Source organism: Cynocephalus volans, chromosome 10 (genome assembly GCF_027409185.1).
Source record: "Cynocephalus volans isolate mCynVol1 chromosome 10, mCynVol1.pri, whole genome shotgun sequence".
Lineage (NCBI taxonomy): Eukaryota > Metazoa > Chordata > Mammalia > Dermoptera > Cynocephalidae > Cynocephalus > Cynocephalus volans.
Window position 1 is genome coordinate 122,998,207 of NC_084469.1, and position 288,358 is coordinate 123,286,564.

Sequence of the window (288,358 nt, forward strand, 5' to 3'; positions counted from 1 at the left end):
TGATCAACTATAAGCACTATGTGAGCACATAATTTTTCTCTCTCTCTCCCTCCCTGCCCCCTTATTTCTCACCACCATTTATTTTTGTTTTGCTTCATTCTGCATTCTGCATCTGTTACTGAATCAGGCTTTTGGGTCCCAAGCTCTTGGGTCCCAAGAAATGAACAACGCACCCATCAGTAGAGCAAGTAATGCTTAATTAAAAAGGAGATAGACTTACACATAAGGGGAGTAGCTATGAGAAAGCTAGCCACCCAAGGGGAGCTATTCAGGGTCCTTTATAGGGAAAGGGGTTAAGGGGTACAGGCCAGTGTCATCATTTTGCACCTCAGAAGGTGGTCCTTTCTGTTCTTCATGCTTTGTGTCATGGGCACATGCTCATCTTTCTTCATTTTTGGATAAGAAATGCTGTTTGGCAATGCTAGGGAAGGGAAAGGAGCCACTGAGTCTTGCAATAAGTCAGTTTTAGTCTCTGACTGGTGTTTCTTTTAACTAATTGATTTTTACTTTATACCTCACTTTATGATGTGGACGGAAGCATCTGTGGTAGATAGGAAAATTGCTCTCTGTACTGTTCTTCACTCAGATGAACTGTAGATCCTACCCTTGACTTTTGTGCTAAAGGAATGCAAAACTGCTGGGATCATCTGAGACTATATCTGGGCAGTAGCCAAAGCTTTTGAACTTTGCTACTTGAACTGTGGTCCATGGTCCAGACTGTTGGCATCCACTGAAAGCTGATGTGAAATGCAGAATCTCCTGACTCGGCTCAGAACTATGGGGATCTGCAATTTAACGAGGTCCCCAGGTGGTTTGTAAGCAACAAAAGTTTGAGAAGCGCTGCTCTGCAGATTAGAGACAGCTTTCTGGTAAGGCTTGCTGGGCCTTGACTGTTTGGGTTTTGAATATAACTGACATTTGCAGAAAGCCAGCATTTGCCCTGGGGATGACACTTAAGTGATACAAACATTGACATCCTACTGTGAACTGTGAGAGACATTGCTAACTGCTTGTGGCACTCTTTCCAAAAAGGGTCAGGATGTTTTTCCACACAGTAGCCCAGGCAGCTTTCACTGAGATGTAAGAGTTTGCCTGAGAGTTGGACCCATTTATCATTCCTGCCTGAAGACCAATTGTTGTTTGCTTGATAGAGCCCAATAGACAGAATAGACCAAAGAGAAGTCTAGTTAGTGAATCTTGTGGGTGTGGCTTTTGGGTAATTCCTTGGCTAAGTGATAAGGTCAAAGGTAATGAGTTTGGCCTGGGTCAAGTCAGTTGATCTCTTAATTCACTCCTTCCAGTCTTGCTCTGTTTCTGTAATCCACCCTTTGTCTTGCTAATTAATCTTGATTTCCCTTTACTAACCTTCGTCTATTCCTTTGAATTAACTCCATTTTAACTTCTATTTTTTTTTTTGTTAACATTTTATTTTATTTTGTCGATATACAATGTGGTTGATTATTGTGGCCTGCACAGCAACAGAGTTAAAAGACAACCAACAGAGTGGGAGAAAGTATTTGCAAAACATACATCCATTTTAACGTCTCTTGGTCTTTCTGGTCCAGGTGCTTTGGGAAGGATGATTTTATCTATCCCCATTTTCTGGGAACCCAAGCTCTGACATCAATTTCTGTGAACATTGGTTGTCTTTATTTAGCCCTTACAAAGGGCTGAAAATCTTCCGGTTAGCCTAAACTTGCTTTTCTGGATTAAAGACATGCATGGATGTGTGTGTGTGTGTGTGTGTGTATTTTTTCTTCCTCTATGAAGCAGCCTCAGACTGAAGGCCTTCTCAAGGTCACAAGGTCAGCTGTTTGCCTGAATTGTTCTCCAGGTGAGGAAATTGAGAACATGGATTGGAATCCACTCTCACAGCCTGCCTGAACATGCGTCATCTGTCACAGCTTCCCCATGTTGCTGAGGATGTAGGATCTGCATCAATTTGTTGGTTTCCAAGTCACAATTCCACTACTTCTTGGCATGTGACTTAGGGCAATTTACTACCTCTCTTTTTCCATTTTTTCTTCTGTAAAACGAAATAATTATAGAGCCTCATTCTTAGGGTTGCTCTGAAGATAAATGAGAATTATATAAAATTTAGCACCATACCTGGAATGTGATGAGAATGGACTACTCATTAATGTCTGCTTATTTTATTATCATCACTATCTTTAAGAAGACTATGGTTATGTTGGAGTAGGTGCTGGAGTGACCAGGACTGAAGCCATGTTGGGACCTAAATCCACATAAGCTCTAAAAGATTTTAAAAAGGCAGTTTCTTTCCTTGATATGCATTTTTCTGAATTTCCTCTTTTCCAATGGTTATTTGATATTTTGAACCTTGGTTATGGGGCAAGATGACATTATTTACATGAATGCAAAGTTGTTTTCCAGCCAGCCTGGAGCTGCAGACTTGCATGTACTACCCAGACCCTGAGATAAGGATGCGAGCAGAAATGAAGTTTTGATGAGGCCTTGCACATGAGACCTTTCATGAAGCCCTTGCTGCTCACGTCTCCCTCCCTCCTGCTTTTCATTTTCCCATGTTCTATTCCCTCACCCCTCTTTAAAAATCCCTCAGTAAACCAAAGTCTTTGAGATGGCTTTAGCCTGGCCGTTCTCCTGCAGGTTTACCAGAGAGATGGGTTAGCCTAACATCTCTCCTCAGGTCACTGATATTCCTCAATAAAAGCTGACTTCCATGTTCACCAACATTTGACTTTTGAGTGGTTTTCTTTTGTCTGGGGGCAGGCGGCTGGATCTGTGAGTTTCATATCGAGTTTGGGGAGCCTCAGCCAGGAGCTGAGTGTCCCCTGTAACACAGGGACTTAGTCAAGGCCAACCAAATAACAATAGCAGCTACATTTTTTTTATTTAAAGTTCCCCTTCTCCCTCCCAGACTATACATACCTCTTGATTGCCAGGTAAAAGTATTCTCTGAGTATATCCAAATCACCCATTTGATCAAATTCAGAGTATCCCCCACCCCCAAATTCTGCCAAGGTTGATATAAATCAACATAGTTTGAATTACTGTAATTAACACCCAAACTCATCCACATTGATCAGAATTCAGAGTTTATTACTGTGCAATGACAAGAGCTAAAACTCAATTCTAAGCACATGGAGTTAAAGTTTGCAAAGCAGAATACTGTTCACAAAATACAGTCAACATTTGGAGAAAAAAATGTATTTGGAGAACAGAATATATTTAGAATTGTTTGCTTCTAAAAAGCCCATTTTCCCCAAGCTTAAACTTTGTAATTTCATATTAAGCAATGAAATTATTTTATACAATCTAGTTAAAAAATTTAATGGGAATAGCATTTGGCAGAATAAAAAAAATCACATAAACACATGACTTCCCAAATAGTATATTTAAATCCAGTTTTCAATTTCCAAAGATAGGTTGCCCCTAATAGACCATAATGGTTAAAATAATATACAAGTATATAAGGATGTTAAAAAAAAGTTATTAACATATATAATGTTCACCCTCAATTTCATAAAGGGAGAGAGTAAGGGTGCTAAAGCAAAGGAAAAGAAGACTTTTTTTTTTCTATTTTCTTTTCCCGCACAGCATGCTGCTGTTGTTCTGCTTTAGGGTTATCCACTCAAGTCGAAAGTTGCAGTGTAAGGCTGGGAATGGAAATTGATCAAATAGACTGCCTTGTCATTTCCTTTTGGGGCTTGACTGGGAACTTCCACAAAAAGGGGATGGGGCTTGAGGAAAACAGAGTTTAATCGGAACCTCTTCGGACATTCATGTTCTGATATGGCAAACAAGAGACAAGTCCCACCAGGAGATGCAGCAACTCAAAGAAAGCATAATGAGCTAGCAAGGTATTATTCCCAGGACAGACCAGATTGAATATCAGACTGAAAAGTTTTTGGATTTTATATGTAGCACTTGGAATCTCTGATATAGGGAATTCTCACCAATCATTTATGTACTAAACTTTTAAGAGAAAATCTTCTGAAAAGATGCATGGCTATTTTGTTTGTGTGTGTGTGTGTGTGTGTGTGTGTGACGGGGGGGGGGGCGGCTGGCCAGTACAGGGATCAGAACCTATGACCTTGGTGTCACTAGGCAGTGCTCCAACCAACTGACCCAACTGGCCAGCCTATTGTATTTTTAAAACATACCAGGTCTATACAAGTGAGAGAAAACAGGAAAGAGAGAGAAGGATCTGATAGCCCATTTTGCAGAAACCACTTTAACAGCATGCACGTCTCTGGATGGTGACCTTCTGATCCTCTATACTCCATGGAGGCATTGAAATGTGGTAGCAAAACTGGCTGACTATTGTATAGCTATAGACATTGACTCCTGTGTTGCAATTTTGCAATTAATTATTACAATTTTGAAGTATTCTTAGGTAGTGGATTGAATTATGTCCCCCCAAAACTCACTGAAGCTTGAATTGTGTTCCCCAAGTTTTATGTATTGGAAACTTAGCTCCCACCGAGACTGTTAAGAGGGTGGGAAATCCTATGAAGGTAATTGAAAGGTGGGTCCTTGAAGAGGTGATTGGATTGTAGGACCGTGCAGCAGAAAATGGATTAAAAATGGTGGTCAGGGGTGCGGTTCTGAGGGCTTCAAAAGAAGAGGAGAGTCTGTCTGTCTCTTGCTCTCTCTGTTCTCTCTGCTTCCACCATCTTGCAATGTGAGACCCCTGGGTCACTGTCGCCACCCCCAGATGGACTTTGGACTTCCCAGCCTCAGAAACTGTAAGCAATAAATTTCATTTTCTTTAAATCACCCAGTTTCAGGTATTTTGTTACAAGCAACATAAACGGACTAATACATCTTATTCTTGGGGACCATCATGACTGATCTAACTTGGAAGATACATTTAAGAAGGGCCTATTAGGGGATGGTAAACTCGCATATATATCTCTTGCTGCTGCGACAGACCTCGTCACTCCACTTGCCCTGGGCTGATTGGGAGAACAGGACACAGTTTTCCCGCTTACCACCATTAGGCTGTGCACGGTCCCAGTTGAGGAAGGAGATGGCAACTCCATTGACATCGACAAACTTGCCTTCAGTGACCATGTCATTGAGGCCCAGCCAAAAGTCATTGACACCTGGCAGGCTGCTTTTACCATAGTCTCGGAGGGCGTTGATTTCGTCAGTGTTCCTGGGGATAACCAGGGTCCCTCCCTTGGAAATGCAGTCTTCATTGGCTTCATGGAAATGCTTCAAGCCTTCCGAAGCAAGGTAGCATTTCTTGTGAACTTTTGTGCCTCGGAGACAGACTGTGAAGATGTGAAATATGACATATGGAGATGCTTTTTGAATGCATTATACCTAGGACTGAACCTGGTAAATAGCAATCAAGTTTTGTGGAATGAATGATGTGTGATGATAATGATGAATTAACATTTATTGAAGATTTTTTTTTAGCTTTTTACAATTTTTTTTATTATTTATTATTAGCATATTCATTATTACAAATCATGATTTTTCTTTATGCCCTTTACCCAACGTATTGAAGATTTTGTATGTGCCAGACACTGTGCTAAGCATTCCTAAGTAAATTCATATGATTATCATAACAACCCCATGAAGTGGTATTTTATTACCCCCACTTTTATATATTAGGACATGGAAGCTTAGAGAAGTTATTTGTAACAACTTAGCATGTAATTTACATAGCATGTAAGATCACAACTACACAACCCAGGTCTGTCCCACCCTCAAAACATGACCTTAAGCCTCATGCTGCTTAGATATGCACATGCTTTCTAGTTTGTGTAGCTCCATTATGTACTGAATTTCCTTGGGACTTTTGGAACTGGATGGTATTTCATAGTTATTAAAAAACAAACAAAAACAAAAGTTTGAGTTTGCATGTGGAGAGTTAGTAAGGAGATAGCTCTGGTAACATTGTTTAGGTTATCCAGGATACGCTAAACATAAAGATAATTTTAGGACACAGCATTAGAGAGTCAAGCTCCAGGGCCATAGTGCCCGGGTGTAGGTCTCATCTCTAACATTTACTAGCTATGTAAATCTTGGATAAATTACTCAGTTTCTCTGTGTCTCAGTTTCCTCATCTGTAAAATGAGAATAATCACAATAGCATAAATTGGAGGAGGAGTCAATTTAAGTTGAATATTCAATGTAAGTTGTTGGCAAATTAGTTCATTTTAACCATAGTGCTAACCATGGGTAAAGGGTTAACAAAACTCTTTCTCCTTTTGCATGAGCATTTGACTTTTTTTTTAACTTTCCAATTCTGTTTTCCTGGAAACCTAATAAAGGGAGTATGTCACCCATGTTACCAGGCAACATCGCATGGTAAAAATGACCCTTCCTAAGTAGCATACATCTGGCTTGGGAGTTATAAATACTTGATGGAAAGCCATAACCTCAGTCTTCCCTGAAGGCAATATCTTATAATTGGACAGGTCTCTTGCAGGGACCCTTGAAGCTTTGCTTTTGAAGTTGCTGTGAGGGATATTGACTCCTGGGGGTATGAGCCTTATAATCGAGGGCAATTTCTGGACCTGCCCAGTGTGGCTCTCACTTCCTTATCCCTTGGATAATAGCTCCTTGACAGATGTATGTATTGCTACCACGCAGTGGGGAGCTCTACTCCCATGTGAAAGGAACACTGGACACTGCTCTGCTGGCAAGCTGTGGTTCTCACCAACGTCCTTCCATGTGCATCTGATGCTGACTATGGCCCGAGTGAGTCCTGTGAGACTCTTTTAGTTGAACCTCAGTGTATCTCCCGATGGGCACTTAGTTAACATCCAATAAATGCTAATCATTCTAGTCATTTAATACTTGCTTCATTCTGTTTCATTACCCATTAGAGAATAACTATGGACTGACTTTTCAAATGCATCCCTGAACTAGCTATTTTTATTTCTATCCCACCTATATATGAGTATAGAATTGGAAACAAACATCTATCAGCTTTTGGGTCCTCTCACTGGGACACATGTCTGGTTTGTCAATGTCTCTTTTTAAAAGATGTCACCCAGAACTCAATATGTAGTCTAGAGATGGTTTTATTTATTTATTTAATAAATGCTTTATTTTAAAATTCAACATTTGATGGAGTTTGGATGTGTTCTCCCCTCCAAAACTCATGTGGAAATTTAATCCCCAATGTGGCAGTGTTGGAAACTGATTGAGTTATGGGGGTGGATCCCTCATGAATGGATTCATGCTCTCCCTGGGGGAGGGGGTATTAATGAGTAAGTTCTCGCTCTATTAGTTCCTGTGAGAGCTTATTGTTATAGGACCCTGGCACCTCTTGCTTCTCTCTCTTGCTTCCTTTCGCCATGTGATCTGCTTGTACCCACTGGCTCCCTGCCACTTTCTGCCATGAGTAGAAGCAGCCTGAGGCCCATGCCAGATGCTACTGTCCCAGAATCGTAAGCCAAATAAACCTCTTTCCTTTATAAATTACCCAGTATCAGGTATTCTGTTATAGCAACATAAAACAGACTAAAACAACATTATACAGTGTGATTGTTTTTTGTGTCCCTTTACCAATTCCTCCTTTTACCAAGAAAACCTCTGGCAATCTCCAGTTCTTTTCCCATCTCCTTCGGGGGACGAGGCATTGACGAGATGGGGTCTTACCTGTCTGCAGGGCTTGTATTTCCTTCAGGGCATTGACTTCTCTCCAGAGCTTTTCAACTTGAGTCTTCAGATCTCCATCCTTTTCTAGGAGAAATTTTGGGGTGGATTAGGGTAGGCAGAATGGAAAACATATAAATAAAATAAAATACTAAAAGCTTTGGAATGCAGAATCGAAGGCAATAGTTTTGATGAAAATGAGCCTAGTGTACATGAAAAACAATGCATGAAAATAACTTGGGCAAAAAGATTGATAAGGGCCCGGTGGGGATGATAATATTAGAAGGTCCTTCTGTGTGATGGGGCTCCCGGCTATCTCTCCGGTCCCATCCTGTTGACTTTCAGATGCATCCAAGAGTGAGCTGATTCTCACCTGCCCTGCATACTCCTGCTTGGCTCACTCCAGCCTTTCTCCTTACCAAGCTTAAATATCTTCTCCTCTGAGATGGCTTCTCTGATTATCCTCTGAATTAGTATTTTTTTTCTGCTAATCTCTTTCTTTGAGACTTGTTTATTTTTCTTCATAGCATTTTTTTCAATCTGTATTTTACTTACTTTATCTGTCTTATTATCCATGGTATTTCTGATCCTTAGCATGATGCTTGGCATGTAATAGGTGCTCATAATATGTGTTGAATAAATAAACACTTTAAAGTATACAAAATACTTTTATGTTATTTTCATTTGCTTCAAAAATAGCTATTAAAGGAGAAAAATTAGATTACCATTGAAGAATGAAGCTAATGAGCCCAATGAGCAAAGTGACTTGGCAGGTAAGTAGCAGAACTCACACTCAGATTTATTTGGGCTCCCAAGTCCCCAGTCCTCAGTATCCCCACACAATTGATGTGTCCGGTATGGTGACTTCTTGAAGGGTTAGGTAACAAAGGGCCATGCAAAAATACATCTGTATTAGGGGTTAGCAAATTACTTAGTCTTGAATGTCGCTGGATAAAGCTAAAAAATCTTCATGGCTGTCCTTGACCAACCTGGGCTATAAGTAAGTGGGAGAAAATTAGCAACCTTGGCCAAAGCAAAATGCCAGGCCTGATGGGGACTCTCTCAGAAGTCAACAGCTTGTGTGTTCTTCAAAGGAAGGAATTATAATAAATCATAATAAATAATGAAAATAAAAAATATTTAAGCCACTGTATGCTAGGAGATTAACTCTTTCAATAGTCCTAAGAGATAGACACTATCTTTATCTCTATTTCACAGAAGAAAAAATAGAGGCACAGGAAGCTGAATCAACTTGCTGAGAAGGTCACCCAGCTAGTAAGGTACAAGGTGGGATTTGAATTTCCCTGAATCCAAGCCTGTTCTCTTCCCATCACTCTGATCTGCTCTATACAGTGATTGCCTCTGCTTTCTTGGTCCCTAGCACATGGCCTCAGACAGAAAAGATGCTTAAAGTTTTTTTTTTTCACAGCTGGCGAATACAGGGATCAAATCTTGGACCTTGGTGTTATCAACACCATGCTCTAACCAACTGTACTATCCAGATGCCCTTTAAACTTGATGTAAACTGTCTCTTGCTGCCTCTTTGTAGGGATGCCATATAGAAAACCTGTGTTCTGTTCTGGATTTTTCAGAATAGTCTAAAATCCAAACATGCTAATTCACTGACCCCTTAAACATGTGCTTCATAAGGCAGGTGTTTCCCCATGTGGATTAGGAAAATGTCTTCTGGGGTATCCAGGGTGGCCCCCACCTCTGTTTCACTTAATGCTGTACATCAGTTCTGAAAGCATCCAATAGCTGAGCTCAGAAATACAATAACCCAGGGATTTGCTTGATGCGAATATTCAATCCAGAATAAATATAAGGGTGCATCAGCTGTTGGGGCTCAGGCTTGCAAAGCCTGCTGAAGACTTGTTTCCAAGTTACAAGTTGTCAGCTCTACAAATGTCATCCCTCATCACTCTCAGCTTCTTGCTCCATTCTATTTTAAAAAGTGGCCTCCACTGGGAGATTGAAAACATTGCAATTAACATAAAGACACAAATTAATATTAGGCTCCTGGGAGATCATTACGGAAGTCATTACCCAGTGACTGGGCTTTGGCTTCCATCTTTTGTAGCTAATGTGGTTGTGTTTTGTCTACAGTGAACAAAGGGGGTACATTGAACAACTATTTCACTATAAAAATTATATTTTATTCATTAATGCAACACATAATTTGTTGAGACCTATGAAGTAAGTCCCAGGGAAATCTCGTGTTTGGAGCTAAATCACTCTTTTGCCATTTTGAGTTCCCAAAAAAGGCTCCTTTCAGTTTATTATTGTTGTTCTCCAGAAGTAGATATGGTATAGAAATGCAAAAATAATCCCCAGAAGAAATGACTAATGAAACCAAGTTGGGTTGATGGAAATGGGCACTCTTACACACTGAAGGTAGAGCATGAATTCGTGCTATTATTTGAAGAGACAATTAGAAAGTATGATTAACCTGCAATTTTACTTTTAGAAATGTATTATAACATCCTAGCATGGGGATCAACATTTGTGTACTGGCTGGCTGGTTAGCTCAGTTGGTTAGAGCATGGTGCTGATAAGGCCAAGGTCAAGGTTCAAGTCCCTGAACTAGACAGACACCAAATAAGAAAAAAAAAAAATTGTGCACAAAGCAGTTCCTTGGGGTATGTATTAGTTCTGTTCTGTTGCTTATAACAGAATTCTTGAAATTGGGTAATTTATAAAGAAATGAAATTAATTTCTTACAGTTTTGGAGGCTGAGGAGCCCACAGTTCAGGGGACACACGGTAAAGGCCTTCTTCTGGGTGGGGACTCTCTACAGGGTCCTGTGGTGATGGATCAATCCGTCCAGGAGGATATGCTCCTCAGGATCCAATGACCTCTTAAAGGTCCCATCTTCCACCACCATATTGGGTGTTAAGTTGTAACGTGATTTTGGAGGGACATTCAAACCATAGCAGGGTATTGTATCAAAAAGAGATGTATTGGAAACCATTCAAAAGTTCTTCAAGAGAGAACAGATGAAGTCATGACCCACCAAACAATGGAATATTATGCAGCTATTAAAAAGGAATCAGTATGCCTTACATTGATTGCTGTCCAAGATTTGATAAATAAAATAAATGAATTTGCCTGCCAAACATTTTGCACTGCCAATTCTTATTCTGTTAAAAATATCAATTTTTATTGTACATTTACTAAACTCTGGGAATATTAACACCCAATAGTTAATAGTGGATAATTCTTTGATGAGGATGGGAAAAGAAGAGGGCTTTCACTTTTGATTTCATAAACTTTGGTATTATTTCAAGGCACTTAAAGTATTTCAAAATTATGTGGGTGTGTGGGGCAAAAACTGCTTGGCAAGTTTAGGGTTATTGCTTCACCTACTGTAGAATATACTTCCTTGGATCTAAAGGCAAAAATGAGCAAAAACTGTTTTGGGGGATGATATTTAAGATGTGTACCCAGCTGTTTAAACAAAGAGCATGTGTATGTGCTGTCTTTATGGGAGAGAGAGAAAGACAGAAAGAAAGAAAGACAGACAGACAGAATGAAAGAAAGAAAGAGAAAGAAAGGAAGGAAGGAAGGAAGGAAGGAAGGAAGGAAGAAAGAAAGAAAGAAAGAAAGAAAGAAAGAAAGAAAGAAAGAAAGAAAGAAAGAAAGAAAGAAAGAAAGAAAAAAAGAAAGAAAGGAAGGAAGAAAGGAAGAAAGGAAGAAAGAAAGAGACAGACACCTGGATATGACCTAAACTACAGGTACTTCAGAAACACCCCCCTGCCCCACTCACACACACACATTCAATTTTTTTTTTTTTTCCTTGGTGGCTGGCCAGTACAGGGATCTGAACCTTTGACCTTTGTGGTATAACATCATGCTCTAACCAACTGAGCTAATGGCCAGCCCTCACATTCATACATTATGCCCCCACCCCACATCCCTACTTGGTAGTCACCATTTGCTACTCCCTCCCAGGGGCGAAGAAATGCTCGCAACAAAAACCTGCCACATGGTCCGGTATCTTCTCCCTCCCTCCGTCTCCTGCCCTGGCCTTTAGCAATATGCTTCATCTACTCATGAGAAATATTAAAATTTTTTTTTTAAAAGAGGGAACAGGGAAATACAATATTTTACAAAGAAAAAAGTTGCCACTTCAGAAACCTTGCGTCAGACCTAAATTTTATAAATAAATACCGCTGGAAAAGGGCCCTTTGTAATCAGCAAAACAAAACAAAGACAAGCCCACTTTTTTTCCACTGTGTCATGTCAAATCAAGACTTTAACCTGGTTGGTATTTCTTGTGTGTTTTGCTATTAATAAAGTGATATTGATAAGGAAATAGTGCCATGATATTTATCTAGAAATATTCTGATATAAAAATGACGCAGAGGATGAGATGAAACATCACTCTGTCTGTGTCTTGATGCTTTTTCTTTTGCTTCGGTTTTAGCATATTGCAAATAAATTGACATCACCTTTGTTTTGGAAACTTTTTTTTTTAACCTCACCTAATTCAAGTCACCCCAAATTTGAGGTTGCTTGGAGATTCAATTTCATGTCAAAATATCTTCAAACACTATATGACTTTGCATGTTGACATATTTTTAAGTTAAAGAGGCTCAATTTCTGTCTACAACACAAAAAGTTTAAATATATGGTATAGGCTGTCCTTATCTTGCCAGGGATGTGGAAATATACCTATGTCATAACCAATAACAAGAGGGAAGTCACAATTACCAAGAGCTGTGTCCTCTACTACACATGTAGTAAGATTATAGTTATCTTAGAAACAATTTAAATAGAGCTACTCAGCATCCATGAGTGAAACAGTGTACTCTGTTAATCAATATGTTCTGCTTATCCCATCATTTGTAATACCAGATGTTCCCATATCCAGGTGAGCTCCAAGAATATTCTGCAAATCTCAGCCAACGTGACAAAAGATATACCATACAGAAATTTTTTTACACTACGAGGTTTTTTTGTTGTTGCAAAAATCCCACTACATAGTTCCTTTAAATACCAAACAGCCCCAGAGAATTCAAAGGTCACTCAGTCCCCTAAAATGCCATATACACATAATGGCAGTGGTGCTATCACCAGAGTCGTCTCCGGGAAGAGTCTGGATTTGAACACTGGCCAGCACCTCCCCACACTGAGTGAGCCTCAAATTTTGTTGGACTGAGAGGCCCCATTACCTTTCACTCGGCGTTTGCTGTGTTTCCTGGATTTTAATTTGGACGTGTGGCTGGTGGTCTGGTCCAGGAGTAAGGTGATTACCAGGATGTAAATTACAAGTCCATTCTTTGCCATGGCTCTCGGGCAAGCCTGCTGGGCCCCTTTGCCAGCCCCTCAGAAGCAGTTATGGAGCAAGCAGACTACACAGCCACATCTTGCTCCAGAATGCCCGGGCCAGCTTTATAAAGAGAGCTGTGAAGGTTGGCTGGGATCCTGCTGACGAAATGTTTGAATGCCTCTGCTGGCCACCGCATACGGTGGCTCCGTGTTCACATGCCTTGTGTTAGGCTTTCTATTTATTCATTTAATTTCTGCTGCATTTCCTAGTCAATTTGTCTTTTCAGAGTGTATCAGAATTAACAATACACTAAGGGTTTTGCCTGCTTTCCTTCTTCTTCTTCTTCTTTTTTTTTTTTTTGTAATTTAAATTTAAAGTCTGGGAAGCTTCGGGTCTCTGGGAAGATCCAATATTTAAGTCTTTGATCTGGAGCTCTGAAGTTTACTAAATGTTCTGGAAAATGGATTCAATCTTGTTTTAAGGGAAAAACAATGATAAAAAATAAAAAAGCCAATAGGAAAGTTACTGCATGTGTGTGATGTCACAGCACCATACATTCAAACTAGAGTGTCTACACACTCCACACCACTTCAGTCATATGTCTACACAGCTCAGTGGACCTTGGGAATGGTTTGCTCAATGGGATTTATGCAGGTGACTGACGTGTATACTTCACGATAAAATATAAGGCCTCCCTCTATTAGGGTTTTGTGGACTCATTAAGAATTACCTTCCTGGGAAAACACACCTTGGGATGAACAGAAAACTTAAAAGGGTGAATCATTTCCATATGAATTAATGTAATATATCAACAATAGTTATTTTTTGATCCCCACCATTTAACACTTTTTTCCTTGAAGCTACCCCAACACATTAAATCACACTTTCAATGAACTATATAAATAACAGAGAAATAGAGTGAAAGACTCAGTGTAATTATTCTCACCTCAACAATGCGTTTTAAGGACAAGTCCTGGGGACCCGATAGGCTTTTGCATCAAAAGCAATGGACTTCCATACAGGTATAACAAAGATGGAGTGAATTAGAGGCAGGGAAAAACCTCTACACACTACACATGGTTATCTGGTAACCAGGTACAGATGGAGGTTACTGGTTGCAGATTTGGAAGGTCTGGAGGACCCAGCTCATTCGGTCCTTTATTTCATTTCTTTTGAAACAATACAAAAGAATAAGGGAGTGACTGCTTTTCCTTCTGAATCTGAGTGAGTCTACTTCATCTCCATTTCCTCCCAGCTAAAGCCACTTTGTAACTTCCCTACCTATTAACACCAAAGACCATTGATGTAGAAAAGTCTGGCATAATTTAGCAATGCAAGTGTGAGATAAAATATACTGATTTTCCCTACGATGCTGACTCTATATTAACATGGGCAGTCTATGCATAGACATTTGCGAGCGTCGTGGAAACAGGCTGAGCTTGGTCACATCTGATTTTCACTCATTTATCATCTGTGTGATCTTGGGCAAGTCATCAAACCTTGATCAATCTTTTCTCATCTTAGCGATGGGGCTAAAAATGCTTAATTTACAGGGATGTTGTAAAACTTAAATAAAATCATGTCTATAAAGCACTTGGAACAATGTCCAGTACTCGATAATAAGATCCTTACCATTAATTATAACAGTACGTACAATTTACGGAATGCCAAGGCTTTTTAGTCTTCACAGCAAGCCTATAGGATAAGTATTCTCTCTATTTTATAGGTGATTAAAAGTGAGGCTCAGGAAAGTTGAGTGATTTTGTCCAACATCACTTCAACCCTGAAGGCCTGAATAGAAATTACAGTCTGGTTTTGATTGACTCCAGAATGCATGGGCTGTGAAGATGTGTTTTGATTTGAATAGGAAAAAATGTCAATATTTTACAATTGATCTTATGATTGATCAAAAATGCTCTTTGCCGTCTTCCCAAATCCTTTAAGGCAAGACTTCAAGTTATGGAATAGTGGTGGAAAGCTAAGGATTTCTCTTGGATCTTTCATCTGTGCTATGCTCAAACTAGAGTTACAAAGGATAAGGTGACTTTTTTCTTCAAAACAAATCTATATTGTTTTAAAGTTCGTTTTCCTTTCCAGTAAAGCCTCTGACATTTTCTGATTTGTTTTTCTTTGAGCCAGATCCTTAGGCCTGGACTTTCTTCTTTTTAAAATTAACAGACTTTATTTTTTAGAAGAGTTTTAGGTTTACAGAAAAATTGAACAGAAAATATGAGGAGTTCCCATATGCTCCTTGTAGCTCTTACCCTGCCTCAGTTTCTCCTGTTATTAACATCTTGCCTTAGTGCGGTGTATTTGTTATAATTGATGAATGAGTATTGATATATTAGCATTAGCTAAAATCCTAGTTGACATTAAGGTTCACTCTTGGTAGTGTACGTTCTGTAGATCTGGACAAACGTACAATGACATGTGTCTGCCATTATAGCATCCTACAGGATAGTTTCACTGAAGCTCACACTCAGTTCTCGTTAAATCTTTGAGACCTCACATCTTCCTCCCCTCTGCTGCGTGGTGCTCCTCAGGACTCTCCTGTGCTGCTCTAATGCCCTGCACTCTCCCCCTCTATAATGTTTGCATTTTCTGTCTGGAGCTCCCACACGGACCTCCCCAACTTGGATTTCCTCAGACTCACCTTTCCAGGTGCCTACGTGACACTTCCATTTGGATGTCTCAGAGGCATTTCAAACCTGCGATGGTTAAGAATTAAATTCTAGACTCTTCCCTTGCGAATGCCCCATGACTTAAAAAAAAAAAAGTCCCATTGCTTCCAAGTCTTCCCCGTCACAATGTCTCCATCACGTATTCAGTGGACCAATCAGAAACCCCAAAGTCACTTTTGAGCCCCCCCATCCTTGTCCTCAACACCCCTCCCCATGACCTTGTCAACAGCAAGTGCTGTGGTTTCTACCCCCACATACATGTTGCTTTGCGACTTTTGTCTCTCCTGCCATCATCCCATCCTAAGTCACCAAGAGCTCTTGTCCTAAGCCATCCCACCTCAGCTCCCACTCAACTCAAATGAATGCTCTATGCATCACTAATGCGATCACCACATATTCTGTTAACCACCCCCCAAGTCTTTCCATTGTACTAAAGTGAAACCCCAGACTTTCTATCAAGGTTTATAAAGCCCTCTTACCTGGTGAGATGTTACCTGGTTCTTCTGTGACTTTCTCCTGTCACAGAGACTTTTTGCTGTGTTTGAATCATATCTAAGTCTCTCCCCCACACCCCCTGAGATTTTGCTCTATCACTATTTCCCATCTCTTCCCAAACTTGAGCTCCTGGTGTGCACCATTTTGTGTATGCCTGACTCCTTCTTGTCCTTTAGGTCTGAACTCAAATGTCACCTTTTCAGACACATTTTCTCTATATTCAAAATCTGGGGGGGGGGTCCCACTCTGTTGCTGTCCATCAAAGTACCCAGCTTCCTTAATAGCCCTTATCACAATTTGGTACTCACTTAAAAATTTGTTTACTTAATTGATTTATTGCTGGATGTTGGTCTGTAAGTTCCTGGAGTGTGGGGCTGTGTGCCAAGTTAGCTGGATTATGCATGGGGGTACAGTCCCTGGCACATAGTATTTGTTCAATAAATATGAATGTGTAGCCAAACAGCTTTGATTTTGCTTTCTTTCCTTTCTTCCTCCTCTCTCAGGCCCCAGCAACAAGGGCCACCAAGGAAAGCAGCAACTCGACCCACAGAAGACTAAAGGGGACTAAGACCCATCTGGTGTAGGAACATCTGGAGTCATGCCAAGAAACAGTTGCTTGCAGTCCTGGGGAAGCTGTGATTGCCTTGCAGATGCTTGGTCCCAAGGCCAGGCATGGATGGGAACTTTCCTTTAACTTCTCTTCCTCCTGCAGGGATCCCAAGACCAGTCCATCCTCATGGGGAAAAAGCAGAGGAAACAAGTGAACTAAGTGGCTGATGTGATTTGCTGGGAGAAGAGATAGAGACATGGGGGTCCCGGGATAGACGGACCTGAGAACATTCTCAAGGGAAGGATTTTATGTCCCTGTCACAAATGCTGACTGACATCCGACATGGCCTACCCCTTTAGGTGAGCCCTCTCCTCTAAAAGCCCAAAACCTCAACAGGAAGAGTCTACAGGTTGGCGGTGATCTGAAAAAATTCACATTGAGAGCTACACACACATCAAAGATAAAGGGCAGGAGGCCCTTTGCCCACCTCATCCTTGGGAAAGGCAGCCTCACTTCATTTTCTTGGAGACTGAACAATTCCCTTCTTGTGGAGCAGGATGACGTCACCAGTTTGTCTCCTGGGCTAGACCTGGACTTCTGAAAGGGCTATTTAAGAAGAAACACACATTTATAGCCAGGGAATAGGAACTATAAAAATATTGCCTGTAGACAAAAAGTGTTTTGATGAGGATTTTAAAACTTTCACCAGCGTTTTATTTTCTTTAATAAATTGCTGTTTGCAACACACCCCCTGACCACCCTGTGTCAGTGGTATGTTTATTCCACTGGTTGCTATTTTAAAGTTGCTCTAAGCTGTTTTCCAGAGTCTCAAATTCAAACAAACAAATCTATCCGGCCTCGTTGCTATTTCTCTATTAATACTCAAGGCTGAGCACGTTTGAAGGCTGTGTTCAAGGGCAGAGTCAGAGGAGGTGATAGGACTGAATTTGGATAAAGCACAAGCAAGGCTGAAATGCTGGGAGGAAAGATTGGTTTTGGTATATATGCAAAGTTGCCTTTTTTTCTGCTATGGCTATAACTTTTAGCTGTGGTTGTTGAAACTGTCATGGAATTTGAAGACAGGGGTAGTGACGGGTTTTAGGGACAGGGGTTAAGAGACTTTGCTAAGTTGGGGCAGTATTACATTTAGGCAAAGAGCAAGAACTCTGAAGGTTGGGATTAAAATTTCAGATCTGTCACTTATTAGTTGTGTGACAGTAGTTCGACTTTGTCAACTCTCTGAACCTTGGCATACTCATTTGTCTTGCAGAATGGTTGAGAAAAATAGAGGATGTGTATAAAGCATGCAGTGCCACATCTTGTCACAGCAGGTGATCAGTCAAATGGTGCTGGCTTCCTTCACTGCCATCATATAGGTAGGTACATGAGGCATCATAACTGCATAAGGTCCTCAGACTCATCTCTGCCCTGGCCACAACCCTACAGATGTGGTTCCATTTGCAACTACATACTTCTATAATAGAACTTCTAAAACATGCAATTATTTTACATTCATTCCTCCCTACCCCCACCCCATATTTGACCTAGGACATGAGCCCTGTCTTATTCTCTTCTGATTTTCTAGCCCAGTGCTATCTAATAGAAATCCTCAATAGCCACATATGGCTAGGGGCTGCCATATTGGCTAGCATAGTTTTAGGGTGAAACAAAATAGCTAATGCTTAGTGAGCATTTCATAAATGTGTATTATAAGAAATGGTTCAACCAAGAGGTTTTGAGCCATGAAATTGGTGACTTAGATTCAATTAATCTTATCCTGGGCACTGGGCTAGAACTTTTTCATGTTATTCTAGTAAAGAAGTCATTATCCTTGTTATACAGAAGATGAGATCCAGCTTGAGGGAGTGAAGTGAATTTTCTTAGAATTCTACACTTCTACGAGTTGGCCAAACTTGGGTTTCCCACGTCAGAGCTCAGCTGATGGGTGAGGCCCACCTGGTGGTGAGGGGATTTGCGCTGCATGGGTTTACCTAGGCAGTCAGTGTGAGAATTTGTGGTTAAATCAGGGCAGTGGGATTAGAACAGTGGAATCTCATGTTTAGGAGAGACATGCAGTTATCAACTTCAACCTGCTACTTAAGTACCTGGTGCAGTATCCCCGGCAAGTCTCTGCTTTAAACACTTCCCATGATGGAGAATTCACTGCCTGGTAAGGCAACAAGTTCTATTGCTAGAAAGTTCTGCCTTGCCAAGAAGGCCTTGCTCCTTCTGCTCTGCCTTCTTTCCCATCTTTTTCTGACAAGCCCTCTTTCTTGGCAACCTGTAAGGACAGAGTACAGCCCCCAGTTTAATTTACAGAGGTCCACCGATGTCTGGCCTGCCCTGTTTACTTTGTTTCCACCATCGCTCTAAGTTCTTTGGGTTCTCTCTGATTAGTCACAACAGCCTCTGCCTGGGTCCCTCGGGTTCTGCTTCAGGCATGTGGCAGTCACTTCTCTGAGCTGGTCTCTAATGTGTGATCTCATCTTGAACCAGCTCCCTCCACTCCTCTAGGACCAAGTGTTCTGGCTCCTTCCTACCCTGCCTGTTTGCGGGGCCACTCAGACATGGTGCTGAGGCCACCGTGTCCTTGGCCCCAAACACACACCTCGCTTGTCTCCTTACTTCCCACAGAACCATGAGAAGTGGAAAGCACACAAATGACATCACACAGACCTGCAGTCAAATCATGGCTCTCTCACTTGCCAGCTCTGCGATTTGGGGAAATTTATTAACCTCTCTGGGCCTCATATTCCTATGTATTGAGGATCATAATGACTATGTACCAGCAATGTTGGAAAGATTAAAAAGACACCACGAAAACAATCAGTAGAGGGCCTGGTACCTACTAGAAATCTTTCATATGTGACTTATTATTAATCATTTGATGATGATGATGGCCATCGTTGTTCTAACAATATCCCAGCTCTCACCACCTTCTCTCTGAAGTCTGTTCCTCTCCAGACACCCAACCAGTCTCCATCTGGTTCCCCCCTGCCCCATCCTCCAAGTACTAACTGCAGTGAACAGTTCATTTTTTCAGGAAGGACACCATTCAGTTGATCTATTTTTCCTAGGTGCACTGACATTTCAAATTTATTGTGAGTTTTGCCCGGCCCTGCTGCCAAGATAGTCCAAGAATACAAATAAGTCAGTATCCACCTCCCTTCCACTCAGAGCAAGGGCAGCCCGCGGTGGAAAAACCTCCATCATTCCTCTCTGTGTGTCTCCCAAGGTTGAACTTGGTGGAAACAGTTTTCGACCTTCAGGTGACCACAACAAGGTCCTTTTTCTTCCTCAGAATTCAGAAGCTTGCTGACTCTGCTGTGCTTGGAACAAGATGACGGCAGGCTGCAGAGTGAGCCATGAGACGGTTTGCCTTTCTGAAGATGAACTGATTTTCCAACCATTTTACTGGTGGAAATTTAGTGGTGGAACAAAGTTTATCTTGTGTTCTCCGTAAGTTGTTTCAAATAAACAGTAAAGCTATTCCTTTCGGTTTAAGTGGCCTAAATAGGGATTGCCTTTTGGTTACCTTTCCAGCAAGAGCTTTCTGAGGCTGAAAACCTCAAAAGATAAACTGAGGAAATTGTCTTTAATGGGTAAATCAAAGAAATTGTGATCATGATCCCTATCCCCCATAAAGAACAGGAAAAGGAACCAGATATTTAGATGAATTGTTTGTACAAGGCATTCTGTATGCTTTTTTTTGAATCTGAGATTAATAAGGAGAAAGAGAAGCAGAAACAGCAGGTGGGCGGGGGACAGAGGGCTAGAAACCAGTTTGCATTGCACAGGTTGGTCTTAAGGTTTTCACAGGACACCCAGCTGGATTTGTTTAGCCGGTGACTGGAAATAAAGGTTGGACACTTGAGAATGTGGTAGAAAAAGAATCGCATTAAGGAATCAAAATTTGTTCAAAGAGAAGCAATAGTATATTAACAGTGGGACACGGTGATGATGGGTGTGACGCCAGGACACTTATGTGGAGAAAAGAGGACGCTCAGGGACAAATCCCTGCGAACCAGATATTTAAGGGGTGAGCAGAGAAAGAAAGCGAAGAGATTCGGTGGTCAGGAAGGCTAGAGGAAGGCTGTTTCCCTTCATTGGTTCTAGAAACATTTTTGGAACCTAAGATGAAGGTTTTTAGGGAGGAGCGTGGAGACAGTACCGGCAAATATATCAAAGAAATGAAATACGGAAGAGACAAAAATAAACCTTGGTTTTGGGAGTTGGAAAAAGACTTCATTCAAGCAATCTCTGTGATACATCAGGCGTGGAAGCCAAATTGCAGTGACGAAAATAGTCAGTAAAGGCTGAAGAGTTAATTTTAAAAATTATAAAGATATGATATAGGGGAAAATCTTTATGACCTTGGGGTGCAGAAGGTCGTCGTAAACAAGCCACCAAAAGAAAAGCCATTAAGTAAAAACTGAGAAATATGCCTATATCAAGATCGAAATATTTGACATGACAAAATATTCCATAAACAAAGTTAAAACAAGTAAAAGAGAAAATGGAGAGAAAATATTAGCAATGTGAGTAACATAAAAAAGGATTATTATTCAGAATATGCAAAGAATTCCTACTAACTTATCAGAATAAGATTGAAAAAATTTTTTTTTCATTGTGCATGTTCGTGGGGTACACTTTGTTGTTTCAATACATGCATATATTATATAATGATCTAATCAGAATAGTTAGCATGGCTATCACCTAAACATTTACTATTTCTTTGTGGTGATAACATTCCAGATCTTGTTTTCTGGATATCTTGGAATATACCATAACGATATTATTAGATATGGTCACCCCAGGGCATCAGAGCTTATTCGTCTTATCTGACTGTAACTTTGTAACTTTGTACTAGTGCCACCAAGGAACAAGATTTTTTAAAAAAGAAAAATGGGCAAGAATATGAGAAAGCAGTCCACAAAAGACAATATCAAAATGAGTTTAAAAAAACTGTGCTAAGGTCTCACTGATAAACAGGAAATGTCCATTAAAACAGTAGCCCTATAGTTTTTTATGAGTGTTTTGGGGGTGATGGTCATAGTGAATTTGATTATATCAAGTACTGATGAAGACCTAGGACCACAATTTTCACCCATGCTGGGAGGAAATCAACTACTTTGAAGTCTAACAATAAACCTGAAGATATTTATGCTTATCCTGTACTATTTCTATCTATGTGTTTACAGTAGAGAAACATTTGTACATGCGCACATACAAAAAGGTATAGGTAAGGGTGGTTATTGTACCATTACTCGAACCATAAATTTGGAAATAACTTAAGCATGTGAGAATGGGGAATGCTCAATATATTTTGATATAGTCACACTATGGAAACTCTGAGTCCATTACAAAGAAGTGGAAGATCTAGATGTTTCAACATGGATAGAAATGTAAAACATGTTATAGAATAAAAATAACATATTAAAGAATAAAATGTAGTGTATACTATCATCTGTGTAAAGAACACACAAATACTCTGTGCTTTTTGTGGCTGTCTGTCTGTTCAGGGATGTCTCTGCTTGTGTTGGGATCAGCTGGGTAGGGTGTGTGTGGGGTGGCATTTGTCCCTCTAGTCTCCAGCCCTAGTTGCTGCTACCACCCCGTTCCCTAAGCAATCCCAGATGCAGACTCACAGTCTTGCATGTACCTCTCTCGATGCCAGGAATATGCTGGCCACAGGGCCACACACACCCATACCCACAGGCTGGTGGGCAGGAGGTGGCTCCCACCCCAGGCTGTGTGCCAGAGTGGCTGTGTGGGATAGTGGTTAAGCTGCAGACCCTGAAACAAGACTACCTTGGTTTGAATCCTGGCTTTATCACTTCTCAGCTGTGTGCTATTGCCTCACGGGGAAAGAGGCTAATAACAGCGACTGCCTCCTAGGTAGGGATTAAATTAGTGAACAAACACCAAATGCTTGGAACAGTGTCCATCTCACAGTAAGTGCTAACAATGTTATTAAACAGATGGGGGTGTTGAATGGTTTTCATCCTGGTTTGAAGTTTTTGTCTGTCAGGGCAGGGCTACTTGTCCATTTAATGAGCTGTTCTGGAGCTTCTGCTGGAAACCCTGCTTCTTGATTCTCCCCTAATATTACAAGGACAGTAGGAAGCTACCCTGTTCTCTGTATTGTACATAAACCTTCAGTAGGTCACAAAGCCACAGGTTTGCAACTGTGAGCTTGCGAACGATTCAGGTTGACACACCTCCTTTTAACGGATGCATGATATTTCATGTACCTTACTTTACTAAACCTTCTCCAATTGTTTAATTTCTAATTTTTCCTTTATTATAAATAACGATAAAATGGACATCATTGTGTGTCATTTTTTTTTTTCTATACTCTAGGTTTTTTTTTTTTTTTTTAAACTGAAAGGCAGCATAGTTTAATGCTGAACAACAACACAGACTGAAGACTGAACTGTCTGGGATCAAATCTAGGCTCTGCTACTTCCTGATGGGTCATGGACAGTTTTCTCAACCTCTGTACAACTTGGTTTCCCCATCTATAAAACAGGGGACAATAAGAAGAGAAGGTCTTAGCCTGTCTCCTTCCCAAGAGGAGAGAATAGTAATTGGATTGGATCAGATTTTAGGACAGAGATTGGGCCATGTCAATCAGCAGGGAAGGTCACTGACTCTTGCAAATATTCCACGTAGGAATGGCCAGCTCTTTTCTCTTTGCTTCTTCCCATGAACATTCCTTCCAATCTCTCTGTTCCTCTGTAATATGCAACTGGATGGATGGTGGTAAGGTTCTGAGATGGAGGTCTGGGCTTACACTGATGCAGAGGCTCCTGAATTCAGGGTGGGGCTCGGTGTTCCAGCTCAGCACTCTGCGGTGTGCTCCACAGTGGAGTTCAGAGCACTAGCTCTGTACTAGCAAAGTGAATCCCTGTGTCTGTTCATTACTGTCCCTTGTGAATGGAAGAGGGAGCTTGGGTGAGCAAACGGCAGGATTCAGGTACTTTTGGGCTCCCTGACCATAATATAGTCTAATAATGCCCCAAATGTCATTATCATGCATAACTCTATTTAAAAGAGATGTGCCAATTTTCCTACCACGAAAAAAAAAAAAATCGTGAGAAGCAGATTTCAACTTTATATCTTTTCTCAGAGATGTGCAGAGGCCTCTCAGGCTAGGGAGGAATACGGCTGGCTTAATGGAGAGGTGTGCTGGTGTCTAAAAAACACTGCTTTTTCTCAGAGGTGAAAGCCTTTAGGGTTTTGGGATAGGAACCAATTTTTCTTTCCTTTCAGGAAACCACCAGAACATCCATTTTGAATGTCTGGTAGACAGGGAAGGAGTCGATGTTTTATTAGTGTCTAGTTTTCATCTCTCAAATCCTTTTCAACTTCTGCTTTTCCCTGACCAGCAGCGGGGCCATCCAATTTGAATTGGATGCTGTTTTTTCACTAAAGGTTCCTTCAAGTGGAAACCAGACAGGAAATGCTCCTAGAGCCTGGCTGTGTAGGTGTGGAGACAGTAAGTCCAGGAGACAGGCTGATGTCTCTGAAAGACCCACATTCACCAGGCCTGCTGCTTTTTTATAATTTACTTCTGCCTGAGAAGACTAGGCCACCCTCCAAAATATATACCAGATAGCTGGGATTGTTGTTGAAAAACATCCAATACTTGCTTGGAGTATCCCTTACCGGCAAAAAAGATCAAACACAGTCTCTGGTCTGTATCTGTTGATGGTAGTTTAGAAGGAGTCAGCAAAACAATTATTTCCAACAACCAAAAATTGAAAGGAGATTACTCAAAAGGGATTAATATATTGGACCTCTAAGCATATCATTAAAATGCTGCTGTAAAAGAATATTGATCAACATGAAAAATGCGCACAGTGTATTTCTAAAGGGGAAAAAGCAGTTTATAAAACAGAATATAATGGGGTGGGGAATAATGGGTATAGGGACGTGCGTCTGTGTGTATCTGTATATTAGGGATAGGTCGAAATAATAATAATGATGGTTACTTTTGGGTACTGAGATTATGTTTTTTTCTTCCTCGGTTTTCCTAAGTCCTCTGCATAAAACACATACGAAGGTACTTCAAAAAATTTGTGGAAAAATTTGTATTATCTTTCAATTCTATTTTTCCACATACTTTTTGAAGGTACCTTCATACCACAAGCTTTTGGAAGGTATCTTTAATGTTTTAAACATGAACATTTTATTGAAATACGAGTGTATAACACACATAGAGAAACATGTCCAAATTATAAGTACACGGCTTTCTGATTTTTCATAAAATCAATATGGCTGTGCTACTAGTACTTAGATAAGACAAGCAGAACATCCCATCCCCAGCACCCCAGAAGCTTCTTTGTGCCCTACCCCAGTTATGACTCCCCAAAGGGTTTATACTACTGCAGTGGCTTTGGAAGGTGTCAACTCAGCTAGGCTCAACCGTTTCCCAGGATTGCCCCCTCCCAGGGTGTTTTGACTATGGTGAGCCACCAGCTCTCCCTACAAGACACGTGCTTTTTTCAAGTAGGAGGCAGTGAGAGACCAGTAAGTGTTCCAGCTCATGCTCATGGGTTCTAGTTTGTCCTCCTTCCCTTCCACTTTGCTTCCATCTTCCCTCTCCAAGGCTGGCCAGGTGGACCTCAAGCTCCAGATCAAATATGAAGACAACAGCCTTACAGACTGTTCAACCAGTTCCCACAACTGCATAAGGTCAGATCCCTATAATAAACCCTTTAATGTGTGTGTGCGTATGTGTGTGCAGATGTACCTCCTCACGGCTTTGCTTCTCTGACTGAGCCCTATCTGGTACAGAATGAGAGGGTGGACGATGGTGCCAACCTCCAAGATGGCTCGCAATGACAGGTCCTCATTTCTTGGTATTTGTGCACCTGTGTTGTCCCTTCCTACACTGAGCAGGACTGATCTGTATAATGAACAGGATGTTGTGGACATGGCAGGATGTGGCTTCTGAGATTAGGTCATGAAAGACAGTTTGACTTCCACTTCTCTCTTTTGGATGTCTTACTCTGGGGGAAGTTAGCTTCTCTGTCCTGAGGACATCCAGCCAGTCCCATGGAGAGCTTCACCATAAGCCAGAACCACCCAGCTGCACCATTCCCAAGTTCCTGACCTACAGAACCTATGGGAGATAATGCACGTTGATTGTGGAGTGGCTAAATTTTGGAGTAATTTGTTTCACAGCATTAGACTCACAAAATTTTGAGCCAATAAAATGGTTGTATTTTAGGCTTCTAAATTTTAGGGTGTTTTTAAAATCTAATCATAGGCATAAAAATCCTTTTTAAAGTCCTGAGAGTCGTCATTATAAATATGAATTGGTTGGGGGTGTGTGTGTTTTGCCATAAGTAACAGAAAATCCGGGTGACAGCATGTAGAACAAATGGGGGTATGTTGGTATGTTTTTTTTCCAGATAATAAGAAATCTGGAGGGAGATCATTTGTTCCAGTGTGGGCTCAGAGGCTCCATATTTGGGTAGCAGGTCAGAGTTTTTGTAACTCTCTTGGCTTCCCCCTCAGTCACAAGGTGGCTGCAATAGATCCAAACATCACATCTTCACAGCATCACTTTGAAAGCAGGGAGCAGGGAGTGTTATGGGATGGAAAAATAATCCTCACATGCCCCCTTTTATTAGGGAGGGAGACTTGCCTTCAGGTGCTCCCTGGAAGATTTCCCCTTAATGTTTCATTGGCCAGAGTTGGGTCACAGGCTACCAGATACTCAAACAAAACAAGGTTCATGTCAGCAAGGAAAAGGGAAGCAGCACTTTTAGCTAAACAACCTGTAAGGTATGCCACAAACCCTCCACCTGACAACGTCTTATTTGTCCTTTAGATCCTCACCTCTTCAGGAATGACTCTGACTGTGTTGGAGCTTTCTTTTAAACTCTTGGGGGTGTGCTGCAGAGGGCACTCTCTCTTTGGGACAGTAATGACTGAGCTTTGGGTAGTTTATCGTTTAACAATTCCTGTATGTCTTGCTAGACCACACAACTCATGAAGAAGTGGGTCTCCCTGATTCACAGCCGAGGACATAGGATCTGACACTTACAGATCTAAGAAGTTCACTCTCTTCCCCCACTCTGCGTGTCTTATTATCTTTTGTTATTTCTAGTCAATAGGAATCATTGTGGCAGAGTCAGATTTCCAGTTTTCCACTGACTTATTTGTAAATCTGTCCTTGGGATGTTCAATTGACTTGTCGGACATAACTATTTAATAAGGCAAGATGTTGGCTGTTTAGCAAACGAAATATTCCACTTGGAATGAAAAGTCCCATGATAGGGGAATTGGATTTCTCCTGGACTTCATAGAACTGACAAGGCTTGATTAAATATTAATCAGGCTCTCCTGGAGACAGGGCTTGAGGATAGACTGATATAATTGTGGCTCCTATTCATAGCTTGTGATTCATGTGCCTTATTGCTTTCTCAGGAATAATAATGCCATTTTCCTCAAGGCTTGTCAAGTTGAGGAGAATAGGAAGGTAAGGGGCGAGAAGTCACTCTATCAGACTTGCTTTTCCGGTCCATGAATGGAGAAGGACACTGATTAGTTTTGACTGAACTATGGCCCTGTCTGCACTCTCCCTCAGATTCGTCCATCTGTTAAGTATCAACGGGCCCTGCTATATGCCAGGAAGTATTCTAGGTACAAAGATACAAAAGTAAGCCACACGGACAAAAGTCTCTGCCCTCGTAGAGCTTAAATTCTAATGTTTTCTGATATCTATGATTTTTGAGAGCTATTCCATGTATTTTCAATGAATGCTCACAATTACCTGTGAAATATAATTTGTTATCCCCCCTGGTGGATCTATACAGACTTTTATCCTGCCCAGCACATTTTTCTTCTCTTAGTTACAAAGTCACTGTTGTGAGCAACACATTCTTTGTGGTTTGGGTGGAGAGGAACAGTCCCCGTTCCAGTGTTCCAGAGGTGGACCAGTGAACCAGATATGACCACCCGGAAAAATGTCATCTACAGCCAGGTCAAAGTCTTCTTTGAAGCTTAATCATCAGAACTATCAGCAAGGCTTGTTTTCTCCCTGCTGAGATTGCTAAGAGACAGTCACTGGCGGCCAGAGGTTTACATGCTATCTTGTCCCCACGGAAAGGGTGAAACAGAAATATTGATGTCTTTTGAGGTCCTGGATTCATTTGTGCTAAAGTCAAATATCTTACAGAACTGACCTCCCTACTTACTGTTTCTCTCCCCATTTTCTTCCTTTTCTACTTCCCTCTCTTTTCTCTCTGGTTTTCAGCAAGTATTTATTGAATACTGTTTTAGTTTCCTATTGCTGTGTAGCACATTACCACAAACTCAGAGCTTGTTTGTTATATAATCATATGTTAAGTATCTGTTTCCATGTTTCAGGAGTCTGGGCTTAGCCAGTCCTCTGCTCAGAGTCTCACAAAACTGCAATCAAGGTATCAGTTGGGATGTGTTTTCATCCGGAGGTTTGACTGGGGAAGAAACTTCTTCCATGCACATTTAGATTGTTGGCAGAATTCCTTTCCCTGTACTTGTGCTGGCTGTTGGCCAAAGGTTCTCAGCTCCTAAAGACTGACCATGGTTCCTAGCCATGTGGCGTATCCACAGCTTACTTGCAACAGGAGCACTTACATCTTCAAAGCCAGCGAGGGAGAATCTCTTGCTCCAGTTTGCTAAGATGAAGTCTTGTACCATGTAACCCAGTCTAGGGGATGATGTCATCACATTTGCCATATTCTATTGGTTAGAAGCAAGTCACAAGTTGTGTCCACACTCTAGTGGAAGGGATTATAGGATTATATCACCATAGAGTGGAGTCTGCCACAAGTACCTACTCTACGAATCTTTGAAAGAAAGATAGTACTTGCCCATGATAGGCCTATTTTGTGCAGTTCATATAAGGCAATGTTTATAAGAATACTTGTAGATCTGAGAAATATTGCTCATGGTACTTGGGGACCAGCACCAATATCACAACTTGACAGGATGTTTCTGTGCCAGCTGGTGGTTTACCTGGGTCTTCCAAAGGCTAACACCTTGACAGCGGAACTCTGCCCTTTCTTAGCATCTTTGCTTCTCCAGTGCCCAACACACAGAATGTTCTAAACGAAAGCTGGTCCTTTCAAGATCCTCTGCATTCTTTCATCACAGTGTTTATGGTAGATGGAATAATGGTCCCTCCAAAATGCCCACATCCTAATCCCTGGAAATCTAAATATGTGAGGTTACACGCCAAATGGGACTATACAGATGTGACAGTGTTAAGAATTTTGGGATGGGAAGAGTATCCTGCATTATCTGGGTGGACCCCCTGGAATCACAAGGGTTCTTATAAAGATGGAAGCAGAAGGGTCAAAGTCAGAGGGAAGGCTATGTGAGAATGGAAGCGGAGGTCAATGTGATGCCATTGCTGGAAGGGAAACAAGCTACCGCATGAGGTGGCCTTTGGAGGCTAATGGGCAGGAGTGGATTCTCCCCTAGAATGCAGCCAGCCTCCTTTCAAGGAAAGCCGATGCCTTGATGTTAGCCCATAAGACCCATTTTCAAACTTCTGACCTCTAGAACTATTAGATAATAATTGTGTGTTGTTTTAAGCCTCTAAATTTGTAATAATTTATTACACCAGTAACTGGAAACTAATACAATGCTGGTCTGATGCCCTGTGGTACTGTGTGTGTATACAGCAGCAGAGCGTGCAGGGATCAGCTCCCATCAGTATGCAAGAGCCAGTTCTTAAGTACCGTATTTGGGAATTTTGCAATCTCATTGTTCAACTTTGATAGCATGGAATTGACCACGGTGGGATTATTTATATCACAGAAATTAGCAATTACAATCAGAACTTTTTTGAAAAAAATCCCGGAGAGCTGGTTTGCCAGCACACCTCTGCAGGTGAGTATCTGCGTGTGTATGTGGAGTGTGCAGGCCACTGGGGCTAAGTGGAGATACATGTGAGGCTGAATTCCAGAGGACGCTAAGGACCTGGAAGGCAGGGGCCATGTCTTATTCATCTCTAAAGCTGTTCCCGCTTTATGCTTTGCACATGGGGGGTTCTCAAAATATTTACTAAATGCAGATTTAAAATGTTATCCTTTAACAACTGACCCAGACTGGGATCAGCCCTCCAGTCTTGGCCTCATGCATCATACTGTCCAGCCAACTGTCCAGGGACAGCTTAGTATAGCAGAAAACTATGGGATTTGGAATCAGTCAGAACCTAGATTTGAGACCCTGTTTATCACTAAATTCATTATGTGACCCTAAGGAATTAATGTAACCTTTGTGAAATCCAATTTCCTCATCTGCAGGATAGAGATTATGCTTGCACATGGTTGTGCAAAGGTCAGACGCACTCATAGATATGAAGGCAATTTGTTAGCTGTAAAATGCCATAAAAATAGGGACCATTATCACATAGAAAACTGAATAAGAGCCTCATGATGTAAAACCGTGGTTTTCAGCTGTGTGTGTGTGTGTGTGTGTGTGTGTGTGTGTGTGTGTGTGTGTGTGTGTTTAGGAAAACACTTAAGAAATATCTGTGGAGTTAATAAAATATATTTACTATGAGGGAACCAATCCTAGACTTTCTGAATATGGAACTCCAGGAGTGGGATCCTGGATGGATGCATTTTTTAAAAAGCCGCATAGATGATTCCAATTTATACCCCTGTTGTGTGGAGGAAAGGTATTTGAAGTGAGTTATCAGAGTTGCTGTGGGACCATGTGTAAGCCCCCGCACCCCCCGCACCCGCCTCAGTTTCACTGCTGGGAATGAACTAACAATCGGTAGGGTTCCTTCCAGCTGTATAAGGTGGAGCTTTATTCATCTCCAGAGCCCAGCAAAGTGCAACGCTATAGGTGCTGGACAAATGTTCGCTGGATCAACAAAGGAGGGTGGAGTGGAGGTGAAGATAAATCAGCAGTTGTCCCTGACTGACCACTAGGTGGCAGGAGGCTCACGCCAAGTCCAAGCTCAGTGCCTGGCTGTGGCGAGGTGGCTTCCTCCAGGAGCCTTGAATGTCCTTCTAGGCTGGGGCTTGTCATGGGTGGGGGGTAAGGAGGTGAGGAGGCCACTTTTACAAAAGGCCTCACACAGACTTTCCCATCTTATCGTCAAATGAATATGTTTCCATTGTCATAGAAATTCATGGAAAGGATTGAAAAATTTCCATGAAATTATAGATCTGTGTTTTTCTGTTTTGTTTTGTTTTTCCTAAATTTAGCATTTCTTAAATTCTTTAAATGTATGGACAATCTGAAAACAGAAGTGTCAAGCTATCCCCACCACCCGCAAGAGCAACCCCACACCCTTGACCTACAGAGCCGGGTGTGGAACAGAGGCCTCATTGTGAAATGACACTGGGCCCTTCAGCCTCAGAACTCATATTCAGCATAGAAGCCCTGCTCCTAAAAATGGTTTTTCAAAATGCAGCTGGATTACCTGGGGCCGGTGTGTGTAGAAATGCAGATTCCTCAGGATCATCAGACTCCCTGAATCGGAATCCCTGGTAGTGCTTTAGTCTGCACTTGCACTGGCTTTTCACAAGTTCCATGTGATTGTCAAGTACTAGGGAAGTTTATAAAACTCTCTCAGCCTTCCTCAGCAGCTTTTCTGGGGCTCTCATCAGCTCTCTTGGCAGTCCAGAGGTGCTCCAGCCACTTTCAGCTTCACGCACACATGCACGTATACACGTACACACGTATATGCACGTACACACAGATTGTCTTTTGTTTGTTTTCTGGATTACATGCACGATGATGCATGCTCATTATGCAAATCCATTCATTATAAAAATAAAGAACACAGGAAATAGAAATCCTCTGTAATGTAGATCAGAGAGAGCTGCTATTAGTAACTGATATTTTACTGCCTCTGATCTTGACTTCTCTTCCTATTTAGATACTAAAATATAGCAGAATTTTTCCTCCCAGAAAAGCTTCCTAAAAGCAAAATAGTGTGCCCATCCCTATCTAAATATCTCCTGGCTTTGAACTCAGGCTTGGGCCCGTCTCAGTGTGGACCTGCAGCCCTGGGAGGTCAAATTCCCTCCTGAAGTTTAAGGGAAAGGGCTCCTGTACTTGTTTCAGGATTTTCAAGGAGGAGCAATAGAATCTGCAGTGCAGGTGTGACTTGGTTTGATACATTAGCATATGTTGTTGAGAAATACTCCAGAGTCTAAGTTCAAGGATTACTTGGAACTTCTTTTTTTTTTTTTTTTTTTTTTTTGCTTTATAGTGAGTTTAAAGTTTCTGAAATATATACTTGTCATTTTGATCTTTTGAGATTTCCTTCTGCTTCCGAGGCTTAAATTGTCCAACTATGCTAATGTGTTGATGGTGTGTACACTCTTTCTATGAACCCAACACTAAGTTAAATGCTTTTTTATGATCTCAGTTCATTCTCATGACAACCCAAATGACTGGTGGCTACTATTATACTCATTCTACATATAAGATAGTGGTATGGTTATGTGAGGTTATAACAAGCCTGCCCAAGGATCCACAGGCAGTAAATTAGTGGTAGGGCCAGGATTTATGAAATTCATGCAGCTTTACTCTAGAGCCATGTTCTTGATCACTACAGTATACCAGCTGTTCAGTTGTTTCCATGACCTGCTCATGGAGAGGCGTGGTAAATATTTGCTATTCTTCCTAGGGGAGAACTGACAGTGCTTTGCTCATTGCGTAGGATTTCTCATTGAATTCTCTTAACAATGTGACAAGGTGGGTGGCTGTCTGCCCATTTTGCAGTTGAAGGAACTGGTACTTAGAGAGTACAATAGGAAGAAATCTAATTGCAGGGAAAAGAACTGATATGAGAGTATCACAGAGTAGGGGAGGCAGAATTCGAAGTTGATTTCCTCATCCCCGCTCCCTATACTTCCTACCCCCATATCCACACCTTTGTATCATCTCCTCCCCCTTGAGTATGAGTGGAACCTATGATTTGCTTCAAACCAATAGAATATGACAAAGGTGAAGGGATTTGGCAGATATAATTAAGGTCCCTACTCTGTTGACTTTGTGTTTACAGGGAGATCACAGACACGGGTGGTTTAATGACGGGGATATGTTCTGAGAAGTGCATCGTTAGGTGATTGTGTCATTGTGCAAATGTCAGAGTGTACTTATACAGACCTAGATGGCATAGCCTTCTACACGTCTAGGCTGCAGGGTATAGCCTATTGCTCGTACGTGAGTAATGCATAGCACTGCGATGTTCTGACAGCTACAATGTCACTAGGCTGTAGGAATTTTTCAGCTCTGTTATAATTTCATGGGGCCACTGTTGTATATGCGATCCCTCGTTGACCAAAATGTTGTTATGAGGATTGTGACTGTCTCCTTTATGGACCTAGTCTAATCTGGTGAGCCCTTTAAAGAGGGTGCAGGCCTTCCGTGAAGGAAGAAATATGCTGCCATGTTGTGAGATGGCCTATAAGCATGTGAGCATGGAAGAAGTCCCTGGGCTCCAGAAGGGACACAGCCTGCTGATACCTTGTGAGACTCTGTGGAAAGACCCAGCTAAGCCATGTCCAGATTACTGGCCCATGGAAACTATGAGTTAATAAATGTATGTTGTTTTAAGCCTCTAAGATTGAGGTTATTTGTTATGCAGCAATAGAAAACTAATACAGACTTTGTACGAATTACACAAGGTCACATCACACAGCTAAGTAGTAGAGACTCTAGACTCAAAGCTTATAGCTCCAGAGAATTTGAGGCTTCTACCCAACTATACCCCATACCTATTCTAGTGCCCATGACATGGCTGGAAGTCAATCCAAATGTGCTGAACAGACGAAGTCAGGGTTTGAACCCAAGTCTGTCTTTCTCCAAAGACTGGCCCCTTCCACCATACTATACTTTCTTCTATCCTGACATGATCGGTCATGTTCTACAGTGGACCTATGTCTCTGCAAAGCAAGCACATCATGCCTTTGAATGTAATCTTCAATTAGTCAATGACTCTGCAAATATTTACTGAGTGTGGCTTAAGTAGATAACTTTTGTTTGAAAAGGAGAAGACAAATGACCATGAAGGTTATGATTATGAGATGAAGGTATACTGAGGTGATTCGATGTGTGTGCAGATCACTTCTCAAGCTGGGGACTGTGGCATTAATGTAAGCGGTCCTCTAATTCATGTACCAGTGGCAGAGATTGACTAGGGACTGAGGAAATGGAGTCTCATGAGTACATCCACCCATATATGACCATTTCATAAATATTTAGTCACGTGTTCCTTCAGATGAAGGTAAGTGTAGGAATTGCTGGGCTAACTATTTTCTTTTTTTTAATGACAGACCTTCTCAGAGCCTTTCTTCCCTCACAGCTACACTGTGACCTTCTGGGAGGAAGCTCCTATGGAGGCTTTTATTGAAGAATTTGGGGGAGAGGGCACACTCTCAGGAGCCCTAATTCAGGATCATCTAGTCAGTTTTTTTTTCCATTACTATTTAAAATTTATTAGTATATTTTTAAATTGAGATATAATTCATACATTATTTTAAAGTGTACAATTCAGTGGTTTTTAGTATATCCACAAGGTTGTGTAACTGTCACCGCTATCTACTTCCAGAATATTTTTATTATACCAAAAAGAAACCCATATCCATTAAACAGTCACTCCTGTTTCTCTCCTCTGTGATCTGTCTGTCATTTCTATAGATTTGTCTGTTCTGGACACTTCCTATGAATGGAATTGTACAACATTTGGCCATTTGTATTTGGCTTCTTAGCATCAAGATTTCAAGGTTCATCGGTCCACTTGGTTTTAAACTTCAGGATGCATCAGAATCTCATGAGGCTCTTATTAAAATAAAGTTTTCCTGGCTCCTCTTCTGAAATTTCTTATTTGGTTGGTCTGGGGTGGGAATGAAGAAGCTGCTTGTTTGACAAGTTCTCTGGGTGACTCTGGTACAGCAGGCAGGTGGGACCCCACTTTGAGAACTCCTCCCCGCCAGCCTAGTCCAGGACTCTCCTTTTGCACAGGAGTGGGTTGAGGCTCAGGGAGGGAAAGTGAGATCATGAAGGTCACACAGCTGACAGAGCTTGATCAAGGGCTTGTCCCAGGCTTGAGACTTGAGGCTCAGCCTTCTCTGTCTCACTAATTCAACCCAGTACTATAGGTTCATCCCACAATTACCCCCATTAGTTCCCTATAAAAATTGCTTGTGGGATTCTTGGAATTGTTCTAGAACTCATGTACTACCACCCCATGAACCACCCCAAATTCTCAAATGATTGGAAGTGCTTTGGGTGTATACAGGTTTGTGATAGATTCCAGAACATCTGGATCTCACTGGTGTAGTTGAGCCCTCTGGCCTATTCGTTAAGCCACATGTCTTCTGAGCCGAGAGTTATAGTTCCTACCAGTTATAGTGTTTCCAGATTTAGCAAATAAAAATACAAGAAGGCTGCCTGGCTTCACTGGAATTTCAAATAAACAACGAATGATTTTTTGCTATAAGTATGCCTAATGCAACATTTGGGACATACTAGTACTAACAAATTATTCGTTGTTTGTCTGAAATTCAAATGTAACTAGGTATCCTGCATTTTACATGGCAAACCACCAGCAAGTTGCTTCTTTTATTTTCCAGGGGGCAGCTTAGTTCAGTGGCTGACCACGTGGACTCTGGAAACAGATGACTTAGTTCCAAATCCTGGCTCCATGTAGTTGGCCGTGGAACCAGGGTGAGTTACTTAACTTTTCCTAGCCTCAGTTTCTTCACCTCTAAAATGAGAGCACAGTTTCATATGGTGAGAGGATTGGGTGAATTAATCTGTGCAGATTGCTTAGCTGTTAAATAAATATTATTGGGGGTCTCTTTCCAGAACCACAGTTAAAAATTCAATGGGTGTAGCTGTGGTGGTGTGATACCACCAATGTTTAGCCCTTTCAAAGTACTGGGACCATTTTGGAGGGCCTTTTGGGGATTCTATCTCCATTTTGGCACTGCAAGAGCTTGGCAGCTGGAAATGAGCTGTAGGAGTGGTGGACAGATGGTTTCTCTTTCCAGCTGAATCTCCTGTGTGGAGGAAACAAAACTTCTGTCCTGATGATTCATTGTTGAAGCTGGGTTTAGCCAGCATTTAAATAGAAATGGCTGGCTGTACAAAATATTGTCACCACCCAGAAGTGAGATCTGTTTCAAAACTGCTGTGAGCAAAGTGGATTTCTTACAGACAAAACTAGGGTATTAAATTTTATGTACTGGCATGTCTTCTCAGCCAAGAGCACTGCAAGAAAGTCAGACCGCCCTGGCCTCCTGCCTTTCCCGGCTTCCAGCTGCTCAAAGGATCAAATTTTCTACAAGTTGTTTGCTTGAGGAAAGCTTTCCCTAAAGTTTAGTGCTCACACCCCTGGGACACTTCCATTAAAGAACATTGTGTCACACACTGAAAATGCTAGTCCCTTTACAGTGCTCTTTAAATCTTGATTATGGTGTCAAGGAGGCGGTAATCATTTGATGTTGTTCTATCTTTTAAAATCTTTTTAAAAAACTTGCTAATCTCTTTTTTGTTCACAAGAAACCGGCCTCAAGCTCAGAGACTTCGATAGGCAACAGTTTTTGACTAGACTCTATTAACGTGTTTTTAGTCTTCTTTTGGTAATTTTTTATTTTAATATATTTTTAAACTTATAGAAAAGTTGCAGAAGTAGAGTAAGGAACACCTTATACCCTGTGCCCAGATTCATTTTGCCCATTTGCTTTATAATTTCATTCTCTTTCTCTCTCTCTTTCTCTGCATATTATTTATTTTTTGAATCCTGAGAAAATGTTGGAGACATTATCTTCCTTTACACCTGAGTACTTAAGTGTGCATTTCCTAAGAGATTCTCTTACACAGACACAATACAGTTATCGAAATCGGGCAGCATAGTGTTGACATGCTGTGGTCTAATCTGTAGTCCATCTTCACGTCTCATCAATTGTCCGGTAACTTTGTTCGTACTTTCTCCCGTGACTACCGCCTCAGTCGAGGATTCCATCCAGGATCACACATGGTCTTTGGTCATCCTGCCTCCCATCTCTCTAGTCTCCTTTAGTCTGTAATAGTTCTCAGCCTTTCTTTGGCTCTTTTGATCTTGCCATTTTTTAAAAGTACAGGCCAGTTCTTTTGGTTTTGCTTTTTTTATAGAATGTTCCTTAGTTTGGGTTTGTCTGATATGTCCTCATGAGAAAGTGTATTTGTACATATTTTGGCAGGAGAATTGCAGAAGTGACACTGTGTCCTCAGTACATCGTATCAGGAAGCACATGCTGTTGGTCTGTCCATACTGGTGAGGTTGCCTTCGAGCACTTGGTTAAGGTGTTGTCTGCCAGGTTTTTCAACTGTAAAGTTATTATTTTTCACTTTGTAATGAATAAGTAATTTGTAGGGGTATTCGTCTGTTTCTATTGTTTATAACAGAATACCTGAAACTGGATAATTTATAAAGAAATGAAATTTATGGCTGGGAAGTCCATGGTCCAGGGGGTGCATCTGGTGAGGGGCTTCTTCTGGGTGGGAACCCTTTACAGGGTCCCGTGGTGACCAGAGTGTCACCTGGCAAGAAAGGGCTGAGCAAGAGAGCCAACCTGCTCAGTCACTCTCCTTATAAAGCTGAACCCCGCCCATTACTCCATGTACAGATCAATACATTCACCGCAGTCCTCACAATCTAATCAGCTCTTAAAGGCTCCACCTTTCAAATACCGTAGTTGGATTTCCCACTCCCTTAACACTTGTAATAAGGGTCAAGTTTCCAATACATGAACTTTTTTTTTTTTCTTAATTTTATTTTGTCGATATACAATGTGGTTGATTATTGTGGCCCTTTACCGAAACCCCCCTCCCTCCTGCCTCTTCCCCCTCCCACCCAACAATGTCCTTTCTGTTTGCTTGTCGTATCAACTTCAAGGAATTGTAGTTGTTATGTCTTCTTCCCCCCCCCCCCCCGGTTTGTGTGTGTGTGTGTGTGTGTGAATTTATTTATTTATTTTTAGCTCCCACCAATAAGTGAGAACATGTGGTATTTCTCTTTCTGTGTCTGACTTGTTTCACTTAATATAATTCTCTCAAGGTCCATCCATGTTGTTGCAAATGGCAGTCCAATATATGAACTTTTGGGGAACACACTTAACTCATAGCAGTGGGGAAATATCTTGAGACTAGGTAAATAACCTATGTCTCAAACTTTCACCAACTAGTTGATTTCTCTAACATTTCTTTTGTGTTTATTAGTTGATATTCAACTGTGATTATTATTTATTGGTGGACTCATTGGTTTTTATTTTACTCCTGGCTTATACTCCATTACTATCATGATTGATTTTAATGCTCAAATTGTCCCAGATTTGGCCAGTGGGAGACCCTAATCTGTGTCCATTGTATTAATGTTTGTGATTGCTTTCTATTCGTGGCAAGTGGTATTCATTTTCCTCTTATGGTAATAATAGAATTTAAAAAGGAATTTATTCATATATGAAAAAGTGACTTGATTTAAAGAAAAATATTATGATATAATGGTATATAAAATATTAAGAAAAATATTAATGCCATCTGGGATCAAGTTATGACAAAAATCACAAAAAAGGTGATATAAAAATAACTGAAATTTGGGAAATAATGATCTTGTACTGTGGATATGTTGGCTCTATTTTTTTTCTTTTGTGCTTCAAATATTTGACCATTTATATCCCAATGAAAAATTCGGTATATTTTGGAAATGCCTATATTTTGTCATTCATACTCTTTCCCTTATGCTGCCTCTTATTTCTGATGTGCGATAAGAATTCTTTATTAGGCACATGTCCTGACCCTCCTTCGGGAAGTAAAGGTGCTGTATACCTGGATACAACCAGGAAGCTCAACCATCCCAGTTATAATCCTACCAAGTTATTCAAGGCCCAATTTAAAGGCCTTCTTTTTATGATAGGGTTCTTTGGTTGCATGCAACAGAAATCAGGTCTAGCTAACTTAAGTTCACAAAATCCAATTCTGAAGATCTAGCCTTGAGAAAAAAATAGAAATGCGAGCAGCTTTGAGGGTCTAGCTATCAGCATCTCATGGGAGGTCTCTTTAGGGTATCACCTTCAGGATGGATGAGGTCCATTCATTTTCCTGTGTTTGCATCTTTCTCTTCTTAAGCTTCAGATTACTAGGAGAACATTCATTTGGCCTTTCCTGGGTCATGAACCCCATTTGGGTAGAGGAAGGCTGGGCACCTTGATTTGCAGAACCCTCAACAAGAGGTGGGGTCTTTTTGCAAAGGAAAATCAGGTGCTGTGGATAAAATACCTCACAATTACAAGTGCTTATTATATGCCAGGCACTCACTTAAGTATTTTACATCTATTGCCTCATTTAATATACACCATAACCTGATAACATTTTAGTGTTATCATTTCCCTTTTACAGAGCAGGCAACAAAGCTTCAGAGGTTAAATAACTTGTTCAAGGTCATACAGCTGGTAACTGTAAGAGTCAGGATTCAGACCTAGGTCTTCTGTCTTCATAGTACCTGCTTTTGACCATGGAATATGGAGTATAATCAGTTCTTGGAAGGCAAAACCAAGAGTTTCATCCCACTTCTCTATTCCATAGAGACTTTCTTATCCTCTGCCCAAATGCCATCTCTCCTAATTTTGCACCTCAGAGCCCCATGCAGCTTTCTTTTAGGCTGTTAGCTTTTTCCTGGTGATTGATTTCTCTGTCTTTCTCCATTTTCTAGAAAGTGGGCTTCTTGCCAGCAGTGGCCAGTCTGTGTTTATCTCTGAATCCTTCACAACACATGAAAGAGGGCCATGCACAGAGCCAAAGCTTAGGAAATATTTACAGAATTGAATTGAGTCTCCTTAATAATATTTACCTAAGAGGACAGAGAGAGAGAGAAAGATCCTGAGTGAGAATGGAAGTTTTGATATACTCTTAATTCATCTAGTTAATAATTCAATGCCCTAAGTGTCAATTTGATGATACATTGACTTCCTGCCTTGCTAGTTGATTAATCTCAAAGGATCACCAGGTTACCCAGACTTCTGCCTCTCAAACAAAGGCAGTAGTAGTCAGAATGGCTCTTAACATCAGCAGTCAACCCGAGCAGTAGCCTGGGCTCAGCAAATAGGTATTTATGCTTCTTTAAGCAAAAGGCGAAGAGACCAAGTGTACTGTGATTCTTTGTGTTGTTTGATTCACTGTTTCCCAGCACTGCCCTTTAACTCGTCACGGCCGCTAGACCGCCTCCCACTCACCTTGCATAGAGTTCTCTAGAGTCAGGAGAACAGCAATAATCCCTTCTTACTCCTCGGGTAGGCTTTTGCAAAACTGAAAAGGGCTGACCCCAGAAGTAATTTTTATTATGACACTAGCTTAGCTTTTGAGTAATTTTTTTTCCAACTTGTTAAGTGTGGCTGAATGTTTTCAGTGGGTTGGACATTAGAGAGAGCTTGGCTTGATTTCTAGGCCCAAATTCTAGAAACTCATTTGCTAGCTGTGTAGTGTGGGGAATTTTATTTTAATTTCTCTGAGTTTCATTTTGTCATTCGTAAAATGGGGTTAGTATCACTTACTTTATAAGGTTATTGTGAGTAGCTAATGGATTAATAATACATGTACTATCTCTATTTGGGTTCCACCAAGGTAGCTCCCAAAACAAGGACTTTGGTGGAGGTGATTTCTTTGGAAGATGATCTTAGGAAGCAGGAGTGGGAGAGGGGAGAATGATGTAAGGAAGGAAGAAAAGCCAACAGGGCATGCTGATGAGTGAGTTCCTTTGTGTGTACCTTGGGCTTGTTCCTACCAAGGGGACCCTTGAGATACTGGGTGGAACATGCCTCAGCATCATGGCACCAGAGGACGGGGCATCTGCCGCATTTATCTACTGGTCAAGGCTGCCCCATTCTCCACTGCAGCAATTCTGGGTTACCCTCATGCCTTTGTGCTCTGTGGTGCTGGAGTAAGCCTGCTGGCACAGAAGAAGAAAGACCACTGCAGGTGCTTGAAGCAGGAAGCTGTCTCCATGCCAGGAACTGTCTGCAGTTGCAGAACTCTGGTGTACCAAGACAATATGTGGTGGCATGTGCGGTGACTGCTACAAGGGCTTAAAACACTGTCTGGGCCACGATGAGCACTCAACATCCCATTGCTGTGGTGGACACAGGTTTAACTGCCCAGCATCCCTTACCATGAGGATCTACTCTTCTGTCACTTGACATGGTTTTGGTAGGGTTGTCAATCAGGTTGCCCACTCCCATCATGGCCAGTCACAGGAGTGGGCACATGACCCAGACTGACCAACTGGAAGAGACATTGCTCTGCTTCAATGATTGGTTTATGAATGGGCATGTGACCCAAGCTGGGCTAATCAGAGCCTTCCTGAGAGTACCTCAATTTACACTGGTGCTAGTGAAGAGAAAGTTCTTTTTTCTTGCCAGGAGGTGAGGCATACCACTCCCAGGAGGCAGTTAAGCTGGAACTGGTGGCCTCTCTTCCCCAGCTACTGGGAGAAGCTTGTCTGTCACATGGAGTACCAAGTTCTAGACTGGACTCCTTTACTTTCTGACTGAGTGCACTTGGGCAGCCCATCTAACCTCTCTGAAATCTAGTGTCTGTGTCTGTAAGTGGGGATGATGCCTACTTTAAGGTATTGTTGTGATTTGGTGAGGGTATGTGTAAAGTGTTGGCAAATAGCAAGTCCTCCATATACGTTAGTGCTGTTTTCATTTTTGCCTTGATTTAGTTTTATTCTGGAAATCTCCTAACTCTGAGCTGAGGCAGTTTTTTGAAAATGATTCCAATCTTTATGAGTGTTAGGGCTTGTTAGCATTACGCATGCCAACATGGGTTTTTGTCCTGTGTTAGTTTTGACTTCTGTAGGTGCTAATTTACTTTCTGGGGCCTCCCATGGGGAAGACACCCCAACTCCCCACAAAAAGCCTGCACCAGCATCCCCTTCTTAGTTCACTACTCCTGAAACAGAGAAGTGTTCTTTTTTTCCATCTCATGACAATTTAGTGGCTGCCTTAACTCATGTATGAATTGACTGTGAATGGAGCTTAGGAAACTGGCCAAACAACTATTACTCCAATATGGTGCTCCCATGTGTTCCACCTCCCATAGTTAGACCAAGCAAAATGGTGAAATTCATTTTGGGAAGATTTCCCCTGGTCTTCTCTTACCTGAGACCATTCTCCAGCAATCCCTTAATTAATCCCTCCACATTTAGTACAAAATTCAGAGCTCTCGAAGTGATACTCATGGATTTCCATAATCTGGTCCCATCAATGTCTTTTTTCTTGATGCATGCAATAGCTAAGTGGACCATTCCATGCCTCCCCATTACTATGTCTAAAGATAGTTGCTTCTCCAGATAGCTCTCTTCATCTGCTCCTGATAGATGTCTTTCATCAATTACAGCACTTTTTACCACTCAGTGCACATAAGCTCTCAGTACCAGGCTCTCAGGCTCTACAAATAAATTGCCATTTACACAAGAGATAAAACTTGTTTATTATCACATCGCCAAACTATGAGCTCCTGGATAATAGAGGCTATGTATTTCTAAGACACTAAAAATATTACTTTAGAAACATGCTAGGCATTTGATTAGTCTCTATTGAATGAGTGAAAAACCTTGTTTCTAAGGCAGTCGTAATCTGGTTTCTGGACTAGAATCTGTGGGTCATGGTTGCAATAGAGTTATGTCTATACTGTTACATTTCATCTTTACAACAAATCTAGGACATATAACACAATCACCTCTGTTTTAATAGGAGAAAGCTCAGATGCCAAGCAGTTGCCCAAATTTGACTCCTGGTTTGAAAGATTCCAAGGCTCAAGCTCTTTATCACTGCACATGTGTGGAGATGCATGCCTGTGCTGTGTTGATGGTTCAGTTGCTGATGTCTGAGTTATCCCTTTGTTTGGGTGTTCAGGTGCCAATTTGAATAACTGGGGACATATTTCCCACCATCTTTGCTTGGCTGGTAATAGGCATTCTGCCCATCCTGCTCATGCCAGAGAATACAAACACCCACCCCCCATACAAACCTGAAGGTGAAATATTGGGATCTATATATTCTCTGTCATTAAAAAAAAAAAGAAGGAAGCTACTTGGTATTTCCTAAGCATCCCATTCTTTCCAGCATCGGCAAATGAGGGTAGGGAAAAGAAGCTAATGTTTATAGAGTGCTGGCTATGTGCCAGGTCTTATGCTGTGTGCTTTAATTGCCTTATTCTTGTGAACAACATCTGCACATCTTTTAAGACTTTGCCTGAGCATCACCTCTTCCATGGACATTTTCCTTGCCATGCCCTTCCATCATGGAGTTGACCTCTCCCTACTTTGTGACCCTATTATGCCCTCTACCATTGCATCTTTGAAGCTATGTTGTGTATCTTGGTGTCCATTTCTGTCCTTGCTCTAGACCTGTCTTTCCAATAGGGTAGCCACTAGTCACAGGTACTACTGAGTATTTGAAATGTGTCTGGTCCAAACTGAGATGTGCTATAAATAAAAAATACATACCAGATTTTAGAGTCTTAGTATGAAAAATAGAATGTAAACTATCTCATTAACAATCTTTATGTTGACTATATGTTGAAAATGATAACACTATATATACATTGGGTTAAATAAAATATATGAAAATTAAATTTATTTGCTTTTTTTTACTTGTTTAATGTGACTACTAGAAAATTTAACTTTGTATGTAGTTCACATCATATTTCTATTAGATAGCACAGCTTTAGGCTACAAATTTCTTGAGGAAGGGTCTGTGTCTCATTTTCTTTCTATTTCTAGAACCCGGAACAGGGTCCTGCCACCAGTAAATGTTCATTAAAAGTGTCTTGAACAAACACATGGTATTACGTAACATAGAGCCCCAGGTTTTCCTGGCCCCAGTGAAGAAGAGACCTGTAACTTGGAAGCAAGACCCCAGTGAAATTTTGCTCTCCCCTCTGAGTGAAAACTCCACTCTCCAAGAGAAGGGACCCATCAGCAGAACAAGAATCAAAAAAGAAGAGGTGACATGAGGTAATGGGATAGCTGGAGTGGGGAGTGGTTACTAAGACTGGAATATGGTTTGTGGAAAACCTCAAAGGCCTCCAAAGCCTCCCCTTTGATTGCAGAATAAAAAGTAAGCTCCCTGGACAAGTTACAGCAGGAGCCGTGGCATCACTTCCACGTCCCCTCGCTGTTCCTGCACCCTCCTCTGGCTCCCTGTGGCTCCCTGTCTGAGGCCATTGTCTGGCCACAGCAATGTGCATGACAGCAGTGGCAGGGAAGCCACTCCCTTGCTGACAGTCCTCAACCATGGTGCATGGGAGTCGATGGATAAACACGACCGCGTCCCCACCCTTCAGGTGGGACAATTCTGCGGCAGGAGTGTCCCACGGTGGTAACCTGGCTGTCCACACACCCTGACTTGGCATCTTTCCTCTTCTCTCTTACTTTTCCACTCCCCCCATGTGCTTCTTGGGATCACCTCCCCGACACCATTTACCTTCAAATCCTTGTTTCAGAGCCTGGTTTTGCAGGACCCAACCCAGGGCAAGGGGAATCAAGGTGTCTGATGGCTGACTTCTGACCACCTTGGGGCTCATCTCTTATCTCTCCTCCCATTAAGCCCTGCAGTGACTGGTAGTAATCACCTCCACACCCCAAGCCTTCATGTCACAACATTGCATGTCCGTGTTCCTTTCCTTAGAAATCCAAGATTATCAGTTTGGCATTCAAAGACCCCCGAGCCTGGTGCCGATGGCCTACCCTAACCTCATTCAAGCTGCTAAAAATAATTTTGTTTCCAGATGCTCCTAGGCCTCCTTCCCATTATTGGAGTTATAAGCAAAGGTGTGGATTTTTGTTTAGATTCCAGTTTTTGGACTGTGTTTAAATGTGACAGTGCACCAGTACTGGCTATGCGTGGCCCTGAGATTTACACAGAGAATGTGAGCGTAAAATAAGAATAAATGAAAACATCTTTAGTACAGTGACTTTATAAGAATTTTACTGACAATGTGACTAACTTTTATACTTTGTAAATTCAGGTTTATATATGCGGCATTTTATTGACACGGGGCCTGGCTCTATTTTGTCGGCTTCTCGCTGAGAAATACGGTAAAACACATAAATATGGTAAAACAGCCTTCCCGATCATAAATTCCTCTTTCATGAATCCCTAGCCCTTGGAGATTGACTTTCATGTATCTCTTTGATAACCGTGAGGCCTTTAGATCATGAAAATGAACACTTTTGAGATGTGTGAGTTTTAAAATCAGCACTTCTCCTAACATTTGGAGGGGCAGGAAAAAAAATGCTTCTTGACATGCAAATTATTTGCCTAAAAGCAAAACATATTTACAAGCCTATCCTTGAAACCAGAGGTAACAGAATCCCTAAAGAGTTTCAAGTGAGCAAAGGACGGTGCTTTGAAGAGCCTCCTATTTTACCTTTATTTAAGGTGTGAGGCCACGTGATAGGTTGGTTAAGAGGGTGGATTCTGGCAGCAACGGCCTGGCTTGAAAGTGGCAAGTCCTGGCTCTGTCACTTACTAATGTGTGATCTCAGGCAGGTGAAAAACTTCCTGTGGCTCAGTCTTGTCACTTGGATGTGGGCATAATTGTAGACCTTACCTCTTAGGGCTGTTGGGAGGACAAGTGAATTAGTATTTGTATAGTGCTTTTAGCAGCATATAGTTGGTGATTTATAAATGTTTATTATAATTATTGTTGTTTTATCATTTTTATTATTATCTATATTATCATTATCATTCTTATGTAACATGTTTCACGTTTCTTTTATCCAGTGGTTTCACTTTCTAGCTTGAGGGAACCTGGATGTCTTTAAAAGCTTTTATCATCTGGGGATGCTCCTCTCACATTTAAATTTTTTTTTCTTTGTCAGGTGTCCATTTTCTGCATATTAATAGTGGGCTCTCTTATCCAGCAACAATTTATGTGGAGTCACTGATGCCCGGAGAAGTGATGCTATGCTGAATACTTTATTTATATTTTTTATGTAAACATAATTTGCTTTGTAGGCACAAGATAACAAAAGCTCTAAAGCCACAAATACATTAGACAATGTTTCAGTTCACTCCCATCAAGCTTAAATTACAGAGAAGCCTTCACAGTTCCTTTAAGGCAAACTGAGACGTTCTTACACTTCAGAAAAACGATCATGAGATGGGAAAGAAGGTGCTTTAAAATGAGAGTACATTAAAAGGTTTTTTTAAAATGGTATTTCCCCCATTCTTTATGGCAGAAATTGATCTTATTGGTCAAGCTCTAGTTTTCTCATTGTGTATTCTCAGGAAATAAAAGGGTTTTCATTAACCAGCTGGAATAATTCGTGATTACCGGATTAATGCTGGCTGAAAAATAGATTTGGGAAGGAATGATTTTTCATGCTTCTCCTCTGGACATGCCAAAGGCTGTCTGGATTCTGAATGTAGTTGAGTTCCTACTCCCTGCAGATGAAAAGCCCTAATATGGCCAGTGGCTCTTTGCTTCTCCAGACCCAGAAAATGCCATTTCTGCCCAGCTTACTAGGCACGTCGCTTGGCCAGTGGTTCTTCAGATCTGCTTTTTGGCCTGGTTATGGGAGAAACATGGCCGATAATATAGCACTTAGCAAAGGTACTGGGGAATAAACACCCCATTATCTTTCTAGATGGCCCAGAACAGGAATACTGGTGAGTCCTGGGGTAGGAAGGGGAGATGATGTTGGTGTTCTCTTTGAAGATGCTCTCATCCACTGGCTTGACAGATGGCAGCACCCTTTCTCACCTTCATATTTTACAGGTACACAATGAGGAGAAACTCCCTTCAGATAAATATTTGGCATAAATAAGTCATCATCACAAACTTAGGATAGGAAAAAAAAGAACATGATGAATGAGGTGACATTTGTTACAAAAGGACTTCAAACAGGTAATTGTTGAAATTTATTCCCATCAATTGGGGGAAGAGTTGGGTCCACCCTAAGGCTTGTTGGTGGACAAACTGGGCAATGCAGAAACCCTTTGGTGTCTTCCTCAAGAATAATTGGCTTTACCTTTGAAGCTCAGTCAAGTGGGGTGGGGGTGGGGCTTAGGAGCTTAGGAGCTGGAAAATTGAGCGGGCATGTGCAATCGAGTCATTTGGTCCCTGATTTGTAGAATCTGCACCGTGGTTTTATGTATCAGAGGGGAGGAACTGCACATTTGGCAGCAGATGCAGAACAACCACCTTTTGTATCACTAAAGTTTGCTACATGTTGAGACACGCTTTTGGCAAGAAAAAAGATACTCATTGATTTTTTGAAATATGGTCTGCAAGGGAGCCCTTCCTTGGGGGATCCACAGTGAACGTGGCTGCTTACTACCAGGAATTGAAAATAGCAAAATTGGGAATGCTGATGGCAAGGGTGAAAACACAGGCAAGTCTCAGCCATGACTTCTGAATTAAGCCCATATGTGTCATTTTCTTAAAATTAAAATAAAATATATATGAGATGTGATTTTGGTGGAGAAATCTCTGTGGCTAGTCCTCAGACTCAGGCTGTTGACCCATCTTCTATCCTGAAAAATCCACACCAGCCTCCCTGTGTTTATGGATGAAAACCAGTGAAAGGATCAAAAGCCAGAGGTTAGAGGAGAGTGGCTCAATTCCTTTGACCATAGTTGCTTCTCAAATGGAGAGAGAAAAAATGCTGTTTGGAGAGGTTCTAAATTTAGGAGTTCACAAAAACATCTCCTGGCCTACCCTTTTTCTGCCGGCCAAATTGGCAAGTGCTCTTGTTGAGGCATGAGTGACTGGCAGCAGAAAGTATCATTGTCCTGAAGAATTCTAGGACCTAGAAAGTGGTCTGTGACAACACCTTTCAATCCAAACTTGTCTCTGCCCATGTTTGGTCTCTTCAGCATTGGGCTTGTGGGCTTGTATTCATTTGCAAGGCTGTTCTGGAACTGTCAAGAAGGACCCAAAGATGGATGGTTTTGACACAGGGAAGAGGGGAGAGTGAAATGCACAGATCAGGAAGGGACATAATACTGCATGGAGTGGGATTGGCACTTAATTTCATAAACAACAGCGATCAACAGCTTTTTAGCTCAGCTGACTGCAGACAAACACGACGTGCACTGGACTACAGCATTTGTTCACTGGGGCACAGAAGAATTTTCTCAGCTGGGTCCTCTTCTTCCAGACCATCCTTTACATTCTCCTGTTGGGGCCTGGGTTACTGGATAAATGGCATACGCTCCTTGTTCTCACTGTCACCCTCATGGTCTTCCTCCTCTTCCCCTGCCTCGCTGGTCTCCGTGCTGTCATTGGCCATCTGTAATTCAACAAAGGATGTTAGTTACCGAGGCAGACCTCTTGCTTTTATCCTTTCCTGTTGGTGCCCTCAGATTGCTCTTAACATTCTCTCACGGAAGACTTTCCTTCTTAGCATTCATCACGTGATTACCCCTGGTCTCCTCGCAGAGCTCACAAGCTGCCCCACCTGTGCCTGCCCCTGATGGACTCTTGGTACAACTCTCATGTTGAAATGAACAGATTCCCCTGCTTTCCACTCACCAGTGGAGTCGGGGTCTTTTCAACATCCAGAATTAACTTGCCGATGTTCCCTCGGTCGTGGATCCTCTGCATGGCCTCCTTCACCTGGGAGACAAAGTGAGAAACAAAAGCGCTGGTTAGGTGAGATGTTGCCCAGGTGAAAGGGGCTCCTGGAAAAGTCAACCCATCGTCTGCCCACTAGAGGGCGCTGCGGTTCAAGCCTGGTGGCTGAGCCCGCGATGTTTCTTGAACATTGGAGTGCAAATAAATTCTGGTGGGGCCAACTCACACACTCTGATATTATGCAAGCGTCTCCCGAGTCTGAAAAATAAGGGTGATAGCTTTTGAAATAAGTAGATAAACTTTTCTTTAAGAAAAGTGGAGGTGGGAGGGAGTTCTGAGTTCTGTTACGTGATGCAGGGTGGCAGGGCATATCAGTCAGACTACATTTTGACCAATAAAAGTATTTTTTGAGGGTCTTGTGCCCTGCTTACTTAAGTGTTATATAACTCTGATTCATAGTTTGGCTAAATTGACCCATTACTCTGAGCTGAACTACATTCAAGCAAATTCCCATGATTCCTGGTTTTTGGAGGGAAATTTGGTCTCCGCCTAAGTGGAGTCTTCCCCAGAACTAGCATTCTCCCCAGAAAAGATGACGTAATGTTTCCTTTCAAATGTGGGGGCTTGTCAGACCGATGGATGTCTCCCGGGGCCCTCTGAATAAGCAAGGTATGACAAAATACGATTTATGTTTTGAGCATTTCATTCTGTTGCTGTGTGGAAAATGACCTGTAGGGGGCGCTGTGAGGATTAAGTCAGACAAGGAAAGGACAACGGAACCAGGCTCAGGTGCGTCCTCCACATCTCTGAGTGAAATCTAAATGGAAATACGACATCTTCTGATTTTTTTTTTTTAAAAAAGAATTACAGTAGATCTAGCCTAAATATTTTCCCTGAAGCCTCAAATTTTTAAATATTTTTGTTCATTCATTCAGTCCACAAATATTCATTCAATGTTGCTTCTAGGCTGGATGCTATGGTTAAAAAGAAATTAAACAGTAAGATACAGTACCGGTCTTTGAGGAACTCAACCCATGGCTGATGAAGCAGTGTTGGCTTATGTAAAAACCAAAGCCTCCTACTCATTTGGACAAAAACTTGACAGAGCCATTAAAATGTTTGTATTCTAATTGCTTTTCGGGAACTTTATCCTAAAGACATGTTCAAGTTATAGTAAAACAAACAAACAAACAAACAAAAAACTTACCACACAAAAGATACTCAGTCACAGCATTGCTTTTAATGGCAAAACACTGAAGCAACTTATATGTCACAGCATAAGGGGTTGGTAAAGTAAAGGATGGCTCTTGTAGTTATCTACTGAATGAAAATGTTATACAGGTGTTACAGGTTCAGCCTTCTCCAGATGAGCCTGTAAGTGAGACCACAGCCCAGAATATAAACATATATACAGCTAATTATAAAATTATATGCAGGATCAAATATTTTGCAGTAGTGCTAAATGAGAAAACTGACATCCACATTTTTGTTTACGTCTCCATCAAAACATGGATATTCTAAAATGATCAGAAAGGGATGTGGATAGATATATAATAAAACATTATGTAGGGAAAATGGTGCCTTTTAACTCTAGTGTCTAAATGTTGTTATTTGGTAACATTATCAAATTAATATTTAATATAAATTAAATGCGGTCTTTAAATACTCATTTTAAAGACAGTCTTTGGAAAACCTGGCATTGGTTAGAATCAGCCTCTGTCTTATAGTCTGATAGTGTCATACGATTGTTAAATTTCCCAACTCTGATGCACAATCTAGTAGATTTCTTCTATTTCTATGGTGAACATTGCTTTCAAAGTGCTTTCATATTTGGTCATAACAATAGCGACTACTCACTGAGAATCTTTATATCTCGTGGCGGGCAGCTTCTAAAGTGGCTCTCAGTGTTCCTGATTTCCTGCTGCTCATGCCATGTCGTCCCCTCCCCTTGAGTGTGGGCTGGACCTAGCAACTTGCTTCTAACCAATAGCACATGGAAAAAGTGATGAGGTGTCACTCCCAAGATTAGGTTGAAGCTCAGCAGCCCCTCAAAAATTAGGTGGAAAATTCCACAGTGCCTGAGTCCCTGGACTTCAGTTTTTATGCAGTATACTAGCTAGTGATTATAGTGAATTATACTTAAAAGGATGAAGGAAGGTAGTTACATGCAATGGTCAGAAAGTTTCACCAGGTATAAAGTAACAGTAATCATAGATCTGAGTCACAGTTATAGACTTTGCATCCCATTTTTTGGGGGGGAGGATACAGATACGATCACTGATGAATGTCTCTACATCTCTCTACATCTCAGAAACCAAGACCTCCCCCAAAGGAGACTCATAACTACCCACTGACTGTTGGAATGTAAGCCCCCAAGACTGAAAGGAAGATTCTAAGGATAACTTGTTGATTGCACAACTGCCCCCCAGTCAGCACTGTCCATGAGCTGATCATGCACCAAGATCCTTACTCATGATTTTACCCTAGGTAAACCTTTGTCACCAAGCAATCAAGGAGCTCAGATATTTAGCATGAGCTACCCATCCTCCTTGCTTGGCACTTTGCAATAAAATGCCTGTCTTTCCATTATTGCCTATCTTTCTATCATTTCCATCCTGGTGTCAGTGTACTGACTTTACTCCATGCAGGTGAGTGAATCCTGGCTCGATTCAGTAAAAAGGTTATAAAAGACCATGACTCCCACCGTGTAGTCTCTCTTTCTTGGCCTCATCTGACAGAAGCCACCATGTTGTGAGCTGCCCTGTGGAGAGGCCCACGTGGCAAGGAGCTAAGGGAAGACTCCACCAACAGTCAAAGAGGAACTAATACCTTCAGTCCAAAAGCCTGTGAGCAACTGAATCCTGCCAACAACCACTGAAAGAGCTTGAAAGCAGATCCTTCTCCAGACGAGTCTGTAAGTGAGACCACAGCCCAGGCCGACACTTGTTTGCAGCCTTATGAGAACCAAAGGGCCAAGCCAAGCCATGCCCAGACTCCTCATCCATAGAAACTGGGGGATCATAAATACTGTTTAAGCCACTAAATTTTGGGGGTAAATGCAGTAATAGCTAATATATTCTTACCTTGCATACATCCTTTTTACCTTGCAAGATATAGAGATGTCCCTTGGTATCCAGCACCCTCACAGATACCAAAATCCATGGATGCTCAAGTTCTTTTTTTTAAATTAACATTTAATTTTTAAAATTCAATTGACACATTGTAGTTATACATACTTACAAGGTAAATCTGATGTTTTGATACATACATACATTATATAATAATGGGGTCAGGATATGTAATCAGTTAATATATCAATCATCTCAGGCATTTATCATTTCTTTGGGGCAAAAACATTCAAAAGCCTCTCCTCTAGCTATTATGTAATATACAAAACTTTGCTGTTAACTATAGTCACCCTCATGTGCAATGGAACATCAGATCAAGTTCTCCATATAAAGTGGCATAGTATTTGCATATAACCTACACACATCATCCTGTACACTTTAAATCAGCTCTAGTTTACTCATAATACCGAATACAGTGCCTACATATCACTTCATTTACATGAATTCAATGTAGCGCTTGGCGTGGCAAATTCAAGTTTTGCTTTTTGGAACTTTGTGGAATTTTATTTCCCAAGTATTTTCCATCTGTGGTTGGTTGAATTCATGGATGTGAAACCCACTGATATGGAGGGCTTACTGTATTATGCCCATTTTACAGATAAGTACCCAGAGGCCCCAAAATAGAAGCAATTTGCCCAAATAATACATAGTTATTGGTGACAAATTGTGGTTCAAACTCAGGTCTACTAGACTTCAAAACCAACGCCTTTGCCCGAATCTGCCCAGATCCACTCTTCCATTTGATTCTCAAAGGCAGAGGACAGTGGTAGGTAACATCTCACAGTCTCACATAATGACTCCCCAGAATCAATTGTTTATCCCCCTGGTATGTCATTAAGCACCTGGAAACTCCTTGGCGATTAGGAACAACTTCTAAGCTGTTTTTCCCATAACACAGAGCCCAGGGAAACTGAAAAGCTATTTTCTCACCAGTTAAAGCTTATTGAGATGCTAGGAAAAAAGCCCCCTGCAGTGCTGCTCTAATCTGCATGCTTTTTGGACATGAAATAAACTGCCTCCTTGAAGTTCCCTAGGTGAGAGATGGATAAAGGGTTGGGAGTATACATTTAAGTAGTCTGATTCCCGGCCATGCTGTTTGAATTTCTACCCTCTTCTCAGGCTGCTCTTGGAGATGTGAAAGATCCCTTCTGATGACAACTTGGAAAGAAACTACCACTTTTTGATCGATTCATTATCAAGCTACAGGGTGAGGCACTTTACATATGATGTTTCATTTTATCCACATACCAAGCCTCATAAGTGATATTTGCATCACAGTTTCACAGATGAAAAACCCAAAGATGAAATCCAATGGGTCCACCTCTGGTCGCCATCTGAAAGGTGATGGGAACCACGTGGGAATTAAGAGAGCAGCTTTCCTTTTCAGGACTCTGGACAAAATTCAGGATTGGGCTTTGCTGTTTACACCCCAGAACTGCCCTCAAATAACACCGTGGGAGGGTAGAGTCTACAAAAAGAGACTTTGCTTTCAGGTTAACAGTGTATACATGGAGGTATCCCTGTGGGTGACAGCAGAGTTAGCGGTGAGGGGCTCCAGAAAGCTCAGTATGGGAGGACTTGTCTCCCTTGAGGCTGCCACAGAGATTGTTCTAGAGCACTCTTTTGCTTAAAACTTTTCCCCATTGTATTCCAAAGAAAGATCTAGAAGACCTTCATTGCCGAATATGGAAGCCAGTAGTCACACTGAGCACTTGAAACATGGCTAGTGCAAACTGCGTTCCCCTGTCAGTGTAAAATACACATCAGACTTCAAAGACTTAATAACTATAAATCAAGAATACAAAATATCTCAGTAAGAACCACTGACATTAATGAAATGTTGAAATAATAACATTTAAAATATATTGGGTGAAAGAAAGCATATTATTAAAATTAATTTCTTGTGCTTTTTTGAATGTGGCTACCAGGAAATTGAAAACTTTGCACATGACTTACATTATAATTCGGCCGGACAGCACCGGACTGGATGTTTCAGGAGCTGAGGACTGTTGCCTTTCTGGCTTAATTGGCTTCCCTTCACCTCTGCCACTCCCTCACTCCCACCATGCAAGGTGCATCTGAAGCTCACTGGGCTCTCAGCTGTGCCTCTGTATGTCCTGGGTCCCTTCCTGGAGTGCCTTGTCCCAGAGCTAACTCAAATGTGTCTTGTGGCTGTCAACTCAGGTGTGGGCTTTTCTGGGCATCTGCTCTGTGCCCCCCACCCGACCCTCACAGTCTGGCCTAAGTACTTCTGTTTGGGCTCCTTTGGCACCTCAGGTCAGTTAACACCACCACCCCTACCCACAGGCTTGTAATTTTCCCATTGGCCTCTCTCCTATGTTGTGAGTCGGTAGACCAGCACCATCTCATAGATTACTATTTCTTATATTTATAAGTCGAACCACAAGTGTGACTAAAATTTTTCTAAGTAGTCACATTAAGAAATGCAAAAAGAAACTGATGGAATTAATTTTAAAAATTTTTTAAAAATAATATATTTTCTTGAACCAAATATATCCAAAATATTATCATTTTAATATATACTCAACATAAGAAGGCATTAGTGAGCTCTTTTACATTTTTTTTTTTTTTGGTTTTTTATTGTATGTGTTTTTGGGATCCAGGGTGTATTTTGCACTTACAGCACATCTCAATTCAGACCAGCCACACTTTAAGTGCCCAGAGGCTGCAGGAGGCTCACAGCTACCCTACTGGAGAGTGCAGCTCTTGAGCGGCACACTGGTGTCAACCTCAGAGTCCTCAGTGCAAAGGAACGTCTGGCACATGATAGCCTCCAGAATGAATGAATGAATAAATGAATGAATAAACAAATGAACAAAAAAGTGGACATGTGGAGAGAATGAGGTACCATGGGCAGATCCTCACCTAGAAGTTTTTGTCCTCCTGTCTACCCCACATCCCAGAGCCTCTGGCCTGGGCAGCTGTCTCTTGGTGGCCTGCTCAGTGCTGCCTGGGTGGCCCAGTGGAGTCTGTTCATAATCAGGGCCATGGTCCCCCACACCCAGTCTGAGACACCACTGCTAGCTGCTATCCAGATCTGGTCATGGCAGCTGGATTTTCCAGGGCTGGGGATTCTGGATATACTCAGGCTGTCTCCACCAAAGCTAGTTGCCCAACAAGAGAGTGGAGAGAAGAATTTGAGTAATGTCATTTAAACACCTCAAGATGCCAACATCCTGAGCACAGAGCCCATCTGGGCCTTTCCTCACACTTCTGGTCTCCGGGAGGACACGTTGATGGCATCCCAAGCGGATGGGGGCAAGAGGCCGTGGGAACATCACAAGGCTGAATCCCAGGCTCTGCTTTGACCTGGTAACGTCATCCCAACAAGTTGTTTTATCTCTCTGTGCCTCACCTTACTCACATGTTCAATGACAATAGCTGTACTACTCGTTCATTCATCCGACAGTGCCAAAGCCCTGTGCCAGGAGCTGGGCGAGACCGATGTGCTCTGTCTGTCCTGAGGGAACCACAGTTTCCCTTATTAAGTAGGCTCGTCATCAAAATAAGAATTTCACAATTAAAAAAAAAGTGCTATGGAGTGAACTGTCTTCCATTATGGAGAATGAATGGTGAGGTGGGGCTGAGAGCCGCCTGGGTGAGCAGTATCACTGGGAGAGGCAGTGGTAGGCCAAATAATCCCACCTCCGCCCTGATGATGGCCATGCCTTAACCCCTGGAACCTGTGAATATGTGTCCTCCCATGGCAAAAGGGATTCTGCAGGTGTGGCTAAGTTAAGGATCTTGAGATGGGGAGATTATCCTGGATTAGCTGGGTGGGCCCACTGTCATCAGGAAGGTCCTTGTACAAGGGACGCAGGAGGGTCAGGGGCCGAGAAGGAGACATGACAGCGGAAGCAGAGTTTGCAGCAATGCCTTTGTTGGCAGGGCCTGCAGGAGCTGGAAAAAGCAAGGAAATGAATTCTTCCCTAGAGTTTCCCCAAGGAATGCAACCCTGCCAGCACCTCGATGTTTGGATTTGTGATCTCCAGCACTATGAGATAACATATTTATGTTGTTTAAGCTATTCAGTTCATGGTGATTTGTTACAGCTGCAGAAGGAAACTCGTACAAGTGGGTTTAAGGAGGTGATGGAGAAGTGGGAGCTGTAGGGCGAGCAGGAGCCAACATGGAAAGGGCTGAGCACGAGAGTCAGGGACAGGGAAGGGCGTACGCATTGGCTCCAGGTGGGTCAGATCCCAGGTGGGATCCTCTAAGAGAACAAGGGCAGGTGGAGAGAAAGGCAGGGCCAGGTTTGGGGTCTGGAAGCGGAAAGCTCAGCTGACCTTAAGGCACTGACCCAGCCACTCCTTGCACTACAGAAGGCCCTTTTTCTTTCTTTTCTTTTTTTTCTTTGGCAGCTGGCTGGTACAGGGATCCGAACCCTTGACCTCTGGAAGGCCCTTTTGTAGATTTGCAATTTTGCTTTTAAAGTCTTCTCAGATTGCTAAGACTGCTCATATCTGATTGCTTCAAACCTTTTCCATTCTGGGAAGTAGCATAGAGGAGTGAGCACAACTCCCCCATGACTCCATCCACATTCCCTTGTCTACCAACTGCGTGGGATTTCTGTGATGACACCAGACTGTACTGTGAAACCACGGGGGTCTCAGTAGGAATCCAGTCTCCCGCATTCACTGTGTGACCTTTGTTTACTCAATGTCTCTGTGACAGTTTTTTTTTTTTCTTTTCTGCAAAGTGGAGGTGAGGTTTTGTATCAATTTCCTATTGCTGTTGTAACAAACTACCATGAACGTAGTGGCTTGAAACACAAATTATCTTACACTTTTGGAGGTCAGAAGTCTGAAACGGCTTTTACAGGGCTAAGGTCAAGATGCTCACAGGACTGTGTTCCTTTCTGGAGACTCTAGGGGAGAATTCATTTCCTAGAATTTTCTGGCTTCCGGAGGAAGCCCCCCTGCATTTCTTTGCTGGCATGTCCCTTCCACTGTCTCCAAAACCAGGAGTGTCACATCTTCAAATCCCTGGCTGACGCTGGCTCTCCCACCTCCTTCTTTTAAGGACTCTTTTGATTACACTGGGCCTCCTGAATAATCCAGGAGAATATCTCCATCTCGTGACCCTTAACTTCATCTCATCTGCAAAGTCCCTTTTGCCATGTGAGGTAACAGATTCACAGGTTCTGGGGATGAGGATATGGACACCTTTGGGGGGCTGTTATTCTGCCTGTCACAGGTTTATACCCACCTCACAGAACTGTCATGAAGACTGAGAGGGACGGTGCCTGTTAAGCATTTGGCTCAGTTACTGGCACGGAGTAAACAGTCACTAACTGTCCACCTCCCACTCGCTCAGGACCAGGCTCCTTTTCTTGTTCCCTACGAGATTCTTTAGGAGAAAACTTGAGGGCCCAGCGCCCTCTACTGGATTTCTGAAACATATCCAGGTCCTCCTCCCCCTAGAGCTCTGAGATGTGGATGCCCGCACCCACAATATTATATTATAATATTAACATTATGCCCAAGGCCACATAATAGAAGGTGGACTCCAACTCGGTCCTGTCTGACTCCAAGGTCCAGAGGAGAGATTCCACTCTGAGACCTGGGCACCCCCTTAGAGGGCCCTACCCTGGTCTTCCTCTGCCTGTACCTATATATATGGGTGACAATTCCTACCTAGGGGGTGAGGATTCTGTGGGGTCACAGGGACAGCCACCTAGACTCAAAAGCCTCCTGCCAACGGTCACACTTCTAGACCATGATCTAGGTTCCTGGTCTCCAGAATTCTGTGCTCAAATGGCCCCAAGACTGTGTGGGGACTTTTCCCCACTATGTGAGCAAGACCTGTCCTGGTGGTGCAGGTGGAACTCGGGAGTGGGGACGGAAGGGACTGACTGTCGCTGGGGGCCTCCACCTGTACTCTTGCCCAGGGCCCAGTAGATGTGAGGGCCAGGCTCGGTCATGGGACATAGATTACATGTGTGACTGGCAGGACCTGATGACTGAACACAGAGACTGAGGGCAGAAAGAACTGAAGATGACTCACAGCTGACCAGGAGCACTACGATGCTCTAGATACCAGGCAAGTCAGAACGATGTGCAACAGTACAATGATAACGGCGATGATAGTAATAATAATAGTAATAATCCACTTCTGCATAGAGCTTCTTGGAGCTTCATTTTGGAAAAATAAACGTTAGCTCCCCAGGTGCTAGGTGTTTCACCTACAGTCACACAGCTGATAAGTGCAGGAGCTGGGATGGAGGGCCAGAGGCTGGAGGGGCCACGCCCAGTGCTTTCCCCTAGACCTCGTTTCCTCTCCAAGGAAGAGACTGAATTCAAGTCTGGTGTTATGTTTGAGGTCCTGGCTAGACAACCAGGGGAAAATGTCTGGCAGGAAATGCCTTGATATGGGCTTAGGAGACTGAATGGGGCTGAAGGGGCCAATCTGGGATTATCCTCAGTCAGATGAATCAGTGTAGTTCCACGTGGGTGTGTGTGTGGGGTCACCCAATGATCCAGTCCACAGTGAGAAGAGGGCCCTGGGAGCCTTGGAGAACATTGGTTTCTTCTCCCATCTCCATCCCTAAAATGTACATTGGAGACTGGAACAGGCCCAGGGATTTGGGACCCAGGGGTAGGGCAAGGCGGGGAAACAAGGAGAACAGCCCAGAGGAGGAAGGCTGAAGACTGGCAATAGCCCTTGATCCTGGGTAGATCGCGGTGCACGGAAGAGAACAGCCCTTTGCGGACATCCTGGAACTCCTGTCTCTTACTTTCTTACTGCTCTGTTAATAGACTCACAGGCAAAGAAGACTCTTGTTCCCCAAGCCCATCCTTTGCAAAGTGCCTCCGCTGTTTACCTCAAAGTTAAAGACAGACCACAGCACAGAGGCCACAGCATCCTAATGGAGGCTCTCAGAATAACTCATTTAAGAATATTTCACTGTGTAGCTAGACTCATTAATGCAGAGTTCCTGATCTGTTTACTTATCTCCAAAAGATTGCACCCTATCAGGGTTGATCTTGTGCTATTGAGTGGCGTTCAAGACTCAGAGCATGACTCATGGGGAAAATTTAATTGGCTCAACCTGTGTAAGCAGAGGAGCAGTGGTGACAGTCATACTTATTTCTGTCTGCAATGGAACTAGGAGAGAAAGGATTTCTGGAAGCCTCTATCAGGGCAGAGGAGGGTGCATGAGCTGCAGCCTTGGGTTTTTTTTTTCTTCTTAGGAGTTTGCTTCCCTCAGCCACTCTCTGGACTTCTCTGTTCCCCTGGGGGCTGTATCTACTGGGCCTCTTGTCCTATGGCTTCTAGTGGATTTGGCCAAAGAGAGATCCTAGCAGGAGATCAGAGAACAGGAGGAGGGAAAGTGAGGCATTTCTTTCTTTATTCCTGCCTTGAGACAGGTCTCTGGCAGTAGCTGTGACCCTTCCCAACTACAGCTCCTGCCAAGTCCCAGCTTCTTCTCAGAAATCTGTTGATAGACTTTTTTTCCCCTGTGCCCCTTCAGGCCCAAGGTCAGTAACACTTTCTTATTGTTGCTGGTTTCTGGGCATCTCAATATCCCTGTTGGTTTCCTTAACTCTGAAACATCTCAGTAAACATTCCCTTCGTTAAAAAGTCTTCAAAACCCCAGCTAAGTGTGCTGCTCGTTTCCTGGCAGGACATTGACTGACATGCTTGGTCACAATTTTTTTCTTTATTTGACAAATATATTGAGCATCTACTAACTGCTAAGCCCTGGGAAGATGATCATGAGCACACAGAGCACTGCCAACGTCCCCTGCTTCAGTCTATGGAGACACAGACGTAATCAGAGAACAATCCAAGCAAAAATAAGCTCGCCACTCGGTCATGGCCGAGGTGGTGCTATGAGAACGTGGACAGCAGATGTGACTTGGTTGGGAAGATCTGGGAGAACTTCTTGGAAGAAGAAGTGATAATTGAGCTGGAATTTAAAGGAGAAATAGGATTTAGCTATGGCAAGCGGGGAGAGAAGACCATTTCAAACAGAGGCAGCAGCATGAGAAAGGAGAGACTTAAAAAAGGCCAGTGGTCTTGGAGAAGAAAGAGCAAAGGTGAATATGGGGCAAAATTCTGGAAACGTAGGTTGGGGTCTTTGGTTCTATGTGTCAAAGAGTTTCCAAGGATACAGTTGCCTGCCCTGGATCATACAAATCTAGAATATCCTTCCATCTCCGCTTACCTTCCACCTGGGTGGTTAGTTCCTTCAGACTTGAGCAATGAGGGTTGACAATGCTCGATCTTTGTTTGGGGTCTCATTTAATGCTTCACATATTCAATTTCCTTTTGAATGGTGGGAAGGGCACAGAGTCATTAGGGTACAAATGACACCACTTAATAACCATAGCACTTGGCTTGTGCTATGAATGGTAATAAGCATAGCCACCGAAAATAGAAAAAAAAAAAAAAAGATGGATAATTCCACTGATCACTGTGCCTATTTGATGATAAATTAAAAGCTTCGAAAAAGAAGAAATGAGTAACACTATAATTAAGAAGCACAACTAACAAAGTTGTCTGTGGAATATTACTCATATTAACAATGTCCATCTTGGAAGGAACTGATGATCATTTAAAATCCAAAGTGGGTGTTTAAAAGTAACACGTTCATTGAAGTAGGCTTGGGATCTGGAATTTCTGGGTTCTGCCAAGTAGCTGCAGGAGTCTGAAGTAAGTGAGCCCTAAGATTTTGACCTCGATGGAAAAGTGACTGGAAAATTAAAATGTCAGGGACCATGGATCGACCCACTGGGAAGGGAGAGAAAAGATTCAAACATTCAATTCCTTTTTGCACCAGATGCATATGGGGCCTTTGCAATAATGCAGGGCATGGACTAGGGTGGGGCAGAGAAGGTGACCATGATGCAAAATTTAAGGAGGTGTTCGTTCCCAGGGTCATGCAAGTGCAGGGTCTGCACCTGGAAGTGAGCACTGCCTGAAATTTTGCAGCCTGGTTTCCTCTCTTGACTCGTGGAGTCTTGGCCCTACAAGGATCGCTACTATTTATAAGGAAGGCAAGCAGTAAGGTAGCTATTGTAAGGGAAGTATCTACTTGGACAACTAATGGGGATACCCCAAGAGGATTTTTAAATGGGCCATTAGTAGAAATCCTGATTCAGAAGAGGTGGGGAACTTTCTGAGAGTCAGCAAGAAGGGAAAGCAAAAGGCAAGGCAGTGTCACATGGAGGCAGTCACTGGTCCTCTTGTCCTGGGAATGTGGATGACACTGACTCTTGGTCAAATATGCATCATAGTCATAAGGGGTTCAAATGAATTCAACACTGAACCCCAAGCCAGAACATTCTACAGAAATCTGCCTAATCCATAATCAAGCCAAACTACTGTCCTATTGTATTTCGAGCTAAAGCAAAAGATGGAAAAGCACATTGTGAATGGTGAATTGCCTTCAGCATCTGTGTTATTAATGGGGCTCCACAGTGGTGGACTTGATGGCTGAACAGAATTGAAGTGGATGCTCTGTTAGTGAAGGCTGATTCCAGCCTGTGTGCGAGGCCTGGACAGGATAAACAGGTGTACGAGAGGCTTCCTCTTCTGCGGATGCTGGGTCTCTCAGGAAGACCTGCAGAAAAGGATCTGTTGAACAATCTGTAAGACAGACATTTGGAGAGTTACGGGCACAGAAAAGGAAGCAATTTGCCTGGGATGCAGAAGGACGAAAGCCAGAGAAAGCTATTAAGAGGAAGTAACTTTGAGTCTGGGACGTGAAGGTAGAGTAGAAATTTGTTACTCAGCCAAATAGAAGAACTTATAATCTGAGAAAATATTGCTCTACTCAGAGAATGAGGGTTAAAATAATCACCTGAGTGCCTGCTGCTCCTGAAATTCTACATGATGATGGTAGAACTTGCTATATGTGTGTGTGTGTGTGTTTGTGTGTGTATGTGTATGTATATGTGTATGTATGTATGTATGTGTATATATATATATATATATATATATATTTTTTTTTGGTGGTTAGTCAGTACGGAGATCTGAACCCATGACCTTGGTGTTATAAGGGTGCCCTCTAATTGACTGAGCTAACCAGCCAGCCCACAAAAAAAATTTTTAACTGGTCCTTGCTTTGAATCTTTTAGCAAAATTCTTGAATCAAGGACAGAGACACTGTATTTCTGCTTGAAGGACTCTAGTTTTTCTTTTTCTTTTTTTTTTTTTTGTCTTTTTCATGACCGGCACTCAGCCAGTGAGCGCACCGGCCGTTCCTATATAGGATCCGAACCCGAGGCGGGAGCGTCGCTGTGCTCCCAGCGCTGCACTCTCCCGAGTGCGCCACGGGCTCGGCCCAGGACTCTAGTTTTTTAGTAATGATGTAACTACCTTGTTTCCAGATAATACAGGTTTTTATTTATTGTTAACTATGTCATTCCATGATACCTGAGATTTTCACCCAGAATTGTCAAATCTGAGAATTAATGGAAAAGGGTTAAAACCCCAAGGAGTCCAAAAACCCTCGAAAGCCTTGCAAGTTTTCAAGTGGGTTGCCATCTTTGAAGAGATGACAGCCAGACTAATGACATTTTGGAAAGTACAATTCAGAAGGCAGAGGTGACCTTTGCTTAGGCTTGGAGAGAAAGGGCTGGTTTGCAGGGATTTGGGGCATTTTTAGCACCTAAGGGAGTTGAGATACGTTGACTATGTCATCTAGACATAACTGTCACCTTGACATAACTAACTGTCCTCTAGACAAAACTATCACTTAGACAAATGCAAAATTAGAAGTGGCCAACAGAGGCAGAGTCCAAGCCTGGGATATGTGTCTAGGAAACGTGGAATGGCCTGCAGTGGAAATAAGAGTGACCCTGTTTGTGTAAGAAGAGTGTGCAACCACAGTGCTCTTGTAGAAAGCTGGTTCTCTCCCACTTCATCCAGGGGGGGTTCTATTGGATCCTCCCACTTAGAGAGGGAGGATGGGGAGGGGCTATAGGCTCTGGACCTAAGAACATAGTCATGTGAGAGTCCCCACCTGCCCACGGGTTGTATTAGGAGAAGGTAAGAGTCTCAAGGAAAGAGCTGAACCTAAAGATCAGGTAATACAAAGGAAGAGGCAGAGGCGGTAAATCCATGGGGCAGTGGAGGACGCTGTTCATTATTGTCACAGCAGTTGACATAATGACAAGTGCTTACCAGGTGCTGTCACCAAGCAAAGCACCTCATATGCGTGAGCTCATTTCTTTGCACCAACCCCATGAGGTAAACGGGAGTTTGTCAGGCTGTCAATCAGGGGTATATAAAAACATTCCCCTTTTTCTTCTTGAGCCCCTGTTGCTGGTGGAGGAGAGTTGAGGCTGAGGTTAAGTGAGGCTACTGGCTTGCCCAAGGCTCAGCAGTGGGATATGCAGAAGCCAGGCTTCAAACTCAGCTCTGCCAACTACAGAGCCTCATCTACCATTGCCAGCGGTGCTGCAGCAGGCTGGAAGCAGAGGAGAGGAAAGTGGGAGAGAAAAAGAGGGCTGTGGGGTGCTGGGCACACACTGTAGGGCCAGGAATGCATTCTTTCTTCTGCACTTTTGTATGCACCTTTCTTGTTTCTGGGTCATTACACTCATTCCATTCTCTCTTGAAGGTTTCTCAACCTAGGGACTATTGGCATTTTGGATCAGATCATCCTTGGTCATAGGTGCTGTCCTGTGCATCGCAGTATAATTAGCAGCATGTTTGGCCTCTACCCAGTAGTCGCCAGTAGCACTCCCCAGTTATGACAAACGAAAATGTTTCCAGGCATTGCCAGATGTCTCTTAGGGAGCAAAATCACCACCAATTGAGAGCTATGGTGTTATGAAAACTTTTTCCCCATCTCCATTTCTGTCTTTGGTCTGTGGACTCTTGAAGGGACAGCACCTGCTTTATGTTGGTACCCAGGTAACACCCTGGACAGGGACTTGCCCACAGGAGTCGTGGATCTGCTGTCTCCCCAGGACAAGACGAGTGTGTGGTGCCGTAACAGAAGAAAACCATGTGGTCTCGGACTTCAAATGCTCGCTGGGTAGATCAGTTTTTCCCAAAATATGGATTGAAGACTGCCTGCATTATCACATGTACTTTTTTTTTTTTTTTTTACGAAGTGATGTGTCAGCCGCAGCCTAGACCTGTTTGTTGAGTCTGGACAGGCAGCCCACCGCTGGTGATTCTGGGGCTCGGACATTTTATTATTTTTTAATTTTTTTTTTTCTTGTCAAAACTGTGGAAGGTTCTTTTTCTTTTTATTTATCTATTTATTTATTTATTTATTTTAACTTCTCAATATACATTGTAGTTGATTTTCATGACCCTTTACCTGTTCCTACTCAGAAATTTTAGAACCTTTGAATTCAAATAGTACTTCATCTGACAAATATTGACTGTCCACGATGGGTCAGGCATTGTGCTCTGCTGACTCATGCAAGGAACAAGAAAGATAAACCCTCTGCTTGGCTAAGATCCCCTTGAGAAGGTGAGCTGGCATTCCATTTTTAAATATTGAATAGGGCCTAGTTTAATGCTTGGCTTAACTGTCAGAGAAGGAATCAGCTCTCAGCTTTGGCTCTGCACAAGCAAACAACTTGACTTATGCTCAGTGCATGAAGAAACGTTCAGGATATTGTTTTACTGTTAATTAAACCCACTCTGTCTCTATGTAGCCTCTCAAAGGACCCAGCAGCTGAGTTTCATCTGCTGATGGTTTGACGGGGTGATCTTCATGGTGGCAAGGTTCTAGGATGTGTGTGATAGGTTAGAATCAGCAGGTTACTAGAGCAACCCACAGCCTGTGGTGTAATGAACCAGATCTTCTTGCAACATGGGCAGAAACATCAGAAGCAGAGCTGTACGGTGGAAATGCAGCAGGTGGACCTTTTTCAAGGAAGTAAACAGCAGGATTTAGTGTGAACCAATGGCTAGTAGAGATGTACATCCTTGAATTAAAAAATGTAAATTGGTGCTCTGTCAAGCAAAAAAAGTTCCAGAAATAAGACTATATTTGTCTATAACTACAACCAAGTAAATAATTGTTTGCATATGAACAAGGACCTAGAAATAATGCCTTGAGAAGTCCTACCCGGTCTACAACTAAACTAATCATTCTTTTTCTTTTTTTTAAAATAATAAACACATGGAAATGCTTGGGTAGTATATTGGTTCCCTAGGGCTGCTATAAAAAAGTGCCATAAACCGGGTGGCTTAAAACAATGAAATTTAGTTTCTCACGGTTCTGTAGGCTAGGAGTCCAAAATCAAAATGTCAGCAGTGTTGGCTCCGACTGGAGGCTCTAAGGGAAAACGTTTTCCATGCTTTTCTCCTAGCTTCTGGTGGTTACCAGCATCCTCGGTGGTCCAAGGCTTGTAGACATATCACCCCATCCCCTGCCTCCATCAGCATACAGCCTTTTCTTTCTGTCTCTATATCTCTTCTCTTCTTACAAGGACGCCAGTCATGTTGTATTAAGGGTCCACCCTACTCCTGTATGATCTCGTCTTAACTATCTTCTTAACTATCTGCAATGTTGCAATATATCTACAACAACCCTATTTCCAAATAAGGTCACATTCTGAGGTTCAGGGAAGTATGTGGATTTGGAGAAAACACGATCCAACCCAGCACAGGTAGTAATGACTTTTAAAGTTTTTGTAAAAAAACATTTTAAGCTTTTTTATTATAAAATCAAACACAGATACAGAAAACTACACAAAACAAATACATAGTCTGTAACCACTCAGGTCAAGAAATAGGAATTTGCATGTCACTCCCAAAGCCCCTCCGCATATCCTGTCCTAATTTCAACACCTCCCTCTCCCCTAAATATTAACATCACTAGTGACCTTCAGAGTGATCACTTCCTTGCATTTCTTTAGTTTTTCACCCAACCGTGTATCCCTAAGTACCACAGTTTCAGTCTTGCTTATTAAAATATGTATGTGTATACAAACGTGCATGCACGCACGCACGTGCACACGCACACACCCACACCCACACCCACACCCCCCCCCACACACCCCTTTATGGCCTTTTAAATCTCCCAGTTCTCTCTCCATTTTATTCTCGTGGTTCCCTGTACGTTCTACTGAAGAGCCAGCTTGTCAGCTCTGTGGAGTTCCACCACCTGGATTTTGTGGATTTTGGACAGCCAGTGCAGTCTAACGCAGCCCTATCCTCTGTGTTTCCTCCAGGTGGGCAGGAAGTCTGATCCTACTAATGTATTTCCTGTGCCAAAACCACAGGTGCTGTTGTGTCCTCTCTCCAGAAGGCACACAGTGGCCGGTTGCCCTCTTTTCATGATACTAGCTCATTGCCTAGATCCATTAACTTAATGGGGGTTGTAAAACGATAAGATTCTAACACTTTGTGTTTATTTATTAGCTGCCACAATTTTATAAGAAGGCATTCCCGTCATCCATTGTTTGATTACCAGTGATAAATAGTTTATGCAGAAAATGTAGGATAAGTAATCAATTCTTTCCTTATGTTTACCAGTAGAAATTGTTTCAGAAACTTTTAGAAGGCTGTTTCTTCCTTCTAAAAGAAAAAAAAAAAAAAACCCAGAGTAAAGCTTTATGAGTAAAACATTTACTAATTTAATAGTTATTATTTCTTATTAGATAGTCACACTAAATCCTGCTGTTGACTTCCTTGAAAAAGCACAAAGCACAAAGTTGGAACAAAATGTCCATCAGGAGTGGGATGGTTAAGGGAATTATAGGATATCCTAGTAAGATCACTTCTTTCCATTTCTCATTAATGTAAGTAATTGTGTATTCAGTGTGATTACAACTTTGTAAAATATATTACAGTAAAACAAATAATAGGTTGTATCAACCTCACAGCCCTGCCTGTATCTGAACAGTCGGGTCAGGGCTAGAGTCAGGGCTGAGGGAAAGTCTGTCCAGCAGGGGATTCCCTGGAATCTTTTGCAGGGAGATGTGTAAATAACTCCAAAAGAAAATCAACAACCAATACCCAGGAGAAGCCACATGCTTCACGAAGGGTGAAACGAGCGTCACCTTGTAATCGGCAACTTCACATGCCATGTCTCTCCTAAGGTGCCTCTCAGTACCGCAGGACAGTGAGTCTAAGAGAAGAATCATTATCTCCATGGCCTTCCCCTCGCTCCCTTTCTCTCCCCAGGCCCCCAGAATCTACACTTGACCTCTATTTTCAGCCAGCCAGTCAGAGATCTGTGCTGTGACCTCCTGGGTGTACCGTCTCCACTCTGTCACTCCCGGCTCAAGGCCTCATCATCTCCCCACAGGATTCTTTTTCTAGCCTCCTACTTGGTCTCTGCGCTTCCAGCTTTTCCATGTTCCATTCTGCCCCCTTCTGCTGCCAGAGTCATGATTACCGAGAGATGCGGTCATATGCCTTTCACGCCCCACATGCTTGCTTGGGACTGTGCTGTAAAGTCAGTAATGATGATAGTGATGTTGATGGCTACCGTGCATCGGTTAACATGTGAGCTGGGCATGTGCTAAGAGTCAAGTGTTTTCCACGGAACAGTCTGTTTGCTCCTCATTATAAGCCTATGATGGATGTACTATGATTATTCTCCTTTTATATATATAGAAAAAGAGGACTAGGGAGGTTAATTAATCTGTCTGTGGTCACAGACATAGTAGGTAGAAAAGCTAGGATTTCAACCTACAATGTTTATGAAATATTTATAGATGAAATGATATTATATCTGGGATTTACCTTAAAGTACTCCAGGAAAATAGTGGGGAAGGGAGAGCAACTAAGGAAACAAACTTGACAGGATGTTAATCACTGCGGAAACCGGGTGACAGGTACATGGAGTCGGGAGGACATCAGTATTCTGTTATTGCTGCTTTTGAATATGTATGGAATTTTCCAAAAAGTTTATAAAATGTGAACTTTGACCTTTCTTCCCCAAACAAAAACTAGAACAACAATTCCAGCATCCAAACGCTCAACCATGACACCATATTACTAAGAGCCTAATATATGTTTGGTGACGATGCTGCAAAGGACAGGTTTGGGTTCCTTAGAAGTCTGGTGCAAGGGAAAAGTGTGAGTCTCATTTTTCCAGATGTATCCTTTTAACCAAATAACGCACCTTTGTGAGAGTCATAACTTCTACCTCCCAGGTGCCAAGCGACGTGCAGAGACGAACGCATGCAGCCCCTGCCCTAGAGAAGCCCATAGGCTAGGAGAGAAGAGCAGAGGCCCCGGAGACAGACAATTCCAGGAGAGTGTGGGAAGAGCTATATTCTGGGTATGAATTAGAGGCATGCGAGCCCAGGGGAGGAAATGACTCAATTTAGAGAAAAATGGCATTTGCATTGGGTTTTTAAGAGTGGGGGGGCATTTTCCAGGAAGAAAAATTGCATGCAGTCAGGCAAAGGAAGAGAATACTGAAAAGGAGTGGATGGCTCATTCAGCCAACGGCGAGTCAGGGAGGGGGCGCCGTGTGTCCTGGGGACGTTGTGAGCTGAGCTATGTCAGGTGGAACTGACCAGATTTGAGGTGGGCTACTGAGGCAGGCTGTTAAATCACCTCACTTCATCTTTAAGAACACTTTAGGTTGTTTGGAAGTCATAATTCCCCAAAGGGTAGACAGATTCTCTAAAGTGACCTATGCTTTGAAAGATTTTCCATCAAGGAGAGATGAGATCTGAGGAAATTTGATTTATCTTCATCCATTTTAATTAGCACTGGAAACAGATGGTCTTGCTAGCCCTGGAATCTTCCTTATGTTCCCTCTGTCAGTGTCTGTGTTTTTAAAGTCTAATTTTTAATTATCCTGCCTATTTGCGGAGGCACGGAGGGGAAACAGAGAAGGGCTAACCTTTCCTTTCTCGATCTTTCTCCCTTGCTTGTCAGCTGAGTTTTTTCCTCTAAGCACCAAGGCATATCTATTAGGCTTGAGGTTGTGTTGCCATGGTAACGAGACAAAAACAGGCTCAATATATAGGAAATAAAAGGAAGTGGTCGGGGAGGCATTGTCTTCCAGCAACTTTCCATTCCTGCTGAGAGGCCCAGTGGGCAATGGGTTGGGGAAGGAGTGGCCAGACTTCGGCCACTCTTTTTCCAAACTGGTATTCACTGGCTGGTCAAACTGGACTGATCCCTGAGGGGGATTTTGGACAGAAGTTAGATTCTCTGGGGTAACGAGGAAAGGTGAATCTGGGAAGGTCCCCATCACAGACAAAGGAGTTGGGTAGAAGTTGGGGAGGTGGGTGGTTCACCCACATTAGTAAGAAACTGACGTCATGTCCACACTGAGCAGTATGGAGTCTGTAAGACACCTTTAAAACACCTTGCAAAGTCTTTAAAAATCTTCTGACCTAGTAATTCTATTTCTGAAAATGTATCCCAAAGAAATATTCCTTTATCTGGAATTTTTTGAAAAAAGCTTTATATTCAAAATGTTTGTTGAAATTATACCAATAAAAATCAAAAAGTAACCTACATGTCCAGGAACTGGGGGATGGTTGAATTAAGTCTGATGTAGACATTTGTTAGAATATTATATAGCCATTATACTTTAAAATGCTTACAAGAGGAAAAAAAGCAATCCACAATTTGTTTTTACGAAGTATGATTATAATCTCTAAAAAATGTCAAACCCCTAAACAAAACAAAAGCGAAATAATCCCCCATAAACACAAAAAGAAAGTATTGGGAGAAAAGACAACAAAATATCCCCAAAGGTTACTGCTGGTGATGGGAATATAGGTTATTTCTATATTGAAGGTTACTGAAGGGGCATATTTTTAAATGTCTCTGTTTAGTATGTGCTACTTTTCCTATTGAAAGAAAATAACAATTAAAAAGTAAGTTCCACAATCTGGAATCAGTCATGTTTCCAAGTGAATGAGTCAACAGCCTAACTGAGTACAGATACCATGAGCCACTTGTCTTGGGCTCTTCCATGTGCCAGAGCAGTTCTAGGCATTGTGCAAGCTATAAAATAAAATGACATGGCATCTTTGCCACCATGGATTTGATAGGCTAGGTCTGTTAGCTTCTAGATGATTCTGAAATTGACCACTTTGAATGGACTTTGACTCAAGCCAGATAATTTGTATAAACACACAAGAGACAGGCCTTTGTACAATGCTGAGTCTATAGTTAGACACATCATTATTAATTACTTGGGATTCCATGCAGGTTTTAAAGAAATTGTCCCACGGATGAAGAAAGCTTGGGAGAGCATTTAGTTTCTCTCTGCATGTGCGCAGATGAAATTAGGAGAAAACTGTCCCATGAAGGTTCCCTTTGTTTGGATTGTTTTCCTTTCCTTTCCAATTGCTCGCTGGTCTGCAGAGTCTTGGCACAAAGAAGAGACAGGTACATGTGTCTCTCAGTCACTCACAAGTGTTTAAGAAACTAAAAGAGATCTAGAATAATAATGTTGATGAGAATAGCTTTTTGAGCTCTGATTACTGTAGGTAATAGTAATAGTAATGGTGATAGTGATTGTTTGCTGAGTACTTAAAATATGCCAGCAGTAACCGGCTAACTAGTTTACAGTCATTATCTCTCTTAATCTTCACAACAACTTTGTACAAGGCAGGTGCTTTCTGTCTTTCTTTTTTTTTCTTTTTGGCAGCTGGCTGGTACAGGGATTGAACCCTGGACCTTGGTAATATCAGTACCATGCTGTAACCAGCTGAGCTAACCAGCTAGTTCTATTTCTGTTTTACAGATGAGGACATCAAGGATCCTAGAACTTAACACGCTCAAAGTCACACAGCCAAAAACAAAAGCAGAAGAGCTAGGATTTAAATATGGGAATCAGCCTGCTTAAAATTTATTCTATCATGCCCACACCCATTTGGTCATTTAGTGCTTCTAACCAGCGTGAAACATTTGTGTGCCTCTGTCAGGGACTGTGAGATTTAGTTACAATCCTTGGGGGCCTATGCCACTCCTTCAAAAGATGGGAGTCCAAGTATTTCAGTCGAGTAAATGCATCTTCTAGAGTGACCCAGCTCACTAAATCTTGAGAGCAGGGTTTTCATCATCAGCATAGTGACATTTTGGGCAAAATAATTCTTCGTTGCGGTGGGCCATCCTGTTTATTGTGGGATGTTTTAGCATCATTGTTGGCCTCTACTCACTAGATGCCAGTAGAATTCCTGCAGTAGTGAGAACTAAAAATGCCTCCAGATATTGCCAACTGTCCCCTGAAGGACAAAATTGCTCCCAGTTGAGGACTGCTGTCTTTGAGGTAGACATGAGAAATGGAAGGTTAAAGGAGAGCCAGGTCTGTGGCCAGGCATCAGGTAGGCAAACACAGGTGGATCCAGAATTCTAAAGATACATCATCTCTGAAACTTCCCTTTAAACATTGCTGTGGTTCTGTAGTCGTGGGAAATAAAGAGGGATGGTGCTCCTAATAGCACCTCGGTAGCTGCCGTGCCCTTTGCTGTGTGAGAGCCCTGTGCTCTGGGCTCCCAGCAATATTATTGCTCTAGAGTTTAAATAACTTTCCCGGGGGCAGGCAGCTACTGAGTTGCAGGGCTGGTCTAGGAAGATGACACTGTTCCTGAATTCAAACCACTGCACTGCACTGTCTACACTTGTAAGTTGACCCTGGGGCCTCCCTTAGCTTGATCCTCCCAAGTTGGGAGGGTCACTAATTGGGGAAGGAGAGAGAGAGGGCTGTGGATGCAAGATTCCTGTTTCCCTCCCCAAATTCTTCTCTCTTCAAAGATTTTCTGACCTATAGGGGTGCTGTGGTCCTTAGTTCTCTGGCCAGAGCATGGTGTTATTTTTTCCTTAATTACTGAATGAGTTGAAAATTGGTGATAACATGTAAATAAGACTAAACTAAAGTCTGGGACAACCTACTCCAATAATTTTCTCATCTTCTCATTAAGACCATGACATGTTCATTTAGTCTCATGAGAACCCCGTAGTGATAGAGAATAAAGAATACAAAGAAAGAGAGTAACAGCTGGAGGTGAGTGTCTTGCCAAAGGCACACAGCTAATAAGTGACGAAGGTTGGATTAAAATTTGTTCGACTTGAAAGGCCCTGCTCTTTCCACTATTTTTGGAAGAGTGGAGGCTTAAAATCCAGGTAGGCTGACTCTTAATGACTCACGAGCAAGCCATTCTTCCTTTAGCAGCAGCAGTGTAGGGGACGGGAAGAGAACTGCGTTAGTGCTCTGAAGACCTACGATGCAGTTATGATTTGGACCTCTGCAAGTCACTTCACTTTCTTGCCCTCATGTTTTCATCTGAAACAGGGTGTGTATCTACCTGACTCCAGATACAGGTATTTTAGAAGCCCTGGCCTGTGTATCTCATGAATTGTTTTAAAGATCCAAAGAGAACTTGCTTGCTCCTTCTCTGTGGGGTTCTAGAATCGTCATCTTCCCTGCCTCCAGAACTAAGAGACCCACAGTGACCTTTGTAGAAATGATTGCATTTGGAGAGGCTTGGACAGGCAGCCAGGAGTACAGCCTACCTGCCGGTGTTAGACACAGGTTGCCAGAGACTCTGGCCTCAGACCATGATATAGTTTGAATGTGTCTGTCCCACCAAAGCCCATGTTGAAATCTGATCCCCGATGTGGCAGCACTGGGAGGTGTTTGGGTCATAGGGGCAGATCCTCATGAATAGATTAATGCCATCCCTGGGGGAAAGGGGTAGTGAGCAAGTTCTCACTCTGTTAGTTCCCTTGAGAGCTGGTTGTTAAAAGAAGCCTAGCTACTCCCCTCCCTCTCTTGCTTCCTCTCGCCATGTGATTTTCCTGCACCCACCACTGCCTGCCATGAGTAGAGGCAGCCTGAGGCCCACCCCAGGTGAAGCTGTCCCAGAATCACGAGCCAAATAAACCTCTTTTCATTATAAATTACCAAGTCTCAGGTGTTCTGTGATAGCAACACAAAAATGCACTAATACAGACCACATATTTCCCTTCCACACAGTCTCAAGACAGCCACACATCTGAAAGCTTATCTCTGGGATATAAGAGATTATGAATTCCCTGGAAGAATGATCCAGAAACACCAACCTAACTAATATGGATGCAGCTACACAAACATCTATACGTACCTCCTTCTCCCTGCCCTTAGGAGCTCACTGTTGGGGGAAGCAGAGAGGGGCCAGAGAGGGAAGAAGAGTGGGGGCTATTGTGGGGAGATGAAGTAACCACTGTGGCCATCCCAGGAAGATGGTCCCCAACTCTGCCTGGGAGTGTGAGATTTAGTTACAATTCCTAGGAGCTACAACACTCCTTCTCAGGATGGAAATCCTAGGAATCCCTCTAGTATTTCATAACAATAAACACATCTGGAATGTCCCCGTTCAATAAACCCTGAGAGCAGCTTTGTCATTGGGAGTCCTGGAGCCATCGCCCTGGAAGGCCCAGTCTCTATGAGGTCAAGTGGCTCCCTCTGTTTCCCTTCTGCTCTGCAGCTTTGGCACAGAAGATGAAGCCAGAATTGAGTGTCTGGGCTTGTGCTGGAGCAGAGCAAATTTAGTGGACACATGTTGGACTTTGAAGTTCTAATCCTAGTCCAAGGAACTTCATGTTACTCAAACTCTCAGCCTCGGTTTTCTCATCTGTAAAGTGGCATAACAATGCCTCCCTCATGGAATGGTGGGAATGAGATAAGGTGGGAAAGCCACAGCACAGAGCCAGGCACATATTAGGAACCCAATAAATATGAGGCCCTCTCCTCCTCTTTACCATTTAGGAGCAGGATGCTCAATATTGTGGTTAAGAAGAAAGTGAACTTGAACAGCAGGGACATGACTGGGGCCTTCTGGGGGCAGAACAAGGACCTTATGATAGACCTGGTGGATAAAAATGTTTTTGCTTCATTGTTTTTTTCCCCTTGAGTGCTATATGGATTGGTTTGGGGCAGAAGGTGCATTAAGAGAGAAATAAGGTAAGATGGGCAGAACTTCAAATGCCACAAGGAGTGTTCCAGGCCTCAAGTGGTAGAATAGAAGGTCCTACACTCCTTAAGCTGGGGGATGAAGCATTTGAGGGGATGCCCAAGGCTGGCACACCGAGTGGAGTGATACTAGCTCCAGTCATGGGGGAGGGTGCCTGTGTTGACTTACACCTGGGTCTAAACCCCAACCTCATCACTTACCGGTGTGTGGCCTTGGGCATGTCATGTAACCTCTCTGTCCCAAAGTTACTTAATTGCAAAATGGTGATAATCATTCTCAGCAACTACAGCTTTAGGGCTTGCATGAGATGACACATGAAGTACTTTGCATGGTGCTTTCTGCACAGTCCAAAATCTAATTTGTATAAGTGGTGGTTGAATCTGATGGAGTGCTGGAGCCAGCTCCTACTGGTTCATGAAAGCCAACTATGTACGTCTCTTCCCAATTCTGAGTTCAGTGATGCCAGGTTGGTAGCTTGAAATTAGCCATGGTGGGAATATTTACATCATTGAAATTGGCAACAGACACAATCGGCAACTGAGACTAATCAGCATGTGCCAGCCCTCTACTGCTTGGATCTAAATCTGTTGGGGTGAGCAGGATGCAGGAGAGCAGGAGATTCCAAAGGCAGAGAGTAACTGCTAATGCAATCAAGCTACCTCCATGTCTTTCTGTCTCCAAAAGGCCCTATAAGCACACCCCACAAGAGGCTGGGTCTCAACTTCTGAGAGTGCCCAACTGCAAGGGACTTTTGCTTCATCCAGCCACCACCTCAGTACAAGAGACATTAAGTACCATACTGATAACATATTTAAAAGAAAACCCTGCACTACTTCCATAAATGGAATAAAATCAGTCTTATTTGCCATAAACAGCTCAACAGACTAAGTAAAGTGAAAAGAAACAATTTGATCACTTTCTAGCTTGACATTGTTGCCTGTCAGACGACTCTGAACTTGAACCCTTCTCTCTCTTTATTAAAAAGGAACAGGAAAAAATGTTCAGGAGCATTAAAGTAGATTAGCACCCCTTGGAGACTTTAATCTTGATATAAGCAGGATTGAGAGAGAAATGCAAAGAAAATAACTTTCTCACTCGGTGACTCAACTATTTGAGTCCCACCCCCAAATATCATGCATAGAGTTGAGCTCTCTCTGGGAAACATACATTAGATGATGCTGGAAGATTTTTTTTTTTTTTTTTTTTTTTAAAAGATGACCGGTAAGGGGATCTTAACCCTTGACTTGGTGTGGTCAGCACCACGCTCACCCAAGTGAGCGAACCGGCCATCCGTATATGGGATCCGAACCCGGGGCCTTGGTGTTATTAGCACTGCACTCTCCCGAGTGAGCCACGGGCCGGCCCCATGCTGGAAGATTTGAAGGTGAAGAGAAACCATTATATTTTAACTAAGCAGGGATGTATTACTGAGCTGAATGCAAAAATCATATTAACTTTGAAGCTAAAGTCAGTGGTGTGTGTATTAATTGATAGTTAAATTTTCAGGAATTCAGCAAGTTGGTTGACAGCATATTGATAGCTTGAAATTGGCCATGGTGAGAATCTTTACACCATGGAAATTGGCAAATGCTACAAATCAGAGCTTCCCACACCCCCAAGATCTGGTTGTTGAAACATTCACTGGCTAAAGCTTTCATGCCATTTTGAGCTTGTTTACACCCTTTAGGCTATAGCCTAGACTTCTGGGGATGTCCTTTCTCTTTCTCCTGCCTAGGAGAATTTATATGGAAAAACTTGAGATGGACTGAACAACTTTCTTAAGTCTAATGATCTCATCTCCATTACCGCATCTTAAAGAAGGGTGATAGATACTACTGCTGAGAAATTTGCTGTAATTGATTATTGTTTGTGAAGCAGACTAACGGCCCACATTCTTTAATGAGCTATTTTAAGGCTTCCCTTGCTAAATGTTTGAAATTTATAATGCCCTGGAAACTCATCAGTTTCTAAGGGTGTAATTACTATTAAGGGAGGAAAAAAAACACTGCAGGATATAAGACTATAAATTGAGTGCAGGAATTTTTCTCCCTTTGTATTCTGTCAAGTCACTACTGTCTGTTTTATTACAAGTCTTTCTATATATCTTTTTGTTCTAGACTCTCAAACCCTTTGGTCTTTACTACCCATAATGCAAGAGAGGGACCAAACCCAGGTTACCGGATGTAGGGGAAAGGGTAGGCTTTGGAATTATGTTCTCATATGTCTGTTTTTTAGCACATAAGTGTTACCATTGGTGTGATGGTAAATATGCAACAACAGGATCTTGGGATGGCAGGGGTGGGGAGCCCTGATTTATAGCTCTTGCTGATTTTTTGCAGTCCTTAGTGTAATTACTCCCACCTCCACTGATTTCAGGCTATGATGTTATATCCCTGATGCAAAGCTGGCAAGAGATTCTCACAATGGGCTGTCAGGAACTGGTGCATTCTGGCTCCATCCAGCACACCACTGAGTGTTGCTCAAAAAGATGTCCAATCCTTCAGAGAACTGGTAAGTGCTCCGTCCTACAGAGAGGTATAGACAGGTATTTCCCCAGAGTTGGCTTGGAAAAGCGGCGACAAGTTCCAGACAGCAATGCAAGAGTCACTCCACCGTGTGCTGTGGGTGAACCACACAGGAACCACAAGGGGACAGCAGAGTGCTCTCAGGGCAGAAAGCAGCTAGAAGCAGGAAGCCCAGATCTTAGCAGTCCTGGTGGGTGCAGGTGGAAAAGATTTGAAGCCTCATTCCAGGAGTGGGGAAAGGGTGCAGAGAAACACCAGCCCATCTACTCCTCTACCCTTCTCTCCCATCCCCACACTCATCATCCCCCTTTACCCTCCTCTATTTGTTCTTAGTGTGGATCACCTTCTAATATAAAGTGAAAAACAATTTACTTATTCATTATATTCATTGCTTATTATTTTCTTTCCCCACTCACCCACCCCCACATAGTAGAAAATAAGCTCTAAAACAGAGATTTTTTTTTTTTTTTTTAATGAGTGTATCCCAGTGCCTAAAACAGAGCCTGGCAAATACTTGGAATTCAATAAATATCTATTGAATCAGGATCCAGTAGACAAGGCAGACAATAAAAAAGGAACTTAGAACAATGGTTCCCAACTTGCAGCATGCATTACGGCCACTGGGGGAGAACTCCAATAACTTCTGATTCATTAGGTCCAAGCTGGAGCTCAGGAATTGGCCCATGTGGTCCACACTTAGACACACCCAGTCACAGTGAATTGTGTTCACAGAAGAAAGGATTCTGTCCTTCTTGCTCTTAGAGTCACCCTTCCCAGGTAGTAGGAGGAAGCTGAGGGGACCTCGAGGGTATCCAGTCAAGGAGACATGAGTCAATCTGTGGTCTTCTCTCTGGGTGGGTTCAGACTCACTTCAGTTATTGGTGGCTTTCTGGTGCCTGACACCAGCACCAAATAGACTTGGTAGTGAAATAAGTGACCATCGTACCTTTTCAGGGTGATGCTTTTTATTTTTAGAATTGCACATTTTTCTGATTCTTAAACCTTCAATAACTTGGCATCTTCTTTCAGAACTCTATGGTTCTTTTTTTTTTTTTTTAATTTTATTTTGTCGATATACATTGTGGCTGATTATTGCTCCCCATCACCAAAACCTCCCTCCCTTCTCCCTCCCCCCCTCCCCCCCAACAATGTCTTTTCTGTTTGCTTGTCGTATCAACTTCAAATAATTGTGGTTGTTATATCTTCTCCCCCCCACCCCCGGTTTGTGTGTGTGTGTGTGTGTGTGTGTGTGTGTGTGAATTTATATATTAATTTTTAGCTCCCACCAGTAAGTGAGAACATGTGGTATTTCTCTTTCTGTGCCTGACTTGTTTCACTTAATATAATTCTCTCAAGGTCCATCGATGTTGTTGCAAATGGCAGTATTTCATTCGTTTTTATAGCTGAGTAGTATTCCATTGTGTAGATGTACCACATTTTCCGTATCCACTCATCTGATGATGGACATTTGGGCTGGTTCCAACTCTTGGCTATTGTAAAGAGTGCTGCAATGAACATTGGGGAACAGGTATTCCTTCGACTTGATGATTTCCATTCCTCTGAGTATATTCCCAACAGTGGGATGGCTGGGTCATATGGCAGATCTATCTGCAATTGTTTGAGGAACCTCCATACCATTTTAGAACTCTATGGTTCTATCTCAAGTATTTGGGCACGTTCCCTCAGGTACATTCCACTTCTCTTTAAATCTCTTTTGAATCCTCACTTAGGGGGGTATCACCATTAGTTTAAGGCTCAGATGGTCCCCTCCTTCAATGGAATCATAAGGACCCAACTCATTTGTCAAAGAGGTCTTTCTCCTGGTCTCAGAACTTGGACGCTTATCTTTGCTGTTGGCTTTTACATGAACGTGGTGGCAGGTGCAATGTGGCAGAAAGAGCTGCCTGTGTGGTGAACTGAGAGGATTCAGGCTCTTCTTACTGAATTTAGTAATCCTGGGCAAGTCACGAAGCCACTTGAGCCTCAGTATCTTCTCTAAAGTGGGGGTACATACTGCCCCAGAGGGTTTTAGTGAGGAGGAATGATGGCTACAGAAGTATGAGTGTTCTGCAACCTCAAGTCTCAGTGTAGAAAAATAACCAGGAATGCCCAACTTCCTACTCTAGGTCAAGTGTTTGTAAGCTCCCATTGTACCCACCAGGTCTTTCCCCAATCAGTCCAGGAAATTTATAAGGAAAGTCATTGGTGCTGTGATCTCCTTACGACCTTATCATGCCACCTCATTTCTTCCTACCTCCTTTCCCCTCCCCCAGGCATATATCACTGATTCTTGGAAGAGGAAAATCAGGGGGTGTCAAGAAGAGAGAGACAGAGGCAGGATGCTCTGGAGAATAAACTTAATATTTATTAGGCATCTACTGTGTTTTAGACAGTGCCGGGTACTTTACATACAGCTTCACATTGGAGCTCTCAATGCCCTGCAAACACATGTTTTTACTTCAATTTGATGGATGCAAACACTGAATCTCAGAGGGGCTAGACATTCTGTCCATAGTCACATGGGCAGTTTATGCCAGGGATGGACTTCAAATTCTGGCTTCTCAGCCGGTGCTGATTTTACTGAGCAAGTCTGTTTCCAGCAATGGCTGTAGACACAGTTTCATATGTCTGAACCTCCCACACTTCTTACTTCCCTTCTGATCTTTATTCTCTCATTCTCTGTCTCTACCTCCCTTTCCCTCTCCCTCTGCATCTTTCTCTGTCTCTCTGAGATTTGAGATAAAGGTGGGATTTTTCATAAACATCATTGAATAGGGAGCAGAGGAAGTACTGAGTACAAGGCTCCTGCTGATTGGAAGGTGTTAAAAAAACCCAAAAAACCCTGGTGCCCCAAATAAGCTGCTCACCTCCAGTTTCCCACAGTTGTAATTCTGTAGAACATCACTTCTGTTACCTGCACTACCAATTTATTTCATTATTCATAAGCAGTAATGACATCTCTTAATTGCACTCCATAGAAATCTCAATTATCCCTTTAGAATTAGATTAGATGAACAGTTATTTCCTATAACCAAAAAGAAATTTCACTTTGCAAATAAATCTCACACTCTTTTTTCAGAGATGCTCTATCCTCTGTGAATCATTTTGCTGGTTTCAGTAGATAGTCAGAACTAAGTGGGCTAAACCACACTTGGTGGGGCAGATGTAAGAGAGAGAAAAGACCTGCCTGAAGAAACAAGCACCACAAGGAAACTGAGCACCATGAGGCAGCATACTCACACTTTCCAGGGATTAGAATGTGGACATCTTTCAGGGGCCACCATTCTATCTACCACAACCACTATTCACTTGGTATTTTAGGCCAAAGACCTAGGGTTTTGTTTTTCTTTTTCTCTTCTTCCTCTAAATCTTTACAAACAATCCACTAATATGTCTGTTGGCTCAACATGTAAAATACATCCTGAATCTAAACACTTTTCACTGCCTCTTTTGACCACTATGATCCAGGCTACTTCATCTTTTGCCTGAATGACCTCTATAGTTTCCTAACAACTCCTAATTACCCTGCATTGACTCTTAGTCCTCCTTTCCCAGAACAGTCTATTCTGCACAAAGGAACCAGAAGGACCTTTAAAAATAAGAAGATCGGGCCATGTTAATCCATTGCTCAGAGCCCTCCAATGGCTCCTTCTCATCATGCTTAGAAAACTCCCAGGTTCCTTACTGCCTTACCCCAGACTGGCACCATCTGCCCACTTCTCTGACTCATCTACTGTGGCCTCCTTCACTTACCCCCCTAGCTCATATTGGCTTTATTACCGTTTTCCAAATATGCCCAGCCCACTCCCACCCCAGTACCTTTGCACTTGCTGTTCCCTCCCACTCCAGCTGTGCTCCAGACTGCTGCTCACCTCCTTCAAGTTCCTGTTCACAGATCACCTCTTGAGGCTTTCCTTGACCCCACTATGTGAAGTAGAAGATTCCTTATCTCCCTCCCTCTTTCCCCTTAGCTTGTTTTATTTTTCATCCTAGACTTTGTCATTAACTGAAATTATCTGGCTATTTTCTCATTTATTATCTTATCCCAATTTGAATTTAAGTTCTATGAGGGCAATGTCTGCTGAACCCCTCACATCCTAAATAACAAACGATACATGTAAGTGCTTAACAAATATTTGAATAAATAAATGGATTTCTGATTTAATCAGTCCTCACAAGAACCCAGCAAGGTAAACACAGCTTTTCGAGTCAGGCAGATGTGGGCTGTGATTCTGGCTTTGTCACTGATGAGGTGAAGAAATCGGGCAATTTACTTAGTCACTCTGAGCAACAGTTTTCTCATTTGGAAATGGGAATTAAGATGTATTGCAGGTCGAACTATGAGTTCAAATGAGACAGCGTAATGAAACTTTAAGGTGTGACCATTGAAATATTCTGTCACATTAATTTCCTTTTCTTCTCTTGGCCACTGAGAAGAACTTAGAGGCTTGAGGTAGAGACACACTTGTAGTTACCCACACCTGGTTCTCTTCTCCTTCCTGATGCTCAGGTAGACTATACCTCATGGCCTCCTTGCACCTGGGTGGGTCACATGACCAGTTTTAGTCAATGAAATTTGTGCAGGAGAATATTCCCCAAGCTCTTGGAATCAAACTGCAGTGCACCTCTTTTTGTGTGGAGTTCTAACACGTGCGAGTCCTAACATTCATTCTCCTGCGAGCTATTTCAGCACTCCTGGTAAAGAAAGACCCCCTTTGTTTTTTCCCTTTGGATTTCTGTGAATCCATGGAGGCAAGCAAGAATGTAGGTTTGTGGGCAGAGCAGAAAGAAGGAGAAGCTTGGGAGTACTGTGTCCAGCATAAATAATGAATGGCCACATCTCAGGGATTGCTTCATTGGTAGGTGGTGGCCTTCTTCTCCCAGACACTCTGTTGCTACTGTGGCTTCCAAATAGCAAAGGACTGTCCTTCTCTTTTCCCAGATTTGAACTACTGCATTGCTGGGATTTGACAATCTGATGGCAAAGATATAGTAATATGTTTGTAAAGAAGTTAGTTTTCCAGACCGTTTCACAGGACACTAGTGCCTCATGAAATTTTATTAAGTGAGATACAGAGAAAAGAGTTTTCTTAGTCAAACAAGTAGAAAAATGCTGTATGTTGTCAACAAGAATTCCTGTGCGAAAGAAACCCGTTTAACTTACTTTAATCTAGCGTTTCTTAAATTTACTGTGTTCCAAGATTATATGATGAGTTTTCTGTCTTCCTCTCCCCACCATGCAACAAAAGAATAAGAATCCAAACATTGTCTTGCACTAAATGCCCAGGTATGGAAAATGAATAAAAACCCAAGTCAAAACAATACATGATGACTTCCTTAGTAGCCCAACAAGCAACCCAAAAAACATTGCAGTAAAGATATGGCTTTTTTTTATATTACATCAGAAGTTTTCTCATAAAAAATAGCAAGTTAAAGTCTACATAGCTGCCTAGGTATAGAATTTGTTTTTTTCCCTAATATTTTGAAATCAAATATATTACTAGTAACCCTACCATATGTCAGCATTAACTAAGACCAATACATTTCCTTTAGCTGTATGATTTTTATATCCTCTCGGGGAGTTGTAAGGTATTATTACTTATCCAGACTTTCTGATTTCCTGCTAAGATTTTACGGGACAGCAGTCTGCATTTACAGTACATGAATAAATTATTTTTCTCTATAAAATAACTTTTTAAAAAGTATGATGACAAGTACTTGCTTGCATGGAATTTCTTTATAAAATTGGGTTATGTCTCATATAACTGGTAAATTGTACACATCAGCAAAAACATAGTATTTGGCCCCCAAACCCTTCGCTCCCTCTTCCTTGGACTGTCTTTTCACATCTCACAGGCCTTACTCTTCCATGGATCACACTGGGAAAATCTGACAGGAAAGTTCTTTGTATTTAGGCTGCTTTTGTTTGTTTCTCAGAGGGAAGATGTGTGATCTTGGCTGAGTTATTTATTTGCTCCGGGTCTCAGGCTCCTTATTTAAAAGGGAGCTATTGAAATAGTTAAAGCCTTAAACCTTTCACTTCCAATATTCTGTCACTCTGTGTGTGCTGATGTCATTTTATGTGAAGTTAAGTTGTTGAATGTCCATCCACCCCCTTCCACGGAAGAATGATCTTTTGAGGCAATGATTCTCTGGGAGGCGATCTAATAAAAGGGGTAAGCCATTGGCCTTTGGAGTAGAATAACCTGCGTTTGCACTGCAGCTCCACCATTGATTGGGTATGTGCTGCTGAGTAAGCGACCGCTTTTTAGCCTCATCTGCAAAACTGGAAGAATACCATTATCCACCTTTAGAGTTCTGAGGTTTAAGTGAGATTGAATTTAAGATTCTTCGAATAGTGCCGGAACATCACAAGCACCAAACACATTATGTTGAATAGTATGTTTTAGGATGGATCAGGATAAAGCCAGAGAGAATGCAGAGTCAGGGGATCTCCCACTTTTCTTGACCTGCTCTTTCTAGAAAGACAAACAAACACTCTGGGGAGGAGAGAGTAGAGTGCTCATCTGTGTGTTCCCTTGGACAACTTTGCAGCATCAGGGCAGGCCAAGAGGACATGTGCATCTCCTGGGAATACGAGTGAGGGGTTTTATTTATAGTCAAAGCTTTCAATACCCTGGATTAGAACTGTCCAAGCACCAAAGGGTCACCCACACCTTGCAGGAGGTTTTATTGGGTACCAGGGAGTTTACTTTGAGATGCAAGTGAGGCAAAAGCCCTGGGACTCTTCTAGAATGTTGGATTAGGACTGGGAGTGTCTTGTTGAGTTTGGGAACTGATCTCACTTGCCATGGCAGATGCCCATTCAAAGGACAGGGTCAGACTAAACTGCTGACCCTCCTTCCTGTGAGGACCAATGTATGGGGTAGGAAGGGGGTGGCCATTGCGTGGGAAATAGCTGAGCAATGTCCCCCAAAGAATGCCAGTAGTGGTGACAGTGGGGAAAACTTAATGGCTTCCACTGAAGCTATGCGTGGCCCGGAAAGAAAACAACATAGGTGTGGGTGGGATTCAGTGGATCATTTCAAGAATGATAAGGAATTTGAGCTGGGGGATGGTTCATTCCAAGAAAGATAAGAAATACGGGCTTTGGGGTGGGTTGCTATATTGGTGGCCCATTCCAAAAAGGATGAGTGTGGAAAGGCATGCAGGAAGCAAAGCACATTGTACTGGACAGGATAGTGCTGGGAGGGCATTTTGGAATCACTGTGCTGACTTCAAACACCAGTTCTACTACTTACCAGCTGGGTCTCCTCAGACAACGTGCCTAACCTCTAAGTGTTTCTTCAACTATAAAATGGAGATAACTATAGCACCCGCCTCATGTCGCCTTGGGAGTACTAAATCACTTAGTAAGGGTGAGGGAGGTCTTTGTTTCTTTCTGTGAGGAGTCTGCATCTCAAAGAGTTTCCATCTAATTTTCTATCTGCCATCCTCTCCATTCAGAAAATGTCGGTGGTTTGAGATATGTTGACTATTTGGGAAAATGAGGCTCTTCCACTTGAAATCTACTTTTATATTTTAAATGTTTTCTGGAACACATGCATGATTTGCGAGAGCTGAGAATTGCTACTAAGGCCTTTATTTATGACGTTTTAAACACTGAAGGAAATTCAGCGTGCCTTGAAATTCCTTAGGGAATAATACAAATATATGTACTTAAAAACACACGCAGAGAGAGCTCGTATAACTCCTGCTTCTACCAATGTTGAAAAATGTTGCTGATCTTTCCCTCACTAATGATCCCTGCCTGGAAGAGGGTATTCCATTGTTCAGGCAGCTTTGAATCAAGAGACTAATTATTGAAGGAGAGGGAGGGGAATTTCTGGAGACAAAGAAAGATGTCGCATTCCATCCATCTAGAGAATGCAGAGCTCAAATAAAGAGCGTTCAAAGTGCATCAGTATCATGCAGCATAAAAATAACAGCTCATCCCGGCACAGCAACCTAGAAGACTTCAACCCTCATCTAATAAAACATTTCTTACTTTCCTGATTCCTCCATCAATTTAAGACATTTTGTGCAGTTATTATTTTTTTTTTGACTGATTTTGGTAACACGAAACATGTCATTTAAGAGGGGCTTGCTTTCAAATCTTATTTCCTTGATCATAACTATTTCTTTAAATAAGAGTCCCTTTCCAGGTCATGCTTGGAGGGCGAGTGTCCCCACAAAGCAAGAGGATTGGGCATGACTGGGTCTCTGGGCTGAAAACAAAAGCTTAGAGCTCTAGGTGGGGAAGTTGCACATTCCAAAGAGTCATGGGGCATGGGGTGAGGTTGGGAGGACTGTGAAGTCAACTTTATTTTTTATTCTGAAATACTTTAGAAAATCTGCCCAAGTCTGGCCACATTTCCATGTACTTAATCAACCACCACATCTTTGAGTGTCCCCTCCTCCCGTCACCGGTTTTTAGTGGTGGGTCATCGACAGAGAATGATCAAATAAAGACGTACCATTGATCATCAAAGGACCAAATAAAGCATTTAGTTAATTTCATGGTCAAGGACATTCAAAGTAAGAAAGGGGGAAGGGGGAATTAAAGAAAGATGATGCTTCTGGCTTTTTATGTTGTTTTAAAGATTTCTCAAAAGGCACCATTCTGTGAACCAGTAACACCTCCGCAGGTCCACGATCTATTCTATTCTTTCAATTTCCTTTAGGTTCTCCTCATTTGCAGGGCCAGGGGAAAGCAAAATTGATTTTAGGAAGGGAAACTGTGAAAAATGGTCTGGGTTAGTCTCATCTCCTGCTGAGTTCATTTCATTAAGTGAAGCAGAGAAAACACCAAAGCCTGGAAAGCTGAAATAGTCTCTTTTACTTATATTGACTCTGGGCGGAGAAAAGCAGTGTTTACTGAATGGAGTTGCTGTGCATATACGGATGCCTTTAATCCCCTCAACAATCCTGTCCATTAAGTAGTGTTATTAGCTCAGTTTTACAAACAGGAGGCTGAAGCTCAGGCAACTTGATCAGATAGAGACAGTTTTACACATCAGAACTCTTCTTATGGAGAAGGCACTATGTTTGGAAAGAAATCCTTCAGTCAAATGAAAAGGGACAGAAGCTGAGCCGGCCCTCTCCCTGCCCAGGGCTGATACCGGGTCTTAAGGGAAAGGAACAGATTACTCTGCTAGATAGAAGGAAATGAATTTGAAGGTCTTGGAAGCTGTGCTGCGGCGTTATGAAGAGGGGCAAGTAGATGGAAGCCTGAAGAAGGCTGTGGGTTCACGCATCTTGATGTGATCTCTCCCTGCCCTCACATGCTACAGCTCAAGATACTCAACGTGTGTGTTGGAGGTGGACTGGGGACATCTTATGGGGCCCAGTGATCCTGGGTAAAATAGAGACCCTGCCCACAGTCTTGAGGAAGACCAGCTGATCATAAGCCCAGGAAATAGCAAATATTGAAGGAAGAATTCCTGACTTTTGCAGACCACAGGATTCACTGGTGTGTGTGTGTGTGTGTGTGTGTGTGTGTGTGTGTGTGTGTGTGTGAATATAGCTGTTCCAGGGGAAAGGGGGACCCCAGCTGACATCTGTATTATGTACAGATGGAGATAGTGAGGTTCAGAGAGGTTGAGTTTGCTGCTCAATGTCCCACACCTGGTAAGAGATAGTGAGGATCTAACCTCTGATGTGTCTGGTGCTGGAGCTGCAGAAACGAATTTCCATCTCCACGCTTGAGGAAGGGAAGGTGGGAAGGCAGACCCCAAACCATGAGGGAGACATCTGGGCTTGTGGACAGAGGGTCAACTTGACAAATGAGTCCCCGGCCACCAGAACGTGGGCTGAGCTCGTAGCGGCTGTGCAGGGACGGTTTACACACCAGCCTTTTTTGTTTTTCCCCTCCAGTGGAGGCAGGTTTGTTTTTAACAGCTGTGTGTAATTCTGGGTGGGAACTTTGAGCAAGAAGGAACCTTGGGAGATGTTCTTGTCCACCCCCCTCATTTTATGGATCAGGAAACTGAGGCCCAGAGAAGTAAGCCAGGTGACCAGGAAGGAGGCTGGCTTCTGAAAAATGCCAAAGGGATTCTACAGAAGCCCAACAGAGAGCAGAAAAAGCCTGACAAGGGAGGAAGTCTGCTTGATTTTGTTAACATCCATCCTCCCAGGAATAAGGATTTTCAAACCTGATTCTGGGCCCATGAGATTGCTCCTTTTAATAGATGCTGTTGGCTCCCCACCCTGTCCTCATTCCCCAGTTCCTGTTACTGTTGGCCCACAAACTCACAGCCACCCCCTTTCCCCACAATTGCCCTCTGGAAGCTGAGGTCCATGAGGTCATTCAGGTTCCAGGGCCTGCTGCTGGAGGAGGCACTGTGAGTTGGGGGAACTTTCCAAAGCCCAGCACTGTGCAAGGAACTGCTGGCTTTGAGAGGCCACCAGGTACAGTGCAGTGGTTCTCAAAATTTAGTTCATGTAGAAATCACCTAAGATTCTGAATGAATAGGTCAGGTTGGGGCTCCAGAATGTGAATTTTAAAGTGCCCCAGCAATTCCAACTCAGGGGGTTCACAGACCACACTCTGCAGGGCACTGGCGTGGTGAAAATGGCCTGGGGTGGGAAGTCAGGGAAAGCTAGGTCTAAATCCTAGCTCCATGGGGAAGGAGCTTCAACCTCTGCACTTTGGTTTCTTCATCCATCAGATGGGAGGTGTTTGGAGTGTGCAAGTTCAGAGAGATTTCTACATAAAGCCTGCCACAGTGCCTGGCACACAGGGCATCATCAATTTTAATACTCTTCTTCCTGCTTCCGATTCCCAAGGCTGCTTTCTGGCTTTTCCCCTGTAAGTCCCATCCCTGCTGTCACAACCACATCCCCTCTTTTCATCATATTCCCAGCTGTATCAAGCTGCCAGCAGCTGCCTGTCTTTTCATCATAAAGAATTAATCTCCTTTCATTCTGAGGCCAAGGCAGGAAAAGAATGTTCCCTTGCAGCCATTAATAAGCAGCATGTCTCTAACAAAGTCTTAGGCTCCCTCTGCTCAATTGAAACGTGTCTAACTCTGCTGCCTTGATGGAACTGGCCTTGGCAATTACTGTGATTCTGACTCTGAGTACCTCAGCTTGAACATGGTGCCTTTTCATTCTGAGACCTAATAAGAGCCACATAGATTTTATACATGCATGTGTGCACACGCAGACACACAGAAACACACAGACACAGACATACAGCCACACACAGAGAGATTCTTCATTTGTCAAACAATATTCTACATGCTTGAATTTACCAGATAGTAACAACTTGTCTCAATAGGTGCTAATCTGCCAAAAAAAATTTTCTAGCGTGTCCATGATTCCTTGATCATTATTTATTCATGTAGGATTTGAGGTGACTTCGAAAAGTAAAAACGCCTGAAAGTCTCAAATAAAGTGATTAAATTAGGGTAAAAGGAAAATATTAATAGACATAAAACTAAATCAAGAGTAAGATGAACAGGTAAAGTGCATACAAAAGGTCCTGTGTAGGTTACAGGCCAGCCCACATCTGGCTCCCACAGCCAAGCCTAAGAGGCGAGCCCAACTCATTTCAGGATTTGTGGTCCCCAGAAGATCAGAGAAAACCACTTCCTCAAGAGAAACACAGTTCTCTCTCCCTCCTGCTGTATTTCTTCATGGGTCCTCCTAAAGGGGAATCTCTGAAGTGGATAAAGTTTTCAAACACCTCTCTGAGATACACAATGGAGATTCTTCTTATTGCAGAATCTCTCAGTGCAAGAGAGGGAAACGTCAACACACTGTTCAGTAAAGGCAATTCCATGATGAGTAGGAGCTAGAGGGTCTTGATTTACAGTGTTCCTGGGCTCTGACTTACTCCAAGCCTGATTGCTTTCTACTCTGCTATGCCCCAGGACATTCATATCATCTGTCAGTAATAGCCCTTCTTACCTCTAAAATAAGATTTGGCCTCAGAATCCTTCCCAACACAGATTTCCAGGTAGCCACTGTCAACCCACTGAAATTGGCATATGAGATAAAGCTGATTTGCCACTGCTGATGTAAAGCAACGGATACTTGTGTTAACTTCTGCTGAGTTCAATATATGTATGCGTGTGTGTGCGTGCACTATATATACACATGTTTATATGTTATATACACTCATATACATATTACATATCTATATACACACATACAGACATACGTATACACACATATATTTAGAGACTCAGACTTCTGCATATAATTCAGTGGGGGTTTTAAGCACCAGTGAGGCATATTGAGTTATTTTTCTCCCACTACAAATGGCAGCTGTGTTTTGGAGAGTCCTTTGACAGCATTTAGAAGGTCTACTCCGCTTCTTCCTTCCCCATTGCTACTGACTGGCTATTGCTTCTGGCAGTTGTAAGTGAACCTGGCTTTCAGTTTCCTCCACCTTTTGAGCCCTCATATCCCACAGCAGATCAGGTTAGAAGCAGTCCACATATGCAGTGGCTAGAATTGTGTGCAAAGCAAAAGTTCCCAGGAACTGAACTAGGTCTTGCTTGACTAGGTATATGCTTTGGTGGCTCTGCGCAGTCCCAACAGTGATCACTTTGCTCTTCCTTCTGGCATTCTGGCTGTGTCTGGATAAGGTTTGCTCTTTAGATAAAGGAGGTACATTGAACCTGTCTTAATAGTAGCACATATCTCTTGCTTTCTGAGCTCTCACTTTCTGAACTCATACTCTGCAAACCTAGGAGCCAAGGACATTTGGATAGCAAAGGATATTTTATAGGATCTTTCTCTTTCTCTGTCACAGTCATCTTTCCCCCATTTCAAAGAGACTCACTTAACTCATGCAACATGAGTGCCACTCTTTAAGAACAAGTGGGATCTGAGAAGGTGGCTCAGACTTACTCAAGAACACTTGAGTATCCCCACATCCTACCCTAGGCCTGTTAGACAGGGGAAGAGGGTATTGTTTCGTTCCACACATCTCCGCCTCTAATTAATTTTAAATAGGCTGCCTGGCAATGCTGGTGATCCGGACACTTCACATTCCAGCTCCAGCCTCTATTTCTGTTAATTAGGGAATGTTTTGTTTCAACTGATCAGCCCAGCATCCTTTCCAATCAAAACAGCATTCTGGTGTAGGTACAACACCCATCACTGAAGAGCCCTATCTGGCTTGCAAATCAGGGAGCATAAGGGACTTCCTCTTTTCCCCTGGACACCCAGGTTGCAGGTAAGGCATACCAACACACATACACACCCCTCAGAACTCCGGAGGGATTTTTAGCCTTTCATTAGTGGCTAGTTAATGGCTAGTTGGTTTCAATGTCCTTCCCCTTCCACATTGGCACAACCTCTACCATGAAAGGTCAGATGCCTGCCTTAGCACTGTTTAGCTAGCCAAGGCTCTCTTGAATAAACAAAAAGCTAGAAAGGAAGGAATGATGGATGATGCCTGTTTCCTGAGCAACTAAATTTTAACTAATAGCCAGACTAAGCTCATAGGAAAGAGAGAACTTACTCCATTGAACGAACATTGACTGGGAGCCTATCTTGGACCGAGTATTGTGCTATACATTATGAATCATGAGATGAATAAGGGAAGGTCTCTGCCTCCTAGGAGCCGAGAGTTGGAAGGAAGAGAAAGGTAGGCAAAGTAAGAATCATGTGTGATTAGCTTGGGAGGGCCCATGCATTTCCTTTCCATTTTAAACTATATTTCCAGGGAAGGAGTTGGATGTTGAGAAATGGTTGGAAGAGGAGATTTTCCATCCTCCCTACACCGCAGGTCAGCCAAGTGCACCCTGGGCAGCACCTACACTCCCAGCAGGCATTGTGAGCTGACATTCCAATGTCAGTCACAGCAAGACAAGGAGAGCAGAGGTCAAGGGAGGAGGGGACAGAAGGCAGGGAGAGACAAGTGGCCATCGAAGGAGTCCCATGGGAGGAAGATGGTAGGTGGAATTACAGCAGTGGCTGTTGAACGGAGAGAAATGAGTAGACTCAAGAGAAACAGAGAGGGAAAAGGGGACAAAATATGTGTTTGGATACACATCTGCAGAGAAAGAGAGATTTCTATCTTGGTTTCCTGTGTGATGGTAGTACCATTAATTGGGATGTAATGAGGAAAGACATTTCTAAATGTCTGACTCAGTACCTAGCCAATTGGGCTTACTCTATCACCTCTTCCCTGGCCTCTGAGACACCCAGAATAAATAGCTTGTGCGGCCAGCCAGTGTGGACCAGTGAGAGAACCTTCTAGTTTCTTCAGCCAATTAGCAAGTTCCTGAATGCCTTTCCTTTGCATCCCCATATCTCCCTATTCACATACTTATTGGACATGAAGTTCTTCAAAGGGGTCCTTTTTGATAGAAAAGATTCAGGCATACATCTCTGCTCCTTATTTCCTTATTTCTCTGCCTCGTTGTCTGACAAATAAGTGACAGTGTCCTAGGGTGATGGGAAGGGGCAGTCAGACCCAGACAGTCTTGTATGTCTAGAACATCAATGTCTGGCTTCAAATGATTTCTATCCCTGGGACTTCCTCAGGGAAGTCTGGGGATTCAAAATCCTTCCAACCCATATATCTCCCCTTCAAAGGCAGAACAAATCATATATCATCTTCATTACTCCTTAGTGTACTTTGGTAATAATCTCCCCTACGTCCAGAGAAATTTACTGGAACCAGAAAGGCAACGCAACATAGTGAAGAAATCCTTAGTTTAGACAGAATCCACGTCTCTACTCACCCGATCCCAGTCCTTTTGAGCCTCAGTTTTCTTATCTGTAGCTCTGTAAACTGCCTATTAATGGAAGCTACAAGCAAATCAAGACGTAAGGAAACTGGTTAGTTCTCTGAGCTGGATTGAAAACTACCTCCTTAATTGCAATGATTTGAAGCTGAACAGGGATCTTTGGGACTGCATTAGGATGAATTTAATTATCTTTGTTAAAATTGCAGTGGGACCTGAGTCCCTTTAGCAATTTTTATCTTCCAGTATGAAAGATGGTATGTTTAAAGGCAATACTTTCATAAAAGGTAATATCATTGAAATTATAAAGCACAGATATGCCTTGCCACATAAAGGCTACATCTTAGAGCTCAGGAGGCCTTAACCCTTCCTTTTTCATCTCTTTCTTCTCTTCTGATTTTTCCCCTTTTCTGGTCTCATCTCCTGTCTCTCATCTTACTAACTAAGAAGATGTGTTTAGTTTTTCTCTAACCCCTTCCTTTTTTTTCTTATCATTCTTCCAAATTGGTCCTCAATTAATGGAGTGAGGCTTCCATGGTGACTCTGAGAATCTAGGTTACATTTCAGAGGCTCCATTAGGCCACGGAGACAAATTACTCAGCTATATCTCTTATCTAAGTCCTTCAAGTGCTTGTGGATGAATAATAAGCTGTGATTCACTGAAGTAATACCCAAAGATGACTTTTTATCAAAGCAGTGTCTGTTAGAACTCCCGCCCAGCACAGCTGTCACTGTGAGAATGACTAATGTCACCATGAGTGCATTCACCACTAATCAGAGGGCGCTCTTTGCACAGGATGCCAACAACAAAGTGGGAAAATGACAGAGGTTGCTTTGAAGATGTACCTGCCTTAAGAAAGAGAGCAAAACTCAGTATGCCATAAGAGAGCAAAATTCAATGTGGTCCCTTTAAGGGGTAGATTGGAAAAAATAAAAACAAAACCAGTTCCGCCACAGGTTCTTTTGAAAACCCCATTCTTTCTTTGTTGACATTTCTACATGTGATAAAAACAAAATATCAATTTACAACACACCCTTATATGTTTTTAACACTTAGAACAACCCTATGGGGAGAGTGGGTAATATTCCCATTTTACAGAAGAGGAAGAGACAAGAGCCTTCTGAGTTTTGTACTTGCACAAGTACTGAGTGGCACAGGTAGCACTTGAACTCTGATCTTCTGAACCTGAGCCCCTGTGCTTTGTGCTGTGCCATGTTGGAAGGAACCTACCCTAGGGAGAGTTCTTGAGGAGGCAGCATTTCCAAGGACACTTCTTTGCTCAGGACCATACAGTGAATCCCTATTATTGAGGAGACACTAAACCCCAGTGGATTTAGGGTACAGCAGATGCTGTCACTGTCCTGCCCTTGGCCCCTCATTCTGAACGACCCCACAGCGCAGCTAGCCCATGCCTTTATCTGAAGTCTTCCTCTTGCTGATGCTGCCCGCAAAGCAGGCCAGAAGTGCCAGGGAATTCATGTTCCCCACCCCCGGAGCAGCTCTCCACCAGGGACTACTGGGAGTGATGCTTAAGTGTGTCCTTAGGCGATGACTCCAAGGTGGGTGGTCTGTACTGCCTCTCATAGTGCCCAGTGGGATTAACCTCCAGTTACTCATGGGAGTAGCTGGCTTGATAATGTACCTCCTAGTGGTTGCCTTCTCTTCCTGGTCTCACTTTCCACCTCTCCCACCACTGTGTTCTGGGTTCCCACATACACATCTTGCACTTAAATCCCTGTCTCAGGGTCTGCTTTTGGTTTGTGAGACCCTCCATCTGGCTCCATTTCTTCTTTCCAGCCTCAGCTGCCATTAGTTCTCCATTTGTTCATCTGTTCCCATAGGCTCGGTCTTACAATTTACGTAGTGATGGAACGCTTCAAGGTTTTGCTCAAATCCGGCTCCTCTGGGAGGCCTTCCCTGATGACTCCCACCTGGGTCCACTCACCAGGCCTTTTGTGATATCTCCCCACATTAAATAATGACTTATACTGCTTTGTCTCCTAATTCTTCTTTCATCTATGCTATTTGTTTTCCTCCAAATGGACTTTAAGCTCCTGTGCATCAGGATCATGCTTACAGCCAGTAATGTGCTAGTAAATGTTTTAACAACTGACTCTCTGAAAAAACAGTATCCATATATGCTCATCCATAAGTTTATGATAAATTCTACTGACATAGAGTGTGTTGCACACAATTTAAACATGATAATAAATATATAATACTCTTTATTACTTCTTATTTATTTATTTTTGGGGCTGCTAGCCAGTATGGGGATCTGAATTCTTGAACTTGGTGTTATAATACTTCACTCTAACCAACTGAGCTAACCAGCCAGCCCTATGATACTCTTTATTGTAAAGCCCACATTAACAATTTGTTCCTAGAGAGGGCTTCTGTTGGTTTTTGCCAAACATTTTTATCTGCTCCTAACCTATGGGGACGATTCAATCATGATTTGATGAATTTAGTTTCATTGTAATGCAATTCAATACTCTTTACCTAATAAATTCAGTGTTATTAAATCTGATATATGACTGATATCTGATCTATGGTAAAACTGTTTCTTACCCTCATATAAATTTTATTCAGTAAAGTGTAACCTTTTTCAGCTTCAGCACTAGACATGACATTTTGAAGTTTAATATGCATTATTCACATTTTCTCCATTACTTTAAGTCTAGACAATCAACAAAATGGTAAGTCAACTCCTGATTGTAGTGTTTGCCAATTTCCTTTGTATAAATACTCTCACTGGGGCTGACTTTCAACCCACCAAAATGATGTCACTGAATGTGGTCTTCGGAAGGAAGGCCTGGTAGCTCACCATTACATAGTACTCCCTCATACAGCTATAATCAATGCAAGTAACCTCAAGAGCACAGGTAGTCAAATGCAGTAAAATAAGAAGTGATGAGTTATAAATATTACCTTTGTTTTTGATAAATATTTTAAATTAGATTTATATGATTTAGTATTTGATATAATAGCTTTGTTCAATGGCTGGTTGACAAAATTCCAGAATACTTAACAATCAGCTCCAGCATGCCACTGCATCTATTTAGTAACTGAGAATGTCTAATGCAGTTCTGGGCTGCAGTAAAAGCTCTGTGAATACCTGCTGTGTGAGTGAGTGGCTTTTGTTTTCAAAAGGGCAGATGACCAAAGAGCTTGGGAAAAATAAGGCAGCCTTTAGACATTTCTCAGTAAATGTTGGTGCTGAATAGCGTTCTCTCTACAGAGAGGGAGCCCTCAGCATCCTCAGGAGGTCCACAAATTTAGTTCTAGATCTTTTGCCTCATCTACCTTGCATGCCAAAATTTCCTCATATTGCCCATATTTCCTTGTAGCCACGTCAGGGAATAACCCAGATCAGTCCAGGTGCCAACATGTCCCAGAGTTGGGTCCCAAGGACTAAGCTCTGGGACATCCCAACATGAGGATGTCAGGTAGAAGAGGAAGATCCATCAGTGGAGACCAACAGGCAGCAACCAGCAACGTAGGATCAAAACAAAGGAGGCATAGTGTCTCAGAAACCAAGCGTATTAGTCTGTTTCTGTTGCTTACAACAAACTACTTGAAATTGGGGAATTTATAAAGAAAACAAAATTTATTGCTTACAGTTTCTGAGCCTGGGAAGTCCTAAGTCCATCTGGTGATGGTGACAGGGACCCAGGGATCTCTCATTGCAAGATGGTAGAAGCAGAGAGAGCAGAGAAGGAGAAATTTCCGCATGCACTGTCCTTGTAAAGCCCTCAGAACCACGCTCCTGACCACTATTTTTAATCCATTCACTACTGCACGGTCCTACAATCTAATCACCTCTTCAAGGCCCCACCTTTCAATTACCATAATAGGATTTCCCACCCTCCTAACAGTCACAGCAGGGGCTAACTTTCTAACACATAAAACTTGGGGGACACAATTCAAGCTTCAGGGAGTTTTGGGGGTGCATAATCCCATTCACTACACCAAGTGAAGAAAGCATCAGGATAAAGGGAGTGGTCTCTGTATCAAGATGACGAGGAATGAGCATTGATCCCTGGACTTAGTGTGGAGGTCACGGGAGACTGACAGGAATGGGCTTGGCAGAGTGTGGGGCACAAGTTTGTTTGGACTGGACTGAAAAGAGAACAGGAGGAAAGAATAAGAGACAAAAAGCACAGACAACTCTTTTGGACAGTTTTGCAGCAAAGAAACACAGCAATGGCTGCCATAGACTGAATGTCTGTATCCTGCTGAAAGTTGTATGTTGCAGCCCTAACCCCTCTATGTGATGGTATGAGGAGAGGGGGAGCCTTTGGGAATTAGTTAGGTTTAGATGAGGTCATGAGGGTGCAGCCTTCAAGATGGGATTAGTGCCCTTATCCTAGAAACCAGAACTGCCTCTCTCTGCCATACAAAGACACAGTAAAAAGGCAGCTGTGCAAGCCAGGAAGAGGACCCTCTCACTAGACACCAAATCTACCAGTACCATGGTCTTGACCTTTCCAGCCTCCAAACTGTGGGCAACAAACTTCTTTCATTTAAAGCCAACCAGTTTACAGTATTTTGGTAAAGCATCACAAGCAGACTAAGACAATAGCTGTTGGTGGAAGTGAGATCAAAAAATGCTTTAAAATAGGAGAAATAGTAGCATGTTTGCTTTGCCAGTGAGAATAATCCAGTTGAAATTTGATGCTATGCTTAATTTTTAAAATTTCATTCTATTGTAAAAAAATTAAACATAAAACAAAAGTAGACTTGTATAATGAACCCCCTTGTCGCCCTCATTCAGCTTGACCAATTAACATTTTGCCATTTCTACTTTGATGTTATTTTCCATCACGTGACTTTGCTTATTGATTACATACTATGTGCAAGGCTCAGTCCTGGGAACTTTCCATGTGCATGTGTCCCTTCAGGAGGGAAAAAGAACAGCAGCCACTTCCCAAGTTTTCATTTTCCTTCCCTTGAAGCAGAAATGCTATCCATGCCTATCAGATACTGGGACCCTGGTCAGAGTCCCAGGGAATCGAATGGGATTTTAGGGACCCATTTTTTCCTTATGGGAAGAATTCATATGTTGGCAAAGAATGTTCCAATCCCAGTTGAATTTCACCTTATTGGTCATTCTCATTTTCCAAAGAGAGATGAGAAGTGGAATTTCCTAAGACTGCCCTCTCTAGCAACTTGGCTGTTACCATAATCTTGAAAAGTGGTTCCAGTGTGTCTCCTTCTGTGGGCCTGCGGTGTTTCCATAGGAGCGCTCTTAGGAGGAACAAGGGGAGGGTGAGCCCACTGGACTGGACTGAAAGGTAGAGACATACACAGGCATGGAAAGATTCAGAGTCCCATTGTTGTGGGTTCAAATCCCAGCTCCTCCACTGAGCAGACGTGTGATCCTGGACAAGCTATGGACGCTCTCTAAGCCTTCTTCCTTACCTACCCATGTCGGGTTGGGTGTGGATGGACTCCATGAGGAAATACAGGCAGGGTGCCTGGCACTCCGTGGCTCAAAATTCTTTACAATCATTACTGCAGAGAAGCAAGAAGTGCAGAAGGAGGTAAGGTATAGAAGAAATACACAAAGTCTTGAGAAAAAAAAACTGTTATTAAAACCTAATTAAATATATGAGGGTACTTCAAAGAGTTCATGGAAAGATTCATATTATCTTTTAACTCTATTTTTCTGGAAACTTTTTGAAGTACCCTCATAAGTTACTGTCTTTTCTTTCACATCATACTGTGTGACTTTGGGCAAGTTACTTTACCCCTCTGTGCCTCATTTTTATTCTTTGTGCAATAGGAATAAATAATACTGTCTACTTAATATGGTTATTGTGAGGATTAAATAAAATATGGTCCATTTAAAACACTTAGAAGAGCATCTGGTACATGGTCAGTGCTCAGCATGTGTTTATTATTATTATACCTATTATATATTGTTATTATTACCATCATCCTCTGCCCTTGTCCTCTTGTTCCTCCCTTTCTTCTCTAATTCCACTCTCCTTTTCTTGTTTTAAGCCATTGAAATATCACAGCTGTCAGACAGTGATCTCCTCTGACTCTTCTGCAGGTTCAGAAAGTATACTTGGCTTTTTCTAAACTCCAACAGCTCCTATTGTCTGGGCTTTTCACATGGCAATTAATTATGGGGAGCCTGGTGATGGCTTTTCTATTGTTGTCTGAACCTGCTATTCCAATCTCTCATTGCTACTGTATGCTTTTATTACCACTCTCTCTAGACAGGAACTAAAATCATTGATGGTGAGAGACAAGGCTATGGGCTTTTGCTTTTGATAGACCTAAAATGCCCAGCTCAGGGGCAAACATGGCACTTGGTACCACTGAGTATACCTTCCTGAGGGAGAGAGGAGGAGGACTATTTATAATGAGGTTTTGGGCACTGAGCTAGTAAATTAAGTGCTGGGGATGTAAAACTGAACATGATGTTTGCTCCTGCTTTTAGGACACTTACAGTTTGCTGGGGAATATGGGCAATAAAAAGACAAGTATATCTTTGTGTTATAAATAAAGGGTGTTGGGGGTACTTAGGAGGGACTTGAGCTGGGGGGTTGGTGTCTAAGAAACGAGAGCTAAACAGAGACCCAAAGAATTAGGCAGAAATGGACCTAAGGCAGGCCTGAAGCCTGGGACTGCTGAGATAGGTTCTGCCTAGATATTGATTTTTTTCCAGAATGTTCTGAGATTGTTTCCCCAGTTATATTGCACCAGGCAGTCAGGCAGGTACATAGCCATTTCTGCACACAGGAGGCTAGCAAAAGTGAACTCCATGCCTGGTTGAATCCACACTCCAAGTGATCATATAGTTAGCTAAACCTGTGGAACTTGGGTCAGGGAATGTGTGCCAGGGGCATCTCTTCCTAGTTCTGCATTCAGCGGCATGTTGGTAACTTGATATTGGTCATAGTGAGAGTATTGACACCATGCGAATTGGCAAACTCTTCATATCAGGGCTTTCCTTTCCAGGGCTGGTTGTTAAATATTAACCAGCATACCACTGTGTGTACCTCCATTTGGGAGCTTTCTCTGCTGTCTCCCTCAGAGTGTCACCATCTTTATCGGTCTATATATATTATTCCACTAAAGAAACTTCATATCTGCTGTATCGGACACCTCTTGTATACATTCTTCACACTCCAGCTACTGCTGCTGGGACCAATTACACACAAACTTTGACTAATTTCACCCAGGTGCAACCTGACAGTGCCTTGGGCCCTTGCTTTACCCTGAGGTGCTTCTGTTGTGAGAGTGGGACAGTCACTCACATGCATGCACAATCCAGAAATACTGGGACTTAGTGCCTGTTGGGCACCCTTGACTAAAGGGGAGTGACAGTCAATGACAAATGCTTCTTCTTTTGGTTTCCTAGGAAGACAGTTCTGAGACACATCTCCTAAGTCTCCCCAGGAATTGGGCTCAAACACCTGTCACTCATAGCAGGAGCTGCCTCTGGTGGCAACTCTTTTTTTCATTTTCTGAATTCTCTCCTTCACCCTCACCTCTTCTCTCTGGGATTATTTCTCAAATCCTCCTTTATTCCAGGCTACGACATCCTCTGAGTCTGCTGACATCTGTCTAATCACATGACTGTCCCATTGTGCTAACCATAGTGATACGTAGAAAGTGGCCTGGTGATGGAGATCCAGGTCAAGTGTGACCTCTTCTTTGAAGACTTGCCTGGTTTCCCCCAGACGTGGTCACACTTTGCTCCCATCGGAGCTCTTTGAAAGTGCTTACCACATCCTACTGTAATTAACTGATGGATTTACACATCAAATCTCCCTCCCTGCAGACTCCCGACGCGAAGAGACTGGTGCTCTGTCTTCCTCACCTTACAACATCCCCTAGCACAGAGTAGGGACCAACAAACTTTTGATGAGTGAACGAAGGAAGCACTTTAAAGAACCCTTTGGCACATCTGGGAAGAATCATTCACTCAACACCCATTGCTGGGTGGATAGCGGTAGTGAATTCCTGATGTGAGCCAAGGCCACCCAAAACTCACAACGAGTGATGGTGAGGAAAAATTCAAACAATACAGGCAAGGAAAAGTAAAAAGTGAAACCTAGAGTAAATATAAGTCCAAATTTCCTAGATGCAACCAAATACGTGGAATATCATGGAGAGATGCAGCGTCACTGCTATTGAATATTTTTAATGACTATTTATAAAAATGCATGTTTCTCAACACTGTAGGCTTGTGATAAGCTTATAAACACTTCAGGGGAAGCACAGACCTAGATGATGAAAGTTGCAGACTGAGTCATGTTGTTTGCAAAGCATTGAGGAGCGACACTGCAACACAACCAACCTAAATTACATCTAATGATGTAAACAGAATAATAATGCAGGGAAGCCTGCCAACCCCGAAAATAAGACAAAGAAAGCCAACCTCTGAATAACAGGACAACAGAGGACACTGAAAAATGGCAGCCAAGTGGAAACAGGAAGCAGAAAAACAATAACATAAAGATGGATCTAAACAGAAAAATGATCTCAGCAGGCAACTCCTTATTTGCTCTCAGAAGCTTCCTCTAGAAGAGCATCCGAAGAAACTTCCTTGTCAAATTTTTAAGAGCAAAAAATAAGGTATTTGGTAAATATAAGGAATAATAAGGAATCTTGGTAAAAATAAAAGGTCAAAAGAATAAATTTGGGCATCTCTTAACTGTTGCTTTCTTTCTTGGTTTTGCCTCAAATTATTTTCTTCTTTAAAGACTATGAAGCCATGCCAACAAATTCAATGTTACTTTTTTTTTTCTAGCCATAGAAAAATTATTTCAAGATTTGGAGCACTTAAAACATTCAATTATATTCACAAGTGGCCAAGAAGAGGCATACAAGTATAGCCCAAGGCATTGATAGGTTTTGCCAGCACTTCTGGGGAGGCCATCCTTATCTTGTGTAGCTTTTTTGAGGGTCTTATACTTTTCCATTAAATATAGTATATAAATATGAATATATATATATTTTAAAAAATATATAAATATATTATTCGACACTTTGGTTTTAAATTCCACTTTAAAGCATTTATCAGGTTAAAAAAACTTAGTGATTGAAAAAATAGCTGTTTAATTTTATCAAATGCCTTGGCATCTATTGAGATAATTATACAATGTCTTTATGGTAATGCGGTAAATTGTATAAATAACCCTATTCACTACTGTGCCCTGACCTACACAGGTGAGGTTAATTACTCAGACATGAATATTATCACACATTTCTTATTTTATCCATGGTCCCCTGCTCCTTTTTAGTTGAATAGAACACGAGGAAAAAGAAAGAAATAAGATAAACTCATTGGCCAATAATGTCTTGGGTTGTGTATGATTTCTTTGTTTTCTAATAGAGAAAATTTTAGTAAATTATACATATACACAAGAAACCTGAATGTTTTCAATAGAGCACTTTGAAAGACCTCAAATAACTAGTGTGTATATTGTGTGAAAACACTGTCACACATGAATTGGAATTAGGAAAACTGTGAATGACTTTGAACTAAAAAGCTGAGGCTGATACATTTTCAAAAATGCCTGTTAAGACAGCCACTTCCTTGGCAAACCATAAATGAGGTGAACATTACACTGGGAAATGGCAAGGAAAGAAAACCAGTGAGAACTGTTCTAGAAATAGGCAGCTCTTCCTGCTTAGTACACTTTAGCTGGGCTGGACATTGATCAAATAATTGTATGATCAGGGGTGGGGATGGCCAGTGTGGCTCATTTAATGTAACCTGAGTGAGTGAAAGTGGGTGCCTGAAATGTTCTGACAGATCTGACACCAAGAGGGATCTGGTGCAAAAGACTGTGGTTGATCAGTAATGTCTGCCACGGGCTTGGGAGGAAGTACCGATGACGAACAAGCCATGGAGTTAGCCACATCTTGTCTAAAGGGAAGTACATTCCACCTGCTCTGATAGGAGAACCAGTAAGAAGATTCTGGCATCAGCATTGGATAGCACTCAGGTAACAATTCTTTTAAATGGTTCTGTGGCTCTGGAGGAACGAAAGCAGAAAATGCATTGAACACTGAATAAAAGGTAAGCTACGGGACACACACTGAACACTCACAATCTTGTTTCTGTGTTTCAGCATCACAGCATCAGCCCCTCCTCTGTCCCCTCTAGCTATCACCCTGCTTTGTGCTCTCCCACCCCAGGCCTCACTTCACCCTCTAAACTTGAGGCTTCCACAGCCATGCACTTAGAAGTAAATGAAATTCCTCTTCCGTGCTCTATTGAGAATGCTGGTCTCAAGCAAACGCTGCCTCTGTTGTGACCCTGTGTCCCTCCTTAAATAGCTTCACCACACACTAATTTGCACATACAGGCTCATGAGCAGACCTGGGGCAATTACAATCACAACTGTGGGGGTGGGGGAGAAAGAGATGCGCAGGAATAAAGCCAGGAACGGGGCACATTAAAACAATAAGAGTGGTTTTGTGTAGAGCAGCACAATTACAGGTGATTTTTTTTTCCTTTTTTTCTTTCTATTTTCTAAATGCTGTACGTTGTGGTGATATGCTATTTATATGATTTATTCTTTTAATTGCAAAAAAATTATGCTGGGGAAAAAGACTAAAGAAACACATAAGCAACGCACACACACAAAGACACATATATAAAAACACACATATGAACACGTGTGATCTCCAGAGGAAGAAAGCTGGCTTGGATTCCTGTTTCTACTATGTGGGGGATGTAAAAAATTGTAGTAGAATTGTAGAAAAATATACCTTTAATGTACGCAGTTTTGTAACAAATGCTTGCTAAACACATTTTAAGTAAAGCAGCTCCTGAGAGGCCGTATAAAGGTCAGGCAGGCCCGAGCACACTAAACATTCCAAGGAAGGGAATGACCCCACCCGGTTCCAGGAACTAACTAGTTCCTTATCAAAAGGCCACCTGGCCAGACCCCAGGGAAGATAAATGATTGAGAAATGCGCTGTTCCTTATCAGGGTGCCAGCCAGCCTGCTAAAGCCTACCTGTAAATCTAAAGGCGCCACAGATAACCAACAACTCATCCTGTCACAAAGATCTGTTCAGAAAAACTGTATAAAAAGTGCTTGTATTGTAAATTCGGGGTCACTTTTGTCTTGAATGCTGAGTGACCCCCGCATGCTGGAAATAAACTCCTCTTGCTTGATTGCATCGGACTCTGTCTCGTGGTCTTTGTGAGGTGAGCCATCCCAACGTGTGGGGTTTGTGCATGGTGCACGGATCTTACAACTACCTTGTACAAATTACAAAAACCTGTACAGTGGATACAACAAAACCTGCCCTGCCTATCTTGATCCCCCAAAGGCAAGTAAAAGGCAGTACAAATAGAAGGTATATAGGGAGCATAGCCTCCTTGAATTGGCTTTCTGCACTTCCCAGCACAGCCCTGCACATGGTGGCTTGGAAGGGAAAGATGTGCATTTGGAGTGTTGCCAAGCAGTAACAGTGCAATGAAATTAGAACCCACTAATTGGTAGTTTGTAGCCACTGGGAGGAGGCCCAGAGGGGGTGGAGAGGCTTAAGAACTGGCCTTGGGGTCAAGGGAATCTGTGCTGCATCTTAGAGTTGTGTGTCCTGGACATGGCAGCAGCTCCCCTCGTCTCAGTTTTCTCATCTAAAACATGGGCACAACTACACTAACCTCAGAAGTTTGACGTGAGCATCATGTGATGTCAGCACCTGCGGGAGGGAAAAGCCTTCATCACCATGCCCCCATCCTTGCGCAGTTGGTGCCTGTTTTGAGCAAACTGGCTGAATGCTAATGCACATGAATGTGCTAGGGGAGCTATGAAAATGATGCTTGTTTTGGAAGAGAAGTGGCTAGGAGGAAACAAACCAAAGTTGCATCAAGCCCCTGCTCTGTGGCATTTATATACATCATGCAGTTACAGCCTACACATCGCTTGCAACAGACTTTTGAAACTGGCAGGAAGAGCAAGGGTTATCATCCCATTTTATAGGTAAGAACACTAAGGGTTGAGATGAAGTCACCTGTCGGTAATCGCAGAAGTTAGGAACCGATGAACCAGAGTTGTGAAAATCAGCCTTATTCCCCTGAACCAGGATGCCTCCAATTTGGGAGATGGGGCAGATAGGGTAAGGTCATCCCCACTACTAAAGGGGGCTGAGGACTTGGTTACAAGCACAGCTTCAGGAGAGAGCCAGCCTGAGAGTCAAATTTTGGTTTCAACCACTTCTTGGCTATGTGACCTTGCCCGGGTCACTTAACCCACTCTCTGAGCCTCAGTTTCCTCATCTGTAAAATGGGGGCAAGAATAATTCCTTGCTTACAGGACTGCCATGGGCCTAGATGAGTTAACATGTAAAGGCAAACATTGCACTTTAGCCACTATTGCTACTTTGTCATTTGTCCAGGGCTCCGCAGGCAACTGCTCACTTAAGAGTTTATTAGATGACTAACTAGAGCATGGCACTTTCCTGGCAGCATCTCCCAAAACAAACTAACAGTTTAGTCATCAGAGACTAGATGGTTAGAGGTTTGGAGGAATCCAAACACCAGCATGTGTTTATCATTTGTGCTAAGAGCTTCTGTTCCATAAAGCAGCTCCTACAACTGCCTTTGGAAATGAGCATAAGGAAAGAGCACCAGTAAGTCTGTTCGCATAGTGGCAGTGGTGAATCAGGGGGAAGCTAGCCCTGGGAGGTTTAACTGCAAGATGACAGAAAGGCAGACTCCTGCCAGCCCCCGCCTCGTGACAGGAACAGAGGCTGCCTTTAACGGTGAGCCAGGGCACGTGCTGAGAGCTCTCCACAAGCTGCCTGACAACATCTCCCCACCAGCCCCATGCAGGGGGCATGCTACTATCCTCACTTCCCAAGTGACAAGAGCAAAGCCTAGAAAAGAAGTGAAATCACCTTCCCAAGGACTCACAGCTATAACTGGAAGAATGAGGACTTGAACCTACTCTGGAGCCTGCCTGTGTAAACCTTATGCTAAATTTGGTTTCTTCAGCCCTTTACAATTTACAAAAACATTTTCTCTTTTTGATCATATCTGACCCACAACTTATTATGGGTTAAACTGTGTCCCTCTCTTCTTCTGCAAATTCATATGTTGAGGTTCTAACTTGCAGGACCTCAGACTGATTTTATTTGAAATCAATATCTTTGCATATGTAATTAGCTAAGATGAGATCATACTGGAGGAGAGGGTGCCCTAATCCAATGTGATTAGTGTCTTTATAAGAAGGGGAATTTTGGAGACACATGCTCACTGGGAGAACGCCACGGGAAGATGGAGGCAGAGACAGGGCAATGCATCTACAAGCCAAGGAACACTAAAGTCACTAACAACCACCAAAAGCTAGGAAAAAGGCATGAACAGATTCTCTCACCCCACCCCCAGAAAGAATTAACCCTGCAGACACCTTGATCTTTGCACTTACAGCCTCCAGAGCTGTGGGACCATAAAATTCTGTTGTTTCAGCCACCTAGCTTGCGGTACCTCGTTACAGCAGCCCTGACAAGCTAATATGAAGCTATCCTGGGAAATAGAGCCAGTCATTCCTATTTTATAGGTGAAGAAAATGAGGAACAGAAAAATGAAGTGCTGAAGGCCAAGCAGCTAGGAAATGGGAGCGTTAAGGAGCCCAATCCATGTAAGTACTTGTCCTATCCAGTCAGAGCTCTTCCCACACATTAGCTATGCCTTGTGCCAGCAAAGCAAGTTCAACACACATGGAATGAATTGATGGCACACTAACCATAAAATCCTGTGCAATGACAGGGAATGTGGTAGTATCCTCATTTTGTAATGGAGGAAACTGATGCTCAGAGAGAAGAATGGTTTCCAAAAGGTGGGAGAGGAGGCAACATTCAAGCATGTTTACCTGCCTTTATTCACGTATCCTCTGATTTAAATGTGTTCTAGTATTCAAATGAATCTTGGTCTGCAGCATAGTTATCCCTTTTCCTAGTCTAGTGAAGAGGTCAGAATCTGTGATTAACGTATAAGTACAGGTACCTCAGAAAATACTTAAAAATGGCCCTCTGCTGCCTTCTTGCAAATAAGATATATAAAGTGATTTCTCCATTAATTTCAAAGACAAACAACATTTCCAGCTTTTGCAAGCAGAAAAAGACCCAGAATTCTGGTCTGGGTCTTTAAAAAACATAGCCAAGAGCAATGTGCACCGACTCCGTCAGTGGCTTACGAGGAAATCCAGTTTTGAGAAGTATTTTCAGCTAAATGACAGGTGTGAATGCAAGAGGGATCATTTTCATAACGGGAATGAAGCCAGAGCTGAGCCTTCAGACGCCTAAAAAGGAGCGCTGAGCTGCGAATAACCTAATAGTGCAGCACACTATGGTCTGTGGTGTAGATAAAATTGTCTGGTTAGAGACTTGCTGGGAGGTGCTGCAGCAGGCTGAGGGAAATACAGGCCCCGAGGCCCCAGAAATCTTTTGCAGGGCACATTCTGGGTTCTCCTGGCTTGGCACCTTGCTGAAGAGTCCTGACCCTCAAAGATCTCAACTCTGTGGGGTAGACATTTGCATTGCACTGTAATAATAACAGCTAACATTGAGCACTTACTATCTGTCAGGCATTGGGTTAAGCACCTTTTGCACATTGGGTCATTTAATTCCTCCAATTAGGAACTGAAGGAGGGTCCATTATTCTCCCATTTTTCATAGGTAATTGTACATGTCAATGAGGGAGGCACCCATGGGATCTGAAAGCAGTTCTAACTCAGGGTGGGGGTAAGGACAAAAGGGAGGGATGTTTTTACAGAGGAGCCAACATCATGCCTGTGTCTTGAAAGGTGACCAGGAATTTGCAGGAGGACAGGATGAGGGAAGGGAGAGTTCATAGCATGGACAAAGGCGGAGTGGGCCAGAGACTCAGGTGTCTGAAGGCTGGGGCGATGGAGACTCAGGTGTCTGAAGGCTGGGCTATGGCAGACTCAGGTGTCTGAAGGCTGGGGTGATGGAGACTCAGGTGTCTGAAGGCTGGGGTGATGGAGACTCAGGTGTCTGAAGGCTGGGCTATGGCAGACTCAGGTGTCCAAAAGCTGGGGCGATGGGTATATTGAGCAGTTGCAGGAGTTCCTTCTATCCTGTCTCCCCTCCTCTCAATGTCTCAAGCTCGGTCTCCCCAGCCTCCCCATCACTCTCCACTCAGCCTGATGAACCTTCTTCCTGTGCTTGGTTATATCAACCTCCATCAGTCTCTTTTGAGCTTCCAGGCCCTGGCCTAGGCTGTGGTGCAGGCTTAGGTCTCCCCTACTCCCCCCATCTCTCTTCCTTTGGGTTTCACTTTCCACTTCTGCAGTTGTCTGATTGTTCATTTCTGCCCTCCTAGCCACCCCGTGAGTGCAGCCCAGGCCTTCTCACTTGCAACTGCGTTTTCATAGCCCGGCTTGGTGCTTGGCCGGCACATGCAGGCAGTCTGTAAATATCTGCTGAGTGGGTGATGTATTAGTTTCCAGTTGCTGCTATAACAACTTACCACAAATTTAGTGCCTTGAAACATCATGCATTTATTCTCTTACATTTCTGCAGGTCAGAAGCCTGAAATGGGTCTCTCTGGGCTAAAATCAAGCAGTCAGCAGGGCTAGTGCCTTCTGAAGGCTCGAGGGGAAAACCTACTTCCTTGCCTTCTCCAGCTGCTACATGTTCTTCTCATGCCTGGGCTTGTGCTCCATGTTATCCTTCTCTTCCTGCCTCTGTTGTCATATCACCTTCTCTGCCTCTGACCTTCCTGTCTCCCTCTAACGAGGACTATTATGAATCCATTAGGCCTATCTGGATAAGCGGGTGTAATCTCCTCATCTCAAGATCCTTAATTTAATCATGTATGCAGGGTCACTTTTGCCATATGAGGTAACATACTCAAGGAGTCCAGGGATTAGGGTGTGGACATCTTTAGGGGCCACTATTCAGCCCACCACAGATGAATAAGCTAAGCCAGAGCTGTGTTGCAGTGTGGTCAGTTGGGTAGCTTGGAGCAGGGTTGGGGGCATGATGGTGCCTGTGTGTATGAGCTGCAGAAAACACAACTGGGGCATGCTGGAAGAATGTAGGGGGGTAGAGGGGTGATTATGTTGAGCTGAAATCTAATATTCCACTCTAGGTGAAGAGGGACATGCAGGAAAGAAGGAAGGGTAGGGACATACAGCAAACATACCAGTCACTTCTGGGGCCTTAGTTTTCTCCTCAGAAAACTGGGAGAATGAACCAGTTGGGAAGGTTTTTCAAGGTGTAGCAGCTAGGTTATTAGTAAGGATGGAGGCCAGAGATTTGGACTTCTCAGGTGGTGCCTCTTCCTCATCTCCCAAGTCCCCCTTTATCTCAATTTGAAATAGTCTCTTTCTCAATATATAATATGTATATATGTACATCAGCTTATATACTCACATATCAGCATATATGATATCTGTACATTGGTTTTTGAAATAATTCACATACCATATAATCCATCCATTCATAGGATAAAATTCAATGGTTTTTAGCATATTCACAAAGTTGTGCAACCATCACCACCATCGTTTTTATCCCTCCAAAAAGAAATGCCGTGCCCATGAGCAATCCCCCCCACCCCCGCCATTTCCCTGCAATTCCTTCAGCCCTAGGCTAATATTTCTAAAGAGCCCACCTGTGGACTCTACTCCTCCTGGCTCCTTCCCAGGCATTTGTTCTGTGCAATGGCAGTGGGAGCCTTATGCAGGCCGTCAGCCCATCCCACCACACTTCCCTCCCTGACCCGCTGCATTCAGACTTCTGCCCTCATCATTCTATGGAATCGGCTTTCTGAAAGGTCAACAGTGACCCCCTGGACCAAATCCAAAGGCTTTTCTTTGATGTATTTCCTGATTTAGCCACAATATTTCATACTAATGACCCATTAGGTGGTCGTGGTGGTCCCTTTAGCATTGCCCGTCTGCGGATACCTTGTCCTCTGTCTGCTGTGTGAAGGGTGGGGGTGCTACTGCTCTGGTCTTTCCCCCAGAGTAGAAAAGTTAATGTCCATGGCATGGATTTGAGGGGCAGGCTGCATATACTTGCTCATGACCTTGGCAACTTGCTCATTTCTGTGCACCTCCACTTCCTCATTTGTACCATGGTGATGGTAACCATACCCACCACTAGGGGCTATCGTAGGGATTCAATGAGTTAATTAATGCAAAGTACTTGGCACATATAAACATGCTATGCTAAGTGTTTGCTAATATAATTATTTTGCTCATTCTTTTATTCAATGAGTTTATTCATTGCCATTTTTTCAATAACTTCTATGCATAAGACTTCCCAGGGTTCTAATTTCCATCAAATTCAATTATAAGCAGGGACTTTGGGCAAGTATGATCTTTAAAGTGGAGATAGTTGTACCTGGGTCTTCGGGCTGAGAAGTTTAAATGAGTTAACACACAAAGCACGTAGAACAGTGCTTGGCACATAGTGAATCCTCTAGAAATGGTGGTGGTAGTAGTAGTATCAGTAATCTGGCCCTCTTCTCACATCTCCATGAGGGTTGTGGGTTTGAACTGCCTGTGGACATCTCCAACTGCATGTTCTACCATAAGTTTAAATCAAACTCACATCTAAGCTCATCAATTTTTTCATATCAGCTATCTCTGATAACTAAAACGGTATTGTTGGCATTCCTGGTCTCCCAGATTAAAAGACCCTCAGTCATCTGACTCTTGCTCCTCCTTTGTCTTTTCCTTCTGTTTCCTTTCTTTCCAATGACTCAGATTCACTTGCTCTCGAATTCCACTGCCACATTTCAGTTGGGGACTTATCTATTTATGCCTCAAAAACCACCATGGCCTGTTGGCTGGACTAGCTGTCTCCAGTCCATCTTCCAGACCATTGTGCACATGGTAGAACATACACGACTTGCTTTTGGGTGACACTTTTAAAACTATCTCCCTACTCCTAACTGCCTCAGAAGGAGCTTCTAAATCTTTAAAGATGGTCCATGCCAGCTAGTTGCCATCTGCCACAATTAAGTTGGACTTCCCATGGTTTCTCCTTGAGTCTTTGCCTGTTTAGTTTGGGGCATCTTTTTCAGATGCCTGGCTTCATCCTCTCTTAACTTCCCAGTCTGGTGTTGGAGGTGAAGCCTGTAGCTTCTTTAAAACTGGCAATCACACCCCCATACAGCTTGTCTCTCAGGTCATCCCACCCTCCCTATTGCTGGTGCTCCATATTAATCTTTTATCAAGTCACCCTCTTGTCCTGGGACAGATAAGGGTCCCCATCAAGATTAGCATCACAGTTTTTTCTTCATTCTTTTAGACAGACCTATCTCTGTGAGGTTTTGTGATGGCTGAGAATGAAAGACACAAATATCATTAAACCACAACTATAAACATGGAGGTAAAAATGCAGGAGACACTTAATGAGAGACACTAACTTACAACAAGTAAGTGACTGCATTTGGGCAGTGACCTTCACTACAGCCGAGGCAAACAGAGATACAAGAAAGGACATAATTAACAGTTTACTAAAAGGTAATCACGCCAGATTGCTGGGGAAGACAAAATTTTTCCTATCTTCAAACAGAAGGATGACAACATCTCATAGGCTAGCTCCAACAGAACTTTCTTCAACGATGGGAATGTTCTTCTATAGCCGTGCAGCCCAGTATAGTAGCCATTAGCCACATGTAGCTACTGAGCACTTCAAATGTGGCTAGTGTGACCGAGGAACTAAATTTTTAATATGACCTAATTTTATTTAAATTTAAATAGCCACATGTGACTAGTGATACTCTATTAGAGACCATAGTCATAGACTTTTATGTAAATCATGTAAAATACTACAGATAAGATCTTTAATGGAAGATTTTAAAAATTAAGATATCCATGAGTCCTCTGTGTACTGTTAAGTGGCAGATGAATGGTGATCATTTTAATCAGAGGCCACAGCCATATAGACCAGGTGCATGTCCTTATGGTGACCATACTTGGGGCTGGGTGGGTCTCAGGGAATTCAGAGGATGAAGTGGTACATTGCTTCGTAGGCCACACTCTCTAACAGCAATCCCCTCACCCAGACGTCAACTCAAACTCCTCTGCCTGGCAGCGAAGGGGCCATGATTCGACTCCACTGAGCAAACCAATCTTACTCCTTTCTCTTCCTCGGCCAGCAGCTTCTGCTTTGTTTAGTTCGGACCTTTCTCCACCCCACCTACCCTACGCTCACTCCCACTTCTGGGATTTTGTTCACACTGCCCCTCCTGCTTGTATTAGCTTTTCTTGTAAGTCCAACAGTGAATAACTTCTATCCTCCCAATCTCCACCAAGCCCCACTCTTTCTTGAAACCATCTCTGAACTTTCATTCTTACTTAACACTGTCCCCTTTCATGTTCAGCTCCGGTTGCACTTGAAACCAATATCCTGACTTAATACTGTTATTCTCCAATCATTTCATAGGTTTTGGTTTTGTCTCAGAAACCACATCATACTCAAGGGCAGGAAACATGTCATCTATGACTTCTGTAGGCTTTACCTGCTAAAACAGTATTAGCACATAGTCGGTGCCCAGCAATGTTAACTGCTGCTTGGTTCACAAATACAAGTATTTTTCATCCCTTTCCTACCTCTGAACTGCTTGGAGAGGTAACTTTTTTCCAACTTAATATACAGCTGAACATTTAGTATCTGGAATCAAACCTGAGGCTGCCATATACCCTTTCTGCTTTGTGTATTAAATTTACAATAAAGTCAAAGACAGATGGCTCAAAAGAAACCTTCATCATCTCTGATATTATTAAATTTACTAGTTTGAGGGCTCAGAGTACTCAAGAAAATTTTCTTCTATTCCCCGTGGGTTTCATATTCCATAGATGAAGTTATAGAGCTGGCCTGAAGAGCACATTTGTGCAATCATTTACCAAAGGGGCGGGGGAATCATGAGCCCTCTTTCTGAGATTCTCAAGCAATAAGCGTGCTGTACTCTCTTCAAGCCCAGAAGAGCTGCGTGGGCTTGATAAATAGCCAAGTTTGGTCTAACTGCAGCTCTAAACAGATGTCTGTAAATATTGCAGAAAACCCTCAGAAAGCTGGTGGGTGTTCCTGATGAGTCGCTGTGCATGCGTTTGTTGGCAAACAGGCAGCAGCCGTCTGTCTCCTCTTTGTGGAGGACTAGCCTGCTACAGGGATCTATAGTTCCTTTGTTTTGCTGGTGACTGTATGAACCACCATGGCTTCTTTTAAAACAATGGTTCTCTACTGGGGATGATTTTGCCTCCCACCCTTATCCTGCCCAGGGGATATTGGATAATGTCTGGAAACATTTTTAAATTGCTACTGCTGGTGATAGGAGGTGCTACTGGCATCTAATGCGTAGAGGCCAGGGTTGTTGCCAACCATCCTACAATGCACAGGGCAGCCCCTCTTCTCCAACAAAGAATTATTCAGCCCAAAATGTCAATCATACCCAGAAAGTAAAAACTTTTTTTTTGAGAAACTCTGTCTTAAAGTAATATCTTTTTATAGTATAGCTTGTTCATTCATTCAACAAATATTTGTTGTTAAACATAGGAAACATCCGACTAGTCATACTTCTGTGTGTTGGTGGATTCATTCATTCATTCATGTAATATGCACTTATTGAGCATCTACTCTGTGCTGGGCTCTGGGGTCTGGAACAACATAGTCTAGGTCTTTCATCACATAGGATTTACATTCTAGTGGAAAGACAACAAGAGTTTAAACAAGTTGATAAATAAATGAACAAGATAATTCCAACCAGTGATAAGTATAATGGAGAGTATCAAACAGTGTGAAGGGAGAGAGAACGACTCGGGCAGAGGTGGCTGTGAGGGATGCTATATCCAAGAGGGGAGTCAGGGAAGGCCTCTCTGCATGGATCATATGGAAGCAGAGACGTGAGTGATGAAAAGGAAGCAGATGGGCAAAGATCAGGAGGAAGAGTATTCAAAATAGAGGAAGTAACAGGTTCAAAGGCACGGGACAGGGAAGGCTGGGGTGGGTTCAGGAACCAGAAACATGCAGACTGCTGAAGCTTGGACAGAGGTGGTGAGGTGTACAAAGTGAGGCTGACAGGTGGGCAGGAGTCAGACTGGGCAGGGCTGTGCAGACCCCGGTAAGGGATTGAGACTGTATTTCAGTACAGTAGGAAGCCACAGGAAGATTTTAAGTAGGAGAAAAAGGATCTGGTTCGGGTATTGCTAAGTCCACTCAGGCAGCTGGGCAGAGGATGCTCTGGAGAGGGGCAAGATGTTAGGAGAGTCCACTCAGGAGGCCCCTCACAGGACAGAGTCCAGATTAGACCACATTGGTGAGAGTGGAGGTGGAAGGAAGCATGTGGATTCAGAAGCATTTTCAAGGTAAAGTCCTGGACTTGCTCGTGTATGGTCCATGATTCAGCCTGCAAGCTGCCAGTCTTGATTTGCCTATCTGTAGTTAGTGCTTGTCCTGGGCACCTTGGCTCTGCATGCTCAGGGCATGCAGCCCTTGAGCCAGTCCTGACAACTCCAGCATGTACAGAGCCCCGTTTTCCCCTCGCACCAAGATTGCAGCTCCACATGGACCATCATGCCTGTCAAACACTCCTAAGGACAGGTGAGCTTCCCATTATGAGACCTCATGTTCTGTGGTTTAGGGTGCCTTTCCCATTCCTTAGCTGGAATGAGATCTTCTGAATATCAGACTTCTGTAGTGCTCAGACGCTGCCCAGCCATTTCAGCTTCTTCCCTGGCACATAATGCCCTGGGGACCACCTGCCTCACCTCCTGACTCTAACCTTTTAGTGGCTTCCCATGGGACTTAGAGTGAAATGCCAAATTCCATGTGGCTCTTGCTGACCTTTTCAGGCCACTCCCTCCCCAGCTCACAACAATGCACCCCTGGATGTCACCAAGGTCTTTCCTTCCTTATCCCTTCGCTTTGAGGGTCTCTCTGCCTCGAATGCTCTTCCTTCAGTGTTCAGCCTCCTTCAGGTCCCAGCTCGAATGCCTTCTACTCAGAGAACCCACCTTCTTTAAATTCACCCGTACAGCATGCAGCCCCAATGAGCGTGATGTCACCCCAGAGGGGGGAAAATTGCTTCCTGGGGGATGGAAAAAAATCTTACTCTTTTAATAAAATATACATACAGGATGTAAACATACATATATATGTACACACACACACATGCACACACACATATATACAAGGGGGCTTCAAAAAGTTCATGGAAAGATTCACATTATCTAATTTTATTTTTCCATGAACTTCTTGAAGCACCTTCATATTATATATATGTGTATTAAAATTTCATGGTAGGAGTGGTTGATTAGGCAAAAAAAGAAAATTCTAAAAAGTCTCCTTAGAGGGAGAAACAGTGAAAAAGAGGATGAGAAACACTGCTTTGTGGAAACTCTCTCCCCCACTGCCCCCAACATATATCCTAATTTATCTCCTTCCAAGAACTTATTACAATTGGCAATTACCCTGCTTATTTTCATTGACTTCAGCATTTCCTGTCCCTTCCCACTACTCTAAATGTGAGTTCCATGAAGTCCAGGGATCTTGGCTGTATGTCTACCATTGTATCTCCAGCATCTACACAGTACTGAGCACATAGTAGTTATTCAATAAATATTTGATGATTCAATTACCATTGTGATCAAGAAGTGATTTCAAATACTAGAACAAGAGCCCACTGGGTCAACTGGACCCAGCGTGGATTTCAATCCTTGATTAAATGCTATCAGATCTGTTGGGTCCCTTTGGGCACTGAGTTCAAGCATTAGTCCCCTTCTCTGCCTCATGGAGAAATTAATCTCTTAGCCTTGGTCTTGTCTTGACTCTTCCCAGTTTTCTCTTCTTTCTGATGGTTGAGAGTCCAGTAACCATGTAGGCCAGCCCTACCTTGTTCCACCGAGATGCCATAGTGAATACCATATGGAAGTCTGACTCATTAAATGAAAAACCTTTTCAAGAAATTTATAACGATAGGCTAACCATCTTGGTAATTACACAACAGAAGGCATGCATGATTATATAATTTGATTTAGCAATAGATTGAATAATCTGAAGTAGAAAAAAGACTGGAAGGAAGGAAACCAAAATGTTAATGATATTATCCTTCTCTGGAATGTGACTGACTGTTTATTTTCTCCTTGTGTTTTTGGCTAATTTAGAAATTTCTATAATGAGCATGTATTTCTTTTATCATAAGAAACAAGGTTTTTTGGTGGTTGGGTTTTTAAGACCGTCCATGATACTGCAGCATTAGAGAGAGATATATAGGCACATTCCTGGCCCATAGATCCAAGATCAGTTGTGTTTCATCGCACGGTGACCACCCCAAAGCCTTCTTTGAGGGATTTCAATGCTTAGAGAAACGATTAGATTTGTAACAACTCAGTCCATCAGACAGATAGCAATAGCCTTCTTGCCAGAAGCATACCCACTATCTGTTCAATAGAACTTAGTGTTTATTAGATTTTTAAAAGGTGTTTATTGACTCCCAAAAGTACAAAAAAAGTACTCATACCATAAGACACCTCACCAATACAAAATACAAGACAAACAAAATAACATATTACCACATATTTTAAAATACCTTTCAGGGGCTTCATGGCTCCCTGAAGTCAAGGTTACAAAATTCTGCCTTAGAGAGGTTTCTTAGTGAAATGCCTGTTGAAACCCAAGCCCCATCTCTTCATTTCTCCTCTAAGTAGCTGCATGACTTACTTCCCAAATGCCCAAACCTTCCTTTGTCCTGAAGGATTTCCTAAACCCTGCCTCCTCCCTGTAAGTCCCATATGAACAAATACAACCAGTTCCTGCTTTGGTATTGCTAAAGATAACATTAGAGGTTCTTCATTTTGCCATGATCAAGGAATGCTTTCAAATAATACAACTTTTGGCAGATCAGTTAACAAAAAGACTCAATCCAACACTAAACCCAACAATTCAGCAATAATTACAAGGTCCATTGTGACAGCTAATGTCCTGCAGGGCTCAGAGCATCCAGGCTCAGCTCACAAATCAATTCAGCTCTGAGCCATTGTCTGTTCTGCCCTTCATCTCTTATACATCCACAAGATGACAATATACACGATGCTGCAACAATGAACACGCTCTTGTAACCTAGGTGAGTTGCATGCATGCATCAAAATTTGGTAGTCTTCCTAGAAAAGGTTCATGGCAAGACGGTGTAGTGAGGCATGTGGTTTGAGAACCACAAGGAACTTACAGTACTTCTTACATCCAAAGCACTATACTATGGAACAATGACTTTTTGAACTGCATTTAAAACAAACAAACCTAGAGAAAAATCATTTCATAAGAGATTGTATTTAGCTGCCCAAACCTGTTTGACCTAAAAAGAGAGCAGGTTATTTGCTGAGGAGAAACACCATTCTTACCTCCTCCAGAGCCCACAAGGAGTCCACCATGGGCTTGATCTTCTTCTGGTTGTAGAGCCCCAGGAGTTTGTCCACCACTCCTCGAATGAGGCCTGCTCGGCCCTGTTTGAAGAGCAGATTTAAAAGGGAAAATCCTGCGATGACTTTGTTCTCTTCGTACAGCTTGATGGGGTTCACTTTCTCCACTTGCCACCACTGGAAGGAGAGAGGGTGGTGTTGTTACCAAGACTCCGTGCCGGCCACATGTGCAGCACTGCCAAGGCTCGCAGCTACTGCGGGGGAACCCGGGGCTGCAGGGTGGCAGACCCCAGCTGGCCAAGAGGGAGCTCTCGTTGGTGTACTTTTTCAAGCATCTGTTTCACTAGGCACTGCTGCAAGTGCACGGGAAACAATAGACAGTGTTGCTATGAAAAGCTCAGGATCCAGGGGGAAAGAGAGCCCCAACCAACTACCAGGGCTCGTGTAGTTGAACCATTAAGTGTATGGCTGGGGCTGTCAGCTCCGAGTTGAATGCTGGCTCTACAACTTACTGCCTGTCATTCTCTGGGCATCATTTTTCTCAACTGATGACATTGGCAAGATATGGCCTCTGTTGTTTGCGGGGAGAATTAAATGGAAAGCACTTGGCTTAGTGAATGGCGGTGGTGACAGTGGGGCTGGTGAAGGGAGGACTATAGCAGAGAAGTTTACACAGTGTGGTGGGGGCATGGTGGAGGTCACCATTGCCACTGCACGAGCAGTGTTCCTAGGGGCAAATAATGATGCGACTAAACTTGAAGAGGTGGGTAGGGATCTATCAGATAAAGAAGGGTGAGGAAGGCAAATTTAGAAAGAAGGAACAGCATGAAGGTGTGGTGAGCCAAAGTGTTGGGATAAATCAGTGGTTCTCAAACGAGGGCAGTTCTTCCCTCCAGGGGACATTTGGTAATGTTTGGGAATATTTTTGGTTGTGATGTCTGGGGGCAGGGGGATGAGCTATTGGCATTTAGTGGGTGGAAGCCGGAGATGCTGATAAACATCCTGCAATGCTCAGGACAGCCTCCACAACAAAGAATTATCCAGCTCAAAATACCAATAGCACTGAAGTTGAGAAGCCCTGGACTAAAGTACTGGGTGGGATACACACAGCTGTAAATGTGGCTGTCTCTTCTAGTCTCTCGTCTCTCCCCTTTCAGACATAAAAATAAGTAAATAATTCATTAATCACCTACGGGAATGGTTATCCTACTGCTTTGTTCTGATTTAATTGCTTTTCCTTTGGTGCTGGTTATAGGTTAGAAATTTAAGCTTCCAGTTTCTAGAGGCTTTTAAGAAGTAAAAGGTTTAATATAAGTTTCAATATAGAATACAAAGGGGAATGTGATGGACACGTGGCATTTATAGTATTTGTGCTGTTGATGTGTTTATTCATATGCTGCCTCTTTCCAGAAAGAATTGAGGAGGGAGGCTCATAAAAGATTTTGACTTTTTAAATTTGGGAATGCAAATGTGGTCAGCAAAATGTGGGAGAGGCAGGTCAAAAACAAGGAGGAGGCTTGTATATAAAATTCTTTACCAAAGTACATTTGGTGAGGGCCTGGGGGCCAGCTTGAGAAGAGCCATGCATTTGGTCATGGCTTCTTGGTGCAAAGCAAAGGTAGAAAAATAATGAATAACCTGATTCACAGTTTATTGACAATGCCTCAGTGAATGTTTGTGGAATGAACGCTTGCTGAATCTACAGTGCTGCACAGTTGTGGTTAAGAGTTCTAGAGCTGAATGCCTAGTTCTGAATCCCAGCTCTGCTACTTACTAGCTGTGTGACTTTAGGCAAGTTACTTAACCTCTCTGTGCTCAGTTTCCTCACTGTTCTTCATGGGGTTGTTGTGAGGAGTTGATGTGTTAATACATATCAAGTGCTTAGAACAGTGTCTGACATGTACTAGGTGCTCTATAAACATAAACCATTTCTATTATCATCTTAATTTGAAAGGGATGTTTTTGGTTTAGTGAATAAGAGCTCTGAATTGGGAGTCAGACTGCTCCCTAAATGGTAACTTCATCTGTTAGTATTATCATCGTTATGGTGTGAAAGCAAACGGCACATTTGATAAGAAGTGAAGTGCCAGCTCTTCAGCATTTTAAAGATGGAACATAATTAAAATAGCTGAATGAGAAATCTCTGCCTTTTCCAAATATGCCTTTAATTTCTAAACCTTTCTTGAATGCATTGAAAAAGAACTTTTCTAGAACCTTCTGGAGCAAAGTTATCATTCCACTACTTGGCATGTCCTCTCTTCAATTTACTTCTATCTGACCAGCTAGCATTGAAGCAGCACTTGGAAAGAGAACAGTTTTTATTTTTGACCTTCAGCTACAAAGCATTCTTGTAATGAACATCTCTGATTTGGGAAGAGGGATCTCAGTCTCCATTCCGGCTGTGTTTTTATGAATGCCTTCACTGAGCATGGGCGCGCTGCAATTATTTTGTTAACATTATGTGTTGGGATTGCGCATTTAGGGGAGAAAGGGAAAACACTTCTTACAATTGTATGTTATTTGGGACCACTGTGGTTACCCACAGCAATCTATCAGCATCATGTAAATTACAGCCACAGAGACAAAACAGCTGTGAGTGGTATAAAGCTTGTCTTCAGGGGACACATTTGAGAAAGCATCCTTCATTAGACTCCATTCTTGCTCCTCCTGTAGATTCTGTAGTCGAGGTGATCCTCGATCCAGACTTTAAAGGCCAAATGTACAGAGGCCCTTTCTTTCCAATTTCACAAGTGCAGGGAATACTATCCATTTCAGAATTAGGGAATGTTTTGGGGTGAAGTTTCTGGTAGCTAGCGTTGGCACTTAGGGGGCATATAAATACTCCCTAGTGCCACACTTAGAATGAATTTTAACCTCCTTACCATAGTGGTTCCTGACCACCCTCTTCTACATATCTCTACCTCATCCTGCTGTTTTTTATTTCAGCACCCTGTTTTTATCTTCATCAGAGGTTTGACAGCCATTTACAATCATGTTATTAGTATGCCTTACTTGTTTTGGGTTTGTCTCCCTCATTAGAATGTAAAAGCCACAAATGCACCTATTTCATCCATTGTGATGCCCCGGTGCCTGGCACAGTGCCCCGAACAGCAGGTGCTCAGAAAATGCTTGCGAAGTGAGTGAATGAGTGAATGCTGCACTGGCTGCCTAGGAGGCTGGGAAGAGAGGGGGTGACAAGCAGCATTTCCTGTTGTGGTGGGTGGGAGGGGTCAAAATTAAAGACCAAATTGGTCTAATTTTTGAAAGTATAGCTCTAGACTGGAACATAGATCTGAGGAGGTCTGTAGTGGGCTGAATGCCCATGGATATGGCTTCTCTTTGGCAGACAAAGTCACCACCATATCCAGAGCAGGATCACCTAAGATAGTGATTCACAAACTTGCCTGTATCTAAAAATCAACCCGTGAGCCTGTTAAAGTTGTAAGATCCCCATTTGTATCTCTACCTCAGTAGGATGCAGACAGAGAGAATTCTCAAGTACCCCCAGAGACCTGGTCAGAAAGTGCCCAAACTGAGTCTGGCCTCTCTATGAGGCAAATAAAATGCACTAATACCAAATTCATTTTTGACGGGTGAATAAAAACACCTACACTTAAGCAATCTCTGTTGAAATCAGAATGAAGCTTTCTTGAGTTTCACCAACACTCCCACATCTCTGCTTCCTTTAGACAAAAGTGGTTCATATATCTGCCCATGTGCAATGAGCAGGTGGAATTCATGCTTTATTGAAAATGAATGATGCAAATGGAGAACAAACAAGATTAGGTCAATGTCCTAAGATGCAAGTCATAACATGCAAATCAGCACACCACCATAGTACATTAGATGTGCATGGATACTTACTGATTTTGCAAAGCTAAAGAAGCTCTTGGTCTCTCCAGTTACCATGTTGGATGAGCCTGCAAATGGAAGATTCCCAAATCAAGCAAATGCTGATGAAAATCAACATCTCTTGTTACACACGAAAGAATGGAAGTTGTTTGGTCTAGAACTGGCAAGAACTTGAAAGCAAAATTTAATTCAGCCTTGGAAAAATGAGGGAAATGAGAGCAGGACATCAATGTGACTATTGTTGCTAGGTGTCACTGGATCAGAGGAAGTGACCATTTCATTACTTTGGAAAATTAGGCATGTAGCAAAAGTATGATCTATGCCAATCTTTTTATAAACCAATAAGTTGCTGAAATGTCTTCTTGATTCTGTTCTTTGAGACTGAGAAATAAATTCCTTAGTGAATCACTTTATGATTCCAAATTTGACTTCCCAGCAAGTACTGGGCTGACGTGGGCTAGGGACTTAACTAATGGGAGAGTTGGGACTGAGTTAGAATATAGATGAATGGAGAACATGGGGTATAGAATGTGGCAGATGAGGATGAAAGTAGATTCTGAAGCGAAGGATATGGTGTAACTAGTAAGTATGTTGGCTCCAGTGAGGTCTGGGCAGAAAAGTAAAAACGACTTGAGACAAATAGTGTGAGAAACTGAGCTTTGCCAGCTGGAACAAGCAATATTTGGTGGGCAAATGGGATGTGGAGTTGGGAAAGATTCTCTTAGATGCTTACACAGAGAGAAAAGACCCCTTTGTGGGGTTCTCGGGGCAGGGGGCTGAGAGAGCTCTTAACAGTTTTGAGAACGTTCAGATACCATATTGGTGCCTTTTCAAAGACTTTCCTGCCTTGTCCACAACGATACAGAAGTAAGTTTTTCTCAGATAACAGTTATTTAATGAAAACCACTGTGTATTTCAAACTTAATTATATGACCTGGGTAAACCATTAGCCGCTGCTTCTGCTTTTATGGGTTGACTACCATTAGGCATCACAGTACCAGGCTTCAATTACCCAGGAACCAAGACATCAATGTGATGAATTAGACAATTGTGAGATAATCAAGTTGAATTTCATCAGAATGACATCTCAGAACTGTAGCAAAAATAGAAGTCTTGGTGAATAAGTAAGCATGAATACAGTATCCACCTGCATTTGACTCATGTCTTAAATATATCTGATGTCCTGACAATGTGCATTGACTCTCACAGGCTCTCTCATCAGTAATAATCATACTAAATTATGCCTCCACTTCCATGGAAATATTGGCTTGGCTTTACCCCTTTCACAAATGAGAAGTATTCATGAGAGTAACAGGGCAGCGGGCACCCATGCTATTTTTATAATTGAAAAACAACTAACAGCAGTAGCAATATTACAGAAACCCTTAAAAAAATTAAACAACCTCAATCTTACTCTCGTCAAACATCATTTTTCAGAGCCCTGTGTGTAGGCACACATGCAGCGTTCCTGGTCCCTGATCATGTCCTTGTGTCTGTTCAGCACTCACCGTATAAAATGTAGGTTCCCAGGGGTTTGAGAAGACTGAGACCTTTTCCAGTGTTGTCCCCACAGAGGCAATCCAGGACAATGTCCACACCTTCAGCAGAGATTCTAGATGGTGAGAACACAAAACACAAGTGCTGTAGCCTGTCAGCAACCGAACTGTCCATCCTCTCCTCTTCCTGTGTCATACTGTTTGATTCCCAAACTGAGAATTAGTGAGAGGTCCAGGAGCAGCAATAAATAGAGAAGAAGACCTCTCCTGGGTCCAAGTATAAGAATTCCATAAAGCTGTAGGGAGCTGAGAATCTGGCTGGTAGCTGTATCAGGATTTGGCCTGGGGCAGAAGAAAGAATGTGGGCATTGGAGTGAGAGGGTCTGAGGTTGTATCTAGCTGCTTCACTCAGCTTCTCTGAGCCTTAGCTTTCTCCTTTGTAAAGTGGAGCTATTATGTTTCTTTGTAGTAAAAATAAAATGAGAGGACAAATAAAATGCTTGGCCCAGGCCTGCCACATGACAGTCATTCAGTATGTTGATTAACAATTCATATTTGTGGAGCGTGGCTTGTGAGCCAAGCTCTGTCCGAGGTGCTGGAGATAGAGCCACGTTCCCTGTCTTCAGGGGCTGCCGGTCTCAAGGGATTTGCTTGCTTTCTTCTCCATCTCCCTCCTCGATGAAGAAATGAAAGCACATTAACCTAACTCGCAAGCATCTATTTGTCCCATCTCCAGGTCCAACTTAAAACTGACTCTCAGAGGAAGAGGGTTAAACAGAGAGGATCTTCACTGAAAGGTTGTGGAGTAGAGAGAATCCACATTTGCAGTCCATTAGACAGACAAAACATTTGTTGATCTTTTCTTCTATTAATTTATACATTTATTGATTCCCTCATTTACTTACTCATTAATACATTTAACAAATGTTTACTGGGCTTCCGCTGTTAAAAGCTATGATACAGGAGGGAACTGTAGGATAGGAAAAATCTGGAGCTCGTAGGGGAGATATTCACGTCCACAAAGATCCCTATTGTGGCTAGGCCCTGCTCTGTTCACAAAAGAATGGCATTTCTTCAGGTTTGTGAGTTTGCAGGATTACCTTGTCATAGAAAATATCTCAATTTTTCTCCCCCCACCTTCACCGCAACAAAGTTCAGGCATTGCAGTATGTCAACAGCTGGGTCCTGTTTCCACAGTGTCACTAACTAGGAAATTGCACTTGCATCTCCTGGGTTCAAACCCTAAGTCGGCTGGCCCATGTCCATATGCCCTTCAAAAGCCCTTAAGTCATGTCCAAAATCCAGCCCATTACCAAGGCTCATCCAAAATGATCTGCTTAGCTTTCTGCCTAATAGAGTGCTTATCTGCACAGGTATGTCCTCTTAAGTCTCACCTGAAAGTTCAGAACCAGAAAATTAGGACAGTAGATCTTAAACATAAGCATGTATTGGAATCACTTGGAGGGCAACTGCAAACCTTCTCCTCTTCTATGACTTTCTGATTCACCAGGTCTGGAGTGAGGCCCAAGGATTTGCATTTCTAACAAGTTCCTAGGCCATGCTGCTTCTGCTGCTGCTGGTTCCAGCTGCTGCTTGTTCCAGCTCAACACTTTGAGAAGCACTGTTCTAAGCCAGTTACTCAGAAGCCAAACTGGCATTTCCAATTAATTAATTATTTCATTAACTACTTGGCACTGGCACTGCACTAGTCACTGGGCAATGCAGTGGTGAGCCCAGACAGACTTGATTTTTCTCCTTTTCGGACATTTCACCAGACATTCACCAATAATTACACAAATAAAAATTAAGTTGAAACAAGGTATAGTGCCACAAAGGTGCTATGAAACCATCTTGGGGCAGTGAAGCAGTTAACTAGGTAAAGGGACAGCATGTACAAAAGCCCTGTGGTGGGAGGAAGACTAGAAAGCAGGCAGTGTGGATGGAGTAGAGAAAAAAAAGGGACATGTGCTTTGAGTTAGGGCTGGAGAAGCAAGCAGGAGTTGGACTGCATGGATTCTGTTGGTGGGCTCTAGGCAGGTGCCTCACACCTGGTGGTGAGGTGGCCACCTTGTATTGTGGGCTGGGTAACTGTGCCTCTGTCTTCCTCACCTCTGCCTGAGTCTGTTTTCTGCCAAGTTTGCTCACTTCTGTGGGAGTGGGATCCTGCTCCGCTTCTATCAGCCAGCCCTCCTGGGCTATTAAGTCATCGTTGTGAACACCATTTCTCCATGACCACTCCCCTTGCCCTGAGGATGCCTGCCTGTGGACAGGAACAGCTTTGCCAGCATTTAGCCATGCACACCTGCTAAGGAACCCTGGCAAGTCTGCCAGCCCTAACTCTTCACTTCTTCCCTGATGCTCCCCATGTCTGTGTTCTACTTGCAGGTTCACATTCTCTCCCACAAACTGCCAATCACACCTCCTTGCATCAGCTGCCCCATCTCAGCCTGTTGCTCTATCCTCTGGCCTCAGGTTCTGCAGAAATGTAGGGCATGCCCACAGCAAGGGTGCCTATAAACTACGCACTTCCCCATCTTCACTTCCCACAGACTGTGCGAGGCATTTTGGCCTTCCAACCATTTCTAGAACTTTCCTACCTCAGAGCCTTTGCATGTACTGTAATCTCTGCCTGGACAGCCTTTCCCCAGCTCTCCTTAGGGCTGGCTCTTTCTCATCCTTCAGGTGTCACTCATACGTGACCTCCCCAGAGGAGCTGTAGCTGACCACCCCACCTGAAGCAGCAGCCCCCACCCTTGATTAATCTCTATTTTAGTTCTCTTTATGCTTTAGCATCTACACCAGAGATATGTTTTAGTATTTATCCTGGGCTGTAGTTATTTTACTTATTTATTTACTTATTGATTGTCTCTTCCACTGACACACAGGCTCCATGAGTCAGGGAGCACGTTTGTGCTGCTTATTGCTATATCCACAGTCCTTCTCGTCCTGCTGGACACAGCGTTTGTTCTCAATAAACATTGCTTAATTGAATGCATGAATGATGAAATGAATGAATAAGTGAACGAGTGATGGGGAGGAAGAAAACATTTTACAATTGGTATCCCCTACCTCTATGTCTGTGCTTCCTTGGGAAGGAAACTCACATTTCAGAGCTCTACTATATACCAGCTGTTTCACATCAGTCCTCCCAACAAACCTATGAGGTAGGCATTTAACTCCAGTTCTCCGATGAAGAAATTGAGGCTTACAGATGCAGCAACCTTGCCTAAACTTATGTAACTAGCACAGCTTGATTTCAAATCGAGGTCTAGTTTAACTCCAAAGCTGACCGCTTTTTCACCGCTCTATATTTCAGACGTAATAAACGTTCGAGCCAATGTGATCATGGAAGCATCACTTTAGCAAGCAACTCTGGGAAGTAGCCAATTTAATTTAGTCTCTGAAGAATTCAGGCTTAAATTGTGTCTTAAAACAAATGCACATGCATCCAGAGTTAAACCATGTTATTCCAAACATGCAGGCTGAGAGGTTTCTATTTACAAACTATTTTTTTTTCCACCCTAGATTATAGGCGAGGCCCAAGGTCAGAGTTCCATACATTAACCCTAAATTTCCAGCCATTGGGTAACCATTTGCTGAGTGCTAGGCACTGCGTATGCTGAGCTGGGAATACACAGACGGAGGCTCAAGTTTGCCCCTACCATCCAAGAGCTCTTGGAGTAGCAGGAAAGACATCTATAAAAGAACAGCCCAAACACAGAGGGATCACTGCTCCAATAGAGCAACTCAAGGACTTTGGAAGATGACCCCTCCATTGAGTGTTGGTGGATGAGCAGGAATTGGCCAGGTGACGAAGGGAAGAATAATATAACACCTGACCTGCGGCAGTCAGAAGGCTTTGGGACACCAACCACGGTAATGAGGAGTCCTGGCCACTATCTCCCTCCAGAAAGACCCAAAGACTGGCTGCTACAGCCAACAGCTAATGTGCAGGTGAATAGGCAGGGGTGAGGGATAGCTTAAGGGCAGTATAGCATTGGGTTCAGGAATATGAATTTTGTCTCAGTATTAAGTATTCAGTTCTGCCACTTGCTGGGTGACCTCAGGCGAGTTACTTAGCCTCTCTGTGCCTAAATTTCCTCAGCTGTGGAAGGGATGATGGTGATAACGACTGCATTCTGTGAAGCTTTTTGTGAAGCTTGGATGAACTGATACACCTGGAGTACAGGGTCCAGCTCATGGTTAGCTCTGGGTCCATAGCTTTTATCACCATTTTAAAAATAGCCCAACTTAAAGAGGAACTTTTGGGTAGGAATAGTGTATGAAAAGAAAAGGTATGCAAAACTCCAGCAACTCAGTCATCAGTCCAAGCAACCTTCAGGGTGGGTGGAGCCAGCAGCCCAGAAACTAGTAGACCTGCAGCTTCATGTCCTGGACCTTCCTAAGAGGGCATGTCTCACATGCATGAGCACTTACTCTGTCCTGGGCACAGTGCTGAGAACTTCCTAAGTGGTCATCCCATTCACACTGCATGCTAACCTGTGTGACTCTGGGGCCATTATTGTCCCCATTTGGTGGATGAGGAAACTGAGGCCCAATGAGATCAGGTGACTTACCCCAGGGCCTACTACTGCAGAGAATGGGAGGACCCTAGTTTGATCCATCACATCTGGAAACCAGGTGTGGGCCCCAGAGACAGAGTAGGGTTTTATGAGGTGAGCTGTGGCCAGCCCTGGTGTGACCACCACGGTCACTTCTAGGCCATGTAGGCTCTCAGCAGGGGCAGAGCAAAGCTGGGGGCTGCTCCCTTGGGATTCACACTAGGCGCAGACGCTCCAGATCTCCTTCATATTCCAGCACCTGCCCCTCCCCCTGCCTTTCTCTCAGCATTTCTACCGCTGAACCACATAACACAGGCTTTGCACATGTACAGGGGCCAGAGAAGCCACAAATTCTGTCATTGTGTCTTTTCGAAGGTTAGTGGTGAGGTGGGAGTTGGGGGAAAGAGGAGAGAGGGTTTCTGAGGGGGAGAAGCTGCATAGAGGCAGATGTCATTCTCAGGGTCCCAAGGGTGGTGATACTTTTGCTGTTTCTATCAAACTGTTCAAGCAGATATCGCTCCTTTTGAGGGAGAAATGTGCCTTCAGGTAAGAGTTTCAAAATCGAAAAGTGCTCCATCCCCATTCGATCATTATGAGCCCAATCAATGGACCATACTGAACTGGGCTCAGTTGGGTCTATTTCAAATGTTCCAGGTCCCATGAGACCTGGCCATCCCTTGGTCATGCCCACATTGAAAAGCTCCTCAGCAGCCCCTTTAATGAAATCATCATGAAAATCACAAGCAGAGCTGATGGCTCATCAGAAGCACATGGGCCCTCGTCATTCTACCCCCCCCCAAATCCTGGGGGTGTCTGCCCTGCCTGCATATGTATGAGAATCATGTAAGAGCAGAGAGGGCTAGGCAGAGGGCCAGATGCAGCGGTTTCTATGTCTGCTTTCTCCTGCTGTCATAAATCTCTGCAGATTTAAAAAGCAAACACAAATAGCCTCAGCTCAGGGGTTCTCAGGGCCAAATTCAGCAGCAAGATATTTTGGAGGTGCTGATCCAAGACCTTCACGTTTGTTCATCCTTCGTCCCCCAACCCCTGGCCCCTTGATTGTGAATTCTGACTCTGCTTCCTACCCACATGGATCAGTGAGGAATGCCTCTTCAGCAATGGCAGGTTCCGATAGAGCCATTTCTGGGAGGCAGACTCTTCGACTTTGCCAAGAAATTAATCCCTTTAATTTAGTGACTTTGATTTATTTAGTGACTTTGATTTCTGGTTGGATCCTTGGCTTTCCACTCAGTTTTTTTTTTTTTCCCCTGAATTGCCTTTTCTCTTAGAACTCATCTGTGCCACAGTTTTAACCACCACTGGATGAGACTGTGCTGGCACACAGTAGGCTTCTCAGTAAATGTATGTTATTCATAGCTCCCATGTGTACTTAGCGACACCACCTCCTGGAATCCTTTCCTGATCCCTTTCTCTCTATTCTCTCCAGGCAATTAGACTCTTATTAATTTCCACTAGTATTTTATTAAGCACCTACTATGTGCCAGGCATTGTGCTAGGCACTGAGGGTGCAGAAGAGCAGAAGGTAGGTACAATCTCTGCCTTTTCTGAGCTTACGTCCCCCAGCCCCTGCCTCATCTTTGACATGGGTCTGCAGACTCAAAGCATTTGAATGTGTAGCAGATGCCCCTCCAGGGGGAGTTTGACTCTTTCCTGCATGGACTTTGTCCTCCTTTGCCCTCGGCCTGTGTCTCATCTCTTTCCTCAGCTTCCAGAGCCAGCTCATAGCAGTCACTCGGCATATGCATGGAGGGGGTGGGTTTCCACTTGCCCAAGCTCCAGCCCCCATTTTGTCAGGCCTGTTCCTCAGGTTCCCTGGAGGTCTTATTCTCAAGCTCTATTTATCTTGCCTAAAGAAAGTCACAATAGCTTCCAAGGACCATTGTCTAACAATGACAAAAGGAAAAGAAGTTTTGGTCTTGTCCTGTGGTGTTTTCCATAGTCTTTGGTCACCTTGTCTCACTCTCCTTCCAAATCTCTGTTGGCCCTGCCTCTCCCTCACCCCTTCTGGTTGCTTCTTCCTCCTGATTTTGGCGCTTATCCTGTACACTGCAACAAGATCATAGACTCACCTTTCATACCAGTGCTTAACTGCTTCAAATCTGTACAGAACTCTGCATTTCTGACATAATCCAGTTTAAACCCCATTGAAGGGCTTTTAAGAGCCTCATCAATCTAGCCCAGTGATTCTTAACCAGGAGCAGCTTTGCTCATACCCAACCCCTCCCAGGGTAGGCAATGTCTGTAGACATTTTGTATTGTCATGACTTGGAGGGGAAGAGCGGAGTACCAGCATCTCACCAGTTGAGCCAGGGATGCACAGGACAGCTGCCAACAACAGATGATCCTGCCCCAAATGTCTGTAGTGCTGACCTAGCCCTCTCCTGCCATCCCAGCATCTCACGCTGCCACCTGCTTTCATACGGGCAGCCTGGCTTCCTCTCTGGCTCAGGGGCTGGCTCTGTGAGAGTGAGTGTGGGTAGAAGAAAGATCACAGGTTCTGGAACCAGAACCATCTGGGGTTGGGTCCCTCCACGTGTAAATGGGTGACACTTACTTAACCATGCTGCGCCTTGGTTCCCTCCTCTACTTCATAAACTGTGTAAGGCCCCAAAGCAAGCTTCTACATGTTCTTTGGGCTTCCATTTAGACATTGCTCCCCTGTGCTCCTCCAGCGCCCTGTACTTCCCTGTCAGGTGCTAACCCCACTGTCTTGTAGCTGCTCATTTAATGATCTGTCTTTCCTGGTTTGGACATTTCTGGTCAGGGGGATATGCTTATCTTGCTCACCATTGTGTCTCTGTAGCCCATTTGTAGGTATCAGTAATACCTGAATGAATGAATGAATGAATGAATGAAAACAAAGTCTGAAATAATACTATGCACCCATTTCCCACCAAATGAAGTTTAAAAATGTTTGATTTTTGAAATGCATTTTTTTTAACAGCTTTATTGAGATATGACATACAATAAACTGCACCTATTTAAAGTGAACAATGGGATGAGTTGTGACATAGGTTCACACCTGTGAAATTATCACCGCCATCAACCTACTGAGCATACCCTTTGTGCCCCAATGTTTTCTCCGGTCCTCTTGTAAACCAAGAGGAGTTTTGCGGGATAGAAAATTCATAGAATCACATACCTCTGAGGCCACATCTGGTCCTAAGATTCACGTTCCTTATCTGTAAAACGAGAGCATTTCGCCTTGCAGAATTGTCTGAGGTACACAGAAATGGTCTAATGGAATGCTTAGTAGAGCGGGAAGAGACCAGCAAGCACTGTTGCTATTGCCTGCCCTGCCTGTCCAGGCCCCCCCTTGCCTGCGGCCCTCTACACTTCCTTCTGCCTGCTGAAATCGTTCTCACCCTTCCAGGGCCACCTTAGGGGCTATCCTTCTTGGGGTGCTCTCTCTGATCTTTATTTCTGAAGCCCAAGTGGTCAGGTGCACAAGATTCAAGCTTGCTAACGCTTTTGCTTGTTTTCACTTGTCATTTCTCTCCTCCCAAACAGAGAGAAGGCAGCTGATGTAAAGGTTAGGGGTTTGCATCATAAATATGACTTCTCCATTCCCTTTATAACACCTGGCTCAAGGCTGAGAACATGTTCAAAAGAGGCTTACCGACTGACTGGTTTATAAAAGAGTTTGTACTTCAAGACATTTTATTATTTTTTTCCTATCTCATTACATACATAATAGTGTAACAGTATCTGTGATCAAAAAGTAAAGAGAAAACCCTTTGCATTCCACTCCTGTTGCATGTCAGCGGTTGGATATTTTTCCCTTTCCTGTTATTTTATGTCCATATGCACTGAGAATTTGTACAAACTGTGATCACAGTGTAGATGGATCTGGTATTCCGCTTTTTTCACTCAATATGCCACCATGGGCATTTTTTCATTTTGTGACAGTCTTCATAATTATCATTTTTTTAGGGGCCGTGTAACACTCAAGCATGTGGGTGTAGCATAATCTACTGAACTGCTTCCCTTCTGTTGATAGTGAAGGCTGGTTCTGAATTTTCACTGTTACACACAATGCTATAATCCACCCTGTCAACATATGCTGAGCATGAACAATGAAGCGGTGCTTGGCTCTACAACAGGCAGCTTTGTACCTGTAGCTTTTATCTTCTTCTGGATTATTTCCTGAGGGTAGTGTTACTGGAGCAGAGGACTTAAACATGCTTGCAGCTTTCCAGTCATTGTTAGCCTAATCCTAAGGGTCTCTACTTAAAAACATAATGAACTGTTGGAAGTTATATTCAAAGGTGTGTGTAGGTAAGTTGGGTCTCAGATGCTGTTGCCATCTGCTCTGCTGACGTCAGAGAGATGACTGTTCCACCCCCTAAGCTCCTCACCTTCCTTGGCCCACACCCTGCGCCCCTGAGTCCCTAGTCGGAAATGATCTTCCTCTGGCCAACTTCTCATCCTTCAACTCTCAGCCAAAATCTCTCTCTTTGATGACATTTCTGATTTTCCCATGTGTATATACTCACTAGTATCTTGCATTTCTCCACCAGAGCACATACAAAAGTGTAAATCAATTAATTCTCTTTATAGTTTTACTTTTTGTCCCCTCTCCCCCAACTAGACTCTAAGCTCTGTGAGGACAGTGACTCCCAAGGTGGTTATTGCTGGATCTCTGGCCCTAGTACAATCCCTGGACCATCACAGACACTCAGTACATATTTGTTAAGCAGTGGGAATAAATGAAAGAATGCTTGAAAAAAATCATTTAAGGGGGTGAAAGAAAAGATTATTCTCTAGATAGGAAGAATAAGTTACAGTGTTTGATAGTAGTGCTAGGTGTCTGTAATTAACAATAATTTATTATATATTTTCAAATGGCTAAAAGAGAGGAGTTCAAACATTCTCATCATAAAGAGATGATAAATGTTTGCAGTGATGATATGCAAATTAGCCTGATTTGATGCATCACATGTATCAAAATATTACTATGTACCCTATAAATCCGTACAATTATTGTGTCAATTAAAAAATAAAATAAGTAAAAGATTACAAAAGGAACCATGATAGTTCATTTTCCAGACCACAGCTTGAGAGACTCAAGTTAAAAGTGGGAAGAACTATCTGAGAAGTATAAAACTAGGCAATTGGAAGTCTTCAAAATCAGCCCGCAGGCTCTAGACATCAGAGAAACAGAGTGTGAACTTCTAATATTTAGCTTTAAAGCTCTCCTTTTATATCCTGCTAGAAATATGGGGACAACTTTAAATTACACACAAATCTCTACATTTAACATTTAAAAACAAATCTCAATATTCAGACCATCAGAAGACTCTTCTTTCCAAGAAACTTCCCAGTTTTCACCAAATGTGCTCTCAATCTATCACCTCAAACAACCAGCTCTCCCATCCTTTAGTCTTCTACTTTTCCACCTTAAGCTGAGATTTGGAGAAAATTGCTTCTTTATTACAATGCTGGCTGGGAAATTTAATCCCTTTGTACCTTACAATTCAGTGCTGGAACAGGAAAATACTGCAGCAGTGGCTGTGGGCCAGCTCTGAATCCACTCGGGAGCTGTGAGACACACAAATCATTGGCAACCCTGGTGGCAGCTGGGTTTTCCATCTGATCCCTGTGCTGATACTCATAGCCCCAGGCCACAGGTAGAATATGGATCAGGTTATAAAACAACATTCCCCAGGTGACTGCAACAGCCAGCAATGGATCTCCCAGCCTCCAGCCTCCCCACTCCCATTCATTCTCTACACACCACTGGTGATTGTTCAACACCCAGATCTGATCATGTCACCACTTTAGTCCTTTGGTGGCTCTTGGTCACTCCAAGGTTGGAGTCCACATTTTCTAGCCCGGTGCAACATCTTTTTGTACATCTGAAACCTGTCTCTGCTAGCCTCATGTCATGTCCCTTCTTTCCTTTCCCCTCAGGTGTCCCTTTGCCAATATTTGTAATTAGATCAGATAACCAGTCAACCTTGCACTTGCACGCCATTAAGCTTCCTTGCAGTTCTCTCAGCCTCTGAGGCACATCCATTCCTCAATATGAGTGAACATGTTCCCTTTCTAGAGCACTGGCCCCCAACCCCCTTCTTCCTAAGGGTTCCTTCTGCTCATGCTCCACTCTTCATAGAGGTGCTGTCCGTACAGCAGAAGCAGGGGCTCCAAAGTTGGAAAGCCTGGTTTGAATCCAGGCTCCATCACTTACCACCTGTGCCAGACCTGCTTGGGTACACAGCTAGACAATATTTCCCAGTTTGCTTTCAGTAAGGTGTGGCCAAAAACCTGAGCACTAGAAATAGAATGTGAGTGGGATGTATGTTCCTTCTGGGGCTGGCCCATAAAAACCTTCTATTCATGGCCCTCAAGTGCTCTTTCCCCATCTGCCACTTAGAAGCAAAGGACTGTAAGATCGAAGACAATAGTGGAACCATAAGATGAGAAGAGCCTGGGTCCCTAAATCTCCTCACAGAAGATTATCCACCAAACATCCACCTTGGGCTGTTATGTGAATGAATGAGAAATAAACTTCTATGTGTTAAGGCAGCATAATAGTAGTTCGTATAACTTTAATACATTAGCTTTGCAAGTTACTTAACTTATTTGTTCCTTGGGGATAATAATAGGATTTTTAGGAGGATTAAATGAGCTAATATAGATGATGTATTTGGCACAGAGCTAGTAATACTAAGCTCCCAATATATGTTTGCTATTATCACTGTTATTTTCATGAGCCCTCCTTTAAACGAATGCTACTGTTCTTTGAGAGAAGAGCAAGGGCCAACATGGTGCTCTTCAGAGCAAGTACTCACCTTTTTACTTCTTGCACGTAGTCTGCATTTCTGTCAAAGAGGTGGGTCACAGAATCTTTGATTGCTTCATGCTTGAAAGTAGAAGCTGTTCCAAAGACAGTCACATTGGGGATGGTGGAACACAACTGAGCCACAGCTTGGCCCTGGAAGTGAAATATAATAACAAGTCACACACGAGACCACCATCTAACAACCAGTCTTGCTGGGTGCAGAGCAGGATTTCTCAATTTTGGCATGACATATTTTTTAGGTTGGGTTAGTCTTTGTTGTAGGAGGCTGACCTGTGCACTGTAAGATGTTTAGAAGCATCTCTGGTCTTTACGTACTGATTGTCAGTAGCAATCCTCTTAGTTGTGGTAACTAAAAATGTGTTCAGACATTCCAAAATGTTCCCAGGGGGACAAAACCTCTTTTGGTTGAGAACCACTGGTATAAAGGAAAGTCAGTGAGAGTCAGACAAATCTTAGCACCAAGACTTAACTATTATTTAACCACATTGAGTTAACGTGGCAATAATTGAATTGGTAATAATGCTGCCTTACTGCATAGGGATTTTGGGGGGTGTTTTAGTTTGGATTCCCCAGAAGGAATCCTGAGACAAGGATTTGAACGTAAGTATTTTATTTGGAAGATGATCTCAGTAAATAGCATGGTATTAAGACAGAAAAAGCAGGCGGCCAACAAAGGATGTGTTATCAAGCCCACATCCACCGTGGGCAACTGGAGCTCAGTCCCTCTGGGGAATTCCATGTGCAGGTGTAAAATACTCTCAGAGTTGTCCTGATTGGAGGGTGAGGAGGCTGGAGTATTTATCCAACAAATTTCCTTCTGATATTGATTGAGGGCTGCTTCTGCAGCAGTAACTCTTGTGTTTATCCGGCTTGTCGTCATGGGCCAAGTGTGCTCCTACAGCCAGAGAGAGCCCTTGGCAAACAACCTTCAGCAGGTTGAGTTGAGTGCAGAGAAGACATGGTGTGCTGACAGCATCTGCTACAGGGAGGTGTCAAATGAGGTATATGGGACACAGGTCAAGGGCCTGGCACAAAATGCTAGTACTTAATAGGTACTCAATAAATCTCAATTATTTTTCCCCCTTACAGGCTTATTATATCCAGGGCTGAGATGTCCAGGCATATAATGAAAAGGTCAACACAAGTTTTAAATATTAAATGGTCCAAGTGAAATCACAAATGTAGTCAGGAGTGGGTGATTTTCCATATTCTTTTTCAATATGGTTGAAATTTAAGTTTTTGGACATAACACTGTAATCATGAGCATTCAGAAACCTTCGAGTAAAAAACCCAATTTGCTGGTAATTCAGATGCATGCTAAAACTAAGCCCTGTCTCTTTCCATGGTTCCATCTGCCATTTAAAGGAGGGAAATTGTTCACCCAAGTCATCTGTAATATTAATTTCTGCCTATCATCTTATTTACATGTCTTCATGTTGGTGGAAATGTCAGTTTATGGAAATGTTATCTTATCACCAGTTTCAATTAAAGGCAACACTGAGAGAATCATAGAATGTCAAGTTTGGAAGATCATCTAATTACTCCCTCCCCATCATTATTTTATAGATGACAAAAGGGAGACCCAGAAAGGTTAAGTTCACCCAGTTTTTCAGAGGCAGATCTGGGATTCAAAGTAAGGTCTCCTCACTGCCAGTTATTGCCATTTTCTATTGTGCCAAGCTGTCTACTTATTTTGACATTTTAAGCTAAGCAGGCTTTTAAGTTGTTACCTAAAATAGACATGCTATTGGCACGCTTGGTTGGAGGTCAACATTTCAGAACATGGGCATGAACCTAAGACTCTAGACAGGCTATAGTTCTCTGTTGTGAGAATAGCTTTGATATTTGTTTAATTTTTTTTTTTACAAGAATTTAAAGAACAAAAAGTGGACTATACTTCCTAGTGAGTGTAAATATCAGCAACAAATTCTCTAAAATTCACTGGTCTGAGATATGCCATGGTTACAGATCCATATTGATAGGGCTTGAGTTAACCTTGTCAGTACTGGGATGAAAAATTAGAATTATTTCCAATATCCCTGTAGTCCCTTCTGCCCTCTGTCCTATGCAAACATGACATTTACTCATTCAACTGTTTTTCAAATGTTCAGTGTACTGGCCACTCTGTGCTAGAGATTCCAGAGTGTCAGAAACAGTAGGCATGTCTTAAACTCCAGTGCCAAGCTGCCCACTGTGCCCTGGGCTTGCATATCTGATTGCAATGTGATTGCACATGTGATTTTGGAAGGGACACAAATAAAGCAAGAATCCTCCTCTTACAGCACGCCCTGCTTCAGTGGATCTGACTGCACCATTCACTCCCACTAACTCCAGGAATCTGGGCATCCTCCTGGATGCCCCCACATCCAACTAGTCAGCACACACATTACTTCTTTCTCCTCAACACCTGTCACTGTCCCTTCTTAGTCTGGGGTATTATATCACCTCCTTGGATTATGGCCATGCCCTTCTAACTGGCTTGGCTGTTACCAAGCATCCTCCTGGCATCAGAGTGATTTTTCTCAAACACAACACTAAGCATTTCACTATTTGTTTCCAAACTTCCCAATGCCTATCATGGCTTTCAGAATAAAGTGCACACCCTTCAGTTTATCACACAAGGCCAGCCCTCTGTGATCTGACCCACTATGCCTTGTTAATACATTTTCCTCCATTTTTCCAGTATCTACTTCCTAACATCATTTAGAACTTGAGCCACCATGGATCCGCATTAGCCACAAGCCTGGAGCTGTGCAGCCCTCACCTCATGGCACTCTCAGAAGGAGGAAGAAGCCAAGGCCAACAGAGGTGAGGTGCCTGGTCTGCGGCCACCAGAGTAAGAGCTGGGTCGGCTTTACTCCTGGCTGCTGCATTCGCCAGCTGAGCGACACACAGACGCCTCTGTTCACTCATCTTAAATATATACAGACGAGGGTTGTCGTGGGGTTAGACGATATCATCCATCAAAGAGCTGAGAACAGGGAGTGCTCAATAAATATTTGCTACCTATACTGCTAAGACTACTATTACTATTTCCCTTAGATTATTATCATATCACAGCAGTAGCGCATCCACTATCCTGCTATTAGCTCCTGAATGTCTTATTCTCTTTGTGTCAGTCCATTTCTGTTGCTTATAGGGGAATACCTAAAATAGGGTAATTTACAAGAAAATAAAACTTATTTCCTATAGTTTTAGAGGCTGGAAGTCCTCAGCCTGGGATGTGCATCTGATGAGGGCCTTCCTCTGGGTGGGAACTCTCCTCAGGATCCCATGGTGACCAGGGTATCACATGGCAAGCATGACATGAGCAAAAGAGCTAACCTGCTCACTTGCACTTCTTAAAAAGCCATCAGAACCACGCCCATGACAACCCATTAAACCTCCAACCCATTACTCCATGAATGGATCAATCCATTTGTGAGGGCACAGTCCTCATGATCCAATCACCTCTGAAAGGCCCCACCTTACACCACTGTATAGGGGATTAAGTTCCAACATGACTTTGGGGGGACATTCAAACCACAGCACTATTATTCTAGCATAGTGCCAGTTTTCTCACATGTCTGTCCCCTCTCAGTCATGCCCTTCTTTCCTTTTTCTTCTTCAAATCAGAACCATCCTTCCTCAGGCCTCTTTTCTTCCAGAAGCCCTTTCCAGCATCCCAGATAGGCTCAGTTGCCCTCTTTTGTGCCCCTGCAGACCTGTGGTTCCTCCTCCAGGATGGTGGCATCACAGCTTTCTTGGCTGCTGACTGACTCATCCTGTAAGCTCACTGTGGACAGGGATGGTGTCTCCATGGGCTCTGTACCCTGGTGCTCAGTGCAGAGCCGGGCACCTAGCAAGTGTTTGGTAAAACTTATTGAATGGATGCATGAGAAATGTGTGTTGGGGCAGCACCCCAGTATAATTTTGCAGCCTTCAAATCCTTTAGAGTTGGAATAAAGCAGAGATTTAATTAATTATGATATATAACATATAAATATTCTATATATAAGCATATAATACAAAAGTATTACATTATATATAATTAAAATAATGTATAATTAGTATCTGTATGTATTCATATTAGACATATATTACATAATTAGTACTAAATACATATTTAATTAATAATGTATGAATATAATGCTTAATTAATAATAATTTGAGTTATATTAACAATAACATAATGAAATCAGTATGCTATATAAGTATTGTATATAAGCTTATGTGATAACTTATTATTATATAAGTGATAAGGGGTGGAAAACACAAATTCAGTACACATCTATTGGCAGCCTCTTAGTTCTCCAACAAGTCACTCAGGCAATGAGAGGTCCTTACAAGATCCTCAATGATATTTTTTAAAGTATGTAATGGTCAGCATTCTATATTTAAGCAGAAAAGTGCTTTCCCTCACATTTATAGAAAATCTGTATTCTCCACTCTCCAACTCCCAAGGTGAGTGCAGGACCAGTCTCTCATTCATCCTCATTTCTCCCAGGTGCCTAGCAAATAGCATGGACTCAATAAACATTTGCGGAAGATGGAATGAATTTTCAATAAAAAGGATTTTGACTCTCAGCCTCTCTGTTACTTCATTGACCCATTCATTCCAGCATTACAGGGCTATTTAATAAGTGCCTCCAATGGGTCAGACACCAGGAGAGATGCTGAAAATATAAAGGTGAACAAGCTACTCTGCCTCTGTCATCTTGGAGCTTGCATTCTAAAGAGGCAACAGATATTGGTAAAATAAATATATCATTAAAAGTAAAATTATACACCTAACCCATGGAGATGAGAACATGAGTTCCAACCACTGAACCACTGGGATAAGACCACATTCGTGCACTCTGTTTTTGCAAATATGCAGCAAATGAGGGGCATGCATTACAGCGGCAGGCATGTATGTGGGCGTGTGTGGGCGCGTGGGGGGAGAGACTAGAAAAGGAAAAGGAAAGGAACCTCCTGGGGTCAAGTTACTTTTTCTCAAATGTTTCATGTGATTGGGGTAAGTTAATCTCTCTGTGCCTCAGTTTCATTATTTTTAAAATGGAAATTTAGACTTGATGATCTCTGGTTTCTCCAGCTCTAAGATTTCTAGGTCTCACTGACTGATCCTTTAGCTGAACCAAAGAAAGTCTATTTGAAGAAGTCTCTCCAAAAGAATGAAAGCTGACTCTATTCTCAGTTTGATGAAAAATGGTGAAATGATGAAAATGCTTCCTATCACTAGCTTGACTGTTTCTGAGATCAGTTTTAAAACAGGATTCTGTACATCTCTTCCAAAAGTTGTTTTCACTTTTAAACAGCTCACGGAAACCACAGACCATTAATGCGGTCAAAGAATGGAAAAGAATTAGCAGCATGAGCTTTTGAATGTACCACGAGATCACCCGGAGGAAACAGTGAGGTTAAATTTTGTTCTTCCAAAGAATTGCCAGTTTATTTTCTCATCTTCACAGACGCACAGAGACACTCAGACTAGCAGAGATAACTGTTATCACAAAATCTAGTGCACTACACTAGAGCCATACATCTGCTTTTCTCATGACAGGACAAACTCCCATGTTGAGGTTCAGACACAGGGTCAGAAACACTTTTCTCAGACCACACTGTCATTTGCCTGCTCAACAACTCTGTTGTGTCAATTGTGAGAAGAAGAGAAAATTCAAATCCCACCGTGTGGGCTACGCCATGTGACCATCAAAGGCAGCAAAGAATATCCTATGCTCTCACCTACTATGCTCTAAGAATCAGTCACTTTTCTTCTTTAGCTTGTTTGTCACTGCAAAGCTGTTGACTCACACACGACACTCCCTAGAGCACAAAGGTGCTGAGAATCTCAGTAGCAAGGGGAGACTTGGTAGATGGTGTCTTTTATCTTATTATTTTATTTTACTCGTTATATAGATCAGCACTCTCAACGTGCAGTGGCAGAACCAGCAGCATCAACATCACCCGGGGACTTACTGAAATTCAGACTTTCAGGCCCCACCCCAGACCCACGGAACTGGAAACTCTTGGGTGGGGCCCTACCATCTGAGTATTATCAAACCTTCTAGAGGATTCTACACAGCTTAAGTTGAGAACCACTGACATAAATCATCCTTAATGGTACCATCTGTGTGATTTAGATGAGAAAGCCCCCATGATGCTCAGAATATCGGGGGGATGGGATCTGATGATTAGTATATATTCTATAAGTTCCTTGGGGAATTCTGATGCGCAGCCAGTGCCAAGATCCACTGCTCTATAAAGGCTTCCTTCCTCTAATTTGCTCAGTTATGGCATCGTAACAAGCCACTTCTCTTTTCCTAGTTGAAGCTGACATCACTGTTCATGAGTTAGTATATGAGATCCTGTAGACTGGGGCATGCCTAATACAGTCTTCCGTGAATCAGAGATGCAAGAAGAGAAAATAGGCCCCCGTACCCCTTAGCAGGGTCTGAAGCTCTTGACGCTTGGAGATGCTCAACCTCCCTGTTCCCTGGGGCACAGCCATTGCTACATTCACTGAGTTTTCCCAGCAAAGGTGACTATTCAAACACTTTACTCAGACTACTCTGAGCTCACTGCAGAGACACTGGGTTAAGAAGCACGTGGGGCAATGTGGTGAAGCGTGTAGGTTGGTTCAGTCAACCCCACCTGCATTGAGCTTCCTGTGTGCCAGACAGGGTTTGAGGTGCCCTACAAATGACAGCTCATTTGATCTTCATCATGACCTCTAGGAGGTAGGTACTAGTTCATCCTCATTTTCCAGATGAAGGAACTGAAGTACAGAGAAGTAAAGTAACTGCCCACAGTCACACAGCAATAGCAGAGACGAGATTTGAACTGACATTGTCTGACTCCAGCTTCCAGTCTTAACCACTGTGCTACAGGACAGTAGGTCTGTAGGTTGCATGGAGCGAGGAAGGGGAGCCATCTTTCACTGGCTATTACTATGCCAGGCAATTACACATCTGATTCTACCCTGCCAATATCAAATGCCCATCATGAAGACAGGTTCAGAAGGGCAAGTAAACCTACTCAAACTTATCCTTCTAGTAATTGGAAACAGGCTCAGAGAGTCTAAGGACTAGCAACAGGAAGCAATGGGATTTAAACTCAGCCTTCCTTATTGCTAAGGCCAGGTTCTTTGTGCTTTGTCACTGACCTCCAAAACAATGAAACAGAAAACAAGACGATGCAGAGCCTGCAAGAAGGTGAAGTCCCTGGCTCCCGCACCTGCATCAGTTCCGGACTCTCTCTCCTGGCTGACTGTGGGAAAGTCGAGCCTGGTTGAGCCTTATATTTCTCTTTAGATCAGAGACGATAGTGACTACTCCATGAGGTCAAATCGGGTCAAGAGAGGTGACATACATGATGTGATTCACTCAGGGTTGACCCAGAGCATGTGTCAATAGCTGGTTTCTTCTCCATCAGCCTCCAAAACCACCTCCCCTGGGAAGCCTTCCCCCAGATCCCTGGAGTTGACATCTTCTGCTTTGCCCCCAAACTCACTCCCATCACTACCCAGTCATCCCTCACTCTACTGCGATTCTTCTCCTCTACTGCCATCTCCTCCTCTTTCCTTCTCTGTCCCACTCCTTCTCTGTCTCTCTCTCTCTTTTCCTTCTCAAAAATCTCTTTCCTTTGCATCTTCCACTGGGCTGTAAGCTCCTAAAGGAGGGACCACATCTAATTCCCCTCTGTATCCACAGTGTCTGGCCCACTGCACAGGTACCTGTGAGTTGAACGGAGGAAATAGCAGAAAACACAGAAATTTGGTGAGCAAAGAGCAAGTGATCAAAAGGGACCCACAATGTCAGAGGGTGACTGGGGACTGGGGTGGGAGATGTGTGTCCTCCTCAGAAAAGAGAAGGCTTAGAAGGAAGGTCCAGTGACTGCTTGGTCGGCTCCCTTACTTTGTCCCTGGGGTGGAAGTGGACAAGGTCTGCGCCACTGAGACACAGCCCTTTGGCAGTGTGGTTACAACTTTACATCAGTGATGTGGGGAAATTTACATGCATGCCAACTGTAAATATTTTCTTTTCTTTTCAACCATGCACATGGAGTTGGGGAATGGATAAGATGAGGGTAACAAGTAGGGAGGAATAGGAAGAATGTTAGGATAAAATAGGTTTGGGCATAGAAGTGTATTTCCCAAAGGGCCACCAGAGCCTATGACAGCTAGATCGTGGCATGGGTTCATCCTAAGGCAGTTGGCAGATGCTTCCCAAGCTGGGCTGAGGTGGATCTGCCCCTCTTTGCCCCTCCCACTCCTTGACCACCTACAAGCAGAAGCCTGCTTCCAATAATCTGGTCACCTGTGGGGACAGAGGCAAGTGTTCTTTAAGAGATTTGGCAACAATGACTCCCAATCCCCAGCATGAGTGCAGCTCCCCACCCAGAGCCTGAAACACCTGGGCAGATTCCCCCCAGCTGGGTGTCCTGATGACCGGTCATCACTGAGCACAGCCCGCAGCTGCAAGATGGAGGGTGGCAGGGAGGTGACTTTTGCTTTCCCAAAGTTCCTCCTAGGAGGTGGCTCATGAGCCTGGGGCCTCCTGGGAGGATGTACCACTGATGGCCGTCTTTTGCTCTGGCAGAGAAGGAGGTCAGCCTGCACTCACTGTACAGTGTGCTTAAGGGTCCAGCCAGCATGGAGTATTTTTGCTTGAGCAACAGGGAGAAGCACCCAAGACAGGGGTGGGCGAGAAGCACAGGGGGTGGCCTTGGAGAAGGAGACTATAGGAGGTCCCCTCTTTCAGAAAAAGAGCCAAAGCATGATGGCTCTTAAGGGAGCCTTGGGCACACAGGAACAGAAAAACTGAGTCCCGATCCTGCTTCTACCATTTCAGTCGTTTGCACCTGAGTCCCTCTAAGGATCAGGAGGGACTGGAGCACAGTCTCTGAGAGCCCCATTTGAGGCAGCTCAGCATTTGGGGGGAGGAGAAAATGGACATTAGAGTCAGGCAAGCCTGAATTTGAAACCTAACTAGGTTATATAGCCACACTACCATTGGGCTGTGTGACTCTGGAAAGCTACTTCATTTCTCTGAGCCTCGATGATCTCATCTACAAATGGAGAAAGGGCTAACTACCCCAACACATTGGTTAGAAGCTTACAAGCAAACAGACTAGCGTACTCAGTGTAGTGCCAGGCATGGGGCAGATGCAAAGGAAGTTTTAGGGCCCTTGCTCTTCTTACCCTGAAGACCAAACCATTCTGTGTTAGGATCTTTAGTCTACTAATTCCAGGTAAAATAGCTTTTTCTCATGCCCTCTGGGAATTACAATTGTCAACTGGTAGCTTAGTTGGAAGGGTTCAATCTGTAACCACCACCCACTACCCAACCACAGTGTGAATTAGAAAGATGGACCTCTACCGCCTGGCAGGCAGAGCTATGAGCCCTAGCTGGCAACTAAAGTGCAAACATCCCTCACTTGCCTCATGGGTTGGGTGTTTTCTTGAAGTGTACAGCCTATACAAAAGCACATGGTAACTCTATGCACCAGCTCTTGTGGGGATCATACCAAGTCTTGTGTCTCTCATCAGCAATACTCTCCAAGTGATGGACGCCATGCACAGCCACAGGACAACCCAGAGCCCACAGACTGCCACGTTGCCTGAGAGTTGGACTCAAGAAACCATGGATCTGGAATCCTGGCCAGGGAGCAGTCTGGCCCACCAGATGGCAAAGTCCCCTTCATAGGGCTCTAAATCACAGAGGGTCAGAGTCACTTCCAGGCTGGCTGCTTTCCATGTAGTGCATTTGGATACATTTCCTGGATGATTGCAATTGCATAGTGGGATGCCAGATTCACATTTCCAGCCAAATTACAATTTGTACCCACAGTTTGAAGCTGTGGTTTTGATAAATGCATATCTTTCAATCAAAAAGTTAAAAAGAAATAAAGAACCAAACCACTATTAGGTAGGGAGACCATATAATTTATTGCCTAAATTGGGACTCTTTTTGAGAGTAAAAGTAGATGTTATTATTCATTTTCCTTAATCAACAGGCATATTCTGGAAGTGTCTTGGGAAAATTGGGTCATATAGTCGCCCTAATATCGAGCTGAGGGAAAGAACTAATAGGTGGCCAGGAGAGAAGAGCAGACACAGGAGCATCAGAGACACTTGGATTCTGATCTTCCACTCATCACTTGAGCAACCTTAACCTATCAGAACTGATAGCCTTATCTATAAAGTTGAGATGATGTTACCCATCTCATCAGGTTACCATGAGTGTTAAATAGCATAACAGCATAGAGCCCTGCACAGCATCAAGCACAAAGCGAGGACGTAGGAAACAGAAACTTACTCTCCCACTCCTCTTGTCTTTGCCCACTTACTACAATGCTGCACCCTGACCACAGAGATTTGCAAATCAGCATGTAACAGTGCCCGGCAGAAAGCAAGTGCCCTTCCTCGGGCAATAGTTTTCACCACTCAGCCGCCTGCCTCTGTGCCGTGCTCTAAGTGTGTGTGTTCACTGAAGGTACCTCATTAATGAGGTCTCTCGACAGGAACAGGAGCCTGCCCTTGGTTCCAGCACCTTCTAATGTGATCAACAATTTCATTTGAAAGCACCGTCCTGTCATGAACAACTCAAACTTTCAAATCACTGCTCTGCTCCTGCAGCCATCAGAGATCAGACATTGGGACTCTTTCTGTGACTTCAGATGCCGCCACTGAGGTTCTGAACTGGGCGGGACAAGGCCTATCACGGTGGGAAGGTGACATCAGATGCTTCTGGGTCAGAATATGTTTAACTGCCAGTCCTGTAGGGAACTGACATGCAGTGGATGGGTCTCCAGATAGGAGTTCCCCTGGGATGTTGAGTCCTATTCGTGTCCCCTTTCCTACCTCTCCGTCCTCAGACCCGCTCTCTCTGAAGGGCAACACCCTTCCCAAAGCTCTTTGTCCTGCCTTTTCATATTAAAGACAGACTTTCAAAATTAGCTGGCTTTCTTCGTTAATGCAATAAGAGTGCAATTATTTCACTCTTAACATTGCTTACGAAGCCATCTTCCTTACTCAAACAGTGACACCCCAGACCAATGCTATGTCTTTAGTCACCTCTTTGTCTGGAGCCTGCAACACAGAGCCAGAAAGACAGAAGGTGTTCACAAAATGTGGAGATGAATGAATGAAGGACAATCTCTTTGTTTTTTTTTCTCTTTGGCATCTTGGTAAGGTGACACCCTGTTCCTTTCATGCCATCCTTCTCACGGTCTTGCATGTTTCACGTGTTTGTTTATTGTTTCCTTCTGTGGATATTTATGTGCCATGCACATAACTCAATGTGCTATGTACTGTGAACCTACTTTTGCCACACACTGTGCTAGGTTCTGGGTACTAGTGGAATCTTCTGGAGACAGATCACCTAGAAGTACTCCTGATTACATTTACTGGCCAGCAGGAATTGGGCAAGTCACATAAGCGTTCAGAACACTAGCTATTTGTACATGTGCATGGTAATGGTGCCCTCTTTAGGGTGGGCATAAGGAGAGAAAGAGATGACCTCTGCAAAGGACTTAACACCCTGCCTGGCTCCAGCTAATGTTAAGGACTTCAGCTCCTTTCCTGTCTCTCCAGCAAGACCTTGGAGCAGCCAATCCCACTATAAAGTCCTTATAAATGCCATAACAGTCATCTTGCTCCTCCCTTGGTTTTGCCACTTGACTGTAGAATGGCACAGTGGCCTCGCTGGGCTCTTTTTACATATGTGCATGAGACGAATTTCATGCATGGTCCAGTAAACAGGTGATCTTCCTTGGGCAACAGCTTCAATTTAGCTTTCTCTTTTACTCACAGCAAATCGTATTGCATGCTACCCTGCATTTTCGAGCTCTATCATGTCCACACTCTGATGGACAGGCAGGACATGGATCCTCAGTTTTACCAGAAGTCAAATGTACACATGTGTTAAAATATGATGACCCATCTTGCCAAGGTTTTGAGGTGCCCCGCTGGCACAGTATGAGGGCAACACAATTCCAAGACCACAGGTTTACATGTCAGAAGCATGGGAGGGGGGAAGCGCGGGAGAGGCAGGGGTTAGGTTTTTGTCTCCCTGCCTCCTCCCACACACCCACTGCTTTTGGCAACTAGATATTTATAGATTGTAATCACCCAAAGAACTAAAGGTAAATCACTCACCATTTTAGAGTTTCCTGTCTGCTTCCTCATTCCCCAAAAGTTCTTGGATGGCTAAAAGCAATTACTTCCCCAAGCACAACACAAACTCTGAATACATTAATTAATAAGCTCTCTTTATACACTTAGGCATCAGAAAATGAAATGCCACATTTTGCTGTGGAGGAAGCTACTCTAAGCTCTACTAAGCTCTTTTTAAAAGGATTATTATGAAAGGAACACATGTTCATGCTCATTGTAAAGAATGAAACTTGGAAAATACAGAAAACTATAAAAATGTCAACTGTAATGTCATATCTCAGAGAAAAACACTCTACATAATTATGTATTATCAATATTTGGTTATCCACAGATTTGGAATGACACTTAATATACCACTGTGCACCCTGATTTTTTTTTCTTCCTAAGCTTATATTATGAGCATTTTTGTGGGTCACGAAAAAATTAACACCATCATTTTGAATGGCTGCAGAATATTCCATTCTATGGGTGTACTATAATTCCTTGTAACCAATCCTTGCCATACAGGAAAATATAATGTTATACTATTACAAACCATACTTCAGTGAACATTTTTGTACATAGATCTTTCACTGTAAGGTTCAGAAAGCAAAGTCTAAATCTGTCTTATCTACTACTGTATATGTTGTGTCTAGCACACTGTTGGACAAACTGTAGATGCTCAATGTTTGAATAGAGACTGGCTGTCTGACTAACTCTATGATTATTTCTTTGGAAGATATTGCCAGTAGTTAGGGTTGAACCCTATATTTTATATGGCAACTGTACCACTGTGAAATTAGGAGGTCACAGGGCTCAGTAAAGTTCTAAAGAGAAAATGTGGGGCAGCAACACAGGAAATTCATTCTCGGTGGCCCACAGAGAGATAAAGCAGAGCCTGCTGAGGGCTGTTTCTGTTTTGAAGAATACAAGTTGGTATTGGGAAATGAAACATGGTCACTAGCTTAATGGCTTACAAGCTGTTTAAGTAACGAAACTGTCTACATGGAGCTCACATTTTGATGATAACGTAGTCATTTATTAATTCCACATACCTAATGCATCCTCCCCTGTGTAATTATGAACCTCATTATCATTACACAGATGCTGTCTGCCTCAAACAGGTGAAGTTCATCAATTTAATTTGATCCAATAATCATCAAGCATGCACTCCATCCTGGACCCTGTGGTATGAGCTAGAAGCACAGAGATGCCTAAGATCCACTCTAACTTCAAGAAGATCCATCTAGCATAGAAAGACCAATGGGTAATTGTAGCATCTGAGTGCTTGGCATAGAGAGGCAGTTAATGCATAGCTGTTTAGTGGATGGGTAGGTGAATGGATGGACGGATGCAGTCTGGTGAGGACGATGTTAGAAAAACAATGTAGAGGGTGTAGAGGTGGGAGAGCAGGGAAGGCTTCGGTGACATTTAAATGATGAACAGAAATTTGCTAGCCAGAGAAAAAGGGCTGGTGAGAAGGGATTATGGAGAAGGATGCTTGAGTTAATCTTTGCCTAATCATAAAAGATTTGTTCAGAGGGCTTGAGTTTCCCCAAAGCAGACCCTAAGATAAAAACTTGAGTGCACATAGTTTATTTGAGAATTGATCCCAGGAAGTAAGACACAGGAGAAGGGGGGTGAGGCACAGAAGGGAGGAAAGCCCACGAAGTGACTTATCCCAGTGAGCAACAGAGCTCCATTCCAAAGGGGACCCGCTGAGAGACAATGTAGAACACACATCATAATTCTCTCTTCAAAGGGAGGACACTCAAATTTATTCCCAACTCTCACCCACACTTGCTGAGGGATGCTTCCAGGGACATTAGCTCTGGGGTGCTTCCAGCCTGCCCCAAGCATGGGCCAAGCTGCAAACAAGAAAACGACCTCAGGCAGAGAGCTACGAGAATCTGTGGCATGAACCGGGACTGTCTGCACTGACCTCAGAGATGGGGGTGTGGGTGGGGCATCCAGGGTGTGTGCTACAAAGCCCAGTGGGCAACAGGTCAGATCTCAGCAGGCAAACTCTGTCACCAGACAAGGAGAAGGATCCTGTTCCAATGACATAATCCCATCGGCAGTTCCTGCCTGGTTGCTGTTTCCTGAAGCCTGCAAGGTCCATCTTTCTGCTTTTCTCATAACTGCCTCCTCGTTTCTGCTTAAATGTCAGTGAGGACATCTTTAATGATGCAATCTGCAGTAGGTCCCTTTCCCTGTTATTCTGTGTGATAGCACCTTGATCCTCTCCTTCATTTTATATAAATATTCATTACTTACGTATGCATGTGTATTAGTCCATTTCTGTTGCTTATAACAAAATATGTGGAACTAGATAATTTATAAAGAAAATGAAGTTTATTGCTTACAGTTTTGGGTGCTGGGAAGTCCAAAGTCCAGGGAGCACATTTGGTGAAGGCCTTGGTGGGGGCAACAGTGACCCAGGAGTCTCACATGGCAGAAAGTGGTGGAGCAGAGAGAGACTAACCTCTTATGTGCTCTTATTTTAAAGCCCTCAGAACCACGCCCCTGACCACCATTGTTAATCCATTCACTACTGCATGGTCCTACAATCTAATCACCTCTCCAAGGCCCCACATTTCAATTAGCATAATAAGATTTCCCACTTTCAATAGTTGCAGTGGGGATTAAGCTTCAGTGAGGTTGGGGGGTGGGGTATCCAATCTGCAGCAATGTGTGCGTATATAATTTTTACACACACCTATATAATATGCATATATGTATATACATTTGTTTGCTGTGACGATGTGCCTGTCTTCCTTATTTTGTTTGCCATTGAATTCCAGATACCCAGCATCTGCCTGGTACATAGGGAGTGCTCAATAAAGGTCTGTTGGGTGCTCGAATTAGGCCCCCACATGCCTCATGCAATTTCTGGCAGAGGCAGGCTCGTCTCCTGCACTGCCAACCTCTACAGGCCCAGGCCTTGGGTCTAACTGTTTCTCGAGGCTGGGGAAAGACCTGAGTAATAGGAAGTGAGACTGGACTCGATCTGGTCTTGTGAAGGGGAGCCTAGGCCTCACCTTTTTCTCATGGTGGCAATAGGCTCTGGACAACAGAGCTCCTTTCAGTTGCTGCTCGGGAGGCTTAAAATATTTGCCCTCCTTAATGCATTCCTGATTGGATGTGTCTCCTAATCACCTCAAATCCAGGATTTCAGCCTCACCAGTGTAATTAACTCCCTGGAAAGTTTAGAACTTTCAGTGGGAGAACTCAGGGGTCCCTGGCAAGTAAGGGTTGCCAGATAAAATTTGTATTTGCTAAATCTAGCAATGCTACTGGGACTGACCTACTGCTGGGGCTCTGAAGATGAAGGGAGTAATGTGCTCACCCCTCCAAGCTGGGGCAGCTTGGTGCATATCCATCACCTTTCTCTGTCCCACAAGCTTCACCCCTGTTCTCCCATTGGCCAACCGGCTTTCCAGAGGTCAATGTGACCTCACATGCAATCGGAAAAGACAGCTTGTAGCAAGGTCACTTCGATGCTCCAAAAATAGCTGAGTGGGAAGAAGTAATGAGCAGATGGGTACCTGCTGTCTTCTTCCTTGTTTCCTGACCTACCTTTGTGGATTCAAACAGGCTTTGGGAAAAGACCCATCTGAGTGTGAATTCTACCTCCATCTTTGCCAACCATGTGACTTTGGATGACTGGCTTCACTTCAACAATTCTCAATGTTTTAAATCTCAAAATGAGTTGATGCTAATCGCCTACACCTCACAGAATTGTCGTAAGCATAAATAAAATTGTGAATGCAAAGCACTTAGCAGCCTGCTGGTGAAAAAGTGAGCATGGGAAAATACATATCCACACTTAATTTTACATACATATTATGTATACAAATATACACAGTAAAACTTGAAAAAATTGCTACTTGGTATTATTTTGGAATTCATCCAGCCAGCAACTTATCCATTCAAAGAGTTAAGAATAAAATGCAATTAGTGGAGCTGGGAGTATGGAGAGTGGAAAGGTTTTAGGAAACTAATATTACAGGGAGAATCAGGGCCTCACAATTCGTCCCCAGCTACCTTTCTCACTTGTCACCACCTGCCCCTCAGCCTTGGCCATGCCCAGTACTCGCAGCTCTCCCACAATCTCATGTCCTCCTGGGCCATATCTCCTGGCTACTGGAAAACTCCTATTTATTCTTCAGAACTCTGCTAATGTATCACTCCCCTCCTCTAGAGAATTAATCATTTTTTTCCCCTGAATTACTTCCATTGGTTTCTATTTTTGCAGACTCCACATTCCATTCACATATTTACCTGCTTATTGGTCTCTAGAGAACTGGGAGCCCTCTCAGTGCAAGGACTGTGTCTTTTCCATCTTTGTCTCTGCAAGGACTTGCACAGGGCAAGTCACAGGGTAAGCTCTAGTTTACATGACTGTATTTCAACTGACCCTCAGGTTCATTCGCCCCCAGAAAGAGCTTTCAAAGTTTCTCCTGAGAAAACAGCAATCAGCTTGATTCTGAAAGCCCTCGGTAGCTTCCTGTGATGGACACAGGCTTGCAAGCCACTACGTCTTTCAGAAAAGGAAGTCCAGACTGTCCTTGCATGAACTGAGACTCCCATTTTGCCACCACATCCCAACTCCATGACGAGCTCAGGATGAGCATCTCCAGAGAAAACAGCTTCCAGGCTCTTCCAGGAAGCCCCAGCCTTCCTCTCCTTGCTAGGACAATGAAGCCCAGCTCTACAAAAGCAGGGCGTCCAGGAGACAGGGTGACAGCTTGATGGAACTTTCTGCCAGCTCTCTGACATAGAAGGCATTCCTGTACACCTGATAAAAATTCAACATTTAAGAGAGAGAGAACAGAGGGTGGTAGTATATCCTCCCATTGCCCAACACCAGCAGTGGTAGGTGTGATGGTCTCTCACGGACAATGGGTCAACATGGAGCGAATGCAAATGAGACCCCTGCCTGGTGCTTGAGTTAAATCTGAAAAATGTGAAAAACACATTACCATTGCATACAGAGCCATTTGATGTAATGGTTAACTTTTAAATCCATGTAGCTCTCTTAAGACTTGAAGCTGGAGTTATTGGAACTCCAACTTAACCTGAAGATGGACAGGGCAAATTAAAAAGTATAACACAAGCATACTTATGTAATTTGCATATTCCCCCCTTTAAATCCATACTGGATAGTCTAATAAGACCATTTCCAATACTACAGTTAACAATGGATAAGTAAGTGTTATGCGTCAGATCCTTTGTTGACTACTTAGTATACACTGAAGGAGTTTTCTCATTTCACAAATGAGCAAACTGAGACTTAGGTTAAGAAATGTGCCCTAGGTCACACAATCAGCAAATAGCAGGGTAGGAATTGTACCCACATCTGTCAAGTCCAGAGCCCTAACGATTGCACACGACTACCACATGAATGAGCATATTCATAAGTTTTATACATACAACTGTATGTAGCACTGCCTCCTGCCATGCCAAGCTGAATGATGCTCCAGGATGAGGAACACAGACATGAATGGAAGACAGATTTTATGGACCCAAAATGAAAAATGAAACAAGAAGATAAACAACATCCAAATACTTCTGAATGGTTGTTTCTCTTGAAACTTTGCACTAAGGAATGTTACTGGCACTCTCTAACTACTGGCTTCCTGCTACAGCAAGAAGTCGGCCCTTCTGCCCGAGCCAGCAGCCAGAGAGGCTGGGCCTCAGAAGAGCTCAAAAGGGGAAGAGGTCATAGGTGTTTGGCTTTGTGGGATTTTGAAATAACCATTGAAGGTTGACACAGATGGTGGCATTTTATGAGGACTTCCCTGTCCACCTCCCTCTCCACCCAAGAAACTGGATTGCCCATCTGCTTTTTACTAGCAAACACTAAAATGTGCACAAGATAATTACTTGATCACCTGTGAAGTAGGGCATGGTTTGGACATAATTGTGCACCGTTTCCTGCACATTCACTTGGAGCTGGCCCTGTGCTAATGACTCCAGATCTCATTAAACTTGTATTATGATGCCAATTTTACACAGGAAGAAACTGAGTTGTAGATAGGTGAAGCAATTTGTTTAAGATCACCCACTAAGATAGATGCAAATACAGGTGAGTCTCACTCCAAAGACTCTTGACTTTTATGCCATAATAAACATTAAGTAACATATACTAATTCAGAGGTTAAAAAGAGTAATAACATATTCCTCAAATCTATATCTAACATGCATGCCACATTACAAAGCACCATTAGCACACACTGATGGTGATATCTGACTCTTATTGAACTCCTGAGAGTCAGGTCTTTTCCAAGTGCTCTGTATCAGTGGTTCTCACACTTGAGCATGCACGAGAGTCTCCCAGAGGCTCATTAAAACACAGATTGCTGGATGCACCTGAGTTTGTGATTCTGTAGTAGGTCTGGGGGGGAGGGGGCAAGAACTTGCATTTCTAACAAGTTCACAGGTGATGCTGACAGCCCAGACACTACGCTTTGAAAACTACTGCTCTCTCTCTTTGAACTTAACACTCACATTACCACTTTTCATCCTCATTATAAAGATGAAGAAACCAAGGCCCAGAGAGACAAGCAATTTCCCAAATGAAGAGAAACATACCTGTAGTGTTTTATTTATGCCCCTCTTCTTTAAGATGAGCTCGGGATAACTTCACTTCTCTCTCCTTGACATGCCAGCAAACCCCACCATTGGGGACTAAAGCCCAGGTCCCAGGATACTCAGCTCAGGGCCACGCTGTGACGTTATTCTGCTGTTTTGGCTGCCATATATCCTGGGCTTATTAATGCCTGGGGGAGCCCAAATGGTTTAGGAAGAAACAAGTACCCATCAGCTCCCTTGTTTACCCATTTATTCTACCCATTGGCATTTAATAGCTTCTTCTGGGCACTCAGCAGAGTTGAGGATAAGATGGAGAGTTCGTGGAAAAGAGAAGATAATCTTTCTGAACTAAGTGAGCTGACGTCTGTGGAACAAGGTCTAAATGAGGATCATCCTTGGGGAATTCTACCCGTGGACCAGGCAGACAGGCAGGTTTGCATGGGCGACAGAAATGATGCCTGATAATCATAGTCATCATCACAATAACTGTCGTAGGCCAGATTTCCTGGAAAAGGACTCTGAGTGGAGATCTGCATGCGGGGGATTATTGTGGAGTGGGAGAGGCAGAATTGGGCAGAGAGAGAAGTTGAGCAGTGGTGAGCTTGCCGCAGATGCTTCAACCAGTCCCACGAGGAGCTCTGAAGCTGTGCTCGCACTTCAGGGTTGTTGAGGCAGGGGGACTGGCCACTGCAGCCCTGCATCTGACAGTGCTTCTGCATGGGCTGCAGGGCAAGGGGCAGAAACCTTGAGCAAGGCAGTTCCTTTCCTCTTAGGGCTAGACCCAGAGAGGGATGCACAGCCATCCTGGCAGCAAGGGGACATGAAAGCCTCCACCGTGATGGATGTTCTGGATGTCACATCACATTATCTGCTATCGTTTAGTAGGTAACATTTACTGAGTACTTACTATGTGCCAGGCATTGTTTAAATGTTTTACATATTATTCATTCAAGCCTCAATACTACGAGGTCTGAAGTATAACTACTGTATTATACATGGGAAACTAAAGCACAGCTAAGAAATGAGTCATAGAAATCAGGATTCAAATTCAGGAAGTCTGCTCCAAAGGTTGTTGTTAACTGGCTCTCAGACTTTAAGAATTTAAAGAAGGGGATCTTGGCAGGGGCAAAGGGTTAGAGAAGGCGATGGTGGTGAGGAGAGTGATAGGTAATGAAGCTTTCATTCAGGAGGTAAAGACTGGCAGCATCACAGAGAAAACAGAGGATAGAGCCGGGATGCCTAAGTCTCTGGACAGAGCCCTTCCTCCAGCTGCTTGAAGGAGAGAAGCTGGAGAAAGACCCTCTGGAGCGCAGCCTTCTCTAAATCACCTGGCTTCCACACTGGCCCCCTCCAACCCACTTACCCTCCAGCAACACAGGAGCCCAGAAAATGTCAACCACAAGTTAAATCTTAGCTCAAAACCCTCTAATGTCTCCATAGGCTTTTAGGATGAGGGTAAAGATTGAATCGTCAACATGGGTGCCCCGTGGCTGTGGATCAGCTCCCCACTTACTACCACCTTCTTCTCTACTCTCCTCCTCACTTGCCATACTCTGGTCAGTTCTTCAAATGCGCCCAGGCCCTACGCTGCAGCCCGTTCTTGTAGTAACGCTCATTCCCTCCTCCCGTCGCTCCTTTCACCTTCCACCCCCCAGACAGCAGCTCTCAGTCTAGTTCCTGAGCACAGTCGTCTCTGATCTCCCAGACCAGGTGCTTAGCCACTCACGCTCTACAGATGCAGCGTCCTCCATGCTCCCTCTAGACTCTGTCACCCCAACCACCAGTGACTTGTGCGTCTCTTTGGTAAATCCATATCATGTCCATGAGACGGCAGATTTCAGAAGGGTGGGACCTGAATTTGCTCATGATGGAATACCCAGAGACTAACACAGTTGTTCCCAGGGTCTGTACTTGGCCTATCTAGAAAAGAGAGAGAGAAATCAGGGAAGAAAGAGAAAGAAGGATGAAGGGAGAAGAAGACAGAGAGGAAAAAAGGGAAAAATGACAGGAAGTATGAATAAGTTTGGTGGGGAGGGCAGAGCGACATGGGGCTGGGTGGGAAGGACTCCAGCCAACGTGAGGGAAAGGTGGGACGCGAGTCTCGTCTCTCTATTATGCCCTCCAGTTGAGGAGCCTAAGTGTATTTTGAGCAGGGGAAGGTGAGTGAATGGAAAAAGGAAACTGTTGAATTTATCATGGAGTGAGCTGCAGAACAAACACGATCAGAGTGACCACTGGCCAGCCTGGAGGACAGGGCACCCAGGGCCAGGGCCAGCAGCCTGGTAGGTGTCAGAGAGAACAGAGACCACATGCCTCAAAAGCCACGAAGCTGCTTCTTGCATCACACTCGTTCCCAGCTGAACTGATTTTTCTTCTTAATAAGGGTAATACAATTCTGAAAAGCAACTGTGGCCTTTCAGGTGTGTCGCAGGGGAAGTGAATGGGTCCCCAGGGTCATATAAACTCAGCAAAGACTAGTCCATGTGTTTGGAGTTCTTGGCATGTGTCCAAGGGGTCAGAACTACGGAGCTAAATTTTCCTTAAAGTCTAATTATGCCTTATGTGTTCAGGGAAGGTGATGTTTAGAAAGTCTTGTGAAACAATTTCACTAACACGTGAGAGCACTGAGTGGCAGCTGTTGAGGAAGACACACCAAGGGGGCCCCTCGCTCTGGGTTGTGACTCCGAGCCACCAGTTGTCTGTGCTATTCGCTTTTCTCTTGCTTCTGGCTATAAAGTACCATTGAGTAATATTTTCTAATTGTATAATGATAATAACAATGTGATAGTAATAATAGCAGCTAACATTTGTGTTTTCTATATGCCAGACAGCATGCTAAGCCCATACATGACCCCCTTTTTAAAACAACATAAAAAACTATGATATAGGTATATTATACCCCCCCCTTTTTTTTCTTTTGCAGATGAAGAACAAGGTACTTGGTCAAGTTCTCTCACCTGGAAACTGGGGAAGTTAGGTTGAAAACCAGCTTTGACTCTAGAATTGGGTTCCTAAAGTCCCATACCATTTCCATAACTGAAATGCTGTCTTTTGGGCCCCTTTTTTCTTCTTTCCTTTGATTCCTCCATTCTTTCTACAAATATTTATACAATTAAATGTATAACTAAACAATTATACAACATCAATATGCCGGTACTGAGCTCAGTGGTTTGGATATAGTGATAAAGAGATTGCACCATCTCTGCCTTCAAGGGCATGGCAGTCTGAGGGTTCATTTCAGCTGGATAGTTAACGTCAAGGCAGTTCCAGCATCAAATCTGCCTGATTCCTTGAGAAATTGGCTATGTCAACCGAAGACCCACCTCTCTCCCTGAGGGTCTCTCAGCTCCTGGGCAACCCCAGGTTGTCCTCCACTCATGGAGAAGAAAGCCCACCAACACCACCCATGGAGTGGAATTCATGCCACCTGACTGTAAGCAGAAGTAGGGCTTCTCTCACACTGCCTACCTGTCAGCACAGCCCAGCACATAAAAACATGGGCTCTATATCCAAAGACCACTCATGTGCTAGCTCTTCCTCTGAGCTGTGTGACCTGGAGCAAGTCACTTAACTTCCTGTCTTTGTTTCCTCTGTAGAAATAGGAATGTAGTAGTTTCTCTCATACACTATGTGAAAATTATTGGGTTCAGTCTATTTTAGCCCTTCTTCCCTCATGAACTAATATATTTATTCAACTAATATTGAGTGAATGAATCCTGTGTCAGAGGTCAGATTCAGCCTTTACAATATTTCCAGTAAAGGTAGTTTCTTCGAGCCAACCCCTTATTTCCTGTAAAGGAGTTACAAGCAACTAGCATAAAGGTCAAGTGAGGCTTTTTCAGACATAGACATAGCTTGGAAGAAGTGTTTTTAGAGATATGTTTTTTAACCTAAGGCATATTGCTGATGCGAAGGATTAAGTCACTGGCGGTTGGCATCAGAGGCACAGGAAGTGGGGCTTATGTTTCATGACACGTGTCAGAAGTATCTTTGACATTCAGGAAGGTGAGGGTCTGTTTCCCAGAGTCAGCAGGTAGAAGGAGGGTCTTAACCCTTCCAGTGAGCCCCCAGGCCATGGCCCTTTCTGCTGACATGGAGATGCAGTTAATCTGCATCCCTTGGATTACTCATGAAGGACATAACAGAGCCACTTTATTCTCCTTAAATTTTCAGGGGTTCTGTTTTCTAGCATTGCTGGTCCCTGGGCTTTTTCTGTAGTGAAATCTCCCTTATATTGGGGTATAAGGTGAGGCAAGCAGAAGGAATGAGGGAAGGTGCAGGTTTTTCTGGGGCCACTGCTGTTCGTGTAATGCCAAGAGCACTGGGTTGGGAGTCCCTAGCCCCGGATATTTGGGTTCAAATTTGATCCTCCAACTAATTAACATTGCAACCTAGGAAACAACACTGAAACTCTTAACCTGAGAAATTATAATAGCTAAATTTCAATAGGTGCTTATCATGTGCCAAGTACTGCTCCAAGTTCACAAGTAACACCTAAGGCTGGCACTAATATCATCCCTACTTTATAGAAGAGGAAATTGAGTCTTAGAGTGGTTGGAAAGGGGGAGCTGGGCTTCAACCCAGAGAGTCTGACGTTATGGCTCGTACTCTGCTCTCTTGACTGTCACACAACAGGGAGGATTTAATGAGGGTTGAAGGAATAACATTTTCAAAGGGCCGAGTACATAGCCAGTGGCTGACAAAAGTTGGTGGATGTCTTTGCTTCCTTTCAGCACTGAGATCTGAGATTCCATGCATGTGTCTGCTAGTTGAGATCTAAAGGATACAGGCTCAGCATTGCTGGGCTGTGGGATGATGGAGGGTTAATGGGTAGAACAGGCACAGAGGCCATGGAAATGGGACCTCGTTCAGCTAATGCTACACACCAGATGAAGAAAAAAAATCTGGGAAGAATATTCAGGATGTTGAATAGTATAAGCAATAGCCCCAGAGACTGCTTAGTAGATTGAAATTTACAAGATCACTGGGAATGATTTTTTTTTTCTGGGATTAACTCAATGACAGGGCCCTCCTTAGCTCAGCAAAGAACTCTTGTAGAATATAGAAAAAAACAGCTTATGACAGTGTTTTGATTCACAGATGTTTACTGTATTTATTATGTGGCAGGAACCAGGCACAAAAAGATTAAGACTGAGTTGCTCTGATGGTGGAGGGGCCTATAGGCTGGGGGAATGGGATGAAATAAGCAGACCAACACTTGATAATAATAACAGGACACGTGGCTACCCCTTTATGCCTGGTCCTATGTTAAGTGCCTCTTAAGCAGCAGCTCATTTAACATGCACGGAGAGCCTCTGAGGAATAGATGTGCTGCTGTTATTTCCATCATGTGAATGAGAGAGTTGAGAGGTGAGTAGCTTGCCCAGCGGCTGTGCGACTCCAGAGACCAGGCTGCTGCCCTTAGGAGCATAGAGGAAGAAGGACGATGCAGCCCGGGATGCAGAAAAGCCAGATACACTGTGGTGAAGTGAAGGGAATCCCAACTGCTCTAACAGAATCCCTGGAATCTGAGTTGCCTTTTGTTCCCTCTTGCTCACATAAAGTCTGAATGGCAGGGCAGGGACTGGACAGGGAGTGGGGGAAGAAAGTGCAGTGATTTGGGGTCCCAGGCTGAGGGGGCTCTGCTCTCTAAAGACATGGGCTTCCCAGGTCAACTTCAATGCTGGACAGGAAAACGGGGAGAGAAAGACCACGTAGGATCTCCCAGGAGGGGACAGACCTGGAAGTGGTGTGCATGACCTAGACTCTGCCCACTTCCCATTGGCCCAAACTCAAGTGCTTGGCCCCAGCTAGCTGCAAGGGCAGGGGTTAGGGAGGGTGCCTTGCAGTGCAGTCCCTGGCTGGGCAGCTGCGTACCAGCAGCAATTCTGTCTGCAGAAGCAGAACAGGAGCTTGGTAGTCAGCAAGCCATCTCAGCCACACACCTAGAAGCTGCAAGTCCTTCTGTATTGCTCAAGTAAGGAGAGATAAGGAGAGGACAGCCAGAGAGAGAGAGATGACAAGGGTCATGTGTGCCAAGGAGCTAAGGAGATCGAGTGTATCCTGAGAACAACAGGAGCCACTGTTGATCATAAGCAAGGACTGAGAGAAGATTGGTGTGTTGAGAGAACCATTCTGGCTGCAAGTAAAGAGTTAGTAGAATAAAGACAGTAAACTGTGAGCAGGAAGCCAGTTAAATGACTGCTGTAGGAACCTGGGTGAGAGATACGGGGCCAGAAGTAAACAGCAGTAGACGGGACAGAGAGAGGTGGGTATAAGAAATGTCCTATTGTCGGAATTCTTTATACGAAGACCTAACCCCCACTTCCACTTCTCATGAAAGCCCAACCTACCTCCACTTCTAATGAAGGCCCCCCATCCCTACTCTTGTCCAATGTACCTGCTTATCCTGCTCAGATTGGAGAGCAAATGCCACTTCTTTGGGGAAGCCTTCCCTCATTCCATCCCCCCGCTAGCCCAGGTCAGTTCTGTGTTATAAACACCCCCATCAGCCTGTATCACCCTTTCATAGCACTCATCAGTTATTGGATATGTGGTTATTGGATTTATATGACCACCTTTGATTTATAGGGCTTCTCATTGAAAGAAGAGAATCTGTCTTATTCTCTGTTGAATTCCTAGTGCCTGATTCAATGTGTTGAACAGAGTGGGCGCTCACTACATATGTGTTGAATGGGTGAAGGAATGACAGGATTTGGAAACTTGTAGCATGTTGGAAAAGAGCTAACCATGATTCTTAGGTTGTTCCTTGAATAACTGGGTTGATGTTGGCACCCTTCAGAATCATGATGGATTTGTTTTCAACAAAATGCACTCCTATAGTGATGCTGCAGATGGTTGTCGCTTCTGTTGAAGTTTTCTGCTGTCTGTCCTATATGCCCAAATCCTTCAACACACTGAGGATCCTTACTCACCCCGTGCTTTCATGCCTTAATGTTAGAATGCTGTAAGGTTGATCTGTCGTTTGGGGAGGATCACCGGAACACGGGTTCATAGACGATGTGGTGGAGCCTAATGATGCCCCTGCTATCTATCCACCCCTCCCTTCTGTGATTCCTTCTTCTAAATGGTTTGAATGACCATAGGAAATGCCCCATCCATAATAAATAGAATTTAATCACTGAGTGGTAGTCCTTTAACTCTGAAAGTCAAGCTCTGCTTTCCTTCCCGTGATCTATGGGCCAGCTCAGTCCCATAGGAGTGACAGGAGCAGCTTCTCTCAGCTGGTGTAGCTCTTCTTCCAATGTCTTAGTTGGATGCCTGTGGAGAAAACCTCATCTGAGCTCAGTGGAGATTCAGATGCTTCGTCCAGCCCTTCCTGTGATTTGCAATTGGAGCCAGAATGGAAGAAAAGCTGGCTTCTGTAGGTTATCTCTAAACTGTCCTCTTGCCACAGGTGAGAAAATCTGAAAATTCATTTACCTTAGTGGAATCCCATGGATGAAATAGTGCCTGTGTCTCTGTCTTTCTCTCTAACTCTTTATCTTGGAATAATTCCAGTTTTACAGGGAAATTGAAAAGATGACAAAGAAACTTCCCACATACCCTTTGCACAGATTTCCTTTAGTCAAGGGATATAAAACTACATCTAGATAGGAAAAATAAGTTCTAGTGGTACAGTAGTGCTAGGTGTCTATAATTAACAATAATTTATTGTAAGTTTTCAAATGGCTAGAAGAGAAGAGCTCAAATGCTTCTCATAACGAAAAAAAAGAAATTTTTTTACAAGGATGGATATGCTAATTACCCAGATTTGATCATCACACATTGTATACATGTATTAAAATACAACTCTGTACTCCATAAATATATACAATCAACACATGTCAGTTAAAAAAATAAATTTAAAAAATCTTCCATTAGTACGGTACACTTATCAAAACTAAGGGATTGACACTGGTACCATACTATGAACTAAACTATAGACTTTATTTGGATTTTATCAGTTTTTCCATTAATGTCCTTTTTTTGTTCCAGGATCCAACCCAAGTTATCACTTTGCACCTGTCTCCTCTGATCTATGACCGTTTCTCATCTTTCTTTGTTTTTCATTACTTTGACAGGCATTTTACAGAATTTCCCTGAATTTGGGCTTGTGTGATATTTAACCGTGATTAAACTGGGGTCATGGGTTTGGGGAAGGACATCACAGAGGTGAGGTGCCCTTCTCGCTGTATCATCTCACAGAGTATCACACACGTGGAAGTAGTCCCTTTCGTCTGCATCGAATATTTGACCAGAAGTAATTCAACAAACATTTATTCAGTCCTTGCTTTGTGTCCAGTGTGGCGACCACTATTATGAATACAAGGAAACTCTACAACCTCTCTCTTCTAACCATTTATAAATTATAAATGGTCAAGTGCTGTGCTAAGCCCTTCATTTTCTCACTTAATCCTCACATGAGGTAAATGTTACGGTTTCTGTTTTACAGAAATTAAGTTACTTGCCCAAAGTCAGCCAGCTATTAAATGGTAGAGCTGAGGGTTAAGTTCAGGTTTGCCTGTCTTCCACCACGTGACCTTGCCTCCTTTGGTAAATAACAGCACCGCGCCTGACATGGTGCTCAGAGATGAACCTACACATGAAAAGCTATGAGGATTCTCCTACAGCTTTTACCAAAAGCTGCGTACTCAGACAGGAGAGTACAGCATGGCTGCTCAGAGGAGGTGACATTTGAATTAGGAGAGAAGACCATTTTGGAAAGAAGAAACAGTATGTGAAAAGGCACCGAGGTTCACAGGGGTGGGTGTGTTCTGAGAAGAGTGAGTTCGGTGTGGCTGGCAGGTAGGGTGCATGGAGGAAGGTACTGATCCCACCTTCTCTTCCCAGAGACATTTGCTGAAGAGGTGGGCAAGGCGAGTGCATCTCAGCTCCCTCGTCTGTCTGATGCTGGGGGCTGGGTGGTGGAGCAGCACGAGCATCAGACACAGTGCCAGGAAGCCTGGGCACGTTCTGGCACTTACACTCATGACCTTTCCAACTTGTGTAACTACCAGCTTCCATTTCTGTAAAATGGAATGATGCTCTCTGCCTACTGTAATCTCTGCTCAGATGACATGATGGTAAAGGTAAAAAAAATACGAAAACTGGGAAGCATCGTATGTCAAATGTAGATGCAAATAACCTCACAGTAACAGTAACTCCACTCTTCAGAAATTGAGTGCACCGCCAATCAAGATGTTCAAAGTCACAGGAGCTTCATCATCAAGACCTGTTAAATGGGATTGGTGGCAAAACCCTCGAAGTTTCTGACATGAATCCCACTTTGTTGCTTATTTTGCTACTTTTCCTTTAAGGGATTAGGAGCCAATTTTCAACCAGATTTTAAAGGTTTGATGAGGGGTACTACCATCTCAGGCCATTTGGTCATGCTACTGTCAGACAAAAACAATGACTTCAGAGATCTGACAGAGTAGAAAAGGCACTTGGACAATTCCAATGAGCGTGTATCCTGCTCTGGATTGAATTATTTTCCTATGCTCTATTAAAGTTTCCTTGAAATCAAAGCTAAGGCTGGTGTTCCTCACACGCTGTCTGCAAATTCCCCATCCCAGCCTTGGATGAAAATCAGAAGTCTTGGTGCCATTAGGACTGCACACTCTATAGAAACCCAGTTTAGGTAACTTTATCCTAATCAGGTTTAATCTTCCTCGTCATCTCATCAACATCAAGTTAGAAAATGTGTACAGTCTTTTTACTCTTTAAGCTGTTTATACTTAGCACTGGGTAGATGTTGAACAAATATTTGTTAAATGAAAAAGTAAATGAAGGAATGAACGATCTGAGTTCTCCCAACATTCTGTATCGTTGAGTGGAAAGAGCATAGATTTTGGAATCAGCCAGATTAGGGTACAGGTCCTAGTTCTGCTATTTGCTAGCTCTGTTTTCTTTGGGACTCTGTAGACTCTGTACAGTAAAAAGAGCAGGAGAGAGGCAGCCCAGGGAACATGGCTCTGTTGGTTCCCTATTGCTTTTGTAACAAATTACCACAAACTTAGAGGCTCAAAGAAAAAAAAAAAAAACACCCAAAACCCACAGATATATTATACTACATTTCTGGAAATCTGAAATCCAAAATGGGTTTCACTGGGCTAAAATCGAGGTGTTAGCAGGGCTGTGTTCCTTTTGGAGGCTCTGGAGGAGAATCTGTTTCCTATCTAGAGTCTAGAGGCCACTTGCGTTCTTTGGCTCATAGCTCCTTCCTCCACTATCAAAGCCAGCACTGTAGCATCTCTAGATTGTTCTCTGACTCTTCTGCCTCCCTCTTCCATCTTTAAGGTCCCTTGTGATTACACTGGGCCCACCTGTATAATTCAGTATCATCTCTCCATCTTAAGGTCCTGACCTTAACCACATCTATAAAATTCCTTTGCCATGTAGGGTAACATACACACAGGTGCCAGGGACTCGAATGTGGACTTGTGGGGCGGGGAGGCATTATCCTACCTACCCCAGCAAGCAAGAATTTGGTGGCTGCATTTATCAGATTTGTCAAACAGGGATGGGAAGCACCTCTGTTCCTTTCCAAGGTATTGCAGATAATGTACAGAAAAGTACTCACTGGGGGCTCCCCCCACTATGAGAACAGCAGCCAGTTGTCTTCTTGGGAGGAATCTAGTTCTGACTGGGGTGGGGTGGGGGGACCTACTGTTCTTGCCACTGTGGGGTGGTGGAATGGTCTAGGCTCTCCTCAGGACTTAATTTTTGTAAGACAGTGTCAACCTTACCTCAGATCAGTTAAGTGTTTATATACATGAATCTGTACTTGGTCAAAAATCTTTCCTCTGACAGTAACCTTTAACTGCTGTGTACTGCCTGTCAAATCTTGGTTGGGAGAAATGCTATTCAAGGAAATCCACAGACCCAAGAGATGTGCTGTCCACCCACACCTTTAAACTCTGTCTGAAGATTAAACCAGACCATGTTCTTTTGGCCCCAGAATATGCGCTTTCACTAAATTTTGCTTTCCTTTGATGCTATTAGATGACATTAAGAGCACACCATAAGAAAGCTTCATGAAACAGTTGTAATCACTGTAACAGTTTTGCTGAGGATGTCCATTGCATTTCAGCATACACCTTTTGTGAGGAACTACAGAGAGATATTCCTCTGGAATGAGGGGGTTGTCACGGGCCTTGACCACACCCCCCTCCTTCCTCCTTCTCCCACCTATTTCCTTTTCCCTTCCCCCTCTTCTTCCCCCCCAACTGCTCTGCAACATCTTAGAATGTAAAAAAATAATAATACAAATAAATAAATAAAAAGAAATATTCCTCTGGTCTCAAAACCCAGTACTAGTTACAGCTTCCCTTAGTAACTGGTTTGTTTCCATCAAATGAACAGTAGATCTCACGGTGCTCATTTTTCCCTATTTTTACTCCACAATTAGGAAGCTAAGAGACAAAACTGTCACCCATGTTCGACAAAATTTCAGGACACTATTGTCTGCATCATGTGCATTAACTCATTTTCCTACTGTCATTTTCCCTTTTCCCCAGTTCTTTCACCTGTTTTACACTTTAGTTCTTATTGCTGGTAGTGTCTGTAAGCCCAGAATAAAGTATGGTAAAAATTTTTGTTATTTTCCAACATTTTATTTATTTTCAGGTACACATGCCCCTGATACATTCTTCTTTGTTCCAGGAACAAAAAATAAAAAATTAAAATATGAAATGAAACATCATGGACACCAATGAATAAACACTGACTCTCAGAAGAACCAAGGGTAGCATCACTGTAAAGACTGGAGCTAATGCTGAGTTTCTATCACTTTGCATGCTGGGCACACTAAGATCATAAATGCCAACATTTTAAATGGCTTGCTTGCTGTTAGCAGATTCTCTGAAACTGAAATCAATTTTCTTCACTAAGGGATTTTTAGCTTTTATAATATCTTTACCTAGGGTCAGAAGACATCAGCAAATTTGAGAAGTTAATTGAAGATATTTGTCTTAAGGCATCTCAAAAGTTTCATATCTTTGCCTTTATGGTTTTGGATGTGAGTTTGTATTTTCAGAAAGGAAAAATGGAAATGTACTTTACATCACCTAGGGTTTTGATAGTTGTCAAAAGCCAAGATTTAAAAAAAAAAAATCAATGTTAGTAAAGCCTCCAGTGAAAATAGCTTTCCGATAGACCCAGTTATAAGAGTTAATGTCTCAGTTCATCAAACCCCAGAGTCACCGACTCTGAGAACCTCTCAAGTTCTATTAGATGGTGTGCAGGACGTTCTTTTGTTAATCTCTATATCCAAAGAGTCTAGAACATAGTATTTGAGGGTTCTTCAAAAATTTTATGGAAAGGTTAGTAGTATCTTTTAATCCCATTTTTTCCATGAGCTTTTTGAAGTGCCCTCATATGTTTAGTAAATATTTTGTGGAATTAGTGAGTAAAACCTCCCACTCTCAAAAAGATTAGTGTTCCACCCCAACCCCAGCAGACTGTGATGGGCACATTGTGCTTACCATGTGGTGCGCATGTAGTAAGCACAGAATGACTGGCGCTGAGACACATCCAAGCTATAAAAGAAATTTCTGCCATCCCTGAACTCCAGAGCAACAATTTTGATTTCCATCACTTTCTCTCTTGGCAAAGACACACCTGACAGATGACATTGACTGTGCAACCACTCTCATGGGTATACTTAGGATTATGTGTTGTGCTAGTACAATCTCTGTCTGCCTGTATTCCACCCAAGAAAATATAGCAGAACACAAATGAATAAGAATGTCATTAACATAGAGACCATTTCAAATCCACTGCAATTTATCAAAAAAGTAAACCATCCACCCTTTCGGCGTTTCAAATAATATTAGTAGTATATGATTTGTGAAGCATCTCACTATGATTGACACAACATGTCATCATGATACCAAGACGGAGAGTGCTTCTCAACAGAAACCCCCCTGTCCCCAATGCAGTCATCTATATGGACTCTACCATCCATGTGAGATCCACCAGAACCAATCTCATTGTTAATTGGGTGTCACTCCACTTCCACCATCATGACCTTGAAGAAGAGGGATCACAAGGAGCTGACTTACCACACCACCTCCAGCCGAGTGCACAAGCACAGACATCCCTTCCCGGAGGTTGGCAACTTCAAAGAGCATCATGTAGGCTGTGACGAAGTTCATGGGGAATGCAGCAGCCTCGGAGAAGCTCATGTCATCTGGAATCTTGTAGACAAACTCCACTGGTGTGCAGACCACCTCTGCCCAGGCATTGTAATTGACAAATGCCATGATACGATCCCCAATCTGGATATGGGGAAATACAGAGTTAGTGGAATCTCGCTCATGATACAGGCTCAAGGAGGGTGTAAATTTATTGGGAGCTGTCCATGGTACAAAACATCATTCTTTTTCCTAACTCACATACTTATAACATCTATCCAAATTCTTCTGAGTTTCACAGTCTTTTCTTTTATACTTTGAATAAACAAATAATTTTTGAATACATTTGTAGTAAAAAAACACAAATTGCTACTTAAGCATCACAACTTATACAACCAATTTGATGAACTGTCACAGCTCTGTATTTCCTGCCCACCCATCTTCACCACTACCACCAGAAACAGGAAAGTTGTTCGGTTGAGGACCCACTCTCTCCTTGAAGTTCTGGACACTATATAGGTGATAGCAAGAGGCCTGGGCAGTGTCAGTACATCTAATAAAGGTAGAAAAGTGATGCACAGTCCTCTTCCATTCTTTCAAAACCAACTTCACTTTCCACTGTGTTCTTCCTTTAGGACTTCTCAGGAATTTTAGTTCCCATAGTTGAGAATGAGGGTCTTACAGCCTGTCTGGAGAATGAATTTCTCCGCATGAAAGGTTTTTGTATATGCACATTTGATCACAAAGTAAAGCTACCATTTAGTGAAAAATAATAATGTACCAGACTCTAATCTTCATCTTATGTCAGTTATTTTATTTAATCTACATGACAGCTTTATAAGATGTCATCCCCATTATACACATAAAAAAACTGAGGTTGAGAAAAGTTAAGTCTGTTGCCTAAAGGTACATAGGCTAAGGCCTGTCTGATTCCAAATACCTTCCCATGACATCACAATGTCCTCCCACCATGATTATTTATTAAGTCCCTTCTCAGTCTTAGGGTCTAGGCAGTGGAGATACAATTTGCACAATTCATGCTTTCAAATTGTTCATATTCCCTGAAATTTTCATGTGGTAAGTACCATGAGTGATGGGGCTTAGAGGCAAATCCATTTGGAATGGATAATATTTTAGTAGAGAATAAAGCCTTAAGCCAAAGGCATGAAGCTTTGATGGTGATGTTTCAGATGTTGGTCCAAAGATCATTTTTTCCTTTGGGGAAGGATGGGTTGGGGTAAAGGCATGCTAGACTAGCCTGAAGGTGAGTTCCCTAAGACCTTGGGGATTTGCCAGGTTGGCCAGTTCTGTGTGTTTTGGAATAGAGCTGCTACAGCCTCAGTGCATGGTTGGCACCATGTCTACAGGGACCTGATTGTCCATTCAGCCAGGGGATGATGCTGTAGAAAGACAATGGAAAATCCTGGCACCATCCAGACCAGGGTAATGAGGAGTACAGGTGGATGAGACAGTGAGGGCCGCATTGACAATGTTGTAAGTGAACCTGGGTGCCTCTGCTCCAGCTGCCAGGACATCCCTGCCAAGGGATTCAGTTAGCCTAACTCAGGAAAGACATTTGAATCACAGAATCAAATTTCTCTGCTCCAGTATATCTTCTGGGGCTCTCCTGCCAACAATAGGAGCAAAGCAGAGCCTGGTCTGCTCATTGAGAGAAAGGCAAGTAATTAATCAACATGATGACCTGATAGCTGGGCAAGTAGGGCTTTCTGACCACCTCCTCACATCTCCTTTCCTAATCCTTGGGAACCTTGACATAAATGCAGCCAATGTTCCATTTCCTGAATCCCCGTGTGTTATCTGTGGCTCCGACTCCCACCTGCTTTCTTCTCCCCACTTTCGTAAGCCCCTAAGTTACCCTGAACCCCTTGGATACTGGAAGGGGGTAGCCCTTCATCTGGGCAGCAGTAGCAGTCTGTCTCAGAGAGGAGTCAATTACAAATAAAACATCAGCCAACAAGAAAAAAGTGGAAGCTGGGGGTGAGAGTTAAGACAACATGAGAAGAGGAGAAGAGAAGGGCTGGTCTATGTGCCTGTCCAGTATCAACTCCTGTTTGTCCCCCACAGCCAAACTGGAAAATCAGCCAGAAAAGCTTGGAAATACTCATGCTCACATCCCCATGCCTTTGTACCTGCTATCTCCACAGCTGGCTTTCCCTTTCCTTCCTTTCCTTTTGGCAAACCTTTGACTTTCCTTCAAAGCTCAGCTCAGATATCCGCTTCTCTGAAGCTTTACCTGATGACCAACCTTCCCCCACAAAAGCAGAACTGGTGACTCTTCTCAATGTTACGGGTATTTGTTCTTACTCCATGCTTCCTGTGTGCTGGCACTAACTACATAGCAAATATGACTGCATTTAATCCTCATCAACCTTATGTGGTAGCTTTTACCATTGTCCCCGTTTTACAGAATGGAAACTGAAGCTCACAGCGGTTAAATAACTTGCCCAAGACCACACAGGTGTAAGTGGTGAAGACAGGACTTATACTGAAGTCCATGTGATTCCTTATATGATCCTTCATCATTATGTGGATCCCATTATGTTGGATTATCCTTTGACGTGATTGGCTACCCCTCTAAATGGTGAGCTCTCAGGGGGCAAAGACTAGATTTTATTGATCTATGAATTTTTAATGCATGGCCCAATTCAACCCTTGAGAAGCTTTCAATAGTCTCATAGGAAGCATCTCTGGGTCTGAAGAGGAAAATCAGTGTTTGGCCTCGATTAGAACCCCAGGAAACTGTTGGGACAGGGACTGCTAGGAACTATTGTTATGAATAATAATAAGTGGCATTTACCAAGAATCCAACATGTTCCTGGATCTGGGCTAAGTGCCTTTATTTACATGACCTTATATAATTTCCACAAGAACTTCATGAAGTTCTTGAACTTTATGATAACAATGAACTATTATTATGCTCTTTATATACATAAGAGAATTGAGATGACAATAGGTATGGCTACTTATTCTATTCTAAAGGGTGAAGGAGCTTCTAAAGAGCAGAACCAGAAGGCTTCCAGTCCAGATCTGTCTCCCTACAGAGCTCTCCCTTGTTCTAGCCAGGCCTCTTCTTCTCAGCACTGCTAAGATGAGCTGTTACTAAGAGGAAGGCTACCTTGACTGACCACCATGCTGGTTTGAGGGTCTTTCTCTTACTCTCCAGGAAAATATCTAGAAATAATAGGACACACCCTACAAAGCTCAAGCCTGTACGTATAAGCATCAATGAGCTTTCCTATCCTTGGCAATGGGGTTGGCCTTCAGCTAAATGTATGTTCCAGCTGATTTTAGGGGAATTCTAAGGCAGCCCCGACTCATCAGCTGGCAGCAGCCTCAGCCAAGCCCATGGTGCATTTTCTTATTGCTAAAGCTTCTATAGAGAGAGAACCAAGGAAACCCTAGGAGCTGCCATACCTATTGTTTTCTCCTCCTGGCTCCAGGTGGAAATTCAGTCTTCCCACGTACAGGAGCCTGCCTGCACCCTCCTGAAACAATGATAGAAATGGCTGCAGTGCTCTGAACCTGGATTCTAATCCTGGTTCTGCCCCTTGTAGCTGTGCGACCACAGGCAAGGTGCTTTTGCTCACTCTATCTGTCTTTCAGGGAGTGTGTCTGTCAGTCGGGGATTGTCCTGCCTCTCTCACAGCGCTCATCAGGATGCAATATATGTGAACTTGGCTGTCATGTCATCTCCTGGAAAAGACCATCCCAACGCAAGAAGCACTCTTTCCCTCCCATAATTCACTTTTATTCTCTTCAAAGCACTTATCCCAAATGAAGTTATCTCATTTATTCACATGTTACATCTCCACTGCCTACTTCTTTCCACTCCCAATTAGAATGTCAGCTGCAAAAAGGCAGGGGCTTCTCAGTGCCCAGAACAGTGCAGGTATTGGTTGAATGAATAAATAAAGAAACCCCAAATACCATTGAGAGTGGGAGGGGGTGGTCACTAAAAGTTAGATTCTATTTCAGATCTCCAATTCAAACATATAATGAAGTATTTCTTCATTTTTTTTTTGGTAGGGATTTCTCACATGCTCCTGAGAATCAGCTGAAACTAGAGATTCTTTCCCAGAAAACAAAACAAAATGAGGTTGAATGTGCCTACCCTCGCCTGCCTCCCACTTTCAAGGCATCCGTGGATACCCTGAGGCCAACTATGAACCCTCCCGGGGTCCACGGGAGCCAGGTTCTCACTCTACCTCCCAAACGTAAACATTCAATGTGCAGCACATCACACGCACCATGGCATATTAGTCCTGGAAGGTCATCTTACAGACTCTATCTCTCACCTAAACTCTCTGTTTCAGAGATGAGGGAAACTGAGCCACAGGGAAGGTTAAAGATTTGCTGAAAGCTGTACAGAGTGCCAAGGGCAGGGGTAGGAGTGAAGTCTAGTCTTATTTGTTTTCTGCCACCCCATATGGATTCACTCCAGTCTAGTTCTTTGTGTATTGGACTCAGAGCTTGGCACTGCATTACCCATCACAGAGGGTGTGAAACCTGGTGCATCAGAGCTGGGCAAACCCAAGTGCAGGAACCCACAGGGCAGTGACTGGGCTGATGGTGAAATAGGAGAGAATGCCATCAGGTGTGATGAACAGCAACAACTAAAATTTATTGGACACGTATTATAAGGAGGGCATTTTCCTAAGGGCCTCACATGTTTTAACACATCTAATCTTTACAAAAACCCTATGACATTATGCTGAATACTGTGTTCTTTTTATTAGTAGTTTACCAGACACCATGACAAAAAAAAAAAAAGGCAGCAGCAGTCTTCACTTTGAAATGGTAAATTATTTTTTCATAGCATATTATTATTAAAGGTGAATACACATAAGCGCATGGATATTACTAGGTTGCATGAGCTGCCGAGTGCTACTTACATTGAATTGTTCTATTTCATATGTTAGCTACTTGCATTATGGCTTTCAAATAAAATATTCAAATTGCTGTGGCCACAGTGAATTCTTAATAAATTAATGACTTTCCTATATGTATGTTTTGATGTTTATATATTTTTCTTATAATTGATTCTACTGTTTTCTTTTCTTTTCTTAGTATTTCTATTCTACCTCTATCCAACAACAACAAAAAACCTCCTGTGACATGGGTTCTTTAATGGCCCCTTATTACAGATGAATAATCACAGATTTCACAGATATTTATATTGAGGTAAAGAGAGATTAAATCACATGTGCAAAATAATGGAGCTAGAGAGTAGCAGGGCCAGGATTTAAATCCAGGTAGTCTGATTCCAGATACAAATAATTAATTCATTACACCTAAGTTCTACAAAGAAAACATAAAGTTATATAAGGGTGTACAACAGGAAAACCTGCAAAGTCTAGAAACATATTTTGAAGTCTTTAGGTCTCGGCTCTATAATGGGTACAATATTAGTAAAGGATCCTTATGAAAATTAACATAATATGCATGCAATGCACTTAGCACAGTGCATGGAAAATGAGGAAAGAGAAATAAACATTAGCTCTTAAAAAGAATGGTTGGTTCCTGACCTCATGAAATTCACAGTTCAATAATCAATAGCTGGCTATAGACTCACTATATTTCAAAGGGAGAAGGAATAGCTGTCTAATGAGGAAACTGAGGGAAAAGAGAGGCTGTCCCACTGGCAGTGAGTGTCCCAATCCCTGGAAGGGGTGGAGACCAAGTGATGAATGTTGGGAATATCATCTTCAAGGGCTTGAACCAGAGGACAACTAGGGTCTAAAACTGTGGTAGAGTTTGGATGTGTTGTCCCCTCCAAAACTCATGTGGAAGTTTGATCTCCAATGTGGCAGTGTTGGAAACTGAGTCATGGGGGCAGATCCCTCATGAATGGATTAATGCTCTCCCTGGGGGAGGGGGGAGTAATGAGTAAGTTCTCACTCTATTATTTCCTGCAAGAGCTCGTTGCTTACAAAGACCCTGGCACCTTCTCTCTCTCTCCTGCTTCCTCTCACCATGTGATCTGTTCGTACCCACCAGCTGCCTGCCATGTTCTGCCATGAGTAGAAGCAGTCTGAGGCCCATGCCAGATGCAGCTGTCACAGAATCATAAGCCTAATAAACCTCTCTTCTTTATAAATTACCCAGTCTCAGATAATTCTGTTATAGCAACACAAAACGAACTAAAACAGAAAATTGGCACCAGGAGTGGGGTGTTCCTAAACAGAAACCTGAAAATGTGGATGCAGCTTTGGAACTGGGTAACGGGCAACTGTTGGAGGAGTTTGGAGGACTTAGAAGAAGACAGAAAGATGAGGGAAAGTTTGGATGTCTTAGAGACTTATGTAGTGGTGAGCAGAATGCTGATAGAAACGTGGACAGTAAAGGCCATGCAGATGATGAGGTCTCAGATAGGAATAAGGAACTTATTGAGAATTGGACAAAAGATCACCCTTGCTACACCATAGCAAGGAATTTGGCTGCATTGTGTCCCTGCTCTTGAACTTTGTGGAAGTGGGATTTAAGAGTTGAACCAGAGCATTTGGCTGAAGAAATTTCCAAGCAGCAAAGCATTCAGGACGCTGCATGGCCACTTTTAACAGCCTACTCTGAGTTATGGTGGCAAAGGCATAATGTAAAACCAGAATTTAAAATGGAAGCAGAGTGTAAAGATTTGGAAATTTTGCAGCCTGGCCGTGTGGTAAAGAAGCAGACAGCCAGAGAACAATGCAAGGGTGAAGCAGATAAACTGGTTGCTAAAGACATTATCTTGGTGTTGAGGCATGAGAGGAAAGCCCTGAAGGCATTTGAGAAGTCTGGAAGGGTGCCCCACCCATCACAGGCCCTGAGGCTTAGAAGGACTGAGTTGTCCTAGAGGACAGACCTGGGGCACAGCTGCCCTCGGGAACCCGCTCCCTGCATCCCAGCTGCTCCGGCTAGAACGGCTCCAAGTGTGGTTCGTGCAGCAGCCCTGAAGAGTAGAGGCCCGAAACCTCGGTGGTGTCGACGTTGTGTTAAGTCTGCAAGCAGGCAGGATGTGAGAGCAGTGGAGGCATGGCAGCCTCCGCCCAGATTCCAGAGGATGTATAGAAAAGCCTGGAAGCCCAGGAAAAGACCTGCCACAGGGGCAGAGCCACTGCAGAGGCCATCTCCTAGAGCAATACGGAGCAGAAATGTGGGGTCAGAGTTGCAGCAGAGAAACCCCAATAGCACCATGCCTACTGGAGCCATGAGAGCAGGACCACCATGGAAACACCAGACCTGTGGAGCTACCAGAATGGAACACCAGCCTGGGAGAGGTGAAGTGTGGCCCAAGACCAGGAAAGCTGTAGGAGCGGAGCTGCCCAAGGACTTGGGGACCCAACCCCACACCAGTGTGCAGAGGCAGTCAAACATGGAATCAAGGTACCTGATTTGCCAGCCTTGAGATTTAATGCCTGCCCTGCTGGGTTTCGGATTTGTTTGGGACCTGTTTTTCCTTTCTTCTGGCCTATTCCTCCCTTTTGGAATGGGAATATACACCCAATGTCTGTTCCACCATTGTATCTTGGCAGTAGATAAATTTGGTTTTGATTTTCAGGTTCACAGCTGGAAGGACTTTTGCTTTTGGTCTCAGATGAGACTTTGGGCTTTGGACGTTTAAGTTGGTGCTGGAACAAGCTAAGACTTTTGGGACTGTTGGGATAGAATTTTGGGATAGTATTTTGTATGTGAGAGTGACATGAGTTTGGGGGAGCCAGGGGCGGAATGATGGAGTTTGGATGTGTTGTTCTCTCCAAAACTCATGTGGAAATTTGATCTCCAATGTGGCAGTGTTGGAAACTGATTGAGTCATGGGGGTGGATCCCTCAGGAATGGATTAATGCTCTCCCTGGGGGAGGGGGGATTAATGAGTGAGTTCTTGCTCTATTATTTCCCATGAGAGCTCGTTGCTTAAAAAGACCCTGGCACCTTCTCTCTCTCTCTCTCTCTCTCTCTTCCTCTCTCTTGCTTCCCGTCGCCATGTGATCTGCTTGTACCCACTGGCTGCCTGCCACTTTCTGCCATGAGCAGAAGCAGCCTGAGGCTCACGCCAGATGCAGCTGTCTTAGAATCATAAGCCAAATAAACCTCTTTCCTTTATAAATTACCCAGTCTCAGGTATTTCTGTTATAGCAACACAAAACAGACTAAAACAAAGTGACATCCTCTTCTTCACAGAGTCATGAAAACCCAAAGATACAGACTCAATACCACAGAGCAGCTGACGGCCTCCAGTGTCAACACAGAGTATAATGAACAGAGTGGTGGTGCTCGTGGCCACCTTGACAGTGGTGGTGGTCATGGCCATCCCAGCAGGACTGAGTGCTCCCAGGTCTCTCATTCAACTTTGCTCCATCATTTCCATTTCATTATCAAAATGGCAAATGTGGCTAAGCCGTGGATCAGTGCCAGCCTCAGAGTCTAGAGGTAGGCACCTTTAAAAAAATATCCACTTCACTTCATTATTTGATTCTGCTAAGAAAAAGATATCAGTGAAGGGTCAAAAAACCCACATTATTCCTTTACTACTGGGCTTCTGGTGACAACTTTTCAACCTTCCCTTGTCGATCAAACCAGGAGAGCTATTGAGTGCATTGCCGCATAGAATTCTATTTTCAACATGATTGAAAATCTGAAGTCAAAATTATGGAGCGAATATTAACATTGGTTTTCTCCTGTATCACACCCTGACTGGAAACATGTAGGTGGCTTTTTTATTTGTTTGTGCAGCCAGAAGTTATTGGAGTGGAGAGGGTTTGACCATAAACAAGCAAGGGCTAATTAGTAGAAAATAAGTCTTATTTAAAGAAATAATATGTAATCAATAAGTTATTTATCTAAATTAAGTCCAGAACATCCCTGTTTACTGTTATATTCTAAAATAATTGGGTTTTTTATTCAATGCTCAGGGCAAATAGAATGAGCAGTATAATTTTTTTGTGGTGGGGTGGAGGACATGGAGGAGTGAAAAGTAGATACTATTTTTATATGCAGCAATTTCAGGCAGAGATAGTTTGCCTCTGTTATATTGCTTACGTGAGGACAGAAAATGTAAACTCGTGTGGAATAAAAGAAAATTATCATTTACTTCTTCTTTCTTAACATTTTTTCTGCTGTATTATCTGGAAAACACTGACAAAAAAAGCTGAGAACTGGAATGCGATTTCCAGACATTCATCATAATGAATTTGGAGCATATTGATATTTTCAGAGTATTGAGGCTCAGATGTACTAAGACTGAAAGCAGGCTCAGATTCAATTCCAAGGGCATTTTGGCATTGTGTTTTACAGGATTCTTCTTCAGTTCTCCTTTCCTGCATTTTGTATTGCAGCATTTGTGGGTTGGGAGCAGGGGTAAAGATCATGGGGTTGCAGGGAGCGTATAAAGGCTCTGGAGACTTGAATCCAGGTTCTGCAAGTACTTGCTACCCTTCTGACCTCTCAGGAAATTACTGAACCCTTCTGAACCTCATCTGCAAGGGAATAATAACAAAGTTTACCTTGCAGGGTTGTGATGAGGCTGAAAGAGAGATAACCTCCCCATGGTTCTGGTTATAGTGGGTTTTGGCATAATAGCTCCCTTCATCTCTCCTTAGGGGAGCACTTTGTTGGGAGTGAGAACTCCTGCAGTTGATTTGCATTGGTTTTTCTGACTCCAAACTACGACAATTTTGTGCGATTGATTTGCCCGCAGTTTTTCAGTTTTTATGGAACAAATTCTATTTGATTTGCACTATAATGGTAGAAAGGGTCATACATCTTTTCACAAATTAAAAACAATTTTACTATGGAGACTTTTGAACACATACAAAAGTAGTCAGAATAATGCAATAAACCTTTTTAACCAGTGCCCTACTCCCAAAGCCGTCAATCCATGGCCAATTGTGCCCCACTGTCAGGTTCCTCTACTCTTTAAGATCTTCATCCCAAAATGCTACTTCCCCAATTCCTGAATAGTTAGGGATTTATAAATGATCACTTAAATGTATCAGTTAATTCAATATTTAGAGAAACCAAATTACAAAACACAGAGGCTATTTCCCCCAAACTTTTGTGTTTTGTCATTGATTTTTGAGCCTGAGGTGATGGGAAAGTGAGAGTGGTGGATGGGAGAAGAGGCTCTGCACACTTAGCAAATCCAAAGCCAAATACTCTTATTTAATAGATACATGGCATGAATAAAGGGGATGATGAGATTGGTCCTGCCCACTTTACCAGATTGTCACCGGGAGCAACCAAGAGAGTACACATGAAAGGCATGAGATTTTGGAAAGTCCTATCATTATGAACACTGTTAGTAAAACCAAATAATAAGATAACAATAATAATACACATTATAGGTTATTTCAAACATTTTTTGCATATTCTTTTATTATCTCAGTGGATCCCAGATGAATATCACTCCTTAAGTCAGAGTCAAAACATTACCTCGTATCCTTTCACGCTGTCCCCCAGAGCTTCAACGATCCCAGAACATTCAAATCCTGGCACCAGGGGAGTCTTGGGAGGGTTGTCAATATTCCCTTGTCGTACCATCAAGTCAATGAAGTTTAAACCACTGTGAACAGCAAATGTGAAAAGAGAAAAATTCAAAATGAGATCCAAAAGAAAGCACTGACCTGGTTTTCTTTTTTTCCCATTCCTTTTCCTTCCCTCCCTCTCTCTCCTCCCGTTCTTCATTTTTTTCTTTCTGGAAAAGTGTCCCTAATCGTCAAGCAACTTAACCAAATGTCACCAACAAAGCAAAGTTCAATTATCTCTATTCAAATAAGTAATGCTTTCCTGGCAATGGAAACAGTAGTTACAGAGTTTACATTATAGTTCAAAAGACAGTCCCTTTGTCCTCTCTCAGAGACTGTTTATTCTTACTTTAAAAGCACACGTTGACTAGCCTGACCATTAGACATTCTAGCATTTAAGCAAGAGTAAAAATTATGCTAGGAAGTGGTTTGCTTTAAGCAGACATATGGAAAGTAGCTAGACACAATGGCCACCAGCCAATCTATGAGAAAGAGAAATAAGATTTATTTAAAAAGTCTCAAAACAACCAACCATCTCTCCTTAATCATAATGCACACTTATACAAGCACCGTGCATAAACAGCTCCTATAGTGGTGAATATGTACCATCAAGAGACTACATCATGGTCCCCTGGAGGAGGGTAACTCAAAGAAGAGAAATCAAAGGGACAGCCCGATGAATATGGGAAGACTGGAGGGTTTGTTTAAAAAACATAAGTTATATCTGGATGAGAAAAGTTATTAGGTATTTTCTGTTGACACATTACTTTTGAAATAAGAAAGTTATAATTAAAATATATCAAAGTCATCCCCATGGAAAACCATATACTCAATTCCAATGATGCGGCCAATACTTCAGACTTTTATTTTTTTAGATCTACTCTTGGGGATTACATTATCACCCATTGACAACACCTGTACTCCCATGCTTATTGCAGCTCTATTCACAATAGCCAAGAGTTGGAATCAACCCAAACGTTCATCATTGGATGAGTGGAAAAGGAAAATGTGGCATATTTATAAGATGGAATACTACTCTGCCATAAAAAAGAATGAAAAACTGCCATTCACAGAAACATGGATGAACTTGGAGAAAATTATGTTAAGTGAAATAAGTCAAGCACACAGAGAGAAATACCACACGTCCTCACTTATATGTTTGAGCTAATAAAAAATAAATAAACAAGTAATAAAAGAAAAAAAGACTTAAAAAACCCATTTACTAATCACTTGCTAAAACACATCCCATTGTACATGCATTTTTTCCCAACATATGAGGTTCTAATGTACTTCTTGTTTTCATAAGCCACCAACTAAGAAATAGTCAGATTGTAGAAACCAAACTTCACAATCTGACACAAGGTCCATTAGCATCTGGCCACAGCTTCTTTTCTAAGCAAGACGACTTAAACTACTTTGTAAGCACGTCTTGCCCATTTCTTCCTCCGCCTCTTTGGAACCAAGAAAGCATCTAACTCTACCTACACCCCTGGTCTCACTCATCAGTCTCAGCCACAGACAATGGATAAAGGCAAGGAGGATGACTTCCTGGAAGGGTGGGCTCAAAAGTCTCTACCTTCTCAAGCTTTTCCCAACCGCAAATCAGGCAAGTTTCACATATTGCCCCCGTCAGTGCAACCTAAAGGTGCCCTTCTCGAAGGGGGCTGCACACCTCACATTTCTGTGCTTTCAGAGTGCTGGCATGCACCAGACCCAGAGCGAAATAGTAGGTACTCAAGTAAGACCTGCTGAATGAAAGAATAGTCATGTATACTCAAACACATGCTGCCAGTTTGAGTACCAATCTTTTAAAAAAGCAGTTAAGAAATGCTCAGAGTAATGGATACATTTCTGAAATGTATATGTAGACTCCAAAAGGTCCTGCTTTGATGGTTAATAGTTATTCAGGTCATTTATTAACCAAAATGCTCTCTAATAACATGGTCAGTTTCTTAAGTGCTTTGGGAGAACTGGTACAAATCTCAGTTCTACCACTCCTGCCTACGTAGCCTTGGACAAGTTACTTATCTCCTTCGTGCCTTATTCCTCGTCTGTGAAATGGGGGTGATGATAGCACGTACTTCATGGGTTGTTGTGAAAATTAATGGGAGTGAAGCATGGCACCAAGTATATAGTAAGTATTAACATGAGCCTTTACATTTTTATTTTAAGTTTAGAAAGCAGAAGTATGTGATACATTTCAGGAAGACTCCCATTAAAAAGGGGGTTAAAAATGGTTTCGGAGTTGACATGGGAAAACTTCAGCTCTCTATAAACCTCACTTCTATGAAATGGTCCATTATCTGACACAACCAAATAAAGAAAGCATCACCGTAGAGCAATAAAAGGAATTTTTACGTCCCCAATCAAGCACTCCATCTCATTTCACACACATTTTTTAGCTCGCTGGGTCTTCCCTTGTATGAAAACCTGTGATTTCCCGAGGCCCTGATGGAGAAATGCAGAAGAGATGACTTGACAGTTCTGCAAACACAGTGGCCTCTGGAGAAGGTTTTGTCATCCACACTTATTGCACTGCTCAATAGGCCTGCCTTCAATCACCATCCAGCGAGGACAGGGCCTGGTGATTGCAGACTGAGAGCCAGCTCCTTAAGTCCCACTGAGAAGGGCTAAGACTGACTTTATAGAAGCCTGTTGTATCCTGTTTCTGCAGTGAGGCATTCAGGGATTCTGTCAGGTCATGGCAAATGCCACCTATTCTCAGGAAGCAGGTATATTCAGTGAGACAGGGGCCAGGTCAGTGTTGTTCAGGAGGTAAACAATTTCTAATGGTGTACCCTCACGTGTTATTGTGGTTTTTGGTTAAGAGAGAAGAAATTCAATTTGTTTCACAGAGACTTTCCACCCACCTCCTCCTGATATGAATATAGCTAGCATTTACGGAGGGTTTAATTTGTGGCAGGAACTGTGCTAAGTGCTGTACTGTTGTTATTTGATGTAAGACAACAATACGACTATGAGGTAGAAGCTATCATACTCATTTTTCAGATGAGGAAACGGAGACCCAGTGAGATGAAGTAACTAGCTTATCATCAACTCTTTAGAAAATGTTAAAGTCAGGATTTGAACTCAAGCAAAGTCTAGGACCTGGGCCCTTGTACAACACACTCTACTACCTCTTGATGACCCCCTCCCCACCCTTGCTGAAGTGTCAGGTCCAAGGGCTGTGTTTATCTTTTTCCTCCCTTTGATAGCTGACTGCACCAGTGGTGGGCCCAATGTTGGAGGTGTGGCCATTCGTAATCTAAGCAGAAACCCGTTTCTGAACATGAATAAATGAGCTGGTTCAAGAACCAGCTCTCACAAAATATGATTTGAGATACACGTGGCAAGAGAAGAACTTAGCAAAAGACAGGGTGCCAAATGACACAACTAAGCTAGAGGGACCTAGCTGACCTGAGCTTCCAGGAAGCATAACTGAAAAAGCCCAAAGGTAGGGGAGTTAAAATAAAAAAACACAAGAGCTCCAGAGTCAGCCCAACAGCCTGCCCCAGGCTGAGGCTTTACAGCCTTCCATTGCTGAGTTGCCTATAATGAGAGGGTCCAGTCTCTAGACTTGGTGAGGCCCTGCTCCATCCTGCCTCCTGCTCTCTGATTTCTGAGAGGTCTTTTGTGATATGTGTTTACAACAGAACCTCTTTGCTTGGATTACTGTGTGGTCTCTGTCCTACAAAACCAAAAGATACAAACTAAAGCAAATACCATAATCAATTACCCCCAATTCACCCATTGGGACAGACATTATTAACTCCATTTTTTTTCTCCCAGACAAAAACAAGTAACATCATTCAGAAACAATAAGTTATTTGCCCAAGGCCACACCGACAGTGAATGGTGAAGCCATGGACTTAAACTTGGGTCTGTCTAGTAGTTTCCTTTTTCCAGCACAACAGGAAAAAAACAGCAACATATCAAGCTATACATCTGCACAATTACAGTTTCCAGTATTCTCTAAGATAATTTGGTTTTTACCTGGAAATGTTTTGAGGGTGGCAATGACTATGCCTGATGACTCAGGGCCACACAGGGCATAATCTTCAGATGTCTCTTTTACCTAATTTTTATACAGCTCTTAAACATTTGAGATCATTGCAAAAAAACAGCAACGGAAAGTACTTGACATTATGCTGTGCTAGGTAATCATATTTTTCTCAAAGATTGGTATAATTTTAACAAACAATATAAGGCTTTTAGTTTTCCTTCCATACTAAATTATTAATCAGAGGCTAGGTTTAAAGAGTTTTTACTGGGATATAGCATCCCGAAGGAATAAAGGCAGAGGTCTGAGAAAGAGATCCTGAAAAACTGAAAACATAGGATGAGCAATCTGAAGACATGATAGAAGACACAGGGATATTTGAGGACAGTCCCTTTAAATAATAGCACATTCTTACATTTGCATAGCATAGCACAGATTACAAAGTGCTTTCATATAAATCTCATTAAACTTTGTAACAATCCCCGAAAAGCAAGAAGTGCAGCTATTACTACTCCCATTCAATAGATGTGTACATTAAGACTCCCATAAGAAAACTATTTGCCAAAGGCAACACAATTGGTGCATGACAGAGCTGAGACTCGAGTCAAGGTCCTCAGACTCCTGGTTTATTGTATATCCCATGATGCCATGAAATCTCAAATGCAAGTAAATCAAATGTTACTAAAATCGGTAATTGCAAGATTCAGGAGCAAGAAGACTAAGAGGAAGAGTGAACAGAAACAGATGTGGATACATGGGTTTCAGTCCCTGCACTGCCGTCAATCAGCTGTGTACCTTGGCTGAGTCTCTCGATGGTCCTTCATCCTGTGGGCTCTGCTGACGATATTATCAAAATCGAAGCTTACGGAGCAAGGAAGAGATGCTTAGTAGTCTTGATAAAATACATTGACTTGGACGCTTTGTCTCTATGTAGAAACTGAGAGCTAGCCTTGGCCTCTATACTTTCTTTTCTGTTAACTATTAAGTGAGGGATGTCACACTGTAAAGTCTTTTGAGAGGCGTTTAGCTGTCTTCATTTTGTGTTCTACAAACACGTTGTTCCCATGATAATGATGCTGCATGTTAGGTGTTAAGGTATGGGCCATTTTAGTCCTCATTTTGTGCAAAAGGAAGATGAGGGCTAGAGAGGATAAAGTACCTTGTCCAAGGTCATATGGTAGGTACCAGACCTGGGAATATGAGCCCTTTTTATGTGACTTCCAAGCTTGAGTTTTTGCCCACTGTCATTCTGTTATCTACAAACCAAAATAGGCTCCTGTGTATTCTTGTTCCCAAGGCTTGCCATTTTAGATATTTTAGTTTTTTCATATACCAATAATACCAAATGAAGACACAAATGATGTCTTAAAAGACACCAAGTGGATGACAAAAGAATCAACCCAGCTATAGTTTATTAATTTTTCAATTTGAGATAAAAATTGGCCCAAAAAGGAGTTTAGCAAAGAAGAGACAAGTAGTTATGGAGAAAGTCTTTTATTCTCCTGGTGAAAAGAAGGCAGGGGTTGCTGATGTAAAATGATTTTAGGCATTTTGCCACCCTGTTTTTCCCTCAGGTTGCCAGTATCCTCATCACTGAACATTGGAATCCAAACATTGTCAGACCATTACACAAAGAACACTATGATGAAAATCCTCTCTTCCTGCACCCTACTTCTCTATTGATACAAATCGACAGAGCTCCATCATATACTTTGATTTTGTGCTTGACAGAAATCACAAGTCTTGCCCTGTCATTGGCTCAATAAGCGACAAATTGCCAATGAAATAACCTTCAGAAACCTACTGTTTTACATATTGAAGAGATACTGTTGAGCATATCATTTGTTACCGTATACATTATTTACAAAGACAGAAGAATTTTTCCGCAAATCTCAGCACAAGGATTGGTTGTGTGGATATTATGGTATATACATCCATTTTGTAATGATATAGAGTAAAAATTAATAAACAATGATTAAATAGATAAGAAAATGAAAAGATCTCTCATCCATTACACTATGTTTCATTAGTACATAAGCTGGTTATATTTCTTTCTTTGCCTTGGTTACTAGGAAGCTCTGAGCTGGTTATATTTCTTTCTTTGCCTTTGTTGCTAGGAAGCTCTGAGCCAAATTTGCCACATTTATTATCTATGTTATCTTAATGTTCAATATCATCTTAATTCCTGAATGTTTTGGAGTTTCCATTTTTTTTAAAAATCATATACTCTATTACAGTGGTCTTCAGACTTTATTGTGCATCAGAATCCCCAAACAGGGCTTGTTAAAACCCAGAGTGCTGGGCCCCACCTCTCCTCTGAGTTCCTGACTCAGTAGGTGTGGGGTAAGGTCCAAGATTTTGCATTTCTAAAAAGTTTACAGGTGATGCTGATGCTGCTGTTCTGGAGACTATTCTTAGAGAGTCACTGATCTATCGTTGTTTTTTTTTTTTAAGTTAATTCAAGTCCTTTTTGGAATGAAACAGGGTAAAAATTAATAGCTGAGGAGGAAATAGATAAGCAAATGAAAAGCTCTCTCACTGTCCTCTAGGGAAGTTGAATTTTTTTACTGTAGTCCACAGGATTATATTTACCCTTGTTAAATGTGGTCTTATTAGATTAGATTCATCATTCCAATATGTGTGTCTCTTTCTTGGATACTAATTCTTTAATCCCCAAATTGGCTCTCCCTCCTGATTGATGTCTTTTGAAAATGTGGTTATAATGCCGTCGACTGCTATGTCCAAGTTGCTGATAAAAATATTGGATAGGCCGCCACATTCCTGGTTACTGGGATGTTTGTGAAGACTATGAAAGATGTCATGGAGGGAATTTAAAACATAAGACTAGCTGACACACTCAGTCTCTTCAGATCATGAGCCCTTATGATTCTGTGAAATATCTCCAAGACCCTTTGAATTCATGTGTAATAAACTTAGTAAAGACCAGGAGGCCTCACTCTTCATGGGCGAAGGCAGTCAATCTCCTTGTCCCATTGCAGTAATTGCTGAAGAGAGGGTGTGCAGCCTGGGTAAGCCTTGAGTACAACCAGGAGGTGGGCTAATGCACAAGATAACCATGAAGTGAAAACACTGAACTCCAGAAAATGGAACCAAATCTTTGGTTTTTCCCAAAGAATTATTCTAGTGGTCCTCTGCTATCACCAAAGCTAAGTTCAAATCCTTAGCTTTAGCTTTCTGGCTCCTCCTCAAGTGGCTTTGCTTGTCATCCTTGAACTTCAGTTTTTTCATCTTAAAAATGGGATAGTAACATTCCCGCACTATTGAGTGTTAGTGTGGATTGTATGTGACAGTACATGTAAGACAGAGTACCTCACATACAGTAAGTCCTCAGTAAGTACAAGCTGCTCTCATCACCATCACTGCCACCACCATCATCATCGTCATCATCATCACACAAGGAAGGTGCTCTGGTCAGGTTCCCTGGGACACAGACTCAGAATGAGATTTGCATGCAGGGGGTCTGATGCGGAGTGTTGTAGGGAATGACACCTGGATGGGGGTGAGGGAAACTGGAAGCAGAAGAAGTTGAACTGGGGCAGAAGAAGTTGAACTCTGATGAACTAGTAAAGAGGGCTCAGTTCATCCATGGAAATTCCCAGAGCTAGTATGGTTCCTTGAGTAATTCTGAATCAAGACAAGGGGACTGGGCCTTTGCACTCCTGCATCAACTGGCCATGGGGTGAGGGCTGCCCCAGGGAGAAGGTGTGACTTTAAGCAAAGAGGCTTCCTGCAGCTGGGGGCAATTCCTCAGGAAGGACGAGCTCTGAGCTGTCAGCAGCCACCACTCCTGGCAGCTGCGGGGACGAGCTCCAAGGCCCTAAAAGGACATTCTGGGTGGTGTATCCAGCACCCACTACAAGAAGGATTGTCTGATCTCCCCTTCAGGGTTTTATTTCCTTGCCATCACAGAACAGTTGTCAGTGGTGGTGAATATTTACGGAGCCCCTTTTCATGGTGGTCCCTAAGGAGGAAAGATCTATCAGTTCTTATGACTAATCATGTGAAGGCAGAAAAGAGAATGTGATCTTTAAAGAGGGATCTGAAAGAATGAGAGGACAAAGAAATGGAGGAATTAAAGAGATCAAAGAATCAAGAAAGGAAAAGAGACTAAGAAAAAAAAAAGGAAAAAGGTAACAGGCAAATGAACTGCCAAAATACATGCAGGATTGGTAACTTGCTTGGGAAAACCTATGAAAAATTGTAGTTCAGGGCTTTCTAGGCATCTATGGGAAGTCAAAGATCATAGAACACTGAAGGAGACACAGGCATCAGAGAGAATACTGTCAAATTCCAAATAGGCAGCTCTCCCCAGACCGCTGCCTGGCAAGTGTCACTGACACCAGACTCTGCAGCAGCCTCTGCAAGCTCTGAGAAGAGCCAATGCCAAGCACGAAGCTTTACACTGAGCAAGTCTTACTGATAATATGTTCATCAAAGCACTTAACTCCAAATCCACGCGGGGTCAAAGAAGCAGATGTTTGATTCATTTCCTCATTTCCCCAGAACGGAAATTTTTGTTTTTGTTTCTTAATCTCAATGGATACCTTGAAAATGCCTAGGAAAATAGTCATTGATCTCAGAAAATCTTGTTCACAAATTTTTATTTCTTTTTAGGTTTGTTCAAGCATCAGTTTTGTTATTTCAAGACTTTAAAAATAACTGACCCAAATCTGCTATGAAAGAAAAGACACTCAGTGTCTAAAATGAAGGACACCTTTTATGCAAATCTCAAGTGGCATTTATCATTTGGGAACAGCCAGAATTGTCTTGAGTGGGTCTTAGGATAGAGGAACCACCTGTGTCCAATCAGAAGGTGGGAAGGGTCTGCATGGGTGCTCAGACTTTCTTCTCCCCATTGCTGCCCCATGGCTCTTGACACTGGTCCTCCTGGTTTCTGGCTCCACATAACCCTCTCTACCCTCTCTAACCACTATTTTTAGATAAACAAGCCACCGCAGTCATGTGAGACATATGCTGTTCTCAGACCCCTCTGATTATTTTCATAGTCTACCATTTTACTTACTAAGTAAATAAAGCTGCTTTGCCCCACCCAGATCTTTTTCTCTATAACATATGTAGTGTTCATGAGGGTGATATAGCTTGGGATACCATTGCACAAGCCCATTGTAGCTACAGTGTTGGAGAAAGGAAATATATTCAGGTCATATGTCCAAATTAGTATTCAAAACACACTTCAGTAGTATTTTGAACATGGAACAAATGGCCAAGGAGACATATTGAGAATTGAAATATCTAGAGATAGTTTTTAACATAAACAGAAAAGCATGGTACAAATGGATCCAAAACAAGCTCTTCTTGATGCCAAGACTAACTCTCTTGATTTGGAGACCTGGAGTTATTTATATTCTCTCAGCCTCTCTGGGGACATAGCAGGAGATGCTTATTCCTAAGAAGGTTCCTGGAAAGGTCAACATCTCTGTGCTCCATGTCTGATGTTGACCAAGGCATCAACTTCAAACAGGTTTTCAGCAGTGATTGGTCCCATAGAACATTTAATCTTATCCAATTCAAATTCAGCAGACCCTATGACTTTTGGGGCTTGGCTAGGCATTAATGTTACAGCAGTGACAATGACACTTTTGCTTCTCAGAAATTCAGAGATCCACAAATAAATGACTACACAGTATGACAATTCCACAAGAGGAGGCCATACAAGGGTCACAGCTAGTACAGAGAAAATACTTATTAACTCACTTTGCCAGGATTAGGTGTTTCTCACAGAAAAGTATCACTTAGAAATGGGAGTGCCCTTTGCTCCCTGTATTAGTCCATTTCTGTTGCTTATAACAGAATGCCTGAAACTGGGTAATTTACAAAGAAACAGTTTATTTCTTACAGTTTCAGAGGCTGGGAAGTCCAAAGTCCAGGGAACATATCTGGTGACGGCCTTCTACTTGAAGGTGACTCTACAGGGATGCAGGGTGTCACATGGTAAGAATGGGCTGAGCAAGAGAGAGAGCTAAGCTTTTCATTTACTCTCCTTATAAAGCCATTAGAACCATACCCATTACTCCATGAATGAATTAACCCATTCATGAGGGTACAGTCCCCACAATCTAATCTTCTCTTAAAGCCCCACCTTTCAAATACCATAATTGGATTTCCCACCCTATTAACACTGTTACCATAGAGATCAAGTTTCCAATACATTAAGTTTTGGGGGACACATTTGACCCATAACTTTCCCATTTTCCCAACCTTTCCAGCCCCATCCCACCTCTCCATGGAGGGGAGAAGATAGTACAGAATTGTCACAGCTTGATTTCTCCCTAGAACCACAGAGGGGCAGAATCCCCATGGGAAAACGATCCATTTTTACTATAGCATGACAGCTATTTTAAAAGATATTTCTGCTGATAAAAATAATGTTTAGTAAAACAGTTGTTTCAATATTTAAAAAGGGGGGTAAAAACTAGAACAACAATGTCCAACAACAATGTTCAATAAAACCTTCTGAGATGATGGAAATGGTCTGTATCTATGTTGTCCAATATGGTAGCCAGTGGCCACATGTGGTTACTGAAATGTAACCACTTGAAATGTGGTTAGTGATGGAGGAACTGGACTTCTAATTTTAGTCAATTAATATTTAAGTTAAAATTAGCCTAAGGGGGCCGAGCCCCTGGCGCACTTGGGAGAGTGTGGCGCTGGGAGCGCAGCAATGCTCCCGCCGCTGGTTTGGATCCTATATAGGAATGGCCGGTGCACTCACTGGCTGAGTGCCGGTCACGAAAAGGACAAAAAATAAAATAAAATAAAATTAGCCTAAGAAGTGGACAGTAGCGGGATCACCACCTGCCTATCTTCTGTGTAAGAGAAGGGAGAGAGTATAAGCAACTCTAGAGCACAGAGCTGGTCTTAAAATGCATCTTTCAATGCTTAGCGCTTAGCACAGGGCACATTAAAGGCTGACAAATGATGATTCCTCTACTGGAAGTGCAGGTAAGAAAGCACCTAGGAGTGATTCAAGCTCTTTCCTTCCTTCATTCGCTAAAGGAGTTATCTCTTAGCTGTGCTTGGCTGGCAGTGTTGTCGTGTATGCTAGTGTAATGGTGAAGGAGAAAAACCAGAAGATCAAAGACCTGTGTGATTGACATGCTTTGGATAGAGCAAAGATTTACTCCTGGAAGATAAAAGAATAGATGTGAAAGGTGAGCAAAGAGACACAACAGACAAGAGATAGCAAGGGCAATGTTTCAAAGTCTGAGAGAGTATGAAGAGAACTGAGGGAGTTTGGAGGAAGTGGAGGCGTTGGGAGAATGTAGACAGGAAAAGAAAAATTTTAAGAAGTTTTTCTCTGTAGCACGAATTGATCCAACTTTGGTGTTTTCTAAAGGACTCAATAGTTTGACAGTGCTTTTCAATTATTTTGGATGTTGGGTCTCTATTCAAGAGCAAACAGGCTCAGCTACCTTAACAATACAAAAAAAAGAAGAAGATTAGGAAAAGCCAAGAAAACTGTTAAATGAGCAAAGGAAGGAGCAGAGTTTCGCACAAGTGCTGCTGGATGAGGACAGAGATGCTGAAGCTCAAAGAGGGCGGGAGGGTGACAACCGCCTTTGCTATTTATTTCCTATGAAGCAGCAGTCCCAGAGGCATGGGCTGCCTCTCTGTGGTCAGACAGAGAAGGTCCTTGAACCTGAAAGGACTGTTTCAGAAAGGTGGGCACATTGATGGCTGCTCTGTGCATCTCCCGTTCTGGCTGCAAAAGGTTGAGTCAGAGTTTATTACACCCCAATCAAAACAATTTCAGCAAGTTTAGCTGGGAGGATAAAGAGAAGCTAATTACAAAATCATTCAGACCAATCATAGGAGTGGTGGGTTTAATCGCTCCCCATTAGCTGATTGAACTAGGTGTAGCATAGATAAATGAAAAGCAATTCTTTCTGATCCTAGACCAAAAAAAAAGAAAGAAAGAAAGAAAGAAAGTCTGTGACTTGTTAGACAGTCTGTTCAAAGATGCAAGTGTGTCTGTGTTGGATGAAGGGGAGGCGGCTGTGGAGAGTGCAGTTTGAAAGTCTCATCAGAGTTTACTGGAATCATAGGACTCAGATGAACTGGGCCAGTGGGACTGTCCCACTGTGTATCTATTTGCAGGAAGAGCAGCGATGTCTTCTGGAAACAGAAGAGCAACAACAAACTTCATCCTAAGGGAAGAATGAGTTGGAGAATACAGGCTTGGATGAAGGAGCCTGTAGGAATACAAGAGAAAATTTGATCTTGAATGTGGTATTTGCCACTACTCAGGCCACCTTTCAGCTCCAGGGACTTGTGTCTAGGATGGAGCAGTGAAAGACAAGTTTAAAAGAGTACAGGTGTGGGCCCTGGAGAGAGACAAACCCTGGCTTACATTCTAGATCCCTCTATCTTATTAGTTGTATGAACTCTAGCAGGTCCCTGTACTTCTTTGATCCTGTTCCTTCATCTGTAAAATGATTGGTATCAGAGAGACCCCTATAAAACACTTAGCATACTGCCTGTGGCACATAAAAAGCACTCAATAAAGGCCATTATGATAATAAAAATAATAATGATAAATAATAATAAGAATGTCTTTTTTATTAGCTACAGATAGCATGAGAATTAAATGTATAGGATAGCATATGCTTAACCTGTGTTGGGTGGAAAGGGTGCCACAGCTCAAGCATGGAGTCTGCCTCTACCTGGAATGGAGAGGAAATTGGGACATATTCTGAGTGGCTTTGGCATATGTTAGTAGGAGAAGAATAGGGCAAGAAGAAAGGGTCAAAGTCAATGGGGGAACCAGGAGAACTATTTCTGAGCACCCTGGCAATACCCCTGTGAAGCCCTCACAGCTATCTGAAGGTATTTAAGGTTGAAGGTTGGGAGGCCTGAAACCTACAAAGGAAGGCAGTGACAGAGTCATGAAAATACTGTCTGTTTTAAAAATTTTTTTTAACATCCAGGCTGGGGGGCCTGGGGTCTCCAGGTATACAGCATCACAAGAATGCAAAAGGGACACGAAAATCAACTACATTGTATACTGATAAATTTTTTAAAATAAATAAATAATGCTTAAGCAAGTGCCCAGTGAGTTTTCTGTAAGAGTTCTGGTCTCCAGCACTTCACGGAGCCAGATGTCAATAAGGGGAAAATTATAGAGCATCTTAAGAAGTTGGAGACCCACATTTCCCAGCACAAGGAAAGTAATTATTAGAGAGCACAAAAAGGGAAAATCTGGTTCAAGAGAATAAATTGTGTTTGAGTAGTAAAACTCCCTGAAAACATAGTTCCTTTGGTATTCTTCCAAATTCTCATTGAAAATCCTGCATGCTGGAGGTCTTAGGAGAGATTGACGTTTCATGTGGGAGAACAATATTGGAGAGATTTAGGTTTCTTTCTGGAGAAAGCTGAGATGAGGGAGGGGAGCAATCACTTGGAATGGCCAATGTTTGTATTAGGAAGGTCCTATTTACTAGTGGCACGGCAACTTCTGCAGAAATGTATATTGAACATTTGCGGGAAAGTCAATAATATATTTACTCATCCCCCCAGACACTTATTGAGTGCCTACTGTTAGCCAAGCACCATGCTTAATGTTAAATTCAGCAGTTAATGATATTAGAAAAAGTTCCTGGAGCTTCCAAGATTACCAAAGAGATTTAAAAGACAATGGATCCACAAGTTGAAAATATTATATATGTTATTTAATGCAATTTAATAACTTTGTTTCTCGGTATTTTGTTTTATTTATTTAATAACTTTGTGCTGAGAAATGTAAGATCCCAGGAGAAGGAATGGAGCTGCCTTCCCCAGTCCCCTCTCTGATTCTTCACTTTTTCTGGGTGAAGAAGCGGGTCTCCTACCTACCCATGATGACTACCATTTTGATCAGTTCAATGCATTTCTTATCCCCATATTCTGGTAACTGCCCTTCATTCTTCTTGGAGTTTCTACCCCATTCATCTCCTGCCACAGACACACACACACACACACACACACACACACACACACACACAAACACACACTCTTCCTGTGTTACAGGTGGGGCTGTCAATCATGATGCCCCATTTTTTAGGCCAAGGTAGCCTCCTTGACACAGATATGGTCATCTTAGCTCCTCATTTCTTTGGGCCAGAGAGAGAGACAGAGAGAGAGACACACAGAGAGATTGATTTCCAGGGGCTGGTATGTGATTCACAAAGGACCAATCATATTCTTCCTTGATATATGAAAATTGGGAGAAAAAGTGCAAAGTTCTCTTTGCACTGGGGCTTGCTAAATTTGTGCAAGGCTACTGGAGATAAAGCCTGCCACCTCTAAGAAGGAAGCTCAAGTAGAAGCCCATGATGCTAACACGGGACAGAGAGGACAAAAGACAGAAGGGGGAGGAGAGGGAAGAGCCTAGAAGCCAAGGGACAAATTCACCCTGATGGCCAGCATGGCTGAAATAAAGAAGAGAGAAGTCAGGGAGGAAGCGACTCTTCTTCATTTGGAAGATCTCTAAGCCTGGCCCAACTTCTGACACATAGTGAGAGCATAATACATTTTGGTTCCATTTCCTTTCTTGTTAATTCCTTCAGGAATTTATCTTGATCTTCTTGTATACGTCTTAGTATGGTGGCACATACTACCTGGGCTACTTTTGATGTTAGAATATTGTGTCCTTTGGGGAAGACATATGGAGTCTGAGTGGAGGATTCCATTCAGAAAATTTTATAAAGCATGGAGGGACTTTCTTATGTCCTGTTTTTTTGCATCTCCTCCCCACCATTAATATCTACCAAACACATGCCATATGACACAGACTTCACTTATTCCTTCATTCAACAAATACTAAGTGTGTCAACATCATTGCAAAGCACTTTAGGTGTATAATCTATTTTTATCCTCATACAAAATATTTAACTGCATAGGTACTACTATTATACCCATATTACAGATGAGCAAACTGAGGTTTTAAAAGACTAAATCATTTTCCCAAGGTTATACAGGTTGCTAAAATGATAAGAGCCAGGATTTGAATCTACACTTAATTCATTTCAAAGATTAACTATTATATAGCCAAAAAGACATGCTGCCTCCATCCAGTTTGGGTCTATGTCTGTGCTGATCCAAGAAAGGAATCATTATTATTCCCCACACAGAAGAGAATTATCCTGCTTTGGGCTCTGGGGATCACAGTTATTTAGAGAAGTCAGGAGTAAGAGGACCCAATGCTTTAGCTTGCTAAGCGGGTTCTGTTTGGGAAATCACTGTTTAGCATGTCCCTGGCCCCAGGACAATGCTGGTGATGAGACTTGGCTGAGGGGTCAGGGGTCACTGACAGATGGAATTGAGGACAGAAGCTGACTGCATACTCTCATCAAGAAAATATCACATTCAAAGATGAAATAGCTCCGCTCACTGCAGCATCTGTTTTGTCTCCTGGGCCTTTGAACATGAAATTCACTCATTTTAATACCATGGCTCCAACCGATGTTCTGTATGAGATCACACACAGAGGAATCAAACTAATTTGAGACTACATGTCCACTGCCCTTTGTTATGAAGAGTCTCTTCTTGCTCCTAATTAAACTTTTTCTTCCATGACATAATGCCAAGCTGTCAAAAAGGATCTCTCTTAGGAGAGAGAAGTTCCAGGAACTTGGGGTCATGGGGGTGCTATGTTTCCATGTTCAGGTGAACTTTGTTGTCAGTGTAGAATGTCAGTGATGTGCCCAAAGGTCATGGGATTTTGATTCCTTGGAATGAGAGTGAAACAAACTCCAGAGGCTGGATTGTGGGTATGCAGAGGGCTGGTGTGAGAGCAGCAGTAGGTCAGTTTCCACCTAAACCCAACCTTGGGAATATGATTCAAAAGACATCTACTGCCAACGTGCTGTTGTGGGAGAACTGCTGGGCTAAGAACCAAACAATGGCCATTCATGTCCCAGTTCTGTCTTTTATAGTCCTGCTTCTGACTTAGGAAGGAAAATAACCTTTATTGGGCATCCACGATGTGCAAAGCGTAGTCAGGACTTTCACAGACTCTCAGCTAGTCTTCATAACAACATTTAAAAGTGGGTATTACTACCATGGTGAAAATACGGACAAACTGAAAGCGCTATTTGCTTAAGATCACACGGCCATAGGGATGTAATTAGGGTCTAAACTCAAATCTGTTGTAACTTCTCACTATTACCCCTTAATCTCTGAGTCCCAGTTCCCTGTCTTAGAAAATATGGATGATCAATCTTGCTACCTCCCTCATGGAGAGGCAAGGATCAGATGAAAAGCTGATGTGCATTACAGGCTTTGTTGTCGCAAAGACGCTGCAAGCAGAGGGAGGGGTGGGTGTGTTTAGCAGTCGTGTTTCCTGCTGCCCATCATGAGCCACCTGCCGTTGGTTGCTGACTAGTGCCTGTATAATTAAGACCTGGCTGCTGTTTCTGGGAACCTACTATACTTGTATGTCAGATGTTCTATAATGTTTTATCCTCATCTTATATGGAAGGCAAATAAGGCTTAGAGAACCAAGCAACTTGCCCAAACACACGTAGTTAATAAAAGGCAAAGCAAAATATCAACCCATGTATGCCTGAAACCAAAGCCCCAGCACCTTCCAAAGGACAGACAGCTTCCTATCGACTTCCATGTGATTCCCTACCAAAGCTAGCTGACCAATCATCTCCAAGCAGCCTTTCTAAAGGCTGAATGAATGAACTTTTCTGAATGAACGCATTACCTTCATTCCTGCTTTTCTTTCAGGCACTTCCTCTTGATCCCAGGTCATTTTTAATTCCATGATCTTGACCCTCAAAAGTTTTAATTCTGAGAGTATACCCACTACAAAAAAGTAATCAGAATTATGACAACACTGGTGACTTTGAGCATATTAAAATGCTCTAAATGGCATTGTTAAGCTATTTGCAATTTACTTCTCTTTTACTTTACTGAAATTATTTTCACTTGGATGAATCCTATTCCACAGAAAATATTATAACAAATTTTAACTTCTCAATTTATTTTCCCCTCCACTGTAAATTTTACCAATTATTGCTCCTGTTATTGAGGTTATTCTTTGGCCATTACTCTTTTTACCAGCAGAATGGAACAACTGGAAGAGAGAAACATGGATAGATACAGATGGAGGGAGAAGGGACACAGAAAGAAGAGAAAAGACAGAAAGGCTTCTCTAATGATAGTGAGGTCAAAGTGTTCTCGGGGGCAAGATGGCTAAATATAAACAGTAGGTTCAAATGATGGAGTCGAAACATACTTCTTTGATCCTATGAGATAGAAGAATCACTGATTCTGGGTTTACTTTTCTCCTTAAATTGCTGGGGAAGCAAGAAGTCCATTTCATCACTGGATGAAGAGCAAATGTTGTCACCATCCCCAGCCCTCATCAGCAAGGACACAGTTAATGAGAAAATGCAAACTTCAATAAATAAGAAAGACTCCTGAGCTAGCACCTGCATCTTCTCATCACCAAATGAGACTCAAATATGACTCAGCATAAAGTCATCCTTTTCTGTCAAATCCTGTTCCCTCCATCCAACAGACAGTGATTCAGAATACTTTATTCCAATCTCCACATCAGAGTGGCTGCTGGCTCCAGTACGAGAGACTCTCTGAGCAATTTCTAAGTTTGACCAACATCTGTGTCACTTAGCATCATGGACTCCATTTGCTTATTTGAATAAACAAAGGAACAATCATGTTGGTCATATTTTATTGCATCAACCTTTTTAGTGACAGTTTAATGTTATGTTGTTTTGGGACAGCTTATAGTCAAATTGCCAATGTAGTCATAGCCCAGAGGAAGAAACTCCAAAATCCTGAGTGCATCCAAGGAGTGGTGACTGTGTTTAATCACCATGGGTATTTTGGGTCAACAGTCGGAGCAACTTGATCCTAGGTGGCTCCCCAAAGCATCCCATACTTCAGAAGTATAGGGAAAATGGATGTGGTGCAGAAACACAATGACCTTTTTGGGATGGGAGCAGGATGGCACTGTGCAGTTTTGAGTCTTATCAGCTGTATTTCAAATCAGTTAAATGCATTTGTGGTTCTTTCTCTGTATCCCTGTCTCTGTGTCTGTCTGCCTCTGTCTCTCTGTCTCTATTCCTCTACTTCGTGCTTTTGTCACTGTGTCTCTCTGATTCTATGACTCCCATGTGTAAAAAGTGCAGCAACAAGGCACATTTGGATTTTCACACAGCTCTTCCACTTAGCAGTTTGTGATCCTGACATGTCTCTGAATGTCAGTTTCTTCATCTCTAAAATGGAGAAGGTAATACTGATCTTGTTGAGCTGCCATTAGGGTGAAATGAAACAAAGAGGACATAGCAGGGAACTCGGTTTCTGGCTTATAACAACTTCAGTAAATGTTTGTTCCTTCCCCTATCTCTCATTTACTATCCCCTCATGCCACATTAGAAACCCACCAATCTGGTGGCTTTGTTCTGGTGTGGCCTGCCCTCAGCCCATTTTCAGATCAGCCAATGGAACCATGACTGGCTGGAATGATTTTTCATCCAATTGGTCTCTTTTCAGCAGAATCATGTAGGCTCTCACTGTAAATCACTCTGGGAAAATAAATGTCCCTAATCCATTAGTGCCTTTCCACCTCAAGACAATTTCAGCCACAAACCAGACAAGGCATGTTAATGGCCACTTAAATACAGTCCTGCAGCCCAACCTGGAGACCCTCTGCCAGCCTCAAATCCTGCCAGCCTTTGTCCAGGAGACACTCCACTGTGACAAGACTGGTGGCAGTGAAGGTACACATCTGACCCTTATCAGTTGGGGGGGACCACACACCCCGGTTTCCTTACGACGGCTCCAGTTCGCTCCTGCTATCCAGGAGTAATTATGAATAGGCCTCTTTCACTTTCAAAAGATTTCCAGTTTGAATGATAAACTATATAAGGTATCTATGGCAATGAAAGATAATAGTTTAGATAATAATAGCTATCATTTATAGAGCACTTGCTGCGTGCAAGGCATTATGACAAAGACCTTTACACAGTGAACCTCATTTAAACTTCTTTACTAAAGTATGAAGGGAGACACTATTGTTATCTCCATTTTACAGACCAGGAAACTGAGGTTTACAGGAGTTAAGCAACATGGCCAAGGTCAACTAGAGAAGTCTGTGCCTCACCCAGATCCCTTCTATGGAAGGTATACCCATCCCCCAACTGCTGGGACTGTTGGCTGCATGGCTCAGAGCTATCCCCTTCACTGGAGAACTACACTCAATCAAACAGAATACACCTCTACTTGAAAGATCCCATGCCCCCACTTAGGAAGCAGCCCACAGCCAACGACACAAAAAGATCTCCCTGCTCCTTGCTTTGAGGTGGGACTGACTCTGCGATGGGATCCAGCTGAAGCCACAGCTTAGCTCCTTCCTCTGCCCTATTCTGTTTCCTTGCTCCCATTGTCTTGAAGCGCCCCCTCAGTAAGCCACTTGAAAAAGGATCCCTGTGTCAGGCCCTGTTTCCAAGGAGCCAGACTTAAGACATCCAGTTAGCAAGTGGCAGAGCAGGGACTCACGGCTGGGAAGGTCTGACTCAACACTAAGCAGATGCGACGTGATACTACCTTTATAATATACATGATTGAAATGATAGCCTCCAAGTTTTCAGGCCACAAGGAAGCATACGTCATCTGGGCTTAGATATGACAATGACAATGATGACAATAGTCACAACAACAACAACAACTACTTATTGGATGCTACTTATTGGACAATAGGCCAGTCCTGTTTTGCATCTGATCCTCTCTACAACACCATAAGGTTCATCTTATTAACCCTGTTTTGCAGATAAAGCATGGGAAGCTTAGAGAAATTGAGACACATTCACCAAGGTCACATGGATAGCAAGAGGTGAGGCTTAAGCTTAAGTTTACATCCCATCATCTTTCATCAAATGCCACATGATTTTTCCACTTGCCACTTAAACTTCTTCCTGTGTAATTGTTCAATGAATAATCAGCGATATAGGTTCCTATCAAAACTGATGTTTTTAAAACAATTTAGACAGAGGACTCTGCTATCCCTTCAACCCCCAAACCTATGTGATGGCTATTTTTGAACTGCATGTGACCAACATGTCTTCACCTGGGAATAGCTAGAGAATGTTCTCTTAAGCCAGACATAAAAAGAGCCAAGGAACCATATTCATCAAAGAACGGAAGAAAAGCAAGGTACGTGGCAAAGGTCCAAAGAGACGAATCATTTCTTATGGCTTTTCCAACTCAGGAGACAGAATGACATAAAAGGAAAACAGCAGAGCTTCAAGGAGAGGCAGATGCAAATCCTAACTCTACTACTGTGTGATGTTTTTGTCAAATTACTCAATGTCCCTAAGTCCTGATTTGCTCTTCTGTAATATAGGAAAAATACCCATCTCATCGGTCCATGAATAAGAGAGGGTAAATGAGATAGAATATGCATTTCCTCCTGCCTCTTCTCCTCTATTTCCATAAAATTTATATAGTAACCAATGTGAACTGTCATTCCAGGTCTGACTAATACTAGTGCAGATGAACTATGCTTAATTCCCAATCAGAAAGCATACCCTATTTGATGATAAAAGGTTTCCATTAAAAATAGAGAACAGATATAAGGGGGACCTTCATTTAGGAGGCCATCAGCTGTTTCATAAAAAGATAGAATGAGTCATCCTGGATCCCAAGGCTAAAACTCACAATCAATGGGCATCTTTGGCCAGCCAATCGCAGCCCAGTGGAGGAGGAAGGGCCCAGCCAGACAACTTCACAAGCCTATTCCAACCCTCTCTTTCAAAACTGATTAACTCTGCTTCCAGCTTGGTGAAAGGAAAATCAATCTGGGCCCCTTGCAATACTATATTACAAATGCACCCGCATGCCTTGTTGGCTTTCTGAGTAAGTGGGGTGGGGTATCTGCAGTGATTCCACTGGGGGGGGGGGTGCATCTGTGTGTGTGTGTGTGTGTGTGTGTGTGTGTGTGAGTGTGTGTGTGTGTGTGTGTGTGTGTGTGTGTGTGTGAGTGTGTGTCTCCACTGAAGAACAGACTTGTGTGTCTGGCCTTGAAAATCAATCTCCTGGCCTTATTCTTGACATTTACTATTTCAAAATACTTCAGTTCCTGTCAGCAATTATGCAGTTAGCTTAAAGCTAGAGAACACAGACCTATTTACACTGCAGATAATGCTCTTTTCTTTAAAAAGTAGCTTCAACATTTGCACTCCCTGAATATAAATAAATATATATGTACTCTGACATAGGGTCCTAGAATTCAATCCTCAATTTAAATCAAGGGTTGTAAATTACATATATATTTGTGTGGACATATATATGTATATATATAATACTCATACACATATATATTTGTGTGTATATATGTATATATATACTCATACATACGTGTATATGTGTGTATACATGTAATATTTTTTGATGGGGTGGTTAAGGAAGGAGAGTTATCAATACATGGTTTTAATTATAGTAGGCAGAAGCTCTTCCACCAGCAAATGAAAAAAAATAATGACTCAACAATCTCCTTCCAAGCTCTTCACTCAATCCATTCATTCAGCAATAACCTATTTAGGATGCACAATGTGCCAAGCACAGTGCTAGCCACTGGTGATTTATCTGTGAAAAGGGCAGATACAAGCTCTGCCTTCTTGGATCAATCAGCTTGGCTCAGTAAGAGTTAACAAAAAGAACTGTATGGACCCACCAGTTTGCAAAAGCCTCTTCTCTAACCCTGAATTCCCCAGAGAGGCCCAAGAGTGGTGTTTAGAGTCAAGCATAAGCGGCTGCATTTATCTATGAGGAGAAAGCCAGAGATCGGTGCCCATTTCTCCCACCCGCTGCCTCCTGATCTGGCAAATGAAACCTGCTTCTGCTATCAAGGTGGTGAAGGTGAGGGAAACTCCTTTATGTTTGTCATGCCTCTACATCAGGTCCCAGATTCTGGGTTTCTCATCTAACTTGGGAACCCATAAAGCTGGCGGCTGCTCTAGGGAGCAGTGTGTGTTGGAGGCTTTTAAAAACAGAGATGCCAAGCAATAGGCTAATCTCACTGTGATAGCAGCGAGTTTTCGTACAAGGGTCACATGCTGCTGCCTAGTGTGTTTGGTCCAGTGACCCTCTCTTGGGAAGCTTTCCCTCGAATTTCAGGGCAATGATCATATAGTGCCCCCACACAGAAAGGCTTAAACATTGAAGGGAATCCCAGCTGGGCGTAGGTCTAGAGAATTTCCCCCAGGAGGAATGGGGAATAGAGGGCATCTTAGCCAGCTGAGCCCCTTGAGACAGGAGCAGGAGTTCGCAGGAGATAGATCAGGGGTTCCCCCCTCGGAGAAACACAGGATGCTAGTGGGGGAGGGAGGATTGGGCTGCAGCACCGGCCTCATCCCTCCCCAGGCGTAGATGCTGGGTACCTAATTTTCTTGCTCCTCAGATCCTTTGCCCATATTAGGCCACGGGGAGGGAAGCGTGCAGGAGAGGGGACCCAACCCTGCACCCTGTCCCCAGCCCCATAAGGGCAACAGCATAGAGGTTAAAAAGACCGAGTATCAAATCCCAGCCAGGTCACTTAGTGGCAGCTGATCTTGGGTAAATCACTCCTCTCTGAGCAGCGGTTTTCTCACTGGTAACGGGGGATAACAGGGGTATCTAACTCACCGGGTCCCAGGAAGAATTAAATAAGATCGCACACGTAAAACTCTGAAAACGGTGGCTGGTACCGTTACTTTACGCCTGTGGTTACTTTTTCGTTTTGCTTTTTTGTTCTAACCATGTGAACCCTCACCCCTTCTGCGCTGACAGCTAAGCTGTCCTACCGGCCGGAGAACTCCCGCCACGGGCGCCACCACCCTCCCGGTCTCCAAGAGCTCAGCCTTCTCTGGCCACCCCTAGCTCGAGCCTGGGGAGGGGACAGGGCCGTCACTGAGCATCCTCCCTAGCATCGGCCGGCCGCAGGCTGCGGGGAGGCTCCGAGACCCGAGTCCCCGGGGCAGCGTCCCCGCCGCGGCTCTCCCGCCCGCTCCCGGAGCGCGCAGCGCGCAGCGCGCAGACAGGGAAAGCGAGAAAGGCGCGGATACTGGACCAGGCTTTGACGCGGATCTTGAGCTCGCCGTCCTGCGGCTCGGGCATGGCCTTCCTGGTGAGCCGCAGCTTGCTGAGCCCCCCGAAGCCCGCCAGCACCACGGCGCGCATCTCCTGGGCGTCCCCGAGGCGGTGCGAGCCGTCGCCGCCGCCGCCCTCCGTCGGCTCCTTGCTTGCCTCCTTCTCGATCATCTGCTCCGTCTCCTCCGCCTTCTCCACGCCTTCCTTGGCCATGGCGCGCGGGGGCGCGGGGCGCACGGGCTGCAGCGACGGCGGCGGCGCGAGGGGCTCGGGGCTCGGCTCCCGCGGGTCCCTCCTGTTGAATGCGGGATGCTCGGCCGTGCAATGGCTGCAGCCTCCGCGAGCCGCGCCGCGGTCCACAGCCGCCGCCGTAATCCTCGCAAGAGCCGCGCCCCGCCCCGCCCCGCCCCCGCCCTGCAGCGCTCTTCCCTGCCCAGACGAAGCCCCAGCTGCAGTTCCTCAACCAGTCTCAAGCCGGGCTCTTGATCTCAGCCCTAAAACCTGGATCTGCCCAAAACTCGTGAATAAAACCCACCTGGAGGGGCCGCCTTGTCGCACCCCCCCCCCCATATCCCCCATGAGCGCAGTACTTGGTTATATACGGCACAGGCTCGGGAGCCTTGAAATGGACAGAGATGAATGTTTGGGCCTGGAGGATGCCTGCCCGCGACAAGGTGGCCTGCGGGGGCGGGCGGGATAGCTTGGAAATTGGGCTGTTTCCCAAACCGCCGGTTCTGGGTGGAAGGGCGGAGAGGTTCGGGAAGCGGGAAACTGGATATGCCACTCACCGCCCGGAAGAGTCCAATCCAGGGTCTTTTCACTCGGGACTTTCAGGGTCAGCCAGGATGATGTGTCCTGGACATCACCAGGGGCTACCTTACGATGGCTAATTCTCACCACCCACACCATTTCAGACCATTAAAGAGGCTCCAGAAAAGAATCTTCTACCAGAAAAGGGTTCTGTTCATGTTCTCACCCCCACAGGACCAAAATATATCTCCTCCCCAACACACACACGACTGGCTTTTTGTTTTGTTTGTAATGTTTTTTGTTTTTGCCAACAGGCCCTTTGAAAGAAGAGCTATAGAAAAACTAAGAGTTATAGAAAAAAAGAGCTATTAAAAATAAAAAAAGACCGGGGGGGGGGGCGGGGGGCGGTTGCCTTGCAGCAGTTTAGAAAAGAGATGCAGTAGAAGAATGGTAGATGTTTATTCTAGCTGCTATGTCACTGCCAGCCTTGGGATCTTGGGTGACACTTTCAGCCTTCCTGAGCCTCAGCACCCTCATCCATAAATTGGGTACTGGGCTGCCAGGTTAGCTCAGTTGCTTAGAGTGAAGCTTTATAACACCAAGGTCAAGGGTTCAGTTCCCTGTACTAGCCAGCCACAAAAACAAACAAATGAACCCCCCCCCCATAAATTGGGTACATTAATTTTGTTTTCTGCGCTGTGCTAAGTGCTGGGGTGGATATTATTTTGGTGATTCATGGCCCCTACCCTTCAGGAGCTCAACCTCAGAGCGTGATGCAGGGAGGACACAGTCAACAAGTAGACGTGGCATGATGAGTGATGTAAGTGATTCTCCCTCCGTTCTCTGTGCCTCTTTGCTTTAACTGCCCTAATCTTCTATTCCTCAAAAAGAACGTTGTGTCTCTTCCCACCACAGAGCTGTGCACCTGCTATCCCTTTGGCCTGGAATGGAAGGATGGTTCTACCTCCTATATCTGGTGTTAACTTTTATTTCACTCTCACCTCAAGCATCCACTTTTGTGGAAGTCTCTCCAATCTCCAGGCTGGGCTGGCATTCTTTATTGTAAACTCTAATGTCAAGTTTGTAACTTACTTTCATACGATTACCTGATAATGTCTGTTTCCTTCCTCCATCTGTGAACTTCATGTGGGCAGGAGCTGTTTCTGCTTTTATCCAGAATGGTTTCTGTATTAGTTTGTTTCTGTTGCTTATAACAGAATATATGAAACTGGGTAACTTATAAAAAAACACATTTTATTTCTTAAACTTTTTGAGTCTGGGAAATCCAGAGTCAAGGGGGCACATCTGGTGGGGGCCTTGATGTTGGTGGTGACTCTAACCACAACACAGGGTCCCATGGCCACAGGGTGTCACATGGTGAGAGTGGGGTGAGCAAGAGAGACTAAACCTTCTCAGAGAGACTAAACCTTCTCACTCACTCTCCTTATAAAGCCATCAGAACCATGCCCATGACCACCCAGTAAACCATCAAATCATTACTCCATGAATGGATCAGTCCATTCACTAGGGCATGGCTCGTGGATCCAAACACTTCTTAGAGGCCCACCTTTCAAATACCGTGATTGGATTTTCCACTCCCTTACTACTGTTACAATGGAGATCAAGTATCCAATACCTGAACTTCTGGGGGACACATTTAACCTATGGCAGTGTCTCTAGGGCTTGACATATGATTGGTGCATGGTAGAACGTCCTCTGAAAAGGCTTGATGAATGAATGAATGAATGAGTCACTAAATACAGATCTTACTGTGAGAGCCCAGAGGAGGGAACCATTAAGTTGTCCAGGGAGTTGGAGAAATTCTCATGATGGAAGGGGCGTTTGAGCCAGCCCTTGAAGTATGTATGCCATGTTCTTCAGGCAGGAAAGGTCATGAGCACATTCAAACACATGGAAAGGTGACAGGTGAAAGTGCTTTTGGGAAGACACTAGTTTGTTCTACATAGGCCGACATTGGCTGTGTTTAGCAGTCACTGGAGATGAGGCTGAGGGTTGGTTGGAACTCGCTTTTGAAGGGCCTCACATACCATGTTATAAAATTTAAGACATAATCATGGAGGCAGTGAGCTTCACTGATAGTTTAAAAGACAAGGGCCAAGCCTGTGGCGCACTCGGGAGAGTGCGGCACTGGGAGCGCAGCGACGCTCCCGCTGCAGGTTCGGATCCTATATAGGAATGGCCGGTGCACTCACTGGCTGAGTGCTGGTCACAAAAAAGACAAAAAATAAATAAATAAATAAATAAAAGACAAAAACAAGGGAATGGTACTCATTGCCAGAACTGCATTATAGGATAGTTACTTTGGCAGTAAGTGGGTGATGGATTAGATGATAGAGTTCCACGGAAGCACGGAGATCAGCTAGAGACTATAGTGCAGCCAAAATTCAGAATCAATGAGAAGGGCCTCAATGGAGGCAATGGCTGTGGGATGGGTGGGGGGTGGGGAGGCAGTGAAAGGAGGCTGAATAAACAGGGCTTGGTTAGTGAATCGAACATCTTGTTGTAAACTCAATTGTCCAAATTACTGATCCTGATTACATGTGAGAGATAGTGTTTAGGCTGGATTCTATCCTCAAACAAGCATTTGAATGTAGTGGTTTATTTTGGAGGCAATCCCAGGAAGCTCTGGTTGGGAAATAGGAAAGTGAGACAGGAAATGATAGAAACCAATACGGGGTGCATTAATGAGCAGGTTACAACAGGGGACAAATGGAGTTCAAGCCCACAGGGGACCCTTGAGAGACAGCATGGAGGGAGCCTCAGAGTCGTCCCACTCCAGGAGTAAGGAAATATGTATTTATTCACTAAATTCTATGCATGATTGGCCAAGAGCTGTCGCTGAAAGTATTAGCTCCCTGGCAAGTCCACCCTGCTCCATGGCCCTGGGCTGAGAGGATTCACAGGCAAAGAACTTTGGATGGTCTCTGTAGGAAGCTATCATCTTGTACCTGGAGTAGTGAGTTCCAAGAGGATATGGCTTTGGCATTGGTAACATCTGCAATGTATGTGATTGTTTTGGGGGTGTTACTGTTCTAGACATTTTAGTTATGTTTTGAATTTCATTCTCAGAATAACCACATGAGATAAGAATTACTATTCCCACTTTACAGAAGAGAAAACTAGGTCTTAATATGGTGAATTATCGTGTTCAAAAGAACATGCTGGTTATGGTGAGATACAAAACTGACTCCAGATCCTTGCTGTTAACTTCTCATGCATCTTAGCATGTATGTGCATATGGATTGGCCAAGCCAGTTCTGCCTCTGATTAATAATAGTTCATGGCATTTTGGTATGTTCTCTGCTCTTTTCTCAGCCTTCTTATATCTCTGTCCCACCAAAGTCCCTTGCCTAGTTTTGAGTATTTGCCTTTGTCATTAGTAACATAAATCTTCTTTGCAGTCAGCACACAGCATTTTTAAGAGAAAGTGTCTTCCAGAGTGTTAAAGGGAATATAATTACTCCCTCCAAGGGAATCTTCTGGCTGTTTACAAACCCCAGATTATAATTGGTAGATAGTTGATTATCACAACAACCCAGAGGGAACACATCACAGTCTGTGCTGCTTGGGGAGGAATACCCTCCTCTGAGTCCTACATACCATTATTGTTAAATATTTACAACTTTGCTCCTCTCTGGTGGAATGTGGCAAGAGCTAAACTGCATGGCATATCTCCAAATAAACACAGTAAATCAATTTTTAATTTATAAAATTGATTCCTTGGGCATTTACTCAGAGCCTCAGTTGTGAAATTTTTTACACTGTAAGGCAATGTCAAACAGCGGCCACTGATGGTGAAACATAAATGGCCTAGGAAAGGGTGTGCACTTGTGGGTATGTAAGAGAGAAAGGGAGAGAGAGACAGATTGAAAGAGGGGAAGAGGAGAGTGTAGAAAACCGTATTCAGGATCCCCTCAAGGTATTGGCCACCTGAGGGGAGTGTCACACAATAGAGGTGAGGTCTTTGAGTAAGAAGAGATGGGAAACAATTTCAGTATAATTTTAGGAATAGTTTTCTAAATAATTTGAGGTAGTTCAGCAATTTTACAGTGAAATATGTTACTTGAGATAGATTGTCAATGTTTTCAACTATATCCCTTAATAATATTTATTCTATTGTATTGTTTTCAATACAATCAGAATCAATTAGTATTCTTACATTATATATTATTTAATCTTAAAAATAATCCTGTGACATAGGTACTATTATCCCTAATTTACAGAGGAGAAATTTAATATAAACAGAGTCACATTCTCGAGATTGCCTTGCTAGGAAGTGGCAGAGTGAGATTTGAAGTGGGAGCCATTTGACTCTGAAATGTGGATTTCTAAGCACTATGCTGTAATGCCTATAATGTTGCATGTTCCTCTATCTTTCACTCATAAAATTGCCACAGAATAGGTCAAGAGGAAGGAAACAAATTTATAAGGTCAATAATGAAGAGTGGTAGGAGATTTGGGCCAATGAAAGATCTTAGCAAAATCCAGGGGCTTATGTTAAAGGATGTTTGTTATAATTGCTTATAGTTTAAAAGCCATTTAAAAGATAATGAAACAAAAATGCCATAAGCACAGCATTACTCTTCGGAGAAGTACTGGAGAGGAGTGTGGCCCATCCTGAAGATAGTAAAATAAACTTTTGTAGGACCAGTCATACATGGTAAACTTTAGTTGTGTTGGAGGGAAAAAAAGGGAACTGGTATTTATTCATCACCTTTGATATTGTGACTTGTGCTATTGCTAAGTACTGGAGATAAAATGATAAGTAAGACAAAATAGTTTCAGTCCTACTGGAGCTAGCAGTCTAGTCAAGGAGACATATATTGGTTTAGGTTGGGTTGCCAGAAGCAAACATTTCTTAATTCAAAGATTTGAGTGAAAATGGTTTATTTGAGAGGTGATTCCAGGAAGCACTAGTAGGGGTCTGTGGAAATCAGACAGGGGAAAGAAAGAAGTCAATACAAGGTGCATTACTTAGGAGGTTATCACTGCCATGACTCAGGTTAAATCTTGCTGGGGAACTCTAGGAGACAGCATAGATAAACACTCCTCAGAGGTATCCCAATCAAGAGGCAAAGTAAATGGAGTATTCACAAACTCCTGTCAGTCCTTGGTTGAGGGCTGTTTCTGGGGGTGTGCTGACCCTCTGCTATGTCTGCCTTGCACATGGGCTATCTGGGATTGGTAGCTAAATAAAGCTGCCCTGAAGAGTTGCAGGTGTTTGCGGTTGGAAGCCATTGGGTCATTGTGCATAGCAATGGTGGGCTCCAAGAGGGTGTAGAGAGGGCACTGACAGTCTTTGCAACAGATATTAGACAAAAAAAAAATCACGTAAGTAATTAATCATTTACCAGTTTGATGAGGGCTGTAAAGGAGAAATACAAGATGCTGTCTGGAGGGTCAGGGAAGACTTTTCTATGAAAGTGATGGTAAAGTATTTGATGCAGCTATAAATAACAAAAAATAAAATAAATAAGTGATGACTTAAAGAAGACAGAATACATAAGTGTGGTATGAAGGCTCCACGAAATCATCAAGGATCCATATCCCTTCTGGCTCTGTACTTCAACTTATGAAGGATTGGCCCTCATTCTCGTGGCTCCAGATACAGCCATCACATCCATGTCCTAGGTGGCAGGATGGAGATGACTGAGGCTAGAGGGTGAGGGAGAGAAAGACCCACATCTTTCTTTTTAAGGACTCTTCAGGAGCCCACTATAATATATCCACTTACCGCTTGTTGGCCAGAGCCTGTCACATGGCCACATCCTGATGCAAAGGAGGATGGGAAATGTAGTTTTTTCTTAGTTCAGAGACAATGTCCCAGGTAAAAGTCAGGGTTCTGTAATTGATGGGGAAAGGAAGAGATAATATTGGGAGGTATAGCAGTATCTTCCACAGATGCCACTGACGGGCTTTAAACAAGTGAATAATAGACTGTGGAGAATTAGAGGGAGTCCCCACGCCTCCCTAAAGCACACACTACCCAAAGATGCCAGTCCCTGGCACTCAATGATGCCCTCTCAACAACTCCTCAAAGATCTGTTTTCACCCTAGTGGATTTTTCTGTCCACAGGAATTCAACTGCAACTTTATAATGGAAGTTAATAGAAAAACCCAATTCCCTTTTCATAACTAAAAGGTGCTAGTCCTAAGACACTGAAAATCATTTTAGCTCTTTATTAACTGCTCATGTATGAATGGAATTAGAAACAGTTCACATGCTCTTACTCTTTTATTCATAAGTAGCTATTATCCATGGAGAGATGATCTTATCGATTTAATATAATTCAGTAAACATGTTTGGTCAAATGAGGAGTCAAACGTACCACACAGGATGGAGTAAGTAATTTAAGTCAAGTAGTTTATGTTTCTGAAACCTCATTCTCACTTGCAGATAATTTCTGAGTGATTTCGATTTCTTTTACCCCCTTCCCCAGAATATTATCTAGGGTTTTTCCCCCTAGTGTGATGTGTATGATTTCACGCATGAATCATCACATAATAACACTGCCAGCTTCTTCCAAATGCTGCAGAGAGCTATGTTTTCCCAAAGTACTTTGATATAAATCATTGTGAGTAATGGTGATGGGGTGGGGTGTAAAATTCAGGTTCAGAAGTAAACAAAGCATTCACTACTCAGATAGAGCCCAAAAGAAATCAGTAAGGGGGAGAATTCCTCCCTTGCAGTGTTTTTTGGGTTTTTTGTTTGTTTTTCCCTTACAAGCTGACAGTGTCATCCTGTAAATCAGGATGAACTAGGCCTCCAGCTAACTCAGTCTGACTTATTCCTCTGGCCTAAGAGCTGATTTCCCTGAGAGTTTTCTTTTCTTTGTTATTGTATGGTCCCTATCCAGTTGGTTGGGGCTTTCTCAGAGTAATGACTGTGTGAAGCTGTAAGATCTTGATGTAACTGAAAATGCTCAATTTGAGAAGAGCACATTTTGTCTTTCCTGTTCTGAGGTTAGAAGGCTTACATCCCAGGAGACAGGGAAACATTCTTTGGGGGCAGGAATCCTGCCTATTCCTTTTAGTATGTTTCTCTTCTTCACAGAGCTTAGCGATGTGCTTTACACAAAGTAAGTGGGCAACAAGTATCATCTGTCCATCTACATCATCCATCCATCCATCCATCCATCCACCTGTCTATCCATCTAATTTCTGCATTCTTACCGTGCACTAAGCAAAGTGAAAGGAACACATTCTTTGTTTCCAGGACCTGTTCAGATCCCAGTTTTCCCACTTCCTAGCTATGTGGATTTTAGGTCTGAGAGGTTAAGAGAATTGCCCAAATTAAATGAGAATCAGAATACCTAATTTTCAGGCATGATATCAAAAACTGCATAAGATGCCATGACAAACTCTTCCAAGTACTATTTCCCATGCATCATAGTTGATCAATGAAAATAATTCCCTTTCTGTTTCCTTTATAATTAAGGCCTGGCACATGTCCTGAGGGAGAGACAAACACATAAACAACATGGCACAATGTCCCTGGAAGGCAGGACAATGTAAATAGAGGCTAAGTGCAAAGGCCCTGGGGTGGGACAGGCTGTGTTTCAATCCTGGCTTGACTTCTTCCTAGCTATGTAACCATGGGCAAGCTCCTTAACCTTTCTGTTGCTTCATTTACTAATCTGAAAAGTGTGGATATTGATTACATTGTCTTCACAAATTAAATGAGGAAATTTTAAAGAGATAATTCATATAAATGTCTACACTTGGAAAGAAACACTCTTTACATTTAGTACGTTGTAACTGCCTTTGTCCTATCACTTAAATATTCCAACAACTGTGTTTAATTTGAAAAGTTTAGAGTTCCAGTTCATCCATTTCCAAAGTCTATTTAGTGCAACAGTGATTTCTTAGGATGTTGATCGATGCGAGGGTAAAAGGGGGTTTTGTGGTCAAATTAGCTTGGGACACTTGGGTTAGGTGTAGTTAAGCAGCTTTCTTTAATGCAGATTGAGAGCCTGGTGCTAATATGACTTTTGACTCTCCAGTTGGGGATACAGAACATAGCTTCATCCAAACTTACTTGACTTCTAGCCCTTTTCCCTTGAAGTTCAGAAGGCTAGCATTCTGCTGGATATCTTTTGGGGAAAGCTGATATAGATAAATCAACAGATTAATATTTCTGAGTGTCTGCTCAGGGTTAGGCACTGTAGAAGAAATAGAAGAAGAAAATGGCATGACCATGCCCTCAAGGAACTGAGAGCCTTACTTAAGAGAAAATAAACCCACAAACAGTTTTGAGAAGACTTATATTCCCAATTGGGGCCCAAGAGTATTATGAAAAAATGATGTGGGTCTGGCATGGGGCACAATAGGGAGTGGTGGAGACTGTGATTAAACAGGGATGCCAATGGCATTCTGAGTGGATAGCACCAACCAACTTGGATCCACCATTGACATGGGAGAATGTGAGATCAGGGTTGCCAGGTCTTCCAAATGTTCATGAGGAGCTAAAAGTGTGGATTTTTATGTGAAGTATACGAAATTTATAGAATCCTATCAAATATCACATAGGATGAACAAAACATATCTGTGAGCTAAATTAAGCCCATGTTTGCAATCTTTGCTCTAAGACAGTGGTTCTCAAAACTGGGGGTGTTTTGCCCCATTTGGCAATATATGGGGGACATTTTTGGTTGTCACAACTGGTGCTACAGGCATTTACCTGGTAGAGGCCAGGAGTGCTGCTAAATATCCTGCAATGCACAAGACAGCCCCCCACCACAAAGACTTATCCAGAATGTCAATAGTGTCACAATTAAAAAACCCTGCTCTAAGCTATGGATCCTTAGATTCTGGGAATGAGGCCTGTGGTTTTGACTTGCTGCCATGTGACTTTGGAAATGTCATTGTTCCAGTTGGTAAAAGGAGGTCCTTGGACTAACTGATGCTCAAGGGACTTCTCAGCCCAAGGGCTGAGGTCACATCAGTCATCTATGTTGGCAATGGCCTGGCACAAGGACTCTCTCTGCAGAAATGACATTGATGGGAAATGATAGCTACTGATGTGACAACAAACACCAGGGGAATGTTCCCAGCCTGAAATACTGTTTGTCCTTTTGATGAGTTTAGAAGCCGATTTCATGCAGGTCTCATTCCAGACACTTGAATAAATTTGAAGGTGATGTTAGAAGGCTACTAAATCATTCCGGGGAATTTTGTTTTAGAGACGGTTCATATTTTGTTGATGGGAAAATCAAAGGACACACTTTACTTTAATGTACCACCACCTTTCTGAATTGAGACAGTCTCCCAGATATTGATTCTGAGTTTTGGCATTGCACGTGCTTCCTTATGTAATTGACAATCATGAACAAAGTTTTTTTTTTTAATCTTGAGAATTTAATTCAATCATGCCCACAGTGAAATTGAGGCAGGATATAAAATGAGGGATGTGGATGGGGAAGGATGTGACCAGGATACGCAGTGATTGAGGGGTACAGAAAGTGCATGAAGGTACCAAAGACTGGAGTCTCCAGTCTGTACACCCAGCACATTACTGCTAATGTCCACCTGCAGGCAGCGTGAGTCACTTAGGCTGCTGTCATAGTCTGTTTGGGCTGCTGTAACAAAACACCATAAACTGAGTGCTTATAAACAACACAAATTTATTTCTCACAGTTCTGGAGGTTGGAAATTCAAGATCAAGGTGTTGGCACATTTTATGTCTGGTAAGGGCCTGCTTCATAGAGTGGTTCATAGAGTGGTGCCTTCTAGCTGTGTCTTCACATGGTGGATGGGACAAGGTGTCTCTCTCCAACCTCTTTTGTAAGGGCACTAATTCCATTCATCTCCCAAAGGCCCCACCTAGTTATCTCCCCAAAGCCCTACCTCCTAATCCCATCTCCCTGGGGGTGAGGATTTCAACACATGGATTGGGGGACACAAACACTCAGTCTATTGCACTGCCTTTGTGTGGTATCATTCCTTCTTTCCTCAGCATGCTGCAAGCTTTCTCAATCTGGAGTACATTACTAGGGAGAAAGGACTTTCTGTAGTACTGGAGAGGGACAGACAATGATGTGGTTTAGGGATTTCTGGCCGCTGACATTATCAGCCCCTCCCAGAGGAGGTGTGACCTTTGGTGATGCTAGGTTTCATTTAGGAACCAGGGGAGCCAGGTGTTTGCAACATTTGCTTGAACAGCAGTGTGTAGGTTGTTAGAGTAAGTTATTCTGGGATGGTGATACAACCTTAAGGGTACAAGAGCTACAGCAAAGCAAAACCCCACCGCGTGCAGACAGTGCCATCTGCACTGTGCCTCTGTTAGGAGCTCTGGGGCCCAGAAGAATTGTACCAGAACAGGTTACACCTGCCCCTTCTCTGAGTGGCAATCGTTCTTCCAGTAGCTTCCTGTGCTCTTAGTTTCTTAAGTTGGGAAATCAATGTGCCTGTGTTGTAGTATACAAGCAAATACAGGCAATCTCTGCCAGTCCCTAACACACTTGGCATGCGGTGTGTAAAGATTTGCTTTACAGGTGAAGGTGCAATGCGGACTGATGTGCCTGTGTCTTAGTTTAGGTTTCCCAGAAAGCAGACCCTGAGACTACGATTTGAGGCCAAGAAGTTTATTTGGGAGAGGATCCCAGGAAGCACTGGTAATGGTATGGGAAGTTAGGGAATGAAAGGAAACAGGAAAGGTTTGCATTTGCAAGACAGTGAGCATGTGGGGCTCATCCCCACTGGGGAATTCCAGAAGACAGTGTGGATCATGTTTCTGACTTATCTCAAATGACCAGTGGTGAAGCTGGGGCATTTGCGCACCAATAATTCCACTTCTATCATGTGTTGAGAGCTGCTTTCAAGAGCATTAACTTTTCAGATTCTTGCCCCATTTTCAGGCTAAGCAGACTCCTATAACAAAAGCACTCAGGCATCAGGTAGCAGGTATTCATATTGAACAGCTTTAGGAGTGCAGAAGTATGTGCTAAGGGGACAGGATATGGATTGGGGAGTGACAGAACCTGCTGTAGCATATTGATTTAAATTGTTATTATCATCATACTACTTGGATGAATGCAAGCCAACCATAATATTCTTATGCTTATGGCTCTTATAAATAACTCTATAAAGCAAAACATGCTTACATCTTACATTTTTAAAGCAGTAAAAAGCAATACAAGTCAAAATAACAGCAATAACTTGATGGGACACATGGTGTTGTTTGGTCAAACAAAATCAAGGTTTGCAATGCAAGTATGGTACTGACTGCCAATCCAACATGCTTGTAATATCCTGTGATAACTAGACTTCCCCTACTTTCCTATCTCCCAATTGTGGCAACCCCCCCGCCCCCCGCAATTCTGCAGCTATGAGATCATTTGGTCTTCCCTTGACCTAAGTGCATTATTCAGGCTTCTTACTGGAAACTGGCTCATTTAACATATTAAGGAAAAGAATCAATTGAAAGGATGCTGGGCAACTTATAGAATCACTGCGAAGTCCATTGAGTCAGGCTTTGAATACTTGCTAGAACAATGGACGTTGAGAAACAGCCAGGACCCCAGCCGAAATCATGCCTGTATACTAAGGACACAGCTGTCACCATTTCTGCAAAACACAGCTCCCTTTTGTGAGTGCCATCACCACCAACTGCAGACTCCATCCACCCATTGCCACTAAAATCTTGACACTGAGGTTGGGTATGAATCTGCAGTGGAGTGTGGACCATGAGTGGACATCCTAACTGGGCAGGAGACTGGCAAACAACTCACGAGTTACCTTAGAGTGGGATTTTTGTTTTCCCACCACCAGGGATCAGGTAGAGCATTCCCTAGACACAGGAAGAGGATTTGGGTGTGGGGCAGCCAAAAAAGGTGACGGATGTCCACTAAAGTCCTTCCTTTTTTTTCTCGTTAGCACATCACAATTAAAGAGGCAAAGGAAAAGCTTGGTGGGTGGGTCATGGACCACTAAAACCAGCCCAAATGCCCATCATCAGATGAGTGGATACGGAAAATGTGGTACATCTACACAATGGAATACTACTCAGCTATAAAAACGAATGAAATACTGCCATTTGCAACAACATGGATGGACCTTGAGAGAATTATATTAAGTGAAACAAGTCAGGCACAGAAAGAGAAATACCACATGTTCTCACTTATTGGTGGGAGCTAAAAATTAATATATAAATTCACACACACACACACAAAAAAAAACTGGGGGGGGGGAAGAAGATATAACAACCACAACTACTTGAAGTTGATACGACAAGCAAACAGAAAGGACATTGTTGGGGGGAGGGGGGAGGGAGGTTTTGGTGATGGGGAGCAATAATCAGCCACAATGTATATCGACAAAATAAAATTAAAAAAAAATAATTTAAAAAAAAATAAAAAAAATAAAAGTATCCTAAAAATTATTGAAGCGATCAAATTTTTAAAATGTTTTAAATTCCAAATATGTGGAAATGAGAAGTGCTCAGGATGTGAGGACAGTATAGTCTTGTCTCTGTGCTCCTGTTACTATGTCTCATCCTAGAAGGCAGGATACTTTCAGTGGATAACAGTAGCATTGAATGTTAGGCTTGAAGGAGGAAAAAGAGGAGGCGAGGGAGGGAAGAAAACAGAGTTTATGTTGAGTCTTCAGCTCCCAAACATGAATAGATAGGACACTGAGTTAATAGGAGCCAGAAGAGAAGGCAATTTTTAGAACAGAGCAGAAAGTAATTCTACTTGGTGGGAGAAGGAAGACGAAGAAATGGTATTTTGAAGCCTACGGAACCTCTGCTATGGAGAAAGAAAACACGAGCATAAAACCAAGAACGACCAAGGTATTCATAAAAGTAACAAATGTTCTTCAGAAAATAAGTGCTGGGGGAATATTCATAGACAACCTGGCTTTCCATGGTCCTTGCCCTGGAAATAAAACTCAAAGAAGATCTATTCACCAAGTCCCCCTGAGCAGTTGGTCTAATTGGTCTCAATTAAGACACTAGAGCTTCTTGGGGAAAAAATGAAGATTTTATTGTTTTTAATAAAAAATCATAAAATTCCGGGTACATTTACTTTACCAACTTTTCTCTAATTATGTAAAAATAAAATTATTCCCCTAAGAAGAGTATTGGAGACAGATGGGTTGCATAATCTGAGAGTTTTATTCATCTGTATTTTGGGGCATTTGGATATTAACTTGGGATATCATGGAAAGGCATGTGCCCAGAAGTGAGTGAAAGTCATTTTCAGGCAGATAGATCTTGAGTGAGAAGGCCATCCTCATTTATGGAAAAGGCCCAAGACAGGTGATCAAGATAGGGCAGCAATTTAAGAATGTTACAGTTGGTGAATATGAAGTGACTAAAAAAACAAGGTCAAATAAATGAAAATTTAAATGTTGACCCGCCTTCTTTTGCCAGTGAATTTGAACCTTGTGTGAGAGTGTTTGTGTAAAATCCAGCCTGGTTGCACATATAGTGTGAAGGACCTGTATAGAGTGTTTGTGGAGGTCTAAAGTGTTACCAGCGACTGAGAGGGTAGTTTGGGCACAGGAAACAAAAGCCTTAAAGACAGAAACTTTTGACTCAGCAATTCCCTTTTGAGAAAGATATTCTCAGGAAATAATTAAAGGTATGTGCAAATATATCAGCTCCAGGCATTTTTACTGCGGCACTAATTAAAAATATTCTAAACTTCTAACAACAGGAGTCAGGATAAGAGATTTTTTTTTTTTTTTTTTTTTTTTTAACATCCATACAATGGAAAACCATGGGAACTTTGAAAATATTATGAATGGAAGGATATTTTAAGCAGGTTAAGAAAGCGCCCCAATAATACATAGTCGTCCTTCAGTATTCATCAGGCATAGGTTCCAGGACCTCCCTTGAACACAAAATTCGAGAATGCTCAAGACCCTGATATAAGGGGGTGTAGTATTTGCATATAACCTACGCACATCTTTCCGTATATTTTAAATCCTCTCTAGATTACTTGTAATACCTAATATAATAAAAATGCTATGTAAATCGTTGTTATACTGTATTGTTTAGGGAATAATGACAAGGAAAAAGTCTGTACATGTTCAGTACAGTTTTTTTGTTTCCAAATATTTTCGATCATCAGTTGGTTAAATCTACACATGCAAAACCCACAGTTGGAAAGCAGACTGTAATCTTATCTTTGAGATACCCACGCACATGCATATGTACTCAGTGTTAAGAATATTTGGAAAGATCAAGGTCTTAAGGTCATTATCTCCGGCTGATGTTTTGTGGATGTCCTGAAAATTTTATTCTTAATGCATTTCTGTATTTTCTGATATTTTTTTTACAATGAATATACCTTACGTACAAAGTATGCCAGCACAGTACTTCTCTTCCAGTTCTATTGATGGGAGAAACAAGAAATAACTTTTAATAGAGAATAACTATGCAGTTTGTGAAGTTTTTATATACATATCATGAATCGACACAGTATCATGAGAAGTAGAAAGTACTTTTACCTTAATTTGACTCCTGCTTACAAGAAACTGGGAGTCAGAGGAACTGTGCACTGCTAGAGAGTGGAAAAGCCAGGCTCAGCCCAGGTCGGCTGTTTTGAAAACCCATGGTATTGTCACCATACTGGCAATCACCAGACCCCATCGCATCTTCCAGAGGATTCTTTTACCCTTGCTTTACATTTCCCAGAATTCTGTCCCCAAACTGGCTTTGAGAAGCCAAGTCTCCTTTTCAAGAAAAAAAAAAAAAAAAAAAGGAAAAAAAGGCAAGAGTTTAGTCTATCTAATTTTAAATATCCAAGAAATATTTATCCTTGGGGTGGGATTATTTCTGCCCTTGCCCCTCTTCCTTGGGAAGAGAGTGTACAAAGTCTAGGATAATAGGACTTAAGGCAGAGAAAGAGGCAGACTCTGCACAGCACAGAGAGAACATTACACTCCGCAGTGTAAGGCCCAGCTGCTTTGTAGAGGCTTCCTTGGCAGAGTCCGAGGTAGACCTGCATCCTTAATGCCAATGGGCCCACCCAGAAGAAATTCAATGAATGAACAAATCAATGAATGAAACAGAAGTGGGTTCCCCTACCTCAGTGTGGGGAGGCCTAAAGGATTAAAGAAACCAAGGGCAGTGGAGGGAGGGAATAGAATTTCCAATGACGGAAGGTCCTATCTCTATTCTGTTGCTGGGAGAATTGGTGCCAAAGTAGAGAAACAGGGGAGCCATGGGCCCTGGGCTTTGGATGGGTTGGATGATGCAACTCAGACCCAAAATGTATGACTGGCACAGGTCAAACCTCATTTCACATTGACCCTGAGTGTGTAAATGACTGACTGATGTCAATTACCAATGGGTCACACCCTCCTCTCTTCTCGTCCTTGTTGATTTAACTGTAGTTTTTGAAAATATGAAACATCAGCATGCTTCCAGACGTCAAAACTATATGGAAGGTGAACTCAGGTGTTGCTCTTTCTGCATGCCTCTCGCCCCGTTCCTCCCACACACCCCTTGTGGGTACCCACTTTGTTGTTCTCTGCCTCGTCCTTTGTGTTTCTTTCTGAAAAGATTAGTGCATATATATGTACATGTTCTTTTTTCCCTTCCAGCACAAAAAGTAGCGTTCTAAATATGCCTTTTGCACCTCACTTTTTTCATTTAACAGTAACTCCTGGAAATTGCTGTATAATCATTTTGTAGAGATCTTCCTTATTTGTTTTACAGCTGCCTAGTAATCCATTGTGTGTATGTACCAAAGTTTACTCTTATCCAGTTTTTAACTCTTGACAACTAATATAATTTTTAAAATAGAATAAAATACATCCTTGGGCTGTGAGTTTATGATCACTGACCTGTGCATTTACATAGAGTTGAAGAGAGGGCTCTGGGGTTGGGAGATTGGGGAGCAGGAGCAACCAGCTCGTGGTTGAGTAAGACTGAGAAAGGGCTATGGGTTACATGAGTGATTGGAACCCACACTGTCCTCCCTAGGTGCACCAGGTAGGTGATGGACATCAGAGGAAAGTGACTGTGTGAAAAGCTCACAAGGGGGCTGAGCCCCAGGCCCCTGCACTCAAGACATGCATGGAAGAAGCACAGAAATCCTCCTTCAAGGAACATATCAGTAAGGACCAGGAGTCACCTAAATGAATGTTCTGCTCTGTAGAAGTCCTCTAGGGCCTTCACAAGTTGGAGGGAGGCTCATTTTGTATTTTCTGCCATCCCGGTGGAATGAGGGATCAGCATAGGTTTTTCCTTTATGAATTTACTTATTTGTTTATAGCTGAGATGCAGAAGGCTCTCAGTAGGTTAAATTTTATTCAGAAAAAGAAATGTGACATTTCTTGCACCTTGGGCGTTGGAGTTAAATTCATTTCCCCTTCCCTATATACTATCTTATTTGATTCTTACAGGAAGATATTATTACGACTTTATAAGTTTTAAATGTAAGATCCAGAGAAACTAAGCTTCTTGCCCAAGACCACAGAGCCAAGAAGGAGCAAAACTAGAATTCATACCCCACATCCGACTCCAAAATCTCCAGCCCATTTTTCTCAAACCCACCAAGTGCCGGAGGAGAAGCATGTGAGGCTGAGTTGTGCCAGTGCAGAGATGGATTCTATCCTGATTGAAAATATTGGTAATTTGGTCCTCACGGATTTTTTGCATCCATTTTGATTTTTAGAAATAATGCATTAGACAATTATCTTATTTATCTCAATTACTGCGATTTTTGATGCCCCCTTAAATTTTGTACCTGAGGTGAGTGCCTCGCTCTCCTGCCCCTCATCCTGCCCTGGGGTGGTTCACCTTACAGCAGGGCTTCCCGATGTGTGGAACACATACGATTAGCAGTACACAAGATAATTATAGGTGGTACATTGCCATGACATTAAATGACATTGGTCACTCCATGAGAAAGTTCTTTTTTTCTATTCTTTTCCATACCTTTTGACCACATGAAGGAGAAAGTATCAGGTTGGGTGCTAGCAAATATTTGACTCCTCTCTGACACTTGCTAAACTACTTTTTGAACAGTTAAGAGATTAATTAGACTTTAGGCTAAAATCCCCAGAAGTGTGCTAGGTATCTTCTATTTGCCCTCCAGGTCTACTCTTTTCCTATCTCCATACCCAACTCTGTGCCCTGGGAGGCCAATCTCCATGGAAACCATTGGAATAATAATGGCTCACTTACCGTCTAGTTTCTGGATTGTTCTAATAACCAGAAATACCAGCAGACGACTGGAAGATTGGAGGAGGAGAGAGAGTTCAGTCTTCATCCTCCCGCTCGCTCCCTGTCCAGTTTGGTTATGTTCCTCTAAGGAAGACTGCAGCTCTCACCAGGCAGCCTTTCCTTCAGGTCCAGCTCCCCTGTGGCTTCCAATAACCACTCCATCTCCTACTCTTTTATGCCTGGGGTGGTATTGCCAGAAAAATACAGAACGTCCAGTTAAACTTGAATTTCAGATAAATGATGGGTAATTTTTTAGTACAAGTAGGTACTACATATTGCATGGGACATAATTGTACTAAAAAAATTTATTGGTTGTTTTCTGAAATTCACACGTAGCTGGACATCCTTTATTTTTATTTGCTCAATCTGGCAAACCTAGCCTAGTGAATAATTGCTCCCTACTGTTGCCAACCCCTTGTTAGTTTTTCTTAATCCTGCCCACATCTTTGCTAATAGTTTCTCCATTAAACTCTCCTCCATGTCCCCATTTCAGGGTGTCATCTATTTTCTAATGAATCCTGGACTCATGCTAGTAGGTACAAATATTTGCCTGGAATTTTATAACATCATTTCGTTCCTCATTTTCAGTTTACCTTCTCTTTTGTGGAAAGCGACATTGGTTTTCCTTTCATGGTAGTGAAATACATTTTCCTTTTAAAATAACTATTGAAAGGGCCGACCCGTGGCTCACTCGGGAGAGTGCGGTGCTGATAACACCAAGGCCATGGGTTCGGATCCCTGTATAGGTATGGCCGGTTAGCTCACTTGGGTGAGTGTGGTGCTGATAAAATAACTATTGAAGTTTGAAAATAGTAGAGGTGGAACATAGCTATGACAAAATTCATAGAGATGGTTCACATGTGGACCGGCTTTTGGAAAACACTCAGAAATGAAAAGCATGGCCTCAGACATTTAGACCAATTCCGGTTCAAATCTCAGCTCCACCACACAGGTCATTGCAAAGATTGAATGAGATCATGAATGCAAGGCACTCTTCAGGGAGGGGGGGACATGGTTCACAACAGCGTCATATTTATGTAAATACATGCACACGAGCACACACCATCACCCACCTAGAGAGGGAAAGTGACTCACCCAAGGGCACACTGAAGATGCGAGAAGAATTGAGGCTAGAGGCAGGAACTTGGCCACAAGCCCAGTGTTTTTCCATAAGACCACGGGCCCCGCTGCCTGTGTGCAGAGGAACTGCCACGTCAGCTCTGGCCCTGCTCATTGCCCTGCAGGCAGTCTGGCCAGAGTGGTCAGTCTCCATGACTCTGGTGTTTTGGAAGGCTGGAGTGAAGGCCTTTCAGTCTGGCCAGCTTGATGTTTCAGAGGGAGGTGTTGAGGACAAAATTTTTTCTTTGAGCTTAGTAAACTCAGAGGAGGAAAGAAGAGGCCTTGCTTCACTAGTGAATGAATGAATGAATCAATCAATCAATTGTTTCAGGGAAGTAGAATTGAAGTGAGTCTCAACCTGACAAACCCTGGGTGCAGTGCCCCACCCCCACACCTCCACAACACTCCCCACCAGCTGCCAGTTGACTTCCTGTGGTGTCATCTCCCCTCCTGGGATCCACCTTAGAGATTTGGTCTGACGTGGACCCCTTGGCTCTCTGGAATTTTGGTTAGCTTGCTCCTGAAGTGGCATTCTGATCTTCAATAGTTGGAATCAAGAATCTACTATGTGCAAGTCATGTTGTTAGGCACAGTGAGTGTACTCAAACACGAGCAAGTAGGATTAAGCCTGCCCCTTTCCCTAGTCAAGGACAGGGATCACATTTATTAGCACCCATACGGCAATGGACAGACCTAGGGACCTCACACAGCCTTTCCTTCAACCTTCACAATGGTCCTGAGATGGGGACACTGCACCTCAGATGCCAATGGTGTTATCATCCAGTGCACCCACCTTACTGACTCATTGATCCTCACAATTGCTCTGGGAAGAAGACACCATTATTTCTTCAACTTAGAGAGCTCACTTACTTGTTCAAAATCACACAGCAGCTATGTGTGAGAGCCAGGATGAAAACCCCGTACCCCACATCCCAGCCTTTTAACATCAGGGTCCTGTGTGGCATGGTGGTTAAGGGATTTGATCATAAAGCTGGCGAGAGGCAGAGCAGGATTTGAATCCATGCCCTTTGCTTTATACGATCATGCATCTTAAGCAATTTAGTGTGTTGTAATCTTAGAACCTACATTTCTGTTGAATTGGGTTAAATTTTCACAAAAGTGCTATGGGACCAAAGGGGGAGTGGGGGAGAGAAAGAGGAAGGGAAGAAGGAGAAAGATCACAGGTGGTATAATAGGAGTTTACAGAGAAGGTAGCACTGAAGGATGGCCTGGACTTTGGGGAGATGGTTGGGTGGAGTGGACATTGCAGGGGAACAGACACTGTGGACAAAGGTGGAAGGAGAGGAGGACAGTGTGTGGACACAATTGAAGAAGAGTTTCATTTGTCTGGTGCTTCCTGTACACATCAGCCTTGGCCATCTCTGTAGGCAGGGTTTCTGGTGTGTATTCATCTTGGCCTATTCTGTAGAGATCTTCCTTCTAATACAGGATTCTGGATTTTTCACTCCTCAGCCACCTGCCACCTGCACCTTTGTCCTTAAGTTTTCATGAGCAAAGAGCTTGCTGGGAAAGCTAAGATCAGAAAGAAGTTGCAGGAATAGACACCCAAACTTTCCCAGCCAAGAGCATGTTCCATCCAACATCCTTGTCTTTCCTGGGTGGGTATGGTAAGAACGGGCTTCTGGGACCCGGCATTCACATCCCAATTGCCCCTGGAAGGGACAAACCCCTGCTTGAAGGTGAATGTCAATTAGGTGACCAGACAGCTGCATTGACTTTGTTGGAAAGAAAGAAGTTTCTTTCTTTTTTTTTTTTTTGGCACAATGCCCTGTTGCATCAGATCCTTTCTTCGGGAGCAAGGAACATCATGACTTTCATATTTGCCTTTTTTGATGAAAGGACAAAGCTAAGGGCTTTGCATTTTTTCAATCCCTTTGCTATGTGGGCCTTTCAAGACTGATAAACAAGTAAAGAACTGACATCTGTCCAGTTTATAAAGGGCTTTAGCACTTAATATAACTCTTAGGAGATCCTTAATATAATATAATACTTAGGAGAGACAGATGTTGTTAGCTGGTGTCCAGTGAGTCATTGATCTTCGCAGACAGTTGAGTGAGTGGAGACTGAAATTGGTTAGTAGAAGTCAGGGACCAGAACTCATCAAATGCCAAACTCCCAGTGCTTGATTTGGTACATGTGTCATTGCACTATGAATCTCTCAGTGCTATTTGTCCATTATTTGAATTTGGTAGCACATTACACTGCTACTTAGCACAATGGCAACCATGTAGTAAGGGCTTAAAAAGTGTTAGCTACAAAAGACAAGTGTTGGGAAGGATGTGAAACACTGGAACCCTTGTGCCCTGTTGGTGGGAATGAAGAATCGTACAGCCACTACAAAAAGCAGTATGGAAGTTAGTCAAAAATTGAAAAATAGAACTACCGTAGGATCCAGGAATCCTACTTCTGGATATTTATTCAAAGGAATTGGAATCAGGATCTCAAAGAGATATTAGCACTCCAATGTTCATTGCAGTGTTATTCACAATGGCCATGATGTAGAAACAACCTAAATGTCCACCAACAGATAAGTGGATAAAGAAAACATGCATGTGCATACAGTGGAATACTATCAGCCTTAAAAAAGAAGGAAATTCTGCAATATGAGACAACATGAATGAGGTTTTAGGATATTATGCTAAATGAAGTAACCCAGTCACAGAAAGACAAATACTGCATGATTATACTTACACGTGGTATCTTAGAAGAGTCAAATTCATAGAATCAAAGAGTGGAATGGAGTTGCCAGGGGCCAGGAGGAGGAGAGAATGGGAAGTAACTCATCAACAAGCATAAATTTTCTGGAGTAAGTTCTAAAGATCTGCTATAACACATTTTGCATCTGTAGTCAATAATACTGTATAGCACACTGAAAAATTTGTTGAGAGGATAGAACTCATGTTAAGTGATCTTATCACAATAAAATAGAATTAATAAAGCAAAATGTATAATAAAGCCATGTAAAATTTTACCACCCATTAAAAATTAGTTTTGAATGTATAAAAAAATGGTTAGCCATTATTATTTTCATGCCACTGCTGTGGGTGTTATTGTCACTTCTCTGGTACACTGAGGCATTTGTTCCAATGGCAGAGGCTCTGTGGCTTGGGATGCAGCACACGATGTGACGAGCACGGAGTTGCAGCCACACTGGGGTTTGTGCTGCCTTGGGGGTGTCACTTCATCCCTTTCACCTCAATTGCTTTAATAGGTTGATGGGGACAACCATACTTACCTTTCACTTAAACCGCAGATCACTAAATCAATTTAGTACATGATGACCAACATTTAAAAACCAAAATAAAATAGAGCAGAGTGGAATAGAAAATGTCATAGTGCATTAAGGCAGTGTGCGGTTTTATGAGATGTTTACACATGTATATATGTGTAATCTGCTTTATAATATAAAATGAACTTCTTACTGTGGGTGATATTCAGAAATTTTAGAAACACTGTTGTAAACATTAGAGACAGTTTAAGCAAAGCAAGTGCTAGACACATAGTAAGTGGTCAAGTGAGCATTGTCATTGTCATCTTCATCTCCAGACAAGCTAGGAAAATCCAAGACTGTCTATCTATGTTGAACCAGATGGTCCATTGACTTCACACAACCAAAAGAGAGTTCAAGTGAATGAGCCAGTGCTCTTAATCCTGCTGACCATTTGAACTGCCTGGAGATGCCCATTAGAAGGGCAGATGACTGAGATCAACACAAACCTGAATTGGAGCAGCATGGAGCAGAGAACAGCCCCAGCTTGTCTCCAAGGCATCTAGGTGCCTTCCAGGCATGCAGTGCTAAGAGCTCTTTTACCACTTAATACCTGGCATCCCCTCTCTAGTTAGAAAGGATTGAAACAGCAACTGGTGTGTTGATTTCCACTGAACAGCTGTATCCCCAGCTCAGATCAGAGTGGCATCTGCTTGGAACAGAACATCTTGTTATTCTGGTTCCCTTTTTCTTTAGCAGTTCAAGCGTGATGGTGCCTATGAGAGATATTGAGCAGATATTTATTCAAACACCTACTGTGAACGGAAAAGTTAATTTAACTGTGCTGAACTTTTGCAAACTAGCCTCCAGACTGTCACCAGAATGACCTTTCTTCGGTGTTGCTCTGACCTTGTCAATCCCCTGATTTTAACCCTTTAATGGTTCCTCTTATCTATAAGGTGAACATCAATTTTCTTGGTGAGGTATTCAAAGCTCTTACTAATGTGATTCTTACTCATTTTGCCTCATCTTCTAATCTTCCTGGCTTCATACTTACCCTGTATATTCCCTAATACTTACTCTCCTTGAATGTGCTTCGCTGTTTCATGTCCTCTTTCATGCTTTTCAAATTCTGTTTCCAATGCTTGTAATGTCGCTCCCTATCTTGGTCACCTGATGAATTTCTAATCATTTTTCAGGGCTCAGCTCACCTCTTTTGTGAAGCCTTCAACGTTAATCACTTTCTTCCATTGAAAACATACAAACCTAAGGGATGCATTTGTTAATACTGAATTATGATAGATTACAGACAATTTATTTACTTGCTTTTTTCCATGAGAGCATCTCAAAGTGGGCATATACTAATGGTGACATCCACTAAATGAATGAAAATTTCAACCAACTTTCATTAAAAACATGCTAAGTGCCAAATTAGAGACCCAGGTATGGTAGGTTGTATAATAGCGCCCCCCACCCCCAAATGCTTACATTCTAACCCTCAGAACCTATGAATCTTACCTGAAAAGGTACTTTGCAGATGTGATTAAGTTAAGAATCTTCATATGGGGGCATTATCCTGGATTCTGCAGGTGGATCCTAAGTGTAATCACAAGTGTCCTTACAAGAGGCATAGAAGGAGGAACAAAGTGAAGACGGAAGCAAGATGCTGGCTTTGAAGATGGAAAAAGAAGGCAAGAGCCAAGAAATGTAGCTCTAGATGTTAAAAAAGGCAAAGGAACAGATTCTCTCCCAGAGCCTCTGGAGGGCCATTGTCCTGCCAACACTTTGGTTTCAGTCTTGAAAACTGATTTCAGACTTCTGGACTCCAGAAGTTCAGGAGAATAAATTTGTGTTGTTTTAAGCCACTAAGTTTGTGATAATTTGTTCCAGCAGCAATGCAATAGGAATCTAACACATCACAGAGCATGTATAAAAGGAAGAAATTGACAGACGGTGATTACAGGGGAAGAGTAAAACAGAGTGGAGCTTCTCAAACTTCAATATGCACACGAATCACTGGGGATCCTGTTAAAATGCGGATAGGTCCAGAGGAGAGTCTGAGATTCTGCATTCCTTACAATCTCCCAAGTGAGGATGGTGAGGCTTGCTCAGGGACTACACTTTGAGTAGCAAGGAAATAGACAGCAATGGGAGAACACAAACTCTACTGATCAAAGTGAAGAGGTGCTTTTGGCTGGGCAGCTGTGTGCACAGTTTTGGAGACAAAAATCTGACGGGTAGGAGTCTGTGCAGTGACGTACCCAGGGAAAGCCTGTGATCACAGCACGGTGACTCAGTGCTCCTCTTGGTGGGGAGTCTGCAGGTCTCTCACTTTTGTTGTGTTCATTATTCCCAACAACACTGCAGAGTAGGCACCAATGTTTCTTTGATAGATAAGGACATGGAGGCTTAGAAGATAAATGACTTTGACAATGTCTACATACAGCCAGGGTATCTAACTCCAAAATATGTGGGTTGTTCTATTTTTCTACTTTTCTCCACTACCTTTTCTCAGTGATACATATAGGCTGTGGGGGCTTTGCAGAGAGAGCAGTGATTTTCTGTTTTCCATCCATGTATGGATCCCACCTGATGGAGTTTGGATGTGTTGTCCCCTCCAAAACTCATGTGGAAATCTGATCTCCAATGTGGCAGTGTTGGAAACTGATTGAATCATGGGGGTGGATCCCTTATGAATGGATTAATGCTCTCCCTGGGGAAGGGGGGATTAATGAGTAAGTTCTTGCTCTATTAGTTCCCATGAGAGCTGATTGTTTAAAGGACCCTGGCACCTCCTCTCTCTCTCTCTCTCTTGCTTCCTCTCGCCATGTGATCTGCTTGTACCTGCTGGCTGCCTGCCACTTTTCTGCCATGAGTAGAAGCAGCCTGAGGCCCATGCCAGATGCAGCTGTCCCAGAATCGTAAGCCAAATAAAACTCTTTCCTTTATAAATTACCCAGTTTCAGGTATTTCTGTTATAGCAACACAAAACGGACTAAAACACCACCTCAATGGTGATTTTCAAATCCTCCAGTGAAATATGCTTGTATTACCAGGGGCAGAAATCGGACTTGCCAAACCTAGGCAGAGAAGGAACCAGAGCTTTTGCCAAGGCATCCTCTTGGGGAAACTGACAGTCTAAATGCTCTGGAGGCAGAGAGAGCCTTCCACAGAGCATGAGGGCTGAGACAGTGGAGAAGCAGAAGGCTTCCTCTTCCTGTTGGTGGTGGAGAGAAGGAAGAGCAATGAGCATGAGCCAGCCCTTGAGCTGCTGCCAGGGGTCAAATCCGAGCAGCCAAAGGCATTCAGCAAGTCTAAAGAGCAGGAGCAGGACTAAAACGGGAGGAGAAAGCCCAGATCCAGAACTAGAAGGGAACAGCAATGGTACCAGGATCCACACCCTGTTCTTCATCATTCCCAGCTCTGTGGCCTGGGTAGGTCTCCTCATCTGTGCCATGGAAATGGTTATACTGATGTTGTAGGTAGTGGTGAAAATCAGAACTAATCTACATAAAACTCTTGTCGTTCTAAGCTGTTGTGAAAATGACTGACAATCTCAGAGCCAAGGTGTCTGCCATTTTTCTTTATGGATTATAGGGTTTATGGCATTAGATGGAACAGGATGACCTAAGACATGAATTTACCATAGAGTCCCTGAAACTTCTAATGACCAAGTCCTTCATGAGCAAGATTTTTTGAGTATTGTTTTGGGTTCTGTTGCTTTTATGGCATAGAAGGTATAGGGAAATCCTTTCATTTTTCCTAAATTATTAAAGATCATCAGAGATTAGAAGGAGAAAGGAAAAATAAAGTTTGGGCAGAGTTTTAATTTTGTGGGTGACATCTTTGACTAAAGGCTGATATTTATATTATACACACACAGAAGGGCTGACCCTCTAACTCTTCTTACACCCACCCCCTTAACTCGCCTTTTAGAGGCTCCTATCGTAGTTCCCCAAAGCTACCTTTCTTGCCTGAGCAGCAGATTTTATAAAATTTTAGAGAATAGCAGAGGTAAGGAAAAACAGTAGTATTGTAGGCATTAGGAAGGCAGTATGCAGATTCATTAGGAATACAAGTTTTACAATTAGAGAGAACTGGACTGAGCCCCAGCTTTACTTGGAGAAGTTACTTATTCCTCTCTGGGTCTCAGTTTCATCATTTGTGAAATGGAAATGCAAATAGCATCAAACAAACTTATGGTCTCTGTGAGGTTAGATACAGAAATGCTGGAGGAACCTTCAGACTGGGGTTCAGAAAACTTTTTCTGTAAAGGGCCAGTTAGTAGTTTTGGCTTTGCAGGGCGTGGGTCTCTGTGGTAACTACTTTGCTAATGTAGAGAAAAAGTAGCCACAAATAATATGTAAATAAATAAGCAAGGCTGTATTCTAAAGAAACTATATTAACAAAAACAGAACTTGGGCCATAATCTGCATATCTCTGCTTTAGGACAATACCGGTAAGCTTTCAAACACGGTGGTAGTTATTATGATCCTATACTATTATTGTTAGAACATTGTTATAATCCTTACGGAGTATTGACCTAATCCTTATTTTTTAAAAAATTGGGGTCAATACCATTTTTTTTTTTTTTTAAATCCACCTTGGAGAACTGTTTTTGTGGAAGTGCTGGTGGGGAAGGGATGATTCTTTCCTTGGGACTTTAAAACTGCCAACAGAATTCTATAATCCAAGTGTTTTTTGGTATTGCTTTTTTAATATGTGGACCTCTGAATGATTTGATTTTTATCAATCAACTTTAGAGTAACAGGATGATCTGAGAAATAAATAGTAGATGGCATGGTTTATTTCTCATTAATTCAGCCAAGATCACCTATAGAGCAAGGGAAGGGAAATTTTACATGGGAACAATTAACTGAAAAATGTGAGTAGATCATGAATATCTGTTTACCTTTTCTTATTCCTGAGGTCTGAGTACATGCTTATAACCAAGAAAAACTTTTTCATGAGTTCAGTTCAAGAAATACAACTTTATTTTCCCCCGATTAGCTGAGCGTAAGGGTCAATTTAACAGTGTTGCCTGCCCTGCGAACATCGAAGCCTCATGTTCCAACTAAAAAAGTTCATTATCTCCTGATATGTTATAGGCTGGAGGCTGAAATTAATGATTTTTTTCAAATTGCCTGGAGTAGAGATTGGAGGTTATAAAGTATGATGGCAGTCAATTTCCATTCTGTCATCTGCTTAGTGTTTTCTTCTGTTTAAATGCCACTTCCTAGGGGTCTTCTGAACATAGCATGGCCTAGAATTCTCAGGGCACAATGGCTGAATATCCTTGTATTTTCCCACCTCTGTAATGTCCTTTAAAAATGTCTGTAAATCTGCTGCCCAGGCAGGAAAAACAACACTGGGTTATACGACAGGCACCTCAAAAGGAGGGATTGGGGAAAGTCAAAGGTGTTGGCAGTAAATGCATTTGATGTTACGGCTCCTTTGGTTGCAAGAGACAGAAACTCAATTCAAACTAGCTTAAGCAAAATAATTTCATTTACATATGCAACTGGGAATTTCACTGATGATCGATGGCCAAGGACGACAGGAAATCATGCTGGACAGATCAGTACCGCAACTACCACAAAGCCCTAGAATAATGCTCTTGATTTCTTTTGGTCTTTTATGGGAAATTTGACACAGGTGGAACTGGAATACAGGTTCTGCAATAGCATTCCTCACTTGAATAGCCTTGTGTTCTCAGGCAGGCTTGAACCTCGCCAAATCTCCTTACACTGTACTACAGGGCTACCCAGTGCGGTCCTGCATGTAGAAACATAAGGATAACTAAACAAGAAGCTGAGTGAAGACACTCTGTAAATACACATAACAGTTCGTTTCATTTGTTCTTTGGGTCCTTTTAGACCCAATGGTTTCCAGTAGGAGTGGGTGGAACTGGAAGTCATGAGAGAGAGTTGTCTCTGATCAGCGTGGACAGACAATGAAGGTTTTCAAAGTCTGAGCCCCGTGAAAGTACCCATTCGTGGTTTTGTATTAAAAATTTGCAGAATGAGAAGAAAGCGTCTTCTACATATGAAGGCTCAGGCTATTTTTGAGTTATAATATTTTTCCCAAATGATTACCCATATCTGGCCATAATTTAAACGCATATCTTCAGGTTAGGGTGCTGTGATTGTCAAGTGGACTTGAAATTTGCATAATTAGAAAATTTATTTTTTGTCATGTTGGTGAGCAAGTCTTAGAAGATGGTCTTGGGATATACATCCACATTGTTTATGGAAAGTGAGTGACAAGAACCTCAGAGCCCTGCAGAGGTTTCAGACTTTTAGCTCTGTGAAGTCACTACTGTTGTCCCCTGAGGCTGCACATGTGAACTGACAAAGCTGCGAAGAAATCCCAGTCACTACAGTCTGTCTTGTAACACGACTTCCCTTTTGCTCTCAGGTTCCTTTGCCCAGTCTCAGCTTGTCATCCTAGGCTTTAGTTCTTTCAGGTTGCTTTTCTCCGAGGGTCTCTGTGGTTCTCCCAGCAACTTGTTTGCAGTGGAGTCTCCCACCAAGCTCTGACGTGCCTGTGCATTGCTGGACTCTGTTGTTGGCAAGTTTCAATTTACTTTCCCCAGGACATGGCTCAGCCTGCATGTGAATTAGTTCATAGAAATAGATACCCAAGGAGGAAGCAGTCACAGCCTTACCTATCTCCCCGACATCTACAAAACCATCTAAAGAGTGTTTTATATCTGGCCAATTTGTACTGCAGGAGTGTGAACACAACATCCTGGGGTTTAGAGGGTGTAGGCAGGAGATGAAGGGCAAGGGGTCTCAAAGCCGTGGATATTGCATCATGGCATTGCCGGGCAGCTAAGCCCATGCACTCTGAGGACGTGCAAAGGATAACCTTCATCTGATCACCTAGCTGAATTCAGTAGCTGAAAATTCTGTTTTCAGAATTTGGATTTCTTATTTCCTGTCTTTTTTGTAATTTAGGAATTAGGTTCTTTGTTTTGGGTTTTTGTTTTGTTTAGTGCTTAAAAAACAAACAAAAAACAAACAAAACAAAAAAACTCTCCTCTTATTCAAACATTCCAAGTCCTTACATTTTATAGCCCTTCAAAATTTCTGTTTTTAAAATTACTTTTAAGAAAGAGAAATACCACATGTTCCCACTCATAGCTGGGAGCTGAATCCATAAATTAAAAAATGAACAATAAAGAGAGACAGAGAGAAAGAAAGAAACAACAATCACAGTAATACATGGAACTTTTAGAAAACTAGAAATGGAAAAGGAGGAGGGGGCTAAAGAGGACACAAAGAATGATTACGTATTGTAATGATGAATAAGCTAACGATACTGATCTCACCAGCACACATTCCACAGAATTATTGAAAATCAGCATTTTACCCCACATGTATGTATAATAAAAAATAAAAATAAAGATTAAAAAACTTCCAAAAATAAATAAATAAAACTACTTTTTCTTATTATCAAAGAAGCAATGGACACTCATTTTAGAAAAATCAGGGAAAATACACACAAGAAGAAAAAAAAAAGTAAATGATAGTCATAATCTCAGCCCCCTTCCTCTCCCTGAGAAGACTCTTTTTAACACCTTGGTGAATGTCCTTCTAAATAGAGAGGCGTGGATAAAACTATTTGACAAAAATCGAATCATATATATTATTCTATAATTGACTGTAATTTATTTAAACAGTTCACAAGTTGCTTGGTGTCTAGATTGTCTCCAACTTTTCTTAATGTATAAAAACATAGAGCTGTGCTAATTCACTGAGAGTAAATTAGAAGAAAAAATCAGCAATTATAAAACAAATAACGATACATAAATAGTTATAAAATTGGCCCATGGTAAAACAGATGATCAGTATTAAAAATAATAAAAATAAAAGTAGTAGTGCCTGGCAATCTTTCTTTGACCTAATCATTGATATGAATTTGTTATTGTATTGACCTACTTCTGTGTGGCAAAATAACTTTGACCAGCTAGTTTTCAACAGAATTAATTCATTCCTCCATTCAAGATACATTTATTGAGTTCCTAACAGAAATTAAAATATAATAAAACGTCCCCACATTCACAGAGCTTATGTTCTAGTGTGAGAGATAGGGGGAAAAAAACAAATAAAGAAGTAAATAAGTATACAAAAATATCAGATATGGAAGTTGAGGGCAGGAAGTTAAAACATGGATGTGTCCGAGAGAGTGACGTCAGGGCAAGACTCCCCCAGGAAAGGACAGTGTATTGAGAATTGATGATAAAATAGGTACCAGCCATGCAAAGATCAAGGTGAGACCATTTCAGGAGAGGGGACCTCTATTGCAAAAGCACTGTGGTGGGGACGAGCTTGGCATGTTCCTGGAAAAGAAGGAAAATCACATGGAATGAAACTCAGTGGCTCAGGTGAAAGGGTCAGCAGCAGGCAGGTGCAGCATGTGCCAGTTTTCTCAGCCAAGGAAGAGGTTGAACTGTATTATAGACACAACTGGAGGGCACCAGAAGGTTTTAGGACAAGGTGTGGCATGACGTTACTCATGTTTTTAGAAGATCACTCTGGATGTTGAGTGAAGAATGGGGTATAGGAGCAAGAGTAGGCATAAGGGAGGGGTTCAGTTAGGAAACTGTTGCAGGTCTAGGTGGCAGGTGAAGAAGGCTGGGACTGGATGCCACAGGGAAATAGAGGGAAACAGCACACGTTCGAGGTATGAATTAGAGGCAGAATGAACAAACTTGCTGATGGAGTGCAAGAGGTGAATGGGGGATAAAAACATAATCAAGAATTACACCTATGGATCTGCTAACAAGAATAGTTATTTCCTCTGGTGAGAATTTTTGGAGAAATAGAAAAATAACGTGTTTGGGTACATATTATAATATGAAGAATAGTGCAAACATTTTTTTTCCTGATAATAATACTATCTTCCATTTATTAATTACCTACCATGTACTTAATGCTGATGCCTCTTTTCCTTATTGTGTAGCAGGATACAAAGATGTACGTTGAATTAAATTCTATACCTTTCACCTTACTAAATTACCAAATAACCCATGTTTTTCATATGGCCTTTGCCCCTCTAAAGATTGCATTGCCAAGGAAACAGATTATTAATCAGAGGCTCTGCAGCTAAATCCTATTAAATGTGCAATAACTCAAACAAAATGCACACAGCTAACCAGCACTTGGGTTTGAAATACTGGCTTCCAAATGTCCCCTCCTAATTCCTAACTATATACTTAATAAAGTTCAACGTTTAGATGCCTGTCTAATTCTACCCGGAGTTCTGGACTTGTACATTCCTGCCCCAAATCCCTGCTCTGAATGTCAGAATTTTTAATTAACCTCTCTCAATGGTATTTTTCACATAATAAACTCTATGCATGCTGCTAGTTTCAAACAGTAGACAAAAAGTGATTCTTTTCTTTTCCTCAGTCAGATTTTTTCCTTTGTAAAACATTAAGCTAAACTGCTTACATATCCATATATGCTCAAATATGGCTGGAGAAAGTCCAGAATTAGAGATTTCAGAAGCAGAAGGAATTTAAAGACCAGCTGAAGGAACCTGGGGTTCTGCAAGATTGATTTAGGTCTCCAAGACCACACAGCTTATTAATGGGCAGTACTGGGACAATGTCTTCTTCCTCTGGCAGGTGACCCAGTGCTGTCTTTCTTTGTCTCAAGGTTGCTCCTCTCACCACCATCTTCCTAAAAGTCGTCCTCACTACTTCTGTTCTTCATTTAGTCTCCCTGCTGACCCTCACTGCCTTTGCCCTGTCCTCCCCTTGCCCAGTCTTTAAATGCAACTTATTCCTCCAAGTCCCACTTCTGATCTTATCGTTCAGTCCCATCACCATTTCTCAGGCTCATCTATCTCCTTGCAAGATCAATGAATTTATGCATCAAATATGTTTTGCACAAATAAGTTTTTTCAATTCAGTACCATGGGCGTTTGGCTGTCAGGCTGTCCTCACTTGACCTTTGTCATTTCATTAAAAGATATCCAGTGGCGGAAGAAAAAAGCTTAATTGGAACCAATGTACCACAGATAAATTCTTATTTAGGAAAATTCACTGCTAAGCTTATTGGACGTGGAAAATGAGTCCTAGTGGGCATGAGACTCAGGGAGTCAAATAGATACAGTCCTGCAAAAGAAATGAGTGCTGCTTTAGTGGTGGGAGCAAACAGAGGAGAGAAAGGGAGGGACAAGAATATTGAGGAATACAGTATCAAGCTGGAACCCAATTCGGCAGAAATGAATGGAACATTTTAAGAACAAGAAAACCCAATGTTGAAATTTAAGTTCTGCTCCCTCACATTGAGATAAAAGTTTACCTGGCTCCTTTGTCTCCAGCTAAAGTCACTCAATGACTTATATAAAAGACATCTTAGGAAAAACAAGAAGTGGTCTCTGTCCTGATACTGAGGTGAAGGCGAGGGAAAATGACCTCAAGATGCAGAATACGAAACTAAGATTCACTGAAGCTGGAAATTGAACCAAAGGTGATTAGGAAAAATGTAAGCCCTAAGGATTTGAATAAAACTTGGGGAGGACTCTGGGCTTTGCACTGGAATTACAATGCAGATTTAAGTCAAAGTATTTTTTTTAGATCTGAAGGGGCATGCGTCCCAAGCATGTGCCAGCCATTGGGACTGGCAGAATGAAGAGGACCTAATTCTTGTCCTCCAGTAGCTCATAGCACATCGAGACAGCGAGGTATGGAAATAACTAAGTTACAAGGCAAAAACTGGTTAAAGACGGGAGCTGCTCACTCAGCTTTTGGTAGGACACTTTATATACTTTGTGCAATAAATCGAGAGGGGGGTTATTTACAACAATGTTGGGGCCTTGTAAGCTCCATCAGTCTTTCTCATAAAAACAATGAGAGGCCATTTGGGTGTTTCAAGTAAAAGATGATCATATTTCAATGTTGAAAAAATATTTCTAGCTGTAGAGGAAAAATGATGCAGGACAATAGTTACCAGATAGATGCTTTTCAGAAGTTCATGATGGTTTAAACTAAGTGGATGTCAGTAAAGATGGAAAGAACTGCATTTGGCAGGTATTCAGAAGGTAAATTCAGTAGCATTTTGTGACAGATTGGATATAGGAGTGTCTTAGATTGGATTTACCTAGAAACAGACCCTGAGACAGAGATTTAAGTAGTTTATTTGGAATATGCAGGGCACATTGGCATGGGAGTGGGGAAATGAGACAAGGAAGGGAAGACAGCCAATACAGGAGGTATTAAGCCAGCTACAGCAGCAGCCACTGGAGCTTAGTTTGGTTTGGGAGCAAGTGCAGAACACATGGCTGAGAATTGTCCCACTCAAGGGGCGATGAAGCTGAGCTATTGATATACTGAACCTCATCAGTCATTGGTTGAGGGCTGATATGGGGGGAATTAATTTCCTGGCACTTCCAGCTTTCCACTGTGGATTTGGAAATAGTCTTCTGGAACAGAGATATAAGCATTGGCTGTTGGAAGTGGTCTGGAGCTCACTGCAATGGTAGGGCCCTAGGGATGTGGGTGGGCCACTGAATAGAGGGTGAGGGCAACGGTGGGCAGTGTCAAGGACAACTCAGATTTCTGGGTTGAGCCACTGAGATGAGAAATTTGAGTTGTCCTTGCAACATGCCAGACAATAGCAGACTGTGGGGATGCCAATGAGGTACAGTCTTTGACCTCATGGAACTTCTAGTCTAGCAACTAAGTTCTTTAGTGAGAAGAACCGAGGATATAGCGACACAAGGAGCAGCACAGAAACATGGGAGGCAGAGAACTGATGAGTGTGTTTTTACGTATGTGTGCAACAATTTTGGTCCTAAGAGAGGTGATTATTACTTCTCTAGGTGCTAGTGTCCTGGCCACAGATGAGTCACCTAGAGCTGTGCTGTCCAGTAGAAATACAAGGGTACTTCAAAGAGTTTGTGGAAAAATAGAATTAAAAGAGAATACAAACCTTTCCATGAACGTTTTGAAGACCCCTTGAATATTGCAAGCCACATATATAATTTTAAATTTCAGTAGCCACAATCAAAAAAGTATGAAGAAATAGGATAAATTGATTTTAATACTATATTTTATTTAGCCCAACATCTCCAAAATGTTATCATTTCACTGCATAGTCAATCCTAAGCCTTTGAAGTCCAGGGTGAATTTTACTCTTGACGGCATCTCAGCTCGGACTAGACTCATTGCAAGTGCTCTGCTGGCACCTGTGTCTAGTGGCTGCCGTGTCGAAAAGCACAGCTCTAGAGGCATCGTGTGGACCAGCCCAGACTCAAGGCTGGTCCAGGTTTGAGGACTATCAGGAATGTCAGTTCAGACTTGGATATGTTTGCTTTAGCTTCAGTTTACTGAACCAGCAAAGAAGAGATGAAAAAAACACACGTTATCAAAGACGTAAGTGAGTTGACTTGGGTCTCCAGTGTCCCCCTGTGTCCCTCATTGAACCTATGGAGGAGTCACAGGGGCAACTGGTGGGACTGGGTGAGAAGAGCAGAGCAGGCAGGAATCTCTCCTCTACACCCTCATCCGTCAGAGCAGCTCCACCTCCTTGTGTGGCAGGCACCGGGTCTCCCACCACCCTCCTCTTCCTTGTTGGCTGGGCCTGCCTCTCACAGCAGAGGTGAAACTGCCAGAGGCCCACTTTCCAGTTTTTCTTGCAATTAGGATATAGGCCTAATCTGTCCAATGGGTCGTATAGCAGTGATAAGGGCTAATTGCAATCCTGGGTCTTCAAAGTCTTCTCTACCATACCATATTGCTTCCAGAAGATTATACATGTGGGTAGATCCATTCTATGGTAAGAAAGAATAGAATTAAAGGCCCCCATGGTGTGAAAGGATATGAGAAAAGAGAATGGGAGGGGGTTAAAGAATGTAAAGACGTGTATTCGTGATGTGTTAGGACACTTTCAGAGGAAAGCTAGAGAAATCCTTCCAAGCTTGCTGAAGCATATTAGGGAATTTAATTATGAAGCCTGGGGCATTTCACAGAAACCATGGAAACAACTAGGCCTCAACAACAAACATCCAGGAATCCCAGCACCCTCAGGACACACTGCTGACTTTGATCCCTGCTCCATTCTGTGCATTGACTTTGTTCTGTCTCATTGCAGACAAGCAAGTGGCAGATCAGAGGCACCCACGTACGCTCCGCTCCAAGAACAGGCAGGCAGACGCTGGTGCTGCTCGGTCCTGATCCCGAGGGAATAAATCTGATTAACTGAGTTTGGGCTGGGTGCCAATCCCTGCACAGTCAACAGTGTCCTGTTTCCATGCTAATCCTAAAACAGAGGGGAGAGCTTTTCCTCAAAATGGGGGGCTATTTCAGAAGGGGGCGTGTATAGTTTCCTAGGTCTGTCCTAACAAAGTACCACAAACTTGGTAGCTTAAAACAACAGACGTGTACTATCTTACAGTTCTGGATGCCAGAAATCTGAAATCAAAGCACTGGCAGGGACACACTCCCTCTCACAGTTCAAGGGGAGAATCCTTCCTTGCCTTTTTTGGCTTCTGGTGATTTCTGGTGTCCCTTGGTTTGTGGCTGCAACACCCCAGTCTCTGCCTCTGTCTTCTTCCCTGTTTCTCTGTGTCTGTGTGTCTCAAATCTCCCTCTCCTTTCATTTATAAGGACACCAGTCACTGGATTTAGGGTCCACCTTGAGTTCTCTCATCTCAAGATCTTTAACTTAGTTACATTGGCAAAGACCCTATTTCCAAATAACATCATGTTCACAGATACCAGGGTTAGGACTTGGACATATCTTTTTAGGGCCACTATTTAAATCACCACAGGAGGCGAAACTGGATTAATATATGTTTACAACAGGTTAAGCATTCTAGAAAAAAGTTTCCTCTATCTTCAATTTATCCTTTAGCCCGATGTTAGTACATACAGATTTAGTCAGAAGAAAAAAAAAAAAAAAACAAAAAAAACCATAGGCAACTTCTCAGAATCCTTTTTGGAATCCATGGAATGTGCAGATTTAGAAGAGAAACAAATCCTGTAGAAGGAGATGAAATGAGCCCAGAGTGAAGAAACACACATTAATTAAGCAAGTAGAAGAAAATAATAAGAAAAACTTCAAGTTTCACATGGGTAACAAGTGAAATCAAGGGGGGAAAGAAAAAAAAGAGAGCATAGAAACGGCATTGACAACCATGACAAAGTAGAGAATAAAGACCTTAAGATGTAAAATGAAAACTGAGGAAAGTTATAGTCAAGGAAATATCAAACCAAGTTTACACCTATAAAATAAAAATTTATGGACTTGAGTATGAAAACTTAAAAAAGGATCTTTAAGTTGCTTAGGAAATATTTCTTCTTCCAGTTGTATCTGGTGGGACCCCTGACATAGTAAGTACCGCTTAGAGCAAGGACACATTTCCACCGATTATTATTTCACCAACTAACTTTTGAACTCTGACTTCTTGGGCTGACTCATCAGCATGTTCATGGGGCAAAATATTTCCCAAGCACATGTCTGCTGGCATAGTTGAAAGTCTTTGGAAAATCTAACACCCTGGAGTCAGTTATTTAAGTGTACCACACAAATTATAGATTACTGACCACTAAATTAGGGGCCACCTTTGGGTTGGCCATTGATCCTTGGTCCATTCACCTGAGGCCACAAGATGTCAGACTGGGGATCTCCCAGTGGAGACTGTCCCTTCTAAGGTCAGGGCTGGAATAAGCACAAAGTTACACAGGTATTATACAGATATGCAAGGGAGTACAATGAAGTAGTGTCCGTGCTATAATGTGGGGGTGACTGAAGAAGTGTGCACAGAGGAATTGACTGGTAAAGTCTGAGTCATGTTCAACAATGGGATGGCACAGAGAGGTGGCTGGGTGGATGGGAGAGTGAGCAGTCAGGAATTCTGAATGGGATATACCCACAGATCCCAGTAAAGACCCCAAGTACGTCACCTCAGAGACAACTGGACTGAGTGATGGTCACTCCAGTGATTTTATTAAAACCTCATGCTATGCTCAAATAAGAAACCAGCTGTAAACAACGACAAAAAAATCCTTTGTCTAAGGGGTAGAGGAATGTTTCTTCATCTCAGTTCTTTAACTGGAAAGCTGGTGCCATGAACGATTGTTAAATTAGTAAATATGCCAACACTTTCATATATTAATTGGTATGTTCCATTTTAATTAAAACCATCCTAGTAATTACTCATTTCACTGTGTGCAACACCAGCTGAATAAGCAGGAGGACATGATGAAGGCAAAAATAAACTCTGCACTCTAAAGTTTATTAACATTGTATTGCTTTCCCTTGTGCACGTGGTGATTCAAGGGAAATGTAAATTTAACCTGTTCTTGCCTCATCTCGGAGTGAGTGGCTGGTAGTAGAAAGAGTATGGGCTTTGAAGCTCATATGTGGAGGTTTGGGGATGTTGGCTCTGCCATTTATTAACTGTGTGATCACAAGCAAATATTTAACCTCTCTGACCTTCAAGTTTTCCTATCTAAAAATAGGAATTATTGTAGCACTCATTAAAGAGAACTGGTGTGAGGATTAAATGAAATAATCAAAGTGAAGGACTGGGTATATAATAGGTTCTTAACAAATGTTAGTCCCCATCACCACTCACTATCCCACTCACCTGGGTAGCATCTCCTTACTCATCAGGCTCAGTTGTCACTACCCCTACCGGGATGGTTTCCCTGAGTCCCAAATCTGAGGTGTCCCTCATCTCTTTGTGTGTTTATCCCTTTCATACAACTCTATTTATCTCCTGTTTACTCGTGTGAGCAGCAGGTGCATACATTCCATTAGTAAGCAACTTTGGTTATTTAAGATTATAGTGAAAAATAATATTTTTCTTTCAGTGTATGTACACTATATTTTCAAATGGCTACCAAGTTAGAAAGTTATAAACACTTATGTTGTTTGGACCTAAAATTGTTAAGTATCTCTTTTGACTGAGATCTGTCTTGAAAAAGTTACTGCTAAGGGCTTTATGAACTAAGGAAGTTCTGGAACCTCCAGTATAGGAAAAAATAAGTACTGAACTAGAGAAATAACAATGTTTATTATTACTGTTATGATTTGTTGTTATAGTTATAACAATACCATAATTAATAACTAACAGGCAAGTGAGCACTTACTATTTCTCAGGCACTGTTCTGAGCACTTTGGTGTGCTTTAAGTAAAAAGGACACGTGTTAACTCATATAGTCCCCTGACAACCCTAAAACAGAAAGTTTATTTCTCTCATGTTACTGAAGAGGAAACTGAGGCCTATAGAGAATGGATAGCTTGCTTAAGGTCACAGAATACATGGGTGCTAGAGCTGGGATTCAAACTTAGGTGATTCCAGACTCAAGGCTCTTAACCACTTCCTCACCAAGGCTGCTGGATTGCAAAGACAGAGTTGAGCTGTCTTGGTGGCAGAATCCACAGAATTTACAGAATTTAGGAACTGGAGAAAACAGACGTTTTGGGATGTCTGTCTAGCCCACACTGACCCCTGGCTTTGAACATATTCGCAGGTAACTGGAAAACTGCCAGGTGAGCCGTGTTAGGCCAACTGGATCTTTCTCTAAGGAACTGGGAACTGAGGGACTGAGTTTCTGTTGTTTTTCTGTCTGCATCAATCAGTTCAAACAGATGTTCATTATCACAATGGCAGGTTCCATCCTCCTGGTTTTGGGGTAGTTAGCCGCATGCTTCCTTCCCACGGCTATCCTTCTCGAGGCTCATTTGTCCAGGAATTTTGTAAGTTCCCCGAGATCTTTACCTTTCCAATAACTTATCTGAGCTAGATTTGATGTTTAACTAGAACCCTGAACATAGATGACATAAAATACATTACTAAGAAGAGTGGGCAATGCCTCCATCGCTAAGTATCCAGCTCCCTAAATTGGGTGGCCACGAGCACCACTCAGATTGTAGACGTCAGCGGGGTCAACTCCTCCCAGAAACTCTGGAGTTTACATAAACAGTTGGAAAGGGCAGCTTTCTGCAGTGCCAGAGAGGTCAACCATCTACCCAGCAATTATGCCACTGTCTGACTGTAAATACACATTTGCAAATGCCTGTATAATTGTTCAGAAACAGTTTAGGCCTATTCATGCAGGGCTAGTTACAGAATATTAACGGGGATGCTTACACAACACCTGCTTTCATGGTTAGAGCCAGATTTGCACCGTTTAAACATTTACGGATATAAAGCAGTGGATGGGGTATTTGCCTCTGCCAGCTCTCAGGAAATAAAAACTTGACAGCAGCGGACAGTTGCACAGCTGATTGATGGGTTCAGGGAGGCCATCACATTTTCAACTATAACAAACTTATTAAAAATGGCTTGTCTTCCCAAAAGTCTAATAACAGCACCCAGTAAGATGTGAAATTGCCATTACAGAACTGTGGTTATGTTGCTTTAGTCACTGGCCTCCCTGACTTTTTTCAGGATGGTTAATATCATACTTCAACAAAGAAGTCTCTGCTAACTCTAAATAACAATACCTGGAGATGTCCACATAAGAAGTGGTAGGCCTCCAGGTGTGCAATTCAGAATATTTGTCTTTTTAACCTTCAATTTGGGGCTTGTGCTTCAAATCAGTGTTTTTCTGCCCTCATCATCTTGAGACATATGTCACTCTCTCTCTCAGTTGGAAGGCATATGGGCCTCTCACATTCCTCAATTTCAGCTGCTCTGAAAGATGACCTCCAAACTCCACCATGCCCAAGGGTGCCACAAAACTCACATGTGAAGTGTTAGATCATCCCGAATTCTGTTTGCTACACCTCAAGTTTCAGTGAATATCCATCTAGCCATTTTCAAGCATTAGGGTATATTATTTAGAACTATAGATTTGCTGTAAAAAAGTGACCCCAAATTACAGTGGCAGAAGGATGACAGAATTTTACTATTCTCTCATGTAACAGTCCCAAGTAAAGGGCCCAGGTTGGTGGATTGCTTTGCTCCAGTCATTCAGAGATCCACGCTCTTACCATCTTTCGGTTCTGCCATTCCCCAGAGATCATCCTTATTTATATGGTCCGGGCTGGGTTGCAAACAAGTCCATGTTGCAGCTTAAAGAAAGGGGAACCAGAGCAACTCCAGGGAAACTGGCATATCTCTTAAATGGAAGATGATCTGCAAGGTCAACTTTGAACTATGTCCCACTGGCCTAAACTAAGCCCCAGAGTCAAATTTCATGACACAGGGTCCTTAATAATGCTATTTCTATCTGGGGAACTATGAACCCAAATTAAATTCTACTGCCATGGAAGAAAGGGAAGATAGGTTTTGATGGCTGGCCACAAGTTTCTGTCACATGTAACAACAGAGAGAAAAAGATATTGCTTCTTCCTAATAAGGGAAATGCCACATGGCCATATATTCAACAAGTATTTGTTAAGTACCTACTATGTGCCAGATACTCTCTTATATGCATAAGAAAAATGCTGTTAACAAATCGTGGGTGACATTTTTTAATACTAGAAACACATTTTTCTACTTTTGAAACTGTTTTGCTCTTTCAGATAATAGAAGGCAACTGGAAAAAAGGGAAGATTTTTATCTTCTTATTACAGAGAAAATATTCACATCTGTCAAATTCCACCAGCTGGCATTATCATCGTTCTGTGGGTAAGCACACACAAAAACCTCCTGGATAGTTATTTGTAAGTTGGTCTCATAAATCATAACTTGCTTGTAGCATTTTTATAAAGCTTCAGGAAAGACTCTTCAGAGGATGATATTAAATCATTGAGATTAAATTCAACCTCAAAGGTGGGTTTCTTCCTCAAAATAATTAAGGCAACCAACACAGCAAAACGTGCAGTTATAGCCCTGATGTGGTAAGTCACATCATCCTCAGGGTTTGTGTACACAAAGTGATGGCTGACAAAATGGTGGCCATGACGCGTGACGTGGTGCTGGTGGTAGACACGAGGGCTCAGGAAATAGTCCAGAGGCACCAGGAACACGGCCTTAACTTCGTCGGGATTCGGCTGGGCCTGGAAATTGTGGTCTATAAAACCCACAACTGGGGTTATTAATGTATCTCTCTAAAAGAGGAAAACAAAATATACAAATTAAGAAGTGAAGTGACATTGTTTCAAATGCTAAAGCATGCCACTTCTATGTAAGATAAGAAAATACGCTAAAGCCACCAGTTACAGAAGGCAGGTAGGAAAGGAGGAAGAACTAGCTCTGGAAGCAGATTTATGTCCCCTATGGAACGGAGGTAGTACCTCACCTACCTGCGGCAGCATCTGTGAGATGACTCTGAAAACATTACCTTTTATGAACATAAACTAGCACAATCTTCTGAAATGGCATTTGGCGATATTGTAATAATGTGGTCCCTTTGACCTAGGAATTGCATGTGCATGTGTATATCTGCATGATAAATTGATATCAGTGAGAAAAGACACAAGTACAAGGCTAACGCATTATTTGCAACAGCCTCAAACCCTGAAATTATCACTCTTCAACCGATGGATATTTAGATTAGATAAATTATGATTATATCCATATAATGGGATACTCTGCAGCCCTTAAAAAAATGGGATAGACATCCTTAAAAAAAAAAAAGGGTGGGATGAGGTAGGCTTCAGGGCCTCTGGAAGGAGCTGGGTACTATTAGAAACAATCCCAGGAAGTTAGGACACGCGACTGAAATATACTGAACTGTTGAAGGAGTTGAGGCTTCAGAGGTGGCAAAGTGAAGGAGAAAGAATGAATGGAAATGTCTGGGCCACATACCAAAAGAAAGGAGAAATGTCCCCTGGTTCCATTTCAGAGACTTTGGCAAAGACAAGTACCTAAATGTATGACAAAGGGGTAACTGGGGTGGGGTTGAGGGTCACAGCCTGCCTGCAAGAGTTAATTCAGGGGGTGGGGAAAGAGCCACTGGCACCACCCAGCTGTGACACCCCAAAACATCTCCATCTACCTATGTCCCCTGGGTGGCAAAATCACTCTAGGTTAAGAATCACTATATTAGATTATGCTTGTAAGTGTTCAATACATGGTATTTCTTAATACATTTAAAAAATTAGCAACGGCCAAAAAACAAAACAACCCTCCTTAGTACTTCTGAACACAGTATACTTTTCTTTAAAGCCTCTGTTCATTCTAATTTCTTGATAATGTCATCTTAGAAATCTCCTGCTCCAGAAGTGTCTGGCTCCCAGAAATCTCCTCAAGACTCAACGTACTCCTGTGAACACTGCTGGATTCTGTCCACTCACATGCAGAATTCATTGGCCTCTGGGACCTTGGAAATGGGGTTACTCCCACTTTGTGAACTTCTCATTATTATGACTCAATTTGTCAATAGGTTCTAAAATAAATTTCCAAAATGTGCTGGAGGATTTGCAGAAGTCAACAGAAGAGTATCCATTAGAAAACAGAATTGAAAAGGAAGCAATTGATACATTTCTTGTTTAATCCCATGTTTCTTTCTTTCTTTTTTTCTCTCTCTCCCGCACAGACACACACACATACTTAGCAAGCATCTACTGAGTGGCTGCTAGCTTCTTCCAAACTAAATTTCCCTTGAGTGGTGACCTTTCTATTTTTAAATGGACCCAATTAAGACAGATGTCTCAGCACTGATCTTCACAACACTGGACCTCCAAGATTTCGAGCCAAATGGAACATAAAGGATGATCTAATCCACTGGCTTTCTAATTATTAGGCATCAGTGGACCATTCTTTTGAAATAAAAATTTACCAGAAAACCCAATTTATAAAACATAAAAAAGTTTACACCTACCTCTGTTATTAAGTGATGAGGCTATTTCACCTCTGTGGTATTCTTCTCCCAAACCATGACCCCAGTTTAACCATGAGAAAAATATCAGACAAATCCAAATGGATGAACATTCTAAGAAATATCTCACCAGAACACCTCAATACCATCAGGGTCATCAGAATAAGGAAAGTCTGAGAAACTGTTACAGACCAGAGGACTAAGGAGACATGACAACCAACTACAATATGGTATGTTGGATGAGATCTAGGGCAGAAAGGAGGACTAGGAGAAAAACTAGTAAAAGGTGAATACAGTCCGGAGTTTAGTTAATAATAATGTACTAACATTGGCTTACTAGTCATGACAAATGCACACAGTGACGTAAGATGTCAACCATAGGGGAAACTGGTTGTGGGGCATGTGAGAACTCTCTGTGCTATCTTTGCTTTAACTTTTCCATAAACCTACAACTGTTATAAAATTAAAATTAAAGATTTTATTAAGATGTTTACACTAATAAAATAATGCTGTTATCCAAGTCTGAATGTACAATATTTACTTCTTCTAAAGTCAATTAGTACAATAATCGGGTTGTTAACTCATAGGAATAAGATCTGGCTATATCAGCTCCAGAATTCATTCCGTTTTTTAAAAATATGTTGTTTTGGTGCATACTATCAAGGAAATCCTGATTCACACAGAAATGCAGTTATAAATAGTTATAGTTTTTAAACAGCTTGCCTAGCGATCTCAGGGTACTGCTCAATTAATGTGATACAGAGAAAGTTTATTCTAAGGTACGTACAAAAATGAGTACGTTTAGGGCAAAAGTAATACATTGATGGCTTCCAAGGGACTAAAATCTGGTATGGAGCACACTGGAGTGTGTGTTATTTTTTCAACCAAACTCTCAAAAGATATGAATACTGGAGAAAAGTAAATATGAATTGCATGTTAATGAAACAATTTTGAAGCATCTTCAGGGTTCCACAGCACCCAGTGTGAACTGGGCTGACGGAGTTTGACCCTTCTATTTCTAGATGGGGGAAGAGGGGCCCAGAGAGAACAAGGGGCTTGCCCAGGGCCACTCAGCTCACGAGGGGCAAAGTCCATGCAGGAACCTAGTCTCCTGACTTTATGTCCAGTACTCTTTGGGGTCATGTTTGGACAAATGTGGAATCCTGAGAACACCAGATACACTGGGAGCTCATGAGAGTCTAAGAAAACCCTTACATCAATCAGATATGGCACCAGGCGGCAGACGACCTCCACTTGATGAGGATGCAGCCCCACCTCCTCCTGGGCTTCCCGGAGAGCCGTGGCTATGTCATCCTCGTCTGCTGGCTCACTCTTTCCTCCGGGGAAGCAAACTTCTCCAGGTGACCTTCTTAGCTGGTTATTGAAAGAACAGAGTTACAATGTGGGATTCCAATTTTAGAACCACTTGCTGATTCAACAAATATTTACCCAACTCCTATTTTGTGCCAGAAACCCTTTCTACCTTGGTAGTGATAAGTGTTGAACAAGAACACAAAAATGTTTTTCCTTGAACACTATTAAAAAAATGAACTTTGAGAATTTCCCTCATTCCTAATTTTTCTCTATTTGCCCCCAAAAGATACCATACACACACAGACAGATTGGCATTGATTGGGGAGAAAAGCTGAAAGACAGGATAATATAAAGAGCAGCAGTATCAACACATGATTTCGTTGAGTCCTTGATGGAGTGCCTACCATGTCTGAGCACGGAGTTTCACAACAGTTTTTCTCACTGAGTCCTCAGAACAGTCCTATTAGCTACTATTTGTTTTTAAAGTGTTTTTTTTTAAATGAGGTGAAATTCACATAACATAAAATTAACCATTTTAAAGTAAATCATTCAGTGACATTTAATACATTCAGTGTTGTGCAACCACTTCTGCTATGTCATTCCAGAATATTTTCATCACCCCAAAAGGAAACACCATACCCACTAAGCACCTGATCCCCATTCCCCTTATCCCCCTGCCCCTATTTTCTGTCTCCATGGATACACAGTCTGGATATTTCATGTAAAGGGAATCATATGATACGTAACCTTTTGTGTCTGGCTTCTCTCACTTAGCATAATGTTTTCAAGGTTCTTCCACACTTTATCATGTAACAGCACTGCGTTCCTTTTTATGGCTGACTAGTATTCCACTGTGTGCATATATCAGAATTTGTTTATCCATCTATTTGTTGATGGATATATAAGAGACTATTATACTATTATTATTTCCACTTCCAGACAAGCTGTATTAGTCTGTTTCTGTTGCTTATGACAGAATACTGAAACTGGATAATTTCTAAAGAAATAGAATTTATTTCTTACAGTTTGGAGGCTGGGGAAGTCCACAGTCCAGGGGTCATATCTGGTAAGGGCATTCTTGGTCGTGGCTCCTCAGTGACCCAAGGTATCACATCATGAAATGGCTGAGCAAGAGAGAGAGCTGACCTCCTCACTTGCTCTCCTTTTTAAGCCATCATAACCACACCCATGTCACCCATTAAACTATCAATAGATTAATCCATTCACAAGGTACAATTCTCACAATCTAATCACCTTTTAAAAGCCCCACCTTTCAATTACCAGAATGGGATTTCCCAACCTTTTAACACTGTTATAATGGGAGTCAAGCTTCAGTGAGTTTTGCGGGACATTCACTCCATAGTACAAGGAATCTAAGACTCAAAGATGTTAAATAACCTGACCAAGTTCACAGGATGAGCTGGAATGTAAACCAGCATTTAATTCTAGAGCCATGTTCTTAATCAGCAAACCATATATTTATTAAGAATTTACTAAAACACAGAAAATATGGTCATTGGAACCATTAGCATTGACCTGTGTCAGCATCTCTGTTCATCTTTGTAAAGGAATAGGGGTCTCTCTTTTCCCTGTGTTGCCCTGTGGGAGGCACCTATACCCTTGATTCCATTCCTTCCTGACTGTAGGATAATGTGTGTCTCCATTCGCAGCATTCTAAATACTACCCCCTTTCTTATCTCTGTCTCTAAAATGATTTCTCTCCTATCTTGAGCAGAGGTGGAGAGGTACAAACCCTCTATTCTTCTCTTTTCTGCAGGACTAAACTTCTCAGCAAACTGACCCCAATTTGTTTTACTCCCACTCCTGCCTAGTACCCACTATCCTCTCCGTACTGAACTGTCAAAGAGACCTCAGGGCCAGCCAGAGTCCAGAGTTTGCCTCTTCTCAGCTGTGTGCAATGTGTGTGATGACATTGCGGACTTCAGTGTGCATCTCCCAGAGCTGTGAAGATGGTTACATGAGCTATGACTGAAGCACGTGGAACAGTGCTTGGCCCTTGTTACATATTTAATAATAAGAACTTGTAACATCAGTTCTTTACACTTAGAAATGAAATCAAGAGGTCACATTGGTGTTTTTAGCACCTGGACCAATACATCTATGTAAGGACAAACTAGATGACTATTATGGTCCAGATGTTTATGTTTTCTTCCTGTAACTTCCTGGTCTGGAGAATAATGCAGGAAGAGAACCCCAATTCAGGGTTAATTTCTCAAATGGAAGGAATGCCTCTCTCTTGAGGGTTCCGGGAGATTAACCTCTTTGGGGCTTCTCACTGCTCAGAAGAGTTGGGCTTTGAGTAATCTTTGGCGCCTCCATCACCCAGGGGAAAAGGGTGACAAATCCGCGGGAGGCAAAGCAACAGTCAGTATCAAAATGGGCCCTAAGTACAGAAGATTTCAATCCTTTTTTTTGTAAATAGTATCGAATACTTATTAAATAAAACCTTACGAAATTCTACTCAGAAGCCAAATAATGTTGCAGCCTAATTTCCTAAGACTGTCTGTTTTTGTTCTTGAATTTTCTCTTGCCTACTTCAAGCTCCAGAGAGCAGGAAGCAGAACGGAGAGAAGGAGGAGGAGAGAGGAGAGAGGGGAGAGAAGGGGGTGGTGGCAAGAGGACAACCAACCGTAATGTAGTAGCTGATTCCTGAAAGCCATCGAGTGGTTGGTCTTGAAGGTGTGGAGGTCTATGACAAGGTGTGCGAGGGGAGACAGGGTTTTGCTGATGCTTTGCTGGGCACCAGGGATCTAGGGCTCTGGGAGGAGCCCCTTAACCAAGGTGGACCCAGACAAGGAAAAAAGAAAAACATATAATAGCCAATGTCATGGAGCTTTTATGGCTATGCCAAACACAGACATAGTGCAAAACAAACAAAGTTTTGTACTTTATAGACATCTTGTACTCTTAGAACAACCCTACACAATAGGTACTGTTTTCAGTCCCATTTTAGGGATGAGAAAACTGAGGCCTGGGGAGATTAAGAATTTGCTCCAGGTCCCTTCTAGTTGGCAGGACCGCACTCACTTGAGTGGGGTAAACTGATGACCTGTGGTGGGAGGGCCTGTCCCTGGGAGGAAGTCTCCTGGTGAGCCTCCTGCCTGTGTGACAACAGGAAGGGGTAGAGCTCCAGTATGCCCCCGAGGGAATTTCTCGACCCCAAGCCAGATCATGTTTACAGTTAGATTTAATTAGATTCAAATGCTTTCTTAAAAAAAAAAAATGTGATCTTAATGATCAACAGACAAAGCAGCTCTGAGTGAAACAAGTGACCAGAGACCCACCTGCTTGAGGTTTTGGTCTTAAATAGATTTTCTACATTACTGTTCATCTGATACTTCAAAAAATATACGTAGTGCCTCTGCCTCTACTGTGTTTATTGGCAGAACTGGGAACAGACTCATCAGAACCTGGATTTTCATCATCTCATGTGTTTATGTCATTGTTGCCTGGCTCAGACTGAAAAGGATCCACACAAGTCTACTTCCAAGTTCATTGAACTTCAGCTGATTCCTCAGCTTTTTTATTTTGGCTAACAAGATACTTTTCATTATTCTACTTAAAAAGCCATGTTATTATCTAAAATGGTGATGTAATGATATCAGGAGGATGGGGAGGGAGATCAGAGGTATTAGAGTGCTCAGTTCTATTCTGTCATAATAGAAAGTCAATAGTCAATGTCTGCACTTGATTAATCAAGAACTAGTCATATAACTATATAGAAAAATGGAGATAACTTTCAAGAAATACAGCTAAAAGAGGTAACAGTAATTGATGGTGTGGAGTGAAGTTGGGTGTTTAGGTGGGTCAGGAACCCCACCTGCTTTTGTAATTTTTCATTTTAAAAGCAATCATATATATTGGTTTACCCATGACAATTCCAGTTTGCCTCATGTCTCACATCCTGTTTGGTTTAATATTTGTGCCAGACAAAAGTGTCTCAGTTTGTATAATAAACCATATGGTCACCTTAATAATTATAATCCTTTTGAGCAATTTGATTTTTAAAAGATATATTCATTCTTTTGTTATAAATTAAAAAATAGAGGTTTAAAAGTAGGGGGGAAAAAGCCATGTTATTATGACCTATTTTCTTTTTGTACCTGGATAACCTTGAAAGTACTGTTTCCTCAACTTTTCCTTGGAAATATCACCAGCAGCAAGGGAGAGGGGAGACGGCACTCAGGGGTGGAGGGGTAAGCCAGGAACTCCATTCCCAGCCCAGTATTTCATTAAAGTGAAATCATTTATCCTAAAACTTCAGCCTTGTCTGCCACTTGACACTAAGGGTGACAGGTGAAACTTACTGAACTCTTGCCAAGTGCCAGTGTTGTTTCAGGTGCCTAACATTTATGACCCTGTGAAATCCTCATAGCAGCCCTGTGACGCAGTAACTGATATTTTCTCCTCATTTTACAGGTGAAGAGGTTGAAGCACAGAGAAGGTAAGTAAATAGGACAAAGTCACACAGAAGGAGAGAGAGCCTGCATTCGATGTGGGCCGCCAGCTTCAGGGCCTAGCCTGTTACCTTCTGTGCTCTGGTATTTTCACACTGTACCTGGGATGGAATGAGTTTAAAACAGTGGTTCTTGGTGGGGACAATTTTGTCATCTCCCAGTCCCTGCCAGGACAGCAGGCAATGTCTAGAGACATTTGTGGTTGTCACAAAGGGAAGTGTGTGTGTGTGCGCTATTGGTATCTAGGGGGTAGAGGCCCAGAATGATGCTAAACATCCCACAATGCACAGGACAACCCTCTACAATGAAGAATTATCCAGCCCCAAATGCCACTAGCACCAAGGTTAAGTAACTCTGGTCTAAAAATATTTTAAATTACTTGCTAGCCAAATTCCTTGTTTTTCTTTCCAAAACCTCTTCAAGAAATACCACGTTGTCCTATGGCTTCCTGTATCCCTTGAATACCACAATTTTAAAAGTCCATTTGAGAATCATGGCCTCAAATTGTGTGCAAGTAACAAAATTTCATGGGATTTTCAAATGTTCTGAGATTTCATGGTAGGTGCCTTTGTGTCCACTTACCTTCTCTGACCGGAGGGTGAACAACAGATGGAGTTTTCCCTCTTTAACCAACAATGGCAAAAGGATGGAACATTTGTTATACGACAAGTGAGAATATTTGGTCCCAACATCATGCTTTCTCAAGCAGGCCTTAGCATCATCTATCAAACTGTTCCTAAAATGGAAACAAACCAAACATTTTAATATCCAGAGTAAAAAGCTCCTATCCTGTCTATGTTTCTGGTTTTTTGAGTATCTGGGGGTTTACATTTCTGAGTCTCAGTGTACTTTTCAATAACATGGCAGAAATAATAGCACCTAAATTGCATGGTTGTTGGCAAGATTAAAGGAGGCAAAAAAAAAAAAAAAAGAAAAAACACTACTAAGTACAGTTTAGTACACGAGTTCACTTTGAAATCTAAATTAAATTTAAAATGAAAGTATGGTAAAATGTTTTTTCAATAATTCAATAATGCAATAGCTGAACTTGGAAATCCATAATTATGTTTAGACAGGACAGGTTTGCTGAAAAAGTCATTGTAAGGTGAGACCACTTTCTCTTAACCTGCTGGCCCTTCTGTAGTGTTATCAAACTCTTTTGTTTTCAATTGCCTTATAACATTGGTTCCGAAACTTCAGAGGCAACAGAATCACCCAGAGGGCTGGTTACAATACAAACTGCTGGACTCACTCCTAGATTGAGACTCAGTAACTCTGGCGTGGGGCCTGAAAATTAGCATTTACAGCAAACTCCCAAGGGATGTTGTTGATGATGCTGCAGACCAGGGGAACTGAGTCTGAGAACCGTTATCTGACAATATGCAGGTACTTGGATTTATAACCACAAATGGTACCTTTTTCACGTGGATTTTAGTCCTTTGACAGGTGTATTTTGTTGCTGGTTTGTGTTGTGGGTTGAATAGTGTCCTCCTCTGAATTCTTGTTCACTTAGAACCTCAGAATGACTTTATGCAGAAGTAGGATCCATGCAGATGTGATAGGTTAAGGATCTCAAGATGAAATCACCCTGGTTTTAGGGTGGTCCCTAAATCTAATGACTAGTGTCCTTATAAGAAGAGGAGAGGACACAGAGAGACACACACAGGAAAGAAGGCCATGTGAAGATGAAGGTCGAGACTGGAGTGATGCTGCTACAAGCCAAGGAATGCCAGAAGCCACCAGAAGCTGGAAGAGGCAAGGAAGGATTGTTTCTTAGATCCTTCAGAGGGAGTTTGGCCCTGACAACACGTTGATTTTGGACTTTTAACCTCCAAATCTGGGATAGAATACATTTCTGTTGTTTTAAGCCACCTAGTTTGTGGTACCTTGTTATAGTAGCCCTAGAACAGTTTGGTTTTAATTTTTCATAGTGGACAAAATCATATCTGTAAGTCAGCCAGAACTGGTTTCAAAAATATAGGAATGGTCTCCCTAAACTTTGCTTTCCTCATCTATGACATGCTTGAGGATATTTTCGAAGATTAAATGATGTAGTTCAGATACTGTGGCTGGCACTCAGTTGGTGCTCAATGAATGATAACTACTGTCATAACTGTCCCCATCATTGGATAAGCAGTTGCTTGTAAGAGGTGTTTGTTATTTTTTGCCTCTTTCTAAGTAGCGGGGTGCTCACTAAATGTGGGTGGCCACAGTGAATTTCAAAAACGACCACATGTCTTGAAAAGAATCTCTAAGTACTGGCACCAGGGATTCCAGAGTGCATCAGATGTACAAAGATCCGTGTCCAAAAAAGGAAACTGGCCTGCCCAGAGGTTGAGTGGATTCTACCCCGGGTAGCTTTTAAGAAGCCCCCAGAACTGTCCAGAATAACCAGCAGAAGTAAAAGGCTGTAAAAACGTGTCTGTTCACTTTAGAGGCTGGTCTTTGTAATAATCACCATGAAGATCCCAACCCCAGTTCCATGCTCTTCTCATTTTATCCTCACAACAGCCCGGCAGGTGAGAACAGGATCACGTCCAGGCTCAGAGAGGTTACATAACTGAGAGACCCAAGGTCAAGACTGGAAGGGACTTGAACCCAGGGCTGCCCGGTGCAGGGCCGTGCCACCATCAGCGGGTCCTGAGGTCCAACTGTGGACACACGGTTTGCAGAAGAGCGAAACCTGCGGCGAAAAGGGTAAGCGCTTTGACCTCGGGCCGGGGGAACAAACCCGCGCGTGCGTGAACCCTGCTGGCCGGAGCCGGCTCCGGTGCAAAGGCCGGAGGACTCTGCGGCCTGCCAGGTGGAGGGGCGCAAACTCAGTCCCGGCCGAAAAGCCACAGCGGTTTCCACCGCGATCAAGGCCGCGCCAGGCCGGGCTCCGGGTGCCAGGGACCGGGAAGGCTTTACCTGACTGGCTTCTGGGGAGCGCAAGGTTTCGTCATTGTTCAGGGGAAAGTTTTCTTTCCAGACAGAGACTTGTCCGAGGGGCTCGGCCAAACAGGCATGCGCAGAGCAGCGCAGATTCCGGGGCGGGGTGAGGGGAAGGGCCTACGGTTAGAGGTGGGGCTAGACGCGGGGCCTAGGGCGGGAGACGGGAATCGGGGCGGGGCTAGCGCAAGGGGAAGAGAATTGGGGCGGGGCCTATGGCCGGAGGCGGGGTTAGAGGGGGGGCTTAGGGCCGGGTCTTCCGGGTCGCGCAGAGCAGCTTCTGCCCAGCTCCTTGCTCTTTCTCTAAAGCTAGCGGTCTGTGAATTCTGAAACTAATTGTAAAAGAGTTTTTAGAAAGCGAAAATGCAGTGCTGGTGAGGTGAGAGGATTCTGACATTAGCATCTTATATTGTTGGGAGGTCTAGGTGGTTCAACTTTTCAAACAGCCGTCGGCACAGGCTTACTGAGCACCTACGTGTTCCTGGTGCAGAACCCACAGCCAGCGAAAAGACGCGTGGAGCTTACAGTCAGCTGGGAGAGGGAGGCATAAATCAAATCATCACACAGGTAAAGCAGAGGCCTTCAGTCCTTGGAGAGCCTACGAGGGAGAAACGTGGCTGAATTAGGAGACAGAGAAGGCTTCTCAGAGAGACTAGAAGTGGAGCTGATCTCGAATGCAGTGGTTCTCAGTGGACCAGTGGCATCAGCATCACCTGAGTCTTGTTAAAAATGTAGATTCTGGGGCCCCACGTTAGACCTGCTGAATCAGAAGCCGGGGTGAGGCCCAGCCATCTGTGCTGTAGGGGGATTCTGATGCTCTGTAAGCCTCTGCTGTAAGGGATGAGTGGGGGTAAATAAGGGAAAGGGACAGGGGAGAGAGTTCCAGGAAGAAGGAAAATTTTTGCAAAGACCCCAGAAGGGGCTGGAGAAGAGAGAGTGCGAGGGACCCTAATGCGAGCTGGAACTGAGAGGTCAGTGCAGGGTGGATCTCTCCATTAGACCCAGGAGGCACAGTGTTTAGAGCCCACGATAATTTTAGGGGCCCACGAAAATGTTTGAATTTTGATTTCACTTAAAATCAGAAGAAGAAAATGAATGTAATTATAAGCAATGCATAATAATGAATCTAGATTGGATTACTTTCATCTTTAAACCAAGGCAGTCATAAAATAGAGTTCATTTTTTATTATTTTATGGAAGAAGGGATCCACAAAAACAAAAGTGTGAAAGTCATATTTTGGCCCTTGGTCAGTGGGACAGTTTGGCCACACTTCCCAAGACCTTTAAAACCACTAAACCAGCTCTCAAAGGTGTACCTGGGCAGTCCTTGTGGAGTCTGGGGAGGACCCAAACCAAAAGCTCAGTGACATCCTAATAATAATGATGACAGCACTTCACCCACATTAGAATACTTAATCCTTTAAGCAACCCGATAAAATAGGGTTTTTCCATAGAGATATTACTTTCCTCTCTTTTCAGGAAATAGAAAATATCTTGCTTAAGGTTACACAGCTGGGGTTCAGGGCTAGATTGTTCTGACCTCTGAGCCTATTTATTTCAACACCACCACTCAGAAGCAACTGACCTATGAATTATGTTGATTGGATTATGAATGGTAAGGAGATAAACTAACTCCTCATCCATTCACTGCATAGCTACCACGTGCTAGGCATCAGAGGACCTCTTGATCTCTAAGGCCTTGAGTCTCGTAGGGGTGATGATAGACATGTCTTGGCTGTAGTAATTCACACTGTGCTTTTGACTCTGGGTGAGATGGGAAGGAGAGTGCTTCAGAGGACGGGGCCGGAGGCTGAACTTTATTGTCTGGGGATTTTGCTTCCTCTTCTTTCAGAAATCCTTTGATGGAATCCTCATTTTCTAAGATGAGCAAACCGAGGCTCAGAGTGGTTGAATGCCTTGCGCATGGTCACACAGCAGGTAGATGGTGGAGCTAGACGTTGATCCCATCCAGTGAGCTGCACTTGGCACTCAGGATGTGATTTGAAGGGGAGGTGGGAATTCAAAAGGCCAAGGTGGGGAAGATGGCATTCTGCGCAGAGGGAACAGAAGAAGCCCAGCTTGGGTGGTGAGTCTTGTTCAGAAGGGCAGGTTGTTCAGCCTGGAACAAAAAGGTCATTTTGCAGAGTGGAGTCCTGGAAGTAGATGAAGAGGCTTTGGAAGCCACAGCAAGGTGGAGGTTGACCTTCTTCCTAAAGGGAGAAGAATAATTAGTTGGGTTTTAAGAAGATCTCTGTGGCAGCAGGATAGAAAATGGATTGGCAGTGGGGATAGAACAGAGGCAGGCTATCAGGGGTCTCTTCCAAAAGTCTGGGCTCAAGGAACCAGAAAAGATTCTTTAAACCGTCTGGAACTGTCCTTCCACCCCCACCCCCACCCCCTTGCCAGCATCAGAATGTCAGAGTGTAGGAGTGACTTGGATGGCCTTAATGTAAAAAGCAGCATCCTGAGATGCTTTGGACTATACCACAGTTATATGCACAATATCTTCTTTCATGTTCAGAAATTCTGCTATAAAAAAAAACTTAGCTTTTATGCTTTTGTAAGGCTGGAAGCCATAGCACAGGGAGCATCACAATGTGAATTGTAATGACATGGTGATGTGTGTGTGTCTGCACCTGCAAAACAACAGAGCTTCAAGGTTAATTGGCAGTGTCTTTCAGGAGAAATGACTGTCTCTATAGCTTTTGCACACAGACTTGTTGGTAGCAACATGATTCTGGAAAATGTGTTAAAGAGAAACAGAACTATAAAAAGGTCAGGCTAGCCTGCAAAGCCAACAGCTACATATGCTGGTCTCTCAAAAAAGCACAACCCAAGGGCCAGGGTGGGCCTTATCTGTAGACCACCCACCTGGAAACTTTATGTCAACAGCACCTCAGGATCAGGCCTGGGTGGTGCAGAGATAAAGAGAAGAGCAACCAGCCTTTGGGAGCAAAGAATATCAGGGAAGACTTACAACAGACCATTAGCTTTAATGCCAGGTAAGAGCTCTAATCAAGGAAAAGGGGCTTAAGTGCTCCAGGGAGTGAAGAGCAGCAATTAATTTTGCCTGGGAGTAGGCACTGGGGTCTGGGTAGGCTGTTCAGAGACCTACCCAGATAATAGGGAACACTTCACAAGTTCCTGAGAAAATAATGCTCAAGAAATATGAATTTGCTCCATTCCTTCCTCAATGTGCAGGAGGGTCTCTCAGGTCTTTCCTGGAAGGCTTTCAGATTAAGTCTCCAGAGTATAATGGTTCCACCTGCTGGGTTGAGCATTTGAAAAAGCAGATACTTCCCCTTCTTACTCCTTCTAACTCAACCCTCACTCCTCATCCCCCATCAACCCCCCCCCCCAACCTCTTCCTAAATCTGGGAGAGTCTGGGAGACACAGCTTTTCCCCATTGAAGGAGAGGAAGTTGAGGGAGTTCTTTGAGGACTGGGTTACATAGAAGTGTCTCTACAGATGGGTCAGGAGTCCTCAGTATCAAAATTACATGGGGGTGGGATGTCACCTGGACAATTCAATGCCCCAAATCCCACCTTGCAGGTTCCTTATCTCTGGGTGGGAACTCACCCAAGAACATGAATTTCTAAGCAAGCATCCAGGTGATTCTGTTGTAAAGGTTGAAGACACTGTTTTAAGTACTCCAAAGGGAGACACTTAATGTTGAGAAGGTGAGGCTACCTCCTTCTAACACCTGGTGATGTGGCAGCCCCAAAGAGAAGGAGAGATAATGATCACCGAAGGCCAGGAGGTGCCATTCCTGGTAGCATCGAACAATCTTTCTTTCTGGTCTTGGGAGTTGGCAGCGTAGGCAGGTCCATTTCAGGAGTTGATCCAGGGATGTTGAATGGATTGTTCTGTAGAAAGTGGACTAGGGTGGATAGATTCCTTTATAATGTGGCCCTTACTTTTTTTTTTTTTTTTTAAAGAGACTCATTAAAAAGAAAAGAGCTTGTCAGTTTGGTTCAGCACCTTCTCTGGTTGAGGGATAATTCTTGGGTAGGCATCACATTCAATGCTGAAGTTATAGAGGCACTTGATCTTTGGTCCTTGCCCTTGAGGGGCTGGTATCAGTTTGACCAGGAATCTACTGGGACCTACGAAACAGTACTTAGGCCACAGTCTTAGGGATGCTGAATCAGGTGGGGCCCAAGCATCCTTATTTGCAACCAGACCCTTGGGTTATTCTGATGTAAGTCTACACTTTGAAGAGTGGGAAACAGAAACTGAATCTGAAAAAAGTAAATATAAGAGTGGAAATCAGTTAGGCCCAAGAAGGCAGTGACCTGAGACTCAGCCCTTGACTTCTGGCGGCAGGTCTGGACTGGAAACTAAAGATTATGTAGGGATTATAAGGAAAACGTTTCTAGAATTGCCCTAGGTTACACAATGTAAGTGCTGGGAATTTATTTCCAGGTGCTACAAATGTGATTTTGTGGATGGTGTTTTTCATCTATGTTTAATTTTCACTGTGTAACAATAAAACAGTTATATGTTAAGGTTCCTTAAATCTCTGAGTTTCCATGAGCCAGACCTGCCAAAAACTGACCCCCCTGCTGGGCGAGCACCATTCATACATTTTATACCACTGTTGGCTCTCATTACCACGCGCCTTTAGAAATGAGATAAACATTAGTTACGTTCGATTTCTTCACTGTCATGTAATTTTTGTGTAATGGAACAATCAAGTAGGTTTAATTACCAGTGACGACTGTGCCGGGAAGTTTGTAATCGAAAAGCCTGGCCTAGGATTCACATCACGGCGTGACTGTGCCTCACAATGAGGAGCAGTCTGCTCTCAATTAGCATGAAGATTAGTTGCGAAATTGGCTTAAGGTTTTCCAGCGCACATGGGTAGCTCAGTGTCTGTAGAAGAAACAGACTTTGCTCCACAGGGAATTCACCCTCCGTGGCCTCACCTTGGCTTTGGGTCTGTCTGCCAGGAACTCCTAACTCCACCCTGATTAAACTCTTTGGCTTTACTTGGCCACCTCAGCAAAGACCAAATCCCTGTGCTCTGCTCACAGGAATTGCACTCTAACATGCAGCCTCCTGGTGTAACTGTGATAATAAACACCATCACCTGGGCAGACAGACAGATGGTCAACCCATTGGGAAGGATGTCATAGTGTGCTGCTAGCCTCTGGCTTCATGCTTGTCCTGTGGCTGGCTGCCTTAGAATGGCCACGAGATAGTTTTGTTGGGGAGGGATGGTGTTGGTCATTGCTTGAAGTCTTCAGAGGAAGCCAGATGGGGAAGTGAGCTGTCCTGGTGTAATTTCAAGGATCTGATGGTGAAGGACTATATTTTTAGCACTGTCCCATGGAACTTTCTGCAGTGATAGAAATGCTCTATATCTGTGCTAATACAGTAGCCACTATTGTGAGCACTTGAAATGTGCCTAGTGTGACTGAGGAAAGAAATTTTAAATTCTGTTTACTTATGAGTAAGTTTAAATAGCCACATGTGGCTAGTGGTTACTGCATTAGCACTCTAAAGATGGTAGTTTCTGAGTTTCCTCCCGTCTTCCAACCCTCTGGGAAATATCAGCGCAAGTTCTCCACAAAGGGCACCATCATATTGGTCAGGTTAAATGCGTGATTTGGGGAAAATCTTAAAGGTGTATTTCCAGAGTATTTTTGGGGAATGGCATCTGGAAGCAAGCATCATTAATATATTTTCTTTTACAAAAATAATTTAAGTTCACACACTTTCCCCCTCTTCCCCGCCAGGCACTCACTTCCATTCTACCCTCTACCACATCAGTAAGGGATTTGAAATTTAAAACTGGTCTTTAGATTTACCCAAAACAATAAACTGTTAGCAAAAACTGTGCTATTTCTTTATGCCTACTACATGGCGTATGAGTGATATGTTGAATATAATGATCAGATGTTTACCTATCCTTAAAAAGTTAATATTCTGGAAGAGGAAACACAGTATTTCCCAAAGTGTCTTCCAAGTGATCTTAGATCTGTGAAGTGCCCTGTGGGAGCACACATATGGTCGAATACATTTGGAGAAGGCTGCACTTGATACCACCCCTTGCAGATATATAATCTGTATTCACATGGTAAAGTTCTCAAAGAGTCCAGCTGTAAAGAAATCTGCTTTCATTTAGCCTAACTTTCCTCTCATGTACCTGGCCACGGAGTTCTTTTTGTCCCTGCAATACCCACTACCATTGCTCTGAGCTGGTTGGTGTCTTGCTGGAGGTGCTTTAGGTGGTGCTGCATGAGAGCAATGGGTAGCGACATAGGGGAAGATGAATTATTTCCTCCAGGAGATAAAGGAGAATTTCATGGAGAAGCCTAATGTTGCTGCCCAAAATAGTATCTAAAGTACTGCCTTTTTAAATCCCCTTACCTGCTTTATTTTTCTTCATAGCACTCATCACTAGATGATATAACACATGTTTAATTTTCCTTAATCTTCTGCTTCCCTCCACTAAAACCTAAGCTCCAGGAGAGGGAGAGCACTGCTTCTTTTTCCCACTGCTGTGGCCCCAGCTCCCAGGTAGTCAATTTCTGTATTAACTGAATACAGAAATGAAAAAATTTCAACTGGGCTTTGAAGGAGAGGAAGGGTTTTGATGGACTACAGTGGAGGTAGTGTTCATTCTTGAAGGAAGGAGAGACTCAGAAGAATAAAAGCCCTTGGAGAGTCTTGGGCGGGGGGTTGGTTTTGATTGAAGAAAGGGTGGAAATCCAGTAGAGGAAGATAATACTGCAAGCATAGGTTGAGGCCAGTGTGGAAAGAGAGAGCAGGAGAGCTGGCTCAATTTACAGGAGCAACTTCTAAGATGGGCAAGATGTTGGAGGCACCTTCCTGTCTCCAGAAAATGAGGGGTTCTGTGCTGGGGAAGAGGCAGTGTGGGAAGTGGGCTACTCTCCATTTGCTGGCCAGGCTACCAGCCCATTAATGTATCCATTGGTGTGTGTGTGTGTGTGTGTGTGTGTGTGAGTGTGTACATATATATATGTATATATATGCACGGCATCTGTCTTTATAAGTTTCTACAAGGTTACACAAGCAAAATGAGATTGCATCAATGTTATCAACATAGAAGCAAAATACATAGCATAATACGTATATACAACCAGAGGCTCTCAAAGGGTGCTGTCCTTATAAATAAGTGTCAGTGGGATATTTACTGAGCAGGTGAGTCATCCTTCTGGGAAAGGCCATTGGCTGTCGGACTGTATTTCCTTTCTGCTTTGTCATTCAGAAACCAGATGTGCTTTGGAGGCAGGGATGAAAAACAGAATGTAATTCCTTTAATGTTGTCTTTCCTCATGGTTGAAAGCAACATTTTGTTCCCCACATAGATGCTGGGCAGCTAACTAGGCTAATTTGTGTAGCCCCATGGAAAATGAGATATTTATAGTTTTTATTTTTATTTTTATTTTTATTTATTTATTTATTTTTTTATTATTTTATTTTAAAATTATTATTATTATTTTTTTTAAATTTTATTTTGTCGATATACATTGTAGCTGATTAATGCTCCCCATCACCAAAACCTCCCTCCCTTCTCCCTCCCCCCCTCCCCCCAACCATGTCCTTTCTGTTTGTTTGTTGTATCAACTTCAAATAATTGTGGTTGTTATATCTTCTCCCCCCCCCCCCCGGTTTGTGTGTGTATGTGTGTATGTGTGTGTGTGAATTTATATATTAATTTTTAGCTCCCACCAATAAGTGAGAACATGTGGTATTTCTCTTTCTGTGCCTGACTTGTTTCACTTAATATAATTCTCTCGAGGTCCATCCATGTTGTTGCAAATGGCAGTATTTCATTCGTTTTTATAGCTGAGTAGTATTCCATTGTGTAGATGTACCACATTTTCCGTATCCACTCATCTGATGATGGGCATTTGGGCTGGTTCCAACTCTTGGCTGTTGTAAAGAGTGCTGCGATGAACATTGGGGAACAGGTATACCTTCGACTTGATGATTTCCATTCCTCTGGGTATATTCCCAACAGTGGGATGGCTGGGTCGTATGGTAGATCTATTTGCAATTGTTTAAGGAACCTCCATACCATTTTCCATAGAGGCTGCACCATTTTGCAGTCCCACCAACAATGTATGAGAGTTCCTTTTTCTCCGCAGCCTCGCCAGCATTTATCGTTCATAGTCTTTTGGATTTTAGCCATCCTAACTGGGGTTAGATGGTATCTCAATGTGGTTTTGATTTGCATTTCCCGGATGCTGAGTGATGTTGAGCATTTTTTCATATGTCTGTTGGCCATTTGTATATCTTCCTTAGAGAAATGCCTACTTAGCTCTTTTGCCCATTTTTTAATTGGGTTGCTTGTTTTCTTCTTGTAAAGTTGTTTGAGTTCCTTATATATTCTGGATATTAATCCTTTGTCAGATGTATATTTTGCAAATATTTTCTCCCACTCTGTTGGTTGTCTTTTAACTCTTTTAATTGTTTCTTTTGCTGTGCAGAAGCTTTTTAGTTTGATATAATCCCATTTGTTTATTTTTCCTTTGGTTGCCCGTGCTTTTGGGGTCGTATTCATGAAGTCTGTGCCCAGTCCTATTTCCTGAAGTGTTTCCCCTATGTTTTCTTTAAGAAGTTTTATTGTCTCAGGGTGTATATTTAAATCCTTAATCCATTTTGAGTTGATTTTAGTATACGGTGAGAGGTATGGATCTAGTTTCATTCTCCTGCATATCGATATCCAGTTATCCCAGCACCACTTGCTGAAGAGGCAGTCCCTTCCCCAGTGAATAGGCTTGGTGCCTTTGTCAAAGATCAGATGGCAGTAAGTGTGAGGGTTGATTTCTGGATTCTCTATTCTATTCCATTGGTCAGTGTGTCTGTTTTTATGCCAGTACCATACTGTTTTGGTTATTATAGCTTTGTAGTATAGCTTAAAGTCAGGTAGTGTTATGCCTCCAGCTTTATTTTTTTTGCTGAGCATTGCTTTGGCTATTCGTGGTCTTTTATTGTTCCATATAAATGTCTGAATAGTTTTTTCCATTTCTGAGAAAAATGTCTTTGGAATTTTGATGGGGATTGCATTGAATTTGTATATCACTTTGGGTAGTATGGACATTTTCACTATGTTGATTCTTCCAATCCAAGAGCATGGAATATCTTTCCATCTTCTTGTATCCTCTCTAATTTCTCTCAGCAGTGGTTTGTAGTTCTCATTATAGAGATTTTTCACCTCCTTGGTTAACTCAGTTCCTAAGTATTTTATTTTTTTGGTGGCTATTGTAAATGGGCCGGCTTTCTTGATTTCTCCTTCTGCATGTTCACTATTGGAGAAAAGAAATGCTACTGATTTTTGTGTGTTGATTTTCTATCCTGCTACTGTGCTGAAATCATTTATCAATTCCAACAGTTTTTTTGTAGAGGTTTTAGGCTGTTCGATATATAGGATCATGTCATCTGCAAACAGGGACAGTTTGACTTCATCTTTTCCAATCTGGATGCCCTTTATTTCCTTCTCTTCTCTGATTGCTCTGGCTAGTACTTCCAACACTATGTTGAATAGGAGTGGTGAGAGTGGGCATCCTTGTCTAGTGCCTGTTCTTAAAGGAAAAGCTTTCAGCTTTTCCCCATTCAGGATGATATTGGCAGTGGGTTTGTCATATATGGCTTTAATTATGTTGAGATACTTTCCCTCTATACCTAACTTATAGAGGGTCTTTGTCATGAATGAGTGCTGAACTTTATCAAATGCTTTTTCAGCATCTATAGAGATGATCATATGGTCCTTGTGTTTGAGTTTATTAATATGGTGTATCACATTTATTGATTTGCGTATGTTGAACCAACCTTGCATCCCTGGGATGAATCCCACTTGATCGTGATGAATAATTTTTCGTATGTGTTGCTGTATTCTGTTTGCTAGTATTTTAGTGAGGATTTTTGCATCTATATTCATCAAGGATATCAGCCTGTAGTTTTCTTTTTTGGTTATATCTTTACCTGGTTTTGGTATCAGGATGATGTTTGCTTCATAGAATGAGTTTGGGAGATTTGCGTCCGTTTCAATCTTTTGGAATAGTTTGTAAAGAATCGGTGTCAATTCCTCTTTGAATGTTTGGTAAAATTCTGCTGTGAATCCATCTGGTCCTGGGCTTTTCTTTGTTGGGAGCCTTCTGATAACAGCTTCAATCTCCTTTATTGTTATTGGTCTGTTCAAATTTTCTACGTCTTCACAGTTCAGTTTTGGGAGCTTGTGTGTGTCCAGAAATTTATCCATTTCCTCCAGATTTTCAAATTTGTTGGCGTATAGTTGTTTGTAGTAGTCTCGAATGATTCCTTGTATTTCAGATGAATCAGTTGTAATATCGCCTTTTTCATTTCTAATTTTTGTTATTTGAGTCTTCTCTCTTCTTTTTTTTGTTAGCCATGCTAATGGTTTGTCAATTTTATTTATCTTTTCAAAAAACCAACTTTTTGATTCGTTGATCTTTTGAATTGTTTTTTGGTTTTCAATTTCATTCAGTTCTGCTCTGATCTTAATGATTTCTTTCCGTCTGCTAACTTTAGGATTGGATTGTTCTTGTTTTTCTAGTTCTTTAAGGTGAAGTGTTAGGTTGTTCACTTGCCATCTTTCCATTCTTCTGAAGTGAGCATTTAATGCAATAAATTTTCCCCTTAATACTGCTTTTGCAGTATCCCACAGGTTTTGGTATGATGTATCATTGTTTTCATTAGTTTCAATAAACTTTTTGATTTCCTGCTTGATTTCTTCTTGGACCCATATGTCATTAAGTAGAATGCTGTTTAATTTCCATGTGTTTGTATAGTTTCCAGAGTTTTGTTTGTTATTAATTTCTAGTTTTAATCCACTGTGGTCTGAGAAGATACATGGGATAATTGCAATTTTTTTGAATTTATTGAGACTTGATTTGTGACCTAATATGTGATCTATCTTGAAGAATGATCCATGTGCTGATGAGAAGAATGAATATTCTGAGGTTGTTGGGTGGAATGTTCTGTAGATATCTGCCAATTCCAATTGGTCTAGAGTCTTGTTTAGATCTTGTGTTTCTCTACTGATTCTTTGCCTAGATGATCTGTCTAATATTGACAGTGGAGTGTTCAGGTCCCCTGCTATTATGGTATTAGTGTCTATTTCCTTCTTTAGGTCTAATAGAGTTTGTTTTATAAATCTGGCTGCTCCAACATTGGGTGCGTACATATTTATGATTGTTATGTCTTCTTGATGGATCAGTCCTTTTATCATTAAGTAGTGTCCCTCATTGTCTCTTTTTATGGTTTTTAGTTTAAAGTCTATTTTGTCAGATATAAGAATAGCCACTCCAGCTCATTTTTCTTTTCTGTTTGCATGGTAAATTTTTTTCCATCCTTTCACTCTTAGTCTGTGTGAATCTTTATGGGTGAGGTGGGTCTCTTGTAGGCAGCATATAGTTGGGTCCTGCTTTTTGATCCAGTCAGCCAGTCTGTGTCTTTTAATTGGGGAATTTAAGCCTTTAACATTAAGAGTTGTTATTGAAAGGTGTTGATTTATTCCTAGCATTTTATTGGTTGTTTGGTTGTCTTAGGTGTCTTTTGTTCCTTGCTTTCTGATTTACTGTTTGGTTTCTTTGTTTGTTGGTTCCTTAGGTTGTAGATAGTGTTTTTGTTAGCTTGTTTTCTCTTCATGAATGCCATTTTTATTGTACTAGCGGGTTTAGATTTTTCTTAGGTTTTTATGGCAGTGGTAGTTATTTTTCAGGAACCAAACCCAGTACTCCCTTGAGGATTTCTTGTAAGGGTGGTCTTGTGGTAGTGAACTCCCGCAGTTTTTGTTTGTCTGAGAAATATACTATTTGCCCCTCATTTCGGAAGGATAGCCTTGCAGGGTAGAGTATTCTTGGCTGGCAATCTTTGTCTTTTAGTATTTTGAAAATATCATCCCATTCCTTTCTAGCTTTTAGGGTTTGTGATGAAAAGTCTGATGTTAACCTGATTGGGGCTCCCTTATAGGTGATTTGACGCTTGTCTCTTGCAGCTTTTAAGATTCTCTCTTTGTCTCTGAGTTTTGCCAATTTGACTATGACATGTCTTGGAGAAGGACTTTTTGGGTTGAATACGTTTGGAGATCGTTGAGCTTCCTGGATCTGAAGATCTGTGATTTTTCCTATACCTGGGAAGTTTTCTGCCACTATTTTGTTGAATATGTTTTCAATGGAATCTCCATTTTCTTCCCCTTCTGGAATACCCATGACTCAGATATTTGAGCGCTTGAGGTTGTCTGATATCTCTCTCAGATTTTCTTCCATGTCCTTGATTCTTTTTTCTTTCTTTTTGTCTGCTTGTGTTATTTCAAACAGCCCATCTTCAAGTTCAGAGGTTCTCTCTTCAACTTCGACAAGCCTGCTGGTTAAACTCTCCGTTGTGTTTTTTCTTTCGCTGAATAACTTCTTCAGTTCAGCAAGTTCTGCTACATTTGTTTTCAGGACATTGATTTCCTTGTATATTTCCTCTTTCAGATCCTGTATACTTTTCCTCATTTCATCATGATGTCTAGCTGAGTTTTCTTGTATCTCATTCAGTTTCCTTAGAATTATCACTCGAAATTCCTTGTCAGTTATTTCAAGGGCTTCTTGTTCTATAGGATCTAGAGTATGAGATTTATTAACTTTTGGTGGTGTACTTTCTTGATTTTTTGTATTTCTGGTGTCTTTTTTTGGTGTTTATTCATTGTGGCAGGGGGTTTCACAGTCCACCGGTTTAAGACTAATGACTAACTAGGATGTTGCTGTGGTTGCCAATTTGGTATGGCTCCCGCTGTGACTGCTCAGTTGGCCTCTAGTGTCTTGTGTGTGTGGTTGCCTCGGGTCTTGGGCTTCTCCGGGGATCCACCTTTCTGGTCAGCTTGGACTCTGCTGGGCTGGTGGATCACGTACCACAGGGTGTGTGATCTCTGTTGAGCTTTCACTTTCTGTACAGGACTTCTCCCCGTTCCGTGTGCTCTGGCCCAGGCTGTTAGATCGTGCAGTGGCGACCCCACCGGGTGTGTGGTTTCTGTCGAGTCTCCACCTCCCTGGCCACACGTCTCCCCCCTCTGTGCACACTGTGCTGGGTTGGGGCGTGTCTTCTGCACCCCTCGTCTATCAGCTGGGCCTTCAAGACCCTGCTCAGCACCGCCTCGCCCAGGAAGTCTACCAGGTTTCTGCTAGGCACAGACGACCGGTCTCTCTGGGTGCCTTTGTAGCACTGTGTAGATCTTTCTCGGGTCTTGTTCACCTTTGTATCCCCCCGGTATAAACCGAGTCTAGTGCCCGCCTGCAGCCTGCTCTCCGGCAGGTTCAAGCGGACCTGGGAACTCTCCTACCACACTATTCCCAACCAGAAATTCGTTAGGCTTTTTTCCAAACTGGTGGTCGCAGAGATGTTATCTGCCTCCCAGTAACAGGAAGTTTACCAGGGCCGGAGTCCAGGGTGTGGTGGAGTGACAGTCGGCCCGCCCGTACTTCCTAGCCCTCCCAAAACTGGTCGGGACGCCCCACACCCCCAGCCCCGCCAGAGAACCGTGGAGGGAGTGGGAGAGGAGGTCGGCCCGCAGGGTCCGGAAAGCCCCGCGCCAGGCCAAGCAAATGGGCTCAGTGATGGCCGAGCAGGGCGGAGCTGCCCGCACCTGGGAAAATGGAGGCAGCACCGGGGCAGTGAGTGGCCTGGTGGTGCAGGCGGGGAGCCGCGTGGGCATCCACCCCCCGAACAGAGCTGTGCCAGGGATCACTCACAGTGCTGTGCCAGGTCGGGCGCTCGCTCTGTCTCTGGTTTGTTGCCTTCCGTGTTCTCGGCGCTGCCGCCTCGGGCTGTTCAGTCGCGGCGCCACTCGGGCACTCCCAGGAGTCTTCTTTAATGCCGGCCTGAAACCTTGAATCCTGGATAGGGCAGCTGGCCGCCTTCAGTGCGGCCCCAGCCTCCGGGATCCTGGCTGCATCCACAGCAGCCCTGGCGCCGTGTTCCCTGTTTCAAGACTCACTTTTGCAGCTAAGAATCAGTTCTTTTCCTGCTCCACACTTCAAAGCTGTTGCCTGTAAATGAGGCAGCCTCTCCTGCCGGGGTCAAAGTGGCGTTGAGCCCCCACCACTGGCCAGCAGTAGCAGTCCTCCCTTAAGAGATGGCCAGAGGAAGGTCCACAAGTTTCCCGGCTGCCTGAGGCCCAGTGGCCACCTTTTCCACCTCAGCTACTCCGCGCCAGCCGCCGCAGCCGCCGCCATCTTGAAACTCCCCGATATTTATAGTTTTTACAACATTAGTCCTCTGACTTTCGCATAGTGATGAAAATGGAAGTCCTTTTTAATATGGGTAAAAATGTATTCCTGAGAGCTTCCTTCTGTGCCAGGGCAGCGCTAGGTTTGCTAGTTTTCTTTCCCCAAACCCCCAGCTAAAGTCAGGTGAGTTTTACACTCCTGGCTCCAACTGAGTGATGAGAATGTTATCATTTAATACATCATGTTATTATAACAACACATCACCCACGACAATGACTTACACTTGAGAACGCGTGTGTCAGGTGTAGTGGGACACTGTGTCCGTTGCTGCGTATGGATGGGCTTATGTAACCCTTATGACCACCCTCTGAGACTTTCTTTTCTTTCCTTTTGCAGATGACTATGCTGATTCAGAGAGCAGATAAACAGCTTAGTATCATAAAGTGGGTATAGAAGGAGCTAGGATTTGAACAGGAACCATTTCACTCCAATGTCAATATCCATTCTATGACATTTTGTGTCTAATTCAACACTTTTAAAAATACTTTTTATGTCTACTTTTGTAAGTCTCCATTTGATTGCTACTTTATATGTACACATGTGCATAAATGAGGGTACTTCACAAAGTTCATGGAAAAATAGAATTAAAAGATAATATGAATCTTTCCACGAACTTTTTGGAGTACCCTCTTACATACGTATGTGTATACAGATGACCTCAGACATTCTTCATTTGTTATATATACCTTACCTATTTTAAAAAAATGGTTTAAGATGGTTTACCTGATATTAACACTAAAGCTGACTTGGGAACACGAACCCAATACAGATGGGAAGGGGAAGGTAATTGTACCAGAAGCTGAAATAAGGTGACAAAATATTCACTGTGATTTCATTAATCTTTGAACTTTCAGGTAGCCAAAGGAATAAAACAAGAGTCCTTCTTTCTTTGTCATTCTTTGTCTACAGCCTGCTAATTGTTCCCACCTTGTATTTCCTTGTGATGTGTCCCTGGATGATAAGCCCTTCTAGCTTCTGGGGAGGACCAGGGTCCCCACCTCAGTAGGTCAGAAGAGAAAGCGAGAGTGGATAAGCATCTAAGACTTAGAGCTGCCCTACTCCCTGAGGGATGGGGCATCGTGTGTGTGTGTGTGTGTGTGTGTGTGTGTGTGTGTGTGTGTGTGTGTGTGTGTGTGTGTGTGTGTGTGATGATGATGATGTTTTCAGTGAACTGACCTTAGAAAGTCCATACTAGCTGTAGTCCTGGACCCAGTCGAATACACTGGAGATTGTAGTTCATCCCTGGTAGCATCAGATTTTAAATAAGTATGAAGTTCACAGAAAGGCAATATATAACACTAAAGAGCTTTAAAGAAATGGGAGGAGCTGGCGTTGCTACCTAGGACTACACATGGGTTGAGTCTGAGTACTTTAACCAGATTGAAGTGGATTCAAATCCTGCCTCAGATCTTGCCTGCAGGTTTAAACTGACTAATTAAATAATGGGACCACTTCATAGGACTATTTCAGCACCAGTTGAGAAGTATGTAAAATAGGATAGTCAGTGCCTAGTAATAAATGCTCCATCAACAGCAGTGTCACAAGGCTGATTTACAGAGATCTTAATGAGTTGATGGTTACTCATCTTTATGCCTATTGTGCTTATGGAGATTCAGATGCAACATATTCCATTTACAAACTACAGCAAACTTCCACTCATGTGGAAGCATTACCACTTCTCACCAATTTCTAGTTCTCTTTTTCTTCCTGGACATATAGGATACTGCTCTTCCCAGCTTCCTGCACAGCTAGGTAGAGTCATGAGACTCATTCTGGCCAATGCAGCGTGAGTGGAAGTGATGTGTGTCACTTCTGGCTGAGAGAGTGGCCTCTGTGGGAGTCTCCAGTTTCTGCCCTGCAGCAGTTACCTGGGGTCACTATTGAGGGAGCTGTGTCCCAATATGGTAGTGCTCTGTTATCCTGGGGTGTTGGGTCACTGGGTGGAGCCGAGCCCCCCCCCAACCCTGCCAATGCACACACACCATGCTGGTCATGTAATGTGAGCATGAATTGAAAATAAACCACTGAAAATATTTCTGTTTATTTACTGCTTAACCCATTCTCTCTTGACTAATACAGCATTTCAGTCAACAGATTCTCAGTGTCTGGAGGCAAATTTTATACAGTGAAAAGAAATATCTCAACTTCTATTGAAATTAAAGTTAAGGCTCATAAAATTATGATAATGACCTTTCTTACACTCACTATTATTGAGAATAACCTTCCTTCTTACAAACACTGGGATCATGTTAATCAAAGAGGGATGCGTTTCTCTGCAGGGCTTTTTTTGTTTTTCTATTGTTACATTTAAATCCTGGAAATGTTCATTGTAGTCAAGTTGTATCTCACCACAAATCTATCAAGTAGTACAAAGCCTGCATGTGCCATATATAAATGTTAATATTTGACAGTTTTGTAGCTCAGACTAAAGACTAAAGATGATTCTGGATAGAGATGAATCTGGAGTCTGGCCTGGAGTTTTAAGAATGCTCCACACATTTTCCATCTTTGAGAAGCTGAGAGAGGAACTGTCAGGAAGGGGTCTGCGTTGTCCCCATGCAGCAGCAGCAAGAACATCAGGACTTCTTCCCACACCTGAAGCGAGCATCCATCACATCAAAAAAATGTCATAAATGGAGGAGAGTAGAGAAGGAACGTGCACGGCTGTCTGTAGCAATGGCTCTCAAACTTCAGCAGACATCAGCGTCACCTGAAAATCTTGTTATAGCACAGATTGCCGGGCTCCACCCTAGAGTTTCTGATTCAGTTGGTCTAGGATGGGGCCTGAGAATTTGCATTTCCAGCAAGCTCCCGGGTGATGCTGATGCTATTACTCCAGGAACTGCACTTTGAGAATCCCTGCTCCAGAGTCTTGTTTGTCCGGGTGTGGCCTGTGGCATCACCTGGCAGCTCATTAGGCATGCAGAGTCTCAGGCCCCACCCCAGACCTGCTGAATAAGAAACTGAATTTCACCAAGATTCCCAGGTAACTTGTAGTCACAATAAGGACTGAGAAACATCATACTGGAGGAAAAAGAAGTGTTTTCCAGCACAATGTGAGCTTTGAAGAACCAGCTGCTACCAGTAATGGTTCAGTTTCCCTAGTGCCTACCAAGTCCAGTCATCCTCCTTCTCTGTTTTACAATCATATTGAATGGGTTTTCATGCTCCTGTAATCCTCAGGTAGAGGTGAACTTCCCAGATCTGAATGCCCATTGTAAGTTTCCTGTTTGGTTAACACTGCAGTAGAGGCTGCATACTTCCATAGTATGTTTGTTGTAGTTTGTAACAGCTCTGAATTTCTATCCTGGCCTCACTACTTCCCTGCTCTGTATCTTTGGACAATGTAATCTCCACAAACCTCCTTTTGAAAGGAGCCCAACAGCAGGATCTGACTCATAGAATTGTTGTGTATTGTTGATGTGTATAAAGTTCTTGGAACAGTTTTGGGCATATAGTAAGTATTCCTTAAACGACAGTCATGATTATGTTTTCTTAGGAAGCTTTTCAAGTCTCAGTTTCTATCATGATCTCTTATCCACTTGTCTAAACACACACTGGGAGTCAGCTGTGTTGAGGCTGAACTTGTGTATAAGTGATGCACTTAAAACAAGTCCTTTCATAATACAGTTTGAGTATCCATAATCCAAAAATCAGAAATCTGAAATGCTCCCAAATCCAAAACTTTTTGAGTGCCACATGACCCTCAAAGGAAATGCTCATTGGAGCATTTTGGATTTCAGATTTTCAGATTAGGGATGCTGAACTGGTAAGTATAATGCAAATATTTCAAAATCCAGAAAATCTGAAATCCAAAACACTTCTGGTTGCAAGCATTTCAGGTAAGGGATATTCAGCCTGTACTAGCTCACTAGGTGCTGGCTGAATAATGAATGAGCCTGCAAGTGTGTGTTCTGTCTGTGTCCTGCTCCACCTGTCAGGCTGGGAAGTGGGTTTCTTAGAAATGTAAAAAGATGCAAGGCTGAGAAAGATTCAATACAATCAAGCAGGACATGGTCTTCCGAGTCTCTCCATTCAGACAGAGCCAAAGTCAAGACACTGCTGGATCTCAATGGCACATCAGGGTTAGATGACACACCCGGGATAAGACATCCAGGGAGAAAGGGCCAGGTGCTAAGGGAGATGGGGAGCTGAGACCACAACCAGCCCTGGGCTGGCTGCCTCAAGCTGTCTCCTGGGGTGAATGGACTATGCTTGGCAGGTCCTGAAACTCACCTCTCCACACAGGCTGGCACATCTCTGCTCATTCCCTCCCCTCCCCATTGTCACCACCTCCAATTTCTACCATCCTGGTCAAATATTGATAAAAGGAAAGAAAACCCAAGGGAGGGTCATGGCCTACTGTGTGGTGCCGAGACATCATAGGCTGTCAGGCTGTCACTTTATTTAACTCTAGACTCAATGAACTGCCTACCTTGTTCACTCTAGTACCTGATAAAGGCTCTCTCCTTGACCAAACTTTAGTCAGGCTCCTCTGAGCCCTCTTCTCAACTAGGCATCAACCTTGGCCTCAGTCCTATCTTAGGCCTGCCTGGCCCAGTTTTAGCAAGAATTTTGCTAAGTGAGTTTAGTGAGGATCTCCCCACCCTTAGTATATGATCACCCACCATATTTGATAGAGTTTCTCACCCTCCAGCTCTCCTGCTCCCCTCTTTCTCCCTTTCCTCCCCCTCTCCCCACCTGCTGGCTGAGCTCCCTATTACCTCTGAACTTCCCACGGGCATCCCTCACCTCCCCAGGATCCATAAGTGATACATTCCTTCTATGTTATGCATTTTGACTTCACCTCCTCATTGCATCTCACCTGACCAGCACACCCAAACACAACTCTCCTCCTAGTCAGGGCTCTCCTAGAGAGTGGCTATCTTGGCTTACGGCCACTCTCCAGAGAGAGACCTCAAGACCAAATTAGAGAAAATTACAATGGTGGCCCATGACAATGTGACACATGAGAATGGAGGCAACATAGAACAGTGTGGTGTCTGGATTCAGGGAGCTCTGCCTCTTTCGAGCTGTGTGACCCTGGGCAGATTACTTAACCTCTCAGAATTGCAGTTTTCTCATCTGAATAGTGGAGACAATAGTTATGCCTACCTGGATGGGTTGTTTTCATCATTAAATGACATACTGCATGGAATGCATTTAACACTGGGTCTGGCACAAAGCAAGTACTCAGAAAATGTTAAAATGAAAATCAGGTTTTCAAGGCATACTTGAATTTGCATGTCATCCCACCACTTATTAGCTTCATGATCTTGCACAAATTGTGTCACCTCTGAACCTACTTCCTTCTTTGTCAAATGGGGTGATGATACCTAAACAAGGGGCTCGAGAGATGCGGTGAAGAATATTGGAAATCATCCACAAAATTGACAGCTGTCGTATTAGTCCATTTCTGTTGCTTCCAACAAAATACTTGCAACTGGGTGATTTATAAGAAAAGGAAACTTATTGCTTACAGTTTCAGAGGCTGGGAAGTCCAAAGTCCAGAGAACACATCTGGTGAAGGCTTTCTTTTGGTGGCTTCAGCAACAGTAGTTTCTCACGTTGCGAAAATGGCAGAGATAGTGAATTTCTCATTTACTCTCTTTTTAAAGCTCTCAGAACCACACCCCTGACCACCATTATTAACCCATTCACTATGACATGGTCCTACAATCTAGTCACCTCTTCAAGGTCCCACTTTTCATTTACCATAATAGGATTTCCCATCCTCAACAGTTACAGTAGGGATTAAACTTCAATGAGGTTGGGGGGGGGATCCAATCTACAACATCTGTATATTCATATTCATTCACTTATTCATTCAATAAACGTTAACTGCATGCAAACTACATGTGAAACACTGGAGATAACAGTAATTGAACAGATTAATCTTCTTCACCATGTGGCTTACAATGCTCATGGCAGAGACACATGATCAACAGATAGTCACAGAAGTAAATATGTAACTTTAAATTTCAGTAGGTACTGTGGGTTGAATGTCCCTCCAAAACTCATTGAAGCTTGATTCCCATGCAACAGTGTGAAGAGGGTGGGAAATTAGACTATCACAGTGTTGAAAGGTGGGACCATTAGGAGGCAATCAGATTGTGACAACTATGCTCTCATGAATGGTTTAATCCACACCTGGAGTAATGGGTTAATGGTTTAGTGGGTTGTCATGGGAGTGGCACTTGTGGCTTTATACAGAAAGTAAGTGAGCACTTTAAAAAGTTCTTGCCATTCTCACAGTGTGACACCTTGGTCACCATGAGACCTGGAGAGAGTTCCACCTGGAAGAAGTCTGTCTCCAGATGCGCCCCTTGGACGGTAGACTTCCTAGCCTCTAAAATTGTAAGAAATGAATTTCATTCTGTTACAGATTACACAGTTTTAGGTATTTCATTATAAGCAACAGAAAACAGGCTAATATAGTTGGTGTCTTGAAGGAAAAAAAAATACAAGGAGCTCTAAGACAGTATAAAGGGAGAAAGCTAATTTAGAACGAGTAGATTCTAAGAAAGTAGAGTTTAGACAGAGTCCTGCTGAATGAAGGAGGGAAGTACACACGTAATTTCTGAGGTGAGAAGGAGTCAGAGCATTGGAGGACCCACAGAAGACCTATGGGGTGGCTACAGGCAGGGAAGGGTTGGCAGAGGAAGGGGCTCGGGGAGGTGGGCAGGGCAGATCACGGTCATATTAAGGAACTGAGACTTAAGCCTCCGTGGCAAACTAAGCATTATGAACATTATAAGTGTCCCCTGAAGATTCTTAAACTGCCTCTTGGTTGCCATATTTTTGAAAACTGTTCATGAGGCAGCTGCTGCGATGAAGCTTTGTGTTTTGTGATAACTTGTCTCACGAACAGCTGTCGGTTCCTCCTAGAACTCTGTTTACCTAATTTGGTGAGACTGGTACACGGACAAACGAGCTTTGATATGACAAATGGCCCATGAAAGCGAAAGGAGTAGGCATACGACACTAATTTCTGTTCTATCCAGGAAGAAAGAAAAAGGTTACCAGCTGTGCAAAACCACCAGATTCGAAGCAGGTTTCCGATTGTCTGCCTGCTGGGAGATAATCTTGTCAACATGGCCTGCAGAAGTGGCAATAACTTGCAATTATATACCAGCCTTTCTCTTAGGACACACAGACACTTTCTAAATATTTCCCTAAACTCTGTGAGGCAGACATGCTGGGACGTTATCATTTTGCAATTAAAAAGTCATCTTAGAAGAACTGCTTTAACAATCTCTCACACGCTGCACATTTGCGATGCTTCTCAAGTTCATGTTTCAGTAGAGAAATGCCGCCTAATCGTGTTACCTGAGCACCTGAAAGCTTCGTGCTGGCATGTGTGTTTCCACTCTGGGCTGTTGCTTATGTTCTGAAGCAGTGCCATTGTGGTTGCCATTTAAATGCTGCACCATGAGATGCATTAGAACAAAAGCCCTTTAACCCAGGCATCCTCCAGAACCAGCAATATCTCAGTGAACCCTGCAGGTCAAAAGGAATAATGACCACAAGCTCCTTGTTTAAGTCACTCCAAGAACTTCCTACCTCCTTGGCTGAACAGTGGGTCTTCCTAATGGGCTGCTGAGCAGTGTGTTTCCTTCTCCTGTCCCAGAAATCCTTCCAGATCTGAGGCCAGATTTGTCAATCACCCAGGAGAGCCCAGCCTCTGTGCCGGGGATTATAGTGAGGAGCCCTGCTAGGAGCCCTGAGAAATGTGAGTTCTAACCTTGATTTTGAAAGAAACTAATACTGCATGACTTTGAAAAAACTATTTATCCTCTGTGAAACTTCTTTTCCCCTTTATCTAAAATGACTGCCTTCCAAGAATGTTGAAATACCAAAGGCGGTAACATAAGTAAACACAGTTTGAAAACCATAAAGGGATATACATATGTAAGGAAGGACTTTTATCATGTTGTCCAGGGCTGAGGGCTGAGATCAGGCATTGTGATCTCTCTTCTGGGCTGACCCAGAAATCAGCATCGCCACATTATCTTTGTTGGCTCCCTTGGAACTCAAGGGACAAGTCCATGGTCCACATACTCCCTTTCTTTCTCATTGTTCACTCATCACAATTGATATTACTCATTGATCTCAGAACTCACTGAGAGCTGAGTCTGTCTCAGTGCAGCACTGTCAATAGCTAATTACAATCACAACAGTTCAATGACGGTGGTCATCTGAAGTGAAACCTGCCTTGAACCTCCACTACTCCTTGATACCTCTTCCAACTGCCCTGAAACTTACAGAGGGGAGGACTGAGTGTGGAATGACTTTCTTGGTACTCCCCAGCAAAGTCTTCACCCTGTTTCTCAGCCCTGCAGTTATGCGTCAGGCTAGTGCTGGTGAACGCCTTTGAACAGAAGTGGCCTGTGTCGTTTGTGGGTCAAAGTGCAGAGTCCTCCAGTCAGCTCTTCCCTGGGTCTTCCTACTGAAAAGGCCATGAGTTCTGCAATGTACAGATACAAGATGATAAAGTTTTTATTATCTCAGGCTCTCAGGAACAGCGTATTACTTTCTTAAATCTGCCATAATAACAAACTGAGTGGCTTAAACAATAGAAATTTATTATCTCACAATATGGAGGCTAGAAGTCCAAGATCAAGGTGTTGGTAGGGTTGGTTCCTTCTGAAGACTGTGAGGAAGAATCTAGTCTGTGCTTCTCTCCTAGCTTCTTGTGGTTTGCTGGCAATCTTTGTGGCATTCCTTGACTCAAAGAAACATCACCCAATCTCTGCCTTCATCTTTACATGGCGTTCTCCCTGTGCGTGCCTGTCACCATACTTCCCCTTTTGTAAGGACACAGCAATACTTGATCTAATTACATCTGCAGTGACCTTATTCCCAAATAAGATCATATTCTGAGGTACTAGGGATTAGGACATCAACATATGAATTTTGGGAGGACACAATTCAATCTATAACAGACAGGGTTGACTCACATTGGATATGTGGCACGAGTGTAAAAATTAGCTTTTGTTTTAAGCAACTGAGTTTTGGGTTGTTTGTTACATCAGCACTGTCTCACTTGTCCAGTTAACATGAGAAATTTAAATGGTTTGCACACATTAAGTCATCAGCTTACTTGTAAATGGGAGTGAAGTTGACAGCAGGATTTCTTCTGACAGGAGGACTGTCCCAGATGTGACTACCTCATAGGGGTTACTTTCACCCAGGCTCACAGAACTGAAGCTACCTGGTTGGCCATTTGAGTAACTGAGTGGGTCCTCCACACCTCACCTTTAACTCTCTCAGAACAATGGAGGGGAAAAAGGAAAAGTACTCTTTTCTTGGTACAAAAGAGCAGATAATCCATTTGGTAGCACTAGAAAGTCAAAGAAGTTTCCCCAGTGCTCTTCTACTATAAGTAGCTCACCTCCTGATTGGGAAATTGGGACCTTGACAGGTGAAATGGCCACTTGTCCAAGTTCATGCAGTTTAATATGAAGCAGAGCTGGGATTGGGCCCCATCTCCTATTCCAAGTCTGGAGAGGGATGTTAGAGCAAATGATATGGATCAAATACTCTGTTTCACTTTGAGCAGCTTAAATGGAAGTCAATATAAGTACGATATAACTTTTATAAAACTGAACAAGAAAAATATCTCTAAGTAATAAAAACTGAGCACTTGACATGTGGCTAGCATGAATTGAGGTATGCTATAAGTATAAAATACATACCACAGTTTGAAGACTTAGTAGAAAAAATTTATAATTTTGTTAGTTACATGTTGAAATGATAGATATATGAGGTGAGATGAAATATATTTGTGAAAATGTCTGTACTGCCAAAGCGATCTACAGATTCAATGCAATCCCCATCAAAATACCAATGACATTCTTCACAGAAATGGAAAAAACAATCTTACTTTTCATATGGAAAAAAAAAGACCCTGAATAGCCAAAGCAATCCTGAGCAAAAAATATAAAGCCGGAGGCATAACACTACCTGACTTCAAATTATACTACAAAGCTATTGTAGCCCAAACAGCATGGTGCTGGTATAAAAATAGACATTCAGACTAGTGTGTAGAATTGAGAACCCAGAAATCACTCCCAGGCTTATAGCCATCTGATATTGGACAAAGGCAACAAAAATCTATATTGGGGAAAAGACTGCCTCTTCAACAAGTGGTGCTGGGAAAACTGGATATCCATATACAGAAGAATGAAACTAGATATGCATCTATCACCATACCCTAAAATCAACTCAAAATGGATTAAAGACTAAAGTATAAGACCAGAAATTGTAAAATTATAGGTGAAACACTTCAGCAACTAGGTCTGGGCACAGACTTTATGAACATGAGTCCAAAAGTACAAGCAGCGAAAGAAAAAATAAACAAATGGGACTATTTCTGACTAAAAAGCTTCTGTACAGAAAGGAAACAATCAACAGAGTGAAACAACAACCTACAGAGTGGGAGAAAATTTTTGTTAACTATGCATCTGACAAGGGATTAATATCTATAATATACAAGGAACTAAAACAATCACACAGTAAAAAACAAATAACCCAATAAAAAAATGGGCAATGGAGCTGACCAAACATTTTTCAAAGGAAGACATACCAATGGCCAACAGGTACACGAAAAAAATGGTCAACATCACTAGTCATCAGGAAAATGCAAATTAAAACTACACTGAGATACCACCTCACCCCAGTTAGACTGGCTATAATCAAAAAGACAGTGAATAACAAATGCTGGTGAGGTTGTGAAGAGAAGAGAACACTCCTACGCCACTGGTGGGACTGTAAGTTAGTACAACCACTATGGAAAACAGCATGGAGATTTCTCAAACAACTACAGATAGATCTATTATACGATCCAGCAATCCCACTTCTGGGTATGTACACAGAAGAATGGAAATCATCATGTCGAAGGGATACTTGCACTCCCATGTTCGTCACAGCTCTGTTTACAGTAGCCAAGACATGGAACCAACCTAAATGTCCATTGATGGATGATTGGATAAGGAAACTGTGGTATATATACACTATGGAATACTGCTCTGCCATAAAAAAGAATGAAATACTCCCATTTGCAACAATATGGATGAGCCTGGAGAAACTTACGTTGAGTGAAATAAGCAAAGCACAGAGGGATAAATACTGCATGTGCTCACTCTTATGTGGGAGCTAAGAGAGAAAGAAGGAAGGAAAGAAAGACCACAGTAGTGCCATGACCCAGCAGAGGGAGGGAACCTTCCTAGGGCTACAAAGTGGAGTTGGGGGGGGGGAGAAGGAAGAGGGGGAGAGAAGTGGGGGATAATTGAGTGGGGGACAAGGAGTACAAATGCAATTTGTGGTAATGGGGATGCTGCCTGTACTAATCTGGCCCTCACATCATGGGCACAAGGGGTGACAATCAGCTTTCTATCTCATGAACATTCATAACCAATAAAAAAAAATTTTTTTTCTGTTTACTTTAAAAAAATGTGGTTACTGGAAAATTCAAGGTTACATATGTGGCTTATAATTGTGGTGCATATTATATTTTTACTGGATAGTACTGATGAAAGGGATTATTAAAATGCAGATTTCAGAACTCCTCTCCAGACCACATGAATAGAATCTTTGATTTTGAAGTTCAGGAACCTTAATTTTAAAACGACTCCCAGGTAATTCTGTTGTGGAGTAAATTGTGTGATTAGAACATGGCACCAGTTAGTTGGAGATGGCTGGTGGCTGCTCCTTAACTTTACCACAGTCTGTACCACTCCCTGTTGTCATCCACACACTGAAGTGCAGCGCCCATCCCTTGCCAGTTACCATAAGACAGTGTCATTTGGACTCAAAGTCCAAGTCATGGAATATTTTTATTTATCCACATCACAAATTTTGGGGGCAAAAATAGGAATCATCTCACTTCCACAAAATCTTCCCATTTTTTGTGAAACACAGAATCTTCTCTTTGTTTGATAGGGCAGTGCGTGAATCCCGAGCATAAAGCAGGTTATCTGTCCCATTCCTCTTACAATGGGAGTCAGAGTCCATCTAACCAGGGTCCAAAGGTCCCCTCTACCCTCTTGCATTTGTGATCCTGGCCCTTTTGTGACTCTTTGAGGACTCCTGAGTGATAATTATGCTCCAAATTTAATCAGTAAATATATATATATATATATATATATATATATATATATTTCTTTCTTTCTTTCTTTCTTTATTTGGTGATCCTTTAAGTCGAACTTGGCTGATGCCCTCTTAAGTTTGGCTAATATATTCTGCTTCTAACACCAAAAGTTAAAAATTGGCCAATTTAAAATTTTTTAAACCAGACAATTCCGTTGTCTTATATTTACAAGATGGGCTGTACATCTGAGTGCCCTCTTAGCAAGGTGGGAGCAAAATAAATTTCATGAATTAGACTTAAAGATGTCTTTGTTCTGATCCATAGACATTATTTATCATCAGTTACTATTTTGTAAGAGGTTCCGTGGGAAAATTCTTTCTTTGGGAGATGAAGAGGTTCTGAAGAAAATTCCACTTAGGAGAAACACTAAGGCACCAGACTATCCCCAGTGTCATGAGAGCCTTAGATATAAATCTGGCTGACGCGACTTGATTGTGGCACAGCAGTTTGACAGTGTTGTGTTTGAAATGCTGAGTACATATTTATTTTCTATTGCTGTGTAAAAAATAACCACAAACTTAGTGTCTTACAATGACATACATTATTATCTCAGTTTCTGAGGGTCAGGAGTCTGGGCATGGCTTGGCTGGATCCCTGCTCAGGGACCCACACAGATGCAGTCAAGGTGTTGGCTGTGTTGCAGTTCTCATCTGGAGCTGGGGGTCCTCTTCCAAGCTCATTCCAGGTGTCAGAGGAGATCAATTGCTCATGGTTGTAGGTTGCCATTTTCTTGCCTGCTGTTTGTAGGGGTTGCTCTCAGCTAGTAGAGGTCTCCCTGTCACAATGTGGCTGTTCTCTTCAAGCCAGCAAGATCCCATCTCTCTGACCCTTTAGCTTCTCTAAAAGGCTCACCTGATTAGGTCAGACACACCCAGCATGATCTCCCTTTTGATGAACCCAAAGTCAACTGATCAATAAGCTAATCATGAGTGTGATATCCTGTGTCCCACAGTCTAGGGGAGAAAACTGTAAAAGGCACTTTTAACCATGGGGGCAGGAATCTTAGAGTGCTACCTGCTATAGACTCTCCTCTGTCCCCCAACAATTTGGTCCCTCCTAAGATTCCCCCAAATCTCATCCCATTATGGCACAAGCTCAAAGTCCAAGATCTCATCATCTAAACCATATTAACCATGATATACCAACATATTCGCTGGCATCACCTACACTAAAGGGGAGGGGATTATATAGGTGTGTACACAAGCAGGTAGGAATCTTGGGCACTATTTTGGGGTGCTTGTTATCACAGAATGTTTAGCTATGACTCTTAAAATGAATTAGAATTTACTTTTGCCTGCAATGCTCCAGGTGTAGAATATTAGGCCATTCCTGATGTGCTTGGGCAGCCAAATCCTCAACATCTTTATCTTCTGTATGGTTAGATGTCCTGCTCCCTGCTGGCCAAGCCACTCCTAGAAGAGTCAGAACTACACACATCCAGTCTTATCAGAAGGTGCTTCCCCAAGTGCGCTCTTCAGGAATGACTGCAGTAATAGCACATGCACCTGTCCAGGTTGTGGCTGTGGAGCCTGCTGGATCCTGATAGAAGTTCCTGCCCTCCTCCAACCATATGAGAGAGGCTTTGCCAGTGTTTGGAAGTTGGGACGATAGCCACAGGACCTGTTCCCAAACAGCATATACCCTCCTTTGTCAGGAGAGGTGAGAAATTATAATTCTTATTTCCCCTTTTTGTTAAGATCCCTCTCTTCTCTTCCACACTGGATTCCTGGAGAAAGGAGAGGAAGCCTTTGAGGTGTGCTTACATTTTTTTCTCCATTATGTTGGAGTCTCTGATTCCAGGTAAAGATTATATGTCTAAGGAAGAAAAGCCTATTTTACACTTGCCCAGAACTAGGAAAATAGTCTTTCATCATCTTAATAAAGTTATAGATTAGACTTAATCAAGAAGAATTATTATCCTCGCTGTTTCTTGATTCTTCAATATATCATATGAGCTTCTATGAATTTAAAAATAATCTGTGAATAACATCAGTGTAATTTCTATTTGATTTTTAGTACTATGTGTATAGGGGTATAGTTGTGTGTGTGTGTGGATTTTGAAATTAAGCTTTTCTAATAAAGGAATGCTATAAATCTTTCTAGGAAACTTAGAAAATAGATGACAATTAAAGGAGAAAATAGAACAGAAATTACTACATATTTATATTTTTCTCTAACTTTTTAAAATGTATTAACTCATATATACTTAAAAAGGTTTCTTCCTATGTACAAATTGGAGTATGCTACAGTATATACACAGTTTTATATCCTGCTTTTATCACTAAATATTATATATCATAGGCTTTTCTCCAGATAATTTTTTCAAAGTTATTTTAAATTTAATAGATAAAAGTTGCATATTCGATGGACTGAATTTTGATTTGGTACTTGTTTTATCAGTGGGGGCTGGGAATATGTTGTCATTAAAGTTATTCTCTTGCTGTATCATGCTGGTGATGCTGATTATAACCTCTAAAAGAAATTACCTTTTCTCCCTGTCAGCTACAGAGTGGGAGTCTCTTTTAAGGTGAATAATTGCTGATTTTTAGGTATTTACTATGGAATATCAGAGGATGGGGAGGAAACTTACACTCATCTTTTCTGTGCAGATCAAGTGCCCCCTTGTGACCTGACCAGCAGGGCGGTAGCACAGAACAGGATTTGCCAGCATGGGCTGCAGGGATGCGAATCCCAGCTTCATTTGTAGGCTGGGTGACTTTGGACAAGTTACTTAACCTCTCTCTTCCTTAGTTTTCCTGTCTGTAAAATGTGGGTGAAATCAGTGTTTACCTTTTAGGGTTGTTGTGTGGATTAAATGTGGCAATAAATACCAAATGGCTTAGAGGAATTCTAAACAAAAAGTGGCAGATATCTCATAAATGGATATCCTTCCCTTCCCCCTTGTTATCAATCACCATCATGACTTTTATGTTTTACTTCTATCTTCTGTCTCTCTCTCTCTCTGTAGTATGAAAACCCCTCAAAAAGCAAAAGTTCAGCTGGGATATATTTCTTCATCTAGCATACTGACCTATGCTTAGTTGTGGTTGTTTAATACATGTTTGCCGATTTTGTTAATTTTTTTTCTGCTCTATAAATAGATAAGCAATTTTACTCTAAGAACTATGTTCTAGTCATTGCTGCAAGAAACGGAATGATTTTGTACACAATAGTTGTACAGGAACACTCCATTATTTCATAAATATATTGCTCGACTGTACCGATTAACCTATTTTATCGCCTCATCACATGCACCTCTGAGGTGCTAGGCCTGAACTGGGTGCCAAGTCAGCTCCTGCTGTCAAGGAGCCCAAAGTCTAACATATCATTTGTGTCTGTGATGTGCTCAGCATTTTTCTAATCTTCTATTTTTAACACAGAGAAATTTCAAAAGACTTCACCTACCTGATTACTTTTCCTGTTTTTGGCTGGTAAACCTCAAGTTTGGGGAGCAGTGTTTTCCTGGACTTACTGATTTTAGTAATATCTGAATAAAAAAGGAAAGGTTACTTGTAAGTGAATTCCAGATTTAAATGTTCTACAGAAATCGTGCCTGCCATCACCTTACCTCCTTCTCACTCCCACCCCTTTTTTCTCACTCTTCTATCTTCTTTCCTTTTAATAAACATAAAGTCTCTCTCCATGGTCCAATTCAAGATTCACTGTGCAACACTCTTTGACTCTTGTGGGAACTGCCCCAAGGCTCATAGCAGCTCTTATTTGCAGATATTACTCAACATCTTAACCACGCAGTTAACATCTGTGTCCTAATTAGGCTAGATAATGATCTCCCGGTTTCCATTAGTTAGCCAGGACTTCCGCTCTATCTCAAGTAGCAATCCTCTGCCTTAATTTTCTTCATAGCCTATGACTACCTGAAATTTCATTGTTCATTCTTGCACTTATGTGTTCACTGTCTATCTGATGCACTAGCATGCAATACCACAGGAGGAGGGCTGATACTGAGTTTACTGCTGTATCTCCAGTAGCTAAATCAGCACCTGGTTCATAGCTGGTGCTCAATAGGTACTTGGATGAATGAACATACAGGCAAGAATTGACTAGTGTGTAAGATAAAGATGGTGTCCTGCTTCTTGTCTTTTGCTTATAATAACCAAAGCAGTGACAATAAACAAACATAAAACACAAAAAGGTGCTATACTGCCTGTAGTGGATTGAATTATGTCCTCCCAAAACTCAATGAGGATTGAATTGTGTCCCCCATGTATTATGTATTAGAAACTTGGTCCCCACTGTGACTGTTAAGAGGGTAGAAAATCCTATTATAGTAATTGAAAGGTGGAGCCTTGAAGAGGCGATTGGATTGTGGGACCATGCAGTAGTGAATGGATGAAAAATGGTGGTCGGGGCTGTGGTTCTGAGGGCTTTAAAAGAAGAGAGTCTGTCTCTCTGCTCTGCTCTCTCTGCTTCCACCATCTTGTAATGTGAGACCCCTGGGTCACTGTCACCACCACCAGATGGACTTTGGACTTCCCAGCCTCAGAAACTGTAAACAATAAATTTCATTTTCTTTATAAATCACCCAGTTCAGCGTACTTTGTTATAAGCAACAAAAATGGACTAATACACTATCCTTATCCTTTCTCTCCTCACAGGCAGCAAAACAGCAAGTCTGTAAGTTCAGTTTTCAGAAATGTATTGAACTTGACCATCTCCCTTGCTACTGCCTGTTGGGAAAATATGGGAAAATGGTCAGGGCTCCTCAGATGTTCAGAATCTTGCCAAGCATTTGATGTAAATATACACGTGAGCCCAGGTGTTCCTTGGTTATTTTTTAATGTAATTGTGCATTTGCACCCAGGTGTTTTGGGTTATGGACTTAAGTATAAAGGACTAATGGCTCTGATACACGGTGCTTCTTGGGATGCTCCAGGAGGCCACTAAGGTGGCTGCTCCTAGCTCTGAATAAAGCCTAATAATTTTTTACCCACAGCTCCCAGGACTTTTTCCTATTACCTAGCTCATAAACCTTCGTGTGAAGGGTCTGTGACCCAGTCTGTACAGTGGGCTTGAGGGGTCTGTGAGCCCTAATCCTAGCAATACAATGCCCAAACCTAAGCCCCTGTCATCTCCACATGGAGGACAGCAACAGCCTTTTTGCTGGTTTCTCTGCTTCCTTCCATTCTATCCCACCACTCTACAGGGTGAAAAAAGCACCCTCTTAAATCTGAATTGCATCACATCAGCGTTCTCCAGTTTGGATTATCTCCTAAGAGTTCTGGGTTTGAAAATGCTCCAAACCCAGAACTCTTAGCAGATAATCCAAACTGGCCTCAAGGCCTTTGTGGCCACCATGACCAACCTGTTCCTTGCTTGTCAATGTCATCTCAGGCTTTTCTTCTTTTGGCCTGCTGTGCTCCAACCACATTGATTTCCCCACAGTACCTGGGATAGGCCAGGCTCTTTCCCACCTAGTAGCCTTTGCATATGCTGTCCCCTCAACCTGGAATCCTCTCCCCCAACTCCTCTTCTTTTAGGCTGAGATGTCATCTTTGCAGAGATACCTCCCATCATCCCCATCTAAGTAAGTGACATTCTGTCAGTCTCTCTGGCGACCCCTCTTTGTTTTTCATCACTGCCTGTATTCCAGCCTATGATGATTTGTTTTCCCCTCTTGTCTACCCCACTAGAGTGTAAGCTGCAGGAGGGTAGAGGCAATGCTGTCTTCACTGTGGTGTTCCTGGTACTGAACATGCTGTTAATTAAGCACTATTTAGGTGCCGGCATTAGTTGCCTATTGCTGCTGTAACAAATTGCCACAAACTCTGTGACTTAAAGCAATGCAAATTTATTGTCGTACAGTTGTGAAGGTCAGAAGTCCACAAGAGGTCTCAGTGGGCTAGAGTCAAGATGTTGGGGTGTTCTGGAGGCTCCAGGGGAGAACCTACTTCCTTGCTCTTCTTGTCTTTTAGAGGCTGCTCTCGTTCCTTGGCTCGTGGCCTCTTCCTCGATCTTCAGAGCCAGCCACATTGTGTCTCTCTGTGCCTTTCTTTTGTAGTCCCTCTTCCACTTTAAGGACCCTTGTGATTACACTGGGCCCACCTGGGTAATCCAAGCTCATCTCCCTGTTTTAAAACCAGCAGATTAGCTCTCAATTCCAACTGCAACCTAAATTCTTCTTTGCCATGTAATTAAACATATTCACAAGTTCTGGGGATTAGGAGGAGGCCATCTTGGGGAACCATTGTTCTGCCTCGAAAAATATGGAATATTTGAATAAATAAATGACCAACCAGCTTGTAAATTCTTTATGGGCAAATGCTGCATTTATGTTTCTTTCTGTTGCTTTTTGTATCTGTCCAAACCAGGCCAATATTTAGGCTTAGTAATTACTCTGTTGGGCACTTTCTGATTCCCATAGAAGTACGGAAGACTCGGGGGATGAGTTTTTCCTTTAATTATCAGCCTCAGAAGAGAAGCTGGAGATCCTTAAGGTACTAGGTAAAGAGGGTTTTCAAAATCTAATTAAATTCCCAATTGTTGGAAGGTGTGAGAGTTATCGTTGGTGCCACTGTAACTGGCACGGTTTCTCCTGGAGTGACAAATGGAGGCATTATAAATGTTTGCACCTAAGGTGATTCTAACCAAGGTGATTAATTTCTGGGAGATTAATACAGGGAAGCTGAAGGCCACGTTTTGCAATCAAGTAGAGAGCATTTGCTTCGACCCGGATTGAATTCCAGCAATGAAGTGGAAAAAAACATGAGGATAGATATTTTATGAGTACAGCTGTACCACAGTGAAAAGAGGCACCCTCTCCTGTGAATGTAATGAAGCAGTGTTTGTTGAAAAAAGCTGCAGACATCCAGCATGCGATACTTTCGTGGTTTCCTCAAGGACAACACAGCAAAATCACTCAATGTGCAAGATAGGTTTTTCTTCTTGGGTGAGACCTCACGTCTATCTGTCATATCTCTGGCCATGTTTAGTGATGGTGCTTTAAAAACCAAGGAGCCTATCTCCCCTCACTAGGCTCAAGCACAGGGTTGCTGCACAACAGGCCTACCTCCCTCATGGTTCTCACACTCTTTTCTCTCAGATATTCAGGTGAACTGGACCTTGGCTGAAAACAGACAAGCAAGTCAGGCCATGTCCTGTGAAGAAAGAGCAATGGCTTTGGAAGCTCACCTCTCAGGGTTCTCCATTCATCTGTTCCTGTCGTGTGGCCCTGAGCAAGTCTCTTTATCTTCCAGGGCCTCAGTTTCATCACGTGTAAAATGGGAATATTATCAGTACCTAACTTATAGGGTCACCGTGTGGAGCAAATGAGATTATACTTGTGAAGCACTTAAAACATGGTGGTTTCATAAAATGGTGGTTCCATCGTCAATGTGCACAAAATGAGTTTTATAAAATCATGAATGCATAATTCAGGAGATTCTATCTACTAACACTTTGGTGCCCCTCTACCTCTTGTTTTTATTAGAATCTATTACAAGGTTCTTTATGAAACTATTTTATCTTTTTAGGAAAAGATAAAATAACATCAATACTAGCAGTTAACATTTGTAAGCATAAACTGAGTATGAGTGATCACAGGTAAACACCATTTTATGGGTTTTTACAAACTGTCCTGTGACTTCTTGGCTTTGCTCTCTGAGCATACCAGAGATGCCCTGAGTTACTCTGAAAGTAAACAAGGTCCAGGTGCCTCTATATATGTTTTAGGGCAAGCAGGACAGAGATCTGGGAAAATTCCTCATTTGAGTCATGGCCAACATCCTTAATTCTCATCTAGGACTAATAGCCTTGCAAGCCTGCCTGCCAATGAGAATACACTCCCACCTCTATAAAGCTTTCCAGTTTACAAGACCCTTTCACACAGGTAATAGCACTTATTGATCACTTACTGTGTGCCTACAGAGTGCCATTTGCTTATTTATTTATTTTTGTTGAATCATAATTGATTATACATATTTTTGGAATTCAATGTTGACATATGTTTATCAAATCAATATTACTAGTATGTATATTGTTACAAATCATACTTATTCTTTATGCCCCTTGTCCAATCTCTCCCTATCCCCCTCTCCCTCCACCCTCCCACCATTGATACCCTAGGTTTCTTCTCTCCTTCCGAAAGAGTAATGGTTGCTCTGCTGATTTGTTGTTTAGATGACTGTCCAATGCTGAGAGGTATGTTCAGGTCCCCCAGTATTATCATAGAGCAGATGCTTCTTCTGTCACTCTGGAATGGGCTTTGTGGAGAGAGAAGTCCTCTTCTTTTCTTTGGCTTTCACTGGTGACTCTCCTTGTGTCGATGCACTCCAGTGGCTGGTGGACCATCTGCATGGTGGTTGTGATGTCTAGCCACCTTCGCAGCAGCCGTGGTTACTGTGGTGGCTGTGGTGGGCCACCCACATGGAGGTGATGTTTTTGGCATGCTCCTTGGAGCTGGTGGTGTGCCTGGTTGTGGGAGGGGGTTCCAGTCTCCAGCTTGATGACCGGACCCCCACCCACAACCAGGCACAATGCCAGCACCCTGGGATCCTCCATTTGCTTTTTAAGTATTATAACATTTTATCTTCACAACAACCTAATTAGAGAGGTAATATTATTATAGAGAGGGCAAGCTACTTGCCTGGGGTTACTCAGCTAAGACACACTAGATATAGACTTTGTAGTTTCATCTGTTTAGTTCCGGAGTCCATTTTATTAACCCTGACACTGCACTCCTTTTCATTTGACACTCACAGAAATGCTGCCCCATGGCAGGAACATGCTGTGGTCTGTATGTTTGTGCCCCCCCACCCCCATTCCTATGATGAAACTTGATTCCTAATGCAGTAGTGTTAAGATATGGGGCCTCTGGAGGTGATTATGTCACGAAGGTGGAACCCTCATGAACGAGATTAGGGCCCTTATAAAACAGGCCCAGGGAAGCTCGTTCACCCTTCTTCCATGTGAGGACACATAGAAGGTGCCATTTATGACAAACAGGCCCTCACCAAACACTGAATCTGCTGGTGCTTTGACTTGGACTTCTCAGCCTCCCAAACTGCTAGCGATACATTTTTGTTATTTATAAATTATGCAGTCTAAGGTATTTTGTTATAGCAGCCTGGATGGACTAAGCTAGGTAATATTCTGTTTTGTATCAGAGAAAACTGAGCCTTAGAAAAATAAACTGATCTGAAAGTGAGTAGCCAGTCTGCAGTTAGAAGCTAGGTTTTGAACATTTAGAATAGTGAACCTTCTGCTTTTCCCTCATGCTCTGTGAAAACGTACTAGAGAGGGACTATTTTACACGTTTTACAAAGGAAAAAGGGACACCCCTATGATCCGTATAGCGAGTTTAAACACGCATCTGATTCTTTCCAGGTTTCTCTCATTAGGTTAATGATGGCTGCAATCACAACCCTTGGCCAGCAGGGGCGATCTAACCATCAGACTGTGCCTTCACGCAGAGCTTTTCAAACTAATGTGCATTCAAATATTCCTGGGATCCTGTTCAATGCAGATTCCCATTCTCTGAGCCTGAGGAAGGGCCTGTGACTCTGCATTTCTGGCTAGTTCCCAGGTGATGCTGATGTTGCTGCTTCTAGGCCCATGCTTTGAGTGGCAACGTTTTAGTTTCGTTCACAGGTAAGGGGCTGATTGACAGACAAGAACTTATAGTCTGAAAGGCTTTCATTTATTTCCCTTTCAATTTATTTTTTGTTTTGACATTTGATACTGATTCCTTGATTGACCAAAATTTGGGCTGTTTGATTTGAATCAAGGCCTGACATTAGAAAAGGGTCTTTGAAATCACAGATGCTCAGAAACAAAAAACAAAACCCACTATGGAAACTTGTGGTCTTGGCCTAGGAAAAGAGCCAGGGGTAGGAGGCCAAGCCAGAGGGGAGGTGTTTTGCAGGGGAAGGGGCTGTTCTAGAATAAATTCAAGGGGATGGAGTTACGGAAGTGCCACTGTAAAGCATGATAAAGGGCCTTGATTCTAGTCCTCATATTGCCAGTGAGGCTATGGCATTCAGGGCAACTTCTTGTTCTGACTTGTTTGGCATGACCCCTGGCAAACATTTCCCTGGCTCCTGTTGCGTCCTGATTACCTATTGCTAAGAAGACCAAATGTCCTTGCTTTTCTGGAACAATCCTCATTTCAATATCCTGTTGTGGTGTCCAGGTATGTGTTCAGTTCTGCACCCCAACATTTGGTTTTAAAAAATATGGTCATTGTAGTGATATCCCAGCAAGAACACATAAACAGTTGGTTTGCCTAATTGATACACTGCTTATCTCAGCAGTTCTTAACTTTTGGGTGTGGGTGTGTGTCGTGGGCCTTTTGAGAATTTGGTGAAAGCTATGGATCATCATCTCAGAAAAATGCATATATGCATAGATGTGTACAGATCTGCATTTCTCCAGGGTATTTCAGAGACCCTCACAAGCCCATTCCATTGTGGGACCTAACTGGGTCCATGGACTCCAGATTAGTAACTCTTTCTGTTGGTGATAAATGCTGATGTACACATACAGAAATGAGCTGTCTTTCTATGTATAACTTATCAGTATGCCACTCACCACCCTATTATTTTATTTCTTTCCCTACTGAAGAGCATAGGTGATTTTTACCCATGGAGATAGGGTGTGTGGGGGTGGACTTCTGCATGTTCTGAACATAGTGATTCATTTTTTCAAGTCATACTTTTCTGTTTAATATGATGAGATCCTCTTCTCCAAAGACATTAATTTGCTCAATATGTGAGTTACTATTAAAAAGGAAAAAGAGAGGGAGAAAGAGGGAGAGAATGAAAAGAGAGAAAGTGAGAGAGAGATGACAAATTCAGCATAGGGGAACCTTAGTCCTCACTTAAATTTAATCACATTTTTTTCTTTATTTTTGTTGAAAGCAATATGATGACCATAGTTAATAACAATGTAGTGTATACTTGAAAATTGCTGAGAGAGTAGATTTTAAGTGTTCTCACCACAAAAAAATAAGTATGTGAGGTAACGCATGTTAGATAGCTTGATTTAGCCATTCCACAATGTATGCATGTATCAAACCGTCATGTTATACACCATGAATATAAACAATTTTCATGTGTTGATTAAAAAAACAAATACATTTAAAAACAATCTGATGTGGAAGTTGAAGTTCAGAAAAAAAACAGTAGAAGTTCAGGAAAAAAAAAACCCAAAAAAACATTATACTCTTCCAATGTCATTGTTTGAAAATGCAGTTTCATGGCCTTCAGAGAGCATCTACATATGTTGTCTCATTTTGAAATCGATAGCTTCCTTACTTTTTTTTTGTCACCGGTAAGGGGATCGCAACCCTTGGCTTGGTGTCGCTCGCACCGGCCATCCCTATATAGGATCCGAACCCGCGGCGGAAGCGCCGCTGCGCTCCCAAGCGCTGCACTCTCCCGAGTGCACCACGGGGCCGGCCCGACAGCTTCCTTACTTTATAGGTAGTGTGTCCACCCTATAGATGAAGAATCTAAGACCCAGAGAGTCTAAATGGCTTGCTAACCAAGTCACAGAGCTAGAACATGGAAGAACTGGGATGAGACTTTAAGTTTCCTATTATTTCTTTCCCCCTTTCCTCTCTTGTTCATTTGATGTTGGCTTCTGATTCTGTCAGATGAAAGATGCAACCATGGTGATTCCCTCTGAATGTGTGGGCTGATGGTGAACTAAAACCACAGGAAGTACTTTATAGTGGAAGGCTCAGCCCTTTGGATTTCATAGGTAGATTTCGACTCCCCTGAAGCAATAATCCTATTTGCTTACCTGGACCTAAAAGATGAACCAATGGTTTTTCTAACAGCAGAACATACATTTCAATAAACAATGTTTCTAGAGCTAGAAGAGACCCTTGAGATCATCTCAGCTGGGAGGTGTAAACTCTAAAGCCTGCATTCCAGGAGAATAACATCAATGAATGAGGCCAGCCTCTTGCATCCTTTCAACAAGGATGTGCTCTGTTTGCATATGACATACTTAGAAATCATCCTCAGTTCAACAATCACATGTTCTTTATTGAAGCAGTTGGCTCTCATGGTCTATCTGCCCCAGTGTATATTTTCTTTTTCTATCACTAGTTGGAAAATCCAATGGTTCTCTACTATAAAAGAACAACAGAGTCATGTGAATATAAATGAAAAATAAATTCTGCCTCAATATCAAGGACTGATGTGTGGAGTGTGGACATCTGGCAAAGTGGATTTCCGGGACCCCATCAAAAGTGGACAGGAAGTCCACAGTTCTAACGGTTGCGTTCATGAGGAATGTAGCAATGTGTGGCCAGATTTTCTGATCTTTTCAGGATAAACTGAAAATCTAGAATCTGATCAGACATCTCTCGACTTCAAGAATCTTGGCTATGTTTTGTTGTTGTTGTTGTTTTGTTTTTTCAGGAGTGTGCAGCCCAAAGAAAACATATCTGAAAGCCAAATCCTGGCACGTGGCTGCCAATTTGTGATTTGTGATCTGGTCCAGCTACCAAATTTTACAGGTCATTGTGTTAAGGAGTGACATCTGTGTGTACTTAGACAGTGGGTGAAAGTGTTCAGGGATCGAAGCCACATCTCCTGAATTTAACTTATTTTTACTCCTATTTCACCATGCTGTTCCATTAATTTCATTTTCTCTAGACATTTTGAGTTTGCATTAAAAGCAAGCAAGATCCTTAAATTTAGGTTACATGCATGGAAATATGAATACCGGAGAAATTCTTCAATCAAGTGCCAAAGGTTCAAGGATCTCTTAGATGATATTTAAGTGCCTAGCAATCACACTGTTTATGGGAATAAGAATAGGCACTAAGAATCCTCCGCACAACTTACCTCCATATTTAACCACAACGTGCTGTTCTCTGCAGATACCTTGTCTTAGGACGTACTGTTTTTGGAAAATCATTAAGCCATAAATCAATTACTTTTGGAGTAACCTATGTTGGACTTATCCAAATAAAATAGTTTAGGTCATCTGAAGCCAGAAGCTCTGGCAGGCTGCAGAATTTTATTACAGTAGAAGACATAAATTGTTCTTTAGCCTTATAAAATCCATGACCACGGGCAAGAATTGGGCAGTAGTATTTGGATTTAGGGCTTTAATGTGGTCTAGAATCGATGGAGAGAGCATAACTCCCTTGGAGGACACACA

The 288,358-nt window shown here is 42.6% G+C and overlaps 3 protein-coding genes across 3 annotated transcripts; all 3 read right to left on the reverse strand.

The window, feature by feature from the left end:
• Positions 1 to 4,869: 4,869 nt before the first annotated feature.
• CLEC3A (C-type lectin domain family 3 member A) lies at positions 4,870 to 12,891 on the reverse strand. Its single transcript, XM_063109030.1, has 3 exons — positions 12,777 to 12,891; positions 7,606 to 7,689; positions 4,870 to 5,261 (listed from the first exon to the last, which is right to left on the reverse strand). Exons 1-3 carry the CDS (start codon positions 12,889 to 12,891, stop codon positions 4,870 to 4,872), a joined length of 591 nt encoding a protein of 196 aa, XP_062965100.1.
• A 34,925-nt stretch (positions 12,892 to 47,816) lies between these two features.
• Positions 47,817 to 197,266, reverse strand: VAT1L (vesicle amine transport 1 like). Its single transcript, XM_063109123.1, has 9 exons — positions 197,034 to 197,266; positions 173,846 to 173,975; positions 163,346 to 163,561; positions 131,535 to 131,677; positions 120,170 to 120,273; positions 118,674 to 118,729; positions 114,792 to 114,986; positions 48,158 to 48,241; positions 47,817 to 47,915 (listed from the first exon to the last, which is right to left on the reverse strand). The coding sequence occupies exons 1-9, from the start codon at positions 197,264 to 197,266 to the stop codon at positions 47,817 to 47,819; spliced, it is 1,260 nt and encodes a 419-aa protein (XP_062965193.1).
• Positions 197,267 to 236,580: 39,314 nt separating this feature from the next.
• NUDT7 (nudix hydrolase 7) lies at positions 236,581 to 248,877 on the reverse strand. The gene is made up of 4 exons (XM_063111704.1): positions 248,788 to 248,877; positions 246,460 to 246,613; positions 241,301 to 241,459; positions 236,581 to 238,373 (listed from the first exon to the last, which is right to left on the reverse strand). Exons 1-4 carry the CDS (start codon positions 248,820 to 248,822, stop codon positions 238,005 to 238,007), a joined length of 717 nt encoding a protein of 238 aa, XP_062967774.1. The 5' UTR covers positions 248,823 to 248,877; the 3' UTR covers positions 236,581 to 238,004.
• Between the last annotated feature and the right edge of the window lie 39,481 nt (positions 248,878 to 288,358).

What these genes read in the sequence shown, in the direction of transcription:
- CLEC3A (XM_063109030.1), bottom strand. Translation starts at nt 12,891, where the DNA reads ATGGCAAAGAATGGACTTGTAATTTACATCCTGGTAATCACCTTACTC. An exon ending in CAGCAAACGCCGAGTGAAAG is followed by an intron (nt 7,690 to 12,776) that starts GTAATGGGGCCT and finishes AATTTCTCCTAG; the next exon opens with AAAAGGATGGAGATCTGAAG. An exon ending in AATACAAGCCCTGCAGACAG is followed by an intron (nt 5,262 to 7,605) that starts GTAAGACCCCAT and finishes ACATCTTCACAG; the next exon opens with TCTGTCTCCGAGGCACAAAA.
- VAT1L (XM_063109123.1), bottom strand. Translation starts at nt 197,266, where the DNA reads ATGGCCAAGGAAGGCGTGGAGAAGGCGGAGGAGACGGAGCAGATGATC. An exon ending in AAGATCCGCGTCAAAGCCTG is followed by an intron (nt 173,976 to 197,033) that starts GTCCAGTATCCG and finishes TGCTGTTCACAG; the next exon opens with TGGTTTAAACTTCATTGACT. An exon ending in TCTTTAGCTTTGCAAAATCA is followed by an intron (nt 114,987 to 118,673) that starts GTAAGTATCCAT and finishes CTCTCCTTCCAG; the next exon opens with TGGTGGCAAGTGGAGAAAGT.
- NUDT7 (XM_063111704.1), bottom strand. Translation starts at nt 248,822, where the DNA reads ATGACGAAACCTTGCGCTCCCCAGAAGCCAGTCAG. An exon ending in TCACCCTCCGGTCAGAGAAG is followed by an intron (nt 241,460 to 246,459) that starts GTAAGTGGACAC and finishes TTCAATAACCAG; the next exon opens with CTAAGAAGGTCACCTGGAGA. An exon ending in TGGTGCCATATCTGATTGAT is followed by an intron (nt 238,374 to 241,300) that starts GTAAGGGTTTTC and finishes TTCCTCTTTTAG; the next exon opens with AGAGATACATTAATAACCCC.